Source organism: Peromyscus maniculatus, chromosome 17 (assembly GCF_049852395.1).
Source record: "Peromyscus maniculatus bairdii isolate BWxNUB_F1_BW_parent chromosome 17, HU_Pman_BW_mat_3.1, whole genome shotgun sequence".
Classification (NCBI taxonomy): domain Eukaryota; kingdom Metazoa; phylum Chordata; class Mammalia; order Rodentia; family Cricetidae; genus Peromyscus; species Peromyscus maniculatus.
Window position 1 is genome coordinate 2,968,701 of NC_134868.1, and position 288,358 is coordinate 3,257,058.

Below are 288,358 nucleotides of genomic sequence, written 5' to 3' on the forward strand. Positions count from 1 at the left end.
TGGGCACCAGCCACTCTGGGGAAGACCTGCTCAACTTGGCCCCAGGTTCTGGCCATCGAGCAGGATCCCTTCTACCCCCACTCTTACCGGAAAGGCTCCCCTTCTCCAAGATTCCTGGTAGACCCTGCAATCTCCAAGCCCTGAGACCCCAGCCACTTCCTGTCTCTAAGTCTGGGCCCCAGCTCCCATCCTGCCCCGGACTTCCCATCTGGACAAGAGAGTTCCCATCTGGACAAGAGAGAGAGAGAGACTTCCTGAATCTGTCAGCTGTCTGGACCAAGTGCACTGATAAGACCAAAAACGAACCACAAGGAGATGGGCAGACGTCAAGGCAGAAGTGCATACAACAAAATGAAGAGCAATACAGCATCACCAGAACCTAGCCCTCCTCCAACACCTAGACTTGAACATCAAAAATTGGAAGAAGCAGAAGAAAACAGCCTTATGAATAACATCATGAAGAAGGTAGAGACTTATATAGAGGAAAAGACAAACAAAAAATGGGAAGAATGCTATAAAAACTAGAGGAAAGGACAAATAAAGCAGAAGAAAACAATAAAGCCCTGGAAGAAAACAATAAAGCCCTGGAAGAAAATCATGAAAAAGCAATGAAACAGATGAAGGAAATAGTCCAAAACCTGAAAAGGGAAATAGAAAAAATGAAGAAGACACAAACAGAGGAAATGCTGGAAATAGAAAATCTGAGGAAATGAATGGAAACTTCAGATGCAAGTATAAGAAACAGAATGCAAGAGATGGAAGAGAGGATCTCTGGCGTTGAAGATACGGTAGAAGAAATAGATTCATCAGTCAAAGAAAATACTAAAGCCAACAAAGTCATGACCCAAAATGTCCAAGAAATTTGGGACACCATGAAAAGACCAAAACTACGATTAATAGGGATAGAGGAAGGAGAAGAATACCAACTCAAAGGCACAGAAAATATATTCAACAAGATCATAGAAGAAAACTTTTCCAACTTAAAGAAGGAAATACCTATGAAGATACAAGAAGCCTATAGAACACCAAACAGATTAGGACCCCCCAAAAGTACCCTTACCACATAATAATTAAACAACTAAATGTACAGAATAAAGAAAGAATATTAAGAGCATGTAGATGTAACCAATCGTCTTATTAAAATAAGAAACACAGAGCCAATGTAAAAGAGAAAGCCGAGAGGTCAGAGCTCAGAGCTAAAATCTCACCTCCTGCAGTGCTCCTAGCTTCCCCGGGAGAGAGCTTCTTCCTGTTTGTCTGTCTTTAAATAGTCTTTCTGTTCTGCCTTCTCATTGGTTGTAAACTCAACCACATGACTGCCTCGTCACTACCTGTAAGTACCGCCCTCCAGGTCTTAAAGGCGTATGTCTCCAATACTGGCTGTATCCCTGAACACACAGAAATCTACCTAGCTCTTCTAACTACCACGCTCTTGCTATGGCTCTAATAGCTCTGACTCCAGGGCAACTTTATTTATTAACATAAAATTAAAATCACATTTCAGTACAAATAAAATATCACCATATTCCCCTTTTCTATTTTAATAAAAAGAAAAAAGGCAAAAGATTATAACTAACAAAAGAAAAACTATACACAAAAGTACAATAACTATATACAATATATACAAGTAACAAATACCTAAATGATGTCTAGTCCATTTGTATTTGACAAATCAGAGAAAATAATTCCCTTATCTATCCTATTTTAGTAAGTCCAAAATGTATCTAATTCACTTTCTATCCTAATTAATCTTCAACTATAACTAACTAATCTTCAACTCCCTCAGAGACCCAAGAAGGAAATAATATTAGCTAACAAAAATAAAAACAGGAAGTGCACGTAAGCAACTTCCAAAAAATTTGTGAGTTGACAGAAACAGCCAGCTGCCTGGACAGTCACCTGAGGTTTCTCCGCAGTGTTGGGGCATCATCTTCAGTCTATAGGCTTATCGTATCTGACAGACTCATTTGTGAAGTAGGTTGTACACAAGGTCAACAGTTCAACCTCACATTGGGTGAGAGCAGTCCATGTACCAGAAACACCTGAATTCCATTAGTGTCATTGTCAAATTCTAGCAGTCCACATACCAGAAACACCTGAATTCCACTAGTGTCATGATTCAGGATTTTAAATTCTGGAAATTGTTGACAGTTTTTGAATTCAGCTGTCCATTCTTCTTGGCTGTGTATATATGGCTTCATCTCAGCATTCCCTTCTTCTCCACATCCCTCTATTAAATGCCAGTCTACTATTGAGAGGCGTGAGCTTTCAGCTGCTGTTCCATTGCACAACAGATGCCATCGGCCCACTGCCTGTTCAGCTGCCTTCGAAGAAAAGGGCACTGTGCCTTTTCCAGATTGTGAAGGCCACTTTAGGGATGGTGCCATATTGACCTGGCCTCAGAAGATGCCTTTTGATAAAGCCATAACCACACTTGTTTTGGCAGGAATCGGTAGTCCTTTGTTTCGTGTTCTGTCTGTCCATTGTTTCCTGTTGATTCGAGGATATTTTATTGTCCAGTGGCTAACTTTTGCCACAATGAAAATTAACTCCATATGCAGTTTCTTCAATGCCCATATTTTCTCTGAAGTAGATTGGTACTGCCAGGAGCCGACATGTCTCAAAAAAGAAAAATTTCTAAGTTATTAAAACATTTTAAATGCCATATTCGGTAGATCTCTGAAGGGTTTGAAGATGACCTGTCTAAAATATATCTGCTCAATTTTTAAAACATATCTAATATGACTACAATTTCTATTGTAATGTCTAACTACTAACTTTCATTTCTTTATATCCTAATAGTTGGTAATAATGTAAAGTATTTAAAACTAGTAATTGTCTTTTTCTTTTCTTTTCTTTCTTTCTTTTTTTTTTTAAAAAACAAGAACCTTCAATCTAATCTCCTTTGCTTAGCCTTTTTCCTAATGCTTGACAACAACTTGTAACCAACCCCCCTAAATAATGAAAATTATCCCAGACCCAAAACCCCTTAAAAAGACCAAAAAAACCACCCGCCCCACACTACCTCTTTGGGAATGTGGGCATCATATTCTTAAAATTGCTTCCTGCTGGGTATGGACGAAGTTATCTTTATCCTGAAAGAAAAATTTTAGGTTAATTGTCAAATTCTAGAAAGGTAACTATATCCTTCATTATCCAGTCTGTGTATAATGCCAAAGTTCAGAGTTTATCTCAAGTCCTTATTCAAGTAGTCTTTGAGACTGGATCATCTCAGCTAGTCATCTCAAAATTGCTCTGAGCACCTTGTAGTTCAAAGCTGATCTGTAGATGATGTTTGTCAGCTTAGTGATATTATTATTGTCCTCGTGGAATTGTTGTTGTTGTGGGGCCCCATCTTCTTCCTGGAGACTTCAGTTGATGTTAGGCCTGGCCGTGATTTCCTGCAGAAAACTGATAAGAGACTCGAACACAAAGACATATATATGCAGCTAATTGAAACCTTTTTTCCAGAATTAGTTAGTACTCTATATGACCATTCATATCTTAACAAAGTTTAAAATGTATATATATATATTAATCTTGTAAATTTTGATATAAAATTTATACTTTAAGAAAAGTTTAAAGAATCAGAATAGAATCAAAGAGTTGAGATTAGTAATAGAATAGTCCCTTAATTAATTAGGCTTTTGTCCTGTCTCATAGCAGAAAATGGCTCTTTGATTCTGGCAAGATACAGGGAGTTTGTCTTTTCCTTTTAACAACATGCTTGAGTTTAAAGAAGGAGAGAGCCATTCTCCAACTCCAAAGTCAGCTTTAAATTTTAATTGAACTGGGACTATTAGAAGACCAATAGTGTTAAATCTTTAGAGAAAAGCAGAAACAAACATTTAGGAAGACATAAAATTTTTTTAGATAATATATACCCATACGCTGTTTCACTCTGTTTCCTGGGATAGATGATTTGTCCCTTTTCTTCAGTTGTCTCATTTGTCCTGTGTTCTTCAGATTCCTTAACCTTCATTCTCCTAAAAGACAAAAACAAAAACCTTTCCCCAAGACTAATTTTGGGGATGTTCCTTCTTGGCAAGTTATTATCTGATTAAATGAAAAGGCATGTGTTACTGGTACAAGTTAGTTTAAATTGGATGTTCATGCTGGTTGATGAACTATCACCTCCTCTAATTAAGAGGTTTCTCTTGTTCAAATCGAACCTTTATCAATTTTGATGGTACCCACAGCTTATCTTCTCCTGTAGAAACAAAAGCAAAACTTAACCCAACGTAATACATACCCTGGTTTCCATTCTGAGGTCAGCACATCCTTAAAGTATATAGGCTGATTTAACTCTGTAGTTTTTTCTATTACCCAATATCTCTCTGCAGCTGTTGTTCCTTTCTCATTGGCATTCAGAAAATTCAAAGTTAGAAGAGCATTATGCAGTCTATTTCTGGGGGTTTTCGTTACTCCTTTCTGTTTATTTAGCACATCCTTTAGAGTTCTGTTTGATCTTTCTATAACTGCTTGACCTGTAGGATTATGTGGTATACCTGTAATATGCTTTATTTTGTAATAAGCAAAAAACTGTTTCATTTTAACAGAGACATATGATGGAGCATTGTCAGTTTTGATTTGTGCAGTATACCCATGATGGCCATAACTTCTAGCAAATGAGTGATTACAGAATCAGCTTTTTCAGAACTCAGAGCAGTTGACCATTGAAATCCTGGATAAGTATCGATGGTGTGGTGTACATATTTCAATTTTCCAAATTCTGCAAAGTGAAACATGTCCATCTGCCAGATTTCATTCCTCTGAGTACCCTTTGGGTTACATCCTGCTGGTAATGGCGTTTGATTATAGAAGGAACAAGTAGGACATTTCTTTACTATTTCTTTGGCTTGTTGCCAGGTTATGGAAAAATCCTTTTTTAAACCTTTACTATTGACATGATGTTTTTTTTTTTATGAAATTCTGAGGCCTCCAGCACATTTCCTATCAACAATTTATCAGTCTCATCATTGCCTTGTGCTAAAGGGCCTGGCAGACCAGTATGAGATCGGATGTGAGTTATATATAAAGGATGACTCCTTTTCCTGATTGTATCTTGTAATTGAATAAATAGTGAAGTTAATTCTGAAGGATCAGGGATAAATTCTGCAGTCTCAATATGTAATACCACTCTTTCAGCATACTGAGAGTCAGTTACTATGTTGAGAGGTTCTGAAAAATCCATTAATACCAACAGAATAGCATACAATTCTGATTTTTGCACTGAATTATAAGGACTTTGAACCACTTTACTTAAATTTTCTGATTTGTAACCTGCCTTTCCTTGTTTGTTGGCATCTGTATAAAATGTACGAACTCCAGATATGGGTTTTTGCTGTACAATTCGAGGCAAGATCCAATCAGCTCTCTTTATAAAATCAATTCTGTTGCTTTTGGGATATTTGCTGTTAATTTCTCCCAAAAATTACTGCAAGCTCTTTGCCAAGGTTCACTTTCTGTCCATAATTTTTCAATGTCCTCCTTAGTTAAAAGTACGACAATTTCTGCTGGGTCTATTCCTGCTAATTGACAAAGTCTCAATTTTCCTTTCCAAATCAAGTCAGAGATTTTTCCCCATAAGTTTTTAATTTTTTATTTGGTTTATTTGGTAAAAATATCCATTCCAATATAATATCTTCCCTCTGCATTAATATTCCAGTAGGAGAACGCCTAGAAGGTAAAATAACCAACATGCAATCCAGCTTTGGATCAATACGATCCACGTGCCCTTCATGTACTTTCTTTTCTACCAAGGCCAATTCTTTCTCAGCTTCAGGTGATAATTCTCTTGGACTATTTAAGTCCTTGTCACCTTCTAAGGTTTTGAACAAATTAGTCAGTTCATCATTCTTTACCCCAACAATAGTTCGTAGATGAGAAATATCTCCAAATAATCTTTGAAAGTCATTAAGAGTCTGTAGTCTATCTCTCCTAATTTGTACCTTGTGGGGTTTAATTTTTTGTAGCTCTATTTTATATCCTAAATAATTAATAGAATCTCCTCTTTGTATTTTTTTCAGGAGCAATTTGTAATCCCCAGCAAGGCAAAATTTTCTTTACTTCTTCAAACATTCTTTCTAAAGTGTCTGCATTTGAGTCAGCTAGTAAAATATCATCCATATAATGATAAATTATAGATTTAGGAAATTTTTACATATCACTTCCAATGGCTGTTGTACAAAATATTGGCACAGAGTTGGGGGCTATTTAACATTCCCTGTGGGAGGACCCTCCATTGAAATCTTTTAACCATTTGAGAATTATTATAAGTAGGCACTGTGAAAGCAAATCTTTCTCTGTCTTTTTCTTGTAAGGGTATTGAAAAGAAACAGTCTTTTAAATCAATAACTATGAGAGGCCATCCTTTTGGTAACAGAGTAGGCAAAGGAATTCCAGATTGTAGAGAGCCCATTGGCTGAATTATTTTGTTAATTGCTCTAAGGTCTGTTACCATTCTCCATTTACCAGATTTCTTTTTAATAACAAATACAGGAGAATTCCAAGGGCTGGTTGATTCTTCAATATGCTGAGCATTTAACTGTTCTTCTACCAGCTCTTCTAAAGCCTGGAGTTTCTCTGTTGTTAAAGGCCATTGCTGAACCCATACAGGCTTGTCTGTTAACCATTTTAAAGGTAGAGCTGTTGGTAACTTTCGAAGATTATTAGTTGTTGTGCCCTGTTCTTGTATAATATGGATGGCTGATGACCACTCAAAATAATGCCTTCTAATATTTCTTTCAGAAACATGTGCTAGTTTATGATTTGTTTCTGAGATTGGAGGGATGTTAATCTGAGTATTCCATTTTTGCAACAAGTCTCAACCCCACAGGTTCATAGTTATGTTAGCCACATATGGTTTTAATTTTCCTCTCTGTCCTTCTGGACCTATACATTCGAGCCATCTTGCACTCTGTTTCACCTGAGATAATGTCCCAGTTCCTAACAGTTGAACGTTTACCTCCTGAAGAGGCCAAGGTGGATGCCAAAATTCTGGTGCAATTATGGTAACGTCCGCACCTGTGTCTACCAGACCAGACAACAAAACACCATTTATTTTTATCATTAATTTTGGTCTCTGTTCATTAATAGAAGTTTGCCAAAATTTTTTCTTTATGTTTTTTCCTGAATTTTCTATTCTCTCTGTTTCATCATCCTGACCAGCATGATTTATTCCAATAGGCATTTGGTTATTTAATTGCTCAGAGCAGGGATTTCCTCTACAGCTGCAGGAAAGGTTTGAACTGGTTTTGCAAAGGATTACCCTGTCTGTCCTTTGTTGATCTACATTCGTTGGTCCAGTGTTTTCCCTTACCACACCTTCTGCATACTCCAGAAAGAAGGGGCATTCTGTTGCCATTGTTCCTTGAAGAAACATTGCTTCTAGGAATGACTTGTTTACAGTCCCTTTTAAAATGTCCTTGCTTTCCACATCCAAAACATCTAACACTCCTCAAACCTTTTGAAATTACTTCTCCTACCCACGTATCATCATGCTCATCAGCCTTAACATTAATTGTTTCTCTAATCCAATCTTCCAAAGGTGCAGATCTTGCCTTTAACGGCCTGATTATTCTTTTGCATGCTGCATTCGCATTCTCAAATGCCAAAGCTTCAATTATTGCCTTACTAGCTTCTGAATCTGAGACCATTCTCTTTACTGCTGAAGCCAGTCTTTGTAAAAAATCTGTAAAAGATTCTTTTGGGCCTTGCATAACCTTTGTAAATGACTCAGGTTTTTTTCCTGGTTCCTCAACTCTGTTCCATGCATTCAAGGCTGCCATTCGACATAAAATTAGGGTTTGGACATCATATAAACATTGTGTTTATACCGAAGCATATTGGCCTTCTCCAATAAGCTGATCCTGACAAACTTGTATTCCTTTATCCCTCCATTGTTTTTCTATCTTTTTAGCTTCCTCCTTAAACCACGTTAGAAATTGAAGTCTCTGGCTGGGTTCCAGAACAGCTTGCAGCAGCTCCCACCAGTCCTGTGGTACAATCCTATTATATGTTGACCAAGAGTTTAACATTTGCTTTACATATAAGGAATGCATGCCATAAGATACTATTGCCTCCTTAAACCTTTTAAAATCCAACATTTCAATTGGAGCCCAAATATTTTGTGTAATCATTTGATCAGGCAACTGCTGTATGGTTACAGGATAAATTAAGGGTGACTGTGTGAAAACAGGCTTTCTTTCTGTAACCTTATGATCCAAACTTGAAACAACTTCACTGTTAATTTCTTCTGTCTGAATTTTTACAGGTTTAACAAGTTTTTCTAAAGCTGTCATCCTGGCACTTAAATCAACTATCTTTTTAAATAGTAAAATGAGGATAAGCATGGTGATAAACTGCATAATTCCAATACTAATCTTCTCATATAGTTGTTCCATTGTCAGACTGCCTAAAATTTCAAACAAAACCCCATTTTCTTCCAATGTACACATAAAACCCATTTTTTTTAAAATGTGGAAAAAATTTGTCTTTTAAATAGTTTCCTTTATGACTTACCAAATCTGTGTAGAACAGTAGAAATCCGAGCAAATTTCAAAACAGCCACCTAGTGTCCTAGGTGTGAATCCAGAGAGAGAGAGAGACAGAGAGAAAGCAAAAGCGAAAGCGAAAGTAAAAGTGAAAGCGTAGCCGGCTAAAGCTTAAATCCAGCCACTTGTTCCCTCTTGAGACGAGTCAAGGCTTGGCTTTACAGGCAGGGGCCCTGTTTGGCAGGGCAGGCCTGAGTTGTTTATAGCACTGGCTTTAAGCAAGTAGCTCACTGTTAGTCCGGCCTGAGGCCAAGCAGATCTGGGCCGGGGCTAGGGAGCCGGCTGCTCGGGCTAGGGAGCCAGCCCCAAGCAGTTTTTAATGGATTCTTGTCACGTTGGGCACCAGATGTAGATGTAACCAATCGTCTTATTAAAATAAGAAACACAGAGCCAATGTAAAAGAGAAAGCCGAGAGGTCAGAGCTCAGAGCTAAAACCTTACCTCCTGCAGTGCTCCTAGCTTCCCCGAGAGAGAGCTACTTCCTGTGTGTCTGTCTTTAAATAGTCTTTCTGTTCTGCCTTCTCATTGGTTGTAAACCCAACCACATGACTGCCTTGTTACTGCCTGTAAGTACTGCCCTCCAGGTGTTAAAGGGTATGTCTCCAATACTGGCTGTATCCCTGAACACACAGAAATCTACCTAGCTCTTCTAACCACCACGCTCTTGCTATGGCTCTAATAGCTCTGACCCCAGGGCAACTTTATTTATTAACATAAAATTAAAATCACATTTCAGTACAAATAAAATATCACCATAAGAGCAGCAAAGGAAAAAGGCCAAGTGACTTATAAGGCAAACCCTTCAGAATAACACCCGATTTCTCAATGGAGACTTTGAAAGCCAGAAGGACCTGGACAAATGTAATGCAGACACTAAGAGACCATGGATGCCAGCCTAGACTAATATACCCAGCAAAACTTTTAATAATCATAGATGGAGTGAACAAGACATTCCAAGACAAAGCCAGATTTAAACAATACTTATCCACAAACCCAGCCCTACAGAAAGCACTAGAAGGAAAATTCCAACCTAAGAAAATCAGATACACCCTCGAAAACACAGGCAATAGATAACCCCACAGCAGTAAACCCCAAAGAAGAGAAGTACATACACACTAGCATCAAAAAACAAAAACAGGAATTAACAATCACTGGTCATTAATATCCTTTAATATCAATGGACTTAATTAACCGATAAAAAGACACAGGCTAATAGAATGGATATGAAAGCAAGACCCATCTTTCTGCTGCATACAAGAAACACACCTCAAATTCAAAGATAGACACTACCTATGAATAAAAGGCTGGGAAAAGGATTTCCAATCAAATGGTCTTAAGAAGCAAGCTGGTGTAGCCATCCTAATATCCAGCAAAAGAGACTGCAAACTAAAATCAATCAAAAGAGATCAAGAAGGACATTACATACTCATCACAGGAAAGATCCACCAAGATGAAGTTTCAGTTTTGAACATTCATGCCCCAAACACAAGGGCATCCATATATATGGTGATATTTTATTTGTATTAAAATGTTATTTGTATGTTAATAAATAAAGTTGCCCGGGGGGTCAGAGCTATTAGCAAGCCATAGGAAGGCAGGGCAGTGGTGGCATACGCTTGTAATCCCAGCACTTGGTAGGCAGAGCTAGGTAAGTCTTTGTGTGTTCAGGGATACAGCCAATATTGGATACACATGCCTTTAATCTCAATATCAATCATAGAAAACCTGGAGGTCTGTACAGACAGGCCATGACAAATCGGTCATGTGGTTGGGTTTACAACCAATGAGAAGGCAGAACAGAAATACTATAAAAAGACAGACACACAGGAAGTAGTTCTGGTTCGGAGAGGTAGGACCACCTCAGGAGGAAGGGTAAGGTTTTAGCTCTTAGCTCTGACTTCTTGGCTTTCTTCTTTGCATTGGTTTTGTGTTTCTTATTTAATAAGACAGTGGTTACATCTACACACATATGTAAAAGAAACTTTACTAAAGCTTAAATCACACATAAAACCCAACACATTAATAGTGGAAGACTTCAACTTTCACCCCACTTTCACCACTGGACAGATCTCCCAAATTGAAACTTAACAGAGAAATAAAAGACTTAATTGATGTTATGACTCAAATGGACTAAATTGATATCTACAGACCATTCAATCCTAACAAAAAGAATATACCTTCTTCTCAGTACTGCTAAGAGGGAAACTCATAGCTCTAAATGCCCACAGAAAGAAGTTGGAAAAATCTCACACTAGTGACTTAACAGCACACCTGAAAGCTCTAGAACAAGAAGAAGCAGTCTCCTAGGAAGAGTAGCCACCAGGAAATTATCAAATTGAGAGCTAAAATCAATAAAATAGAAACAAAGAGAACAATACAAAAAATTAATGAAATAAAGATTTGGTTCTTTTTGAAAATCAACAAGATAGACAAGACCTTATCCAAACCAAGCAAAAGGCAGAGAGAGGACATCCAAATTAGCAAAATCAGAAATGAAAAGGGAGATATGAAAACTAACATTAAGGAAATCCAGAGACTCATCAGGTCATACTTCAAAAACCTCTACTCCACAAAACTGGAAAAATGTAAAAGAAATGGATAAATTTCTGGATAGGTACCACATACCTAAGTTAGATCAAGACCAGATAAACTATCTAAATAGACCAATAACCTCTAAAGAAATAGAAACAGTCATTAAAAGTCTCCCAACCAAAAAAAGCCCAGGACCAGATGATTTCAATGCAGAATTCTACCAGATCTTCAAAGAAGAGCTATACCAATACTCTTTAAATTATTCCACACAATAGAAACAGAAGGAACATTACCAAACTCCTTCTACGAGGCTACAATTACCCTGATTCCCAAGGCAAACAAAGATGCACCAAAAAAGACAACTACACATAAATCTCCCTCATGAACATTGATGCAAAAATACTCAATAAAAATATTGGCAAACAGACTCCAAGAACACATCAAAACAATTATCTACCATGATCAAGTATGCTTCATCCCAGGGATGCAAGGGTTGTTCAACATATGAAAGTTCGTCAATGTAATACACCATATAAACATACCGAAAGAAAAAAAATATGATCATCTCGCTAGATGCTGAAAAGGTCTCTGACAAAATCCAACACCACTTCATGATAAAGGTATTGGAGTGATCAGGAATACAGGGAACACACCTAAACATAATAAAGGCAATTTACAGCAAGCCAACAGCCAACATCAAAGTAAATGTAGAAAAACTCAAAGCAATCCACTAAAATCAAGAATAAGACAAAGCTGTTTGCTCTCCCCATACTTATTCAATATAGTACTTGAAGTTCTAGCCAGAGCAATAAGGCAGCATAAGCAGATCAATGGTATACAAATTGGAAACTAAGAAGTCAAACTTTCCCTATTTGCAGATGACATGACAGTATACCTAAGTGACACCAAAAATTCGACCAAGGAACTCATACAGCTTATAAACACCTTCAGCAATGTAGCAGAATACAAGATTAACTCAAAAAATCAGTAGCCCTTCTATATACAAATGACAAATGGGCTGAGAAAGAAATCAGAGAAACATCACCCTTCTCAATAGCCACAAATGATATAAAATACCTTGGGGTAACACTAACCAAACAAGTGAAGGACCTGTATGACAAGAACTCTTAAGTCCTTGAAGAAAGAAATTGAAGAAGACATCAGAGAATGGAAAGATCTCCCATGCTCATGGATAGGATTAACATAGCAACAATGGCAATCTTACCAAAAACAATCTACAGATTCAAAGCAATCCCCATCAAAATTCCAACACAATTGTTCACAGATTTGGAAAGAACAATACTCAACCTCATATGGAAAAATAAAAAACTTAGGATATTCAAAAGAATCCTGTACAATAAAACAACCTCTGGAGGCATCATGATCCCTGACCTCAAGCTCTACTATAGAGCTACAGTCATAAAAACAGCTTGGTAATGGAATAAAAACCGACATGTGGACCAATGGAATTGAATTGAAGACCCTGACATTAATCCACACACCTATGAACACCTGATTGTTGACAAAGAAGCTAAAACTGTACAATGGAAAAAAGAAAGCATCTTCAACAAATGGTGCTGGCATAACTGGATGTCAACATGTAGAAGACTGCACAGAGATCCATATCTGTCACCGTGCACAAAACTTAAGTCCAACTAGATCAAAGACGTCAACATAAATCCAGTTACTCTGAACCTGCTAGAAGAGAAAGTAGGAAGTAGTCTTGAACACATTGACATAGAAAATTACTTCCTAAATACACCAGTAGCACAGACACTGAGAGCAACAATTAATAAATGGGACCTCTTGAAACTCAGAAGCTTTTGTAGGGCAAAAGACATGGTCAACAAGATAAAATGAAAGCCTACAGAATGGGAAAAGATCTTCACCAACCCCACATCTGACAGAGGGCTGATATCCAGAACATATAAAGAACTCAAGAAATTAGACATCAAAATACCCAACACTCCAATTAAAATGGGCTATAGAGCTAAACAGAGAATTCTCAACAGAGGAAGCTCAAATGTTTGAAAGACACTTAAAGAACTGATCAACATCCTTAGTCAGCAGTCTATTGTGGTAGTATCTTTGTGGATTTCTGTGGGCCTCTGTAGCACTTTGCTTCTTCCTATTCTCATGTGGTCTTTCATTTACCATGGTCTCCTATTCCTTGTTCTTCCTCTCTGTTCTTGATCCAGCTGGATCTCCCACTCCCACAGGCTCTCTTTCCCTCGACCCTCGCCCTTCATTACTCCCACACATGTCCAGGTTGTTCATGTAGATCTCAGCCATTTCTCCATCATTGGGCAATCCCCGTGTCTTTCTTGGGGTCCTGTTTTACAGGTAGCCTCCCTGGTGATGTGAGTAGCAGTCCAGTCATCCTTGTTCCACATCTAGTATCCTCCTATGAGTGAATATGTACTATATTTGTCTTTCTGAGTCTGTGTTACCTCACTCAGGATGATTTTTTTCTAGATCCATCCATTTGCCTGCAAACCTCATGATGTCATTGTTTTTCTCTGTTGAGTAGAATTCTATTGTGTATATGTGCCATAATTTATTTAACCATTCTTCAGTTGAAGGGCATCTAGGTTGTTTCCAGTTTTTGGCTATTACAAACAGTGCTGATATGAACATAGCTGAGCAAGTGCTCTTGTGGTATGATTGAGCATTTCTTGGGTATATGCCCAAGAGTGGTATAGCTTGATCTTTGGCTAGATTGATTCCCAATTTTCCCGAGAGACAGCCGGAACTGACCTACTCTGGTGATGGGATGGCCAAACACCCTAATAGTCATGCCAGAAACCCCATCCAATGACTGAGGGAACTGGATGCAGAGATCCATGGCTAGGCCCTGGGTGCAGCTCTGGGAGTCTAATTATCAAGAAAGAGGAGGGTTTATATGAGTGAGAATTGTTGAAACCAAGGTTGGATAAAGCACAGGGACAAATAGCCAAACGAATGGAAACACATGAACTATGAACCAAAGGCTGAGGGACCCCCAACTGGATCAGGCCCTCTGAATAGGTGAGTCAGTTGATTGGCTTGATCTCTTTGGGAGGCATCCAGGCAGTGGGACCTGTGCTCATTGCATGAGTTGGCTGTTTGAAACTGGGGGCTTATGCAGGGATGCTTGGCTCAGTCTGGGAGGAGGAGACTGGACCTGCCTGGACTGAGTCTACCAGGTTGATCTCAGTCCTCGGGGGAGGCTTTGCCCTAGAGGAGGTGGGAATGGGGGGTCATCTGGGGGGAAGGGGAGGGGGCAGGAGGGGGAGAACAAGGAATTCGTGGCTGATATGTAGAACTGATTGGTATTGTAAAATAAAATAAAAGAAAAAACATCCTTAGTTATCAGCAAAATGCAAATCAAAGCAACTCTGAGATACCATCTTACACCTGTCAGAATGGCTAAAATAAAAAACACTGAAGACAGCTTATGCTGGAGAGGATGTGGAGCAAGGGGAACACTCCTACACTGTTGGTGGGAATGCAAACTTGTCCAGCCACTTTGGAAATCAATATGGTACTTTTTTAGAAAATTGAGAATAAACCTCCCTAAAGACCCAGCTATACCACTCTTGGGCATATACCCAAAGAATGCTCAATCATACCACAAGGACACATGCTCAACTTTGTTCATAGCAGCATTATTTGTAATAGCCAGATCCTTGAAACAACCTAGATGCCCTTCAACTAAAGAATGGATAAAGAAAATGTGGTACATATACACAATGGAGTACTACTCAACAGAGAAAAACAATGACATCATGAGATTTTCAGGCAAATGGATGGAACTAGCAAAAATCATCCTGAGTGAGTTAACCCAGACTCAGAAAGGCAAACATGGTATGTACTCACTCATAAGTGGATACTAGATATAAAGCAAAGGATAACCAGACTGCAACTCACATCTCCATGGAGGCTACCTAGTAAAGGGGACCCTAAGAAATACACAGGGATTGCCCAATAACAGAGAAATGGATGAGATCTACATGAGCAAACTGGGGCTGAAGGGGAGGTAATGGAGGGCAAGGGTCAGGGGAAAGAGAGCTTAGGGGAGCAGGATATCCCAGCTGGATCAGGTACAGAGTGGGAGAACAAGGAAAGAGATACCATGATAAATGAAGACCTCATGGGAACAGAAAGAAGCAGAGTGCTAGAGAGGTCCCTAGAAATCTACAATGATACCTCTACTATAGACCTCTGACAATAAATGAGAGAGTGCCTGAGCTGAACTACTCTGGTGATCAGATGGCTGAACACCCTAACCGTCATGATAGAACTCTCATCCAGTGACTGATGGAAGCAGATGCAGAGATCCATGGCCAAACCCCAGGTGGAGCTCCAGGAGCCCAATCGGTGAGAGAGAGGAGGGATTGTATGAGCGAAGATATTGAGACCATGATTGGAAAAAGCACCGGGACAAATAGCCAAACTAGTGGAAACACATAAACTGTGAACCAATAGCTGAGGAGCCTCCATGGAACTGAATCAGGCCCTCTGGATAAGTGAGACAGTTGATTAGGTTGAACTGTTTGGGAGGCATCCAGGCAGTGGGACCGGGACCTGTGCTTGGTGCATGAGCTGGCTTTTTGGAATCTAGAGCCTCTGCTGGGACACTGTGCTCAGCCTTGGTGTAGGGAGGAGGGTATTGGCCCTGCCTCAACTGAATGTACCAGGCTGGGCTGACTCCCTAGAGCAGACCTTGCCTTGGGTGAGGTGGGAATGAGGGGTGTGTTGGGGGGGGGAAGGCTGGGGTGTGGGAGGAAGGAGGACAGGGGAATCCTTGGCTGATATGTAAAATTAAATTAATTATAAAATAAAAATATTTAAAAAAAGAAGTACTTTATTGTGTATATGTACCATATATTTTTTTAATTCATTATTCATTTGAAGCACATCTACATTGTTTCCAGGGCCTTGCTATTATGAATAATGCTGCTATGAACATAGTTAATTTAAGCATGTGTCCTTGTGGTATGATTGAGCATTCCTTTGGTATATGCCCAAGAGTAGTATAGCTAGGTCTTGAGGTAGATTGATTCTCAATTTTCTGAGAAATTACCATACTGATTTCCAGTTTTCAATAATGTGGCAGGATACAAAATTAACTAAAAAATATCAGTAGTCCTCCTAAATACAAATGATAAATGTGCTGAGAATGAAATCAGAGAACCATCACTTTTTACAATAGCCACTAATAATATAAAATACCTTGGAGTAACTCTGACTAAGCAGGTGAAAGACCTGTATAATGAGAATTTTCAGTCTTTGAAGAAAGAAATTGAAGATGCCAGAGAATGGAAAGATCTCCCATGCTCATGTATAGGTAGGATTAACATAGTAAAAATGGCAATCTTACCAAAAACAATCTACAGATTCAATGCAATCCCTACATTTCATAATCCCAACATAATTGTTCACAGACTTTGAAAGAACAATACTTAACTTCATATTGAAAAAAAAAAAAACTAGAATAGCTAAAAGAATCCTGTACAACAAAACCACCTCTGGGGGCATCACCATCCCTGACCTCAAGCTTTACTATAGAGCTACAGTAATAAAAACAGCTGGGTACTGGTATAGAAACCGACATGTGGACCAATGGATTCAAATTGAAGATTCTGACACTAACCCACACACCCATGGCCACCTCATTTTTGACAAAGAATCAAAAACCGTTCAATGGGAAAAAGAAAGCATCTTCAACAGATGGTGCTGGCATAACTGGATGTCAACATGTAGAAGATTGCAAATAGATCCATATCTATCACCATGCACAAAACTCAATTCTAAGTGTATCAAAGACCTCAACATACATTCAGTTACACAGAACTTGATAGAAGAGGAAGTAGGAAGCAGTCTTGAATGCACTGGCACAGGAGATCACTTCCTCAGTATAACACCAGTAGTACAGACACTGAGAACAATAATTAATAAATGGGACCTCCTGAAACTGAGAAGATTTGTAGAGCAAAGGTCATGGTCTATATGACAAAACAATAGCCTACAGAATGGGAAGATCTTCATCAACCCCACATCTGACAGAGAGCTGATCTCCAAAATACATGAAGAACTCAATAAGCTAGACTTCAAAATACTGAACAATCCACTTAAACACAGGCTACAGAGCTTAACAGAGAACTCTCAACAGAAGAATCTCAAATGGCTGAAAGACATTTAAGGAATTGCTCAGCATTCTTAGTTATCAGGGAAATGCATTTCAAAATGACTCTGAGATACCATCTTACACCTGTCAGAATAGCTAAGATCAAAAGCACTGCAGACAGCTTATGTTGGAGAGGATGTGGAGCAAAGGGAACACTCCTCCACTGTTCGTGAAAGTGCTAACTGGTACAGCCGAAATATTCTTACAAAACAGAAAAAAATATTTTGTTTCAATTCACATATGCAAAAACCTAGTGGAACTTCTTGGTTCTTTCTATTACTGGAGTAGATTATTTCTCCCACTGAAAAATAATCAGAGAATGGGTAGTGGTAGAGCATGTGCATAACTTGTTTGAGGCCTTTGGTCAATACTCATTACTACACACAGAAATCCCATAATACTCATAATGAAATGATGCAGAAGGTAGTCACCCATGTTATAACAATACTGACTCTTTTCCTACTCATCTCTTACAGGAAGAGGATCATTCGGATTCATGTAGACTCCAGAGTATTCACTGCCTAGTCTGCAGGTGTGTATGAAAGACATCATAATGAGAGTTGTTTAATGTGTAAACTCTTGAGAGAGCTTAACTAGACTCAGCAGACCAGGATCGTATAATCAGTTCCGAGTACAACAGAAAGTGTCAATTTCTCAACCATCCTCCTCTGTGGCATATTGCTATGGATATCACTTTTGAAGAATGTAAACAATGTGTCATTATATCCTATGCTAATTTTAAAAAAAGGTTAAAATTGTGTTGGAGATGAAGCTAATAGGGAGAGAGCAGTTGTCTAGAATGCTCACAAAGCCCTGTGGAAAAATCTGGGTACAGGGAGAAGGAGTCAGGGGTCACCAGTCAGACACAGAGGAAGCAAGATGTAAAGACAGAACTGAAAAAAGATACCAAGCCATGTGGCTAAACATAAATAAGATTTATGGGTTAATTTAAGTGTAAGAGCTAGTCAATAGATAGCCTAAGCTAATGGCTGAGCAGTTTTAATTAATGTAAGCCTCTGTGTGTTTACTTGGGTCCAAGCAGCTGCAGGTCCACAGGAGCTGGGCAGGACTAGGAAAACTTCAGCAACACACAAAGCCTTGTGTTCAATCCATAGGAATACTGAAGGAAAAAGAATTAATTATTTGGAAAGAACTGGGTCCAGTATAGACACCTTAGCATAGGAGATGATTGAGGAAAGAGGTAACTGAGTGTGAAAATATTGTCTAAATGGACAATATGTAAGAAGGTGTTGATTGCATTTTGAAGAATAAATTCAAGAAATGAAAGTGAATGGTATTGTATCTTTTTGTGACATAACACACTTTAGTGACATTGTACTACATAATGATATTCATGTGCAAAATATGATGCATTATTATAAAATTAAAAGAAAAATCCATTCTATAACAAGTTCCATTGCAATGAGAGAGGACACATACAAGGGGGAGGCAGAAGATCTTTGTCTATTTTATTCAAACACATCACATATGTCTAGGAAAAAATTAAATAAGCTTGAGTCTTTTCAGACAACGTGGTTTCAGATTTAAAGTTTCTTGAGTAAGTCTGCATTCCAGACATGTTAAGGAACAAATCAAGAAAGAACATAGCTGTAATTTACCCTTGATCTGGCTAATGCCTGTTTTGAGCAAAAGCAACATCTTACTCTTCTTGTGTCAGTAGAGTGGGAACACCTGCAGTGCACACCCATCCTACCTCACCTGCAGTGCACACCCATCAGGCATTATGGTGATATTTTATTTGTGATGAAATGTGATTTTATTTGTATGTTAATAAAGTTGCCTGGAGATCAGAAGTCACAGAGAGCCATAAGCAGGAGTCAGGCGGTGGTAGCACATGACCTTAATCTGATCATATGACAGGCAGAGTCTCTGTGTGTTCAAGGACACAGCCAGCATGATGATACATGCCTTTAATCCCGGTACCAACCATAGAGACCTGGAGATCTGTATAGACAGGCAGTGGTGAAGAAGTCATGTGGTTGGGTTTAGAGCCAATGAGAAGGCAGGACAGAAAGGCAATAAAAAGACAGGACACAGGAAGAAGGTCTCTCTCTCTCTCAGGGGAAGGATGGCAGCAAGTGATAAGGGGTCTTAGCTCTTGGCTACTGCTCTGATCTCTGGGCTTTTAACTCTGCATTTGGCTCTGTGTTTCTTATTTAATAAGACCATTTAGAATTTCATCTATAAGGCATCTCCCTGCAATGCACACACATCAGGCATCTCACCTGCAATGCCCTGTACAGACTCGTCGGCTGTCGGTTTTGGCTCTTTTTCAGCTATTGCTTCACTGTGAAATATGGAAACCCTTCTTACATTCATATGAAAACTCATTTACTAAATATTTTAAATTCTCATTATGACTTCCTAATGTATCTTATGGTAGAAGAATTAAATTTGTGTTTCAAGAGTTGATTATGATTGGTGACTGCTTTCCTTATAACTTTTTCTTATGTTGAAGATATGAGTTTAGCTTGGTTAAAACAGTAACAACCTCACACCCACATCCACGTGCTTTGTTCTGGCAGATGCAGTACTTGATGGTTTTTCTATTTACAAGTTCACGTAGTTCGTGTTGCTATTTCATTGTTCCTCCATGCTCCTAGAGCAACACAATCTTGTCTCTGTCTTGACAGTTTGCTGGCATTTTTTGAGACTGATATTCTCTCCCAATAGGTTGGTTTGGTAGATTATGAAATTGATTCTTGCCTCTAAGCATACCTCTCGAGCACTCCCAGAAGCCACCACATTTTTTATATTTTCAAGCTGCCTTCTAAATAATTCATTCATGAATAAATGCTGAAACCATCACCTGGATGGTTTTGTATTTAACATATTTTTGTGTAATTCACAATCTGTGCCAAAACTCACAGGAGGACAATACTTGCCCTCAGCTCTGTGCCTTCCTGATGGGAGCTAAGAGCTCCAGACCCCAGAAGTTGTCCTCAGTAAACTCCAAGACAACAGCTTCACTCTCCTCTCTCCCACGCTGTGTTGCACCACTGCTGAGGATCTGCTACACTGGACTTTGGACCTGCTCTTCAGAACCTTGTTCAGCAGTGTGGTAGGATATAAAATAACAGCATAAATATCAGAAGTATTTCTGTACACTAGTTTTAAAATGTCGTTCTAAATATCATCCCCAAAGAAAGATAATATTAGTGGAGAATCTTAGGGCAGAAGTGTCACACCCTTCTTATACTGGCTGTGTTTGTAGGATTTTACAAATTGTAGACACAGCCAAGAGTTGAGGAACACAAATCTTTAAGCACTAGAAAAGACTAGGAACAGCAAAACAGGGTTTTGTTTTCTTTGTCTTTCTAATTATCCAAGCAAATCCAATAAAATGGGGGCCCTGACACTTTTAACTTTAGGGGATGGGAATGACATGAAAGACTGACTGATGAGAAACACCCACAAAATGCTAAAACATGCCAAGGAAAGAAAGCACATGGTCTGAATAATGGGCCAGCATCCATCAGGACCTCTCACATGGTGCAGCCACAGGGCCTCAGGAAATGTGATCACCAGGACTTTTGAGCTGGTGAGCACAGCAGGGCTGTGAAGGATTTGAACCATCATCCAGCTCCCCTCAGTGTTTGGTCTTTGGAGGCCAGACTGGTAGGTCTTCTTCAGAGCTGCAATTTACAGGTCTTGCAGGTAAGCTGTGCAAGGCAGGCTAAGTTCTGGAGCCTGAGCCAGGCATGGGCAGTTGCAAGTGCACTTGCGAGCACATGCATCACATCGTTGTTGCTAGGAGACATAGAGGGATTCGCGAGCATGTGCATCGTCGTTGCTAGGAGACAAAGAAGGATTCTGCTCAAACTGAACCACGGACTTGTCCTGGCAGGGCGCTCCTTGTCTGTGTTTCTAAGTTTTAGAGTGGAGTTTGGGAGGAAGTCGGCGGCAAAAGGGGAGAGTGGAGAGGGCAGAACGGGCCTGGGCGGCCCTGGGCCTGTACCATGCAGGAAGACATTGATCATGACGCCCAGACACTGACACTGAGTGCCTCAGAGGAGGCACACTGGTCCGCCCGCTTGTGGACCTTCTGCCAAGGCTGTGGGTCCAATGAACAAAGCGAAGACGAATGTCCTCCATACGTCATCCAGTGTGTACCTTTGGACAAGCTCCAGAGGGCGGCCAGAAAGGGTGATTTGTCTACGGTAGAGCACTTCACCACCTGCCATGGATACAACGTGGATGAACATGACAGGAGGAGAAGGTAACGGCCTGGGGGAGTCTGCTGGGGGCAGATGGGTAGGAGGGGCAGGGACTGTTAGGGAAAGTCAGGGCCAATCAGGGAGAAGCACCACCTTCCAGGACTCCTTTCTAAGGGAGGGAAGAGGACAGGCTTTGGTTCTGCTTTCACTGAGGTTTGCTGGGTTTTCTGCAAGCCTTAGACCCCTAAGCACCCGGGACCCGCACACCTTGGAAGGATCTAGCTGTTAGGCTTTCTCTAAGGGAAGCGAAACAATAAATTTCAGTTGGTTCCTGAATCCTTTTACATTGCCCCCTTTACAGCACTTTATATATATATATATATATATATATATATATATATATATATATATATATATATATATATATATATATTTTATTTTACAATACCATTCAGTTCTACATATCAGCCAGGGGTTCCCCTATTCTCCCCCCTCCCACACCCTCCCCTTACCCCCAGTGCACCCCCCCCATTCCCACCTCCTCCAGGACAAGTCCTCCCCTGAGGACTGTGATCAACTTGGTAGACTCAGTCCAGGGAGGTCCAGTCCCTTCCTCCCAGACTGAGCCAAGTGTCCCTGCATAAGTTCCAGGTTTCAAACAGCCAACTCATGCAATGAGCACAGGACTTGGTCCCACTGCCTAGTTGCCTCCCAAACTGATCAAGCCAATCAACTGTCTCACCTATTCAGAGGGCCTGATTCAGCTGTGGGGCCCCTCAGCCTTTGGTTCATAGTTCATGTGTTTCCATTCATTTGGCTATTTTTTTTAAATAATTGAGTAAAACTGAAATTTATTATATGCCACAGTCGTCCTAGGGACCTCCATGCTATATATATAGCCTCTATGGTTCTATGGGTTGTGGTCTAATTGTTCTTTATTTTATATCCAGAATCCACCAATGAGTGAGTACATACCATAACTGTCTTTCTGGGTTTGGGTTACCTCACTCAGGATGATTTTTTCTAGTTCCATCCATTTACCTGCAAATTTCATGCTTTCATTGTTTTTCTCTGCTGAGTAGTACTCCATTGTGTATATGTACCACATTTTTTTCATCCATTCTTCCGTTGATGGGCATCTAGGTTGTTTCCAGGTTCTGGCTATTACAAATAGTGCTGCTACCAACATAGCTGAGCATGTATCTTTATGGTATGAATCAGCATTCCTTGGGTATATGCCCAAGAGTGGGATGGCTGGGTCTTGAGGTAGTTCGATTCCTATTTTCTGAGAAACCGCCATACTGATTTCCACAGTGGTTGTACAAGCTTGCATTCCCACCAACAGTGGAGGAGTGTTCCCTTTGCTCCACATCCTCTCCAACATTGACTGTCATTGGTGTTTTTGATCATAGCCATTCTAACAGGTGTAAGGTGGTATCTCAGAGTCGTTTTGATTTGCATTTCTCTGATGATTAAGGATGTTGAGCATTTCTTTAAATGTCTTTCAGCCATTTGTAGTTCTTGTTTTGTAAATTCTCTGTTTAGTTCTTTAGCCCATTTTTTAATTGGACTGTTCAGTACTTTGATGTCTAGTTTCTTGAGTTCTTTATATATTGTGGAGATCAATCCTCTGTCAGATGTGGGGTTGGTGAAGATCTTTTCCCATTCTGTTGGCTGTCTTTTTGTCTTATTGACTGTGTCTTTTGCCCTGCAAAAGCTTCTCAATTTCGAGAGGTCCCATTTATTAATTGTTGTACTCAGGGTCTGTGCTGTTGGTGTTTTATTTAGGAAATGGTCTCCGGTGCCAATGCGTTCAAGAGTGCTTCCTATTTTCTTTTCTATTAAGTTTAGTGTAACTGGATTTATGTTTAGGTCCTTGATCCACTTGGACTTGAGTTTTGTGCATGGTGACAGATATGGATCTATTTGTAATCTTTTACATATTGAGATCCAGTTATGCCAGCACCATTTGTTGAAGATACTTTCTTTGTTCCATTGTATAGTTTTGGCTCCTTTGTCAAAAACCAGGTGTTCATATGTCCATGGATTAATGTCAGGGTCTTCAATTCGATTCCATTGGTCCGTATGTCGGTTTTTATACCAGTACCAAGCTGTTTTTATTACTATAGCTCTATAGTAGAGTTTGAGATCAGGGATGGTGATGCCTGCAAGGGTTGCTTTATCGTATAGGATTCTTTTAGCTATCCTGGGTCTTTTGTTTTTCCATATAAAGTTGAGTATTTTTCTTTCCAAGTCTGTGAAGAATTGTGTTGGGATTTTGATGGGGATTGCATTGAATCTGTAGATTGCTTTTGGTAAGATTGCCATTTTTACTATGTTAATCCTACCTATCCATGAGCATGGGAGATCCTTCCATTTTCTGATATCTTCTTCAATTTCTTTCTTTAGAGAGTTAAAGTTCTTATCAAAAAGGTCTTTCACTTGTTTAGTTAGTGTTATCCCAAGGTATTTTATATTATTTGTGGCTATTGTAAAGGGTGATGTTTCTATGATTTCTTTCTCAGCCCTTTTATCATTTGTGTATAAGAGGGCTACTGATTTTTTTGAGTTGATCTTGTATCCTGCCACTTTACTGAAGGAGTTTATCAGCTGTAGGAGTTCCCTGGTAGAGTTTTTGGGGTCACTTATGTATACTATCATATCATCTGCAAATAGTGAAAGTTTGACTTCTTCCTTGCCAATTTGTATCCCTTTGATCTCCTTTTGTTGTCTTATTGCTCTAGCTAGAACTTCTAGTACTATATTGAATAAATATGGGGAGAGTGGACAGCCTTGTCTTGTTCCTGAATTTAGTGGTATCACTTTGAGTTTTTCTCCATTTAATTTGATGTTTGCTGTTGGCTTTCTATAAATTGCTTTTATTATGTTTGGAAATGTTCCTTGTATTCCTCATCTTTCTAAGACCTTTATCATGAAGGGGTGTTGGATTTTGTCAAAGGCTTTTTCAGCATCTAAGGAGATGATCATGTGGCTTTTTTCTTTCAGTTTGTTTATATGGTGTATTACATTGACTGATTTTCGTATGTTGAACCATCCTTGCATCCCTGGGATGAATCCTACTTGGTCGTGATGGATGATTGTTTTGATGTATTCTTGGATTCGGTTTGCCAATATTTTGTTGAGTATTTTTGCATCAATGTTCATGAGGGAGATTGGTCTGTAGTTCTCTTTCTTTGATGCATCTTTGTGTGGTTTGGGTATGAGGGTAATTGTAGCCTCATAAAAAGAGTTTGTTAGTGTTCCTTCTGTTTCTATTGTGTGGAACACTTTGAAGAGGATTGGTATTAGTTCTTCTTTGAAAGTCTGGTAGAATTCTGCACTGAAACCATCTGGTTCTGGGCTTTTTTTTGGTTGGGAGACTTTTGATGACTGTTTCTATTTCTTTAGGGGTTATTGGTCTATTTAAATGGTTTATCTGGTCTTGATTTAATTTTGGTATGTGGTATTTATCCAGAAAATTGTCCATTTCTTCCTGGTTTTCCATTTTTGTGGAGTACAGGTTTTTGAAGTATGATCTGATGATTCTCTGGATTTCCTCATTGTCTGTTGTTATGTCTCCCTTTTCATTTATGATTTTGTGAATTTGGGTGCTCTCTCTTTGCCTTTTGGTTAATTTGGCTAGTGGTTTGTCTATCTTGTTGATTTTTTCAAAGAACCAACTCTTTGTTTCATTGATTTTTTTGTATTGTTGTCTTGTTTTCTATTTCGTTGATTTCAGCCCTCAATTTGATTATTTCCTGGCGTCTATTTCTCCTGAGTGAGTTTGTTTCTTTTTGTTCTAGAGCTTTCAGTTGTGCTGTTAGTTCATTGGTATGGGATTGCTCCATCTTCTTTATGTGTGCATTTAGAGCTATGAATTTTCCTCTGAGCACTGCTTTCATAGTGTTCCATAAGTCTGGGTATGTTGTACTTTCATTTTCATTGAATTCTAGGAACTCTTTAATTTCTGTCTTTATTTCTTCCTTGACCCATTGATGTTTCAGGTGGGCATTATTCAGTTTCCATGAGTTTGTGGGTTTTCTATAATTTTTGTTGTTATTGAGGTCTAACTTTAAGGCATGGTGGTCTGATAAGATACAGGAGGTTATTCCATTTTTTTTGTATCTGTTGAGATTTGTTTTGTGTCCAAGCATGTGGTCAATTTTTGAGAAGGTTCCATGGGGTGCTGAGAAGAAGGTATGTTCTTTTGTGTTAGGATGGAATATTCTGTAGATATCTATTAGGTCCATTTGAGTCATAACATCTGTTAGGTCCTTTATTTCTTTGTTAAGTTTCAGTCTGGTAGATCTATCTTTTGGTAAGAGTGGTGTGTTAAAATCTCCCACTATTAATGTGTGGGGTTTGATGTGCGTTTTAAACTTTAGTAGTGTTTCTTTTATGAATGTGGGTGCTTTTGTATTTGGAGCATAAATGTTTAGAATCGAGACTTCATCTTGGTGGATTTTTCCCGTGATGAATATGTAATGTCCATCCTGGTCTCTTTTGATTGATTTTAGTTTGAAGTCTATTTTATTAGATATTAGGATAGCTACACCAGCTTGTTTCTTAGGTCCATTTGCTTGGAAAACCTTTTCCCAGCCCTTTACTCGGAGGTAGTGTCTGTCTTTGGAGTTAAGGTGTGTTTCTTGTATGCAGCAAATGGATGGGTCCTGTTTTCTTATCCATTCTGTTAGCCTGTGTCTTTTTATAGGTGAGTTGAGACCATTGATATTGATGGATATTAATGACCAGTGATTGTTAATTCCTGTTATTTTTTGTGTTTGTGTTGTGTTGTTCTTCTGTGGTGTATGTTGGTGTGGGATTATCTATTGCTTGATTTTTCATGCATGTGTTTAACTTCTTTGGGCTGGATTTTCCCTTCTAGTGCTTTCTGTAGGCCTGGGTTTGTGGGCAGGTATTGATTAAATCTGGTTTTATCCTGGAATATTTTGTTTACTCCGCCTATGGTGATTGAGAGTTTTGCTGGGTATAATAGTCTGGGTTGGCATCTGTGGTCTCTTAGTGTCTGCATGAGGTTTGTCCAAGATCTTCTAGCTTTCATAGTCTCTATTGGGTAGTCTGGTGTTATTCTGATGGGTTTACCTTTATATGTTACTTGGTCTTTTTCCTTTGCGGCTCTTAATACTTTTTCTTTGTTCTGTGTGTTTAGTGTTTTGATTATTATGTGGTGAGGGGACTTTTTTTTGGATCCAGCCTATTCGGTGTTCTGTAAGCTTCTTGTATCTTCATAGGTATTTCTTTCTTTAGGTTAGGAAAGTTTTCTTCTATGATTTTGTTGAATATATTTTCTGTGCCTTTGACTTGGTATTCTCCTTCTTCTATCCCTATTATTCTTAGGTTTGGTCTTTTCATGGTGTCCCAAATTTCCTGGACGTTTTGTGTTACGACTTTTTTGTCTTTAGTGTTTTCTTTGACTGACGAATCTATTTTCTCTATCGTGTCTTCAGTGTCAGAGATTCTCTGTTCCATCTCTTGCAATCGGTTGGTTATGCTTGTTTCTGTAGTTCCTGTTTGTTTAGTGAGGATTTCTATTTCCAGCATTCCCTCAGCATGTGTTTTCTTTATTGTCTCAAATTCATTTTTCAGATCTTGGAATGTTTCTTTCATCTGTTGAATTGCTTTTTCTTGGCTTGATTTGATTTCTTCCCATTTTTTGTTCGTTTTTTCTTCCATTTCTTTAAGGAAGTTTTTTATTTCCTCTTTAATGGAGTTTTTCATTTCCTCTTTAAGGGAAGTTTTTATTTCCTCTTTAAGGTAGTTTTTCATTTCCTCTTTAAGGAAAGTTTTTATTTCCTCATTGAGGGAATGTTTTATTTCTTCTTTAAGGGCCTCTATCATCTTCTTAAAGTCATTTTTAGGGTTGATTTCTTCTGTTTCTTCTGTCATGGTATGTTTAGGTCTTGCAGGTTTAGAATCACTAGGTTCTGATGTTGCCATATAGGTCTTTATGTTGTTGCCTGTATTTTTGCACTGGCGTCTACTCATCTCTTCCTCTGTGCGGTGCAGGTGGTGTCTGTGTCTGAGAGTGCCTCTCTTGTTCTAATTTTTAGTCTTGGTTTAGTAGGGGTTCTTGGTTAAATTGGTGCTATTGGGCTATTTCTTCAGGGGCAGCTGATTTCGATCGGTGAATTATATACTTATGATTCTGGTGATCTGGTTTGGTGTCTGGGTAGCGCCTTCTTCTGTGTTCCCAGGTCACGTTTTGTTCATTTGTCAGCTCCTCAGCTGATCTTGTTTCTTCAGACTTTAAACTGTAGGCATCTGAATCCTCTCCCAGATGGGTTTCAGCTAAGCAGGGTAGTCTCACCAACACCTCCAAGTTGTTGGGTTTCACAGGATCAGCAGCTGGGCCCTGGGTTGTCCTCAGACGGAGTGTTCAGATTCGTTCTGGTTCTGACCCACGAAGACAGCTTTTTCCCCTGGTGTTGGGGTTAGGTGCGTCCCTGTTCCAAGCTGTGTCTGCTTGTCTCTGTCCCTGGGCCTGTCTACCTCTGTGATCCGCCGCCGCCGGGCCTGTATGTCCCTGTCAACTGCAGCTGGGTCTGTCTGCCTCTGGGGGCTGCCACCAGGCCTATATGTCTCTGCTGGCTGCAGCTGGGCCTGTATGTCCCTGTCAGCCGCCGCTGCCGGGCCTGTCTACCTCTGCGGTCCGCCTCCGCGGGCCTACCTGCGTCTGCTTGTCTCCGCCGCCGTGTCTGTCTACCTCTTTGGGCCGCTGCTGGGCCTGAATGTCTCTGATGGCTGCTGCCGGGCCTGAATGTCTCTGCCCCCTGCCGCCGGGCCTGAATGTCCCTGTTGGCCGCTGCCGCCAGGCCCGTCTACCTCCGCGGGCCGCTGCCGTGGGCCTACCTGCGTCTGCTCATCTCCGCCGCCGTGTCTGTCTACCTCTGTGGGCTGCCACTGGGCCTAAATGTCCCCATTTTTTTTTTTAATGTGGAAAAAATTTCTCTTTTAAATAGTTTCCTTTAAAATATCTGATATGTTAATTGATTTACCAAGTCTGTGTAGAACAGTAGAAATCTGAGGGAATTTCAAAACAGCCACCTAGTGTCCGCGGTGTGAATCCAGAGAGAGAGAGAGAGAGAGAGAGAGAGAGAGAGAGAGAGAGAGATGGAGCGAGCACAAGAAAGTGTAGCGACGTTCTGGTTAAAAGCTTAAATCAGTTACGTGTTCCCACTTGAGCTGAGTCAAGCCTGGGCTCTGGCTTCCTTAAGCGCCGACCATGTGTGTTGGCTTTACAGGCAGGGGCCCTGTTTGGCAGGGCAGGCCTGAGTTGTTTGTAGCACCGGCTTTAAGCAAGTAGCTCCAGCTGCAGCTAACTGCTTGGGGCTACGGTCAGTCCGGCCTGAGACCAAGCTGACCCGGGCCCGAGCTAGGTAGTTGGCCGCCCTGGTGGGAAACCGGACCTGCCACCAAGCCAAGTCAAGTGGTTTTTAATGGATTCTTGTCATGTTGGGCACCAAATGTAGATGTAACCAACCATCTTATTAAATAAGAAACACAGAACCAATGCAAAGAAGAAAGGCAAGAGATCAGAGCTAAGAGCCTTACCCTTCCTGCTTCAGCTAGCCTCTTCAGCCAAGAGAGCCCTTTACAGCACTTGATCGGACATTTTAAAGAGATTCAGCTAAGATGACATTTTGTTTTAAAGTACGCATTTAAAGACTTTTTAGATTTATGTACATGAGTGTTTTGTCTGCATGCAATTTCTTTGCACCACGTGTGTCAGAAGAGGGTATTGGGTCCCCTGGAGTTATGAATGGCTGTGAAGTGATATGTGGGTGATAAGAATTGAACCCAAGTCCTCTATAAGAAAAACTAGAGTTCCTTACTGTTAAGCCATGTCTCCAGCCCTTAATATATATGTTTTTTAATACTAAATTATACACATTGAAGAAAATTGACATCAACGTTAAGGCTTAAAAAAAAGCCACCAAAGGAAATTTTACATCAGAGTGACCCATGTTTGCTGAGGGATCTTATGAGGAAAATTTGAACAGGGAAGGTGACTCTACTCACCTCTCCTCTCTTGGTGTGCAGGGTGTGTGTGTGTGTGTGTGTGTTTGTGTGTGTGTGTGTATGTGTATGTGTACAGATGTGAAGGCTAGAGAGCTGCAATGTCTTTCTCTATTGCTTTTCACCTCATTAAAATTGTGTGTGTTTGTGCTCCTGAATTTGGTTTGCCAGTTTTTTCTTTTCATTTTTCTTTATTAAGAAATTTTCCACTCACTCTACATACCACCCACAGATCCCACCTCCTTCCTCCTCCCACCCCCAGCCCTCTCTCCCAAGCCACCCCACATCCCCACAACCCCCCAAATCAAACTCTTCCATGGGGAGTCAGCAGAGCCCAGCACACTGAGCCTAGGCAGGTCCAAGCCCCTTCCCACTGCACCAAGGCTGCGCAAGGCATCACAGCACAGACAACAGATTCACAGAAGCCTGCCCATGCACCAGGGACAGATCCTGATCCCCCTGCCTGGGTGCCTCCCAAAGAGTTTGAGCCAAACAACCGTCTTCCATATCCAGAGGGCCTAGTCCAGCCACCAGTTCACAGTTCATGGGCTTCCACTGGTGTAGCTGGTCATCTCTGCACATCCTCCAATCATGGTCTCAATGTCCCCCTGCCTGCTAAATCCCTCCTCTCTCTCATTGATTGGATTCCCGGAGCTCAGCTGGTGCCTGGCCGGGGATCTCTGCATCTGCCTCCATCAGTCACTAGACAAAGGCTCTATGATGACAGTTAGGTTATTCACTAGACAGGTTACCAGAGTAGACCAGTCCAGGCACCCTCTGGACCACTGCCAGAAGTCCAAGGTGGGGTCATCCTTGTGGGTCCTTGAGAGCCTCCCCAGCACCCTGCCTCTTCCTATTCTCATAATCTCCTCATCTATCATGGTATCTTCCTCCCTCCCCCCCAATCTGTCGCTGTTCCAGCTTGACCCTTCAATTTCCCTATGTTCTTATCCCTCACTCCTTGCCCTCTGCCAGCCCCCCACACCCAGTCCACTCATGTAGATCTCATCCACTTCTCCTTTGCTGGGTCATTCATGTGTCCCTCCTAGGGTCTTTCCCTGTTAGCTAGCCTCTCTGGAGCTGTGGGTTGCAGTCTGGCCATCCCTTCCCTCACATCTAGTATCCACTTATGAGTGAGTACATACTATGTTTGTCCTTCTGAGTCTGGGTGTAGATATAACCAACTGTCTTATTAAATAAGAAACACAGAACCAATGCAAAGAAGAAAGCCAAGAGGTCAGAGCTAAGAGCTAAACCTTACCCTTCCTCCTGCGGTGGTCCTACCTCTCCAAACCAGAGCTACTTCCTGTATGTCTGTCTTTTTATAGTGTTTCTGTTCTGCCTTCTCATTGGCTGTAAACCCAACCACATGACCGCCTCGTCATGGCCTGTCTGTATAGACCTCCAGGTTTTCTATGATTGGTATTGAGATTAAAGGCATGTGAATCCAATGCTGGCTGTATCCCTGAACACACAGAGACTTACCTAGCTCTGCCTACCAAGTGCTGGGATTACAAGCATATGCCACCACTGCCCTGCTTTCCTATGGCTTGCTAATAGCTCTGATCCCTGGGCAACTTTATTTATTAACATACAAATAACATTTTAATACAAATAAAATATCACCATATCTGTGTTACCTCACTCAGGATGATATTTTCTAGTTCCATCCATTTGTCTGCAATTTTCATGATATCATTGTTTTTTTTTTTTTTACAGCTGATTAGTATTCCACTGTGTATATGTGCCACATTTTCTTTATCCATTCTTCAGTTGAGGGGCATCTAGGTTGTTTCCAGGTTCTTGCTATTATGAATAATGCTGATATGAACATAGTTGAGCATGTGTCCTTGGGGTAAAATTGACCATTCCTTGGATATATGTTCAAGAGTAGTATACCTGGGTCTTAAGGAAGACTTATTTTCAGTTTTCTGGGAAACCACCATACTGGTTTCCAGAGTGGCTGTACAAGTTTGCATTCCCACTAACAGTGGAGAAGTGTTCCCCTTGCTCAACATCCTCTCTAACATAAACTGTCTTTAGTGTTTTTGATCTTAGCCATTCTGAATGGTGTAAGATGCTATCTCAAAGTAGTTTTGATTTGAGTTTCCCTGATGACTAAGGATGTTGAGCAGTTCCTTAAATGTCTTTCAGCCATTTGAGATTCTTCTGTTGAAAGTTCTCTGTTAAGCTCTGTAGCCCATTTTTAAGTGGATTGTTCAGTATTTTGAAATCTAGCTTTCTGAGTTCTTTATATATTTTGGATATCAGCCCTCTGTCAGATGTGGGGTTGGTGAAGATCTTTTCCCATTCTATAGGCTGTCATTTGTGTTATTGACCATAATAACCTTTGCTCTACAAAAGCTTCTCAGTTTCAGGAGATCCCATTTATTAATTATTGCTCTCAGTGTCAGTGCTACTGGTGTTATATTTAGGAAGTGATTTCCTGTGCCAATATGTTCAAGACTACTTCCTACTTTCTCTTCTATCAAGTTCAGTGTAACTGGATTTATGTTGATATCTTTGATCCACTTGGACTTGAGTTTTGTGCATGGTGAACAGATTGGCAGTCTTCTGCATGTTGACATCCAGTTATGCCAGCATCATTGGTTGAAGATACTTTCTTTTTTCCATTGTACACTTTTGGCTTCTTTGTCAACAATCAGGTGTTCATAGGTGTGTGGATTAATGTCAGGGTCTTCAATTCGATTCCATTGGTCCACATGTCGGTTTTTATGCCAGTACCAAGCTGTTTTTATTACTATAGCTATATAGTAGAGCTTGAAGTCAGGGATGATGATGCCTCCAGAGTTTGCTTTATTGTACAGGATTCTTTTGGATATCCTGTTTTTTTTCCAAATGAAGTTGAGTATTATTCTTTCCAGGTCTGTGAAGAATTGTGTTGGGATTTTGATAAGGATTGCATTGATTCTGTAGATTTCTTTTGGTAAGATTGCCATTTTTTACCATGTTAATTCTATCTATCCATGAGCATGGGAGATCTTTCCATTTTCTGATATCTTCTTCAATTTCTTTTTTCAGAGACTTAAAGTTTTTATCCTACAGGTCTTTCACTTGCTTAGTTAGAATTACCTAAAGGTATTTTATATTATTTGTGGCTATTGTAAAGGGTGATGTTTCTCTGATTTCTTTCTCAGCCCCCTTTTCATTTGTATATAGGAGGGATACTGATATTTTTGAGTTAATCCTGCATCCTGCCACCTTACTGAAGGAGTTTATCAGCTGTAGGAGTTCTCTGGTAGAATTTTTGGGGTCAATTATGTATACTATCATATCGTCTGCAATAGTGAAAGCTTGACTTCTTCCTTTCTAATTTGTATCCCCTTGATCTCCTTTTGTTGTCTTATTGTTCTGTTTGCCAGTTTTTTTATTGAGTATTTTTTCATCAATGTTCATGAGGGCAATTGGTCTATAATTCTTTTTTTGTTATGTTAATGAGGTTTGGTATCAGGGTAACTGCAGCCTCATGAAAAGAGTTTAGCATTAACTCTTCTGTGACATTCTAGAAGAATTCTGCTCTGAAACCATCTGGCCCTGCAATTTTTTTTTTTGGTTAGGAGACTTTTAATGATTGCTTCTATTTCCTTAGGTGTTATGGGTCTATTTAAATGGTTTATCTGATCTTGATTTATTTTGGTATGTGATACCTCTCCAGAAAATGGTCCCTTTCTTTTAATTTTCCAATATTTTGGAGTACAAATTTTCAAAGTGTGACCTGATGATTCTCTGAATTTCCTCAGTGTTTATTGTCATGTCCCTCTTTTCATTTCTAATTTTGTTAATTTGGATATTCTCTTTCTCCCCTTTGTTTAGTTTGAATAAGGGTCGTGTATCTTGTTGATTTTCTCGAAGAAACAACTCTGTTTCATTGATTCTTTGTAATGTTCTCTTTGTTTTTATTTTATTGATTTCATCCCAGAGTTTGATTATTTCCTGGTGTCTATTCCTCCTGGGTGGGTTTGCTTCTTTTTGTTCTAGCATTTTCAGGTGTGTTAAGTCGCTAGTGTGAGATTTCCACAATTTTTTTTTAGATTTTATTTATTTATTATGTATATAGTGTTCTGCTTGCATGTATGACTGCAGGACAGAAGAGGGCACTAGACCTCATTACAGTTGGTTGTGAGCCATCATGTGGTTGCTGGGAATTGAACTCAGGACCTCTGGAAGAGTAACCAGTGTTCTTAACTGCTGAGCCATCTCTCCAGCCCCCACAATTTTTTTTTATGTAGACACTTAATGCTATGAACTTTCCTCTTAGCACTGCTTTTTTCCTTTTTTTATTTTATAATTTAATTTAATTTTACATATCAGCCACAAATTTGCTGTGGGATGTTCTGTATGGCAAATGTGTTGCTCTGATTGGTCAATTAATAAAATACTGATTGGCCAGTGGCTAGGCAGGAAGTATAGGCGGGACTTACAGAGAGGAGAAAAGAAAGAACAGGAAGGCAGAAGGAGTCACTGCTAGCCACTGCCATGACAAGCAGCATGTGAAGATGCCAATAAGCCATGAGTCATGTGACAAGGTATAGATTTATAGAAATGGATTAATTTAAACTATAAGAACAGTTAGCAAGAAGCCTGCCACGGCCATACAGTTTGTAAGCAGTAAAAGTCTCTGTTTACTTGGTTGGGTCTGAGCGGCTGTGGGACTGGCGGGTGAGAGAGATTTGTCCTGACTGTGGGTCAGGCAGGAAAACTCTAGTTACACAGATTCCCTTGTTCTCCCCCGTCCTGCCCCCCGCATTCCCCCTACCCCCCATTAGCACTGCTTTCATAGTGTCCCACAAGTTTGGGTATGTTGTGCATTCATTTTCATTGAATTCTAGGAAGTTTTTAATTTCTCTCTTTAGTTTTTCCTTGACCCAGTGATAATCAGTTGAGAATTGTTCAGTTTCCATCAGTTTTTAGGCTTTCTCTAGTTTGTGTTGTTGAATTCTAACTTTAACCCATGGTGATCTGATAAGATATGAGAAGAGTTATTCCAAGTTTTTGTATCTGTTGATATTTGCTTTGTGACTGAGTATGTGGTCAGTTTTAGAAAAGTTTCCATGAGGTGCTGAGAAGAAGGTATATTCTTTTGTTTTTTGGTGAAATGTTCTATAGATGCCTGTTCAGTCCATTTGAGTCATAACATCTGTTCACTTATTTCTCTGTTAAGTTTTTGGAAGATCTGTTCATTAGTGAGATTGGGATGTTGAAGTTTCCCACTGTTAATGTGTGGACTTTGGTGTGTGATTTAAGCTCTAGTAATATTTCTTTTTACAAATGTTGTTGCCCTTGTATTTGGGACATAATTATTCAGAATTGAGAATGCATCCTGATGGATTTTTTCTTTGATAAATATGAGATGTCTTTCTCCATCTCTTTTGATTGATTTTAATTTGAAGTCTATTTTGTTAGACATTAGGTTAGCTACACTGTCTCGCTGCTTAGGTCTATTCGATTTAAAAAATATTTTCCCAGCCCTTTACCATGAGACAATGTTTGTCTTTGAAGTTGAGGTGTGTTTCTGGTGTGCAGAAGAAGGATGGAAGATGTCAGAAAATGGAAAGATCTCCCATGCTCATGGATAGGCAGGACCAACATAGTAAAAATAGCAATTTTACCAAAAGCAATTTACAGATTCAATGCAATCCCCATCAAAATACCAACACAATTCTTCACAGGCCTGGAAAGAATAATACTCAACTTCATATGGAAAAACAAAAAACCCAGGATAGCCAAAAGAATCCTGTACAATAAAACAACCTCTGGAGGTATCACAATCCCTGACTTCAAGCTCTACTATAGAGCTACAGTAATAAAAACAGCTTGGTATTAGCATAAAAATTGACATGTGGACCATTGGAATCGAATTGAAGACCCAGACATTAACCCACACACCTATGGACATATAATTTTTGACAAAGAAGCCAAAAATGTACAATGGAAAAAAGAAAGTATCTTCAACAAATGGTGCTGGCATAACTGGATATCAACGTGTAGAAGGCTGCAAATAGATCCATATCTGTCACCGTGCACAAAACTTAAGTCTAAGTGGATCAAGGACCTCAACATAAATCCAGCTACTCTGAACCTGCTAGAAGAGAAAGTAGGAAGTAGTCTTGAACACATTGGCATAGGAGATCACTTCCTCAATATAACACCAGTAGCACAGGCACTGAGAGAAACAATTAATCAATGGGACCTCTTGAAACTGAGAAGCTTTTGTAGAGCAAAGGATATGGTCAACAAGGCAAAGTGACAGCCTACAGATTGGGAAACGATCTTCACCAACCCCACATCTGACAGAGGACTGATATCCAGAATATATAAGGAACTCAAGAAATTAGACATCAAAAAGACCAACAGTACAATTAAGAAATGGGCTATAGAGATAAACAGAGTATTCTCAACAGAGGAAACTCAAACGACTGAAAGACATTTAAGGAATTGCTCAACATCCCTAATCATCAGGGAAATGCAAATCAAAACAACTCTGAGATACCACCTTACACCTGTCAGAATGGCTAAGATCAAAAACACTGAGGACACTTTATGCTGGAGAGGATGTGGAACTCGGGGAACTCTCCACCACTGCTAGTGGGAATGCAAGCTTGTACAACCACTCTGGATGGATCCTCTTTTCACATCCATTCATTTAACCCATGTCTTCTTATTTGTGAATTGAATCCATTGATATTAAGGCATATTAATGAGCAGTGATTGTTAGTTCCTGTTATTTTTTGTTTTTGGTGGTGATGGTGATACTATTTGTGTGTTTCCCTTCTTTGGGATTTGCTGGTGTGAGATTATCTACTGCCAAGATACCATGTTTACATGGGTACAGCTAACTTCCTTGGGTTGGAGTTTTCCTTCTCGTACTTTTTGTAGGGCTGGATTTGTGGATAGGTACTGTTTAAACCTGGTTTTGACATGGAATATCTTGTTTTCTCCATCTATGGTGGTTGAATGTTTTGCTGGGTATAGTAGTCCGGGCTGCATCCATGGTCTTTTAGTGTTTGCAAAACATCTGCCCAGGACCTTCTATCTTTCAGAGTCTCCATTGAGGATTTGGGTGTCATTCTGATAAGTCAGCCTTTATATGTTAATTGGTCTTTTTCCTTTGCAGCTCTTAATATTTTTTCTTTATTTGGTATGTTTAGTATTTTGATTATTATTTGGCAAGAGGACTTTTTTTTTTGTCTAATCTATTTGTTGTTCTGTAAGCTTCTTGTATCTCCATAGGCATGTCCTTCTTTAGGTTGGGAAAGTTTTCTTCTATGATTTTGTTGAATATATTTTCTGTGCCTTTGAGCTGAAATTCTTCTCTTTCTTATATCCTTATTATTCTCAGGTTTGTTCTTTCCATGGTGTTCCAGATTTTCTGGATGTTTGTGTTAAGAATTTTTTGGATTTGGACATTTTCTTTGATCAATAAATCTATTTACTCTATCATATCTTCAATGCCCGTGGTCATCTCTGCCATCTCTTGTATTCTGTTAGTGATGTTTTCACCTGTAGTTCCTGTTCATTTATCTAGAGTTTCCATTTCCAGAATTCCCTAGGTTTGTGTTTTCTTTAGTGCCTCTACTTCAATTTTCAAGTCTTGAACTGTTTCCTTCACCTGTTTGATTTTTTCTTGGCTTTAAGGAATTTATTGATTTCTTCCAATTTTTTGTTTGTCTTTTCATTGATTTCTTTAAGGTTTTTTTTCATTTCTTCTTTAAGGGCCTCTATCTTCATAAATTTATTTTTACAATTGTTTTCTTCTACTTCATCTGTGTTGGTATGTTCAGGTCTTGCTGTGGTAGGACCACTGGGTTCTGTTGATGCCATAGAGCTCTTTATGTTGTTGAATGTATTCTTACACTGTCATTTACCCATCTGGGTTTGGGATAAGTTCAGGTACAGGTGTTGATTCTTGTTTTGTCTTTGTTGGATGGGTGTTTTGTTCCTTTGTTATCTGTTTCCTTTATTGTCTTTTGGCCTAAATGGCCAAGGGTTCTGGTGGTTGGCTGGTCCTCAGGCCCAGTAGTGTTCGTAGCTGAGATTGTGAGGGTTTGGTTGCCTAAATCCAGTGTGTCTTCCAGTTCTTCTGGCTGGTGTGGGTTTTACTTGTGACTATGGGGTCTGTTATTCCCCCTGGTGTGGGCTGTGCCTGTGCCTATGGAGTCTGTTCTTCCAGCTGGTGTGGGTTGTGTCTTTACCTGTTCTTTTGCCTAATGTGGGTGGTGCTTGTGTCTATAGGGTCTACTGATGTTGCAGGGGAGGGCTGGACACAGGGAGCATGATGGGTTAGGTGGGTTTGGGCAGCAGAGTGGTTCTTGGGGAAACAGAATCTAGTGTGTGTTGGTGGTGGCAGGTCTCTCACCTGCTGGCCTGCTACTGGGGACTACTCCAGAGCAGTGGAGTTCCGCCAGAGTTGTGGGAGGGCCTAGCTGCCTTGCTGTGGCTGAGATGGGATGGGGAAGGACATGGGATGTGCCTTGAGGTTTAAGACCTAGAGATTGGGGAGACAAGTCAGTCACCTGTACTTCCAACTGGTGTATGTGGTCCTTGTGTCTATAGGGTCTGCTAATGTTGGGGAGAATGATGGAGTAGGCAGGTTTGGGTGGCAGAATGGGTCTTGGGGGAACAGAGCCCAGTGGTTGTTTTTGGTGGTGGTGTAGCCTGCCCGCAGGTCTCTCACCTGCTGGCCTGCTGCTGAGGACTGCACCAGGGCAGTGGAGTTCCACCAGAGATGGGACATGGCCCAGCTGCCTTGCTGTGGCTGAGATTGGAGGGGAGAGGTGCTAGATGTGCCCTGGGGCTTAGGACCTTGAGGTTGGAACAGTTCAGTTGGGAGACCAGTCACTCACCTGTTCTTCTAACTGGTGAGGGTGGCACTTGTTTCTATAGGGTCTGCTGATGTTGTGGGGGAGGACTAGCCATGGGGAGAATGTTGTGGTAGGTGGGACTGGGTGATGGAGTGGGTCTTAGGGGAGTAGAGCCCAGTGGGTGGCGATGGTGCAGTGTCTCTCACCTGCTGGGGACTACCTGACCTCAATTTTAATAGAAACTTCTCTTCTTCTTTCTATGAAGCAAAAAGAACAGAAACAAAAAACAGTTCTGTAGGTAGGAGAGTGTAAAAAGTTATCAAGCACGCAATTATCCTTTAGTAAAGTTATATCACATGCTATAAATTTATTGTACAACTTATAACTATGTCACATTGTAGTTTGAAGTTTTCTCTGGTCCCACCAGGCCCCTGCAGTCCTGTGGCCAGCTTATAAAATAATCACTCAGATCTTATATTCATTATAACTGCTTGACCATTAGCTCAGGCTTATTACTGACTAGCTCTTACACTTAAATTAACACATAATTCTTATCTATATTTAGCCATGTGGCTTGGTACCTTTTCTCAGTTCTGCCTTGTCATCTTGCTTCCTCTGTGTCTGGCTGGTGACTCTTGACTCAGCCCTTCCTCTTCTCAAGGATTCTCCTTGTCTGCTCACTCCACCTATACTTCCTGCCTGGCTACTGGCCAATCAGCATTTTATTAAGCCAGTGTACAAGGGCATTATCCCACAGTATCATATTTCATTTAATGTATGATGACCTTTTAAATGTGATATTAAACATTAGAAATATTGGGTTTTCTTATATTCTATAAATTCAAATATTGAATAAAGTGAGCTATGCTTATTTGAATCCCTAGTTTCTTTTGGCTTAAAGCTTCTTGAAAACCAAAGCAAGAGAACTATGATGCTATGGGTTATCTATTTATAAAAAGAGATTTGTCCAATTTTGATATGAGTCCATGGACACATTGATGGCAACACAAGACAGTCTGCTTTGCTACCAGTTGGAGTGAGTATGAATTTTCATGGATACTGTGTCTATAACCAAGGGAGTAGACTATGTTGTGGTTGGCAGCAAATATGGAAATGTTATTTCTGGGCATTGAGAAATGAAAAGCAATTCAAATACTGATGACTGAATGTTTTGGTTTTTGTTTTTCGTCATTGCTATTCTAAACCTGTTTACCCATAGTAGTCTTAAGAGTTAAAATTTATGTAAATACAAGTGACGTTTAGAATTGGCATGAACCTGTGGATTGTGTCACATTTCTTTTAATGTAAGGTGCAGTTGACTGCTTGGTAGCCTTTTATTTTGTATAGTAACAAAGTTAAAAATATTGCCAAATATAGTTGTAAAATTGGCATAGACCGCATGGCAATAATTCCTGCTTGATAAAGTTCTAGCATTTCAACTTTGTGGATCACTATTCTCCAGCACCCTTTACTTTTATTTTTAATGATTCTCTGTATTATGCCTTTCCCTTGGGAAAATTCTGTGTGGGCTTTGGTGAGGATGAAAATATGTGCAAAGGTAACTTCTTCAAACAGATTAATTCTTTGAAAAAAATCCCTACCACTGTGGAACCATACAGTGTCATAACTCTGCCTACTCCCATACAAGTTAATATCAAGCTGTTGTTATTCTCAAGTTGTGGAATTCCCTAGAGACCACCAAGGAATCCGAATCCATATACAAAAGCAGGGAGTCTTTATTCAAGCTAAAGTGTATTCTTTTTTCAATAAGTGCACTGGCAACCATCCCAGCTCTCCCTCAGATCTTGTCTGTCTCACCACCACCTCCAGCCCCATTGACTCAACACATCCTCTTTGGGACCTGAACCCCCACAGAAGCAGGCCTCTGGCATTAAATATCACAAGTCATAAGTGGCATCCCAATGTCAAAGCTGCTAAAATGTGAATAAAACATAAGGTAGGCACACTGACGCTAGCCTGCAACCCTATCTACAGGGAAGATAAGTTGGGATTACAAAATTCAAGGCTAGCCTAGGCAATATAATTTAAAAAAACTGTAAGCTTATTTGAATATAATTTTGCATGTTTGCAGTAGGTAAAATTCTGCTATTGCTCTGCATTGAAATGCTGTGTTTGACAGTAGTAAGAAAAGCAATCATTGTTATTCAACAAACACTGAGCTGTCAGGGGCTGGAAACACTGGCACATGCTTTGTATAGACGGAAGCATCACCACAGCACTGTGTAACATAGATACTGTTTAATCCTCCTCACAGGGATGAGCAAATTTAGTTAAGGAGCTCAAAGAAAGACTGAGAAGTAACCAGTAAGAAACAGATTAGAGTAGGAATCAAATCCAAGCTGAGTTAAACCTACTGGGCATTCTCTATTGTTTGGACAGGCTGCTCTGAGCAGGAATGTAGCTCCTGATACAGCATTTGCTTGAATGGGAGAGCCATGCACTATAGCTCCAGTATTGCAAGTGAACACTTGAGTAGAGAAATAAATAAGGAAATTCCAGTTGCTGCTCTTATTTCAGAAGGAAACAAATTACATATTCCCTATTATTCACAATTGAATGTACTTTGACACAGTATCCCATGATTTCCTAAAATAATCTTTCAATTTGTAGGACTTCCCTGCACTATGCATGTATTTATAACTGTCCAGATATGGTAATGCTGTTAATAGAAAATAACTGCAACATTAATGCCCAGGAACACATATCTCTGTGAGTTCAAGGCTTATGTGGTCCACCTACTAGGTTTCAGGTCAGCTGACTACATAGTGAGATCCTGTACTGGACAGGGACTCAAAAGTAAAGCATTTAGAGCACTTGCTAAGTGTCTTTCACACTAACAGTACAATAATGATCACTTTTAACATATGTCACAGCACAGGAACATCTGCCAAAGAGCCAGAGCAGAGAAACAAAAAGCATGTGAGATTCATCAGAGGTAAGATTTTAACTACTCTATCTGTTCCTAACTACCCTAAATAAAACAAATAAGAGTAAAAATTTTCTGAGTCTGGGTTACCTTACTCAGGATGATTTTTTCTAGATCCATCCATTTGCCTGCAAATCTCATGATGCCATTGTTTTTCTCTGCTGAGTAGTATTCCATTGTGTATATGAAATATGGTATGTACTCACTCATAGGAGGATACTAGATGTAAAACAAAAATGATTAGACTGCTACTCACAACTCCAGGGAGGCTACCTAGAAAACAGGACCCTAAGAAACACACAGGGATTGCCCAATGACAGAGAAATGGATGAGATCTACATGAACAACCTGGACATGAGTGGGGGTAATGAAGGGCAAGATTCAAGGAAAAGAGAGCTTAGGGGAGTGGGACATCCCAGCTGGATCAAGAACAGAGAGGGAGAACAAGAAATAAGAGACCATGATAAATTGAAGATCCATGAGAATAGGAAGAAGCAAAGTGCTAGAGAGGTCCCCAGAAATCCACAAAGATACCTCCACAATAGACTACTGGCAATAGTTGAGAGAAATCTCAAACTGACCTACTCTGGTGATAGGATGGCCAAACACCCTAATTGTCATGCTAGAAATCTCATCCAATGACTGAGGGAACCGGATGCAGAGATCCATGGCTAGGCCCAGGGTGGAGCTCTGGGAGTCTAATCAGTGAGAAAGAGGAGGGTTTGTATGAGCAAGAACTGTTGAGACCAAGGTTGGATAAAGCACAGGGACAAATAGCCAAATGAATGGAAACACATGAACTATGAACCAAAGGCTGAGGGACCCCCAACTGGATCAGGCCCTCTGAATAGGTGAGACAGTTGATTGGCTTGAACTGTTTGGGAGGCATCCAGGCAGTGGGACTGGGACCTGTCCTCAGTGCATAGGTTGGCTGTTTGGAACCTGGGCCTTATGTAGGGTCGCTTGGCTCAGCCTGGAAGGAGGGGAATAGACCTGCCTGAACTGAATCTACCAGGTTGAACTCAATCCCCAGGGGAGTCTTTGTCCTGGAGGAGATGGGAATGGGAAGTGGACTGGGGGGAAGGCAGGCAGGAGGTGGGAGGGGGGAGGACAAGGGAATCCGTGGCTGATATGTAAAATTAAATTAAATTATAAAATAAAAAATTATAAAAAAAGAAAGAGAACACACTTGACAAAAAAAGAGTAAAAATTTTAACACCCCCAAAGGAGTTAAGGAAATCAAATATAAATGCAGTTGTTTTGTTTTAAAATTTGTTTCCTAATAGTCTGGAAAAATCAGAATCAATTAAACTATTTCTAAGCACTTTCAACTATGAAAATATACTGTTAAAATGTTGCTTATTTGATTTTGACACTACACATGTACTGTCTTTGTATAAAGGAGAAAACTTCTTAACCCGACAGGGAACCTGTATAAGCACACTGAAATAAATTTGATTGTTAGAAAAACTGATTTTTCTTTTTTTCTTTTTTAAATTAAAACTGCTTGGCCATTAGCTCAGGCTAACTACTGACCAGCTCTTACATTTAAATTCAGACCAGTTTTGTTAGTCTGTATGTTGCCATGTGTTCCATGGCTTTACCTGTGTGCCATTACATGCTGTTCCCTGGACAGTGGACTGGCATCTCCTGACTCAGCTTTCCTCTTCCCAGAATTCTCCTTCCCTGCTTATCCTGCCTATACTTCCTGCCTGGCCACTGGCCAATCAGCATTTTATTTATTAACCAATCAGAGCAACACATTCACAGCATACAGAACATCCCACAGCACTGTCTGGCCTCTATGTATAATATAGTGGCTGACTTGTCCTTTGATCCCCAGATAAGTTTATTAGGGTACACAATATATTGGGGTACACAATATAACACCACATTCTTTGGCTTTGGCTTGGATAATCCAACAAAAATGTTCAACAGTTGTTTTCATATGACCTACAATTGTTCTAGAAATAAAACTAGATGGTCCCAGTTTATCTACTATCTACTTGTAGAACAAATGAAACCCTTCCCACATCTATTTGAAGAGAGTAGATGTAGGTGTGAGACAGGCTTTTCTTCCTATGCTGATTTCTGTCAACATGTAGGGCACTTTTACCCTATGACAACCATGAAACACTAGCATATTTTCTTAAAAGTCAGTTTCTCCTCATTCTCTCATTTTCTTTTTTTAATCTTTTTTTAAAAATATTTTTTAATTAAGAAATTTTCTACTTACCATACATACTACCCACAGATCCCATCTCCTCCCTCCTCCCACCCACAGCCCTCCCTCCCAAGCCACCCCACATCCCCACATCCCCCAAATCAAGGTCTCCCATGGGGAGTCAGCAGAGCCCAGTACACCGAGCTGAGGCAGGTCCAAGCCCCTCCCCACCACACCAAGGTTGTGCATGGTGCCACATCACAGGCACCGGCTCACAAAAGCCTGCCCACACACCAGGGATGGATCCCAATCCTCCTGCCCAGGTGTCTCCCAAACAGATCCAGCTAAACAGCTGTCTCCCATATCCAGTGGGCCTAGTTCAGTCCCATGGGGGCTCCACAGCCATTAGTCCACAGTTCATGGGTCTCCACCAGTGTGGCTGGTCATCTCTGCACATCTTCCCATCATGGTCTTGACCTCCCCTGCATGCAGAATCCATCCTCTCTCCATTCAATTGGATTCCTGGAGCTCAGCCTGGAGCCCTGCCATGGATCCCTGCATCCACCTCTGTCAGTCACTGGGTAAAGGCTCTATGATGACCGTTGGGGTATTCACTAGACTGGTCACCAGAGTAGATCAGTCCAGGCATCCCCTCAATCATGGCCAGCAGTCAAGGGTGAGGTCATCCCTGTGGATTCCTGAGATCCTCCCTGGCACCCTGCCTCTTCCCACTCCCATGATGTCTTCATCTATCACAGTATCTTCTTCCCTGTTCTCCCACTCCATCCCCACTCCAGCTTGACCCTCCCATTTCCTTACATTCTCAGCCCCCCATTTCTTGCCATTCACCGCCCTCCCACCCCCAGCCCACTCATGCAGATCCCATCCACTTCTGCTTCACTGGGCTACCCATGCATCCCTCTCAGGGTCCCTCCCTGTCAGCCAGTCTCTACAAAGCTGTGGGCTGCATCTATTATCCACTTATGAGTGAGTACATACTATGTTTGTCCTTCTGAATCTGGGTTACCTCACTCAGGATGATATTTTCTAGTTCTATCCATTTGCCTACGAATTTCATGATATCATTGTTTTTTTACTGCTGAGTAGTACTCCATTGTGTATATGTGCCGCATTTTCTTTATCTATTCTTCAGTTGAGGGGCAACTAGGGTGTTTCCATGTTCTTGCTATTATGAATAATGCTGCTATGAACACAGTTGAGCATGTGTCCTTGTGGTAAGATTGAGCATTCCTTGGATATGCGCCCGAGTGGTATAGCTGGGTCTTAAAGAAGACTTATTCCCAATTTTCTAAGAAACTGCCATACTGATTTCCAGAGTGGCTGTACAAGTTTGCATTCCCACCAACAGTGGAGAAGAGTTCCCCTTGCTCCACATCCTCTCTAACATAAGCTGTCTTCAGTGGAAAAACTGATTTTTCTTTCAGTTTTTATAACAAATGCTTCATCCTTTGTACTGCATATGATTACAAACTTGAATGTTACTAAAATGTAATTATGTCACAAACAAAACTTAATCAATCACTTTAATTTTTTACCTAATGAGGTAATTACAATCATCTTGGTGTTTTAATTACTTTGCATTTTCTCACTTGAGACAGATTCCACACGCTTAATTAAGTTTATCTTTAGTCCTGTCCCATAGTAGACTGACAATGTTGAGTCATAGAAAATGTAATAGACTTTAAGAAAACTGTCAATCCTTACATGTTCTTCTGTTCTGTGTTTCTTTTTTTGGTTTTGGGTTTTTGAAGTTCTGGGGTTCGAAGATAGGGCACTGTGACCAATCTAGGCATGCACCCTTCATATTAACTCTACCCTTATAACGTTTCCCTTGAGTTTTGTTAAGTGCATAAGGGTATGATAAAAACATGGCTTACACACTGAAAAGCACAATTTCCAGAGAAACTTTGGACATGGAGGGAGAGTTGAGCCAATGACATCATTCTGTTTGTCAAAGACTTGGCTGCATCTGCACTGAGTCTAGAGAGACCCTGACAGTGGAAGGAACACTGCAGGGTCTGTATTTCAACAACTGTCGTCATGGCATCTTTTATACCCAACTTGGCACTGGCAGCCAGACAAGGGGGTGAATCCAAGTGGCCTTCTTCCCCTCAGAGGTCAGATGAAAAGAGTCAGTATTACGGTAATGCAGGTAAATTTCTAGTATCACGTTACTGTGAATTTCGTTGTTCTCCGCACTTATAGTAATGAGGGCTGACTGAGGGCTCCCACATGATAGGCTTAGGCTTTGCCACTGAGCCACAGTCCCAGCTGTTTTGTGACTCAGTCAATTTGAGGTGCTGAGTCTGGTAAGGATGCTGCTCTCTCTGTCTGAGATTGTTTAGTTAGGATCATCAAGATGTGCATGAGAGTTTATTTTTAAGCATTAATGCTGGATAGACGGTTCTCTCTTTGAGTTTAAATATACCGTGAATGGAAGTAAGAGTTCTCTGTAAATTAATTTCCTATAACTGAATATATACTCAATAATAGTCTCCAGATTGGTCTAAATGAAATTGATATTAACAAAGAGTCTAATTCATTTTATATATTTTTCTAGAGTTATAATAAGCAATTTTGTCTTTATTTTTAGAAGTGTACCACAGTACTGATCCAAAGGCTTTCTTCAGGTAAGATTTAAGAGATTTAACAGTACATTAACATTAGGGAAATTCAAAGATAAGAGACTAATTCCTGTTTGGTGTGCTCTGAGTTAGGTACTCTATACTTAGTGCTTTCTGTGTCTTACAGTCACCATGGTATTATGGAATATAATTTTAGATGGAATGTTATGGTGACCCCCGAGACAGTCACAGCCTCTCCTGATTCAGTATCCTGCTATTTTCTGGTTTTCATATAGACACGAGTTTTACACTCAACTATCATTTCCCAAGTATTAACTCTCTGTTTTTCAAAAGGAACCTTTTGTGTTACTCACACTTATTAATATCAAATCGACTGTCCTTACTTATTCAAAAACATTTCAAAGTCAGCATTGATCCTAGACCTTCACCAGTAGTTATCCTTTGAGACCTTTATCTTTTCTGAGAGAATACATGATTTGGGATCATTCTGAATTATCAAACAGTATCACAGGCAACCAACATTTTGATTTCCTTCTTTGATACCAGATTTACATGCAAAGTCTCTTTACATCCTGTCTTAGATGGAGAAGACTCACTCCATCCTTTTCCCAAAAGAGCTCCATCTATCAATTATTTCATCAGTGATCTGTTTTCCCCCATAATGAGTCCTCTGAATACCAAGTGGATTATCTGAATTGAAGAGAGCCAAACCACAACACGACTACTAGTTATCTCTGTATATAGAGTTTTTTCCTTCCATGTTATTTGGACATAAACACAGAGTTGAATGCACATTTGTGTCTATGATCTGCTAGCCTAGACATTGCTTAGGCAGAGTTTTTTTTTTTACTCTTTCACAACTGAGACTTTATTGGTTGAGTACACAGACATTTAAATTCTTAAAACATAGACCCAAACTCTAAGAGTCATACATTGTGTTCACATACCCAAAAGAGCCATGTGTTGTTTCTCTTTGAACTTATTCCAGTGATGTTCCATCCTAAGCTTGGCAAGTTTTCCCTAAGACCTCACATAATCCTTAATTCCACTGACTCACAATTTTATGCCACATACAGTACATATTCAAAATTTCAATCTTTCACAGCACATTATCACAATTATTAGGAAAATGGACTGCCTTTACCAGAGACAGTTCTGACAGGGCAAAGACCGAGGAGTGGTTTTTTAGGATACAGTTCTATTAGAAACACGAGACCAGAAATAACTGAAAATATTCCAGACACAAATGCATGACCATAACTCCAAATTACCATTTATTATGCTTTGTGTTGTAGGATATAAAACTAGCCCCCTCTACGGAATGTTATGGTGACCCCCGAGACAGTCACAGCCTCTCCTGATTCAGTATCCTGCTATTTTCTGGTTGTACCAAAAAATAAACAACCAGCAAGTGATTTAACCTCTTAAAAAATCATTTACACTTAAAAAATGGGATGAGGCGGGACTTCCACCTTTTAAATATGTTTCTAGAGCTACTAAAAAACTCGCATTTACAAAATAGTGATAAAAATATTCCTCCGGATTGTACAAGAAGGGAGGCGGGGACACGGACAGACACGATGGATGGTTAGTCGGCCTTGGCTTCTTCTCTTCGACATCAGAGGCTGGACTCTGGTTCTCAGTCTCTCCATTTTCTGCAGGCACATCTGTGGTTTGCTGCTCAGCCACCTCAGCCTGTTTGCCCTTTGCTCCCCTCTTCCCTTTTGTTTGCACTTTTTTGTCTGATGATTTATCCTTTCCTGTGGCCTTCTTCGGCTTCGAGTCCACCTTGGCCCACAGCCTCGCGGAGTGCCGCTTGGGCCCCGCTTACCTTCTTCCTCTTGGGCATCGTGGCAGCAGTGCTGGGTGGGAGGCTCGTGTGTGAGGCTGAACCTGTCACAGAGCTACACTGCCTCGGCCGCCACCGCACGAACTGCTGCGACCCGCCGCGGGGGCGGTCTAGGTAGAGAATTTAACCTTCATTTCAAGCCAGTTCTGTTCTCAGTATAGTTGACTAGGTCCATAATAGAGGACATTGCTATCTTCTTTAATGGGGCTCTATATAATAAAACATGTTACATATAATTAAATAGCTGATTTACTCTAAGTTAAAAGATCCCCAAGTTGGCAGAGGTAATTACCCATGTAAAGATTCATAATTTTCTGGTAGCTACATTTCAAAGACACACCTTGCATGTTAAGTTCTACTTGGAATTCTAAATAGTTCCACAGCAAATAACAAAAATTATCCAACAGGCTTTATTTTTGTCTTCATGTTATTACCTTGTTTAGTCTTTATAGAAATCCCTGTTTAGCACAGAAACAGCCATATTGTGGTGCAGGATTCCCTCCTGAATGGGCTGTCAAGGAACTGTGTTAGCAGAAGCGGGACTCTGTTCCACGGTCTGCAAACCAAGCCCTTGCGAGGTAACACCACAGTCACTGAAATACCAAAAAAGCATGGCAAAGAAGGTGCTGTGGTGCTCTAGGGGCAAGGAATGGGGTGGAGTCAGGATACTAATTCCATTGAGCTTGTGACCATAGAACCACCGGTTACTGTAGCCTTCAAAGGCTGTGAAAGAACCAGTGTCTCTTCTGTCTGTCTGTCTGTCTCTGACTCTCTCTGTCTCTTTGTCTCTAGCACTGTCTCTGTCTCTCTGTCCCTGTCTCTGTCTGTCTGTCTGTCTGTCTGTCTCTGTGCTTGAGGTATTTTTTTGTGGCTGAGTTCTTCCTTTTCTTCAACACAAGAAAAAGTTGTAAGGAAAGAGTCACTGTAGTCAAAATGTTGAAGAACATATTAGTAGCTGTTTGTAAATTTGTAATGTAAGTTATGTTATGAACTGAAACAACAACAAATTCAAATCATTGGGTAAATGTTTTTTTTTTTAAATGGTCATTAAATTATCACTTTTAAAATATGTCACAGTGAAGTAAGATGTCCAGGACAGCTACAATTGATACCCAAAAAGCCTGTCCAGATCAGTACAGGTAAGATTAATAGTGAATACTTTATTGGTTCTACCCTAATTAAAAAAGAGTAACAAGTTTTTTTCTAGCAAAAAAAAAACTACCAAGGAAATGCAATATAAATGCAGTTATATTCTTTCTTAATTTGTTTCTTAATATTTGTAGAATTCAAAATCAGTTAAATTATTTCTAAGAAATTTGATTCTAAAACCGTATCATCTGAAACATGTTTGTGTTTTTAACATGAGCCATTGGTAAATGGCTTTTTGTATAAATAAGAAAAAGATATTTAACTTAGTCCACAGTATCCTCTATATCCACTTAATAGCAAGTTGGCTGTGTTATAAAATGGATTGTTTTTCAGTTGTTAAAATAAATGCATTGTACTTTTGCTGTGTATTATTATGTAGTTAAGTATCACAAAAATATGATTATATTTAAAACAAAGAATACAATATCCAATCACCTTCATTAATTTTTTGTGACTAAATGTAATTAAGATTACCTGTTTTTTTCCATTCTGTAATTTCTCAATTTAGACATATTAGACAATTCACATATTGTCTTACTGTTATCTTTAAGTATTTGCCACTTAATGTGAGTGTGTCTTGACACAGTATGTAATAGAGTCAGGGAATATCTTTTAAAAGTCCATGGATTTTGAAGTTTGTAGGCAGTGCTAAAGATTGAACACTGTCATTGTGAGTATTCTAGGCAAGCGCTTTCCCTATTGGCTATGTTACCAGCACATAGGGTATGATGACAATTGGTTTATGTGTTACAAGACATACTTTCCAGAAAATATGCCACAGTAGCAGGACAGTTGAGAAAACAACACTGTTATCAAGTAGGCAGCATTGACTACAGAGTCCTGGCCCATTGAGTCTGGATAAGATTCTAGCAGTGGAGAGAATGCTACAGACTTTGTGCTTTCAGCAACTGTAACCACAGAACCTTTCACACCTACCTTGCCTTTGGAAGGCAAACCAGGAAGTGATAGTGTAGATGAATCGGAATGACCCTCCTCACATAAGAGATGAAGGGAAAAGTGGCAGCCAGTATTACTGCAACGTGGTAACTTTCTTTTATATTATTTCAACACGATATTATTGAACTTCCCTTGTGGTGATGAGGATTGACCAAGGCCTCCCACATGTTGAATGTACGCTCTATCACTGACCTGCATTTTCAGTCCATTTATTGGTGGGACAAATGCTCTACCTCAGTCATTGTCAATGTCAAGGAAATTACACTGGACTTTTGCATCCTTCAAATGAAGCCAACAAACATTGATTTTATTCCTTTTTGGAGGGCAGAGTGTTAGCACCCAGTGAAAGCTCAACTCATTGATGGTTTGTATGTGGAAAATACAAGTGTTTCATGTGATGCTACTTCCTTGAAATGGCTGCTTTGTGCCCATGCTTCCTCTGTGATTCTCTCACTGGAGATCCAGCTCACGGTGCATAACTTCTAAGGGGGGACCTTTCCAGTAGTTCTTTTTTTTTTTTTTTTTTTTTTTTTGGTTTTTCGAGACAGGGTTTCTCTGTGTAGCTTTGCGCCTTTCCTGGGACTCACTTGGTAACCCAGGCTGGCCTCGAACTCACAGAGATCCGCCTGCCTCTGCCTCCCAAGTGCTGGGATTAAAGGCGTGTGCCACCACCGCCCGGCTCCTTCCCAGTAGTTCTTATGGTGGGAGGTGATGGAGCTGATGCTGAGCTCCTTTACACTGTGCAGGGATGAGGACTATAGCTAGAATGCAGGGGCTTCTTAGCTTCCTCCTCAAATGGGGACAAGGAGACTATGCACACTGACCTCTCTGGAGCTTTGCCACACTGGCAGCTGGGAATTCTTTCCAAAGGTCTGTTTGTGTCTCCTATGTTCTGCTATGCTGCAAAGGGCAGTCACCATAGACTTAGCTTCCCTTAGCTTCCTTGTGTCTGGAATTTTCATCCTCAATGGAGCAAGTTCAACTCAGTCCTTGGAGAAGCTCCTTCCACTCCTATGTGAGATGAGTATACTCACAATTCTCCTAGAACCTTAACCCAGACACAAAACAGCAACAGCAACAAGGTGCAGTCTGGGATACTGATCTGGTGAAGATGCCAGTTCCTCTGTCTGATAGGGTCATAGGTGTTTGCACAATTTGTCATGATTGTTAACTTCTGGTAAAGTTCTCTCTTTGCCTTTGAAATATACAGGGAAATGGAAATTAAGAGTTCTCCACATATTATTGTATATAAATCAGTATTCACATGAAAGACTATCCAGAGTTGGTGCCAAAGTATATGTGGTAGCAAAACGTTAGCCTTGGCGTTTAATAGTTGTATTTTCTGCAGTTGTTTATAACATTTTGTCTTTTTTCTTTTGTAGTGAATGCAGGAACTAAACAGAAGCCTTCAATCAGGTAAGAGTATATGGGTTTTAAAATACACTGAGTATCTGGAGAATATCAAGTTTGGAAATCACACTGTTTTCCTCTGTGTAAGTCAATTTCACCATCTTTATTCCTTCTTTGTTCACAAGCTGAATAATGATTTGTAGAGCACACAATTTTGAAATTACTGATTATACCCTGATGCAGTGTGAAATCCTGTTAAGAATCCGTGGCTAGAGAGGTGGTTCAGTAGAGAAAGTGCTTGCCATGCATGTGTGAGACTGGGAGTTTGGATGCCCAGAAGTCACATGAGGCCTGATGGTCTCATGTGCATCTGCAATCTTGAGGAGCTTAGAGTGAGTTGGGAGGGAGACAGAATCCCCCAAAGTTGACTCAATAATTATTTGGGGGTGTGCATTCATGAACAAGAGACACAGCAACAAAAACAAGGTTGAAGGTGAGGGCTGACCTTCCCCCCGAGTGTGTACTCTGCCATACTTTGCACCCTGGCATGCATGTATGTACCTGAAATCACACATGCATGCAAGTGCACTGCCCATAACATGCCATGCACATGTATTGAAAATATCAGTTTCAGGTCATTAATTCAGATCACTAGTATGTTTGGGCCAAGTTATCTGTTGGCAAGCATGTGAGTAACAAGGCAGGGTTCAAGACTCTCCCAGGCATTGCTGAAGATCCCTTCAGAATGGCCTTATGGACGTGTTCTGCACAGAGATAAACAGCCCTCAATGAGTTCCACAACGGTGCTGAAAACCAAGGTCGGTGGAAGGTAGGAGAATGAAGCGGTTTTCCCCAATATTACCAACATCAAGCCCTGAAGTCTGGAGTTCTGAGGTGTAGTTTGGATAAAGTGGTGCTGAGGGGACAGCGTTGCTCCCCAGTGTGCTATAAAGACTCAGCATTACAGAATCGCTTGTTGAGCATAAAAGTAGCCAGTTGAGAGTTTCATCATATGCTTGTGAATAGACTCTCAAAAAGCAGCTTCAAAGCACCAAAAATGTGGTGGCTTCTGAGAGCACTGGCACTCAGTGCTCAGAGGTATGGATCAGTTTCATGTTCTACCCACCAACCTCCTGGGACAGAGCATGAGACTCAGTGAAATACCTAAACAGTTTCCTGATAGTGAAGGGACCATGGTGCTCTATGGCATGGGAAAGGAATTAAACAGGAGCATTAAGTGCATTGAGCACATAAACAAAGGCAGCAGTTACTGCAGCCATCGGCACAAGGTGTGTGGAAGAACCCCGACCCTCCTGTGTGTGGTCATTCATTTCTGCTTTCATGTTGAGTTCCACGCACTAATTTGGCTTTGTTGTATTCTTGTTTCTCTGAGGCACAAAGATACATCAGATTTAAGTTATTTGAGATCGTTCTGACTGTTTTTAATATATGTAGTTATAGCCATTGATTTCTTTCTGAGTATGTCTTTCATTGTATACCAAAAATCTAGCATGGACTATTTTAATATTCATTCAATTTTAGAGAATTTAAAATTTCTTCTTAAGGCCTATGATGGATAATTCTTTGTTCAAACAGAGAGAAATCTGAGTTAAATGCCAGAGATTTGCCAAAGGCTTTAAACTCAGAACTCAGGAGGCAGAACTCAGGCATATCTCTGTGAGTTCGAGGCTTACATGGTCCACATACTAGGTTTCAGGTCAGTTGGGCTACATAGTGAGATCCTATATCAGATAGGGACTCAAAAGCAAAGCATTTAGAGCATTTGCTAAGTGTCTTTCACACTAACAGTACAATAATGATCACTTTTAACATATGTCACAGCAAAGGAACATCTGCCAAAGAGCCAGAGCAGAGAAACAAAAAGCATGTGAGGTTCAACAGAGGTAAGATTTTAACTACTCTATCTGTTCTAACTACCCTAAATAAAACAAATAAGAGTAAACATTTTAACACCCCCAAAGGAGTTAAGGAAATCAAAGATAAATGCAGTTTTGTTTAAAAATTTGTTTCCTAATATTCTGGAAATATCAGAATCAATTAAACATTTCTAAGCATTTTCAACCATGAAAATATACTGTCAAAAATGTTGCTCATTTGATTTTGACACTGATACATGTACTGTCTTTGTATAAAGGAGAAAACTTCTTAACCTGCCAGGGGACCTCCATAAGCACACTAGCAAATTGGACTGTTAGAAAAACTGATTTTTTTCTTTCAGTTTTTATAACATGCTTCATCCTTTGTACTGCATATGATTACAAACTTGAATGTTACTAAAATGTAATTATGTCACAAACTTAATAATCAATCACTTTAATTAATTTCTTACCTAATGAGGTAATTACAGTCATCTTGGTGTTTTAATTACCTTGCAATTTCTCACTTGAGAAAGATTCCACACACTTAATTAAGTTTATCTTTAGTTCTGTCCCATAGTAGACTGACAATGTTGAGTCATAGAAAATGTAATAGACTTTAAGAAAACTGTCAATTCCTATATGTTCTTCTGTCCTTTGTTTCTTTCTTTGGTTTTGGGTTTTCAAAGTTTTGGGGTTGAACATATGGCCTTGTGAACATTCTAGGCATGCACCCTTCATATTAACTCTACCCTTATAACGTTTCCCTTGAGTTTTGTTAAGTGCATAAGGGTATGATAAAAACATGGCTTACACACTGAAAAGCACAATTTCCAGAGAAACTTTGGATATGGAGGGAGAGTTGAGCCAATGACATCATTCTGTTTGTCAAAGACTTGGCTGCATCTGCACTGAGTCTAGGGAGACTCTGACAGTGGAAGGAACACTGCAGAGTCTGTATTTCAACAACTGTCATCACGGCGTCTTTTATACCCAACTTGCCACTGGCAGCCAGACAAGGGGGTGAATCCAAGTGGCCTTCTTCCCCTCAGAGGTCAGATGAAAAGAGTCAGCATTACGGTAATGCAGGTAAATTCCTAGTATCATGTTACTGTGAATTTTGTTGTTCTCTGCACTTATAGTGATGAGGGCTGACTGAGGGCTCCCACATGATAGGCTTAGGCTTTACCACTGAGCCACAGTCCCAGCCTATTTGACAGTGGGTCAGATGCCCTTCCTGGATCATGGGGAATGCTAAGAAGGCACAGCAAGTTTCTCTTGAAACAAGACAAAAGAGGAGTAATTTTCATTTATGAAAGGCAATCTGTCAGTGTACAGTGAAAACTTGAGTGAGTTCCTATTTTGTGTACACGAACATGTGAATTGATTCCACGTCAGCAGGTGACCCATGGAACGTGGTGCTCCACCCCACGATGTTCCTCTGTTGCTCTCTCACTGTGAGATACAGCTCACCATGCATAACTACCTGGAGGATTCATTCCAACAACCGTTTTTATGGGAGATGCTGGACACTGTAATGACCGTGTTTTAAGCTGCACATAAGTTTGTGAACAGAGCTGTAACTAAGGGGCCTCTTTCCCCAAAAGGATGAGGAGAGTAAGCACATTGTTCCCTCTTCAGCTTTTTGTAAAGGTCTTTGTCCCTGGTTTGTTTCTGTCTGCTGTGTTTCAACATGCTGCAAAGGACAGTTGCTGGACATCCAGCTTCCCGTGCTAGGGCTTTTTACCCTAAACTGAACAATATCAGCTAAAAAGCTGAAGAAACTTCTTTGTGTTTTTGAAGGAAAAGAAATAGGATTATACAGTCTAAGAAATTTTTCTTTTTGGATTTTTATGTTATGTGACAAATCTTTTTGTTATGAAGCTCTGGCTGTCCTAGAACTCACAGAAATCTCTCTGGCTCTGCTGCCCGCCCTGCCCCAGTGCTTGTGTTAAGGGTGTGCACCACCACACCAAATCAAGACTTATTTCTAGTACTTTAGCCCAGAGTCAAACAACAAGAAGCTACTTTGTGACTCAGTCAGTTTGAGGTCCTGAGTCTGGTAAGGATGCTGTTCTGTTTGAGATTGTTTATTTAGGATCATCAAGATGTGCATGAGAGTTTATTTTTAGGCATTAATGCTTGATAGATGGCTTTCTCTTTGACTTGAAATATGCAGAGAATGGAAGTAAGAGCTCTCTATGAATTAATTGCCTACAACTGAATGTTTACTCTAGAATAGTCTCCACATTGGTCTTAATGGAATTGATATTGACATTGAGTCTATTCCCCTTTATATATTTTTGTAGAGCTATTATAAACCCATTTTTCTTTATCTTTAGAAGTGCACCACAATACTGATCCAAAGCCTTTCTGCAAGTAAGATTTAAGAGATTTAACAGTACACTAACATTAGGAAAATTCAAATATAAGAGTCTAATTCCTGTTTGGTGTGCTCTGAGTTAGGTAATCTATACTTAGTGCTTGGTGTGTCTTACAGTCCCCATGGTATTATGCAATACAATTTTAGACTGAAAACTTGTTCATTTTCGTTCATATAGACATGAGTTTTACACTTAACTATCATTTCCCAAGTACTAACTCTATGGTTTGCAACAGGAACCTTTTGTGTTACTGATACTTATTAATATCAAATCGGCTCTCCTTACTTATTCAAAAACATTTCGAAGTCAGCATGTGAACCTAGACTTTAACTAGCAGTTATCATATTTGACATTTATCTTTTCTGAGAGCATACATGATTTGGGACCATTCTCAGTTATCAGAAGGTGTCAGAGGCAGCCAACATTTGGCTTTCCTTCTCTGATACCAGAATTATATGCAAAGTCCCTTTGTATCAGGTCCAGCACCCAATTTTAGATGGAGAAGACCCACTCCATCCTTTTCTCAGAAGAGTGTAGATGTAACCAACTGTCTTATTAAAATAAGAAACACAGAACCAATGTAAAAGAGAAAGCCGAGAGATCAGAGCTCAGAGCTAAAATCTTACCTCCTGCAGTGCTCCTGGCTTCCCCTAAAGAGAGCTACTTCCTGTGTGTTTGTCTTTAAATAGTCTTTCTGTTCTGCCTTCTCATTGGTTGTAAACCCAAACACATGACTGCCTCATCACTGCCTGTAAGTACCGCCCTCCAGGTCTTAAAGGCGTATGTCTCCTATGCTGGCTGTATCCCTGAACACATAGAGATCTACATAGCTCTTCTACCAAGTGCTGGGATTAAAGGCATGCACCACCACCACCACACTCTTGCTATGGCTCTAATAGCTCTGACCCCCGGGCAACTTTATTTATTAACATACAATGAAAATCACATTTCAGTACAAATAAAATACCACCATAGAAGAGCTCCATTCATCAATTTTTTCATCAGTGATCTGTTTTCCCCCATAATGAGTCCTCTGAATCTCAAATCTTAACCACAACAAGACTATTAGTTATCTCTGTATAAAGAGTTTTTTCCTTCCATGTTATTTGGACATAAACACAGAGGTGAAGGCACATTTGTGTCCATGATCTGCTAACCTAGACACTGCTTAGGTAGGGAATTTAAACTTACATTTCAATCCAGTTCTGTCCTCAGTATAGTTGACTAGGTCCATAATAGAGGACATTGCTATCTTCTTTAATGGGGCTCTATATAATAAAACATCTGTTATATATTATTAAATAGCTGATTTACTCCAAGTTAAAAGATCCCCATGTTGGCAGAGGTAATTACCCATGTAAAGATTCATAATTTTCTGGTAGCTACATTTCAAAGACACACCTTGCATGTTAAGGTCTACTTGGAATTCTAAATAGTTCCACAGCAAATAAAAATTATCCAACAGGATTTAATTTTGTCTTCATGTTATTACCTTGTTTAGTCTTTATAGAAATCTTTGTTTAGCACAGAAACAGCCATATTGTGGTGCAGGATTCCCTCCTGAATGGGCTGTCAAGGAACGGTTTGAGAGTTAGAGTGTTAGCAGAAGCGGAACTCTATTCCACGGTCTGCAAACCAAGCCCTTGCAAGGTAACACCACAGTCACTGAAATACCAAAAAAGCATGGCAAAGAAGGTGCTGTGGTGTTCTAGGGGGAAAGAATGGGGGTGGAGTCAGGATGCTAATTCCATTGAGCATGTGACCATAGAACCACCGGTTACTGTAGCCTTCAAAGGCTGTGAAAGAACCAGTGTCTCTTCTGTCTGTCTGTCTCTGACTCTCTGTCTCTCTGCCTCTAGCACTGACTCTGTCTCTCTGTCTCTGTCTCTGTCTGTCTGTCTCTCTCTCTCTCTCTGTGCTTTTGTTGAGGTATTTTTTTGTGTGGCTGAGTTCTTCCTTTTCTTCAACACAAGAAAAAGTTGTAAGGAAAGAGTCACTCACTGTAGTCAAAATGTTGAAGAACATATTAGTAGCTGTTTGTAAATTTATAATGTAAGTTATGTTATGAACTGAAACAACAAATTCAAATCATTGCATAAATGTTTTTAAAAATGGTCATTAAATTATCACTTTTAAAATGTGTCACAGTGAAGTAAGATGTCCAGGACAGCTACAATCGATACTTAAAAAGCCTGTCCAGATCAGAACAGGTAAGATTAATAGTGAATACTCTATTGGTCCTACCCTAATTAAAAAAGAGTAACAAGTTTCTTCTAGAAAAAAAAAACTGCCAAGGAAATACAAAATAAGTGCACTTATATTCTTTCTTAATTTGTTTCTTAATATTTGTAGAATTCAAAATCTGTTAAATTATTTATAAGAAACTTCATTCTAAAACTGTATCATCTGAAACATGTTTGTGTTTTTAACACGAACCATGGACGAATGTAATATCTCTGTATAAATAAGAAAATGATGTTTAACTTAGTCCAAATATCCTCTATATCCACTTAATAGCAAGTTGGCTCTGTTATAAAATGGATTGTTTTTCAGTTGTTATAGTAAATGCATTGTATTTTTTTGCTATGTATTATTATATAGCAGTGTGATTATGTTTAAAACCAAAAATGCAATGTCTAATTACCTTCATTAATTTTTGTGACTAGATATAATTAAGATGATCAGATACTTTTCCATTCTGCAATTTCTCAATTTAGACATATTAGACAATTCACATATTGTCTTACTCTTACCTTTTTTTTCATTTATTTTTTTAATTAAGAAATTTCCTATTCATTTTACATACCAACCACAGATCCCCCTGTCCTCTCTCCTCCCTCCCCCCAGCAGTCTCCCCCAACCCCCAATCCCTTTTCCTGCCTCCTTTAAGGCAAGGTCTCCCATGGGGAGTCAGCAGAGCCTGGTACATTCAGTTGAGGCAGGTCCAAGCCCCTCCTCCCTGTACCAAGGCTGCACAGAGTGTCTCCCGCTAAGTGACATGAGCCACATAAATTCTTTTTTTTGTCTGATTGTCCTTTATTTTACATCTAGAATCCACTTATGAGTGCGTACATACATGACTGTCTTTCTGGGTTTGGGTTACCTCACTCAGGATGATTTTTTCTAGTTCCATCCATTTGCCTGCAAATTTCATGCTTTCATTGTTTTTCTCTGCTGAGTAGTAATCCATTGTGCATATGTAACACATTTTTTTCATCCATTCTTCCGTTGACGGGCATCTAGGTTGTTTCCAGGTTCTGGCTATTACAAATAGTGCTGCTATGAACATAGCTGAGCATGTATCTTTATGGTATGAATCAGCATTCCTTGGGTATATGCCCAAGAGTGGGATGGCTGGGTCTTGAGGTAGTTTGATTCCTAATTTTCTGAGAAACCGCCATACTGATTTCCACAGTGGTTGTACAAGCTTACATTCCCACCAACAGTGGAGGAGTGTTCCCTTTGCTCCACATCCTCTCCAACATTGGTTGTCATTGGTGTTTTTGATCTTAGCCATTCTGACAGGTGTAAGGTGGTGTCTCAGAGTCGTTTTGATTTGCATTTCTCTGATGATTAAGGATGTTGAGCATTTCTTTAAATGTCTTTCAGCCGTTTGTGATTCTTGTTTTGTAAATTCTCTGTTTAGTTCTTTAGCCCATTTTTTAATTGGATTGTTTAGTATTTTGATGTCCAGTTTCTTGAGTTCTTTATATACTGTGGAGATCAATCCTCTGTCAGATGTGGGGTTGGTGAAGATCTTTTCCCATTCTGTTGGCTGTCTTTTTGTCTTATTGACTGTATCTTTTGCCCTGCAAAAGCTTCTCAATTTTGAGAGGTCCCATTTATTAATGGTTGTGCTCAGGGTCTGTGCTGTTGGTGTTATATTTAGGAAATGGTCTCCGGTGCCAATGAGTTCGAGTGCTTCCTAATTTCTTTTCTATTAATTTAGTGTAACTGGATTTCTGTTCAGGTCTTTGATCCACTTGGACTTGAGTTTTGTGCATGGTGACAGATATGGATCTATTTGTAATCTTTTACATATTGACATCCAGTTATGCTAGCACCATTTTTCGAAGATACTTTGATTTTTCCATTGTATAGTTTTGGCTTCTTTGTCAAAAACCAGGTGTTCATATGTGCATGGATTAATGTCAGGGTCTTCAATTCAATTCCATTGGTCCATATGTCAGTTTTTATACCAGTACCAAGCTGTTTTTATTACTATAGCTCTATAGTAGAGTTTGAGGTCAGGGATGGTGATGCCTCCAAAGGTTGCTTTATCGCATAGGATTCTTTTAGCTATCCTGGGTCTTTTGTTTTTCCATATGAAGTTGAGTATTTTTCTTTCCAGGTCTATGAAGAATTGTGTTGGTATTTTGATGGGGATTGCATTGAATCTGTAGATTGCTTTTGGTAAGATTGCCATTTTTACTATGTTAATCCTACCTATCCATGAGCATGGGAGATCCTTCCATTTTCTGATATCTTCTTCAATTTCTTTCTTTAGAGTGTTAAAGGTCTTATCAAAAAGGTCCTTCACTTGTTTAGTTAGTGTTATCCCAAGGTATTTTATATTATTTGTGGCTATTGTAAAGGGTGATGTTTCTCTGACTTCTTTCTCAGCCCTTTTATCATTTGTGTATAGGAGGGCTACTGATTTTTTTGAGTTGATCTTGTATCCTGTCACTTTACTGAAGGAGTTTATCAGCTGTAGGAGTTCCCTGGTAGAGTTTTTGGGGTTACTTATGTATACTATCATATCATCTGCAAATAGTGAAAGTTTGATTTCTTCCTTTCCAATTTGTATCCCTTTGATCTCCATTTGTTGTCTTATTGCTCTAGCTAGAACTTCTAGTACTATACTGAATAAATATGGGGAGAGTGGACAGCCTTGTCTTGTTCCTGAATTTAGTGGTATCGCTTTGAGTTTCTCTCCATTTAATTTGATGTTTGCTGTTGGCTTTCTATAAATTGCTTTTATTATGTTTAGAAATGTTCCTTGTATTCCTGATCTTTCTAAGACCTTTATCATGAAGGGGTGTTGGATTTTGTCAAAGGCTTTTTCAGCATCTAATGAGATGATCGTGTTTTTTTTTCTTTCAGTTTGTTTATATGGTGTATTACATTGACAGATTTTCATATGTTGAACTATCCTTGCATCCCTGGGATGAATCCTACTTGGTCGTGATGGATGATTGTTTTGATGTATTCTTGGATTCGGTTTGCCAATATTTTGTTGAGTATTTTTGCATCAATGTTCATGAGGGAGATTGGTCTGTAGTTCTCTTTCTTTGTTGCATCTTTGTGTGGTTTGGGTATGAGGGTAATTGTAGCCTCATAAAAAGAGTTTGGTAGTGTTCCTTCTGCTTCTATTGTGTGGAACACTTTGAAGAGGATTGGTATTAGTTCTTCTTTGAAGATCTGGTAGAATTCTGTACTGAAACCATCTGGTCCTGGTTGGGAGACTTTTGATAACTGTTTCTATTTCTTTAGGGGTTATTGGTCTATTTAAATGGTTTATCTGGTCTTGATTTAATTTTGGTATGTGGTATTTATCCAGAAAATTGTCCATTTCTTCCTGGTTTTCCCTTTTTTGTGGAGTACAGGTTTTTGAAGTAAGATCTGATGATTCTCTGGATTTCCTCATTGTCTGTTGTTATGTCTCCCTTTTCATTTCTGATTTTGTTAATTTTTATGCTCTCTCTTTGTCTTTTGGCTAATTTGGCTAGGGGTTTGTCTATCTTGTTGATTTTTTTTCAAAGAACCAACTCTTTGTTACATTGATTTTTTGTATTGTTCTCTTGTTTTCTATTTCGTTGATTTCAGCCCTCAATTTGATTATTTCCTGGTGTCTATTCCTCCTGGGTGAATTTGTTTCTTTTTGTTCTAGAGCTTACAGTTGTGCTGTTAATTCATTGGTATGGGATTGCTTCATCTTCTTTATGTGTGCATTTAGAGCTATGAATTTTCCTCTTAGCACTGCTTTCATAGTGTCCCATAAATTTGGTTATGTTGTACTTTCATTTTCATTGAATTCTAGGAAATCTTTAATTTCTTTCTTTATTTCTTCTTTGACCCATTGATGTTTCAGGTGGGCATTATTCAGTTTCCGTGAGTTTGTAGGTTTTCTATAATTTTTGTTGTTGTTGAGGTCTAACTTTAAGGCATGTTGGTCTGATAAGATACAGGAGGTTATTCCAATTTTTTTGTATCTGTTGAGATTTGCTTTGTAGCCAAGCATGTGGTCAATTTTTGAGAAGGTTCCATAGGGCGCTGAGAAGAAGGTATATTCTTTTGTGTTATGTTGGAATGTTCTATAGATATCTATTAAGCCCATTTGAGTCATAACATCTGTTAGGTCCTTTATTTCTTTGTTAAGTTTCAGTCTGGTTGATCTATCTTTTGGTGAGAGTGGTGTGTTAAAATCTTCCACTACTAATGTGTGGGGTTAGAGGTGCGTTTTAAACTTTAGTAGTGTTTCTTTTATGAATGTGGGTGCTTTTGTATTTGGAGCATAAATGTTTAGAACTGAGACTTCATCTTGGTGGATTTTTTTCTGTGATAAATATGTAATGTCCATCCTGATCTCTTTTGATTGATTTTAGTTTGAAGTCTATTTTATTAGATATTAGGATAGCTACACCAGCTTGTTTCTTAGGTCCATTTGCTTGGAAAGCCTTTTCCCAGTCCTTTACTCAGAGGTAGTGTCTGTCTTTGAAGTTAAGGTGTGTTTCTTGTATGCAGTAGATGGATGGGTCCTGTTTTTTTATTCATTCTGTTAGCCTGTGTCTTTTTATAGGTGAGTTGAGCCCATTGGTATTGATGGATATTAATGACCAGTGATTGTTAATTCCTGTTATTTTTTGTTGTGTTGTGTTGTCCTTCTTTGGTGTATGTTGGTTTGGGATTATCTATTGCTTGATTTTTCATGGAAGTGTTTAGCTTCTTTGGGTTGGATTTTCCCTTCTAGTGCTTCTGTAGGGCTTGGTTTGTGGACAGGTATTGATTAAATCTGGTTTTATCCTGGAATATTTTGTTTACTCCACCTCTCCACTGAGAGGTTTGCTGGGTATAATAGTCTGGGTTGGCATCCATGGTCTCTTAGTGTCTGCATAAGTTTTGTCCAGGACCTTCTAGCTTTCATAGTCTCTATTGAGAAGTCTGGTGTTATTCTGATGTGTTTGCCTTTATATGCTACTTGGTCTTTTTCCTTTGCGGCTCTTTATACTTTTTCTTTGTTCTGTGTGTTTAGTGTTTTGATTATTATGTGGCAAGGGGACTTTTTTTTGGATCCAGCCTATTCGGTGTTCTGTAAGCTTCTTGTATCTTCATAGGTATTTCTTTCTTTAGGTTAGGAAAATTTTCTTCTATGATTTTGTTGAAGAATATATTTTCTGTGCCTTTGAGTTGGTATTCTTCTCCTTCTTCTATCCCTATTATTCTTAGGTTTGGTCTTTTCATGGTGTCCCAAATTTTCTGGACATTTTGTGTTATGACTTTTTTGTCTTTAGTGTTTTCTTTGTCTGACGAATCTATTTTCTCTATTCTGTCTTCAGTGTCAGAGATTCTCTGTTTCATCTCTTGCAATTGGTTGGTTATGCTTGTTTCTGTAGTTCCTGTTTGTTTAGTCAGGATTTCTATTTCCCACATTCCCTCAGCATGTGTTTTCTTTATTGTCTCAAATTCATTTTTCAGATCTTGGAATGTTTCTTTCATCTGTTTAATTGCTTTTTCTTGGCTTTCTTTGATTTCTTCCCATTTTTTGTTCGTTTTTCTTCCATTTCTTTTAGGGAGTTTTTTTTATTTCCTCTTTAAGGAATGTTTTATTTCTTCTTTAAGGGCCTCTATCATCTTCTTAAAGTCATTTTTAGGATTGATTTCTTCTGTTTCTTCTGTCTTGGTATGTTCAGGTCTTGCAGGTGTAGAATCACTACATTCTGATGTTGCCATATAGGTCTTTATGTTGTTGCCTGTATTTTTGCACTGGCCTCTACTCATCTCTTCCTCGATGCAGGCGGTGTCTGTGTCTGAGAGTGCATCTCTTGTTCTAATTTTTAGTTTGGTTCACTAGGAGTTCTTGGTTAAATTGGTGCTATTGGGATGTTTCTTCAGGAGCAGCTGATCTCATTTGGTGAAGTATATACTTATGATTCTGGCGATCTGGTTTCGTGGCTGGGCAGTGCCTTCTTCTGTGTTCTCAGGTTACATTTTGTTCATTCGTCCACTCCTCAGCTGATCTTGCTTCTTCAGACTTCAAACTGTAGGGATCTGAATCCTCTCCTGGATGGATTTCAGCTGAGCAGGGTAGTCTCACCAACACCTTCAAGTTGTTGGGTTTCACAGGATCAGCAGCTGGGCCCTGGGTTGCCCTCAGAGGGAGTGTTCAGATTCGTCCTGGTTCTGTCACATGGAAATAGCTTCTTCCCCGGATGTTGGGATTAAAGGCATCCCTGTTCGAAGCTCTTGATTAAGAGCTTCTTTTCACTAGCTCTTTAGTGGGTAATAGCTCTGTTTCTGGTCTTTATTGCAACTGTGTTTTGGCCCCCGCCTGCTGGGCTGGCCTGCCTTCGCGCCGGGCTTGTCTGCCTCTGTAGGCCACCGCTGGGCCTGTCTACCTCCTTGGGCCACTGCCGGGCCTACCTGTCTCAGCCGGCTGCCGCTGGGCCTACCTGCCTCTACGGGCTGCTGCCAGGCCTACTTGCCTCTGCCAACCACCACCGGGCCTGTCTGTCTCTCTACTTTTGGTTTTGTTATGTTCTTGTTAGTATGTGTGTTTCCCTTCTTTTGGATTTGCAAATGTGATATTATTTATTGCCTGTGTTTTTGTGTGTGTAGCTAACTTCCTTGTGTGGAAGTTTTCCTTTTAGTCCTTCCTGTAGTGCTGGATTTGTGGGTAGGCATTATTCACATTTGGTTTTGACATGGGATATCTTGCTTTCTCCATCTATGGTGATTGAAAGTTTTGCTGGGTATAGTGGTCCTGGCTGATATCTGTGGTCTCTTAATGGCTGCAAAACATCTGATCAAGACCTTCTGGCTTTCATAGTCTCCATTGAGGAGCTGGGTGTTTTTCTGATAGGTCTACCTTATATGTTGTGTGACCTTTTTCTTTTGCATCTAGCTCTTAATATTCTTTCTTTAATTGATATGTTTTGTATTTTTATTATTAAGTGGTGAGGGGATTTTTATTTGGGTTCAGTCTATTTGATGTTCTGTAAGCTTCTTGTACCTTCATAAGCATGTCCTTCTTTAGGTTGGGAAAGTTTTTCTTCTATGATTTTGTTGAATATATTTTCTGTCCCTTTGAGCGGGCATTATTCTCCCTCTCCTATCTGCATTATTTTTAGGTTCAGTCTTCCATGGTGTCCCAGATTTCCTGGATGATTTGTGTTAAGAATTTGTTGGATTTGACATTTTCTTTCACTGATGAATTTATTTCCTCTATCATATCTTCAATGCCTGAAATTCTCTCTTCTATCTTGTATTCTGTTGGTGATGCTTGCATCTGTAGTTCCTGTTTGTTTATCCAGATTTTCCATTTCCAGTATTCTTTTGGTTTGTGTTTTCTATATTGCCTCTATTTCAATTTTCAAGTCTTGAACTGTTTCCTTCACATTTTTTTATTGTTTTTTCTCTGTTTTCTTTGAGGGATTTATTGATTTCTTCCAATTGTTTGTCTTTTCATTGATTTCTTTAAGGGAATTTTTTATTTCCACCCTAAGGGCCTCTATCATTTTCATAAGGTTATTTTTAAAATCGTTTTCTTCTGCTTCATCTGCATTGGGATGTTCAGGTCTTGCTATTGTAGAACCACTAGGTTCTGGTGGTGCCATGTTGCTCTTTATATTGTTGAATGTATTATTACACTGCCATCTACCCATCTGGGTTTGGGGTAATTACAGGCTGTGATGGGTCAGGAGAGGTGTGGGAAGTGCCCCGGGTCCTAGGGCCTAGGGTACAGGGCTGTCCAGCTGGGAGAGCAGCCACTCACTTCTTCCTCCAATCAGGTGCAAGTGAGGGCTGTGCCTCTGGGGTCCTCTGATGCCACTGGGGATGGTGGTGGAGCAGGCTGATCACAGGAGACTTGCCTGCTTACGAGCTGCTGGGGCTATAACTGGTGGAGTTTAACAATTTTAACTGAGTAGCTGGAGAAGCTTGTTTCTTCAGAAATTGAAAACTTGTACTCAGTATTCTCTGGACACAATTAACTCAGCAGTAAGCAACAACTACTACTATAACAACAACATGCTGTTTGATGCAGTCATGTTATGACACTGATTCTGGCAAGGATGCCACTTTCTGTGTGTCTAAGGTGGTCAGCTAGGGTCATGGCCATTGTGCATAGTGGTTTATTTTTAAGTATTGACATTCAACATATTGATGTTTTTTCCTTGTATTGGAAATATACAAAGAGGTATAAGTATTGATTGTCTATTCGTGAATAGTCACTCAGGAATATGCTATAGGAGAGGCTCAATGCAATACATATTAAGAAATCACTAGTCTTTTCATTTTATTCTGCTATGGTTTTCTATACTTGTTGTGAAATATGTTTTTCTTTCTCTCTAAAAGCTGATGACCAGAATCTTTGAGTGGTTTGAGTATCAGGGTGACTGAGGCCTCTTAAATAAGTCTGACAATCTGTAGCTAGAGTTTTCCTGCCTGGCCCACAGTCAGTACAAATCTCTCTCACCTGCCAGTCCCACAGCTGCTCAGACCCAACCAAGTAAACACAGGGACTTATTTTGTTTACAAACTGTCTGGCTGTGGCAGGCTTCTTGCTAACTGTTTTTATATCTTAAATTAGTCCATTTCTATAAATCTATACCTTGCCACGTGGCTCGTGGCTTACTGGTACTTTACATCTTCCTTGTCCTGGTGGCTGCTGCAGGCCGTGACTCCTGCCTTCCTGTCCTTTTATTTCTCCTCTCTGTTAGTCCCGCCTATGCTTCTTGCCTAGCTATGGCCAATCAGGTTTTATTTATTGATCAATCAGAGCAACCTGACATACAGACCATCCCCCAGCACAGCCAAGCGCAGACCATCTCAGACACCTGCACTCAGGCCCATGGTCCTAATCATCCTCTAGGTGGACCTGCTGGGTAAAGCCATGAGGAACCCAAGCTTGGGCTCCCACAGGACATACAGAACATCCCACAGCAACAATCTTCTTTTTGTTCCTATTTGGTGGAATAATTTAAGGAGTATTGGCATTAATTATTTTTTGAAGACTGAGAGAATTCTGCAATAAAACTGTCTGGCCTGGGTTTCTTCTGCTTGAGAGACTTTTAATAGCAGCTTCTATTTCACTAGGGGCTATAGCTCTGTTTAAATTATTTATCTGACCTTTATTTAACTTTGATAAGTGGTACATATCAACAAAAATATCCTTTTATTTTGTGTTTTCCATTTTATTGGAGTACAGGTTCTTAAACTAGGTCTCTTTATGGTCCTCCAGACTTCCTTGATTTCTGGGTTTTATTTCTCCTTTTTTCTTTTCTTTTTTTCATTTTTCTTTATTAAAAATTTTTCTACTCACTCTACATACCACCCACAGATCCCACCTCCTACCTCCTCCCACCCCCACCAGCCCTCTCTCCCAAGCCACCCCACATCCCCACATCTCCCAAATCAAGGTCTCCCATGGGGAGTCAGCAGAGCCCAACACACTGAACCTAGGCAGGTCCAAGCCCCTTCCCACTGCACCAAGGGTGCACAAGGTATCATACCACAGGCACCAGATTCCCAGAAGCTGCCCATGGACCAGGGACTGATCCTGATCCCCCTACCTCGGTGCCCCCCAAATAGTTCAAGCCAAACAACCATCTTCCATATCCAGAGGGCCTAGTCCAGTCCCATAGGGGCTCCACAGCCACTAGTCTACAGTTCATGGGCTTCCATTAGTGTGGCAGGTCATCTCTGCATGTCCTCCCATCATGATCTTGACGTCCCTGCCTTCAGTATCTCTCTTCTCTCTCTCATCAATTGGATTCCCAGAGCTTAGCCTAGTGCCTGGCATGGATCTCTGAATCTGCCTCCTTCAGTCACTGGACAAAGGCTCTATGCTGACAGAGTATTTACTAGACCATTCATCAGAGCACACCAGTCCAGGTACCCTCTGGACCACTGCCAGCAGTCCAAGGTGGGATCATCCTTGTGGATTCCTGAGAGCCTCCCCAGCACCCTGCCTCTTCCTATTCCCATGATGTCCTCATCTATCATGGTATCTCCATCCCTACCCTCCCACTCTGTCCCTGTTCCAGCTCAACCCTCCCATTTCCCTGTGTTCTCATCCCCTACGCCTCACCCTCCACCAACCCCCCACACCCAGTCCACTCATGTAGATCTCATCCAACTCTCCTTTGCTGGGTCATCCATGTGTCCCTCCTAGGGTCTTTTCCTGTTAGCTAGCCTTTCTGGAGCTGTGGGTTGCAGTCTGGCCATCCCTTCCCTCACATCTAGTATCCACTTATGAGTGAGTAAATACTGTTTGTCATTCTGTGTCTGGGTTAAGTCAATCAGGATGATATTTTCTAGTTCCATCCATTTGCCTGCAAATTTCATGATATTATTGTTTTATTTACTACTGAGTAGTACTCCTTTGTGTATATGTGCCACATTTTCTTTCTCCATTCTTCAGTTGAGGGGCATCTAGGTTGTTTCCTGGTTCTTGCTATTATGAATAAGCAATGGTGGTCTGATAAGATATAGGAAGTTATTTCAATTTTTATGTATCTGTTGAGATTTGCTTTGTGACCAAGCATGTGGTCCATTTCGGAGAAGGTTCCATGGGGTGCTGAAAAGAAGGCATACTCTTTTGTGTTAGGGTGGAATATTCTGTAGATATCTATTAAGTCTATATGAGTCATAATGTCTATTAGTTCCCTTATTTCCCTGTTAAGTTTCTGTCTGGCAGACTTGTCCATTGGTGAGAGTGGAGTGTTGAAGTCTCCCACTACTAGTGTATGAGGTTTGATGTGTGATTTAAGCTTTAGTAATGTTTCTTTTACCAATGTAGGTGCCCTTGTATTTGGGGCATAAATGCATTCAAGACTACTTCCTACTTTCTCTTCTAGCAGTTTCAGAGTAGCTGGATTTATGTTGAGGTCCTTGATCCACTTGGACTTAAGTTTTGTGCACAGTGACAGATATGGATCTATTTGCAGCCTTCTACATGTTGATATCCAGTTATGCCAGCACCATTTGTCGAAGATGCCTTCTTTTTTCCATTGTACCCTTTTGGTTTCTTTGTCAAAAATTATATGTTCATAGGTGTGTGGGTTAATGTCAGGGTCTTCAATTCGATTCCATTGGTCCACATGTCAGTTTTCATGCCAATACCAAGCTGTTTTTATTACTGTAGCTCTATAGTAGAGCTTGAAGTCAGGGATTGTGATGCCTCCAGAGGTTGTTTTATTGTACAGGATTCTTTTGGATATCCTGGGTTTTTTTGTTTTTCCATATGAAGTTGAGTATTATTCTTTCCAGGTCTGTGAAGAATTGTGTTGGTATTTTGATGGGGATTGCATTGAATCTGTAGATTGCTTTTGGTAAAATTGCCATTTTTACTATGTTGGTCCTGCCTATCCATGAACATGGGAGATCTTTCCATTTTCTGACATTTCTTCAATTTATTTTTTCAGGGACTTAAAGTTCTTGTCATATAGGTCCTTCACTTGCTTGGTTAGTGTTACCCCAAGGTATTTTATGTCATTTGTGGCTATTGCAAAGGGTGATGAATCTCTGATTGCCTTCTCAGCTTCTTTGTTCATTGTATATAGGAGGGCTACTGATTTTTTTGAGTTGATGTTGTATCCTGCTATGTTGCTGAAGGTGTTTATAAGCTTTATCAGTTCCTGGGTGGAATCTTTAGGGTCACTCAAGTATACTATCATGTCATCTGCAAATAGGGAAAGCTTAATTTCTTCCTTTCCAATTTGTATCCCCTTAATCTCCTTATGTTGTCTTATTGCTCTGGCTAGAACTTCAAGTACTATATCAAATAAGTATGGGGAGAGTGGACAGCCTTGCCTGGTTTCTGATTTCAGTGGAAATGTTTTGAGTTTCTCTCCATTTAATTTGATGTTGGCTGTTGGCTTGCTGTAAATTCCCTTTATTATGTCTAGGTATGTTCCCTGTATTCCTGATCACTCCAAGACTTTTATTATGAAGGGGTGTTGGATTTTGTCAAATGCCTTTTCTGCATCTAGTGAGATGATCATGTGGTTTTTTTCTTTGAGTTTGTTTATATGGTGTATTACATTGACGGACTTTCATATGTTGAACCACCCTTGCATCCCTGGATGAAGCCTACTTGATCATGGTGGATAATTGTTCTGATGTGTTCTTGGAGTCTGTTTGCCAGTATTTTATTGAGTATTTTTGCATCAATGTTCATGAGGGAGATCGGTCTGTAGTTCTCTTTCTTTGTTGTATCCTTGTTTGGTTTAGGAATCAGGGTAATTGTAGCCTCATAGAAGGAGTTTGGTAATGTTCCTTCTGTTTCTATTATGTGGAACAATTTAGAGAGTATTGGTATTAACTCTTCTATGAAGATCTGGTAGAATTCTGCGCTGAAACCATCTGGTCCTGGGCTTTTTTTGGTTGGGAGAATTTTAATGACTGTTTCTATTTCCTTAGGGTTTATTGGACTATTGAAATAGTTTATCTGGTCTTGATTTAACTTAAGTATGTGGTACCCATCCAGAAAAATGTCCATTTCTTTTAGGTTTTCCAGTTTTGTGGAGTAGAGGTTTTTGAAATATGACCTGATAATTCTCTGGATTTCCTCAATGTCTGTTGTTATGTCCCCCTTTTCATTTCTGATTTGTTGATTTGGATTCTCTCTCTGTGTCTTTTGGTTAGTTTGGATAAGGGCTTGTCTATCTTGTTGATTTTCTCAAAGAACCAACTCTTTGTTTCATTAATTTTTTGTATTATTCTCTTAGTTTCTAATTTATTAATTTCACCTCTCACTTTGATAATTTCCTGGCTTCTAATCTTCCTGGGAGACTTTGCTTCTTCTATTTCTAGAGCTTTCAGGTGTGCTGTTAAGTCACTAATGTGAGATTTCTCCAACTTCTTTATGTGGGCATTTAGTGCTATGAATTTCCCTCTTAGCACTGCTTTCATAGTGTCTCATAAGTTTGGGTATGTGGTGTCTTCATTTTCATTGATCTCTAGGAAGTCTTAATTTCTTTCTTTATTTCTTCCTTAACCCATTGGTGATTCAGTTGAGCATTATTCAGTTTCCATCAGATTGTAGGTTTTCTGTAGTTTTTTTTGTTGTTTAAATCTAACTTTAAACCATGGTGGTCTGATAGAACACAGGAGGTTATTCCAATTGTTTTGTATCTGTTGAGATTTGCTTTGTGGCCAAGTATGTGGTCGATTTTAGAGAAAGTTCCATGGGGTGCTGAGAAGAAGGTATATTCTTTTTTGTTAGGATGGAATGTTCTGTAAATATGTATTAGGTCCAATTGGGTCATGACATCAGTTAAGTCCTTTATTTTTCTGTTAAGTTTCGATTTGGGAGATCTGTCCAGTGGTGAATGTGGGGTGTTGAGATCTCCCACTATTAATGTGTGGGGTTTTATATGTGGTTTAAGCTTTAGTAATGTTTCTTTTACATATGTGGGTGCCCTTGTGTTTTGGGCATAAATGTTCAGAATTGAAACTTCATCTTGGTGGATGTTTCCTGTGATGAGTATGTAATGCCCTTCTTGATCTCTTTTGATTGATTTTAGTTTGAAGTCTATTTTGCTGGATATCAGGATGGCTACACCCACTTGTTTCTTAAGACCATTTGATTGGAAAGGCTTTTCCCAGCCTTTTATTATTAGGTAGTGTCTGTCTTTGAATTTGAGATGTGTTTCTTGTATGGAGCAGAAAGTTGGGTCCTCCTTTTGTATCTATTCTGTAAGCCTATGTCTTTTTATAGGTGAATTAAGTCCATTGATATTAAGGGATATTAATGACCAGTGATTGTTCATCCCTGTTATTTTTGTTGGTAGTTTGTGTGTACTTCTCTTCTTTGGGGTTTATTGCTGTGGCTTTATCTATTGCCTGTGTTTTCGAGTGTGTATCTGACTTCCTTCAGTTGGAATTTTCCTTCTAGTGCTTTCTGTAGGGCTGGGTTTGTGGATAGGTATTGTTTAAATCCGACTTTGTCTTGGAATGTCTTGTTCACTCTGTCTATGATTATTGAAAGTTTTGCTGGGTATATTAGTCTGGGCCGACATCCATGGTCTCTTAGTGTCTGCATTTCATCTGTCCACGTCCTTCTGGCTTTCAAAGTCTCCATTGAGAAATCAGGTGTTATTCTGATGGGTTTACCTTTATAGGTCACTTGGCCTTTTTCCTTTGCTGCTCTTAATATTCTTTCTTTATTCTGTACATTTAGTTGTTTAATTATTATGTGTTGAGGGGACTTTTTTGGGGGTCTAGTCTGTTTGGTGTTCTATAGGCTTCTTGTATCTTCATAGGCATTTCCTTCTTTAAGTTGGGAAAGTTTTCTTCTATAATTTTGTTGAATATATTTTTTGTGCCTTTGAGTTGGTATTCTTCACCTTCTTCTATCCTTATAATTCATAGGTTTGGTCTTTTCATGGTGTCCCAAATTTCTTGGACGTTTTGGTTCATGACATTGTTGGCTTTAGTGTTTCCTTCAACTGATGAAACTATTTCTTCTACTGTATCTTCAATGCCAGAGATCCTCTCTTCCATCTCTTGCATTCTGTTGGTTATACTTGCATCTGAAGTTCCTGATCTTTTACTCAGATTTTCTATTTCCAGATTCCCTCTGTTTGTGTCTTCTTTATTTTTTCTATTTCCCTTTTCAGGTCTTGGACTGTTTCCTTTATTTGTTTCATCGCTTTTTCATGATTTTCTTTCAGTACTTTATTGTTTTCTTCCAGGACTTTATTGTTTTCTTCTAATTTGTTTGCCCTTTCCTCTAGTTGTTTACAGTGTTCTTCCCATTTTTTGTCTTTTCCTCTACACAAGCCTCTACCTTCTTCATGATGTTATTTATAAGGCTGTTTTCTTCTGTTTCTTCCAGTTTTTGATGTTCAGGTCTAGATGTTGGAGGCGGGCTAGGTTCTGGTGATGCTGTATTACTCTTCATTTTGTTGTATGTACTTCTGTCTTGATGTCTGCCCATCTCCTTGTGGTTCATTCTTGGTCTTATCAGCATACTTGGTTTAGAAAGAGCTGACAGATTCAGGAAGTCTCTCTCTCTTGTCCAGATGGGAGCTCTCGTGTCCAAATGGGAACTCTGGGGCAGGATGGAAGCTCTTATCTGGACCGGAAGTCTGAGGCAGGTGGGGAGCTTTTGTCCAGACAGGAAGTCTGGGGTAGGATGTGAGCTCTTGTCCAGAAGGGAAGTCCAGGTCAGGATGTGAGCTCTTGTCCAGAAGGGAAGTCCAGGGCAAGAGGGGAGCCCTATCTGGTGCAGAAGGGAAGTCAGGGGCAGGATGGGAGCTGGGGGGCCGGTCTCTAAGTTTCAGGAAGTGGCTGGGGTCTCAGGCAGATGGGCGTGGGGCAGGGCATGGAGATTGCAGGGGCTGCTGGGGGGCTTGGAAAAGGGGATCCCTCCCGGTGGGGCTAGAAGGGGACCCACCTGGTGCCCAGAACCTGTGGCCAAGTTGGGCATTTCTTCCCTGAGTGGCTGGTGCCCAGGGATGGGGTCTGGGTTGGGCCCGGATACTCACCTCTGGTCCAGAAGGGAAGTTGGGGGCAGGATCGATTCTTAAATCCATTTGATTGGAAAGTCTCTTCCCAGCCTTTTATTCTGAGGTAGTGTCTATCTTTGAAGTTGAGGTGTGTTTCTTGTACGCAGCAAATGGATGGATCTTGTTTTTGTATCCATTCTGTCAGCCTGTGTCTTTTTATAGGTGAGTTGTGACCATTGATATTGATGGATATTAATGACCAGTTATTGTTAGTTCCTGTTATTTTTTGGTGGTAGTGTTGTATGTTTCACTTCTTTGGTATTTGTTGGTGTGGGACTATCTATTGCTTGTGTTTTCATGGGTGTATCTAACTTCCTTAGGTTGGATTTTTCCTTCTAGTGCATTCTTTAGGGCTGGATTTGTGGAGAGATATTGTTTAAATCTGTTTTTATCATGAAATATTTTGTTTACTTCGTCTATGTTGATTGAGAGTTTTGCTGGGCATAATAGTCTGGTGGGCATCCATGGTCTCTTAGTGTCTGCATAACATCTGTCCAGGTCCTTCTAGCTTTCAGAGTCTCTGTTGAGAAGTCAGGTGTTATTCTTATGGGTCTGCCTTTATATGTTACTTGGCCTTTTTACTTTGCAGCTCTTAATATTTTTTCTTTATTCTGTATGTTTAGTCGTTTGATTATTATGTGGCAAGGGGACTTTTTTTTGGATCCAGTCTATTTGGTGTTCTGTAACCTTCTTGTATTTTTATGGACATTTTCTTCTTTAGGTTGGGAAAGTTTTCTTCTATGATTTTGTTGAATATATTTTCTGTGCCTTTGAGTTGGTATTCTCCTCCTCCTTCTATCCCTATTATTCTTAGGTTTGGTCTTTTCATGGTGTCCCAAATTTCCTAGACATTTTGGGTCATGACTTTGTTGGCTTTAGTGTTTTCTTTGACTAATGAATCTATTTCTTCTACTGTATCTTCAATGCCAGAGATCCGCTCTTCCATCTCTTGCACTCTGTTGGTTATACTTGCATCTGTAGTTCCTGTTCATTTACTCAGATTTTCTACTTCCAGCATTCCCTCTGTTTGTGTCTTCTTTATTGTCTCCACTTCAGTTTTGAAATCTTGACCTGTTTCCCTCACTTGTTTAATTGCTTTCTCTTGGCTTTCAAGGGATTTATTGATTTCTTCCCATTTTTTTGTTTGACTTTTCCTCGATTTCTTTAAGGGAATTTTCCATTTCTTCTTTTAAGATCTCTAATACCTTCTTAAAGTCATTTTATGGTAGATATCTTCTGTTTCTTCTGTGTTGGTATGTTCAGGTCTTGCTGATGTAGGTTCTGATGGAGCCATATGTTTTTATGTTGTTGACTGTATTTTTGCACTGGCATTTACGCATCTCTTTCTCCACTTGGTGCAAGCAGTGTTTGTGTCTGAGTGAGCCTCTTTTGGTCTGATTGATACTCTTTGTCTAGTGGGAGCTCTTGGTCTAGTTGATGCTGATAGACTCTTTGTCCTAGGGAGCAGCTCTTAGTCTAACTGATGCTAGTGGGCTTTGTCTCAGGGAGTATCTGCAGTCTTAGCACTTGGTAGATAGTGGTAGTCTGATCTGTCTGCAGGAGGTCTGCTTGCCAATTGGCCTGAAACTGGGACTTTTAGTCCAATCATGTCCTGGCAGGCTCTGTCTCAGGGAACAGTTGCAGTTTGGAAGGGTGGATGGGATTTGAGGGAGGTGGGGCTTGGGTTATAGGGTCTGATGGGGGATGGTGGTAGTCTGACCTTTCTGCAGGAGGTCTGCCTGCCAACTGGCCTGAAACTGGAACTGCAATGGGTGGTGGTGTAGGGGTGCAGGGTTGTGCCCTTGGGCCCAAAGCCTAGGGGCTGGGGTGTTCAGGTATGAGGATAAAGACTCAACTCTTAGTCTAGTTTTGTCCTGGCTGGCTTTGTCTTGAGGTGTGTTTCTTGGATGCAACAGAAGCATGTCTGTCTTTTTTTTTGGGGGGGGGAGGTTGAGACCATTAATATTGGCAGGTATCAATGACCAGTGATTGTTGATTACTGTCCCTTGTTGTTGCAGTTGGTGGTGTGTGTGTTTGAGTGTTTGAACGTGTCTTTTGGTTTTGCTGGCGTGAGATTATTTATTCCCTGTGTTTTCATGGGTATAGTTAACCTCCTTAGGTTGGCGTTTTCCTTCTAGCACCTTCTGTAGGGCAGGATTTATACATAGATATTGTCTTTATCATAAAATATCTTATTCTCTCCATCTAATGAAATTCTTGCTAAGAATATTAGTCTGGGCTGGCATCATTTGTCTCTTAGGATCTGCAGGACATCTGTCCAGGCCATTCTGACTTTTAGAGACTCCATTGGGAATTGAGGTACAATTCTAATAAGTCTTCCCTTATGTGGTACTTGGTTTATTCCCTTGTAAGTTGTAATGTTCTGTCTTTGTTTGGTATATTTAGTGTTTTGATTATTGCATGGCAATCTATATGGTGTTCTGTTTGCTGTTTGTACCCTTATAAGCATCTCCTTCTTTATATTAGGAAAATTTTCTTCTATGATTTTTTTGAAAATATTTTCCAGGCCTTTGACCTGGGATTCTTCTCCATCCTCTATTCCTATTGTTTGTAGGTTTGATATTTTCATAGTGTTCCATATTTCCTGGATGTTTTGTGTCAGGAATATGTTAGGTTTAACATTTTTGACTGGTCTATCCATTTCTTATATTGTATCTTCAATGCTTGAGATTCTCTTCTCATCTCTTGTATTATGTTGGTAGTTCCTGTTTAAATTCCTAAAAAATTTATTTGTAGAATTCTCTCAGTTTGTGTTTTCTTTATTGCTTCTATTTTTATTTTCAAGTCTTGAACAGTTTTATATTTTTTCTTTAACTGTTTTTTTTTTTTGTATTTTTTCCCTTGTTTTCTTTAGGGGATTTATTCTTGTCTTCCAATTGTTTGCATTTTCCTAGATTTCTTTAAAGGCTTCATTAATTTACTCTTTCAGGACCTCTGTCATCTTCATATGGTTGCTTTCAAGGTCTTTATCTTGTGCTTCAGTTATGTTGGAATATTCAGTGCCCACTGTGGTGGGATTCCTGAGCTCTAGTGGGAATATATTGCCCTGGCTGTTAGTGAACATGTTCTAATGCTAACATCTAGGCACCTGGGTTTGGGATGATTATAGGTCTAGGTGTTGACTTCTGGGTTTGCCAATCGGGTAAGTGTTAAGTTGTTTGGTTTTGTTTGTTTGTTTGTTTCTTTTCTGGATTTTCAGAGTGTGAAAGCTGTGTATTGCCCGTTATACTGGCCTGCTTAGCTGGTGTGTTCACAGGGAATGGCTGCTGGTGTTGGAGGCTGGAGTGCAATGATGAGTTGTGGGGAGTGAGGTTGGGAGGAGAGGTGGGCTGGGAGGAAAAGAGGCTATAGTTGGGTGATCTGTTGATGCTCTGAAGAAGAGACTGAGTGATTAGGTCTGGGGGGGGAGAGAGAGAGGGAGAGAGAGAGAGAGGGAGAGAGGGAGAGAGAGAGAGAAAAGAGAGAGAGAGAGAGAGAGAGAGAGAGAGAGAGAGAGAGAGAGAGATCTGAGAAGGTCTGTGGGCAGCCTACCTAGTTTTCTGGCAGGTGTGGCCTATATCTGAACAGGAGGTACCTGCTTAAGTTGAGGGTTGGGGTACAATGAGTGGGGGAGGGACGTTAGGAGTGGATAGTCTATGGGATCCTCAGAAGATGTAGATGGGTGGGGTGGGAGGATGAGAAACTGGAGCTGGTTCTCTTGTATCACTAAGGATGAGACTGAAGGATTTGGTCTGGGAGAACAAAGAGATCAGAAAAGATCTGCAGGTGGCTTACCTGGTATAATGATATTTTATTTGTACTGGAATGTGATTGTATGTTAATAAATAAAGTTGCCCGGGGGTCAGAGCTATTAGCAAGCCACAGTGAAAGCAGGGCAGCGGTGGTGCACGCCTTTAATCCCAGCACTTGGTAGGCAGAGCTAGGTAGATCTCTGTGTGTTCAAGGATACAGCCAGCATTGGAGACACAAGCCTTTAATCTCAATACCAACCATAGAAGACCTGGAGGTCTGTACAGACAGGCTGTGACTAGGTCATGTGGTTGGGTTTACAACCAATGATAAGGCAGAACAGAAACTCCATAAAAAAAAAAAGACAGACACAGGAAGTAGGTCTCTTTCGGAGAGGTACAGCAACAGTGAAGGGTAAGGTTTTTAGCTCTTAGCAATTGCTCTGACCTCTTGGCTTTTATCTTTGCATTGGTTCTGTGTTTCTTATTGAATAAGATGGTTGGTTACATCTACAACCTGGTTGTAATAAAATATATTTTTCATTTACATTTAGAAGTGGGTAACAATATCAAACAGAAGTCTTTATCCAGGTAAGACTATATAAATTAAAAATATGTGGTGAGTCCAAAGATAAGGAAGTATTATTTTTGAGTGTACCTTAAGATAGACACAATACTATGTGTTCAATTCTTGCTGTGTCTTATAGTAACCACAGGCAGTTTGCAAAGTATCTATGTTACTAAAACCTCTTTAGAACTACTTAGACAACTGCTGCCCTGATTATTTGGCCTATGGTCCTGGCTGTGCAATGCATCTCTTGCCCTTCTGTATAGATCAAAGTGCAGAACCACCTCATATCAATTCAGAAAGTTAAGTTGTGTGACTTGGCTGTGGTCTATCCTCAGAAGCTGGGTTATATTGCCCGACAGCCTATGTGAATAATTTTGACAACTGCAGTTGGATCTCACGCTGAAGTTTTTAAGGCAAATGTGGCAGACAGCCATAACTTTTACATGGGAAGAATCAGGTGACCTTTGTAGATGAATGAAGAGTATCAATATATAGATCATATGTAGATCTACATAGGCCTTGTAGATCATAGCCTAAGAATACCAGTTAGCATTAGCTTAGAGGAGTTGTTTTTTAAGAGAAAGAGCGTCCTCTAAATATCCCTGGGTGGCCTAGAACTTACTTTGTAGCCTAGGATGGCCTCAAAAATCATAGAAATACACTATCTTCTGCCTTCTGAGTTCTGGGATTAAAGGCATTAAGTACTAACTTTTGACTTAAAGGATATTTATAATTGATTACTTACTAATGTTGTAGATTTCTGTTTCTAGAACCACACCCTTTCTTAATTTTTGAAAAGCATTCTTTCTTTTCTATTTTTTTCATTTTTGAGAATTAAATGTTCATTTTCATCAATACACAGATTAAAAACATCTAGAATTTCAGGATTTTAAGGACACTTAGAGATGTAGCAAAAATACATGTTAGTATTTCTTGTGTTTCATTTCCTTCCCAAGTGATGCTTCCACTGGGGAGGCCTGAAGTTCAAACATGAGAGTAATTTATGTCGACACAGCACATGTCACAAATGAGATTTTACTCTAGCTTCTGAGTTGTAAAGCTGGTAGTCTAAAAACCCAGCTGGCAGCTTCCTCATTTACCTACAGGTATGTGAGCGTTTAGTAATAAAATGGGAGAGCACAGGAAGTAAAACCCATGGAGGAGGAAAGTGTGGACTTAGCAGGTTAACCCCCTGTAGGAGATGGACTGAGTTTACAGTGGAAGGTGGAGCCTGAAGAACATTGGTTTGGGTAGCAGCGAGGGTTCTAGAAAAGTGGTGAAAACAATGGGGCGTGTGGCAGGAGTGACAATGGTGACAGGAAAACTCAAGCTTAGAGACGAAAATGATCACAAAGGCCATTAAAACCGGGAATTGAAGAGAGTCCTGAAAATGCTGTCGCTGTCCAGACTGCCTAGTTGGAGGACCTGAAGATGTCGAGGTGTCTGTTGAAAGGGTCCCAGTTTGGGGCTGGGGAGACAGCCCTGTTAATGAAGTGCATCTTCTGTAAACATGAGACACTTGGATTCAAGCACACAAAAGCCCAGGCGTGATTGCACATGCCTGTCCATCCATCACTGGGGAGGCAGACTTTCGGGTATTCCTATCGCTTGCTGAAAACCGAATGGAATAATGGATTTGTTCCCTGGTGCAGTGAGACACCTGTGTACGATGGATGGCACCCGAGGAGAAAGCACACTGATGTCCACTGTCCTACACACACACACACACACACACACACACACACACACACACACACACACACACTGGCACGTGTGTATACACATGTGCAAACACACACACACACACACACACACACACACACACACACACACACACAGATGCGAATGTGATTTGAACCCCTTAAAGAGGTCTCTGTAGAAGATATGCTTCCGGTACCCAATACTCTTTATCAGTTTACATAAATAATTAGTCTTCACCCAGGTGTAGACAATGGACAGGGCAGAGTGCTTAGTCTTCAACCAGAGTCAGCCATTGGGGAAGATGCAGACCACCTTCTGTCTTGTTTTAGCAGTGGATTCATTTCAGTTCAGGTAGCAGATGTATGTACTTGTTAGGGGAATTGTCAGCTCCAACTTTAAGAGAGGCAATTTGTACAGGCAAAAGTCAATACATTGGTGATTGACTCTCTCTCTCTCTCTCTCTCTCTCTCTCTCTCTCTCTCTCTCTCTCTCTGTTGTATATGTCTGTGTGCAGGCTTGGAGGTAAGAGGAGGATATTGGTATCTTGCTCTATCATTCTCTATCTTATCCACTTGATATAAGGTCTCTCAAGAACTTGGAACTAGACTTGCAGCCAGCAAGCCCCCATAATGCCCTGTCTCTGCCACCCACAGCCCTGGGATTGCAAGTGCATGCCCACTTTTTTTTTCACATGTATGATGCAGATTTAAGTCCTTGTGTGTAGGCAGCAAGCACTCTTATTTTCTGAGCCATCTCCTAAGCTGCTGACTTTTTTTAAAGACTGGGACTATCAGTGAGTCTTTGTTGAATGATTTATAGGTTGAAATAAGTTAAAGCTCACAAAGTCAACCAAAAGTTTTAAAACATAGGTCGACTTTGAATTATATAAATGCAGAAATGTCACTTAATACATTAGTACTGGATCTTTTCTCCAGAGTTGCTCAGATGACCAAATCCTGCCATTATTGCATGTTTTTCCCCTAAGGCTCTCTGACAAACCTGATCCTGATGTCCCTGGGACTACAATAGAAGACAATGACAGTACCTCTGTTATTAAGGTAAAAGACACCTTAGTGAAATTTATTTTTTATGATTTTTGTTAAAATGCAGCAGTAGTCTACCTATCACAGTTTCATATAGAAAGCTGGTCTGGGTTGGCATCCATTTTATATGTATGAAAGTTCCTTTCCTTAACTTCAAGTAAGCAGCAAGTCCCTTCAGGGAGTGGTGGCCAATGAAGAGAATGGCTGGAAACACATAGTGGTAGAAGATTGAGTGCTGGTCTCCCATAGTAGAAGATGTTTGATGTTTGCCCGAGGATTGTTTGCAGAAATAAATGCACATTGATTTTAAAACACAGCTCTGGCAATACACCTAAATACATTTTAATGATTCCAGTTAGTAATTTCAGTGATCTGGGAGTCTCCCAGTTGCCTTTACTTTTAGCATAAATGCCAGTAGGTTCTATCCTCCTATTTTATGACCATATATGAGAGCATCTCCTATATTTCTGTTTTTGCTTCTGTATTCAGACTAACAAGAAATTGTAGAAATTTAGACATGTGTAATCTGTTCATCAAAATTTGCATTATGGAGAGTTTGCACCATGTTTTCATTTGATTCCATTAAGAATATATTTAAAAATTATATGTTCATAGGTGTGTGGGTTAATGTCGGGGTCTTCAATTTGATTCCATTGGTCCACATGTCGGTTTTTATGCCAATACCAAGCTGTTTTTGTTACTGTAGCTCTACAGTAGAGCTTGAAGTCAGGGATCGTGATGCCTCCAGAAGTTGTTTTATTGTACAGGATTCTTTTGGCTATCCTGGGATTTTTGTTTTTCCATATGAAGTTGAGTATTATTCTTTCCAGGTCTGTGAAGAATTGTGTTGGTATTTTGATGGGGATTGCATTGAATCTGTAAATTGCTTTTGGTAAAATTGCCATTTTTACTATGTTGGTCCTGCCTATCCATGAGCATGGGAGATCTTTCCATTTTCTGACATCTTCTTCAATTTCTTTTTTTCAGGGACTTAAAGTTCTTGTCATATAGATCCTTCACTTGCTTGGTTAGTGTTACCCCAAGGTATTTTATGTCATTTTTGGCTATTGTAAAGGGTGATGTATCTCTGATTTCCTTCTCAGCTTCTTTTTCCATTGTATATGGGAGGGCTACTGATTTTTTGAGTTGATCTTGTATCCTGCTATGTTGCTGAAGGTGTTTATAAGCTTTATCAGTTCCTGGGTGGAATCTTTGGGGTCACTCAAGTATACTATCATGTCATCTGCAAATAGGGAAAGCTTGACTTCTTCCTTTCCAATTTGTATCCCCTTAATCTCCTTATGTTGTCTTATTGCTCTGGCTAGAACTTCAAGTGCTATATTGAATAAGTATGGGGAGAGTGGACAGCCTTGCCTCGTTTCTGATTTTATTGGAATTGCTTTGAGTTTCTCTCCATTTAATTTGATGTTGGCTGTTGGCTTGCTGTAAATTGCCTTTATTATGTTTAGGTATGTTCCCTGTATTCCTGATCGCTCCAAGACTTTTAACATGAAGGTGTGTTGGATGAAAACTCTTCATCTAGTTAAAAAATATGTGATTTTCCCCAATTAGCCACCAGTTTTGGAAAATATGATTCATACTGTATAATAACATTTAAGTTTTGGTTTTTTGTTTTGATTTAAAAATAATATATACTTACATTCTAGGATTTGAAATAGAAGAAGACTTTTATTAAATATATAATATTCATGTTAAAACTACTTCATAATCATGAACTCCTAGAGGTGTGTGTAACCTGGAGCCCTAGAGTGAGGGTTTGTGTGAATCATAAGTTACATTTTAATGATTTTGAGTGTGAATAATGGACAAATGGGTTTCTAAAGCAGTTTCACGGGTACCTTGATAAGGATGGCACTAGTAATTAAATCAGTGTTTACTTCTAAAGAAAAATATAAATGGAAAATAATGTACATTTTCACCTCCCAACCATCAAAGAAGAGAAAGATTGATAAAAGTAGGATGGTTAATATTAATAATCAATTATCTTATACAGAATTTAGAAGTTCTGAAAACATAGTGAATTAAGTTTAGTTTGAACCACAATGACAAGGCCAAGATTCTTAGTTCTTGATTTTCTCATAATCCAGGCTAGCATAAATATTTTTACTTCATAATGAAGTTCTAGTAATTTGTGAAGAGGTAAATGTATTTGAAGATATTTCATTTTTACATATTAGTTTCTATTCTTTATGTGTCAATACCCTGTGAGTACTAAAGAATAAAGAAGTGTAGCTAGAGTTTTTCTGCCTGGCCCACAGTCAGGACAATTCTCTCTTACCCGCCAGTCCCACGGCTGCTCAGATCCAACCAAGTAGACACACAGAGACTTATATTGCTTACAAACTGCATGGCTGTGGCAGGCTTCTTGTTAATTGTTCTTATATCTTAAATTAACCCATTTCTATTAGTTTATACTTTGCCATGTGGCTTGTGGCTTACCAGTACCTTACACCTTGCTTGTCATGGCAGCGGCTGGCAGTGTCTCTCTCCTCAGCCTTCTACTTCCCAGAATTCTCCTCTCTGCTTGTCCCACCTGCCTGGCTACTGGCAAATCAGTGTTTTATTTCTTAACCAATCAGAGCAACACATTTAACATACAGACCATCCCACAGCACTTCCCCTTTTGGTTTTTTCCAAAAGGAAGGTTTTAACTTTCACATAGTAAAATTACAGATAACAAAACAATTATCAAGCAAGAATTACAGTTACAATATCTAGTCTATTTATAATAATTAGTCTATTTGTATTTGGTAAAATTAAAGAAGATACCCTATCTATCTTATATTTGTGGGTCTAAGGTTTCATATCTAACTTATCTTTTATCATAACTAAGGAAAATCATAACTAGTCTTCAACTACATCAAAGGCCTCAGAAGGATATAATATTACCTGAGAAATGGGAGAAGGATGCAAGCAATTTTTGGGAGTCTTGCAGGGTAGACAGAGACAGCTGACAGCCTGGACAGTCATCCAAAGTTCTTTTGTAAAGTTGGGGCATCTGTCTTCAGGCCACAGGGCTAGAGTCTCTCAGTCATTTTTTTCTGTGTCCTGTAGGATGTCTGACAGTTTCCTCTGTGAAGCAGGAACCTGAAGGACCATTTTGCCAAGCAAAGTTCAGTGGTCACTTTCCTATGGGTCCTGCATGTCCAGTCGATCAAGCAGTCCAGGCAAATACAGTTTCTTGCCCAAATGGCTATTTTTGCCAAGGTGAAGATAAACTCTATATGGAGTGTCTTCCATTCCCAGCCTCCTCTCTTTAAGTAAATTGGTGTTGTCAGGAGCAGACATGTTTCACTGTCCAGAAAGTCTAAATTTTTAAAACATTTTAAATGCCATATTCTGTAGGTCTTTGAAGTGTTTGAAGATTACCTGTTTATCTAAAATATATCTATGTATACCTAGAAAACTTAACTAACATGACTATAAGTTTGACTATCATAGAAGACTAATTGTTCTATTACAATTTAAATGAGTTGTATAAACATAATACCTTAAACAAGAGTAAAAGCACACATACAGTATAACAAAATTAAGTTTAAACTTGTATCAATAAACTAAAATCTATAGCAATGTAAAACATTTCAAACAAGTTGTTGTTCTTTAAAAGTAGGTTCATTAATCTACCCTTTCACCCTATCATATCTATATCATATCCTGTCATGGACTGGCCCATCGTGGGTACCATGACTGTAGGCGAACCAGGGCTTGGGTAGTCAGGAAGGCAAGGATTTGGCGAATGACAGACAGACAACACACTCAGAAGTGGTTTGAATCTGTTGTAATTTTATTTTTGTAAATCAGTAGTTTATATACAGAAAAAACTATCAATTCATACAAGGAACAACGAGAGCTTGGCAACAATTTAATCACATCATCTTTAAAAAAAAAGCAAGCACACAGTTATTAATCAGCGCTAGACATAACCCTTCACCCACAAGAACTTTATGACCCAAAAAGCAGTCTGTGTTTTTTAAACTTAGTACAGTCCCTAGACTTGTGTAGGATTCTTTGTGGTTGTAGCTATGTCTTTTATCTTTATCTTGGTCACTGTCTTGTTTATTATGTACTTTTATTTTTTTGGTTTTTATGACCCACTTAGCCAATTTGGATATTGTAGGTCCTCCCTAAGTCCTTTTTAGTTTTTTTTAACATATATCTCTTTTAATATAAAATCTTTTTACCTGTTGGAATATGGACTCTTGTACTTTTACGCCTGTAAGGGAAGGGGTTTTGTGACCCGTCCAGCAGGCCAGGTTATTCGAGGGTCTCGAGGAGGGACCACCTGTGAATCAATGGGGGGCGAGAGGGAAAGGAGACCAAGCGCGTGAAGAAAGACAAAGCAGTCTGAGTTGCGTCAAGGCCTCGTTTATTGACTGGGTGTTAGAGCTTATAAACAGGGCTTCAGGTAGGGAGGGGGAGCAGGAGTGAGGAGAGGACAAAGAAAATTCCTAAGGAGGGTCAGCAGGAGGTCTCTTTGGTCCCAGGCCCCTGTAGCTAGCTGATTTAAAGAGGTTTATTTAATCCTACATTCCTAGGTTAGACTAAAAGCCTCTTATTTACACGAGGCTTGATAAATCGTGGCAGGTAACACAAGGTTCAAGACACAGCTGTCCAGAGTCGGTCTCCAACAGTTTTGTTGTAGTCCTTAAGTTTTTCATGTTGAATTTCCTCAACAGAGGGGCCCACCATCTGCCTCTTATGAGATAACGTCTTCTGTCATAAATTACTTTAGTTGGGATTCCTAAAGGATTTCTAGTGGGTGAGTGTTCATTCCTTAGAAGTTCCTGAATCTTTATACTTTTTTTATTTAGTGGCTTGGGGTCTTTACGAAATAGTTTATTTTGTTATATTTGATTAAGATCCATATCCAGCTTTTCCTTTCCTCCATAGTTTATAACCCAAGAATTCATTAATTTTGGCTGTGTTTCATAGATTAACTAGAACATTATCAGAAAAGCAGTTATACAGAACCCATAGCCCAGGGAGCTCATGATCTGTGAAGCACGTCTTTTTTGAGAGGGAGGCATAACACGGGCACTCTGTAAGGGACCTCTAGGGAGCTTAGTCCCGTGGGACACGTATCTCCCGTCTGCTATTATAGACATAATTGTTTATGTCACATGGCCAACAATGGAGTTGCTATGGCAATATCCCCTTTTTTCTTTAGAAAGAGATTGTATTTATAATCAACCTGTTTTAAATAAAAATATTGTTTTTTCTCTGTCCCACACCAGAGGGCTCTTCTGATATGGGACACAAGAATCTCTTAACCTTTTCTTTTTTAGCAAGATGTTTGGGTTTAGAGAAGGGGTGAGTCAATTTCATCTCCAAAGCCAGCATGGTATATTTGGGAATTTGGGTGTAGCTTCTCTTACTACTTCCTGCTGGAGAGGGGCAGTGTATCTTATGGGGACACAAAAAAAATTTCGGATTATGGAGTAGTCCGTGAGGGTGTATCATCTGAGCCAGTTGCCTTAAAACGGTTTTGGATGTTGGATCATCTAGGCCATGGTGTCATTGGAGACTTTTCAGAGGGTCTTGGCTGGTCAAACCTGATGTATCTTAATCTGGAACAAATCCATAGCCTCGGGCTTTCTGTGGAAACAAAAGCAGAGCCTCCTTTCCAAAGCAACACATCCTTGCATCCAAATTTGGAAGTCAAGGTATCTTTAAAATATACATATTGGCTTAACTCAACAGAATTTACAATCAATTTTTTTTCTGCAGTTAAAAATCCCAAAGACAGCACAATCCAGATTCTATGTGTAATATCCATCTTTATGTGGCTTATTTTTATACTACCTTTACTGTCTCTTTAAAGACTTTATTTTTTAAAAAACTATCTATTTGTTTATATAACTGTATATATTCCTTGTTCTCTCTCTTTTAAGCCTATGTACATTTTTACACACATTGTAAAGCATTTAAAGTTTGAATCTGTCTTATGCTTTTATCAAAGCAGTGTGTAGCCCAGAAACCTCTTTTTTTTGTACTAGTAAAGGCTAACTCCACTAAGCACCATGTTGCGTGGCTTACAGAAACCTCTGTTTAACTCAGCAGGAATAGGTCAAGCCCACATGTCTCGAACCTGCCATCAAGTAGCTCAAGCCTGCATGTTGCAGCATCTAGCCGCCTACATAAGACATGAAGCAGGAACATTGGCTCCATCTTAGGATTGTTTATTAAATATTCTCAGGTTTAAGGTGGAAACTCGAGCTGTTGGGCACCATTTGTAGCTGGAGATTTCTCCAGTCCCATGGCCAGCCACTCAGATCCAACCAAGTAAACACACAGAGACTTATATTGCTTACAAACTGCATGGCTGTGGCAGGCTTCTTGTTAACTGTTCTTATATCTTAAATTAACCCATTTCTATTAGTCTATACTTTGCCATGTGACTCGTGGCTTACTGGTACCTTACATCTCACTTGTCATGGCAGCGGCTGGCAGTGTCTCTCTCCTCAGCCTTCTACATCCCAGAATTCTCCCCTCTGCTTGTCCCACCTATGCTTCCTGCCTGGCTACTGGCAAATCAGTGTTTTATTTCTTAACCAATCAGAGAAACACATTTAACATACAGACCATCCCACAGCAAAGAAGTTTTGAAAACATGCCCTTTAAAACAAAAAAGTTAACTTCAGAACCAAACCAAGAAGTTAATCCTCTACCTTTCCACGGCAGAAAATATGTAAAGATGCAGAAACAACGATAAATGACATAGACTATATCCATGAGGAAACTTCATCACAGTTTTTATGTCAGAGCAAACAAGCCAGAAGAAGTGTAAAGATCTTTCGTGGAGCAAAGGGAAGCAATGCCTTCTGGGAAATGAGCTGAGTTTTAATCTAGTCTTTAAGATTAGAAGTCAAAACAAAAATATTAAGGAAAGGAAAACCTAATTGATCTTTGAAGTATTGTTATGTGGAATTGAGTGGGACTTTTGAGGCCTTTCTTCCAGAAAGCAAGGACTTGGTTGTCAGGCCTATGTTAGGCCTAGGCCTTGGTGCCATGTAGTTGTACTTGAATCATTTCAATGGAAAGTGTCTTGGTGATTGGAACTTCTAGTGCAGTTTGGAGTTTTTCCATTTGAAAAATGTGATATTTGCATGGGATTGTTTGAATCTTGTTTTCTGGTCCCTCCCCATCACCACCCTCATAGTCTGAAGGTAGATTTTTCTCTTGATAAAGGAACAAAAAAAGTGAACATCTTGTTTGTAAATAGGTATCTAGTAACTAGTGGTAAACTTGAAATGGTAGAATTCTTTAAAGCCTAATTCTAGGTAGTCTTAAGAAAATGTATCTTAATTATTTTTGAACCTGTATTCACCTTGTTTTTTTCAAATATCTTAAGTTATATTTTCTTTTTCAGAGCTGCTTCTTATTTGGGGCTACTTTTTTTTTTAATTTAGGCGTAATTCATAAAAGGGTATATTGTTTTGATGAGATTTTTTACAACTGTGGCTGGATGTCTTTCATTAGTCTTCCAAGAAGGGCCATTTTACTTTTTTAGAGTTACTTTTTAAAGTCATGAGGTCAACAACTTGGACTACTATGCATGTAAGTGCTAATGCAAATTAAAACCCAAGTTGACCTCCAGCAGCAGTTCATTCTATGTTGACAGTGAGAGAACACTTTGCCTGTTAGGATACTGTTACTTGTGGACTGAAATGCTGAAGAAACCCCTCCCCCTATTTTGTTTTTTGCAAAAATCAAGGTATATTCTAGGGTTTCCTGGTTGACCTCAACAGATAAACTGAGATGATAGTCTTAGTTCAGAAATGATCTGAATGTAGATTTACAGTCTACGTGTACAGCTGGCTAAGTGAGATCGCTTTCACAGTTCTGCATGTATCCCATTGGCTCCCCATTAGTCACTGAACTCTTTAAACTGGTATTGTAACATTATCACAATGTTTTGCGCCAATTTTATAAACTTTACAGTGCAATATGTGTTCCTTTTCTGAGGCAAACCAAAGGTATATTTCTCAAGGTTCTGCTGCTAACAGCAGAGTTGATGGAGGATTTTTTATACATTTGTAATAGATAGAAATAAACCAGAAAAAAAAGTGGTGGAGGAAAAGGTGAACACTGCAAGAATACTCAAAAGGGCTGAGAGTTGCAAATGCCAAGAATGGCTTTGCATAGTAAATGGAATAGAACAGCTCTGAACTATAGCTTACTTTTCCTGGTTTGGTCTAACAGAATGATTGAATGCTTTTGTACAAAAATCAGAGCCTTAAAAACAAGGATTTGGTGAGATTGTAAAATGGTGTGCCACTTTGGCAAAACAGTTTGGTGGTTGGTCAAAATGCAAAACATTGTTACTCTGTTACTCAACAATTCTACCCTGAGGAATATATCCTCAAACTACTGAAAATGTGCACCTATGAAACATGTACATGAAGGTTTACAGCAGTGTGTTGCTAATAGTAAAAAAGTTAAAACAACTCAAATAGCTATCAAATACTGGAGAGAAATAAAATGTGGCTTATTCATACAATAGAATATTATTAAGACATAAAAATGAATGAGAAACTGACAGATTAAATGACTTTGGTGAACCTTCATAATTTCATTTGTAGATCTTTCCATTTCTAATTTATAAATACATTTGGGGTTATAAATTATAAATGTACTACCTCCTGTCAACATTGTATACTTCAATTTGATGATTTCTGTGTCAAACATTATATGGAAATGTTTCCAGGTATTTTCTGTATTAACTGTGAATGAATAGAAAAAAATAAATTGCCTGTGATGGAAAAAAAAGAAGTGTAAAGATCATTTGAAAACTTTTAGGAAGATGTGAAGTTGTTTGTTCTCAGGGAGAGCCACTAGATAATACCTCTGAAGGACAAATACCCATAAAGGTAGTTTCCACTCATTTGAAAAGTAAAATATTTGCTTGTCAGAGGAAAGATGCATCTCTGTGCTATGTCTGCAGTTTCACAGATGGTGTCAGAAAAGAGGAGCCTAGCCTCAAACATGTTCTGCACCTCCTTCACATCCTCACTCCCAGGAACACCATGCCAGTCACCTTCTAAGGTTTAAGTGACAATAAGTTAGACTACGGAAATAAAAAATCAGAAAGGGAACATACTTTTAACACAAGTCAGGAGAACTCATCAAAATACAGAGAATAAATAATAAAGACTCCTGGATTAGTTGCAGTCAGTATGAAAGCAACCAGCATGTTTGTGTGCTTTAGATTTGTTTACTTTATGTATATGAATGTTTTTGCCAGCATTCTGTCTGTGTACCGTGTGTGTGTGTGTGTGTGTGTGTGTGTGTGTGTGTGTGTGTGTGCTGCCCATGGAGGTGAAAAGAGGGCATTTGGTCCCCTGGAACATGATTTACAGATGGTTGTTAGCTACTGTGTGGATGCTGTGAATTGAACCTAGTCCTCTGCAAGAGTAACAAATATTCTAAACTGATGCTCCATCTCTCCAACCCCCAGAACAAATGTTTGATATACAAATAATTAGAGTATAAGCCAAGATATCCTAAGTGGAAACAAGTAGCCAGTCTCAGGATGTTTGCTAACTTCCTGGAGCCCAGATATCACCATCCTGCCAGTTTTACACACTGAAATCCAGAGAACATATGGGCAGAAAGAACAACAATAGGAGGCTGGGCATGTTGGCACATGACTTTAATCCCAGCACAGAGGAGACAGAGGCAGACAGGTCTCTGTGAGTACAAGGACAGCTTGGTCTCAGTTTATTTGGGGAAGAGGGAAGGCAAAGGACATGTGTGCCATAGCACAAGTATGAAGGTAAAAGGATAACTTGTGGAAGTCAGTTCTCTCCTCATACCATGTCAGTCTCAGGGATCAAATTCGGTTGTCAGTCTTGCTTAGTCATCTCATGGTCCTCTGATTTACAATTTGACTAAAGCCCTGTTAGCATTAACACACACAGAGAGGCTCATGTATTTGAACACTTGGTTACTGTTTGGGGAAATTGTTTAACATTTGGGATATGGCCTGGCTAGAAGAAAAAGGCTGCCTGTGAAGGGTCTTAATGGACATCACTACTTCTGGTACCAGTTCGGAGTTGTGTGCTTCCTGGTCTGCCACAATGTAAGAAGCAGCAGAGCACCACCACAGACCAAGGCGCCTGTTTGTCTTCTGTACTGTATTGGACTGAGATTCCTGGCAGCCACGAGCCTTTCTACGTTAGGTATTTTCTGTTAGATTTTTGTCAAAACAACTAGAAAAGTAACAGCCCTCTTCTCAGTTTTAATACCCCACTCAAAAGGTATTAATCAAGAAGAAAGATAGCTCTTTTTGCAGACCTCACTTACATGAAATGCTCATCTCTACGCAACAAGTTAATTGCCTTGAAGCATCTAACTTCAACATTAGAAAAGAGGCAGACTAGATGTAATCATTACACTTAATGAAACCATTACTCACTGTGATATGGTCAGAAATCAAACTCAAATGTTCTTTCTTTTAAGCCTAATTCAATTTGGTTTCCAAATTAACCATAACTTCCATATGCGTGATTGCTTGAAAGAAAATGGACCTGATAGACTCATAGGGAGCGGCACTATTGGGAGGTGTGGCCTTGTTAGGATAGGTGTGGCCTTGTTAGAGGAAGTGTGTCACTTTGAGGGGGCTTTGAGGTTTAAGAAGCTCAAACCAGGCCCAATGTCTCTTTCTCTTCCTACTGCCTGCCAATCTAGATATAGAATTCTCAGCTACCTCTCCAGTGCCATGTCTGCCTGAGTGATGCCATGCTTCCTGCCAACAAGGGAATAAACTTCTGAACCTCTCAGCTGACCCAAATTAAATGCTTTCCTTTATAAAAGTTGCCATGACCATGGTGTCTCATCATAGCAATAAAATCCTAACTAAGACAATACCTGATCGAATTCAGTAATTTTTGGTCAAGAGAGGACTTAGCAGGGAGATGGATCTCAAGTACTTTTAATAAGAAAAGAAATCAGCAACATCCTCTTAGGTAAGACAGAGTGAATGATCTGTCTGTTGACAGGCTTGCAGTCCTTGATCCTTGAGGACAGAAGAAGGAAATTTTAGAATCTATGTAGGTTATTTAAAGACTCTAATGAGGAGCCAGAGTGAGTGCTCAGAGGGTCAGAGCACATACTTCTCCTGTAGAGGACCCAAGTTCTGTTTTCACCACCCATGTCAGGTGACTCATAACTGCCTGGAATCCCAGGTTCAAAGAATGCAACACCCCAGGCCTCCATAGGCACATGTACTCATTTACACGTACCCACACATATCAAAAAATCAATCTTAAAAATGGAAGTGAACATTGAAGACATATTTTTGTTTCATTTTCACCTTTAAAACCAAATTTGACATTTATCTCAATTTTCCAAAAAATTTAAATTCAAGATTTTTTTTATTTTAGGTTAAAAAAAAAGCTCTATAGCATAGAAACATTTGATAATCATAAACTATGATAATCTCTGGTAACTTCAAGGCAAATTTTATTTTCAGAAACATCTTCATACTTGTGGTCAATTTCTTTTCCTGAATAGACTTTCTGCATTCATGCGTATAATTTCCTGATAAGATGAAGGTGTGATGAACTTTGAGACATGAATTAGATTATTAAAGTTATAAGCAGTGTGACACTGATGGCCAGTGGTTAGATTTGAGGAAGAGGAGTCCCTTCCTGCTTCCTTAAATCTGTAATTCCATGTTGTGAGTGACTCCTACTAAGTTCAAAGAGCTACTTCTGCCCTGTAGTTCTAATTGTCTTAAGTTTTAAGTCAGTTTTCAACATTTCAGATAGTGATAGGCCCCAGACCCAGGGTACTACCTTCTTGGGTGGGCGCCCCAAGAACCCAGACACCAGTCCAGTTGATGCAAACAGCAAGAGGTTTATTGATGTGGCTGTACAGTCGGGCTGCTCTTGTCCTGAGGGCAAGAGTCACATCCTACTGTTGCTACATAGGTACTTTTAAAAGAAAAACCCACAAAATCCACAAGATTACAATTCCCATATAATTTCATTTTGATTGATTTATGTCTAGAGGCTAATTTCACAAGATCATGGCCTGATCACAGGGTGAGTACAGTCACATCTGTCTGCACGCACATTCTTCCCAAAACCTCAAGGGGGGTATCAGGGTGGGAGTGAGAATTACACAAAGGTCACAGTGGTCTTTCCTGGAACACTTGCAATTATCCCAGTCACAGCTGAGCGCATCTCTTAATAGAAATCTCTTTACATTGTTACATTGTGGCAGGGGTGGTTGGGTAATGGCTGAGTCAGTTTGCCCTTGGAACTAGCTTTTCAGTTCCTCATTCTCCTGGGGCTTGGGGGGGGGTGTAAGCCTGAAGGGTTAGGGTCTTTTATTAGAGTGGGGTAAAATCTTTTAATGTAAGGATTGCTTTTCTATGTTAAAGTCATCTAATTTTTGCAAACTTAATGTATATTTAGGTGTGTTTATTCTAATCCTACTAAGTTTTTTGTTGGTTTTGTGGTTTGTTGGTGTTTTGCTCCTATTCCAGGCTAACATAAAATATTCTGACTTCTAAATGAAAGACTTATATGAATAGCAAAGCATATACAGAGATATTTAACTGTTAAATACTAATTTGTTTCTATTTTTGCTTTGAGCATACCTCATGACTCTGAAGGATTAAGTCATTTTTTAAATTCTTATTTATTAAGAAAATTTCTACTCACTCCTCATGCTATTCACAGAACACCCTCCTCCCTTCTCCCATCTGCCAGCCCTCTTTCCCAAGCCACCCCACATCCCCACATCCCCCAAATCGAGGTATCCCATGGGGAGTCAGCAGAGACCAGATCACTGAGACTAGGCAGATTCAATCCCCTTCCCACTGCACCAAGGCTGTGCAAGGTGTCACACCACAGGCACCAGATTCCCAGAAGCCTGCCCATGTACCAGGGACAGATCCTGATCCCCCTGCCTGGGTGTCCCCCAAACAATTCGAGCCAAACAACCATATTCTGTGTCCAGAGGGTCTAGTCGAGCCCCATGGGGGATCTACAGCCACCAGTCCACAGTTCATGGGTTTCCACTAGTGTGGTCCGTCATCTCTGCACATCCTTCCATCATGATCTCGATGTCCCTCACCTTCAGTATCTCTCCTCTCTCACATCAACTGGATTTCCGGGACTCATCCTGGTGCCTGGCCGTGGCTCTCTGTATCTGCCTCTATCTGTCACTGGACAAAGGCTCTATGATGACAGTTAGGGTATTTGCTAGGCTGGTCACCAGAGTAGATTGGTCCAGGCACTCTCTGGACCACTGCCAGCAGACCAAGGTGGGGTCAACCTTGTGGATTCCAGAAAGCCTCCCCAGCACCCTGCCTCTTCCTATCCCCATGATGTCCTCATCTACCATGGTATCTTCCTCCCTGCCCTCCCACTCTGTCCTTGTTCTAGCTTGACCCTCCCATTTCCCTATGTTCTCATCCCCCACTCCTCGCCCTCTGCCACCCCCCCACACCCAGTCCACTCATGTAGATCTCTTCCAATCTTCACGGGAGCATCCATGTGTCCCTCCTAGGGTCTTTCCAAGTTAGCTAGCCTCTATGGATTTGTGGGTTGCAATCTGGCCATCCCTTCCCAACCATTTAGTATTCACTTATGTGTGAGTACATACTATGTTTGTCCTTCTGAGTCTGGGTTACCTCACTCAAGATGACATTTTCTAGATCCATCCATTTGCCTGCAAATTTCATGATATCATTGTTTTTTACCACTGAGTAGTATTTCATTGTGTATATGTGCCATATTTTCTTTATCCATTCTTCATTTGGGGGGCATCTAAGTTGTTGCCAGGATCTTGCTATTGCAAACCCTAACCCTTCAGGCTTACACCCCCCAAGCCCCAGGAGAATGAGGAGCTGATATGAACATAGTTGAGCATGTGTCTTTGTGGTAAGAATGAGCATTCCTTGGGTATATACCCAAGAGTGGTATAACTGGGTCTTGAGGAAGACTTATTCCCAACTTTCTAAGAAACTGCCACACTGATATCCAGAGTGGTTGTACAAGTTTGCATTCCCACCAACAGTGGAGGAGTGTTCCCCTTGCTCCATATCCTCTCCAACATAAGCTGTCTTCAGTGTTTTTGATCTTATCCATTCTGACAGGTGTAGGATAGTATCTCAGAGTTGTTTTGATTTGCATTTCTATGATGACTAAGGATGTTGAGCAATTCCTTAAATGTCTTTCAGACATTTGAGAGTCTTATGTTGAAAATTCTCTGTTAAGCTCTGTAGCCCATTTTTTAATTGGATTGTTCAGTATTTTGATGTCTAGATTTTTGAGTTCTTTATATATTTTGGAGATCATCCTCTGTCAGATGTGGGGTTGGTGAAGATCTTTTCCCATTCTGTAGGCTGTCCTTTGGTCTTATTGACCGTGTCCTTTGCTCTACAAAAGCTTCTCAGTTTCAGGAGGTCCCATTTATTAATTGTTGCTTTCAGTGTCTGTGCTACTGGTGTTATTATATTTAGGAAGTAGTGTGCTGTGCCAATTTGTTCCAGACTACTTCCTACTTTCTCTTCTGTCAAGTTCAGTGTAACTGGACTTATGTTGAGGTCTTTGATCCACTTAGACTCGAGTTTTGTGCATAGCAACAGATATGGATCTATTTGCAATCTTCTGCATGTTGACATCCAGTTATGCCAGCACCATTTGTTGAAGATACTTTCTTTTTTCCATGGTACAGTTTTGGCTTCTTTGTCGAAAATAATATGTTCATAGGTGTGTGGATTAATGTCAGGGTCTTCAATTTGATTCCATTGGTCCACATGTCAGTTTTTATACCAGTACCAAGCTGTTTTTATTACAGTAGCTGTATAGTAGATCTTGAGGTCGGGGATCATGATGCCTCCAGAGGTTGTTATTGTACAGGATTCTTTTAGCTATCCTAGGTTTTTTGTTTTTCCATATAAAGTTAAGTATTGTTATTTCCAAATCTGTGAAGAATTGTGTTGGGATTTTGATGGTGATTGCGTTGAATCTGTAGATTGCTTTTGGTAAGATTGCCATATTTACTATGTTGACTCTACCAATCCATGAGCATGGGAGATCTTTCCATTTTCTGACATCTTCAATTTCTTTCTATATTATATTATTTTTGGCTATTGTAAAGGGCGATGTTTCTCTGATTTCTTTCTCAGTCCCTTTTTCATTTGTATATATGAGGGCTACTGATTTTTTTCAGTTAATCTTGTATCCTGCCACTTTACTGAAGGAGTTTATCAGCTGTAGGAGTTCCATGGTAGAATTTTTGGGGTCACTTATATATACTATATTATCATCTGCAAATAATGAAAGTTTGACTTATTCCTTTTCAGTTTGTATCCCTTTGATCTACTTTTGTTGTCTTATTGCTCTAGCTAGAATTTCAAGTACTATATTGAATAAGTATGGGGAGAGTGGACAGCCTTGTCTTGTTCCTGATTTTAGTGGAATTGCTTTGAGTTTCTCCCCATTTAATTTGATGTTAGCTGTTGGCTTGCTGTAAATTGCCTTTATTATGTTTAGGTATGTTCCTTGTATTCCTGATCTCTCCAAGACCTTTATCATGAAGGGATGTTGGATTTTGTCAAAGGCTTTTTCAGCATGTAGTGAGATGATTATGTGGTTTTTTTCTTTCAGTTTGTTTATATGGTGTATTACATTGACAGATTTTCGTATGTTGTATTTGGGGCATAAATATTCAGAATTGAGACTTCATCTTGTTGGATTTTCCATGTGATAAATATGTAATGTCCTTCCCAATCTCTTTTGATTGATTTTTGTTTGAAGTCTATTTTACTAGATATTAGGATAGCTACACCAGCTTGATTCTTAAATCCATTTGATTGGAATGTCTTTTCCCAGCCTTTTATTCTGAGATGGTATCTGTCTTTGAAGTTGAGGTGTGTTTCTTTTTTTTTTTTTTTTAAAGATTTATTTATTTATTATGTATACAGAGGAGGGTGCCAGATCTCATTACAGATGGTAGTGAGCCACCATGTGGTTGCTGGGAATTGAACTTGGGACCTCTGGAAGAGCAGGCAGTGCTCTAAACCTGTGAGCCATCTCTCCAGCCCGAGGTGTGTTTCTTTTATGCAGCAAATGGGTGGATCTTGTTTTTGTATCCATTCTGTCAGGCTGTGTCTTTTTATAGGTGAATTGAGACCATTGATATTGATGGATATTACTGACCAGTTATTGTTAATTCCTGTTATTTTTTGGTGTTAGTGTTTTATATTTTCCTTCTTTGGTATTTGTTGGTGTGGGACTATCTATTGCCTGTGTTTTCATGGGTGTATCTATCTTCTTTAGGTTGGATTTTTCCTTTGAGTGCTTTCTGTAGAACTGTATTTGTGGAGAGATATTTTTAAATCTGTTTTTATCATGGAATATTTTGTTTACTCCATCTATGTTGATTGAGAGTTTTGCTGGGTATAATAGTCTGGGTTGGCAGCCATGATCTCTTAGTATCTGCATAACATTTGTCCAGGACCTTCTGGCTTTTAGAGTCTCCATTGAGAAGTCAGGTGTTATTCTTATGGGTCTTCCTTTATATGTTACTTAGCCTTTTTCCTTTGCAGCTCTTAATATTTTTCTTTATTCTGTATGTTTAGTGATTTGATTATAATGTGGTGAGGGGACTTTCTTTTTGGATCCAGTCTATTTGGTGTTCTGTAACCTTCTTGTATCTTTATAGGCATTTCCTTCTTTAGGTTGGGAAAGTTTCCTTCTATGATTTTGTTGAATATATTTTCTGTGCCTTTGAGTTGGTATTCCTCTCCTTCTACTCCTATTATTCTTAGGTTTGGTCTTTTCATGGTGTCCCAAATTTCCTGGAAATTTTGGGTCATGACTTTGTTGGTTTTAGTGTTTTCTTTAACTGTTGTATCTATTTATTCTAATGTATCTTTTTCGCCCGAGATCCGCTCTTCCATCTCTTGCATTCTGTTGGTTATACTTGCACCTGTAGCTCTTGTTCTTTTACCAAGGTTTTTCTACTTCCAGCATTACCTCAGTTTGTGTCTTCTTTATTAACTCCATTTCAGTTTTGAAATCTTGAACTGTTTCCCTCACTTGTTTAATTGCTTTCTCTTGGCTTTCAAGGGATTTACTGATTTCTTCCCATTTTTTGTTTGACTTTTCCTCAATTTCTTTAAGGGAATTTTTCATTTCCTCCTTTAAGATCTCTAATATCTTCTTAAAGTCATTTTATGATAGATATCTTCTGTTTCTTCTGTGTTGGTATGTTCAGGTCTTGCTGATGTAGGTTCTGGTGGAGCCATATTGGTTTTTATGTTGTTGACTGTATTTTTGCACTGACATTTACCCATCTCTTTCTCCACTTGGTGCAAGTGGTGTCTATGTCTGAGGGAACCTCCCTTGGTCTGATTGATACTCTTGATCCAGTGGGAGCTCTTGGTCTAGTTGATGCTGATGGAATTTTTGTCTCAGGGATCAGCTCTTAGTCCAACTGGTGCTAGCAGGCTCTGTCTCACGGAGTAGCTGTAGTCTTACTGTGTGGTAGATGGTGGTAGTCTGACCTGTCTCTTAGTCCAGTCAGGTGCTGGCAGGTTCTGTCTCAGGGAACAGTTGCAGTCTCGGAGGGTGGGTCAGATTAAGTCATTTTGAATACAAGTACTCTTAAACAAAAACTACAGAAAGTTTGGCAATGAAATCAAGAAAACTAATCATACACCTTCTCACATGCAGAATATATGTACAGATCCAGAACTAAAAATACTTGATAGAGAATCTGTACCTCCAGGACTTCCTCCTGAGGACAGGAGTGAGGGTATGTTGATGGGACAAAAGTATACACAGGATGACAGCCCCATCAAAAAAGAAAGATTGTAGGCTTCCTGGAAAAACCAAAGTTAATGTCCTTGTAGAAGAGCCACTACCTAGTGCCTCCGAAGGACAAACACACTACACAGCAATCCCCATTGATTTGAAGAGTACTATGTAATACTAATTTTATGTAAATAAACACAAATATTTAGAAAGCAGTTTGAGAACATGTCCATTTATCAAGACAACATTATTAACTGGCTCCCTACAGCCTATGACTTCACCAAGCCATGGATTATAGTACCAGAAATGAAATCCCACCTACGGAACAGGACTCAGATGCAATCCAAAACTGGCTGCTTATGTATGCCCTTAACCTTTGGGGCACTTTTATACCAATGTGTATTTTTGGTGTCTTGGTTGAATAGCATGTGGCTTTAGTTGCATGCCTTATATCCAGGTTCTCTATTCTGTTCTCTGAGTTTGCTTCTGTGACAGTATCATGCTGTTTTTATTACTATGGCTCTGCAGCATAACTTGAAATCATATATGGTGATACCCCCAGACTGGTCTTTTTACTTGCAATGATTTTGGCTATATAGGTTCTTGTGTGCTTCTGTTTGAATATTAAAATTCTCTCCTCCATTTCTGTGAAGAATTACATTGGAATTTCAACTGGAATTGCATTGACTCTCTAGACTGCTTCTGGTTTAAAAAAAAAGCCATTTCTCAAAATATTGAATTTTTCCAATCCATAATCATGAGAGATATTTGCAACTTCTAGTATCATCTTCAAATTTTTTCTTTGGTGTCTTAACATTTTCATTAACAAGGCCTCTTTGACATCCTTGGTTAGGTTTATTCCTAGGTATGTTTTTGAAGCTATTTTGAATGGAAATGTTCCCATGATATCTTTTCAGCATGCTTGTTAGTGCTATATGAAAATGCTACTCCTTTTCTAAGATTATTATTTATTGTATTTGTATTATTTTATTACATTTCTGAAGTTTTTTTTGTGCATATTTTCCTGGATTTTAGTATTTGAATACTACTGGCTTCACAAAAGGAGTTTGGAAAAGTTTCTTCTGTTTCTGGTTTTTGTTTTTTTAATAATTTAAGGATTGATCATAAATCTTTGAAAGTGTGGTGGGATTCTGATGTGAATCCATCTGGGCCTGGACTTTTTTTTTTAATCAGAAGGATTTGTATTACTTCTTTTAATATTCTCATTTGTTATGGGTCTGTTTAGGTTGTTGATCTCATTTTGGATTAATATTTTTGGTGGTTTGGATGAACCTGAAAATTGGTGCATTTCTTTTAGGATTTCCATTTTTATAGAGGACAGGTTTTTAAAATAATTTTGACAACCTCATTTCTTAGTATTTTTATGTGTATGGGTCTTTTGCCTGTATGTCTGTGCACTATGTCCTTACAGTACCCATGGAGGCCAGAAGAGGGCACTAAAGCCCCTGGGACTGGAGTCATGGACTGCTGTGAGCCACCATGCAGGTGCTGGGAGTTGAACTCCAGAACTTCTGGAATAGCAACAGGTGCTCTTAACTTCTGCACCACCCCTCTATTCTCAGAACAAAGGCTGTGAAAGTATTCCTTTATTATGTTCTGAATTTCTTGGTGTCTGTTGTAATGACTCCCTGTTCACCTCTTTCCTTCTTTCAGTTTGTTGGGCAAAGGTCTGTTGATTTCTCTTCTTAAAGAACCAGCTCTTAGATTCATTGCTTCTTTCTATGGTTTTATTTGCTTCTATTCCATTAATCTATGGCCAGATAGACTCTCTTCTTTGGTTGTGTGTCTGACGTCAGATTTTTAGTCTGCCTTAGATAAGGCCAATGCCAGAGCTGTGTGGCCAGAGTTAGGCCAGACAAAGCTGGTGCATGAACTGCTTGACTGGACCTTCATCAGGCAAAGCTAATGTGAGCCATGGTCTGGAGCTATGCCTATGAGTGTGGATATGGTAGAGGTGGGAGTTGGGAGTAAGGGAAGTACTCACCAGCTAAAGTCAGAGTCTGAGGGTCCAGAGTAGGTCTTTGGGTGCTGAGATGGCAGTTGTGGGTGTGCCTATGGCAGAGGAAGAGGTAGATTAACCAAATAAAGTCAGAGACTGAGGTCCAGAGTAGGTCTTTGGGTGCTGAGATGGCAGCTGTGTGGGTGGATGTGACTATTTTCACTTCTTAATGATAGGCCAGTAATTGTGAGTAGCTAAGCATTTATAAGGACATACAATTATTAAATGATTAGTAGTGTCTATTTTTTTCTGTGTCAATATCTGATGACTACTAAGAGAAAAAGTGTTGTTTGAAGTCATACATCTCAAAACAAAAAATATGAGCAAATGTATATTCCATCTTTCCTATATGCAGAAAGTAACTCAAGACCAAGAAAAAACTAAATGTGACAGTGAATATAAAAGTGTCCGTCTTCAGCCTCCCTCTGAGGACTCAAATGAAGAAAAATGGGTGCGGCTAGTTGCAACACAGTATTCATTTCTTAACCAGTACCTCAGGGAAAGATTAAAGGAGAAGATGAAAGAAGGTATTGAAAACTCTGAATCTGATACATCTGATGAAGAACAACTACCTAGTATCTCTGGAGGAAGAACACACTCAATGGTAAGTAGTTCCCACTAATTTTAAACGTGCTTGTTTCATGATGAGGGGGAAGGTGTTGTGGAGGGTCTCTCTGTGGTACTGCAGACAAAAGAACCCAGCCTTGGACATGCCCTTGCATCTTCTTGTTCTCTTAGTCACAGGAATACTTTTTTTAGTCATCTTCCCAGCCTTACATGCAAATAACTAAAGCTATGAAAACAACAAATCTTAAACCTGCCGTGGTTTAAACACAAAGAAGAATTCTAGCACTAATACAAAAACAAACGACAATAACCACATAATAGTAGTGAAGGAACTAGGGTCATTACAGTTGAAATGATATTTGATGTATGTAAATCAAAGCATAAGTAATTGGAAATTTGATATTAGACATATACCTAAATATAGTAAACCCAAAGTGTAGTCATTTATGCACTTCAAAGATATAATTTTATTGAATTGAAATAAAAAGACATCATATTTCTGTAGTTAAAGTTATATGTATGAGAACAGTTGAATTCTCATTTTTTTTCTCTATCTACTTTAAAAGTTTCAGAAATTTGTTTAGGTTTCCTTTTCTTTTTTTAGTTCATTGAGAATTTCGTATGATGCATTTTGATCACACTCATCCCACAGCTCCTCACAGATTACATCCCCCTTCCCTTTGTCCTCAGGTTTTTCTCTAAGTTCCATTGAGTCGGATTTGTGTTGCTACCTACTGGAGCATGGTCCACCAACAGGGGCTACACAGACCTTAAAGAAAACCCCCTCTCCTTCCCCTAGCAGCAATTATCGCCAATACCTCCTCAGAATGGGTGGGACTTCAGGTTCACCTCCCTTCTTCACGGCTTGCACATGCTACTGCAACTGCTGTGGCATTCATACATGCAACTATCCTGTTTTGTCCAGAAAATACCACTTCCCTGTAGTTATCCACCACTTCTGGCTCTTACTGTCTTTTCCCCCCCTCTTCTACAATGATGCCTGAGCCTTAGGAGAGGGTATAAGATAGGTTTTCATTTAGGGCTGAGAATTTTGCAGAGACCTGTTGTGGGTCTCTGTTAATCATCATCTACTGCAAAAAGAAGCTTCTCTGATGAGGGTTAGTAGAGGCACTAATCTATGGGCTTAATGAAAGAGATTGGTAAGTCATTAGGAGTCAGTTTAATGCTGTCCTCTATGGGTATTCCAAATGAAACATGCACATCCATATATCCAAAGCTTATAATCTACAAATAAGAGAAAACTTGCAATACTGTCTTCCTGGGTCTAGGCTACCTCACTTGGAATGACAGTTTCCAGCTTCATCCTTTTGTGTGTGGCTTTTATGACTGAATTTTCTTATCAACTGAATAAAATTCTATTATGTAAACACACCACATTTTATTCTTTACTGATAAGTTAATGAACATCTAGGTGGTTTCCATTTTTCTGGAAATTTGGAATAAGACAGCAATGAACATGGATGAGCAAGTATCACTGCAGAAGGATATAGAAGAGTTCTTGGATAGATGCTCAAGTACTAATATAGAAGGACTATGTGATCAATTTATTGGTAGGTTTACAAGGAACATCTACGCTGATTTCCACAGTTGGCTACACAGTTTGCACTCCCATCAGCTGTGAAAACCTGTTTCTCTTTCCCCACATCCATGCCAACATTTGTTGTCCTTTTAAGAACCTTAGCCACTCTGACTCGGGGGAGATGAAATGTCCAAGTAGTTTTAATTTGTATTTTTCTGATGGCTAAGAACATTGAACATTTAAAAAATTTTATCAGCCATTTAGTTTCCATCTTTTGGAAACTATTTGTTTAGTCCCATGCCTCATTTTTTAAAATTGGGTTGCTTTCCTTCCCTGATGTTTATGTATTTACTTGTTAGTTAGTTAGTTAGTTAGTTAGTTAGTTAGTTAGTTCTTTTCATATTCTAGACAGAAGTTAGACAGATAGCTGGTAAATATTTTTTCACATTCTGTAGGCTGCCTTTTTTCTCCAATTATGTTGTCCTTTTCTATGCAGAAACTTTTCAGTTTCATGTGTTCCCATTTCTCAATTGTTTGTTTTAATGCTTGTACTATCAGGATCTGTTCAGAAAATCCATTCTAGTGCCTATAAATTCAAGTATATTCCCTACTCTTTTTTTCTACCAAATTCAGGGTACCAGTTCTTATATTAAGGTCCTTGATATATATGGATTTGAGTTTTGTTCAAGGTAAGTAATAAGAATCAAGTTTTATTCTTCTACATGTAGCTTCCTGGTTTGACCAGCACCATTTGTTGAAGATACTGTCTTTACAACAAGGTGTGTTGTTGGCCTCTTAGTCAAAAATCAGGTAGCTGTACAAGTGTAGGCTGTATGCCTACACTACACTACACTACAGTACACTACACTACACTACACTACACTACACTACACTACACTACAGTACACTACACTACACTACACTACACACACACACATACACACACACACATTTTTAGTTATGTTCAGTGTATCTTGCAAATATATCTTCTGGAGAACTTATGCATTTTGCAATTAAAGCTATCATTCTCCCATGTAGCAATTCAGTTATGCCTTACAAGTACTCTGGGTGCCTCAGACTTTGTGGAACAACCTGAAGACATTGCCCTTTACTGTTTCCTGATACTTGTCTGGCTAATATTCTGCTCTGTTATCATTTTTCTCCTGTATAGTAAGTAGTGCCTGGTAAATAGCACTGAAACACCAAATGTAGAAGTCGTAGGCTCTTACCTAATGCAAATTATTTCAGCTCTTAACGATAGCCTAGTGATTTTTGGGTAGCTACGCATAGCTATGGATAAATTTAACTGTTAATTACCAATTATTTTCTGCTTTCACTGTCTCCATAATCTTTGTCTTGTAAAGTTACAGTCATTTTAAAACACAAGCACCCCAAATAAAGAACACTGAGACTGAAACAAATCAAATTAATCTTCCATCTTCTCCTCAGCAGAAAATGTCCTCAAAACAAGAATACACATCCACACAATCAGAACATTTCTCTGCAAAAAGGAGTGAGGAGGAGATATGGGCCCAGATGAGTGCACACCAATATGCATGTCTTAACGAACTTCTCAGGAAAGATTTCAAGAAGAAAATGCGTAAAATGTATGAAAAGTCTGAAAGTAACATCTGTTCTAACAGAGTGCCAATTCCCTGTAAGCCCAAAGAGAAAGCATACTTAAAGGTAATTCTGTTCCCTCTGATCTGAAAATTGCATATATTTGAGCATGTAGGAAAAGATGCATCTGGATTGCCCATCTCTGAAGTAGGGTAGATATTTTCCAAACAACAGCAAAACCTAAATCATGAAAATAACTTGCATTTCCCCCATGCTCCCAGTCCCAGGAATACACTGGCCAGTCATCATCTAAGGTTTAAGCAAAAATAAACTAGACTCTAAGATAACAAACTAAGAAGCAAACATGTTTTTAACACCATAAGGAAAATTCATACAATTATGGTGAAAGTAAATAATAGTAAAAATAAAGGCCCAGGAGTCGTTACAGTTGACATGAAAGGACCAGCATGGCGGCTCTGCAAGTGGTACCAGAATGAAGCGTATATAAGGAACTGGGGGTTATCCAGTGGACACATGGCAAAGTCTAGTGAATCAAAGGTGTCCAGGTTTCCAGGATCATGTGACTGAAATGAAAATAGCACCATAGTTTCCCCACTGTTGACTTATCTACTTGAATAGTTGCAGCTAGAGTTTTTCTCTCTGGGTCCCGCCAATCCCTGGTGGTCCCATAGCCCACTTATAAAATAAACACGCAGATGCTTATATTATTTAAACTGCTCGACCATTAGCTCAGGCCTACCATTGTCTAGTTCTTACTCTTATACTCAGCCCATTTTTGTTCATCTATATGTTGCCATGTGTTCCGTGGCTTTACCTGCTGCCTTTACATGCTGATACCTGGATGGCAGGCTGGCGTCTCTCCCAGACTTCCACTTCCCAGCCTCTCCTCTCTGTTTGTCCCGCCTATCCTATACTTCCTTCCTGGCTACTGGCCAATCAGCATTTTATTTATTCACAACATACATGACATCCCACAGCAAATAGTTGACTACTCAAGCTTGTTTCTCCCTTGCTTTTACATTAAATAATCCAGAATTTGTATAAGTTTTTATCTTGAAGGTATAAGTTTATTGTATTTTACAAATATTTACTTTTTAAATCCACATGCACCTTTCACTATGTGTGCATTGATACTCAGTTGTGCTTTCTAAGTTTTCTGGGTGATTCAGATTTTGAGTAACAAGCTGAAGACATTGGCTTTTTACCATTTCCTGATTCTTGCCTTCCCATCATTCTGCTCTATTAATTGTTTTCTCTATCAAGTAAATAGCATCATGACATTGAAGAGGAGCTTCAGTTGGGAAAGTCTCTCCAACAGATTGCATGTAGGCAAGTGTGTGGGGCATTTTCTTGCTTAATGATTGATGTGCAAGGACCCAGTTTAGGATGGACAGTGATACCCTTGGGCAGACAGTCTTGGGTCACATCTGAAAACATGCTGAGAAAGCCATGAGGAGCAAACCAGTAAGCAGCTAAGGGGTCCATGGCTTCTTCTTAAGTTCCTACTTTGAGTTTCTGTCTTGACTTCCTTCAATAGATTGTGACCCAGGGTATAGAAGCCAAATAATTCCTTTCTTTGCATGTTGCTTTTGGTCAGGCTTTTTAATGACAGCAGCAGAAAGAGACATCCATTGGGCCATCACCTCAGCCTCATCTGACAGCTGTTTTGAGAAAACTGGATATTAAAAGAAGAAAATATTTCACATGCATATATTTGCTTTGCACACACTATTTCAAAATCAAATCACCAAAAGAGATATGTGGCCCAGAGAAGATACATGTAGTTACTTACACAAACTAAATTAGACATCACAATTCCAGAGGTTTCTTCAACAATCTGGATTTTCAATTATCTATAAGGAATTGAATCAGTATGCTTTGAGCCATGTCATTGATGAATGTCTATGCAGAAGGTTTCCCTTTTATATGAGCCACACAAATGCATTGGTTTGCTAAAAATCTAATTTGTGCTTTTTTCTTCAATTAATATTTTCTGAAATATTAATTTCACACTGGTATTAGATAATTCATTGAGGGAGGTGCTTCCCTGGAGAAGACCATCTCTCCACTCCTTAGCATTGCCCACAACTATAGTTCTTTATATAGAGGTGTGGCCCTGTGAGCTTTTGCCCTTCTATGTTAGCTGTCTATTGATATCATTTTTGTTCAGGTCATGTTTAGGCAGCCATGTTGATAAGACTTGATGGGTGTAGTTACTTTGACTTTTCTAGGAGGCACAATCTCACAGCAAATGTCATCTACTCCCTCTATAAGTAACTAAACTTAACACTCTGTCATCCACTGTGATAAAATTTTTAGTATTTTCCAGATGGTTTACATTAATTCATATTAAGGAAGTTTAAATTACACGTTAATTCTTGAATATGGGATTGTATACTAGGTATTAGACACTGGTAGTTGTAAGAACTTTTGTTTACAGGGTGTGGATGTTGCTCATGTTGGAATCCTTTCCTAGCATCGAACAATGGGTTTGAATCCAACCCTAAAAAATTCCTGTACTTCATTTATACTATAATCATATTTCCATGAAACATATACAGTGATTGTAGTTTGGTACATTATTGTCAAACACATTATATTCCTCTCATGCCTGAAATGTGCACATAACCTGGTCAATTTATCATTCTATATGCAATCCATATCAATAATATCTGAATTTTCCTTCATAAAGCATTGTATCTTTATTTCTAATATTTTGCCTAACATTTTTCTAGAAATACTTTACAAGGCATAAAATTATAAACCTAATTTTTAAAAGGACTGAAGAGATAGCTCAGAATTTAAAGCCCTTACTATTCCTTCAAGAAGACCTGAATTTAGTTCCCAGCACCTACATAGTAACATACAACCACCTGTAATTCCAGTTCCACAGAATCTGATACCTGATTCAGGCCTCCAAGAGCTTCAGCACACACATGGAGACAGTCAGGTACACGTGTACATAAACAAATTAAAATAAATATAAACTCTTAAAATCTAGTAATTTACTGTGAAACCTTATCTTAAACTGTCTTTACAATTGAGGTAAATTTTATTCTGAAAAATTTGCGCTCTCTCACTCATATAATGTCCGCTAATGATATATGTATGATAAGCTTAAGCCTCCTGACTAAGTGATTGACATTATGAACAATGCATCCATAATAACCAGCATGTTAGGATAACTTAAAAAGAATTTATTCTCTAGAACTGAAATTTGTAGTCTCATTACCATTCACACTTACGTCAAGTTTATAGAATCAGTTCTACCCCAGTTTCTAATTGTCTTTACTGCCTGTACTGAGAGATAAAATCAACACTTAACCAGGTATCCCTGAAGAAAGAACAGATAAAGGACACACACACACACACACACACACACACACACACACACACACACACACCCTTACATACATATACATATGCATAAATAAAAACAGTTAAAATGGAGTTATTTATAACAGGACAACAATGACCCTACTAGACATCGAAGATTAACAATACAAAGCCCATTGTTCAGGAATTGTTTTGCAATGTTAAAAATCATGCAAGTCCCTATTTTTGGCAAATTTAACATATAATAAGGTATATTTATTTCAGTTAACACTGAGCAAGTTTGTTGGTTCATGGTTTTTTCTGCTGATGATAGCCTAGTGATTTGAGCAGCCAAACTTATGAAGAAACTGAACTGTTAAAATGTGCTTCCTGCTTTCCCCATCTGCTCCCTACAATCTGTAAGGACAAAGCCATTTTGAAAACAAGCATCCCCAAACAACAACAACAAACGTGAGACTAAAGTCAAGCAAACTAATATCCTTCTTCTCATCAACAGAAAATGACTGAAGGAAAGAAGAAACGTGATGGAAAAGATGCACATGTTCATTCAAGACTTCCTTTGGTCAGGAGGAAAGAGGACGTGAAGGAGCAAGCTGATTGGCACCACACACAACTGAATGAACTCCTCAGAAATGATATAAAGGAATTAATGAAGGAGCAATTGGCTACAGGGCATGCAAGGATGAGGAAACTCCTCAGAAAGGATCTAGAGGAAATTAGGGGACTACTCAAGAAGGAATTAAGACAAATATTTATGGAGAAGATGGCCCTGCTGCAAGAGCAGATCAAGGAGACACAGCAGGAGCACTGGAATCTGCAGTACCTGCAGCTGAAGGAACTCTTTAGAAGGGACTTAAAAGAGATGGTTCGGCAACAGGTTAAAAGTTCCAAAATTATCATTTGTCCTAAAGAAGAGCCACTACCTGGTGCTTCTAAGGGAACTGCAGACTTCCAGGTAGGTCTCTCTCACTGGAAAGGACTGTGTTTGAATGACGGGCTGTGAAAGATGCACCTGTTTGCCTGAGTGAGCAGTACTGCAGATAGTTCCCTGTCAGGTGCCCAACCTTGATCATATCCTGGCCCCTCATGTTCTTGGTCCCAAGAATCCAGTGGCTAGTAATCTTCTGATGTTCATGTGACTCAACTATGAAAATAGATCAGGAAGTGAACATGCTGTTAACACAAATGAGCACAATTCTTGTAATAGTACATAAAATAGAGAATAACCACAAACCAGAGAGTAGTTATGGTTGACAGGAAAATAACAGATACGCATGCGGTAAGTGTATAAACAAAAGTAGAGTTAGAAATTACATAGTAAATGCATGCTGAAGTCAAGAAAAGACACTGGTTTACATATTTCAAAGAAATAAATCACATGACTGAAATAAAACCACACTGTATGTTAACAGGAATAGATAGACTATAGAGCTGCATTAGAAAGTTCTAATGCAGCTGCAGAGTTTTCTCTCCCAGTCCTGCCAAGCCCCAGCAGTACGACAGGCCACTTATAAAATAAACACACAGACACTTATATTATTTAAACTGTTTGGCCTAATGCCTCAGGCTTCTAGCTATCTAGTTCTTACATCTTAAATTAATTCATTTCTATAAATCTATACCTTGCCACGTGGCTCATGGCTTACCAGCATCTTCACATGTTGCTTGTCATGGTGGCTAATGGCAGTGTCTCCCTCTGCCTTCCTGTTCTCTCAATTCTCCTCTCTGTTACTACCGCCTATACTTCCTGCCAATCAGTGTTTTATTTATTGACCAATCAGAGCAACACATTAGACATACAGACCATCCCACAGCATTCTAAGCTATTTTTCTCTCTTGTTTCAGACTTTTGTGCATATTTGCATATATAATTATAGGTTTATTATCCTTTACAAATGTTTATCTTCTTTCTTTAAATTTGGTTTTTCCAGACAGGGTTTCTCTGTGTCACTTTGAACCTTTCCTGGAACTCACTCTGTAGCCTAGGCTGGCCTCAAACTCACAGAGATCCACCTGCCTCTGCCTCCTAAGTGCTGGGATTAAAGGTGTGTGCCACCACCACCCAGAAGTTTATCTTCTTAAGTCGTTTGCTTTTCCCAAGTTAGGCTGCCTCCTCTTCTAATGAATTGATAGAGCTGTGTGTATTAACCCCTGGGTGTCTTAATTTCAGGCAACATCACTTCTTACCATTCTCTGAAACTTTCCTGCTGTCATTCTGCTCTGTCCTTTGTTGTTTTCTCCAATCCAGTCAATAGCACAGAAACATCAAAGTTGGGAAGTTCTGGGATCCAGTCATCCCTCAGAGTACCAACTGGTAACTAAGGTCTGTGATTTTAACCTTTCTCTGCTGACAGACAGAACAGGTTCCTGAATCAACCCCAATGCTTAGAAAGAGAACCTCGCCTTCCAGAATGGAACCTTTGAAATTAGAATTTCACTCTATTGCTTATTTCACTGTAACAAGAGGACAGCAGGCTGCATTAGAATGAGGTGTAGCCTGGATAGTCCATGTACATGCACGGCATGGTCACAGCATGTAGTTTGAAATGAATCCCGTTGGCTGTGCCTGCTGCTTGCTGCCCTTTAGACAGAGAGTTCTACTTGTTTGTCTCTCCTCCCTGGCCTTTTAAAAATGCTTTGTACCAATACTGAACTATTTTTGCAGAACACATTTGATCTTTCTTACAGTTTCTATTTCTATTGTTAGTTAATTTAGCTATGTCTCCCTGTGTAACAGGTGTATATGGCTTTATTAATTAATTGTTGTCCCCAAAGCTTTATTATCAACTGCTTCTCCTCTTTCTGAGAAGCAGCCAAATCCATATAATCATGTGTCTCTAGCTATTTGATACACCAAATAGCTCTTCTACTGTCTGTGAGCTGAAGTCAATTAATACATACATGATTTTTTATGTATGATCTTCCCCCTTGAGAGGTTATTTATGAGAAAAAAATCCTTAGCCGGGAATTGGTGGTGCATGCCTTTAATCCCAGCACTCGGGAGGCAGAGCCAGGTGGATCTCTGTGAGTTCAAGCCCAGTCTGGGCTACAGAGTGAGTTCCAGGAGAGGCACAAAGCTACACAGAGAAACTCTGTCTCAAAAAAATATATAAAAACTAGATAGCAAGAAGCCTGAGCCATTAGGCCCAATTGTTTAAATAATATAAGTGTCTGTGTGTTTATTTGGGTCTGAGTGTCTGCAGGTCAAAAACAAAAAACAAAAAAGAGAGAAAGAAAAAAATCCTGTAAACATGTTAAAATTTAAAAAATATTTAAGCTAGTTATTTACATGAAGTAAAATCCTATATGATACTTTAAAAATCATTTTCTTCCATTTATATGTGTAGTTAAGATAGTCATCAGTTTGAAATATAATAATCATTAATTTGAGGAAGAGAATCATTGTTTAATAAACATTCCTAGGGAGCAATATTACAAGTTCTCTGAGGAAACACGTAGGTGAGGTCAAATATTTAGGTGTGAGAATTGTTTTTAAATGTTAAATCTCATCTAAATAAAAAAATTCAAAAAAAAATCTCATGTAATTCATGGTTTTGAATATGTGACACACCATTAGTTTATTCCAAACAACGACACAAAAATCACGGGTTCATGATTTTTAGTTAATTCTAGGAAAACATAATTTGTTTTCAGTTCTTAATGAGAGCCTAGTGATTTGAGACAGACTAAACATATATGAAGAAGTTTAACTGTTAAGTGTTAAGCATTTTTTTTACTTTATTAGGGTCTGTAACTTATGACTTGTGAAGATAAAGTAATTTTGAAAACAAGCACCTAAAAATAAAAAAAAATTTCAAAACTTCTAGGAAACCAAGCAAATGAACCTTCCATCTCTCCTCCTGCAGAGAACATCTCTGGAACAAATAAAAAAGAAAAAACATGAAGGTGACCATGACAGTGCCCCTTCACATTCAGAAAAGCCCTTGGTGCAAACTGAAGAGGAAGCCACTGATGGGCAGAGTGATTCCTGCTGTATGCCTCTAAATGAACTCATCAAAGAAGATTTAAAAGAAGCACTTTTTGAAATACTTGAAAAATATAAATGTGATACATGTATGAAGAAAGAACTACCTCATATCCTTAAAGGAAGAAAACAACTAATGGTAATTACTTCTAATTTTAAAAGCAATGTACTTAGTTGGAGGGGGAGAGGCATCTGTGTGCCCTTGTCTGTGGGCTATAGAGAGCATCTCAACAAGAGGACCTCAGCCTTGCACATGCCCTACACTTCTCCAGTCCCAGGACACTTCCCACCCATCTTGAGCTTATGTGAAAAATTTAGATTACAACAAATATAACAAATATGACTTTAAAATATGACTACTTATATAATAATAATATAGAAAAATGATAAAGACCTCACAGGGTTTTCAGTTGAATGAAAAGAACTAATATGCTTTCTCTGCAAATAACATCATAAGCCAAATGTAATGACCTGGAAATTCAATCTTAGACATGTGCCTAAGTCTAGTACATCAAAGGGCTATGGTCTCAATAATTCAAAGATAGGAATCATGGGACTTTAAAAACAGCATGTGATTCTAATGGAAAGCCCTATATCACTGGACAACTGGATCCCCTGGATTTTCTACCTTTGATACTCTTATTTAAGTATTTCAGAATTATGTATAAGCTTGCATTTTTAAGTCTAAATTATATTTATGGATGTTTATCTTCTTGAATACATAAGCTTTTTCACAGGTCATGTCCTCCTTGGCTGCCCATGCAGTTCTGTCTCCCAAGGCCTCTGTGTGCCTAAATTTCATATTACAAACTGAAAATATCCTTCTCCATTCCCTGGGTCTTGGCTGACTACTCCTCTGTCTGCTGTTGTCTCCATTCTAGTAAATAGCACCTGTGAATCATATCGAAACACTGAAGTAGAGGAGACCTGGACTCCAGCCCTCCTTCAAAGTCCCAACCAGTCACCAAGTTCTGTCTTTCACATGTGTCTCTTTCTGCAGAGAACAGATTCATTTAATGATGTTAGGATCCATGTAATAGCATTTTATTTATTTTAATGTACTGAGCAAAGCTGGTAAAGATCATCGAACACCTTGTTCATTATATCATATGGACCATGTTAAAGCATGACTCAGTGCAGACAGTCTGCATGTATGCAGGGTACTCTCACAGGGTATAATCTGAAGTACAATTTAAACTTTGTTGTGCCTGCCAGCTAATGTCCCTTCAACATTATTATATTTGTTTCTCTTCCCTATGATTTGTTTATGATTTGTTAATGTACAATATACATTATACCATATAACTATAAACTACACACTATACAATGTAAAGTAAAATTTAGCAGTTTGTCTTTCTTTTTGATGGTGTTCAGTGATTTGTGTTCTTGGTAACTTAGGCTTGCCTACTAGCTATTTACTGAAAAACAGAAAAAGGCCTCAAATGTACTGTTGGGGCTTAACCTTTCTAGGTAGTGTACAGTAATATCTCTTACAAAAGTCATCTGTTGTGATGTTAAAAGTCATGTAATCATTTGTGTGAAGATTTAACAAGTAAAGTGTGGTTATTGTAATCAACACTGTAACCAATACTAAGTTAACTATGTTGGGTCATGTTTTTCTCCTACTTTAGATAAGAATAAATTGGTTTCACTTCTTATCAATAGCTAGTGATAGTGTAAATAGAAGAGGATTTATGAAAATATTTAACTAATAAATATTAATTAGTTGCTCCGTTTTCTTTGTCCCTACACTGTAATATATAAGGACAGAGTCATTTCAAAAATATTCTACCTTCTCATCTTCAGGAAATATCTACAGAACAAGAACTAAGGAAGAAATATGACAGTAAGTCCTTATATTCAGAATACCCTGCTACCAAGACAGTGAAGGAAATGGAGCATGAGTACAGTGAATTGCAGTACCTGCATCTTAAGGAACTCATTAAAAAAGATTTAAAGGTGAAAATTTGTGATGTGCTTGGAAAATACGAAAATGTTTGCCCCGAGGAAGAAGGACTGCCTCATGTCTCTAAGGAGAAAACAAGATTAAAGGTAATTCTAATTTGAAAAGCAGTATATTTCATTTGAGAGCAAAGATGCATCTGCAAGCCCATGTCCACAGTGCTGCAGTGTCCAGAGAGCAGAACCCCAGCTTTGTACAGGTCCCCCAACTCCTTCACGCCCTCAGCCCCAGCTGCATTATTCTACCTGATCTTTAAAGGTTTACGTGAAAACAAATTAGACTGTGACTATAACAACAGATATTAACAAGCTTTTATACAAAATGAGAATCCTCATAAAATAAACAACAATAATAATAATAATAATGGGGGTGATGGTAAAGGACTTCTAGAGTAGTTACACTTGAGATGAAAGGAACTAACATGCTTGATATGCAAATGAGTATATTATAAATCAAAACATAATTAACTAGGAATGCAATATTAGACATGTGCCTAACTGTAGTAAACTAAAAGGACAGAGGTTCCCATGATTCAAAGAAAAGAATCATGTCACGATAAAACAGCATGTGGTTCTACATCACTGGATAACTGGATCCCCTGGCTCTTCTTCGTCTGGTGTTTGAAATTAAATATTTTAGAATTCTGTGTAGATTTTCATTTTTTTACATATTAAACAGCATTAAAGTTTTATTTCAGTCTATGATTTGTTTAAACTGATCACATTAATCCATTTCATCCCCCCAAAAAACAAAATGCTTCTAGTAGTGTAACACTTGACATCACCCATCCAGACAGCATCCACTACAGCCTGCAGAAATCTTGAATGTAGTTTGATCTCAAATTGGGTTTTATCCTCTAGACCAAAAGCTTTCAAAGTTGCCTCTTAGAAATCCATCACCAGTCAGTCAGCAGGGTAGACCACTGAGCTAACTCCTGATATCTGAGTTCCCACCGGAAATAATTTATCCTAAGTGAATTCATAGGCCTCTGGGGTGAGGAAGCTTCATGGGAGCCTCCCTCACACAGAATGTCACCTAGAACAGCCTTTTTTATCTATAGATGTCTATCTTCTTTCACTGTGGTAAGTCAAGCCTGAGAGCAAAGGGCACAAAGCCAAGCTCACTGCAGGTCTCAGAGTAGATTAACACAGGAGATCCAATGAGACATCAGCTAGATAAAACTAAAAAGGATGACACAACCAGGTTAGTCTGTATGTCTAGTTGCTTGCTTTTTCACATGGTAGTTGCAGTATTCATTCACATGAAGTGTGCTGCAGTCTTATTAATAAAAAAAACCTGGAGCTAGATATTGGGGTAAAAACTGAGAGATCAGGGAAGCAGAAAGAAGCCAGCCATGTTCTTACCACCAGAAATCCTCAGCCAAAAAGAGAGAGAGACCTATTTCCTGTACTCATGCCTATATGCCTTCCTGTCCCTGCCCTCTTACTTCCTCTCTCCACTCAGCTACATCACTTCCTCTCTGTCTGTACAGACCTCCAGATCTCCATGGTTAGTACTGCAATTAAAGGCATGTGCCACCACACCTGGCTCTGTTCCCAGTGTGGCCTTGAACTCACAGAGATCCGGATAGCTATCTGCCTCCCAAATGCTAGGATTAAAGGTGTATGCTACCATTGCATGACCTCTGTGTTTACTATAGTGGCTGGCTTTTCCCTCTGATCTTCAAATAAGTTTTATTGGGATGCACAAATAAAGTATCACCACATTTCCCCTTTTTTTGTCTAAAATAAAAGTTATAACTAATATCAGAAAAACTATATACAATAAGTACAATAACTATATACAATATATACAAGCAATAAATACATCAACAATGTCTACTCCATTTGCATTTGGCAAATTCAGCAAAAATATTCCATTATCTATCCTATTTTGGTGAGTCCAAAATGTACTTAATTCTCTTTTTATCCTAACTTGTATTACCAACCAAAAACTATCTTTTGTTGTCTTTCAAACTTATACACTTTACACCTGTTTAGTGAGCTTCTTTTCTGAAATTGTTACCAAGGAAAACTATAACTATCTAATCTTACTCACTCAGAGACCCAAGAAGGAAATAATAACCTAGTAAAACAAGAATTGCAAACAAGCAACTTCCCAAAAAAATGTGAGAAATGACAGAAACAGCAAGCTGCCTGGACAGCCACTGGAGGTTTCTCTGCAACGTTGGGGCATCCATTCTTCAACCTACAGGCTTAGCATATCTGACACATTCATCTGTGAAGCAGGATTTTCTAAAGAGCCTCCCTACCTTGTCTTGGCAAGGTTTGGCAGTCCTTTCTTTTGTGTCCATTTTGGACAGCATATTATCAGTAGTCAGTTTGAGAGCACTTTCTTGTCCAGTGGCTAACTTTTGCCACAATGAAAGTAAACTCCATATGGAGTTTCTTTGATGCCCATCATCTTCTCTGAAGTAGATTGGTGCTGCCAGGAGCAGACATGTCTCATAGTCATAAAAAAGGAATCTATGTTATTAAAACATCTTAAATGCCATAGTCTGCAGATCTCTGAAGTGTTTGAAGATGACCTGTCTATATAAAATATATCTCTGCTTGATCTTAGAAACATACCTAATATGACTACAAGTTTGATTATAATGACTAATTACTAACTTACATTTCTTTATATCCTAATTAGTTGATAATAATAACTTTTAAGAACTAGCAAATTGCACTATATTGTTAAATGAACTGTATAGGTACAATACCTTGAACAAGATTAGAATTATATTTACAGTATTTTCTAATAAAGTTAATCTCAAATTTGTATCAACATAAAAATTGGTATACAATATATAAAAATCCAATCCAATGTAAAATATTTAAAACTAGTAGTTGCCTTTTAAAAGAAAATTCAATATTCTACCATTTTATCTTTTCATATCCATATTCTCTCTTTTTTTCTTTTTAGATTAGATTCAATAATCTACCCTTTATTTTATATTTTCTACATCTTTTTTTCAGAGTAAGATTCAATAATCTCTTATCTATATCCTCTTTTTTTTCAAATAAGAACCCTGAATATAATTTCCTTTGTTTAATGATTTTCCTGACCATTAATAATGAACAGCTTGTAACCAATCATCTTAAACAATGACTATTATCCAAAACCCACCCACCCTACCTCTTGGGAATGTGGGTGTCATGTTCTTAAAATTACTTCCTGCTGTCTGGGGGCAAAAGCATCTTTAGGGGATCCTGAAAACAAAATTTTTTGGGTTAATTGTCAAATCCTGGGAGAGGTAGCTGTACCATTTGTTGTCCAGTCTCTACGTAATGCAAAAGTGCAGGGCTTATCTCAAGTCCTTGCTTGGGTAGTCTGTGAGGCAGGATCATCTTAGTTAGCCATCTCAAAATTGTCCTGAGCAGTTTGTAGTACAAAGCCAATCTTTGGGTGGTGTTTATCGTTGTCCTGATGGAATCATCGTTGTGGAGCCCCATCATCTTTTTGGAGACTTCAGATTTGCTATTAGGCATGGTCATAATTACCTGCAGAAAACTGATAGAGACTCAAACACAAAAACATGTAGAAGCAGCTAGATGAAGCTTTTTTTCTGGAATGTTAGTACTCTATATGACCATTAATATTATGACAAAAGTTTAAAAACATATACATGTAAATCTTATAAATTTTGATATAAAATTAATGCCTTGAAAAATGTTTTAAAGAATCTAAATAGAACCAAAGAATTACAAGATTAGTGGCAATAGATTAATTTTGGTTTTCTTCTGTCCCATATCAGATGGCTCTTCTGAAATGATAGAGATTTTTCATTTTCTTTTTTTAAAATTTTTAAAATTTTTTCAAGACAGGGTTTCTCTGTGTAGTTTTGGTGCCTGTCCTGGATCTCACTTTGTACACCAGGCTGGCCTCAAACTCACAGAGATCCACCTGGCTCAGCCTCCTGAGTACTGGGATTAAAGGCGTGTGCCACCACCGCCCAGCCCATTTTCTTTTAGCAAGCATGTTTAGGTACAAAGAAAGAGAAAGCCATTCTCCAACTCCAAAGGCATCTTTAGTTTTTAATTGAACTAGGACTACATAAAGATCATTTGTGTTAAGTGTCTGTAGAGGACAGCAGAAACAAACATTTAGGATGACTTTTGAAATTTTATATGTGATGTACCAATAGGTCAATTTACTCTTTTTCTTGAGACATTTTCTTTCTGGATAATTTGTCCTTTTTCTTCAGATGTCTTGTTTGTCCAGTTTTCTTCAGATTCCTTAGCCTTCATTCTCCTGAAAGACAAAAACAAAAACCTTTCCCCAAGCCTAACTCTGGGGAAGTTCCCTTTTGGTAAGTTATATCTGATTAAGTGAAAAGCATTTGTTAGTGGAATAAGTTAGTTTAAACTGAACGAATAGTTTAAACTGGTTGATGATTTGTCACCTCTTCTAATTAAGAGGTCTCTTATTCAAATTGACCTTTGTCAAATTTGATGGTATCCATAACTTTTGTTCTGCTGTAGAACAAAAGCAAAACCTTGTCCCCAACGTAACACATATCCTGGTTCCCATTCTGAGGTCAGCACATCCTTAAAGTATATAGGCTGATTTAATTCTGTAGTATTTTCTGTTATACAATGTCTCTTCCACAGCTGTTGTTTCTTTCTCATTAGCATTGAGAAAATTCAAAGTTAACAGAGCATTATGTAATCTATTTCTGGGGTTTTTTGTTATCCCTTTCTGTTTATTTAGCATATCCTTTAGAGTTTGAGTTGATCTTTCCATGACTGCTTGGCCTGTAGGATTATGTGATATACCTGTAATATGCTTTATATTGTAATAAGCAAAAAACTGTTTCATTTTACCAGAGACATATGCTGGATCATTGTCAGTTTTAATTTGTATAGGTATACCCATGATAGCCATAACTTCTAGCAAATGCATGATTACCAAATCAGCCTTTTCACAACTCAGAGTAGTTGTCCCCTGAAATCCTGAATAATTATCAATGGTATGATGTACATATTCCAGTTTTCCAAATTCTGCAAAATGAAACACATCCATCTGCCAGATTTCATTCCTCTGAGTACCTTTTGGGTTACATCCTGCTGGTAATGGCGTTTGGTTGTAAAAGGAACAAGCAAGACTTTTACTTATAATTTCCTTGACTTGTTGTCAGGTTATAGAAAAATCTTTTTTTATATAATAGAAAAATCTTTTTTATTCTTCTCTCATATATTACATACAGACTGCAGTTTCTCCTCCCTCCTTTCCTCTAACCCCTTCCCTCACCTCCCCTCTCCCCTAGATCCACACTTCCTCTGTTTCCCTTCGGGAAAGGCAGGCCTCCCAAGGATATCAATGAAACATGGCAATAAGCCTAGGCACATCCCCTCATATTAAGGCCGGGTGAGGCAGTTTCCAGATGAAGGTGCAGCTGGGGTGTGACCTCACTGTTCACAGGGGATCTGACAGGGCGGGAGTCTTCGCTCTCCCACAGGGTCGCATTACAGAGGTCAGGGAGAGCTTTTTTAGTGTGTGATATTACAGGGAAGAGATCCAGCCATTGACCCGAAAGCCCTGCATTCCAGTTCCACGCTGTTTATTGTGCTAGTTAAAGTACCAGTGACAGACTCCGGGAGAGAAATGAAGGGGTAGAAGCTTCTACCTAAGAACATGGATTTACCTTCAGGGAAACTCCTGCTGGAACAGCTCCCAGTGAGTGCAGAAGAGGCATTTAGATTCCTGAGGAAACCCAAGGAGGAGGCTGACACTGATGAGGCTCTCAGCACACTGCTGTCACATGGTACAGGTGGGCACCTGGGGACAGGAGGCTGCTGGTCACTGTCATTCTCCACCTAAAATGCCTCTGTGTCCCAGGAGACTCACTCTCCCAGTTTTTATACGCCCTTGAATAAATGGTTATTTCACTGAAGGACTCCAGATTGTGCCCTTAGGTATGAACTGAACGGTCTGAAATGCCACAGTGTCTTCATGTTTTATATCACAATATGGTTCCCTAATGTTGGAGAACTGTCTTTAGAAAGGTGGTCTGTTTGAGGATACTGGGAAAAAAGCAAGCCAACTTTGTTATCTGTTCACAGCCCCTTGAGACAGCTTCAGAAAAGAACAGTGTGTAGTATGTGTTATTAGGGTGATTCTGCCTTTACCTGTGTTAGGATCAGACATTTGCTTTTTGATTAGTTTTGTAAAGACCTCATCAGAAATATAATATCTTTCCTCTGCGTTAAAATTCCTTTAGGAAAATGCTTATAGTGTAAAATAACCAAATGCAATCAAGCTTTGGATCCACATTGTTGCTGGAGGGCTTCTCTCCAGGTTCCACCAAGTCCCACAGTTCCACAATCCACATATAAAATAATCACTCAGACGCTTATATTACTTATAAACTGTATGGCTGTGGCAGGCTTCTTTCTAACTGTTCTTATATCTTAAATTAACCCATTTCTATAAATCTATACCTTGTCACGTGGCTGGTGGCTTACCAGCATCTTTACATGCTGCTTGTCCTGGCAGTGGCTGCAGTGTCTCTCCCTCCTTCCTGTTTCCCCAGTTCTCCTCTCTCCTTGTCCCACCTATACTTCCTGTCTGGTCACTGGCCATCAGTGTTTTATTTATATAGAGCGATATCCACAGCACATGTGCATCCTGTATTTTCTTTTCCACCAAAGCCAATTCTCTCTCAGGTTCAGCTGATAATTCTATTGAACTATTTAAGTCCTTGTCACCCTCTAAGGTTTTGAACAAATTACTCAGTTTATTATTTTTTTACCCCAACAGCAGTCCATAGACTGGAAATGTCTCCAAATAATCTTTGAAAGTCATTAAGTGTTTGTAATTGATCTCTTCTAATTTGCACATTTTGGGGTCTAATTTTTGTAGACCTATTATATATAATAAAGAATTAATAAAATCTCCTCTTTGTATCTTTTCAGGAGCAATTTGTAATCCCCAACAAGGCAAAATTTTCTGCTTTAAACATTCTTTCTAAGGTGTCTGCATTTGAATCAGCTAGTAAAATATTGTGCATATAGTGATAAATTATAGATTTAGGAAACTGTTTACATATTACTTCCAGTGGTTGTCATACAAAATATTGGCATAGGGTTGGGCCATTTAACATTCCCTGAAGGAGAACCCTCCATTGACATCTCTTAACCAGCTGAGATTATAAGTGGGTACCATGAAGGCAAGTCTTTCTCTGATAAGGGTATTGAGAAGAAACAGTCTTTTAAATCAATAACTATAAGAGGCCATCCTTTAGGTAACAGAGTAGGCAAAGGAATTCCAGTCTGTAGAGAGCCCATTGGCTGAATTATTTTGTTAATTGCTCTTAAGTCTGTTACCATTCTCCACATACCAGATTTCTTTTTCATAACAAATACAAGAGAATTCCAAGGGCTGGTTGATTCATCAATATGCTGAGAATTTAACTGCTCTTGTACCAGCTGTTCCAAGGCCTGCAGTTTCTCTGTTGTTTAAAAGGCATTGCTGAACCCATACAGGCTTGCCTGTTAACCATTTTAAAGGTGTCTTTGGAAGATTATCAGTTGTTGTGCCTTGTTGTTGTGCAATCTGGATGGCCGGTGACTGTTCTTTATAATAATGCCTTCTAATATTTTTTTCTCAGAAACATATGTTAGTTTATGATTTGTTTCTGAGGTTGAAGGAATGTTAATCTGGGTATTCCATTGTTGTAATATATTATGGCCCCATAAATTCATAGCTACATTAATCACATATGACTTTAATTTCCCTCTCTGTCCTTCTGGCCCTATCCATCTGTGTTCTGTTTCACTTCAGATAATGTTCCAATCCCTAACAGCTAAAAATTTATCTCCTGAAGAGGCCAATTTGGATGCCAAGATTCTCGTGCAATTATTGTTACTTCTGCACCTGTGTTGACAAGAACTTCAATGAGAATGTCGTTTATTTCTATTTTTAATTTTGGTCTTTGTTCATTTATAGATGTTTGCCAAAAAATTCACTTTATGGTTTCTCTTGAATTTTTTGTTCTCTTTGCGATAGCTGTTCTATCATCCTGAGCAGCATGGTTTTTATTATAATAGGCATTTGATTATTTAGTTGCTCTGGGAAGGGTTTTTTTTTTTCTACAATTGGAGGAAACAACTAAACTGAATTTGCCATGGGGGCCTGTGAGAGGCCCCACAGGGAGTTTCATGACTGCAAAGGCAAAGGATTACCTTGTTTGTCCCTTGTTGATCTACATTTGTTAGTCCAATGTTTGCCTTTACCACACCTTCTCTATAATCCAGAAGGGAGGGGCATTCTGTTGCCATTGTTCTTTGAAGAAACATTGTTTCTAGGAATGCCCTAGTTATGGTCCCTTTTTAGGTTACCTTGTTTACCACAATTAAAGCATCGGACATTTTTTTTCTTCAGACCTCTGGAAATCTCCTCTTATATCCAAGTATCCATGGTCATGATATTCAATATTAATTGTATCTCTGATCCATTCTTCCAAGGGTGTTGGTCTTTTCTTTAATGGCCTAATTACCCCTTTACATGCTACATTGGCATTTTCCAAAGCCAGAGATTCAATTATTATCTGTCTAGCTTCTGAATTTGGTATCATTCTATTTACTGCTGAAGACAGCCTTCATAAGAAATCTGTGAAAGTTGTTTGGGCTCTGTATAACTTTTGTAAATGACTCAATTTTCTTCTTTGCTTCTGCAATTCTGTCCCACACATTCACAGCTGCGATGTGGCATAGAATTATGGTTTGGTTATCACATAAATATTGTCTTTGTATATCAGCATAATTGCCTTCTCCAAGAAGTTGATCTTGGGAAATTTTCATATCTCTAGCCCTACATCATTGTTCTATAGTTTTAGCCTCCTCTTTCTACCATGTTCTCCACTGTAACTGTGGACTAGCCTCTAGGATTGCTGTAACCAAATCTTTCCATTCCTGGTGGATAATTCTATTATAAGTTGACCATAAGTTTAACATCTGCTTTAAATTGGAGAGTGCATACCATATGAGACTATAGCTTCTTTAAGTATCTTCATATCTAACATTTCCACTGGAGTCCAGTTAGCTTGTACACAGCCTTGAGCATTTGGCAGCTCTGTAAGCTTACTGGGTAGATTAAAATTGGTTGTTTGAAAACAGGCTGTATCTCTGTAACCATATAATTCAACACTGAGATAGGTTCACCTATCTCAGAAATTCTTCTGTTTGGGTCTGAATATCTCTATGATTTGTTTTAACAAGTTTTTCTAAAACTTTTATCTTGGCACTCAAATTAACCAAACTTTTTAAAGCTAAACCAAAAATGACCAAACAAATAATATTCATAATTGATATTATTTAAATCCCATCAACATTACTTATCCTCTCATATAATTGTTCCATTTTCAGATTGCCTAATGTGTTATCAAACAGAGACCAAATTCCCTCCATTGTAAAAATGTTTCCCCTTTTTTTAATGTGGTAAAAAATATTTTCTTTTAACTAATTTCTCCCTCTAAGATATCTTAGTTGACAAACTAAGTTTGCTGACAATGATGATATGTAGATGTAACCAATCATCTTATTAAAATAAGAAACACAGAGCCAATGTAAAGAGCTCAGAGATAAAATCTTACCTCCTGCAGTGCTCCTAACTTCCCCGAGAGAGAGCTACTTCCTGTTTGTCTGTGTTTAAATAGTCTTTCTGTTCTGCCTTCTCATTGGTTGTAAACCCAACCACATGACTGCCTCATCACTGCCTGTAAGTACCGCCCTCCAGGTCTTAAAGGCGTATGTCTCCAATACTGGCTGTATCCCTGAACACAGAAATCTAACCACCACGCTCTTGCTATGGCTCTAATAGCTCTGACCCCAGGGCAACTTTATTTATTAACATAAAATTAAAATCACATTTCAGTACAAATAAAATATCACCATAATGATATATCACCACAGTTGCCTAAGTTCTCAGTAATATCCCCTCTTTCTCCTCATTCCCAGAACAGTAAAGTTTGTCTTTGAACTTTGAAAGTAATACACACACAGACACAGACACAGACACAGACACACACACAGACACACACACACACACAGACACACACACACACACAGACACACACACACACACACACACACACACACACACACACACTTCTGTCAGTGTCCTTTTCAGCATGATTCATAATTGCTCTCGAGTGCCTTCTCTTTTGTACAATAAACACTATACTGTTGAAGTACATATGAAGTTTCATTTCTGTTCAGTATTCTTTAATTTCCATTATGAAAAGTTATTTCTGAAGAATTGAAACCCCAAAAGGTAACAGCCCCCTCCAAAAGAAACATTTAAAACAAAATTTTATATTTTTGGTTGTGAGCCTAGCCTTTAACGGCTGAGCCATCTCTCCAGCCCTGAAACAAAATTTTAAATGATGAATCAAAACCAGACTTGAGTAGTACTTAAGAGACAGGGTGGCAAATGCAGTCTCTGAAGGGGATCGTTCTAATTATTATCTAAAAAGCAAAGTCACGCAAGTTTGTCAAAGTCATAAGATAAACTGGTACTTGAAAATTAGGTTGACTAAGCAGAGGAGGGGGGATTTCAAAAAAAAACCACTGAAACAGGATAACGAAAAGGATTTCAGAATGACTTGAACCAGAGCAAAGATCCATCAGCTCTCAATGCTTCTGGTGCCTTAGCATCCTGTATCATAGTTTCTTGTCCCCACTGTCACCAACACCTCAAAGGAGAATTCTTACAGAACTAAGTAATCTCTGTTATTTGGTTAGGATTTAGAATTTCAACCCAGTAGCCGTCAGGATCTTGAATGAACGCCAGACCTTTCATTTTGCCATTGTCGGGTTTCTTCACAAACGTGACTCCTGGTTATTCAAATCTTTTCAGGCATCATAGACATCAGGAATGGCAATCCCAATGTGTCTGAATTGCTGTTGTGGTAACTCTGGGTTTCATCATCCTCACTGCCCCAGTTGTGTGTCAACTCAAGTGTAGCTTTTCTAGAAAACATCCTTGCTGTTCTTTCAGTCTTATCTTTAGGAATGTCATTCTTATTTTTGTAAGCCAAAAATAGAGGGAAAATCAAACTTTTGGAGTAATGTCACTCTAAGAACTCTAGCATATAAATCCAGGAATGCCGGGCAGTGGAGGCGCACACCTTTAGTCTCAGCACTCAGGAAGCAAAGGCAGGAGGATCTCTGTGAGTTTGAGGCCAGTTTGGGCTACAGAGTGAGTTCCAGGAAAGGTTCCAAAGCTACACAGAGAAACCCTGTCTTGAAAAACAAAAAACAAAAATCAAAACAAAACAAAAACATAGGGATTTCTTAGGGTCCTTAGTTCTCAGCATCATTTGCTGCAATAAAAAGCCCTTGGTGCTGGGGTCTAGATCTGAGCAGCAACTGAGGGTGAGCTCATCCATGAGGTCACTGGAGATGGGCTGTGGCTCTACCATGGCTGCCTTGGAGGATCACTGACCAGTTCTGCCAACAAACCAGCAGGCCATGGCCTCTACAAAGACCATGTTCCATCTTTGCACTAGACAGAGTGACTGGCCCAGGAGCAGATAGCCATGGCTCCCAGCCCTGGATTTATATTTTTAAGTATATTTTACAAATATTCATTTTCTCGAATCCATGTACTTTTTCCAAGTAAGGCCACCTCCCCCTACTCTATTGAGTTGGTTCTTTCTTCCTAGTCCTCTGAGTACCTCAAATTTCATATCACAAACTGAAGATAAAGTCCTGACACTTGTTTGGCTCTTATCTGATTGTGTCAGCTATTGTATCCACCTTAGTTTTGAAATATTGATATAGGAGGAGTTCTGGGCTCCAACCATTCTTCATAGACCCATCACAAAGTACTGTGTTTGTTCCCTGTTTCTATTGATAGGGAGAATATATTTATTTTTAAAATTTATTTTATTTTAATGTTTAAAAATGTTATACATACATATAACAAATTTTGATCAAATGCACCACAGTTTACAACCATCCAAATCGTCCCTATATGTCACCAACACTATTCCTTCCCAAATTCACGTTTTCTTTAAAAAGATAACAGAGTGCAATTAGTGTACGAGGATGTAAGAAAATTACTGGACCGTGGATAGCCTCAGTGTGCTGCATCCCTGAAGAAATCTTAGTCCCCTTCCTCAGCATCCATCAGCTTTCAACAGCTCCTCACAGGGTGGGACTTCATGAGCCCCTCCCTCATTAATGCTGGGATGTCGGTTGGCCAGATCTTGTACATGTGTGTTGCATGCAGTTAAAGTGTCTATGAGTTAATTGTGCAGCAACCCTGTCTCAGCCAGCAAGTACTGTTTTGTTGTGGACATCCACTACCTATGGGCCTTACAATCGGTTTCCTCTCCCTTCTTCTGATATGCTTCCTAAGCCCAGGGATCTGAGGCTGTGATATAGCTGTGTCACGGAAAGCTGAGTGCTCCACAGGCCCTTATCCTGTGTACGCTGACAAACTGGGGCTGTAGGTATCTAATAATTATTGTCTACTGTAAAGAGAATCTTTTCTAACAGTGGTTGGGAGATGCAATATTCTATGTGTCTAAAGTTAAAACTCAGGAGAGAGTTCAATACAGCAAGATAATAGCAGGATCTCCCCTAGGGCCTATGCTCTACCCAGCTGTGGGTGTTTGGCCCTGTCAACAGTATCAGCTATAAGTCTTTGTGGAACTTTTAAATCCAGCGAGAAAGTGGTTGGTTACTCCCACAGAATTCATACCATTATTGCATCTGTGTGCATAGCTTGCCAGTAAGGTGGTTATTGTAGCTCACAGGGTTGACAGCTGGTTAAGACTGTTGATGATCTTTCCTCTCTGGTAGTGTGAAAACCACCTTCTAATGCCTTGAAAGCTAGCCCAGAGGGATGAAGCTTCCAAGTTAGTACCAGATTGATTTCTTCATGTTCTATGACTCAAGTACATAACATCCTCACAAAAGACTCATACCATTGAGTTTTGAAGATTAATCCAGAATCACCACAATATCTCCTAATTTGGGGAGGGAGGATATATATATGGGACTGAAAAAAGCATTGCCTATGCCTAGCACTGAACTTTTTGATAGACTATGGTGTCTGGGAGAAAAACTGATCCCTATTATATAGTAACACCATTAAACTTCACTTATATGAATATATGTATATATTTTAACATCTGTGTACTACATAGGGTGAAGCTGTCTACTGCAGCATGGTCCTATCTTGCCATGCTGGTCATTATCTCAATTCACAGGATTCAGGGCTGGGTAAGACTCTTGATGGCTTTTCCCCAGCAGATTATGTTGCATATAGCCAGGAGGGTATCAATAGTTCAAAATGCTAAGTGAGAGGACAGACACAAAAGATTGTATAGCATACAACATCTCATAGGAACTGGGCATAGAAATGTTAAAATATTTATGTAAAAATATCCCTCCAGCCTCTGATACTAGATATGAACCAGTGATCAGTGCAGTATGGGAACTCCCAGATCTCAGCTACTTAAGGCATCTCTGGAAGAAATTAGATTTAATAATGGAGGTCTGATTTCCATATCTATCCCATGTAATTCCCCCTTTGTCAGCCTTTCTTTTTCCATGTTGAAGAAGTTAATACAAATATTATTTTGCATTGACATTTACTTTGAGTATAACATTGTTTTCCTTACAGCTATTAGTCATTTGCAGACATTTATAAGAGTTGTTGAAATTTTCCAATGGGTGTTCTTTTAATGAATGGAGTCTGGCCCCTTAAGGATTTCTTGACCCTTTATTTTTGTTCTGGCATTAGGTCAACAACACAGTGACCTCAAATAATCAGGTTTTTTGTATTGTTGTTGGTTTGTTTTGTTTTAATTGAAGCTAGGCTATATCCTATCTCAACATGTCTATTAAACTCGCAGACCCTGACATCATTAGTGTGGCAGTGTTCTGCACTGAGATCCATGCAGCTTATATACAGTTTATAACAGCAGCAGTAAGACTCCATTTAGTAATTTAACTTCACTCATCCTATGGAATCAATTGTCCATTTAAGAGTCTGGGGAAACTCAATGTGAATAAGGGATAAATTAACGAGTTAGAAACATTGTTTGAATCCTTTTATCTATATTCTAGCATTTTAATAAAAATAATACTACAGAAAGAAAAATTCACACATAAATGCTTTCTTTGTACACAAGCTGTTGGAAACCACTGACATGATGGGACTGGGTGCAGGCAACAGCTGGTATCACTTAGTTCCTTCCACAAACTGAAACATTGCAAGAGGTTTTGCTTTTGTTTCTATAGGAGAAGATAAGCTGTGGATACCATCAAAATTGATAAAAGTTCGATTTAAACAAGAGAGACCTCTTACTTAGAAGAGGTGATAGTTCATCAACCAGCATGACCATCCAATTTAAACTAACTTATACCATTAACACATGCCTTTTCAATTAATCAGATATAACTTGCCAAAAAGGAACCTCCCCAAAGTTAGTCTTGGGGAAAGGTTTTTGTTTTTGTTTTTCAGGAGAATGAAGGCTAAGGAATCTGAAGAACACTGGACAAATGAGACAACTGAAGAAAAAGGACAAATCATCTAAAAAAAAAAGGTCCCAAGAAAAAGAGTAAAGTGGCCTATTGGTATATCATCTGTAAAATTTCATAAGTCTTCCTAAATGTTTCTTTCTGCTCTTCTCTAAAGACATTTAATACTATTGGTCTTCTTGTAGTCCCAAGAATTTAAAGCTGGCTTTGGAGTTGGAGAATGGCTCTCTCCTTCTTTAAACCCAAGCATGTTGTTAAAAGGAAATGCAAACACCTTGTATCATGCCAGAAGAAAGAACCATCTTCTGATATGGGGCAGGAGAAAACAAACAAACAAACAAAAAATTTAAGGGACTATTCTATTACTACTAATCTCAATTCTTTGATTCTATTCTGATTCTTTAAACTTTTCTTAAATTATGAATTTTATATCAAAATTCACAAGATTAATATATATATTAAACTTTGTTAAGATATTAATGGTCATATAGAGTACTAACTAATTCTAGAAAAAAGGCTTTAATTAGCTGCCTACATATATATGTCTTTGTGTTCAAGTCTTTATCAGTTTTCTGCAGGAAATCATGGCTAGGCTTAACATCAAATTTGAAGTCTCCAGGAAGATGATGGGGCCCCACAACAACAATAATTCCACGTGGACAATAATAAAACCACTAAGCTGACAAACATCTACAAATCAGCTTTGGTCTACAAAGTGCTCAGAGCAATTTTGAGATTGCTAGCTGAGATGATCCAGTTTCAAAGACTACTTACTTGAACAAGGACTTGAGATAAGCCCTGAACTTTGGCATTATGCTCAGACTGGACAACAAAGGATATATCTACCTTTCCTAGAATTTGATAATTAACCCAAAATTTTTCTTTTCACAATAAAGATGCTTTTGGCCATATCCAGCAGGAAGCAATTTTAAGAATATGATGCATACATTCCCAAAGAGGTGGTGTGGGGGGTGGTTTTTTGGTCTTTTAATGGGTTTTGGAATGATTTTCATTGTTTAGAAGGATTAGTTACAAGTTGTTGTTAAGGGTAAGGAAAAGGGCTAAGCAAAGGAGATTAGATTTAAGGTTTTTATTTAAAAAGATGATATATGGAAATGATAGAATAGAGGGTAGATTATTGAATCTACTCTGAAAAGTAAAAAGAAGATATAGATACAATATAGATAAAAAGATAGATTATGAATCTACTTTTAAAAGACAATTACTAGTTTTAAATACTTTATATTGGATTGGACTTTTTTCTCTTTTTTTCCTTTTATTTTATTTTACAATACTATTCAGTTCTACATAGCAGCCACAGATTCCCTTGTTCTCCCCCTTCCTGCCCCCCTCCCCTTCCCCCCCAGCCCACCCCCCATTCCCACCTCCTCCAGGGAAAAGCCTCCCCTGAGGACTGAGATCTTCCTGGTAGACTCAGTCCAGGCAGGTCCAGTCCCCTCCTCCCAGATTGAGCCAAGCGTCCCTGCATAAGTCCCAGGTTTCAAACAGCCAACTCATGCAATGAGCACAGGACCTGGTACCACTGCCTAGATGCCTCCCAAACAGATAAAGCCAATCAACTGTCTCACCTATTCAGAGGGCCTGCTCCAGTTGGGGGCCCCTCAGCCTTTGGTTCATAGTTCATGTGTTTCCATTCGTTTGGTTATTTGTCCCTGTGCTTTATCCAACCTTGGTTTCAACAATTCTCGCTCATACAAACCCTCCTCTTTCTCGCTAATTAGACTCCCAGTGCTCCACCTGGGACCTAGCTGTGGATCTCTGCATCCAGATTCCTCAGTACTTGGATAGGATTTGTGGCACAACTATGAGGGTGTTTGGCCATCCCATCACCAGAATAGGTCAGTCCCGGCTGTCTCTCGGCCATTGCCAGCAGTCTTTTGTGGGGGTATCTTTGTGGATTTCTGTGGGCCTCTTTAGCACTTTGTTTCTTCCTTTTCTCATGTGGTCTTCATTTACCATGGTCTCCTATTCCTTGTTCTCCCTCTCTGTTCTTGATCCAGCTGGGATCTCCTGCTCTCTTTTCCTCGACCCTTGCCCTTCATTGCTCCCACTCATGTCCAGGTTGTTCATGTAGATCTCAGCCATTTCTCCGTCATTGGGTGATCCTCATGTCTTTCTTGGGGTCCTGTTTTCCAGGGAGTCTCACTGGTGATGTGAGTAGCAGTCCAGTCATCCTTAGATTGGACTTTTGTATATTGTATACAAATTATATATATTGAAATTGATATTGTTAGAAAATGCCATACAAATATTTCTAATCTTGTTCAAGATATTGTTCTCATACAATTCATTTAACAATGTAATCCAATTTGCTAATCCTTCAGCGTTATTATTACCAACTATTAGGATATAAAGAAATGAAAGTTAGTAGTTAGACATTTTACTCGAACTGGTAGTCATATTAGGTGTCTTTTCAAGATTGAGCAGATATATTTTAGATAGACAGGTCATCTTCAAACCCTTCAGAGATTTACAGACTATGGAATTTAAAAAGTTTTAATAACTTAGAAGTTTTTCCTTTTTTTATGACTATGAGACATGTCAGCTCCTGGCAGTACCAATCTACTTCAGAGAAAATATGGGCATTGAAGAAACTTCATATGGAGTTAACTTTCATTGTGGCAAATGTTAGCCCCTGGACAACAAAGTATCCTTGAATCAACTGCTGACAAACAGGACAAAATAGACAGATAGGACACGAAACAAAGGACTCCCGATTCTTGCCAAGACAAGTGTGGTCGCTTTAGCAACAAGCATCCTCTGAGGCCAGGACAATATGGCACCATCCCTGAAGTGGCCTTTGCAATCTAGAAAAGGTATAGTGCCCTGTTCTTCGAAGGCAGCTGAACAGGCAGTGGACTGATGGCTTCTGGTGTGCAGTGGAACAGTAGCTGAAACAGTTATTCTTGAAAGAGTAACTAAGCTGACAGAGTCTAACCTCTCAATGGCAGACTGACATTTAATAACAGAGTTAAAGCTACACACAAGCTGAGAAGAATGGGATGCAGAAAGAACAGGATGCTGAGATGAAGCCACACAAGCCAAGAAGAATGGACAGCTGAATTTAAAAAAATGAGCAATTTCCAGAATTTAAAATCCTGAATCAAGACAGGACACTAGTGGAATTCAGGTGTTTCTGGTACATGGATTACTCCCACCAAATGTGAGGTTGAACTGTTGGCCTTGTGTACATCCTACTTCACAAATGAGTCTGTTGGATATGCTAAGCCTATAGGCTGAAGATGATGCCCCCAACATTGCAGAGAAACCTTGAGTGACTGTCCAGGCAGCTGGCTGTTTCTGTCAACTCACAATTTTTTGGAAGTCACTTGTTTGCACTTCCTGTTTTTTTAGGTAATACTATTTCCTTCTTGGGTATCTGAGGGAGTTGAAGATTAGATAGTTATAGTTATAGTTAGTTGAAAATTCATAGTTATAGTGTTCCAGAGATACATCACCCTTTACAATAGCCACAAATGATATAAAATACCTTGGGGTAACACTAACTAAGCAAGTGGAGGACCTATATGACAAGAACTTTAAATCCCTGAAAAAAGAAATCAAAGTAGATGTCAGAAAATGGAAAGATCTCCCATGCTCATGGATAGGTAGAATCAATATAGTAAGAATGGCAATCTTACCAAAAGCAATCTACAGATTCAATGCAATCACCATCAAAATCCCAAAACAATTCTTCACAGACTTGGAAAGAACAATACTCAACTTCATATGGAAAAACAAAAAACCCAGTGTAGCCAAAAGATTCCTGTACCATAAAACAACCTCTGGAGGCATCATGATCCCTGACCTCAAGCTTTACCATAGAGCTACAGTAATAAAAACAGCTTGGTACTGGCATAAAACTGACATGTGGACCAATGGAATCTAATTGAAGACCCTGACATTAATCCGCACACCTATGAACATATAATTTTTGACAAAGAAGCTAAAACTGTACAATGGAAAAAAGAAAGCACCTTCAACAAATGTTGCTGGCATAACTGGATGTCAATGTGTAGAAGGCTGCAAATAGATCCATATCTGTCACCATGCACAAAACTTAAGTCCAAGTGGATCAAAGACATAAATCCAGTTGCTCTGAACCTGATAGAAGAGAAAGTAGGAAGTAGTCTTGAACACATTGGCATAGGAGATCACTTCCTAAATGTAACACCAGTAGCACAGACACTGAGAAAAACAATTTATCAATGGGACCTCTTGAAACTGAGAAGCTTTTGTAGAGCAAAGGATATGGTCAAGAAGACAAAGCGACAGCCTACAGAATGGGAAAAGGTCTTCACCAACCCCACATCTGACAGAGGGCTGATATCCAGAATATATAAAGTACTCAAGAAATTAGACATCAAAATGCCCAACAGTCCAATTAAGAAATGGGCTATAGAACTAAACAGAATTCTCAACAGAGGAAGCTCAAATGGCTGAAAGACATTTAAGGAATTGCTCAACATTCCTAATCATCAGGGAAATGCAGATCAAAATGACTCTGAGATACCACCTTACACTTGTCAGAAAGGCTAAGATCAAAAACACTGAAGACACCTTACACTGGAGAGGATGTGGAGCAAGGGAAACTCTCCTCCACTGCTGGTGGGAATGCAAGCTTGTACAGCCACTTTGGAAATCAATATGGCAGTTTCTCAAAAAATTGGAAATCAATCTCCCCCAAGATCCAGCTATACCACTCTTGGGCATATTCCCAAGGAATGCTCAATCATACCACAAGGGCACTTGCTCAGCTGTGTTCATGTCAGCATTGTTTGTAATAGCCAGAACCTGGAAACAACCTAGATGCCCTTCAACTGAAGAATGGATAAATAAAATGTGGTACATATACACAATGGAGTACAACTCAGCAGAGAAAAACAATGACATCATGAGGTTTGCAGGCAAATGGATGGTTCTAGAAAAAATCATCCTGAGTGAGGTAACCCAGACTCAGAAAGACAAACATGGTATGTACTCAGTCATAGGAGGATACTACATATAAAACAAAGATGACTAGACTGCTATTCACAACTCCAGGGAGGCTACCTAGAAAACAGGACCCTAAGAAAGACACAGGGATCATCCAATGACAGAGAAATGGATGAGATCTACATGAACAACCTGGAGATGAGTAGGGGTAAAGAAGGGCAAGGGTCGAGGGAACGAGAGTGGGGGAGCGGGAGATCCCAGCTGGATCAAGAACAGAGAGGGAGAACAAGGAATGAGACTATGATAAATGAAGACCACATGGGAATAGGAAGAAGCAAAGTGCTAGGGAGGTCCCCAGAAATCCACAAAGATACCTCCACAATAGATTACTGGCAATGGTTGAGAGAAAGCCCGAACTGACCTACTCTGGTGATCAGATGGCCAAACATCCTAACTGTTGTGCTAGAAATCTCATCCAATGACTGAGGGAATTGGATGCAAAGCTCCACAGCCAGGCCCCAGGTGGAGCTCCAGGATTTCAATTGGTGAGAAAGAGGAGGGATTGTGTGAGTGAGAATTGTTGAAACCAAGGTTGGATAAAGCACAGGGACAAATAGCCAAACTAATGGAAACACATGAACTATGAACCAATAGCTGAGGAGTCCCCAACTGGATCAGGCCCTCTGGATAAGTGAGACAGTTGATTAGCTTGAACTGTTTGGAAGGCATCCAGGCAGTGGGACTGGGACCTGTCCTCAGTGCATGAGCTGGCTGTTTGGAACCTGGGACTTATGCAGGGACACTTTGCTCAGCCTGGGAGGAGGGGACTGGACCTGCCTGGACTGAATCTACCAGGTTGAGCTGAATCCCCAAGGGAGTCTTTGCCCTGGAGGAGATGGGAATGGGGGGTGGGCTGGGGGGAAGCGGGGAAGAGAGAGGACAAGGGAATACGTGGCTGATATGTAAAATTAAATTAAATTATGAAATAAAAAATTTTAAAAAAGAATTTTAGAAAAGAAACTCACTAAAGAGGTGTAAGTGTATAAATTTGAAAGACATTATAAGATAGTTCTGTTAGTAATATAAGTTAGGATAGAAAGTGAATCAGGTACATTTTGGACTCACCAAAATAGAATAGATAATGGAATATTTTTGCTGAATTTGTCAAATGCAAATGGACTAGACATTGTTTAAGTATTTATTGCCTGTATATATTATATATAATTATTGTACTTATTGTATATAGTCTTTATTATATTAGTTATAAGTATTTTCCTTTTTTATTAGAATAGAAAGGGGAAATATGGTGATATTTTATTTGTGCTGAAATGTGATTTTATTTGTATGCTAATAAATAAAGTTACCTGGGGGTCAGAGGTCATAGCCTTGAAGCAGAAGTCTGGCAGTGGTAGCATACGCCCTTAATCCAATCACATGGCAGGCAGAGTCTGTGTATTCAAGAACACAGCCAGCATGATGACACATGCCTTTAATCCAAGTACCAACCATAGAGACCTGGAGGTCTGTATAGACAGGCAGTGATGAGAAAGTCATGTGGTTGGGTTTAGAGCCAATGAGAAGGCAGGAAAAAAAGCAATAAAAATACAGACACACAGGAAGAAGGTCCCTCTCAGGGGAAGGACAACAGCGGCACTGGGTGGTAAGAAAGTGGTCTTAGAACTTGGCTACTATTCTCTGATCTCTGAGCTTTTAACTGTATTTGGCTCTGTGTTTCTTATTTAATAAGACCATTCAGAATTACATCTACAAGTTAAACTTCCAGGAATTTCATGAACAATCAGGGTTTTCAGTTGCTCTTAAAGAATTGGATCCAGGGTTACAGACTGGTACCCTATAAATGAGGCATGCATGTGCATCAATGTGCTAAGGACCTGAACTTACTTCTTTATGTCACTTACTTTGCTACTATAAACATTAGAACTTAAAAACTCTTTGTTATACATCATAGCAAAGGCTTTAGTGTTTTTACGGTGGTCAGTACTGACTTATATTGAGATGGTTTAAATTATTGATAGGTCCTGAAAATGGGATTGAATTTAGGGTTCAGGATGTGGCTCAGTGTTAGAGCCTTTTGTCCATGAACATGAAATGTGGCTTGAAGTCCTGTCACTAAAACAAGCTTCTACTTCCTTTATATTATAAAAATTCTGCTCCTACAAGAGAATATGTAAGCTTTAACAGGTTAGTAGTGGTTACAGTTGAGTAGGTTATACATAGCATCAGATATCACATCCCTCTCATAATTCTTACTTTTTCAAGGTGCTCTGACTTAACAGCTTCATTGCTCTAAATACAATTCATATGGATCTAAATTCTGCTTGAAAAACCATTGCATTTTTATCTCTGGTTTATAATTTGCATAAAAATTTAGTATAGAGACCAAAAAATGTACAGAAGTATAGAAATTTACAAAACAAACTCTTAGAATTTGTAGTAACTTCCAGATAAACTTGATTTTTAAAATATAGTTACAATTGAGGTCAGTTTTACTCTGAAAATGTTTTTTGACCTGTTTGTAAAATGTCCCCAAATGACACATGTATCTTAAAATTTAAGCCTCCTGATTAACAATTGATGTTATGAGCAATGCGTCAGTAATAGGCATTAAGTTATTTTGAAATAAAAATATCATTCCCAGAGCTTAAATTTGTAGTTTCCTATTACCAATCACTCAGGACAACTTTAGAGAATTAACTCTGCCTCCTGGTCTCTAGGTGTCTTCAGTGTCTATACCGAGAGAGGGAATAAAGGCATAAAATCAATCTAGTGACTCTTAACATAGATTGTGTATATAAATTTTCTACCACTGTAAGACAACATGACCAAGGCAACTTATCAAAGAAAGCATTTGGTTGAGGGCTTGCTTACAGTTTCAGAAGGAAAATCCATGACCAACATGCCTGGGATCATGGCAGCAGGCAGGTAGGCATGCACTGGAGCAGCAGCTGAGAGCTTATATCTGATCCAGAACCATGCATGTCATTCATGTTTTGAAAAAAATAATAAATATATAAATAAGTATGAAATAATATGTGTTCATTCTTATCAACATTTACTAGGTTAAGTTTTTTGGCTCATGTTTCTCTCCGATGTAAGCTGAGGCTATACATTATTTACATATATTATTGATAGTCTAGTGACTTTGGAGTAGCTGATCATATATAAAGAAATTCCTGTTAAATATTATGTAGTTTCTTACTTTTTCTGGTCCCATATCCCATAAAATGTAAGGACACAAAAAAAGCCATTTTGAAAACAAGTGCACCAAAACACAAAACCCATGAGTCTGAATCAATCAGAGTAACCCTCAGTTTTCTTGTCTATAGAAAATCACTGAAGAACAAGAAATGGAGAAGTGCAGTGTTGAATGTGCATCCTTATGGTCATGGCCTTCTGTGAAAACAGATGAGGTGACAGTAGACCAGCAGAGTACACTACAGTACAAACACCTCAAAAAATACATCAGAGAAAACGTAAAGGAGATGGTTCATGAACAACTTGAAAATGCTGAACTTATTATTCATCCTAAGGAAGAGCCTGCACCTGATGACTCTAGAAGAGAAATATCCACAAAGGTAATTCCCACCATGTGGAAAAGTATAGTATTTTACTGTAAAATAAGATAGTATCTTCTGGACAGCTTGTCTTTTCAATACTGTGGATTGTTCCAGACAAAAGAAACCTAGCTTGAAAATGTTCTCAAATCATTCTTATGTTCTTCATCACATACGTTCACTTTCCAGTCATCTTCTAAGATTTAAGTGAAAATTCATTAGACTGTAAGAGTAACAACCTAGGAAGTTAACATACTTAATACAAATAGAAGAATTTAACACTAATGTAGAATTTTTATGATGATGTGGAAAGTAAATGACAATGGTGTTGAGTATGATAACTACGCAGGAGCTAGAGTGGGCATGAAAGGAACCACATCTTTGATAAGCAAATGATTAGAATATGAACTCCAATAGCAATAATTGCAAATAGATATTAGACATGCCAGAGTCTGGCAAACCAAAAGGGCTATAGTTTCCCTCCTTCAAAGAAATCAATCATGTGTCTGAAAGAAAAAAGACATCACTTTTCTACTCTTAAACACACCGAAAACCAGACTAACACAAGACTTTCCCAGAAGCCACCTGCTAATTGCAGTATAAATAGTATAAAGTCACAGACTGAGATAGATAATATCAGTTCTCCACCACATGCTAACAGATTGCCAAACACATCTCTGCAAAGAGGCACCGTCATACAAGGTTATGTACACATAACAGGTGTGTACATGGATGACACCCAGCTTTGAAAAAAGAGAAAGCTCACATGCCAAGTTCATGGTTTTCTCTTTATCATTTTCATTCTGAACCGATAACAAACAAACTCACATACATATATGGGCCAGAAACACAGCTCAGAGGGTCAGAGCACTTGTCTTGCAAGTCTAATGACCTGAGTTCCATCCCAGGAAGCACTACAAGTAGCAAGTGTCCGACATATATAATCCCAGCAACCCTAAATCCACAGAGGAGGCTGAGAGCATAGAGCGGCTCTGAAACTCACAAGCCAGCCAGACTGGAACACAGAGTAACAGAAGCAGAGAGAGACCCTGCTTCACCCAGGGAAGGAGAGAGCCAGCTCCTGAAAGTTGTTCTCTGGTCTTCACACACAGCAGCAGCATAACACACACAAGCACACGAATATACACACACAAGTGTGCCCAGCCCCCAGTGAAACATCTCCTCCAACAAGGCCACACCTCCTAATCTTTCCAAAATAGTCCCACCCACTGGGGACCAAGCATCCAAATGTTTGAGTGTATGGGGACTGTTCTCATTCAAGCCACCACAGTGGTGCTGGAATAGGCCATTGCTCACACATACAACAGTCATGGTTAAGGAGTAAGAGGTCAGAAGGCGACTCCAGAACCCACACTTGCAGCTCAGCAGCTCCCCACTGCTATGGGTAGTGACACACTTTGTTTACATATGTTCAGGTCACTTTCACTGTTTTGCTATCTCAGGATCCCAATGAACAATTGTGAAAGGCCATGGGGAAAGGACTATGTAGTACAGAAGGCAGAGGTTCCTTTCATTCTCGAAGCTCCTCATTGTCACATTCTATTAATCTGGCTGGAATGTAAAACCCAGGTCATAACATTTGAAGAGGACACATTCTGTCCTTTTATTTTTATATCTCCCCATTATACAGAGAATGATGATGTTAGGTAGCAAAGAGCAGAGGAAGAAAGGCATAAATCTGAGCAGGTTCCCTTTTGAGGTCTCTGAAAACCCTGGGCCTTTTACTCAAGCAGAAAGGAAGCAGAGGTTACAGGATATCAGTGACTGTAGTGATAAAATTAGACTAAACAACAAACATTTGGGGACTAAAATCAAGACTGTGATATTAATGTTTAATGAAAAGTAACATCTCAATATTTTTAAAGGTTAAAGAAAAGAAGCCAGGGTATCTGCATGTGCCCCGTTTGAACTCTTTTGAGCACAGAATTGCTGCACTGCGGGCTACCGCACACGTTGAACCAGCTCCTGCTATCTGCCCTGGTGATGTGGGTGACGTGGGTGACATGGACAAGGCTGGACTGGCCCGTCCAGTTGCTTTGGCCGTCAGCACTGAGCACCAAAGATGGCAACCGCACACTGACCCTGAGTTTGCTCCTGGTCACCGCGCTGGCGACACCAGGGACCCTCCTCACAATGCTGACCTGGCTCTTGACAAGCTCAGTATTGATCCAGAGTCTGCTCCTCTTTGTGGTCCCAGTGACACTAAGGATCCTGCTAAGGATGCTGACCTAGCTTTTCACACTGCACATCCAACTGGCCACTTCAGACCAAGCATGAACACCAACAACAGGCCTGTCCTTCCTGTTGTTTATGTCTGATGACATGGGGGATACACCAGATTCTACAAGGGTAGTCTGGAGATCTTACCAAGAAGCTTCCAGTAAAAAGAACGAGGGCCAGGGTAAGTTAGTCCACAGTGGTTTAAATAGATGATTTTTGTCCCAGAAAACTAAGTCTCTTTGGTGCTAATACTTATGACTAATAAATTCCATGTTTTATATGAGGATACATAGGCTTTACCTGGTACCAGAAGAAAGTAATTTTTCCCCAATTGTATTGAAAATATATAATATAAAAGTAACAAAGTCAGTTCGGTTCACCAAAACTGACCAAATAATGTTAACTGGCTCATGGTTGTCTCCCATTCTGGAAAGAGAATTATTTTCTCTCCCAGTGACAACCTTGTGTTTTTGGAGTGGCTAAGCATATACAGAGATATCTAACTGTTAAATATTAATCAGTGTCTGCCTTTTCTGTGGCCATCTTGTGAGGATAGCATCATCTCAGAAACAAACACTCCAAAACAAGCAGCAGAAAACAAAAAAAGGAGCTTCCAATTCACACACCTACTTACACACAATGATGCTGATGATACTGCATGAGATGATGCCAATATCGACACTGATGCTGCTGCCCATAATCCTCTCCATGACACCACCAATGTCCCTGGTGATACTGCTAGTAATTCTTGCTTTTGCTTTTCTTTCTAGTTGGCGCTGCAGTTGATTGACAGTCCTCTGAAGCAGTCAAATTGATATCTATATTAGCAAGAATTTTAAAACATACAGAAATTCAAAAGAAATTCTCTGAAAGAGGACATTCTATTTATTGAACTCTGTACACAAGTTGTTGTTAATTTTCAATTAAAATACACTATGTAAAAAATTTTAAATTGTTTCTTGGCATTAGATAAACTGACTCTATAATCACTCCATTGTACAGGTAAGGGGAAGGTTTTTATTGTAGATGAGAGAGAGAGAGAGAGAGAGAGAGAGAGAGAGAGAGAGAGAGAGAGAGAGAAGCAGAGGCATCCGGAAGAGTTCAGATCAGAAAGAGAAAGAAGCAGACTGAACATAGCCAGCAGACAGGAACTGGCTGTGGAGAAGCAGAGCAGGAGAGAGAGAGGAAGAGAGGTGGGGAGAGGGAGAGGGGGAGGGAGAGAGAGGAGAGAGAGGGGGGGAAAAGGGAGAGGGGAAGAATGAGAGAGGAGAGAGAGGGAGAGAGGGAGAGAGGTGGGGGAAACATAGAGAGGGAGAGAGAAAAAGAGAGAGAGGGAGAGTATTGCTCTTTCACAGAACTTGAAAGAATACTCAACTTCATATGGAAAAACAAAAAACCCAGGATATCCAAAACAATCCTATAAAATAAAGGAACTGTGTTGGGATTTTGATGGGGATTGCATTGAATCTGTAGATTGCTTTTGGTAAGATTGCTATTTTTACTATGTTAATCCTTCCTATCCATGAGCATGGGAGATCTTTCCATTTTCTGATATCTTCTTCAATTTCTTTCTTCAGAGACTTAAAATTCTTGTCATAGGTCTTTCACTTGCTTAGTTAGAGTTACCCCAAGGTATTTTGTATTATTTGTAAAGGTTCATTTTTGGGTTCCTTGTGCCTTTACCCAGCAGGTCCCCATAGAGAGGATGATTAGGACCAAGGGCCTGAGTGCAGGTGTCTGAGATGGTCTGCACTTGACTGTGCTGCACTCAGTCTTTTGCTCCACCCCTTGGTGTCTCTATAAATACCCTGGGGCAGAGACAGTCAGGGCCCATTGGAATAGATTCCAGGTCCTCTGGAAGCTATCTTGTATTTTCTATCTGTTTATCTCCACAATCTAGATCCTTCTAATATTTCCTACTGCTCACATTCAAGAAAACTCTGGGCAACTGTGGGGTTGGTAGATAAATGCCCTGCAGAATGGTGCCATGGACAGGGACTAAAAAAAAGGGGGCGGGGAGGGACTAAAGACAAATGAACAGGGACTAAAGACAAAGGAAAATAAGTTTTAATACAGAGTTTCTGGTTAAAGTGCGAGTCAGGCCCTGCCAATGGAAAAAGGGACATGTCCGGTGTTTAATGGAATATATATATATATATATATATTAGATATAGATAGATATATAGATAGATGATATAGATAGCTATAGCTATAGCTATATATAGATATAGATATAGATGATATAGATATAGATATAGATATAGATATAGATATAGATATAGATATAGGCAGGGGGTTTTATCCTCAAGGGAAAAGAAAAAAATGGACTGGAAGGATGTCCAATGCTGCAGCTCAAAAATCTCCTCTATAAAGATTTCTATCTTCTAGGCAGGGTACCAGGGAGGCTCTCAGGAATCCACAAGGGTGACCCCACCTGGGAGTGTTGGCAGTGGTCTAGAGGGTGCCTGGACTGGTCTACTCTGGTAATCTGTCTAGTGAATACCCTAACTGTCATCATAGAGCCTTTGTCCAGTGACTGATGGAGGCAGATGCAGAGATCCACAGCCAGGCACCAGGCTGAGCTCCGGGAATCCACTCGATGAGAGAGAGGAGAGATACTACAGGCAAGGGACGTTGAGATCATGATAGGAGGATGGGAAGAGATGATGGACCACACTAGTGGAAACCCATGAACTGTAGACTAGTGGCTGTGGAGACCCCATGGGACTGGACTAGGCCCTCTGGATACGGAAGATGGTTGTTTGGCTCAAACTGTTTGGGGGTACCCAGACAGGGGAATGGATTCATCCCTGGTGCATGGGCAGGCTTCTGGGAGCCCAGTGCCTATGGTGTGATGTCTTGCTCAGCCTTGGTGCAGTGGAGAGGGGCTTGGACCTGCCTAGGCTCAGTGTGCCAGGCTCTGCTGACTCTCCATGGGAGACCTTGGTTTGGGGGATGTGGGGATGTGGGGTGGCTTGGAAGGGAGGGCTGGGGAGTGGGAGGAGGGAGGAGATGGGATCTGTGGGTGGTATGTAGAGTAGAAAAATTTCTTAAGAAAAGTGAGAAAAAAGTTAATATAAGCAATATACAGTAATAAATTGTAAACTGATTTAATGAAAAAAGATTTCTATCTTCTAGCTCTTTCAAAATTTCTATCTGTGAAAAATAAGTATAAGGTATAGAGTAGTAATATAGTGTAGGAAAAACTTAAAAGTGTAATGCCATGCAAAAAAGTATTTAAGGTAAGTAAGGCAACTAGACAGAAAAACTCTTCAATTTTCTAACTTTAGGGCTATGAATGCAAACTGGGAAAAATATTTCATTGAGCTTTATGGGTAGTTAAAAAAAAACTCTTCTTTGAGCTTATCCCACAGAAAAAAGTTTCCTATGGAAGCTTTTGGCCTGGGGACAGTTAAAATGCTAAGTCCACGTGACAGGAAAAAGTGATTTCTCCCTGAGGCAAAAACACGGGTGTAAGAAGCCAAAACAAAAATTTAAAACTCAGAACTTTTGGGAAAAATTCGTCTTTCTCTCTCTTGGGAAAAAAATCTTTCAAACTAAAGCTTTTCTTGGAAAATCTCTCTAAAAAGCCTTAATCGTTGTCAAACTAAAAAGCTCTCTTGAACTTAAAAACTAACGCCTTTAACTTTCTCAGAAAGACAAAAATTAGAATCACCTGAAGATAAGATGGGGAATCACCTGTGATTCGCTCTAAGGGAAAACAACAAACCTCTTAAGACAGCAAAACCTCTCTAAGTCCTGTCTTTCAAGCCAGAAAAATCCTCCCTGCAATGAGGGAGGCAGAGCTTGATTTCCTAAAAACCTCTTCTAAGCTCTGTCTCTGAGGAAACGCTTGAGAGAGTGCGAGTGAAGAGCCATAAAGAGCCCAATAGGGCAGGAAACTGTTTACCTAGAAAAAGCAATGAAGTCAAGCCTTTTCAGTTACAGCTGAGCTGAGGCATCAAGGGTTTTGTTTCTGAGTGAACGTCTAACAGCATGAAAGGGTGCTCCTAATTGCCCTAATGAAAAGATTCCCTGAAGTGATGAGCCGAAGCCCTCTCTGTTAGCATTGTATCCTTGCTTCTAACCAACACTGAGAAGCAACTGGCCATTACCTCCAAGTTGGAGTGCATTCCAGAGATACTAGAGTATCTGCCATTGTAAACAACTTCCTGGAGCCCAGAGCTGAGGCAAGAAGGTGCAGGACCCAGAGGAAGATTGCTGATGAACAAACAAAGCTAAAGCCGGTGGGAACAGTATAGTTGCCCACTTTCCTACAAGTCCCAAATTGATAAGTCCACAGCTGCAAAAAGATCTGAGAAAAGCTTTCCTATCAGAGAAAGGACCTTTCTGGGAAAGCAGTAAAGCTGAACTGCAACTACAGTTGGGCTGCCGAGTCAGGAACACTGTGTGCATAAAGAGCAAAGCCAGGGCAGAACGGAGAACTAACAAGGAGTAACTTTTTTTTCTATCAGAAAGCATCTTTTTGAGAAAAGCTTTGTTTTGACTGACTCCCAGTGAGGTGAGGGAGTGTAGCCCTTGAGGGGTTGATTGCCTCAGGCGATAAGTTCTGAGAACACAGACAAATGAAATCAATCCACTGGGGAACTGGGCCAGGTGAAGGTCTGATGCAAGCTTAGAGATGGCAAAAACCTCCCTTGCTAAGCTTGATTTATGAACACAAACCTCACAGACCCGGAAAACAGAAACGGACAAAAAGCCCCGACCTTCAGTAGCAGGGAAAGCTGCCACTTCAGTGTCAAAAAATGTTTCAGGGGCAGAGGCGATAAACTGAGACCAAACTGGGAACTGTCAGGGAGAAAGACTCTGAAGAAACAGAAACAGAAGAGACAGGTTGCTCCCCAGAAAATGAAAGCTGCTAAAAGTCTGAGGCGGATTCTCGGGGCAGGGAGCCCCTACCTCCAAAGGCAGCTAGCAGAGGAACAGAGCCACAGCCTGAGATATCTGAAGCTCTGCATCTGAGGGGGAAGGAGCAAGCAAAATGAGATAAAGATCTATCAGTGGGAGAAAATCTCTCTGAAGGAGCTATGGAAAAGCTCTGTTGCAAATGTTTTTGTTTTACACTGACTGGCTAAGGCGAACACAAGCCCTGAGGGAAGCCGGTAAAAGGAATGCCTGCCTCAATGCCGGCTAACGAGGCAGGTGCAGTTCTGATCCCGGGCAAGTGTCAAATGAAGGAGAGACACCTGTTGAAGCCAGCTCAGAACAGAAATCTCCCAGTGCCCCATAACTGAAAACTCAAGCTTGGCCCAAACCTCCCCAGCGAAAACTTTGAAAGTAAGCCCAGTAAAAAGAGAACCAGAAATTGACTCCTGGACCCAAAAAGAACTATGGGAAATGAAGTCCATAACCTAGCTCGTAACAGTGAGCTGACAACGAGAAATGCATTCTGGGAAATGTAGTTTTTCAGCTAAAGATGGCGATACTGTCCAAAAACTTTTCAGCTCAGAATGTTATTGCTAATAATAACAACAGGGTTAAAGTTTCTTCTCAAAGCAATGCTAAAAAGCTTAATCTTACCTCTTGAGAACTCAGATCAGACAAAAAGCTACCTATAAGAGCAAACAAGCCACTTTAAAATCCTTAAATCAAGGGAAAGCAGTTTATACACTGAACGTTGTTTTAGATATGAAGAAACATATGGGAGATTTAAAAAGTTCTTTGCCTTTTGAACAAACTGCCTGCAATGAGTAATTCCTTTGCAAATCTAATAAGGAGACAAGGAAACAGGCATTCAAAAAAGAAATGACTGCTTTATAGATGGGAAACAAATTTCAGAAAATCTAGCTGTCTTACAAAATAGAGTTGTTTCACCTGAAAGTTCCTTATAAAAAAACAGTACAAAATATCACAGCTTCTGACAATAACAACATCAGGGTTAAAGCTAATGAAGTGAAATGATGAAAATGCTTTCTCGGTAAGTTAATGAAGGATATGTTTCATGTTAACTCCTTTGAATAGTAGCAGTTTTGGTGAAAATATTGGGCTAATAAAAATCTATCAAACATTGTTAAAGAGTTCATGGAAAATACAGCTTTAAAAATTAAGAAGGGGAAATTGTATCAGAGATTGGTGATAAGTGTAAAGACCGACTAAATCAATTTCCCTGATACTAAGGTTCCATCTTGCAGTCTGGGGATAGTAGGAGAATAAAGAGGCTTCCAGACTGCTGAGGAGTTTGAGACAATTGTAACTAAGTTTCAGCAATGTCTTCAGACCTGTTGTAAGCTGCGGGTCTGGAACCTCACTCCAATTTAGACCTCTATCATCTCCTGTTGGGAAATTGACTGTTATGGAATAACTAGCTAAGCAATTCAGAAACAGAATATTCCTTACAAGGTTTTTATTTTCTCTTCCTTTTTGGGTTAGCTGTAAACTGACGTAGCTCTTAATAGAGTTGTTACAAAACATCTGAAATGTATAGCAACAAAAGTCACTAAGTCCCAGAGTTAAGAGAAAACCATTAAACACTCTTGTTTCAAAAGAACTCTCAAAAATATCAAAGCTGTCTATAAGCTCTGAACTTTAGAAATGTTTTGCGTACTTCCTATCTAGTTAAGAGAATCTTTCTAATAGTGATAGTGGTAATAATTAAGAGTAAAAAGTATACAATGGAAAAAAGAAAGTATCTTCAACAAATGGTGCTGACATAACTGGATCTCAATATGTAAAAGATTACAAATAGATCCATATCAGTCACCATGCACAAAACTCAAGTCCAAGTGGATCAAAGACCTGAACATAAATCCAGTTACACTAAACTTAATAGAAAAGAAAGTAGGAAGCACTCTTGAAGGCATTGGCACCGGAGACCATTTCCTAAATAAAACACCAACAACACAGACCCTGAGCACAACAATTAATAAATGGGACCTCTCCAAATTGAGAAGCTTTTGCAGGGCAAAAGACACAGTCAATAAGACAAAAAGACAGACAACAGAATGGGAAAAGATCTTCACCAACCCCACATCTGACAGAGGCTTGATCTCCACATTATATAAAGAACTCAAGAAACTAGACATCAAAATACTGAACAGTCCAATTAAAAATTGGGCTAAAGAGCTAAACAGAGAATTCACAAAACAAGAACTACAAATGGCTGAAAGACATTTAAAGAAATTCTCAACATCCTTAATCATCAGAGAAATGTAAATTAAAACGAATCTGAGATACCACCTTACACCTGTCAGAATGGCTATGATCAAAAACACCAATGACAGTCAATGTTGGAGAGGATGTGGAGCAAAGGGAACACTCCTCCACTGTTGGTGGGAATGCAAGCTTGTACAACCACTGTGGAAATCAGTATGGTGGACTCTCAGAAAATTAGGAATCGAACTACCTCAAGACCCAGCCATCCCACTTTTGGGCATATACCCAAGGAATGCTGATTCATACCATAAAGATACATGCTCAGCTATGTTCATAGCAGCACTATTTGTAATAGCCAGAACCTGGAAACAACCTAGATGCCCGTCAACGGAAGAATGGATGAAAAAAATGTGGTACATATACACAATGGAGTACTACTCAGCAGAGAAAAACAATGAAAGCATGAAATTTGCAGGCAAATGGATGGAACTAGGAAAAACCATCCTGAGTGAGGTAACCCAAACCCAGAAAGACAATCATGGTATGTACTTACTCATAAGTGGATTCTAGATATAAAATAAAAAACAATCAGACCACAACCCATAGAACCATGGAGGCTATATATATAGCATGGAGGTCCCTAGGATGACTGTGGCTTATAATAAATTTCAGTTTTACTCAATTATTGAAAAAAATAGCCAAATGAATGGAAACACATGAACTATGAACCAAAGGCTGAGGGGCCCCCAGCTGGATCAGGCCCTCTGAATAGGTGAGACAGTTGATTGGCTTGATCAGTTTGGGAGGCAACTAGGCAGTGGGACCAACTCCTCTGCTCATTGCATGAGTTGGCTGTTTGAAACCTGGAGCTTATGCAGGGACACTTGGCTCAGTTTGGGAGGAAGGGACTGGACCTGCCTGGACTGGGTCTACCAGGTTGATCGCAGTCCTCGGGGGAGTATTTGCCCTGGAGGAGGTGGGAATGGGGGGTGGGCTAAGGGTAAGGGGAGAGGGTGGGAGGGGGAGAATAGGGGAACCCGTGGCTGATATGAGGAACTGAATGGTATTGTAAAATAAAATAAATAAAATTTTTTAAAAAAGATAAAAACACACCGCAAATTCAAAAATAGACACTACCTGAGAATTAAAGTCTGGGAAAAGTCTTTTCAATCAAATGGTCTTAAGAAGCAAGTGGGTGTAGCCATCCTAATATCTAGCAAAATAGACTTCAAACTAAAATCAAGCAAAGGAGATCAAGAAGGACATTACATACTCATCACAGGAAAAATATAATAAAATGTTTCAATTCTGAACATTTATGCCCCAAAGACAAAGGCACCCACATATGTAAAAGAAATATTACTAAAGCTTAAATCACATATAAAAGCCCACACATTAATAGTGGGAGACTTCAACTCCTCACTTTCACCACTGGACAGATCTCCCAAATCGAAACTTAACAGAGAAATAAAGGACTTAACTGATGTTATGATTCAAATGGACTTAATCGATATCAACAGAACATTCCATCCTAACAAAAAAGAATACACCTTCTTCTCAGCACCCCATGGAACCTTCTATAAAATCGATCACATACATGGCCACAAAGTAAATCTCAACAGATACAAAAAAGTTGGAATAACTTCCTGTGTTCTATCAGACCACGATGGTTTAAAGTTAGATTTCAACAACAAGAACTACAGAAAGCCTACAATCTCATGGAAACTGAATAATGCTCAACTGAATCAACAATTAGTGAAGGAAGAAATAAAGAAAGAAATTAAAGACTACTAGAGATCAACGAAAATGAAGACACCACATACCCAAACTTATGGGACACTATGAAAGCAGTACTAAGAGGGAAATTTATAGCACTAAATGCCCACATAAAGAAGTTGGAGAAATCTCACACTAGTGACTTAACAGCACACCTGAAAGCTTTAGAACAAGAAGCAAAGTCACCCAGGAAGAATAGACACCAGGAAATAATCAAATTGACGGGTAAAATCAATAAAATAGAAACAAAGAGAACAATACAAAGAATCAATGAAACAAAGATTTGGTTTTTTGAGAAAATCAACAAGATTGACAAGCCCTTATCCAATCTAACCAAAAGGCAGAGAGAGAGCATCCAAATTAGCAAAATCAGAAAAGAAAATGGAGATATAACAACCAACACTGAGAAAATCCAGAAAATCATCAAGTCATATTTCAAAAACCTGTACTCCACAAAACTGGAAAATCTAAAAGAAATGGATAATTTTCTGGATAGGTACCACATACGTAAGTTAAATCAGGAACAGATAAACTATTTAAATAGTCCAAAAACCCCTAAGGAAATAGAATCAGTCATTAGGAGTCTCCCAACCAAACAAAAGCCCAGGTCCAGATGGTTTCAGCACAGAATTCTACCAGATCTTCAAAGAAGAGTTAATACCAATACTCTTTAAATTGTTCGACACAATGGAAACAGAAAGAACATTACCAAACTTCTCCTATGAGGCTACAATTACCCTGATCCCTAAGCCAAACAAAGATGCAACAAAGAAAGGGAACTACAGACCAATCTCCCTCGTAAACATTTATAGATGTAACTAACCGTCTTATTAAATAAGAAACACAGAAACAATGTAAAAGAGAAAGCCGAGAGCTCAGAGCTCAGAGCTAAAATCTCACCCTTCCGCCTGCGGTGTCACAGCTTCCCGAAAGGAGACCTATTTCCTGTCTGTTTGTCTATTTATAGTATTTTGTTCTGCCTTCTCATTGGTTGTAAACCCAAACACGTGACTGCCTCGTCACTGTCTGAATGTACAGCCCCCTAGGTCTTAAAGGCATATGTCTCCAATGCTGGCTGTATCCCTGAACACTCAGAGATCTATGGGATTAAAGGCGTGTGCCACTACCGCCACACTCTTGCTATGGCTCTAATAGCTCTGACCTTCGGGCAACTTTATTTATTAACATACATTCAAAATCACATTTCAGTACAATTAGATTACCACCACAAACATTGATGCAAAAAACTCAATAAAATACTGGCAAACAGACTCCAAGAACACATCAAAACAATGATCCACCATGATCAAGTAGGGATGCAAGGATGGTTCAACATATGAAAGTCTGTCAATGTAATACACCATGTAAACCAACTGAAAGAAAAAAACCACATGATCATCTCATTAGATGCTGAAAAAGATATTTGACAAAATCCAACACCCCTTCATGATAAAGGTCTTGGAGAGATCAGGAATACAGGGAACATACCTAAACATAATAAAGGCAATTTACAGCAAGCCAACAGCCAACATCAAAGTAAATGGAGAGAAACTCAAAGCAATTCCACTAAAATCAGGAACAAGACAAGGCTGTCTGCTCTCACCATACTTACTCAATATAGTACTTGAAGTTCTAGCCAGAGTAATTAAGACAACATAAGGAGATCAAGTGGATACAAATTGGAAATGAAGAAGTCAAGCTTTCACTATTTGCAGATGACATGACAGTATACACGAGTGACTCCAAAAATTTGACCAAGGAACTCATACAGCTTATAAACATCTTCAGCAATGTAGCAGGATACAAGATTAACTAAAAAAAATCAGTAGCCCTCCTATATACAATTGATAACAGGATGAGAAGGAAATCAGAGTTGCATCACCCTTTACAATAACCACAAATGATATAAAATACCTTGGGGTAACTCTATCTAAGCAAGGAAGGATCTATCTCAAAAGAACTTTAAGTCCCTAAAGAAAGAAATTAAAGAAGATGCCAGGAAATGGAAAGATCTCCCACACAAATGGATAGGTGGGACTAACATAGTAAAAATGGCATTCTTACCAAAAGCAATTTGCAGATTCAATGCAATACCCATCATAATACCAAAACAATTCTTCACAGACCTGGAAAGAATAATACTCAACTTCATATGGAAAAACAAAAACCCCAGGATAGCCAAATAATCCTGTACAATAAAACAAACTCTGGAGGCATCATGATGCCTGAACTCAAGCTCTACTATAGAGCTACAGTAATAAAAATAGCTTGGTACTGGCATAAAAACTGACATGTGGACCAATGGAATTGAATTGAAGACCCTGACACTAATCTGCACACCTATGATCATATAATATGATCATAGACATATGACAAAGAAGCCAAAAGTGTACAATGGAAAAAAGAAAGCATCTTCAACCAGTGGTGCTGGCATAATTGGATGTCAACATGTAGAAGGCTACAAATAGATCCATATCTGTCATCGTGCACAAAACTTAAGTCCAAGTGGATCAAAGACCTCAACATAAATGCAGCTACTCTGAACATAATAGAAGAGAAAGTAGGAAGTAGTCTTGAATGCATTGGCATAGGAGATCTCTTCCTAAATATAACACCAGTAGCACAGACACTGAGAGAAACAATCAATCAATGGGACCGCTTGAAACTGAGAAGCTTTTGTAGAGCAAAGGACACGGTCAACAAAACAAAGCGACAACCTACAGAATGGGAAAAGGTCTTCACCAACCCCACATCTGACAGAGGACTGATATCCAGAATATATAAAGAATTCAAGAAATTAGACATCAAAACACCCAACAGTCCAATTAAGAAATGGGCTATAGAACTAAACAGAGAATTCTCAACAGAGGAAGCTCAAATGGCTGAAAGACATTTAAGGAATTGTTCAATATCCTTAGTCATCAGGGAAATGCAAATTAAAACAACTCTCAGATACTACCTTATGCCTGTCAGAATGGCTAAGATAAAAAACACTGAAGCAGCTTATGCAGGAGAGGATGTGAAGCAAGGGGAACTCTCCTCCACTGTTGGTGGGAATGCAAGATTGTACAGCCACTTTGGAAATCAATATGGTGCTTTCTTAGAAAATTGGAAATCAATCTCCCCCAAGATCCAGCTATACCACTCTTGGGCATACACCCAAGGAATGCTCAATCATACCACAAGGGCACATGCTCAGCTATGTTTATAGCAGCATTGTTTGTAATAGCCAGAACCTGGAAACAACCTAGATGTCCTTCAACTGAAGAATGGATAAATAAATTCTGGCACATATACACAATGGAGTACTACTCAGCAGAGAAAAACAATGACATCATGAGGTTTGCAGGCAAATGGATGGATCTGAGTGAGGTAACCGAGGCTCAGAAAGACAAATATGGTATGTACTCACTCAAAGGTGGATACTAGATGTAAAACAAAGGATGACTAAACTGCTACTCACAACTCCAGGGAGGCTACCTAGAAAACAGGACCCTAAGAAAGACACAGGGATTGCCCAACGACAGAGAAATGGATGAGATCTACATGAGCAAACCGGACATGAGTGGGGGTAATGAAGGGCAAGGGTCAAGGGAAAATGAGCTTAGGGGAGTGGGAGATCCTAGCTGGATCAAGAACAGAGAGGGAGAACAAGGAAAAAGAGACCATGATAAATGAAGACCCTTGGGGAATAGAAAGAAGCAAAGTGCTAGAGAGGTCCCCAGAAATCCACAAAGATACCCCCCCAATAGACTACTGGCAATGGTGGAGAGAAAGCCTGAACTGACCTACTCTGGTGATCGGATGGCTAAACACCCCAACTGTTGTGCTAGAACTCTCATCCAATGACTGATGGAAGCAGATGCAGAGATCCATGGCCAGGCCCCACTTGTAGCTCCAGGAGTCCAATCAGCAAGAAAGAGGAGGGTTTGTATGAGCAAGAATTGTTGAGACCATTATTGGAAAAAGCACAGGGACAAATAGCCAAACTAGTGGAAACACATGAACTATGAACCAATAGCTGAGGAGCCCCCAACTGGATCAGGCCCTCTGGATAAGTGAGACAGTTGATTAGCTTGAACTGTTTGGGAGGCCCCCAGGCAGTGGGAACGTGTCCTGCCCTTAGTGCATGAGCTGGCTGTTTGGAGCATGGGGCCTATGCAGGAACACTTTGCTCAGCCTGGGTGAAGGGAGGAGGGGACTGGACCTGCCTGAACTGAATCTACCAGGCTGAGTTGAATCCCCAGGGGAGTCCTTGCCCTGGAGGAGATGGGAATGGGGGGTGTTCTGGGGAGAGGCCAGGAGGTAGCAGGAGCAGGGAGTACAGGGGAATCGTGCCATTTTGTAAAATTAAATTAAATTATAAAATTTTTAAAAAGTGTAAGCCAAAACCTCCAAGTACAACAGCTTTGGCTTTAACAACTCTTGCCTACTGGGACAGAGAAACTAATGTCCTGGCATCCTTGACATTCAGGAACCACAACAATCAGGGAAGTCCAGAAGTTTCCTGGAGACTCCAGCTATTGAGCCCAAAAGTGGAAGAATCAGCTTAAGCCCACCTCCTCTAGGAAGCTCCCCGTACCCTGCCAAGCACCCAATGAACCCCAGGACCATTTACTTCTCACTGTTTTACACTGAGACTGATGTCAGCTTCCTTCTGCCTCACTCTGGTCTCTCTATGCTCTACATTCTGTCTCCCAAGTAACCTGCTTAGTCTTGTCAACATGTCTTCTAAGGTGAACTATAAAAGGACTGAACAAATGCCCCAAGAGCAGTTGGTGTTGTCACATCAAGGTGACATCACAGAGGATGTCAGGGCTCTCTAGGATACAATAGAATGTCCAGGGAAGGAACTGCTCGTGTCATGGGAACTACCATTGCCTCCCTGCTCATTAGCTGTCCTCGCAACTCACCAGAAGTCATGCTTCCCTTTCCAGGAGTTACTCCTGGGACACAAGGGAAGACTTTCAGCACGTCCCCCTTCCAAAGCCAGAGATAGATTTCTGCTTGATTGGAAATCCCTTAGTGCTTCCCATGTAGGGAACTGAGTGTTTACTTTCCAAGTACTGTTCATAAATATCCCATTTCTTCCTAAAAATCTTCCTATTCATCATGATGAGAGAAAATACTACTGAGAAATTACATCATATGACTGTGGAGGAGGAACTATCAGCTGCCTCACATACAGACACTTGGAAGCCCACCCAGGAAGAGCCTGCATGGCTGATTACAATGTGGGATTTGGATTAGGAGGTACATGCAGAGAAAAAATGTTCCTAGCTCTTGAAACTTTCCCCCCAAAGATAACAGCTTTGGGCATAGCTTAGCTGGCAGAGTGATTGCCTAGCGTGTAGGAAACCCAGGGTTCATCTCTAGCTCTGTCCCCACTGTGGGAAACCCAGGGTTCATCTCTAGCTCTGTCTCCACTGTGGGAAACCCAGGGTTCATCTCTAGCTCTGTCTCCACTGTGGGAAACCCAGGGTTCATCTCTAGCTCTGTCTCCACTGTGGGAAACCCAGGGTTCATCTCTAGCTCTGTCCCCACTGTGGGAAACCCAGGGTTCATCTCTAGCTCTGTCCCCACTGTGGGAAACCCAGGGTTCATCTCTAGCTCTGTCCCCACTGTGGGAAACCCAGGGTTCATCTCTAGCTCTGTCCCCACTGGCCTTGGCAGCCCCATTTGTAATCTTAGTGCTTGGGAAATTGAAGCAATGTGATGCTAAGCCTAAGGTCAACTTTGGCTACAAAGCTAGTTTCTGGACAGCTTAAAATACAGGAGACTCACTTTGCTGGGTAATGAGAGGTTTCTATTTTATTTCCTCTTAAGGTATTTAAACTCAAATAGACAATTCCTAGCTAGGGGCTAGCCTTCTATTTTAGACTTTGCATTCCCAGGTGATTTTCCAGTGATACATTGATGATGCTTTTCATGGTTCTAAATCTTCTTGTTTCCAAAAGTAAAATAACAACGAACACTGTAAATCCCCCCAAAAGAACAAATAAATAACAGTAATGTGTTTACATGAGTACATCAGTGGAGCATTCAACATAACTGAGAAATGAGAAACCAGTACTGTGACCTGCCCGGCCTTTGTGAGCATAGACCTGGCTCACAGTCAGGTGTGGGCACATACTGGAAGCCGCAGCAGGAACAGAGAGATGGAATGAGCACAGAAGCAGGGGGGCAGCAGGACAGTGCACCCCCATGTCGAGTAACAAGCAGACTCCCAGTTCCCCATTCCAGGTGCTCCTGTCGATGCCATGGGCTTTATTTGACCATGGGCACTGATGAGGTCATGTAGGCATCCGTCTAAGTTACACAAACTTCTTCCATTCAGCACCAGACAAGACAAGAAACCAAGGTCAGGAATGGTGCTCTGATGCCATGAACATGAGAAGGGGGACTTAGAATTCATTTGTGATGAAAAAAGATCAGGGCCCTCCTGGGTGAATTTGTGCCCATGTCAGCCTTGTGCTTAAAGAGCCCAGTCCCAATGTTCATTGGGACTCCCAAGATGATGCCCTCAGACACAGAAAGAAACAACTAGAACCGAGGTCAGTCACTGCACTTTCACAGTGGAGGGAACATGACTGAATCTGGATTGAAGACTTGGGACCTGAAGCCCAGCTACAACACATATTACCTGGGTGAACTAGGCTCATCACTTTCCTTCCCATGTGTACTAAGAGGATGGCCAAGGATCACTGCCTCTGGAAGGACATTGCCTGCCTCACCCCAGCAGGTCACTGGTGGTCAACTTATCTCAGTAAGTCCTCTCATAAGACTAAAAAGGAGGAGACAGACTCCGTCTTTGAGAAACTGAGTAGGCAGCAAAAGCCCTGCATATGATTAGGAGATAGTGAACCTGCCACCTGCCTTCTGTAGCTTAGCGTCTAGAAATAAAGATAACACCTGCTTTGGAAGTACAGGGCCAAGGGTACTAGTGCCTTTCTCAGAACACTCGGGCAGGCTTCCACCAACTTCAGAAAGGATGGGTGAATAGCTCCTCTCCTTCCTCCTCCTGCTCAACTCTTAGAAGCTCTAAGTATTGGTTCTGTGCTACAGGTTAGATTCTACAGGAAGCAATAAAGAAGCCAATGCATTCTAAGTTGGTGCCAAAGACAGCAGCACCAGAGAGTCAAAGAGCCAAACTAACCCTGATGAATTGTGAGAACTAGTATTTGGGCCACAGAGCTCTGGACATAGAAACAAGGGACATTTTCAAGTAGGGTGGGGGACAGAGGCTATGCCAAGGCTGCAAAGGGATCAGTGGCAGAGAAGCATGAAGAAGAGGGTGCTGCAAACCTTTAGTAAGGACCCAGTCCCTGTGTCAGGGCTGGGTGCTAGGTCCCAGTCCTGGTTTATGACAGCTGTACTCTGGCTTATCACTGGGATCCTCCCATCCTTAATCTCCCCACTCTAATCGTGTCCATTTTTTTTTTCATTTCACCTTAATTTGATGCTGTGGTTGGTGTTTTTAAGACAGGGTCACACTACGTAGCCTTGACTTGCCTAGAACACATTATGTAGAACCAGCTGGCCTTGAACTCTCTGCCTCCTGAGTTCTGGAATTAAAGGCATGCACAACCAGGCCTTCCTCTCACTGTGTTTCTCTCTCCCTCTTCAGTCTGTATCCCACAGTTTGGGGAGGACTTGACTATTGAATTGCATGCTCAGTGTCTTACTAGGAGGACGGACCGCAGGCTACCCTACTGTTACCTGGTGGCTCTTCCACTGCCCACATCTTGCCAACCCTGAACAACATGGAGGGTGTTAGTCAATATGGCCAAGTACAGCTTCAAGGGCTAAAAGGTCCCCATTGGCCTGGGCTCCATCTTTTTCTTCTTGAAACTCAAACTTACTACACTGAACATAGCTCACAATGGGGGAGGGCAGGGCAGGGTGCCTTTGCTGGCCTCTGGAGACAAAAAATCCACTGGTTCTGTAAGCAATAGGCCTTGGACACTGCAAAGCTACCACATAAGGAGTCTTTCTGCAAAAAAAAAGGCAGCATCAAAGAGATGGTCAACTGTCTTCTCAAAGGACAGCATCAGCACACACTCCATCTTTGGCCAGGCCAAATCTGGCAATAATCAAGACTTCACCCTGTGTCAGGGGAGATGATCAGAAGGGTCTCAAGCCACTCCCAGAAGTTCCAAAGAAAGCAGCAGATATCCCAACACCAGAAACAACAAAACCAGCCAAGCAGATATTCATGGTGCCACTAAAGGCAGATGGCTATTGGTACAGCCTCATAGCCAATGATGCAGTGGACCTAAAAATACATGGAGTCTTTCAATTGTACCCCAGATGCTGTGCCACAAAGAATTAGGAATCTGAGTTTTCAAAAGGGGAGAGCTTCTCCTTTACTATGCTCAAGAACAATTTAGGTACTTCCAGTCAAGAAAATGTGGTGCTAACCTTCACAAGAGGAGTTATGTCAACATCTTGGCATGTTGGAGGAGGGAGGGATCCATGAAGTCTCACATCTCATTGAAGATTGATAGCCAGTTAGCTGTTGGGACAGGGACAGATACTTTCTTCAATTGTGTGCACAGTGTAAAGGTGCCCATGTTCCTGCAAATAACCCTCAACACTTGCCCTTGTAAGCATTCCTAAAGAGATTCATTGTTTCTTTAAATAAAAAAGGAAGAGAATGAGCTGGTTTAGGAAGTGGATAAGAGAGTAACAGAAGGTGATTATGACAAAAGTGTGCCTTATACATACATGAAAAGATCATAATGAAATCCATGTTATGCATAATTAGTTAAAAGGCAAAGGTCAAAAGTAAATGGCACCCAAGGTTGACTTCTGGCCTCCACATGCATGCAAGGGCACCTACAAAAATATGCACCCACATGTACACATGACCAACCAATAGAAATAAAACTTGTATGGGAGATACAGGGAAATGGAGCATGCAAATAAAACAAACACACAAACAAATAAGTAGACAGACCAAGGAACACAAACTTATAGATGACCTCTCTTTCGGGGAATGCCACTGTCACACATGACCTAGTTTGTTTTCAGTGCTGATGGTGAGCCCAGGCCTGAGATATTTACCTCAGCCTTGTTCTACCACTGAGTAACACCTCTGATTTCTAAAAGTCCCCCACTGAAGCACAGGCTTATCAGGAAAGGGCCATGGAAAAATAAATCAACTTCTTTATGGGAAGTAATAAAGAACTCACAGCAGATGCAGATTCCCCCTGTACCCCAATCTGAGACCAAGTTAATTCTCTCTCCTCCCCCTCCCCGTGTGTGCTGTGTGTGTGTGCACGTGTGTGTGCATGTGTGTGTGCGCGTGCATGTGTATGTGTGCATGTGTGTGTGTGTGCATGTGTGTGTGTGTGCATGTGTGTGTGCGTGCATGCGTATGTGTGCATGTGTGTGTGCGTGTGTGTGCGCGTGTGTGTGCATGTGTGTGCGCGTGTGTGTGCATGTGTGTGTGCATGTGTGTGTGTGCATGTGTGTGTGCGTGCATGTGATGGAGATCAAAAAAGAGGCCATACTTTCTAGGCAGTCCCTCTGCCACTGAATCACATCCCTCGCCACACTCCCTGGTAACAGCTGCAAGAGCAGCATGCGGACTGGGCTGGGGAACTGACTCCCCAGCTCACCATGGGGCGTCCTGATTTTTGTAATGGCCAACACTGGTGTAGCATAAAATTCAGGACATGGACAAAAGCCTTGTTCCAGCTTTTCTTCTCCAACAACTGGCTGTGTGGGAATTCTCACACTGGGAATTTATCAGAACACCAGGCCCCATCACCACAATTGGTGTTTGGTGGTGACACTACCTTCTGTCCAGGTCAGTCCTCATAGCCGCGTGCTTTACATGCCATAGAAGTTCCTGGCCTTGTGTGCCAGAGAGTGAACTTCAAGACTCACGGTAACCTGGAGCCTCGCCTCCCTCATAGCTTGTAGGTCTGCAGGTCAGAGAGCAGCATCGTGTGCCTCCTGTCCATGTTCATGCCTGGGTTGATCATCCTGTATTTGATCTCATTGATGATAGTTATCTGGGCAGCCTCAATACCCTGAGTTTTCTCCACCAGGAGAGCTGAGGTGATTGAAGAAAGTGTCTCCCAGGAGCTAACCCACTCCCACTTCCTCCCTGTAAGACAAACAGAAAGGATATTCTGCTCTGTTTCCCAAAACAAATGGCTGTGTATCTGGAGGAAGAGTGAGCAAATGCCAGGGTCAGGAAACTGCTGGGCATTGGCTGAAGATCCAGACCTGATGGCACCTCACAGGTGTTATTTAAAGAGATCTAGGTTCCTTTCACAACATGGGTGGCCATGGCCACCTGCAGGTTGTCACCTTCTATTAGAAGCTGGTACTTCTCCTTCCTGCTCAGCTCATCAAAATGTATGACAGCGCTGGACACCTCTGGGATGCCTTGTACCCTCATGTGCATTCAACCCAGAAGGCTGCAGATTCTGCAGCCCCTTGCTGAGAACATCAGAACCCCACGCCTATGAGAACCAGGTGGTGACCTCCTTATGCAATTCTCGCCATCGTCACTGCAATTTGTGCAGCCCAGGGGAACTCATGCACTGTTCGGGGTCGGGGAAGATGGTTCAGGAGATTGTACCCCATATATCATCAGTTTGAAGAGAGGCCTAGGTGAACCTGAGGAGACCTGGTGTCCTCCGGAGGACCCTGCAGCAGTAGCAATCACAAGAGACAAGGCAAGGCTTTATTTTTCCCAGGGAATCTCAGGATAGAGGCAATAGGAGTGAATTCAGGTCCAGTCATCAGTTCCTCTCCTGTAAGGACTGAGCAAGAAAGTCACCTGGGCAGTAGAAAGAGAGCAGTGGCTGCTACCAGATCCTCACCCCCAGATCAACTACAGAAAGAAGTGGTGCCCTGAGGGGCCACACGGGACAGCCACCAGCCACTCACCTGTGCCCTTGGTAGGTTATAGTCTGATGATGCCCTTCAGGTAGAGAATGGGCAGCAGGTGAGGCTGCTTCTCATCTGGCAGAGGATCCGGTCCTAGAAGTGGCCATGCTCCTTGGCCAGGAGCAGCTGGAGCAGTAGCTCTGCCTTGCCACCCCCTGCCTCCTCCTCCAGCTACCACAGCTCCTGAGGTCATCTTAGCACTCTGGAGGCCTGCAGCACTGTGAGCATATAACCTCTGCTGCGTCGTGGCTATGCTGACCCAGGGCGAGCAGCTCCTGGCTTTATGGCTCCATGGTGGCCCACACTCCTGCCCTGCCCTACCAAATGACAATGGGGATCCCCATGGGAGGTGAGCTGTGAGCAGAGCTGGGCCTCAGCCTAGCAGCCAGGAGCCAGGAGGCCACAGTGGTATCCATGGGACGGGACTGCTTGCCTGTGGCCCCAGTGATAAGGCAGTACTTAGCAGCCTGGCTCCAGACCAAGTTAGCTGATGCTGAGGCCTTACTTGAAGAAGAGGAGGAGACGCAGGAGAAGGGAGAAGCTGGAGTAGGGACCACGTACTCCAAGGCCCCTCCACAGCTGAGCTTGACCTCTCCTGACTCACTTCCAGGTAGTTCCCCCACTCAAACTTCTATCCCTGTCTGGGTGGTAAAGCCACTGGAGCCCAACTGCTAGATCCCAACCATTCCCTGAGCTCAACCTTGGAGGCCTGCCCCTGAGTGGCCCACCCCACAGGCCTCTCTCATTCCTGGCCCGTCTTCAGATCCAAGGAACCATGGAGGAATAGTGCTTGCTGACTTGCTTGCCAGGCTCATATTCACCTGGTACCCTCAGGTATCTCATGACCACTTGCCCAGGGAATGGTACCACCCACAATGGCCAGTCTTTCCTACCCAAATAGCAACCAAACATACCTGTATCACAGATATGCCCACGGACCAACCTTATACAAAGACAATTACTCCCCTGAGCCTTTCTTTCAGGTGATCCTAGGCTGTGTCAAGTTGGCAGTTAATGCTAACTTGTACACAAAGCTTTAGGGAAATGGGGGGGGGGTGATTGCTATCACAGGACTATAGTTTTGCATGGACTCCCTGGCCTTCTCCTGTCTCCCCCAAACCCTGGGATTACTTCCTCTGCATGTTTACTCTCCATCAGTCTCAGAAGTCAGACGTATTCCAGGGGAGCTTCACGGGAATAAAGTACTCGTGGAAGACACATTCCTCAATATACTCCGAGATGGGCTCTTGTAAAAGACCAGCACCAACCAGCCCTATCCCGTTCTACCCTTGCACAAACATGCTTTCCACCAGAGCCATGTGGCCCCTGCTGCAGGCTCCATCCACTCAGGCTCTTCCGAAGCTGCCTCCCAGCTGTGCTTGGCTGGAGCATCAAAAGGCATCCCTTACCCCATCTCCACCCCCAGGAGGGTCTCCTCAATACTACATTTCATCAGATGGAGCTAATATGCCTTGTTATCCTAAATAAGAAGTGACAAACCTACTCAATGCTGATAATAAGTGATGCTGGGGGAGAATCCTGAACCCCAAAATTCCCTGCATGAATGCCTGGCAGCCTAAGAGATTTAACATGTCTGTCTCATGTACCTGTCCCTACAGGTCTCCAGACACTTCCCTCTTTTGTTGTGGAGGACCCAGTCTAATTAATACAGCACTCGTGACAGGAAGGACCAAGTACTGGGGATGGAAAGATGCTTTATTCATTAAGAGAATTTGTTGCTCTCCCAGAGTACCCAGAGAACAGATAACTGTCCTGGATAACTCCAGTTCCAAGTGGAATCTGATGCCTTCTTCTGGTCACTGAGAGAACTGCATGCATGTGGTGCAGATACTAAACAGGAAAAATACCCATAATACAAATAAAAGAAATAAATCTTAAAGAAACAAACAAACCTCAATGATACAGCATGGATAATTTTCCATCATAAAGTGGGTATCCACAGAGTAGTTAATACCATCAACATCCAGGACACCATCTCCTGTGTAGCCATGAGATCCCTGGCTGGGAATTCTCTGTGTAGGCCAAGCTGCCTGGAACTTGCAGAGATCCATCTCTGCCTGTGAGTTCTGAGGTTACAGGAGTGTGACACCAAACCAGACTAAAGAAGAGTCAAAAGAGAGAAGAGTGGGAAATTGCTTTTTTATTCATAAAAATACAGTCATTTTACTCAATGGGGCTTATAATGGCAGTCATTATAGATAGTGTACAGCATTAGCAAAATATCAATTCAATGACAAGAACAAAAGAAACAACAAATAAATAAGGAAACCTCAAACGAAAACAAAGAAAACCAAAAACCAAAAGCAAATGAAACACAAGCTAAAATCCTCACCAAAAAATTAAGCTAAGCAGTATTCTCTTGCTTTAAATTTAGCAACAAAGAGCTATCTATACCCTGGAGCTGGCCTGGGACACAGGGTAGAAAGGCAATCACAGATTGTAATAGCCTATCATGACAAGTGTAGTCATGTTTCTTTGGGGCTTTGTAAGCCAAGCCCTCCCAAGGCCAAGGATGAGCTATGTTACATGTAGTTGAAGTTTTTCTGTGTCCTGCCTGGTCCACAACTGCTCAGACCCAAGTAAACACACAGAGACTTATATTAATTAAAACTGCTTGGTCAGTACAGGGCAGCCCCAGGCAATGGGAATGGGACCCATCCCTAGTGCATGAGCCGCTTTTTGGAACCTAGTGCCTATAGTGAGATACTTTGTGTAGCCTTAGTGCAGGAAGGAGGGGCTTGTACCTGCCTCAACTGAGTGTACCAGGCTATGCTGACTCCCCACGGGAGGAGACTTTGCCTTGGAGGAGGTGGGAATGGGGGGTGGGTTGGAGGGGAAGGCTGGGGGAGTGAGAGGAGGGAAGACAGCAGAATCTGTGGTTGGTATGTAAAATGAATAGAAAATCTCTTAATAAAAAATTTATTTTAAAAAACTGCTTGGCCATTGGTGAGGCCTACTACTGACTAGCTCCTACATTTAAACTCAGCCCATTTCTCTTAATCTATATGTCACCACATGTTCCATGACTTTACCTGTGTGCCATTACATGCTGCTTCCTGGACGGTGGGCTGGCGTCTCTCTCGGCCTTCTTCCTGTCTCTCTCTTTGAATTTGCCACCTGCCTCTAAGCTGCCTTGCTATAGGCCAAACTGCTTTATTTATCAACCAATCAGAGCAACACATATTCACAGCACACAGAAAGACATTCCCCCATCACTTCCCCTTTTCTGTCTAAACAAAAGGAAGGTTTTAACTTTAACCTAGTAAAATTACATATATCAAGGAAGAATTACAATTATAGTATCTAGTCTATTTGTATTTTGTAAAAAATAAAGAAAATATTTCATCTATCCTATATTTGTGAGTCCAAAATTTCATATCTACCTTATCTCTTATCATAACCAATGAAAACCATATTATAACTATCTAGGTTTCAAATACATCAAAAATTTCAGAAGGATATAATAGTACCTAAGAAAACAGGAAGAACATTGTAAGCAATTTCCAAAACTCTGGAAAAGACAGAGACAGCTGCCTGCCTGGACAGTCATCAAAGTTCCTCTGCAGCGTTGGGGCATCGGTCTTCAGTCCATAGGCCTAGTCTCTCATTCACTTTTCTCTGTGTCCTGTACAATATCTGGCACTCTCCTCTGAGAAGCAGGAACCTGAAGGACCATTCACCTTGCAAAGTTCAGTGGTCACCTTACTGTGGGTCCTACATGTCCAGTCAATACAACATTTTGTCAAGCAGTCCAGGCAAGAACAGTTTCTTGCCCAAAGGGATACTTTTGCCCAGAAGAAGATAAACTCCATATGGAATGTCTTCAATGCCCATCCTCTTCTCTGAAGTAAATTGGTCCTGCCAGGAGCAAACACTTTCTGTCTCACTGTCCAGAAAGTCTAAAATTTTTTTATTAAGAATTTTTTTCATTCATTTTACATACCAATCAAAGGCCCCTCTCATCCCTCCTCCCCCAGCATCCCCCTCCAAACATACCCCTCTCACTTCTACCCACACAAAGGCAAGGCATCCCATGGGGAGGCACATCAAGTAGAGGCAAGTCAAGTATGGTGATATTTTATTTGTACTGAAATGTGATTTTATTTGTATGTTAATAAATAAAATTGCCTGGGGGTCAGAGCTAATAGCAAACTATAGCAGAAGCCGGGCAGTGGTGGTGCACAACTTTAATCCAGATCACATGACAGACAGATCTCTGTGTGTTCAAGGATACAGCCAGCATGGAGACACACACCTTTAATCTCAATATCAACCGTAGAAGACCTGGAGGTCTGTACAGACAGGCAGTGACAAGGAGGTCATGTGGTTGGGTTTACAACCAATGGGAAGGCAGAATAGAAAGTCAATAAAAAGACAGACACACAGGAAGTAGGTTTCTTGCTGAGGGGAAGGACAGCAGCAGCAGGAAGGGTAAGAAGGCAGTTTTAAGTCTCAGCTCTCAGATATTGCTCTGACCTCTTGGGCTTTTAACTCTGCATTTGGCTCTGTGTTTCTTATTTAATAAGACTGTTACATCTACATCCAAGCCTTTTGGCTTGCCTCAAGGCTGCAAGATGTGTCCCATCATAGGTAGTGGGCTCCACAAAGCCCACTCATGCACCAGGTGGATTCTGATCCTACCACTGGGGGCACCCAAGCAGATCAAGCTACACAACTGTCTCACCATGCAAAGGGCCTAGTCCCATCCCATGTAGGCTCCACAGCCACTGATGCAACTTTCATGAGTTCCCTCTAGTTTGGTTTGGTCATCCCAGCAGGTTTCCCCATCAATTTGATTATTTCCTGGAATCTATTCCTCCTGGGTGACTCTACTTCTTCTCATTCTAGAGCTTTCAGGTGTGCTGTTAAGTTAATAGTGTGAGATTTCTCCAACTTCTTTATGTGGGCATTTAGTGCTATGAATTTCCCTCTTAGCACTGCTTTCATAGTGTCCCATAAGTTTGAGTACGTAGTACAATCATTTTCACTGAACTCTAAGAAGTCTTTGATTTCTTTCTTTATTTCTTCCTTGTTGAGCATTATTTGGTTTCCATGAGATTTTGGGCTTTCTGTAATTTTTGTTGTTGTTGAAATCTAACTTTAAACTATAGTGGTCTGATAGAACACAGGAGGTTATTCCAACCTTTTTTTTTCCCACATAGTTGAGATTTGCTTTGTGTCCTAGCATGTGGTCGATTTTAGAGAAGGTTCCATGGGAGGCTGAGAAGAAGGTATATTCTTCTTTGTTAGGGTGGAATGTTCTATAGATATTGATTAAGTCCATTTGAGTCATGACATCATGTAGATGTAACCAAACATCTTATTAAATAAGAAACACAGAACCAATGTAAAAGAGAAAGCCAAGAGGTCAGAGCTCAGAGCTAAAATCTCACCCTTCCTCCTGCGGTGGTCCTAGCTCTCCGAAAGAGACCTACTTCCTGTGTGTATGTCTTTTCATAGTCTTTTTGTTCTGCCTTCTCATTGGTTGTAAACCCAAACATGTGATTGCCTCATCACTGCCTGTATGTACAGCCCCCCAGATCTTAAAGGCATATGTCTCCAATGCTGGCTGTATCCCTGATCACACAGAGATCTACCTAGCTTTTCTACCAAGTGCTGGGATTAAAGGCATGTGCCACCACCGCCACACTCTTGCTATGGCTCTAATAGCTCTGACCCCCGGACAACTTTATTTATTAACATACAATGAAAATCACATTTCAGTACAATTAGAATACCACCACAACATCAGGTAAGTCTCTTATTTCTCTTTTAAGTTTTGAGCTGGCAGATCTGTGCAGTGGTGAGAGTGGGGTGTTGAAGTCTCCCACTATTAATGTGTTGGGTCTGATGTATGATTTAAGCTTTAGTAATGGTCCTTTTATATATGTGGGTTCCCTTGTGTTTGGGGCATAAATGTTCAGAATTGAAACTTCATTTTAGTGTATGTTTCCTATGATAAGTATGTAATGTCCTTCTCCATCTCTTTTGATTGATTTTAATTTGAAGGCTATTTTGCTGGATATTAGGATGACTACACCAGCTTGCTTCTTAAGACCATTTGATTGGAAAGACTTTTCCCAGCCTTTTATTCTGAGGTAGTGTCTATCTTTGAAATTGATGTGTGTTTCTTGTGTACAGCAGAAAGTTGGGTCCTGCTTTCATATCCATTCTGTTAGTCTGTGTCTTTTTTTTTAAATTTTATTTTATCTTACAATATAATTTAATTCTACATGTCAGCCATGGATTCCCTTGTTCTCCCCCCTTCAGGCCCCCTCCCCTTCCTCCCAGCCCATCCCCCATTCCCATCTCCTCCAGGGCAAAGACTCCCCAGAGGATTGAGATCAACCTGGTAGACTCAGCCCAGGCAGATCCAGTCCCTTCCTCCCAGACCGAGCCAAGCGTCCCTGCATAAGCCCCAGGTTTCAAACAGCCAACTCATGCACTGAGCACAGGACCCGGTCCCACTGCCTGGATGCCTCCCAAACAGATCAAGCCAATCAACTGCCTCACCTATTCAGAGGGCCTATTCCGGTTGGGGGTTCCTCAGCCATTGGTTCATACTTCATGTGTTTCCATTCATTTGGCTATTTGTCCCTGTGCTTTATCCAACCTTGGTCTCAACAATTCTTGCTCATATAAACCCTCCTCTTTCTTGCCAATTGGATTCCTGGAGCTCCACCTGGGGCCTAGCCATGGATCTCAGTATCCAGTTCCCTCAGTCATTGGATGGGGTTTCTAGCACGACAATTAGGGTGTTTGGCCATCCTATCACCAGAGTAGGTCAGTTTGGCTGTCTCTCGATCATGGCCAGCAGTCTATTGTGGGGGCATCTTTGTGGATTTCTGTGGGCCTCTCTAGCACTTTGTGGTCATTTATCATGGTCTCCTATTCCTTCTTCTCCCTCTCTGTTCTTGATCCATCTGGGATCTCCCATTCCCCTAAGCTCTCTTTCCCTCAACCTTCGCCCTTCATTACCCCCACTCACGTCCAGGTTGTTCATGTAGATCTCATCCATTTCTCTGTCATTGGGTGATCCCCGTGTCTTTCTTGAGGTCCCTTTTCCCAGGTAGCCTCCCTGGTGATGTGAGTAGCAGTCCAGTCATCCTTGTTCCACATCTAGTATCCTCCTATGAATGAGTATATACCATGTTTGACTTTCTGAGTCTGGATTACCTCACTCAGGATGATTATTTCTAGATCCATCCATTTGCCTGCAAACCTCATGCTGTCATTGTTTTTCTCTGCTGAGTAGTATTCCATTGTGTATATGTACCACATTTTATTTATCCATTCTTCAGTTGAAGGGCATCTAGGTTGTTTCCGGGTTCTGGCTATTACAAACAATGCTGATATGAACATAGCTGAGCAAGTGCTCTTGTGGTATGATTGAGCATTCCTTGGGTATATGCCCAAGAGTGGTATAGCTGGATCATGGGGGAGATTGATTCCCAATTTTCTAAGAAAGTGGCATATTGATTTCCAAAGTGGTTGTACAAGCTTTCATTCCCACCAGCAGTGGAGGAGAGTTCCCCTATCCCCACATTTTTTTTTTTTTGTTTTTCAATACAGGGTTTCTCTGTGTACTTTTGCACCTTTCCTGGAACTCACTTTGTAGACCAGGCTGGCCTCAAACTCACAGAGATCAGCCTGCTCTGCCTCCTGAGTGTTGGGATTAAAGGCATGTGCCACCACCACCTGGCTAGTCTGTGTCTTTTTATAGGTGAATTAAATCTATTGATATTAAGGGATATTAATGACCAGTGATTGCTAATTCCTGTTATCTATTGGTGGTAGTGTGGGTGTATTTCTCTTCTTTGGGGTTTATTGCTGTGGGGTTATCTATTGCCTATGTTTTTGTGGGTGTATCTGACTTCCTTAAATTGGAATTTTCCTTCTAGTGCTTTCTGTAAGGCTGGAGTTGTGGATAGGTATTGTTTAAATCTGGTTTTGTCTTGGAATATCTTGATTACTCCGTCTATAATTATTGAAAAATTTGCTGGGTATATTAGTCTAGGCTGGCATCCATGGTCTCTTAGTGTCTGCATTACATCTGTCCAGGTCCAATCTGGCTTTCAAAGTCTCTATTGAGAAATTGGGTGTTATTCTGATGGGTCTGCCTTTATAAGTCACTTGGCCTTTTTCCTTTGCTGCTTTTAATATTCTTTCCTTATTTTGATGTTTAGTGGTTTAATTTCTATGTGGTGTGGGGACTTTTTTGGGGGGGGTCTAGTCTGTTTGGTGTTCTATAGGCTTCTTGTATCTTCATATGCATTTCCTTCTTTAAGTTGGGAAAGATTTCCTCTATGATCTTGCTGAATATATTTTCTATGCCTTGAGTTGGTATTCTTCTCCTTCCTCTATCCCTATTATTCTTAGGTTTGGCCTTTTCATGGTGTCCCAGATTTCCTGGATGTTTTGTGTTATGACTTTTTTGGCTTTGGTGTTTTCTTTGACTGATGAATCTATTTCCTCTATTGTATCCTCTACACCAGAGATTCTCTCTTCCATCTCTTGTATTCTGTTGGTTGTACTTGCATCTGTGTTTCCTGTTTGTTTAGTCAATTTTCTATTCCAGCATTCCCTCTCTTTGTGTCTTCTTCATTGTTTCTATTTCCCTTTTCAGGTCTTGAACTGTTTTCCTCACCTGTTTCATTGCTTTTTAATGGTTTTCTTGGCTTTCTGTAAGGGATTTATTGATTTCTTGCAATTTTTGTTTATCTTTCCCTCAATTTCTTCCAGAGAATTTTTTATTTTTTCTTTAAATGCCTCTAGCATCTTCATGAAGCTACTTTTAAGTTCACTTTCCTCTGCTTCTTCTACATTGTGATGTTTAGGTCTTGCTGTTGGAGGATGGCTAGGTTCTGGTGATGCCATATTGATCTCTATGCTGTTGTGTGTATTTTTTCATTGAGTCTGCCCATCTGTTCCTCTAACAGGTGCAATAGGTGTCTGTGTTTGAGCAGACACTCAGTGCTTGTTGTGTCTGTGTCTCAGGGGTCCCCTCTGGGTCCAATCCTAGCTCTTGATCTAATTGGAGCTGGCAGATTCTGTATCTCAGGGAGCTGCTCTTGGCTCAATCCAAGCTAGCTGACTCTCTAATTTAGAAAGCCACTCTTGGTTTTATCAGGACTCTTGGTCCAATCAGAGCTGGTAAGTTCTATTTCTTAGGAAGCCTCTCTTGGTCCAGTGAGAGCTGGCAGATTCTGTGTCTCAGAAAGCCACTCTTGGTCCAATGAGAGCTGGCAGACTGTGGTGACAGGAAGATGAGTATTGTAGATTGTAGGGTCCCATGTGGTGATTTTGGTGGGGAGCCTGGCCATGGGAGTTTTCCCTGCTGACATGCCAGACTATTTCAAACAAGGAGAAAGGGATCTGGGACATGGGACTGGTGGGGACCTGCCTTGTCAGCTGTTCAGCTTGTGACAGTCCCTGCATTCCCAAGGAAGAAGAGTCAGAGCACATCTGGCTTGGATTTTTTCTCATCCATTAAAACTGCTAGAAGTTGAACTGGGAAATACATACTATGCAAGACTAGAAAAAAACAGCACCTTTCTCCAGTAGTCCAGAAACAAAAACAAACAAGCAAACAAACAAACAGAAAACAGTACAGCAATGTCTAAATCACAGTTCAGGGGATATCTGCATGTCCTTAATTAGATACCAGGTGACTGTGGGCAAGCTGATAACTGTATGGCGGCCTTCTAAAGGGGACAACAAAACACTGTAGTAAAGACTCTGATTAGTCCTACAGCACAGAAACACACCTGGGTTCAATTTGTTAACCTCTATACCTGCTCATAACCAGAGAAACCTTCTCACAGAAAACCCATGCACACTACAGACAGCCTGTAATCAACAGGAGTGTGCTGCATGCAAACCTGCCCAAGAGTAGGAGTATATCTCTAAAGTGATGTTCTTGCAAAAAGGAAGCAGGAGGATGCATCATCCTCCACAACTGATCCATCCCCTGCTAGGTTTGAGGCTATAATAGGAAGATTTGTGGGGAGACCTAAGGGACAAGAAATGCAGAACGTACTAGAGATCTCAGAAGGGGAACACAGTTCCTCAGATACACTGAATATCAAACATATTGTCTCCTGGACAAAAGTATTTGTTGACTGAGGCAGAAAAACACACAGAAGTGTTCCTTCCTGGCATTTCTGAGAGCTATGCTTATCAAGAAAAACTGAAAAGGACAGAGATCCAGCTACAGGGGATCCACTTGCCTCCAGCATCTCTTCTTAGCCTGGGCTCTGAAATCATCTCAGAAACATCAAAGTGATACTGCAGCTTTATTGCCAAGTCCTTTTGCTGCAGGACCTTCTGCTACAGTGACTACTAAAGTTTTTCTCAGGAAATCAGAAAATCTCTACAAACAAGAGCCAAAATAAACCTTTTGTCTCTGTAAGGGGATTGTATAAGAGATTTTCTTCCACCTACAGAAGGCTGGCAAACTCATGGCCAAAGGATTGCATGTATTACTTCATGGTGAACAATATGCCATAGAAGGACTGAACCACATTGTATTTTTTCACTCATTGATGATGAGCATCTGGATAGTTTCTACTTCTGGACTGCTCTGAGACCATGGATGTCAGCGAAGACTAATATACCCAGCAAAGTTTCAATCACCATAGATGGAGTGAACAAGACATTCCAAGACAAATCCAGATTTAAACAATACTTATCCAAAAATTCAGCCACAGAAAGCTCTAGAAGGAAAATTCCAACCTAAGGAAGTCAGATACACCCACAAAAACACAGGTAATAGATAACCCCACAGAGGTAAACCCCAAAGAAGAGAAGTACACACACACTAACACCAAAAGATAACAGGAACTAACATAACTCAATGTCAATGGACTTAATTCACATATAAAAAGACACAGACTAACAGAATGGATATGAAAGCAGGACCCAACTTTCTGCTGCATACAAGAAACACACGTCAATTTCAAAGATAGATACTACCTCAGAATAAAAGGCGGGGAAAAGTCCTTCCAATCAAATGGTCTTAAGAAGCAAGCTGGTGTAGTCATCCTAATATCCAGTAAAATAGACTTCAAACTAAAATCAATCAAAAGAGATCAAGAAGAACATTACATACTCATCACAGGAAACATACACTAAAATGAAGTTTCAATTCTGAACATTTATGCCCCAAACACAAGGGAACCAACATATGTAAAAGAAACATTACTAAAGCTTAAACCATACATAAAACCCGACAAATTAGTAGTGGGAGACTTCAACACCCAACTCTCACCACTGAATAGATCTGTCAAATTGAAACTTAACAGAGAAATAAGGGAATTAACTGATGTGATGACTCAAAAGGACTTAATCAATATCTACAGATTATTCCATCCTAACAAAAAAGACCATTCCTTCTTCTCAGCCCCAGATGGAATCTTCTGTATAATCAACCACATATTTGGCCACAAAGCAAATCTCAACAGGTACAAAACAATTGAAATAACCTCCTGTGTTCTATCAGACCACCATGGTTTAAAGTTAGATTTCAACAACAACAAAAACTACAGAAGGCCTAAAATCTCATGGAAACTTAATAATGCTCAAGTGAATCACCAATGGGTTAAGGAAGAAATAAAGAAAGAAATTAAAGACTTCCTAAAGATCAATGAAAATGAATATACCACATACCCAAACTTATGGGACACTATGAAAGCAGTGCTAAGAGGAAAATTCATAGCACTTAAAGCCCACATAAAGAAGTTGGAAAAATCTCACACAAGTGATTTACAGCACACCTGAAAGCTCTAGAACAAGAAGAAGCAAAGTCACCCAGGAAGAATAGACACCAGGAAATAATCAAATTGAGAGCTGAAATCAGTAAAATAGAAACAAAGAGAACAATACAAAAATCAATGAAACAAAGAGTTGGTTCTTAGAGAAAATTAACAAGATAGACAAGGCCTTATCCAAACTAACCAAAAGACAAAGAGAGGGCATCCAAATTAACAAAATTAGAAATGAAAAGGAGGACATAACAGACATTGAGGAAATCCAGAGAATTATAAGGTCATTTTTCAAAAACCTCTACTCCACAAAACTGGAAAATCTAAAAGAAATGAATAATTTTCTGGATAAGCACCACATACCTAAGTTAAATCAAGACCAGATAAATATTTAAATAGTCCAATAATCCCTATGGAAAAAGAATCAGTCATTAAAAGTCTCCCAACCAAAAAAAAAGCCCAGGACCACATGGTTTCAATGCAGAATTCTAACAGATCTTCAAAGAAGAGTTAATGCCAATACTCTTCAAATTGTTCCACACAACAGAAATGGAAGGAATGCTACCAAACTCCTTCTATGAGGCTACAATTACCCTGATTCCTAAACCAAACAAAGATGCAACAAAGAAAGAGAACTACAGGCCGATCTCCCTCATGAACATTGATGCAAAAATACTCAACAAAATATTGGCAAGCAAACTTCAAGAACACTTCAAAAGAAGTATCCACCATGATCAAATCGGCTTCATCCCAGGGATGCAAGAGTGGTTCAACATATGAAAGTTTGACAATTTAATACACCATATAAACAAACTGAAAGAAAAAAAAACACATGATCATCTCACTAGATGCTGAAAAGGCGTTTGAAAAAATCCAACACCCCTTCATGATAAAGGTCTTGGAGAGTCAGGAATACAGGGAACATGCCTAAACATAATAAAGGCAAATTATAGCAAGCCAACAGCCAACATCAAATAAATGGAGATAAACTCAAAGCGATTCCACAAAAAACAAGAAAAAGGCAAAGCTGTTTGCTCTCCCCATACTTATTCAATATAGTACTTGAATTTCTAGCCAGAGCAATAAGACAACATAAGGAGATCAAGGGGATACAAATTGGAAAGGAAGAAGGCAAGCTTTCGATATTTGTAGATGACATGATAGTATACATGAGTGACCCCAAAAATTCGACCAAGGAACTCATACGGTTTACAAACAGCTTGAGCAATGTAGCAGGATACAAGATCAACTCAAAAAAAAGAGTAGCCTTCCTTTACACAATTGACAAACAGGCTGAGAAGGAAATCAGAGAAACATCACCCTTTACAATAGCCACAAATGATATAAAATACCTTGGGGTAACTCTAACAAAGCAAGTGAAGGACCTATACGACATAAACGTTAAGTCCCTGAAGAAAGAAATTGAAGAAGATGTCAGAAAATGGAAAGATCTCCTATGCTCATGGACAGGTAGGATTAACATAGTAAAAATAGCAATCTTGTCAAAAACAATCTACAGATTCAATGCAATCCCCATCAAAATACAAACACCGTTCTTCACAGACCTGGAAAGAACAATACTCAACTTCATATGGAAAAACAAAAAACCCAGGATAGCCAAAAAATCCTGTACAATAAAACAATCTATGGAGGCATCATGATCCCTGAACTCAAGCTCTACTATATAGCTACAGTAATAAAAACAGCTTGGTATTGGCATAAATACCGACATGTGGACCAATGGAACTGAATTGAAGACCCTGACATTAATCCACACACCTTTGAACATAAAATTTTCGGCAAAGAAACCAAAACTGTACAATGGAAAAAAGAAAGCCTCTTCAACAAATGGTGCTGGCATAACTGGATGTCAACATATAGAAGGCTACAAATAGATCCATATCTGTCACCATGCACAAAACTTAAGTCCAAGTGAATCAAAGACCTCAACATAAATCCAGTTACTCTGAACCTGATAAAAGAAAAAGTAGGAAGTAGTCTTGAACGAATTAGCATAGGAGATCACTTCCTAAACATAACACCAGTAGCACAGACACTGAGAGAAACAATCAATTTATGGAACCTCTTGAAAGTGAGAAGCTTTTGTAGAGGAAAGGACATGGTCAACAAGACAAAGTGACAGCCTACACAATGGGAAAAGATCTTCAAAACCCCACATCTAACAGAGGGCTGATATCCAGAATATATAAAGAACTCAAGAAATTATACATCAAAATGCCCAACAGTCCAGTTGATAAATGGGCTATACAGGTAAACAGAGAAGTCTCAACAGAGGAAGCTCAAATGGCTGAAAGACATTTAAGGAATTGCTCAACATTCTTAATCATCAGAAATTGCAAATCAAAAGGACTCTTAGATACAACCTTACACCTATCAGAATGGCTAAGATCAAAAACATTGAAGACAGCTTATGCTGGAAAGGATTGGAGGAAGGGGAACTCTCCACCACTGCTGGTGGGAATGCAATTAATTATAAAATAAAAATATTTTTTAAAAAAATAATTCCATTCTTTCCTTTTTCTAATTAAAAAAAAAGATGGTCTCCATCATTGTTAAAGATGTTCCATGAATAAGAGAACATATGTATATGCATTGTTATGCCCAGATCGTGTCCCCAAAGAGACCACTGAAGACCAAGGATGTCCAGAATGCAAAAGCAAGGTTTATTTCTGTTTCAAGTCACACAGCAGGGAACTCGTCTCAAACACTCACTCATAGCTGTGAGGCTGGGAGGAGTCCCCCTTTCTTTGTAAGGCTAGCTTTAAAGGGCAAAGACCACAATATTCATTCCCTCACAACCCCCCTCCCTCTACCTGGTTAGTGTCAGTTCCTTTTTTCACAGTCTTTGATCTTTCGTCTGTTCAGCAACTATGTCAGGAGTTTTATGAGCTGTCTCTGGAGATGGGATATTTTATGTCCAATTAGTCCCCACCAGGTGGTCAAACATCCTGACTTTGTAGTTGATATCACCATCTGGGAACCTGAAACTGGCCTGACTTTCATCTATACTAAGATATCCTTGTTTAAGCTTCTCTTTGTCTGTAGGGAATAGAGTGGGGGTCTTACTGAGGTTTTGCAGCATTAGTGCACAAGCAAGTGCACACATCCCACACACACATAGAATTTACCCACACATGCACACACTACTACACATACAGGCAACATAAACAACACATTCTCTCTCTAAACAGGGAACATTCACAAACACATAATGTTACTATCATGTACATGTGCATACACACACATACACACACACACACACACACACACACACACACACACACACACACACCTCCTGAATTCAGAAGGGCCAGCAAGAGGGCTGGAGTGTTACAGTCTCTCTTTTTTCTTTTTTTTTTCTGTTATGGGAGGTAGTGGAACCTCCTTGCTGTTAAAACTTAGGCAGGCTCTACTGCCCTGACCTGCATTTATTTCCTCTCCAGGAACTTTTCCACCCAGAGACTCACTGATCCTGCAGGTAAATGATAAAGTCTACACAGCTGAGCTTGACCACACAAGTCCATGCCCCCAAGGAGGGCTCCTAACAAAGCCTCAAGATAACTCCAAATGACCCATCACAGTGTCTTCACTGAACCTACACTGGTTCCTCCACAGAAGACCTTGATTGCAAAAGAAAAAGGAAGTAACTCATGGTCATTCCCTAGGAGCTTTTCACTAAGCCAAGGTCAGTCTGCAGGGTGCTAGTGAAGTCCCCTGCAGTGATCTTCTGAAATGAAGCACTCTACACAACTATGAGTAGGGAATCTGTCCTCAGAGAAGACATGATAGAGTCAGCAACAAAATGTCAGCAAAGAGATGCACTATGGGATTCCATGTTATGAAGCCAGTGGGAAATCAGACATTTCCTGGGAAGTTACCTCTGTGCAGTGAGAGGAAAGAAGTCTACTTTTAATTTTTACAATAGCTGTATTGTTTGATTTTTGTTATTTATTAAAAAATTGATTCCAAAATAATTAAAATGAATAAAAATGAAGAGAAATCTACCACATCCTTCCACTTTCTGAGCAACTAAATTTGTAGCAATCAGATGAGACTGAACAAAGCAGGAAGGGAGTCTCCATATGGGAGGCACAGGAGATCCAAAGAGCTCAGGCTAGCCAGCCTAGCCAGGGCAGGAAGTTTTAGGTTCAGTGAGAGACCTGGGCTCAAAAGAATAAAGGAAAGAGAAAGAGGAAGACACAATACAACATTATCTAGTCTTCTAACACATCCACCAATGTACACATCTGCACAGACATGCATATACAACACACACACACACACACACACACACACACATGCACACACACACACACACACACACACACACACACACACACACACACACAGGCACACACTGCCAAAATCATAAGTGAGCAGAAAGCAATGAGGAGGAAATCATGCTGGACAAATAATTTTATTTAGACTATGCATAGCAGCAGTTTCAAGCAAGATCTACAGCTCTGCTATCCTTCACAAGGAACTCAAAATGCCTAGGAGAGCATGCTCTGCTTGGCCAGACTATATTTAGTTCTTTGGAGAAATTTTCTCTTTAAAACTTCCACTCCTGCCTGAAGTCTGTCATAAAGCCCTTCCTATAACTGTGGTCATCCAGTCAGCTCCAGCCTGTAAGGTTCTGGCTGGGAGAAACTGTTAGTACCACTCACAGAAAACATGGCTGAATAGTTGCTATTCAGGCTTTAGTCAAAGTGGACCAAAAGCTCAGCAAGGTGAAGAGACAACCTTGAGATGCAGGGAGGGAGCACAAGAGGAAAAGGCCACCCAAAAAGATGACAGTGAGAGCCACTCATTTGGCGTTTACAAGGGCCTCTCCTCTATTGAGAGCCACTGGCAGCAAAAGTCCATGGAGCACACAGCAGTGACAGCTGGAGTTCAGAAGGTCAACCTATCAGAACTAAGGTTCTGTTAGAGGAAACCATCACGCAAGACGTTATGGAATTACTGCCTTTTGAATGAACTGGCTGTCTTTTGTTGTAAACTTCTTGTGCAATAACAGCTATGAGTCTCCCCATTTACCGTGCATTTCCATGTTATGTGTACATGTAATCTCACGACTGCCTCTCAATGTTGGGCACTCTCCCTATACATTTGGGGTAATTAGACAACTGTCCCCAGCTGTGTTTATTTTTTCATTAACATTTACCTGGGCAGGGCCATTCTCCAGACGAAAGTATTTCAGCAAAGATATCTTTTTCCAAGGACGAATGAAGAGAAATAAACATTAGCTCATCTCACCCACAGATAGAGAAAAGAACCACTAACAATTAAATCCTCAACTCCTTACCTTCACCCTGGGTTATTTACACAAGACCCTAACTAAAGAGACTTACTGCTCACATTCCTGAGATGATGTTTTAGCCACTTGCTAGTTACTGAGTTAAGGTAGTTACTTCCCACTGACCCAAGGAGATTGCCCTCAAGGCCAGGCAGGTGATAGGTGCCAAGCTTCTTTTTTGTGCAAATTAAGTTTTAATTCCTCCTCAGCCAGGTCTTATTCCTAGATTCCCTAGCTGATCTCAACCTTTAGTTGACCCTACCAGAGAACTCCCCTTTAGTCACTTCCCTTTTGGGTTGTAAGTGGAAGCTGACATTTATTGCTTTAAGTGTAGATCCTTATCACCTCTCTCTGCGACCCTGAAAACTTCAACCCTTGTTGCTTTGCCAAAGAATTACTGTGTGGGCATATATACTGGTCCCCTCATAGCACTGGGGGAATTTGATTGAGAAGAACAAAGATGAGGACAGAGATGGAAAGAACTAGATAGACATGTTCTATCTAGCAGAAGGGACTAAGAGCAGGAGGGACTGAGAGGAGCTAAGTATGAGAACAGAAAAGAAACTGTGTAGATAGAATTGACTTAGAAGAATGAGGTGAATGGACTAAAGAACTCAGTGTGCTTAGATTCATTTGATATCCCTCAGATTAGAATCCTCAGCTGGTTGTTAGACACTTCCATGGACCCTGGGAGCAAACGATAAAGGCTGGACCTTTTACTGATTTTGGTACTCCTCCTTGCAAGCTGCTTCCTGATAGATTCACAACATGCCCCCACGGTTGGGCATGGTTGCACAAGCCCAGCGGACCTAGACGCTTCCGCATAGCCAGTTCTGGGTCAAAATAGCCATTTCCGGGTCAAAATGTCTCACATGACCAGGACCCCGTGACTTTGCATGGTTGTGTAAAGCGTGCAACACAACCATGTGATCTACACACAGGCGTGGAGTAGCCACATGAGCCTGTGTACGCATGAGCGACCCAGCCTTTAGAAGCCGGCGCCATATTCCTGGCTTCTCTCTTTATGCATGTGTCTTTCTAACAAGCCTGAGCACACCTGTCTCTCTCTCTTATCTTTTTTTTTTTTTTTTGGTTTTTCAAGACAGGGTTTCTCTGTGTAGCTTTGTGCCTTTCCTGGGACTCACTTGGTAGCCCAGGCTGGCCTTGAACTCACAGAGATCCGCCTGGCTCTGCCTCCTGAGTGATGGGATTAAAGTAAAACTCTTGCTAGTAGATTCTGTCATGTTTCATGACATTTCCTCACAAGGTAAGAGCACCGCCAAATAACTAACATCTGGTGTCGTGACTAAGCTGGTGCTTCTGGGCGCTATGTGCCATAAACCTGTAAACCGGGGACTGCTGCACACAAACCGGATACTCTGCTCCGTACATGACAGACCACTGTCCATTCACCTGGCCGCAAGAAAATTCCAAGCAACACCACTTCTCCGATTGGTGAGTCCCCCACTTTCAGCCAGTGAAAATGGTTTCCTGAATCTGTGAGAATGACCGTTGAGCATCCAGCGCCTCACTGAGTAGTCTTGAAACCTGGGGACCCCTGGCCACAGTCTTTATTGGCTATGGTGGGCCCCTATCACAGGCCTAAATTTCTAGCCATCTCCCACATCTGCAGCCTGAGATATTCCTCAAGGTTGGACCATTACCATTGGGTGCATCCTGGGGGTTGTGTGAGGGTGGCACGTTTTTCCAGCTTGACAAAGCGGTAGACACTGTCTGGATTCCCGGGAAATGTTTGCCTCATTCAGCGGGGCTCCTGATTTTTGGCTGATAAGCCATCTAGCAGCCTGTGCCTGGTATCCGTTCTTGGGGAAGCTTGGGGCCTTGGCTCCGTATCACGTTTGTTTTTTTATTTATTTTTTTTTATTTTTCTGCCTCTCTGCTGCAGCCTTAAAACTTCTCAGCTTAATGCCTATCTTAAAGATTCCTAAGCTGATCTGTCTCTGTACTCAGAGATGGCCCAAATATGCTTTAGAAAATAACAAAAAATGGCCACTGAGCAGCTCCGGCTCCCACCCCTACTCCTAGGGCAACTGTTCCTTCAGCTCCTTTTCCAGATTCTTCTTCCTCTAAAGCCAATTCCTCCTCGGCAGCAGCTGTTTCTCCCTCAGCAGTGGCCGTTTCCAAAGGCCCTGTCCTGGCCCCAACCTTCACTCATCCAACTACTCATTCTCCAACTGCTAAATTGCCTGATTCCAGCCATCCAAACCCGTCCACTGTTCTCCCTTTGCAAGAGGTGGCTGGTGTGGGTGGACTGATTAAAGTTCATGTTCCATTCTCTCTTGCAGAACTCTCTCAGACAGAAATTAAGCTGGGTTCTTATACTTCTAATTCTGCTTCCTTTATTAAACAGTTTCAATATATAACTCAATCTTATAGTCTCACCTTTCATGATATATACATGATACTTTCAAATAATTTACTTCCTGAGGAGCACAGGTGGGTATGGGAACAGGCTAGGACTCATGCAGACAGGGTTCACCAGACTAACCCCTCACATCCTCCAGAAGCCGAGGCAGTTCCTGACCAAGAACCACACTGGGACTATAACACCCAGGGTGGCTCTCTAGCCAGAGATAGGTTTATTACCTGTCTCCTGACAGGCTTCTGTAAGGCTGCCCTAAAACCAGTAAACTATGAAAAACTAAAAATGATAATTCAGGATAAGTACAAAAATCTGTGTCACTTCTTAGAGCAGCTCACCAAGGCTCTACTTCAGTTCACTAGCTTAGACCCGGAGAGCCCTGAGGGCAGGCAGCTCCTAATGACCCACTTTGTCTCACAGAGCTTAAAGGATAAACTTAAATGTTTAGAGAATGGCCCTCGACCCCAGAGGTAGATGTGCTGGTGATAGCATTTAAGTGTACCAATGGGAGAGAATAGAAGGCCCAAAAAAGGAACTGCCAGATGCTGGCAAACACTATCCGACCAGCTCCCCGAAAGCTGTCTGATCCCTGTTTCAAGTGCGGGAAAGAAGGCCATTGGGCCCAGGCTTGCACCACTGCCCCATAAAGGGCACCGACAAGGCCTTGTCCAAAATGTTGCCAAAAGGGTTACTGGTCAGATGACTGTCCTAATGTCCCAAGCGACATAGGAACGCCAGACAAAGACCACCCTCCGGCTGACTTTCTAGGCTTGGCCTACATCGACAACTGATGCTGCCTGGTTCCCGCCCCGGCCAATCCCATCTCACACAGGGAAACAAGGGTAATAATAAAAGTAAATAGGTACCCTATCTCGCTCCTTTTGGACACCAGAGCTATCTACTCTGTCCTGAGAGAGTTTTGGGGGCCCACCTCTCCTTCTCATCTCCCTATTGTTGGGGTTGGGGGACAGCCTTACCTACCTCATCAGACACCACCACTTAATTACATTTTCAGAGGCATCCCTCTCACACACACATTCTAAGTTGTGCCAAGCTGCCCTGTACCTTTAATGGGAAGGGATCTTCTAGCTAAGGTAGGAGCGTCCATTTCTTTCGCTCCACACATTCGCCTCATCCCAGATGTACCAGCAGCTCCTCCTCTTCTTCTCCTAGCAATTCACTCTACTGACTCTAATAATTCCTCCTTTGCACCTGTAGCCTATCTGTCAAAGAAGTTAGACCTTACCAGTCAGGGCTGGGCACCTTGCATCTATGCCTTAGCAACTGCAGAGCTCCTTATTTGGGAATCAAAGAAGCTCAGCTTTTGATCACCCATTATTGTCTTTTCTCATCATAATCTGTCCCATCTCTTAGCTTATAAAGGCTTACAAACTTTACCTCCTTCCCGGGTTCTTTCTCTCCAGGTGGCATTACTAGAGGATGCCACACTTACTTTCCAGCCTTCTCCACTTCTTAATATTTCAAGCCTCCTCCCTCAACCTAATGCTTACTATTCTCCTTCTCATTTCTGCACTGAAATCTTAGAGGAACTGTTACCTCACCCTTCACACATACAGGAGGGCACATTGCCTCAGGCTACTTATACCTGGTACACAGATGGAAGCTTTTTTTTATATGAAGGGACCCATAAAGTGGGTTATGCCATAGTGTCAGATACTGAGATAATAGAGGCACAGGCATTACCCACATACACCACTAACCAACAGGCTGAGCTGATAGCTCTCACCTGTGCCTTCCAATTGGCACAGGGACAATCTCTAAATGTTTACACAGACTCCAAATATGCTTTTCATATCCTCCTGTCCCATGCTGCTATTTGGAGGGAGCGTGACCATCTCACAGCAAAAGGGGGATCCATATCTAACTCAGGCCAAATAATGGCCATGCTGGAGGCTTCCCACCTCCCCAAGGCTATAGGAATTGCCCACTGCCATTCTCATCAGACCGATAGCTCTATCATCTCTAGGGGAAACAACCAGGCTAACCAGGCAGCCAGGACAGCAGCCCTCCAGGGACAAGTCTCTCCCCACCCACCACAGGGAATCCATACAGTACAGCTTACACCCTCACAGGGAACTCCTGACACTAGACAAATTCTGCACCAGCTCTTTCATCCTAGTAATCATGTTCTGTCTCAATTTGTAAAAGATTACCTGCAGCCCACCTCTGAGGACTTACAGTTCTTAAGAACTATTACTGCCTCTTCCGAGATCTGCGGGGGGGGGGGGGGGGGGGGGGAGATCCCAATACCAAGAGTCAGCCTTTTCCCACCCACCAGGCTAGAGGTTCCCTTCCAGGGACGGACTAGCAGCTCAATTTTACCCATATGCCCACCATCAGGAAAGTTAAATATCTCCTCGTGGTGGTGGACTCATTTTCAAATTGGGTGGAGGCATATCCAGTTTCTAATAAGCGGGCTCAGACAGTTGCAGACCTCCTTCTCTGAGAAATTATTCCTCGGTTTGGGGTTCCTGCTTCTCTTCAGTCTGACAATGGCCCGGAGTTCACATCTCAGACTTCTCAGACACTAGCTAAGGCTCTTAATATTCCTTGGCATTTTCATATCCCATACCATCCTCAGTCCTCAGGAAAGGTGGAGTGTACCAACCAGTCTTTAAAAACTACTCTTACTAAGATGTCACAGGAACTTCTCCTTGACTGGGTAAGATTATTGCCTCTAGCTCTTCTCAGTCTCAGGGCTCTTCCTTAAAAGCCTCTTTCAATTTCTCTGTTTGAACTAATGTATGGAAGGCCAGTTCTAACACCAGGTCTTTTATCCAACCCTCCAACTGTTCCAGATATCCTGTTAACTCCCCTTTTATGTCACCTAAGGTCTATCCTATGGAGCTATGCAGACTGTTCATTACCTCAGCCGTGTGACAATAATTGTCCACCTCCAATCCACATCGGGGATCAGGTTCTTCTCTTCCCTCCAGGCCAGCGCTATCCATCCCTTTCCCCTAAGTGGCAGGGACCCTTCAAGGTAATTCTTGTGATTCCTACAGCTGCTAAACTCGAGGGCTTTCCTCACTGGGCCCACCTGTCTTATCTAAAACCTTTTATCTCACCTCCACCCCAGAAAAATCTCTCTTCATATACAGTAAAACAAACAGGGCCTCTCACTCTCAAGTTCCAGAGGACATCAGGATCCACTGCCTTGTCACCAATTCCAGAGGAATAACGTATCACCCCTTCCTTTCCCAACTAGGGCCACACAGAGCCAGAGGCAAAAAGTACCACCAAAAATATCCAGGTGGTAAGGAAAAATGTAATACAACAGTCTATCATTGTTCAATACTCAGCAACTGATCACCTGTGTTTCCTAAATGCTGAACTAATGAAGGAAACAGGTGCCTTAAATAAACTACTTCTAATAAGGCTTGTCTCAGATAAATATTAAGCTGAGTACTAAGGCCAGATCTACCTCAGATAAATGCCAACTCCAAAAATAAAATAATAATGATTCTTTTTTCTCTAAGCTTTTTCTATGTCACCAGTATCTTGTCAGACAAAAGTTTCCCAGCCACACCATGAAGGATGGACAGCTGCAGAACAAGGGGATGGCAGAACTTCATTCCAGGACCCCCACCATCATCCCAGGACTTCACAAGCTACCCTCTCCATTTCCCCCAAGAGCCAACGGACACCCACTATTCAGCCGGAAGCAGTGTTTGAGAGAAACGCCGCCCCACACCCACTCATCCGCCATTTTTTTCTTTAAAAAAAAAACAAGAGTCAGGGATGATAGATTCACAACACGCCCCCACGGTTGGGCATGTTTGCACAAGCCTGGCAGACCTAGACACTTCCACCTTGCTGTGGGATGGTCTGTATGTCAAATTGCTCTGATTGGTCAAAAAATAAAACACTGATTGGCCAGTGGCTAGGCAAGAAGTATAGGCAGGACTAACAGAGAGGAGAAAAGAAAGAACAGGAAGACAAAAAGAGTCATTGCCAGCTGCCACCATGACAAGCAGCATGTGAAGACACCGGTAAGCCATGAGCCACGTGGCAAGGTATAGATTTATGGAAATGGATTAATTTAAGCTATAAGAACAGTTAGCAAGAAGCCTGCCACGGCCATACAGTTTGTAAGCAATATAAGTCTCTGTGTTTACTTGGTTGGGTCTGAGCTGCTGTGGGACTGACAGGTGACAAAGATTTGTCCTGACTGTGGACAAGGCAGGGAAACTCTAGCTATACCACCTAGCCAGTTCTGGGTCAAAATGTCTCACGTGACCAGGACCCCGTGGCTTTGCATGGTTTGCACACAGTGCACAACACAATCATGTGATCTACATGCATGCGTGGAGTAGCCACATGAGCCTGTGTATGCATCCGCAACCTAGCCTTTAGAAGCCTGCGCCATATTCCCGGCTTCTCTCTTTAGGCACGTGTCTTTCCCACAGGCCTGAGCACACCTGTCTCTCTCTCTTGTCTTAATAAAACTCTTGTTAGTGGATTCTGTCATGTTTCATGACATTTCCTCACAGTAAGAGCGCTGCCAAATAACAATTCCCACCTGTGATTTTGCATGAACCCTGCAAAGTAAGTGAACCCCAGGCCCCTGACCTCAATCCCTCGAAGCTGTGTTACTCCCTGAATGGCTCCCCACATCACACCGATCCTGCTATAACACGCAGATGTGAGATATGGGGTTGATCGCCTATCTCAATGCACTGCAGCTTCTAGCGGAGCAAGAGGATTTGCTCACCAATCCAGTTTCTTCCAAGAGGCTAACTCCCCCAGAAAGTCTTGTGAATGATCACAGAAATGGCCAATTGGATAGCATGTAAGTGAGTGGATGGATAAGTGGGTAGATGGTTACATGTGTGTGTTTGTTAGAAAAGTGGCAGCCTGCCCAAGTTGTCTCAGCCTACCTGCTTCTTCTTGGCTCAGAGGTTACAGATCCTCCTCACCTCCTCACAGGACTCTTTTTTTTCCTGATTCTTCTGACTTTTTTTTTTTAAAAATTATTTAATAATTTAATTTAATTTTACATATCAGCCATAGATTCTCTTGTTCTCCCCCTCCCTCACCCCCTTGCCCCAGTCTACCCCCCCATTCCCATCTCCTCCATGGCAAAGACTCCCCTGAGGATTGAGTTCAACTTGGTAGATCCAGTCCAGGAAGGTCCAGTCCCCTCCCCGCAGGCTGAGCCAAGCGTCCCTGTATAAGCCCCGGGTTCCAAAGAGCCAGCTTATACACTGAGGACAGGTCCCAGTCCCACTGCCTGGATTCCTCCCAAACAATTCAAGCTAATGAACTGTCTCACTTATCCAGAGGGCCTTACCCAGTTGGGGGCTCCTCAGCTATTGGTTCATAGTTCATGAGTTTCCATTCATTTGGCTATTTGTCCCTGTGCTTTGTCCAACTTTGATCTCAACAATTCTCGCCGATAAAAACCCACCTCTTTATCGCCAATTGGACTTCCTGGAGCTCCACTTCAGGCCTGACCATGGATCTCTGCATCTGCTTCCACCAGTCATTGGATGAGGTTTCTAGCATGACAATTAGGGTGTTTGGCCATCCCATCACCAGAGTAGGTCAGTTTGAGCTTTCTCTCAACCATTGCCAGTAGTCTATTGTGGAGGTATCTTTGTGGATTTCTGGGGACCTCTGAAGCACTTTGCTTCTTCCTATTCTCATGTGATCTTCATTTATCATGGTCTCTTATTCCTTGTTTTCCCACTCTGTTCTTGATCCATCTGGGATCTCCCGTTCCCCTAAGCTCTCTTTCCATCAAACCTTGTGCTTCATTACCTCCACTCATGTCCAAGTTGTTCATGTAGATCTCATCCATTTCTCTGTCATTGGGCGATCCTTGTGTCTTTCTTGGGGTCCTGTTTTCCAGGTAGCCTCCCTGGAGATGTGAGTAGCAGTATACTCATCTTTGTTCAACCTCTAGTATCCTCCTATGAGTGAGTACATACCCTGTTTGTCTTTCTGAGTCTGGGTTACCTTACTCAGGATGGTTTTTCTAGATCCATCCATTTGCCTGCAAACCTCATGCTGTCATTGTTTTTCTCTGCTGAGTAGTATTCCATTGTGTATATGTACCACATTTTATTTATCCATTCTTCAGTTGAAGGGCATCTAGGTTGTTTCCAGGTTCTGGCTATTACAAATAATGATGACATGAACATAGCTGAGCAAGTGCCCTTGTGATATTATTGAGAATTCCGTGGGTGTATGCCCAAGAGTGGTATAGCTGGGTCTTGTGGGAGATTGAGTCCCAATTTTCTAAGAAAGCACAATATTGATTTCCAAAGTGGCTGTACAATTTTGCATTCCCACCAGCAGTGGTGGAGAGTTCCCCTAGCTCTACATCCTCTCCAGCATAAGGTGTCTTCAGTGTTTTTGATCTTAGCCATTCTGACAGGTATAAGGTAGTATCTAAGAGTCCTTTTGATTTGCATTTCCCTGATGATTAGGGATGTTGAGCAATTTTTTAAATGTCTTTCAGCCATTTGAGTTTCCTCTGTTGAGATATCTGTTTAGTTTTATAGCCCATTTCTTAATTGGACTCTTGGGCATTTTGATGTCTAATTTCTTGAGTTCTTTATATATTCTGGATATCAGACCTCAGTCAGATGTGGGGTTTTGAAGACCTTTTCCCATTCTGTAGGATGTCGCTCTGCCTTGTTGACCGTATCCTTTGCTTTACAAAAGCTTCTCAGTTTCAAGAGGTCCCATTGATTGATTGTTTCTCTCAATGTCTGTGCTATTGGTGTTATATTTAGGAAGTGATCTCCTATGCCAATGCATTCAAGACTACTTCCTACTTTCTCTTCTATCAAATTCAGAGCAGCTGGATTTATTTCTGAGGTCTTTGATCCACTTGGACTTAAGTTTTGTACACGGTGACAGATATGGATCTATTTGCAGCCTTCTACATGTTGATATCCAGTTATGCCAGCACCATTTGTTGAAGATGCTATCTTTTTTCCATTGTACAGTTTTGGCTTCTTTGTCAAAAATTATATGTTCATAGGTGTGTGGATTAATATCAGGGTTTTCAATTCGATTCCATTGGTCCACATGTCAGCTTTTATGCCAGTACCAAGCTATTTTTATTACTGTAGCTCTATAGTAGAGCTTGAGTTCAGGGATCATGATGCCTCCAGAGGTTGTTTTATTGTACAGGATTCTTTTGGCTATCCTGGGTTTTGTTTTGTTTTGTTTTGTTTTTCCATATGAAGTTGAGTACTATTCTTTCCAGGTCTTTGAAGAATTGTGTTGGTATTTTGATGGGGATTGCATTGAATCTGTAGATTGCTTTTGGTAAGAGTGCCTTTTTACTATGTTAATCCTGCCTATCCATGAGCATGGGAGATCTTTCCATTTTCTGATATCTTTTTCAATTTCTTTCTTCAGGGAGTTAAAGTTCTTGCCATATAGGTCCTTCACTTGCTTGGTTAGCTACCCCAAGGTATTCTATGTCATTTGTGGCTATTGTAAAGGGTGATGTTTCTCTGATTTCCTTCTCATCCTGTTTGTCAATTGCATATAGGAGGGCTACTGATTTTTTGAGTTGATCTTGTATCCTGCTATGTTGCTGAAGGTGTTTATAAGCTTTATCAGTTCCTTGGTTGAATCTTTGGGGTCACTCAAGTATACTATCATATCATCTGCAAATAGGGAAAGCTTGACTTCTTCCTTTCCAATTTGTATCCCCTTAATCTCCTTATGTTGTCTTATTGCTCTGGCTAGAACTTCAAGTACTATATTGAATAAGTATGGGGAGAGTGCACAACCTTGCCTCGTGCCTGATTTCAGTGGAAATGCTTTGAGTTTCTCTCCATTTAATTTGATGTTGTTGCCTTGCTGTAAATTGCCTTTATTATGTTTAGGTATGTTCCCTATATTCCTGATTGCTCCAAGACTTTTATCATGAAGGGGTGTTGGATTTTGTCAAATGCCTTTTCTGCATCTAGTGAGATGATCATGTGGTTTTTTTCTTTGAGTTTGTTTAAATGGTGTATTACATTGATGGACTTTCGTATGTTGAACCACCCTTGCATCCCTGGGATGAAGCCTACTTGATCATGGTGGATAATTGTTTTAATGTTGTCTTGGAGTCTGTTTGCCAATATTTTATTGAGTATTTTTGCATCAGTGTTCATGAGGGAGATCAGCCTGTAGTTCTCTTGCTTTGTATCTTTGTTTGGTTTAGGAATCAGTGTAATTGTAGCCTCATAGAAGGAGTTTGGTAATGTTCCTTCTGTTTCTATTGTGTGGAACAATTTCAAGAGCATTGGTATTATGTCTTCTTTGAAGATCTGTTAGAATTCTCCATTGAAACCAAATGGTCCTGGGCTTTTTTTGTTTGGGAGACTTTTAATGACTGATTCTATTTCCTTAGGGATTATTGGACTATTTAAATAGTTTATCTGGTCTTACTTTAACTTAGTTATGAGGTGCCTATCTAGAAAATTATCCATTTCTTTTAGATTTTCCAGTTTTGTGGAGTACAGATTTTTGAAGTATGACCTGATGATTCTCTGGATTTCCTCATTGTCTGTTGTTATGTCCCCCTTTTCATTTCTGATTTTGTTGATTTGGATGCTCTCTCTCTGTCTTTTGATTAGTTTTGATAAGGGCTTGTCTATCTTGTTGATTTTCTCAAAGAACAAACTCTTTGTTTCATTAATTTTTTGTATTTTTCTCTTTGTTCCTATTTTATTGATTTCAGCTCTCAATTTGATAATTTTCTGGCATCTGTTTTTCCTGGGAGACTTTGCTTCTTCTTGTTCTAGAGCTTTCAGGTGTGCTGTTAAGTCACTAGTGTGAGATTTCTCCAACTTCTTTATGTGAGCATTTAGTGCTATGAATTTCCCTCTTAGCACTGCTTTCTTAGTGTCCCATAAGATTGGGTATGTGGTGTCTTCATTTCCGTTGATCTCTAGGAAGTCTTTAATGTCTTTCTTTATTTCTTCCTTAACCCATTGGTGATTCAGTTGAGCATTATTCAGCTTCCATGAGATTGTAGGTTTTCTGTAGTTTTTGTTGTTGTTGAAATCTAACTTTAAACCATGGTGGTCTGATACAATGCAGGAGGTTATTCCAATTGTTTTGTATCTGTTGAGATTTGCTTTGTGGACAAGTATGTGGTCAATTTTAGAGAAGGTTCCATGGGGTGCTGAGAAGGAATACTCTCTTTTGTTAGGATGGAATGTTCTGTAGATATCGATTAAATCCTTTTGAGTCATAACATCAGTTAAGTCCTTTATTTCTCTGTTATTTTTCCATTTGGGAGATCTGTCCAGTGGTGAAAGTGGGGTGTTGAGATCTCCCACTATTAATGTGTGGGGTTTTATATGTGGTTTAAGCTTTAGTAATGTTTCTTTTACATATGTGGGTGCCCTTGTGTTTGGGGCATAAATGTTCAGAATTAATATTTCATCTTGGTGGATGTTTTCTGTGACGAGCATGTAATGTCCTTCTTGATCTCTTTTGATTGATTTTAGTTTGAAGTCTGTTTTGCTGGATATCAGGGTGGCTATACCCGCTTGCTTCTATTTGATTGTAAAGTCTTTTCTCAGCCTTTTATTCTTAAGTAGTGTCTGTCTTTGAATTTGAGATGTGTTTCTTGTATGCAGCAGAAAGATGGGTCCTGCTTTCGTATCCATTCTGTAAGCCTATGTCTTTTTATAGGTGAATTAAGTCCATTGATATTAAGGGATATTAATGACCAGTGATTGTTCATCCCTGTTATTTTTTGGTGGTAGTGTGTGTGTACTTCTTTTCTTTGGGGTTTACTGTTGTGGCTTTATCTATTGCCTGTGTTTTCAAGGGTGTATCTGACTTCCTTAGATTGGAATTTTCCTTCTAGTGCTTTCTGTACGGCTGGGTTTGTGGATAAGTATTGTTTAAATCATGCTTTGTCTTGAAATGTCTTGTTCATTCCATCTATGATGATTGAAAGTTTTGCTGGGTATATTAGTCTAGGCTGGCATCCATGGTCTCTTAGTGTCTGCATTACATCTGTCCAGGTCCTTCTGGCTTTCAAAGTCTCCATTGAGAATTCGGATGTTATTCTGATGGGTCTGCCTTTATAAGTAACTTGGCCTTTTTTCTTTGCTGCTCTTATTATTCTTTCTTTATTCTGTAGGTTTTGTTGTTTAATTATCATGTTTCGAGGGGACTTTTTTGGGGGTCTCGTCTGTTTGGTGTTCCATAGGCTTCTTGTATCTTCATAGGTATTTCCTTCATGTTGGGAAAGTTTTCTTCTATGATCTTTTTGAATATATATTCTGTCCCTTTGAGTTAGTATTCTTCTCCTTCTTCTATCCCTATTATTTGTAGATTTGGTCTTTTCATGGTGTCCCAAATTTCTTGGACATTTTGGGTCATGACTAGTTGGCTTTAGTGTTTTTCTTTGACTGATGAATCTATTTCTTCTACTGTATCTTCAACACCAGAGATCCTCTCTTCCATTTCTTGCATTCTGTTGGTTATACTTGCACCTGAAGTTCCCGTTCATTTACTCAGATTTTCTATTTCCAAAATTCCCTCTGTTTGTGTCTTCTTCACTTTTTCTAATTCCCTTTTCAGGTCTTGGACTGTTTCCTTTATTTGTTTCATTGCTTTTTCATGATTTTCTTTCAGGGATTTATTGTTTTCTTCTGCTTTGTTGTCTTTTCCTCTAGTTTTTTTATAGTGTCCTTCCCATTTTTGTCTTTTCCTCAATTTCATTTGTGATTTCTTCTATATAAGCCTGTAGCATCTTCATGATGTTTTTCATAAGGTTGCTTTCTTCTACTTCTTTCATTTTGTGATGTGCTGGTCTAGCTGTTGGAGGAGGGCTAGGTTCTGGTGATGCTGTATTGCTCTTCATTTTGTTGTATGTACTTCTGCCTTGACATCTGCCCATCTCCTTGTGGATTCATTCTTGGTCTTGGTCCAGACAGAGCTGACAGATTCAGGAAGCCTCTCTCTCTTGTCCAGATGGGAGCTCCAGGGTGAGATGGGAGCTGGGGGCTGGTCTCTAAGTCTCAGGAAGTGGCTGGTGTCTCGGGTGCATGGGCATGAGTGTAGGGCATGAAGATTGCAGGGTCTGCCAGGGGTCTTTGAGAAAGGGAACCTTCCTGGTGGGGGTTGAGGGGGTCCTGCCCGATGGCTAGAACCTGGGGCCAAGTTGGGCAGGTCTTCCCCTGAATGGCTGGTGCCCAGGGATGGAATCTAGGGACAGGCCTTTCTGGGTCTGGGCCCAGGCACTCACCTCTTATCCAGATGGGATGTCTGGGGCAGTGTGGGAGCTGGGGGCTGGTCTCTAAGTCTCAGGAAGTGGCTGGTGTCTTGGGCAGATGGGCATGGGGGCAGAACATGAAGATTGCAGGGTCTGCCAGGGGTCTTGGAGAAGGGGAACCTTCCCAGTGGAGGTGCAGGGGATCCTGACTGATGGCCAGAACCTGGGGCCAAGTTGGGATTGTCTTCCCTGGAATGGCTGGTGCTCAGGGATTGGATCCTGGGGCAGGCCTTTCTGGGTCTGAGCCCAGGCACTCACCTCTTGTCCAGATGGGAGGTCTGGGCCTCACAGGACTCTTTCAACAAAATTTGCTCCCCCTGCAGCTTTCTGTTCTCATGTCTCAATGTTTACTTCTTTTATTCAGCTGAGTCCACTCACTCAGGAACTGACTGTGCAAGATGCTGAACCACCACCGAAAAATGGTGAGCCCCAGCCAGCTTCCATCTGCCATGCCCATCTCCAAGTATCAACATCCTTGCAAGGTCCAATGTAGCCAGACAGTCCCAGACTAGATCCCACAATAGCCATGCCAACATGACTTATAGGCTGGCCAAATCCAGAAAAGAGTAAAATTCCAGAAAGACTCAAAGTACTTCTGAAAACCCTGACACCCAAAGAGATCCATGTACCTCCAAGTGGACCCGACCTGTGTTTTTCTATCCATGGTACTGGGGAAACACCAGCAGGTAGAGGACAAACATGCTCTAGGGAAGCAAGAAAACCAAACTGGAATAGAATCCATCTATGGGCCCCATGGAAATCTGCTCTGTAAACCCCTGGCAGAGCCCCAGAGGCCCGGGGCTGCCTGAGAATACCTCATGATGCAAAGGGTTTTTTTTCTATCTAGAATTACTCAGGATGGCAGGAAAATCCTGGGAGGCCTCACAGTCTCTTCACTCTTAGGAAAACTGGGTCCAGGAGGCACAAGTCCAAGATCTATGGGGCAGGTTGCTGGCTAAGAGGCTTACAGGCTAGAACCAGTACCCCACTTTGGTTCAAAGACAAAGAAGGGCAGAAGCAGTCCCTCTCAAGTGCTGGGGTCCCAGCTAAGTCAGGCACTCACCTGTAGGAGTTGATCTCAGTCAGCTCCTTACACTTGTCCAAGGTCTCATTAGTCTCCGTGGACAACTTGTGCAGGTCCAATATCACCTGCTTATGCTCCATCTTCAAATTCTCTAACTCATTCATCCTGCAGTAGAGCATGGCCCCAGGAGCAAAGAACCCCATGAATACAGGACTCAAGGATCACATGAATTCAGGCTATGTCTTGGAATGTATCAGCCCAGTAGATGCCATATCCTGGCTCCTAATCCCTGGTGCTTATTAGAATTACTATGCTGGCCCCAGCCCAGCAGAGTCAAGGTGTCTAAAGAGAGGGAGCCAGGGCTGCGTGAGCACCTTCAGCTGGCCTGGAGGAATAAACTAGCTCTTTAAGAAGTTCCTATAAGCCTTTGACACAGACCTGATCCCATCTGAAATCTGTGATATTTCTCCTGTCCTTAAGACATGGATTCTTTATCTTTATCTTTGCTACACAGATGCCAAGAGCACGTAATCAGTGTTTCCAGGGAGGAGACCCAACAGCAGGATGGCTTTATAAACTCATCAGGAGACTCCAATATGCCTCCAAGGTCAGCACAAGGGCCAAGAGAATTTCTGCTCAAAGTGGGGCTCGCTGCCCTCAGCACTGGAATCAACTGGAACCTGTGAGGCAGGCAAATCCTCATGCCCTGCCACAGACCCTTGGCTCCCAAGATCTGGAGCATCACACAAACACATACACCATATACTATCAGGATGCCCACAAAATGTATGGAGGTGGCATTGTTTCAGAGTATAAGAAATAAGACCAGAGAGGAGCAGTGATGAGCTATAGGCCTTCAAGTCACACACTTGAGATGTGCCAAGTAGGACCAGGCCCTTCCCATGGCTGCCAGGAACAACCAGTACCCAAGCACCTGCTGGTCAAGTATAAAAGACTCAGTATAAACTCACAGACACAGCATCTCCCACAAGCCAACACTTGTCAAGGCCTCTTGAAATGCATGTTGAGAGCTCACACACTACTGTCCCTTTCCCCAGACTGTGATTTAGGATACAGACTCTGATTTTTGTTTGGAGGAAGCAGAACAGCCTGTGTCCCCATCTCTTTTTTTTTCATTTTTTAAATTTATTTATTAAATTTAATTTTACATATCAGCCATGGATTCCCTTGTTCTCCCCCTCCCACCCCACCCGAACCCCACCTTCCCCCCAGGGAACTCCCCATTCCCATCTCCTCCAGGGCAAAGACTGCCCGGAGGATTGAATTCAACCTGGTAGATTCAGTCCAGGCAGGTCCAGTCCCCTCCTCCCAGGCTGAGCCAAGTGTCTCTGTATAAGCCCCAGGTTCCAAACTGCCAGTTCATGCACTGAGGAAAGGACCTGGTCCCACTGTCTGGATGCCTCCCAAGCAGATCAAGCTAATCAACTGTCTTATTTATCCAGAGAGCCTGATCCAGTTGGGGGCTCCTCAGCTATTGGTTCATAGTTCATGTGTTTCCTTATGTTTGTATATTTGTCCCTGTGCTTTTTCCAACCTTGGTCTCAACAATTCTTGCTCATACAAACCCTCCTCTTTCTCACCAATTGGGCTCCTGGAGCTCCACCTGGGGCCTGGCAATGGATCTCTGCATCCAGTTCCCTCAGGCATTGGATGGGGTTTCTAGCATGACAATTAGGATGTCTGGCCAGGTGGCCTTCGAATACTTCAGAGATCTATTCAGAGGGCCTGATCCAGTTGGGGGCCCCTCAGCCTTTGGTTCATAGTTCATGTGTTTTCATTGGTTTGGCTATTTGTCCCTGTGCTTTATCCAACTTTGGTCTCAACAATTCTCGATCATATAAACCCTTCTCTTTCTCACTAATTGGACTCCCGGAGCTCCACCCGGGGCCTAGCTATGGATCTCTGCATCCAGATTCCTCAGTCCTTGGATGGTGTTTCTGGCACAACTATTAGGGTATTTGGCCATCCCATCACCAGAGTAGGTCAGTTCCGACTGTCTCTCAACCATTGCCAGCAGTATATTCTGGGGGTATCTTTGTGGATTTCTGTGGGCCTCTTTAGCTCTTTGTTTCTTCCTTTGCTCATGTGGTCTTCATTTACCATGGTCTCCTATTCCTTGTTCTCCCTCTCTGTTCTTGATCCAGCTGGGATCGACCACTCCCACAGGCTCTTTCCCTTGACCCTTGCCCTTCATTACCCCCACTCATGTCCAGGCTGTTCATGTAGATCTCATCCATTTCTCCGTCATTGGGCGATCCTCATGTTTTTCTTGGAGTCCTGTTTTCTAGGTAGCCTCCCTGGAGATGTGAGTAGCAGTCCACTCATCCTTGTTCCACATCTAGTATCCTCCTATGAGTGAGTACATACCATATTTGTCTTTCTGAGTCTGGGTTACCTCACTCAGGATGATTATTTCTGGATCCATCCATTTGCCTGCAAACCTCATGATGTCATTGTTTTTCTCTGCTACTGTATTCCATTGTGTATATGTGCCATAATTTATTTATCCATTCTTCAATTGAAGGGCATCTAGGTTGTTTCCAGGTTTTGGCTATTACAAACAATGCTGATATGAACATAGCTGAGCAAGTGCTCTTGTGGTATGATTGAGCATTTCTTGGGTATATGCCCAATAGTGGTATAGCTGGATCCTGGGGCAGACTAATTTCCAATTTTCTAAGAAAGCGCCATATTGATTTCCAAAGTGGTTGTACAAGCTTGCATTCCCACCAGCAGTGGTGGAGATTTCCCCTAGTTCCACATCCTCTCCAGCATAAGGTGTCTTCAGTGTTTTTGATCTTAGCCATTCTGACAAGTTTAAGGTGGTATCTAAGAGTCCTTTTGATTTGCATTTCCCTGATGATTAGGGATGTTGAGCAATTTTTTAAATGTCTTTCAGCTGTTCGAGTTTCCTCTGTTGAGAATTCTCTGTTTAGTTATATAGCACATTTCTTACTTGGACTGTTGGGCATTTTGATGTCTAATTTCTTGAGTTCCTTATATATTCTGGATATCAGTCCTCTGTCAGATGTGGGGTTGGTGAAGATCTTTTCCCATTCTGTAGGCTGTTGCTTTGCCTTGTTGACCATATCCTTTGCTCTACAAAAGCTTCTCAATTTCAAGAGGTCCCATTGATTGATTGTTTCTCTCAGTATCTGTGCTACTGCTGTTATATTTAGGAAGTGATCTCCTATGCCAATGCGTTCAAGACTACTTCCTACTTTCTCTTCTATCAGGTTCAGAGTAGCTGGATTTATGCTGAGATCCTTGATCCACTTGGACTTAAGTTTTGTGCACGGTGACAGATATGGATCTATTTGCAGCCTTCTACATGTTGATATCCAGTTATGCCAGCACCATTTGTTGAAGATGCTTTCTTTTTTTCCATTGTACACTTTTGTCAAAAATCATATGTTCCTAGGTGTACGGGTTAATGTCAGGGTCTTCAATTTGATTCCATTGGTCCACATGTCAATTTTTATGCCAATACCAAGCTGTTTTTATTACTGTAGCTCTATAGTAGAGCTTGAAGTCAAGGATCGTGATGCCTCCATAGGTTGTTTTATTGTACAAGATACTTTTGGCTATCCTGGGTTTTTTGTTTTTCCATATGAAGTGAGTATTATTCTTTCCAGGTCTGTGAAGAATTGTGTTGGTATTTTGATGGGGATTGCATTGAATCTGTAGATTACTTTGGTAGAATTGCCATTTTTACTAAGTTGGTGCTGCCTATCCATGAGCATGGGAGATCTTTCCATTTTGTGACATCTTCTTCAATTTCTTTTTTCAGGGAGTTAAAGTTCTTGCCATATAGGTCCTTCACTTGCTTGGTTAGTGTTACCCCAAGGTATTTTATATCATTTGTGGCTATTGTAAAGGGTGATGTATATCTGATTTCCTTCTCAGCTTCTTTGTCCATTGTATATAGAGGGTTACTGACTTTTTTGAGTTGATGTTGTATCCTACTGTGTTGCTGAAGGTGTTTTTAAGCTGTATCAGTTCCTTGGTGGAATCTTTGGTATCATTCAAGTATACTATCATATCATCTGCAAATAGGGAAAGCTTGACTTCTTCCTTTCCAATTTGTATCCCCTTAATCTCCTTATGTTGTCTTATTGCTCTGGCTAGAACTTCAAGTACTATATTGAATAAGTATGGGGAGAGTGCACAACCTTGCCTCGTGCCTGATTTCAGTGGAAATGCTTTGAGTTTCTCTCCATTTAATTTGATGTTGTTGCCTTGCTGTAAATTGCCTTTATTATGTTTAGGTATGTTCCCTATATTCCTGATTGCTCCAAGACTTTTATCATGAAGGGGTGTTGGATTTTGTCAAATGCCTTTTCTGCATCTAGTGAGATGATCATGTGGTTTTTTTCTTTGAGTTTGTTTAAATGGTGTATTACATTGATGGACTTTCGTATGTTGAACCACCCTTGCATCCCTGGGATGAAGCCTACTTGATCATGGTGGATAATTGTTCTGATGTGTTCTTGGAGTCTATTTGCCAGTATTTTATTGAGTATTTTTGCATGAATGTTCATGAGGGAGTTCAGTCTGTAGTACTCTTTCTTTGTTGTATTCTTGTTTGGTTTAGGAATCAGGGTGATTGTAGCCTCATAGAAGGAGTTTGGTAATGTTCCTTCTGTTTCTATTGTGTGGAACAATTTAAAGAGTATTGGTATTAACTCTTCTTTGAAGATCTGGTAGAATTCTGCGGTGAAACTGTCTGGTCCTAGGCTTTTTTTTGGTTGGGAGACTTTTAATGACTGATTCTATTTCCTTAGGGATTATTGGCCTATTTAAATAGTTTATCTGGTCTTGATTTAACTTAGGTATGTGGTACCTTTCCAGAAAATTGTCCATTTCTTTTAGGTTTTCCAGTTTTGTGGAGAAGAGGTTTTTGAAATATGACCTGATAATTCTCTGGATTTCCTCAGTGTCTATTGTTATGTCCCTCTTTTCATATCTGATTTTGTTGATTTGGATTCTCTCTCTCTGTCTTTTGGTTAGTTTTGATAAGGGCTTGTCTATCTTGTTGATTTTCTCAAAGAACCAACTCTCTGTTTCATTAATTTTTGTATTGTTCTCTTTGTTTCTATTTTATTGATTTCAATTCTCACTTTGATAATTTCCTGGCTTCTATTCTTCTTGAGTGACTTTGCTTCTTCTTGTTCTAGAGCTCTCAGGTGTGCTGTTAAGTCACTAGTGTGAGATTTCTCCAACTTCTTTATGCGGGCATTTAGTGCTATGAATTTTCCTCTTAGCACTGCTTTCATAGTGTCCCATAAGATTGGGTGTGTGGTGTCTTCATTTTCATTGATCTCTAGGAAGTCTTTAATTTCTTTTTTTATTTCTTCCTTAACCCATTGGTGATTCAGTTGAGCATTGTTCAGTTTCCATGAGATTGTAGGTTTTCTGTAGTTTTTGTTGTTGAAATCTAACTTTAAACCATGGTGGTCTGATAGAACACAGGAGGTTATTTCAATTGTTTTATATGTGTTGAGATTTGCTTTGTGGCTAAGTATGTGGTCGATTTTAGAGAAAGTTCCATGGGGTGCTGAGAAGAAGGTAAATTCTTTCTTGTTAGGATGGAATGTTCTGTAGATATCTACTAGGTCCATTTGGGTCATGACATTAGTTAAGTCGTTTATTTCTCTGTTAAGTTTCGATTTGGGAGATCTGTCCAGTGGTGAAATTGGGGTGTTGAGATCTCCCACTATTAATGTGTGGGGTTTTATATGTGGTTTAAGCTTTAGTAATGTTTCTTTTACAAATGTGAGTGCCCTTGTGTTTGGGGCATAAATGTTCAGAATTGAAACTTCATCTTGGTGGATGTTTCCTGTGATGAGTATGTAATGTCCTTCTTGATCTCTCTTGATTGATTTTAGTTTGAATTCTATTTTGGTGGCTATCAGGATGGCTACACCCACTTGTTTCTTAGGACCGTTTGATTGGAAAGTCTTTTCCCAGCCTTTTATTCTTAGGTAGTGTCTGTCTTTGAAATTGACATGTGTTTCTTGTATGCAGCAGAAAGATGGGTCCTGCTTTTGTATCCATTCTGTAAGTCTATGTCTTTTTATAGGTGAATTAAGTCCATTGGTATTAAGAGATATTAATGACCAGTGGTTGTTCATCCCTGTTATTTTTTGGTGGTAGTGTGTGTGTACTTCTCTTCTTTGGTGTTTACTGTTGTGGCTTTATCTATTGCCTGTGTTTTCAAGGGTGTATCTGACTTCCTTCGGTTGGAATTTTCCTTCTAGTGCTTTCTGTACGGCTGGGTTTGTGGATAAGTATTGGTTAAATCTGGCTTTGTCTTGGAATGTCTTGTTCATTCCATCTATGATGATTGAAAGTTTTGCTGGGTATATTAGTCTGGGCTGGCATCCATGGTCTCTTAGTGTCTACATCTGTCCAGGTCCTTCTGGCTTTCAAAGTCTCCATTGAGAAATCGGGTGTTATTCTGATGGGTTGGCCTTTATAGGTCACTTGGCCTTTTTCCTTTGCTGCTCTTAATATTCTTTCTTTATTCTGTACATTTAGTTGTTTAATTATTATGTGTTGAGGGAACTTTTTTGGGGGGGTCTAGTCTGTTTGGTGTTCTATAGGCTTCTTGTATCTTCATAGGCATTTCCTTCTTTAAGTTGGGAAAGTTCTTTTCTATGATTTTGTTGAATATATTTTCTGTGCCTTTGAGTTGGTATTCTTCTCCTTCCTATATCCCTATTTTTCGTAGGTTTGGTCCTTTCATGGTGTCCCAAATTTCTTGGACATTTTGGTTCATGACTTTGTTGGCTTTAGTGTTTTCTTTGATCATTGAATCTATTTCTTCTACTGTATGTTCAATGCCAGAGATCCTCTCTTTCATCTCTTGCATTCTGTTGGTTATACTTGCATCTGAAGTTCCCGATCGTTTACTCAGATTTTCTAAATCCAGCATTCCCTCTGTTTGTGTCTTCTTCATTTTTTCTATTTCCCTTTTCAGGTCTTGGACTGTTTCCTTTATTTGTTTCACTGCTTTTTCATGATTTTCTTTCAGAACTTTATTGTTTTCTTCCAGGACTTTACTGTTTTCTTCTGATTTGTTTGCCCTTTCCTCTAGTTGTTACAGCATTCTTCCCTTTTTTTGTCTTTTCCTCTACACAAGCCTCTACCTTCTTCATGATGTTATTCATAAGGCTGTTTTCTTCTGCTTCTTCCAATTTTTGATGTTCAGGTCTAGATGTTGGAGGTGGGCTAGGTTCTGGTGATGCTGTATTGCTCTTCATTTTGTTGTATGTACTTCTGCCTTGAAGTCTGCCCATCTCCTTGTGGTTAGTTCTTGGTCTTATCAGTGCACTTGATTCAGAAAGAGCTGACAGATTCAGGAAGTCTCTCTCTCTTGTCCAGATGGGAGCTCTCTTGTCCAAATGGGAACTCCAGGGCAGGATGTGCGCTCTTGTCCAGACAGGAAGTCTGGGACAGGATGGGAGCCCTTGTCCAGAAGGGAAGACCTGGGCAGGATGTGCGCTCTTGTCCAGAAGGGAAGTCCAGGTCAGGATGGGAGCTCTTGTCCAGAAGGGAAGTCTAGGGCAGGATGGGAGCTCTCTCTCTCTCTCTGGTCCAGAAGGGAAGTCCAGGACAGGATTGGAGCTCTCTCTCTCTCTCTGGTCCAGAAGTGAAGTCTGGGGCAGGATGGGAGCCCTCTCTGGTCCAGAAGGGAAGTTTGGGGCAGGATGGGAGCTCTTTCTCTCTCTCTCTCTCTCTCTCTCTCTCTCTCTCTCTCTCTCTTTCTCTCTCTCTCTCCCAGAAGGGAAGTCCGGGGCAGGATGGGAGTTGGGGGCCGGTCTCTAAGTCTCAGGAAGTGGCTGGGGTCTGGGTTGGATGGGCGTGGGGGCAGGGCGTGGAGATTGCAGGGTCTGCTGGGGGTCTTGGAGAAGGGGATCCTTCCTGGTGGGGCTAGAAGGGAACCTGCCCAGTGGCCAGAACCTGGGGACAAGTTGGGCAGGTCTTCCCTGGAGTGGCTGGTGTCCAGGGATGGGGTCTGAGCTAAGCTCCCCATCTCACTCTTATACAGGCTTCATTTCTGCCTCTCAGATGCACTTAGGAAAATCTGTTTGGCCATGAGGATAACCTGGAGGTGCAGCATCCTGTGACCTGTGTAATTCTGGGGAAGACAGATGGGGTCAAGATAGTCACCAGAGAAATGGGCCTAATGACTACATGTTGTTCAAATCATTGTTGCCATAATGTGCCAGGATAACACAGAGTTCATTCCTCTTTGGTCATCCTCTGAAGCTGAAGGATCAGTTTCTCCACCTTGTTTATTTGCTGCCCCTGCTTTGTGAGGGAGGGTGGGAATGGTGTATACCCAGTAGTTGCTGTGTACACAAACACAAGTTAACTAATGTAATAGAATGGCATAGGGCCAGGATAGGCCACGCTGAGTCCCAAGAAGTCTGAGGAAGAGAGAATGCACAGAACCCAGTGAAGCCTCCAAAGATTAGGGTAGCTGTCCTCAAGCCAGGGCTCATAAGTGATGTCCCTGTCCCAACCACTATGGCTAGACATGTACCTCAGTCCCTACTGCAGTCCCACTGGCCATAAAGGCATAAACGAGCCTAGTCATGTTAGTTTAGGGGACAATGTCAGCTCATATCTGATATTATGCAGGTAAGTCCTGGACTCCATAGTGCCTACCACCACCCACCCCTCATCTCCTGTACATAAGACTAAAAGCAACTGATTTTGAGCTCCCCTGGCTGCATGGCCAGGGGAAATTTCCTCGCTGTTATTGGCATCAGATCCTCTTGGAACCTAAAAGAATCTGCTGAAAATTAAGTGAAGCAACACCCTACTTTGACATATCATTTCTTACTCTGTGACTCCTGCTGGCCTTTGCCACTCAGAATGAAATTAAGGAGCCCCCAGCACAGCAGCTGCAGCCTTGACAATTTCTGGTTCTCTGACAAACTAACCATCAGAAATCCTCCACTCTGAGTCTGCTCTTTAGGAACCCAGAAAGCAGGAGAGGTCTATTGCTTCCCAGAAACTCTGACCTCCTGAACCCCACTAATGGAAAGCCCAGCTCAAGTCCATCTCCTCCAGGATGCTTTCTGTCCATTGCTCAGAATTCACTTTGCCTCACCCAGGCACATTTATTTCATGGTGAGACTGAAAGCCAGCTTCCTTCTGCTATTCTCTAGTCTTTCTATGTTCTCTGTTATCTCTGTGAAGCAGACTGATGGGTAACACTATATGCACTGAACAAATGCACCAAGTATATTTGTGTTCCCACAACTGTGGTGATATCACAGAGGATGCCAAGGATTCTCCAGGATACAATAGAGTGTCCAAAGAAGGGTCTATTAAGATCACTACCAACAACCCTCACTTACCTGCTAACTAACTCTTCCCCATTTCACCAGAAGCCAGTCTACCATTTCTAAGAGCCTTCCATGACATCCAAGAGAGAAGCCTTTCAGTATCTCCTCCTACCAAAACCAGATTGTATTCAAAAGATTTCCTGTGTACTGCCTGGCCTGTGGTTGGGACAAATCTCTCACCCACAGTCTGGCAGCCTTTTATAAAATAATCACACAGAGGCTTAATATTATTTACAACTGCTTGACCATTAGCTCAGGCTTATTGCTGACTAGCTCTTGTACTTAAATTAACCCACAATTCTTATCTATGTTTAGCCATGTGGCTTGGTACCTTTTCTCAGTTCTGCCTTGCTATTTTGCCTACTCTGTGTCTGGCTGGTGACTCCTCACTCTGCTCTTCCTCTTCCCAGCATTCCTTTAGTCTGCTCACCCCACCTATACTTCCTGCATGGCTACTGGGCAATCAGCATTTTATTAAACCAGTGTACAAAAGCATTATCCCACAGCACTAGATCATCTCTTTGCTTCATTAGAATCTTTTCACTACTTCATCCTGTGTGGAGGTGAAGACTCACTTTCCAAATATGGCCCAGAAATGGCTCCTCCCCTCCTTAAAATCTTAATCAGATGAGAAATAAAGAATGCTAAAAAATTAGCTCAGAATGATGGGGGTAGAGATCAGTTCCCTGAAGTGAACAAACATTGAGAAATAGCCACATGGTAGTTACAATGTGTGGGAATGGTAGGGGATTGTGGGTGTCCTGTCAGACCAAAGATAAGTCACATAGCTAATGACAAAAATTTTCCCAAAACTTATGCAGAATTCATCCCGGTCATCATGGTGTTAGCAAAGGTGTGACCAACTAGTGGCAGGTCAGACTGGAGATGCCTAAGGACTGGGGCTCCTTAGGTGAGCTCTCACACACAAGAACAAATAGTCACAGGAAAAGTGATGGCCCAAACCTGCACTCAAGATTGAGGAAAGGCGACTGGTTAGAAATAGGCCAGGAACTCAGAAACCTTAAGGATCATTGGCAGTTGGCAGCACTCGGGGGCTCCTGCCTTGCTCGTATGTGTCATGTAAAGTGTGAGAACCTCTGACTTAGGCCAGGTGATTTTAACTCCCTGTTATTAGTGGTACACAATCTAAAGAGAAACAGTCCGGGTAAAATGCAGTGCTGGTACTGAAGCCTCCTTAGTCCCTCTGCCTCCTTCCCACTCAGAGCGAATCCAAGGGTCTCAGCACAGCAGCTGCAGCCTTGACCATCCCTGGCTCTCTGGCAAACTAACCATCAGAAAGCCTTGACTCTGGGGCTGCTCTTGAGGAACCCAGAGAAGCAGAAGAGGCCCACTGCTTTCAAGTAGCTCCAAGCTCCTGAGCCTCACTTTCAAAAGCCCAGACGAACCCCCTCCTTCAGGAAGCTCCCCACCCCCTGCACAGGACGCACTGAGCTTTCTCCAGGACCATTTATTTCTTAAGTGATGCACTGACCCTGAAGGCCAGCGTTTTCTGCCTCTCTCTGGTCTCCCTATGCTCTCCATTCCATCTCCAAAGCAGCCTGCTCAGTCTTGCCAACATGGCTATGGATGTGACCTGTAGACACTGAAAAAATGTCCCAAGGGCAGTTGGTGTTGCCACAACACTGGTGACATCACAGAGAATGACAGAGCTCCCCAAGATACAGTAGAATGTCCAGGGAGGGGTTTGCTGATGTCATATCCTACAGCCATTACCTCCCTGCTAAGTATTTCACACCAAAATGACCTGAAGCTAAGGTGCCATTTCCAGGAGCTTCTCTGGGGTCATGGAGGAAGCCCTTCAGTACTTCAGCCTTCCAAACCCAGATATCTAGCTCTCTGCTTCAGTAGAAACTTTATCTGTGGGGAGTCCAAAGCTCACTTTCAAAACACTGTATAAGGAGGGATCTTTCCCTCCTTAAGATCCATATGGTGAAAAATAATGGATGCTGAAAAATTAAGTCAGGGTGATATGGAGCAAGAGGGATGAGTCCTCTGAAATGAACAGCATCTGCGGAAGAGCCTCAGACTTTTAGAGATTGGTGGTTCAAAACAAAGAGAAGTCACATAGTGATAAAAAATCCCCCCACACACACCCCCAAGAGTCAGCAGAACTCACTCAAGCTGTTAGTGAAACTCTTGACTGGTCTATCTGGAGCCACCTGAGCCCAGGTGAGCCCTCAAATACTAGAAAGAGTATGATGGTGCAAACCTTGAATCAATAGGTTGACAAGAGTCTATTTGGTATTATATAGGCTTCTTGTATATAATTATATATGTATAATATATATATATATATAATTTGGTATTATATAGGCTTCTTGTATATAATTATATATATATAAGATATATATATATATCTTGTATATAATTATATAATGGGTAAGTCTATTTGCTATTATATAGGCTTCTTGTATCTTCATAGGTATTTCCTTCTTTAAGTTGGGAAAGTTTTCTTCTATGATCTTGCTGAATATATTTTCTGTGCCTTTGAGTTGGTATTCTTCTCCTTCCTCTACCCTATTATTTGTAGATTTGGTCTTTTCATGGTGTCCCAGATTTCTTGGACATTTTGTGTTACGGCATTTTTGGCTTTGGCATTTTCTTTGACTGATGAATCCATTTCCTCTATTGTATCCTCTACACCAGAGATCCTCTCTTCTATCTCTTGTATTCTGTTGGTTATCCTATTTGTTTACTCAGATTTTCTGTTTCCAGCATTCCCTCTGTTTGTGTCCTCTTCATTGTTTCGATTTCCCTTTTCATGTCTTGAACTGTTTCTCTCACCTGTTTGATTGCTTTTTCATGGTTTTCTTTAAGGGATCTATTGCTTTCTTCCAATTTTTTATTTGTCTTTTCCTCTATTTCTCCCAATTTTTTTGTCTTTTTCTCAATTTCTTTATTGATTTCTTCCACTTTTTGTTCATCTTTTCCTCAATTTCATTTTTCATTTTTTTTTCTTGAAAGGCCTCTAGCATCTTCATGATGCTATTCTTAAGGTCTCTTTCTTCTGCTTCTTTTGTCTTGTGATGTTCAGGTCTTGCTGTTGGAGGAGAGCTAGGTTCTGGTGATGCTGTAATGCTCTTTATGTTGTTGTATGTACTTGATGTCAGCCCAACTCCTCCTCTAATGGGTATACAAGGTGCCTGTGTCTGAGCGAGTTGCTGTTGGTCCACTCTGTGCTTGTTGTGTCTCTGTCTCAGGGGGCCCTTCTGGGTCCAATCTTAGCTCTTGGTCTAATGGGAGCAGGCAGATTCTGTGTCTCAGGGAGCTGCTCTTGGGTCAACCCAAGCTAGTTGATTCTGTGAGTCACAGATGCTTTCTTGGTCTTCTCAGGCTTCTTGGTCCAGTCAGAACTGGCTGATTCTGTGTTTCAGGAAGCCTCTCTTGTTCCAATGAGAGGTGGGAGATTTTCCTTCTCAGAAAGCCACTCTTGGTCTAATGAGGGCTGGCAGATTCTCTGTCTGCTGAGGTTACCCTTGGTCTAATGACAGCCCTTTGTCCAATGAGAGCTCTCTCTCTAGGCCTGATGAGAGCTGGGGGTTGGTTTCCAAGCCTCAGGAACTGGCTGGGGTCTGGGGTAGATGGGAATGTGGGCAGGGCATGTAGATTACAGGGTATGCTGCTCTCTCTAGGTCCGAATAGGGCTGGGGGTTAGTTTTCTCAGCAACACTTTCCTGTGATATGAGTCAATTTCAGCACTGCCCTGGGGAGGGAATCCTATTCTTTTCCAGGTGGTGTGTATAGGTAACAGCATGACATGAATAGTCTTTCTTGTCAGATTTCTCACCCCATATGGAGGTCTCAGTCAGCTTACTAAAGACATGTACAATAAACTGGCAGGGTTACTCTCACTCAATGAGATATCCTCCTCATGCTGCTGTGCCCCTCTTTGGGGCCACTTGCTGATGGGTGTCAGGGTTCTGAGTAAATCTTGATGGGTCTGCTGTATTTTAAGCTTCTTTCTGATAGTTTCTTTTCTCTGGAAATAATGCCCCAACAGACACATGGATCTACTGGGCATGGATCCCCTGCAGGTGTATTAAGATTTTCCTCACTGTTAGTTCACAGATACAAGGAGGTATCTTTTTTTGAGGAGGTGTTGATGCTAGAGTAGAGAATGTGTATGGCTTCCTTCAGCCTCCTCAGTTCTCTCAAGGGGTCCTGTCAGAGAAGTCAAGGCGATCAGACTTATAAACAGTCTTGCTGGGCCATGGCCTAGACAAATCCAGGTCATATTTACACATGGGAAACTAATGTCAAGGAAGAGAACCCATCCCATGAATGTCATGCAGTGGGTAGGAGTCAATGGTGCCTCACTTGTCTGATGCACTCAGTGTTCCTGCTTGTAGTAGGTCCATCTGCAAAAGGCTACCCTGGGCTGTAGTATGTTCCAGTTCATGATGGAGTTTTTCAGACCTAGAGGAGGAAGGCAGCTGGGACATAGGCCTGGTGGGGACCTGCCATGCCAGCTTTTGAGCCCCTACCAAACATCTCAAAAAGCCACTCCTTCTCAGGGAAAAATTCTAAAATACTATCTTTTGATCAGTAATAGTATGTTTGTAAGTATTCCTAAACAAACAGACTTCTTGCTATAAGAATATTATATATAATTTGTTAACTACTATAATAAATGTATTATAAAATAAACAATTACTTTGTGTGGGGGTGGTGAGACAGGGTCTCACTGTCACTATGTAGGACTAATAGACTTGATTCTGCTGTCTCTTCTTACCAAATTCTAGAGTTACAGGTGTATGTCATAAACCTGGACCTACAACTATTTTGTAAAAATTATACATTAGGGGACAGAGATATGGCTCAGCAGTTAAGAGTGTCTGCTGCTCTTACAGAGGACATGTGTTCAGTTCCAAGTACCCATATGGCAGCTCATATCTATCTGTGGATGAAAAGCAGTTGGAGACAAAGTTTCCAACTGTTGAAAGTCTGTGATTCAAATAATAAAGCTATTTATTCTAGCAGGATATGGTTCACACCTGAAATTCCAGAACCTCAGAGGTGGAGACAGGAGGATCAGGATTTCAGGGCCATGCTCAGCTACGTGGTAAATTTGAGGGAAGTATGGCTTACATGAGGCCCTTGCTCAAAATATCCAAAATCAAGAGAGAAAATGCTTTGTAACCTGTTTGCATCAATCAGCTTTCAACTACAAAGCTAGAACAGCAAAGATAAACTAAAAAGGAGGAAGAATGAATTTGCTTATGGTATCAGTTTCCAGCCTAGGGTCATCCGGCACCATTGCACTGGATGTACAGAGGCAGAACCTCATGTGAAGGAGCGTGTGGAAGGACAAGACTGCTAGCATGGCAGCAGGAATTGCAGAGACAGAGGAAGGGACCAGGGTTGAAGTCCACCCCACCAAAGGCACACTGTCACCCCCTAAAGCTTCTATAACTTCCCAACAGCATCATCAGCTAGGAACCAAAGCCTTCAGCTCATTCTTTAGGGGAACACCTAAGATGCAAAACATAAATCATGCATGTATAATTTTCCTCAGAGAAATCATAATCTCAAATCATGAACATATTTTCCACTTTTCTATTGCTGGTCTAATAGACGATGGGAGGCAATGGCTTCAGGTACACTATTTTTTTCTAAACTATGATACCACCACCCTTTCTAATGATTTTTCCAAACTCAAAATAAAGATTTCCTAGGACAGACCTTGTGGTTCACACCTATAATCCCAGTGCCAGGATTGTCAGACAGGAATAGTCTAAGTTTGGGGCTAGCTTGGGCTACTAATTATGTATCAGAAAATGGGATAAAATCAGGGTCAGAACTAAATGTATAAGCTAGTACCTGGGAGGCTGAGGCAGCAGGATCATGAATTTTAGGCCAGCCTGCACTACAGAGTTTAAGATACTCTGTCTCAAACACACACACACACACACACACACACACACACACACACACACACACACACAAGCAAAAATTAAAACCTAGATGCCATATGGTAAAAAAAAAACACAAATCTTTCTTTAGTTCTGGATAGCCTGCTCAAGCCTAGCAAGATCTTGCTGAAAGACAAAAGTTCTCAATGTTATTTATACTATACTACAGATAGTTTTGTTTATGTGAACTTGTTTGTATTGGGGGGAAAGTGGGAAAGTGGTATGTTTTGTTTGGGCCTAGAATCAAACTTATGACATTGAGCATCATAAATGAGTGTTCTAACACTCTATCACACCATCATTACAAATATATCTGTACCAGCAATACTATATGGTGATATTTTATTTGTGCTGAAATGTTATTCAATGTTATTTGTATAAATAAAGTTGCCTGGGGATCAGAGCTAAGACCAAGCCATTTAGCAGAAGTCTGGTGGTGGTAGCACATGCCCTTAATCTGATCACATGGCAGGCAGAATCTCTGAGTGTTCAAGGACACAGCCAAGTGGTGACCCAAACCTTTAATCTCAGTATGAATCATAGAGACGTGGAGGTCTGTATAGACAGGCAGTGACAAGGAAGTCATGTGGCTGGGTTTAGAACCAATGAGAAGGCAGAATAGAAAGGCAATAAAAAGACAGGACACAGGAAAAAGGTCTCTCTCTCTGGGGAAGGACAGCAGCAAGTGGTAAGATAAGGTGGTCTTAGCTCTTGGCTACTGCTCGATCTCTGGGCTTTTAACTGTTTATTTGGCTCTGTGTTTCTTATTTAATAGGACTGTTTAAAATTACATCTATAATACTAACACCTGGAAGACTGAGACACCATTACAGTATTCCTTGATCTATTAAAACAGCTGAAGTCTAGGCATGGAGATGTACACCTTTAGTCCTGGCACTCAGGAAGCAGAGGCAAGCAGATCACTGTGAGTTTGAATTCAACTTGGTGCACATAGTGAGTTCTAGGCCCATCAAGGCCAAGTAATGAGAGTCTGTCTTAAACCACCCAAAAAAACAAACAAAAAAAACCTAAAAAACTAAACCCAAAATAGGCAAACAAAAATGTAGTCAAAGACTCAAGTCATGGCTCTTAGTAAGTTTTCATCAATAAGTATTCACTAAGAACCTAACACTATAGGCTGAAAGATGGCTCAGTAGTTAAGAGTATTTGCTGTAGTTAAGGGTACTTCTCTTGCAGATGACCTAAGTCTGGTTCTCTCACAATCTCCTGTAACTACAGTTTCAGAGGACATAATGCATCTGGTCTCCTTGGTTATCAGGCACACATGTTTATAAATATAGGTACTCACACAGAATAAAATAAGTCTTTTGTCTGTGTAAACTTCTTATTTTATGTTTATGAGTGTTTTGCTTGTATATATGTGTGTGCACCACATGGTGGCAGTGCCTAGGGAAGCCAGAAGAAGACATCAGCTCCCCTGAGCTGGGGTTACAGATGGTTATGAGCCTCCATGTGGGTGCTAGAAATCAAACTCAGGTACTTGAGAAGAGAAGCCAGTGTTTGTAACTGCTGAGGAATCTCTCCAGCTCTGTTTTGTTTTGTTGAGACAGGATCTAACTACGTAGCCTTGGCTGGCCTAGATCTCACTATGTAGACCAGGCTTTTGCAAACTCAGAGAGATCCATCAGTCTCTGTCTCCAAAGTGCTGGGTTTAGACACATAGGCCACTATATCCAGTTAAAAATAAATCTTTAAGACTCCGGGAAGACCTGCCCAACTTGGCCCCAGGTCCTGGCCACCGGGCAGGTCCCCTTCTAGCCCCACCTGGAGGGATCCACTTTTCCAAGCCCCCCAGCAGCCCCTGCAATCTCCATGCCCTGCCCCCACCCCCATCTGCCCAAGACCCCAGCCACTTCCTGAGACTTAGAGACCGGCCCCCAGCTCCCATCCTGCCCCCGACTTCCCTTCTGGACCAGAGGTGAGTATCCGGGACCAACCCAGACCCCATCCCTGGGCACCAGCCACTCCGGGAAGACCTACCCAACTTGGCCCCAGGTTCTGGCTCCCGGGCAGGTCCCCTTTTAGCCCCACCAGGAGGGATCCCCTTTTCCAAGCCCCCCAGCAGCCCCTACAATCCCTGCACCCTGCCCCCACCCCCATCTGCCCAAGACCCCAGCCACTTCCTGAGACTTAGAGACCGGCCCCCAGCTCCCATCCTGCTCCCGACTTCCCTTCTGGACCAGAGACTTCTGGTCCAGATAAGAGCTTCCATCCTGCCCCGGAGTTCCCATTTGGACAAGAGAACTCCCATCTGGACAAGAGAGAGAGACTTCCTGAATCTGTCAGCTCTTTCTGAACCAAGTACACTGATAAGACCAAGAAGGAACCACAAGGAGATGGGCAGACGTCAAGGCAGAAGTACATACAACAAAATGAAGAGCAATACAGCATCACCAGAACCTAGCCCACCTCCAACATCTAGACCTGAACATCAAGAATTGGAAGAAGCAGAAGAAAGTAGCCTTATGAGTAACATCATGAAGAAGGTAGAGGCTTGTGTAGAGGAAAAGACAAGAAAATTGGAAGAACGCTGTAAACAACTAGAGGAAAGGGCAAACAAATTAGAAGAAAACAATAAAGTCCTGCAAGAAAACAATAAAGTCCTGGAAGAAAACAATAAAGTACTGAAAGAAAATCATGAAAAAGCAATGAAACAAATAAAGGAAACAGTCCAAGACCTGAAAAGGGAAATTGAAAAAATAGAGAAGACACAAACAGAGGGAATGCTGGAAATAGAAAACCTGAATAAAAGATCGGGAACTTCAGATGCAAGTATAACCAACAGAATGCAAGAGATGGAAGAGAGGATCTCTGGCATTGAAGATACAGTAGAAGAAATAGTTTCATCAGTCGAAGGAAACACTAAAGCCAACAAAGTCATGAACCAAAATGTCCAAGAAATTTGGGACACCATGAAAAGGCCAAACCTATGAATTATAGGGATAGAAGAAGGAGAGGAATACCAACTCAAAGGCACAGAAAATATATTCAACAAAATCATAGAAGAAAACTTTCCCAACTTAAAGAAGGAAATCCCTATGAAAATACAAGAAGCCTATAGAACACCAAACAGACTAGACACCCAAAAAAAGTTCCCTCGACACATAATAATTAAACAAATAAATGTACAGAATAAAGAAAGAATATTAAGAGCAGCCAAGGAAAAAGGCCAAGTGACCTATAAAGGTAAACCCATCAGAATAAGACCCAATTTCTCAAAGGAGACTTTGAAAGCCAGAAGGACCTGGACAGATGTAATGCAGACACTAAGAGACCATGGATGTCAGCTCAGACTAATATGCCCAGCAAAACTTTCAATCATCATAGATGGAAGGAACAAGACATTCGAAGACAAAGCCAGATTTAAACAATACCTATCACAAACCCAGCCCTACAGAAAGCACTAGAAGGAAAATTCCAACCTAAGGAAGTCAGATACACACTCGAAAACACAGGCAATAGATAAAGCCACAACAGTGAACCCCAAAGAAGAGAAGTACACACACACTACCACCAAAAATAACACTGATGAACAATCACTGGTCGTTAATATCCCTTAATATCAACAGACTTAATTCACCTATAAAAAGACATAGGCTTACAGAATGGATACAAAAGCAGGACCCATCTTTCTGCTGCATACAAGAAACACATCTCAAATTCAAAGACAGACACTACCTAAGAATAAAAGGCAGGGAAAAGACTTTCCAATCAAATGGTCTTAAGAAACAAGCGGGTGTAGCCATCCTGATATCAAACAACATAAACTTCAAACTAAAATCAATCAAAAGAGATCAAGAAGGGCATTACATCCTCATCACAGGAATGATCCACCAAGATGAAGTTTCAATTCTGAACATTTATGCCCCAAGCACAAGGGCACCCACATATGTAATAGAAACATTACTAAAACTTAAACCACATATAAAACCCCACACATTAATAGTGGGAGATCTCAAAACCCCACTTTCACCACTGGACAGATCTCCCAAATCGAAACTTAACAGAGAAATAAAGGACTTAACTGATGTCATGACCCAATTGTACCTAATAGATATCTACAGAACATTCCATCCTAACAAGAAAGAATATACCTTCTTCTCAGCACCCCATGGAACTTTCTCTAAAATTGACCACATACTTGGCCACAAAGCAAATCTCAACAGATACAAAACAATTGGAATAACCTCCTGTGTTCTATCAGACCACCATGGTTTAAAGTTAGATTTCAACAACAACAAAAACTACAGAAAACCTACAATCTCATGGAAACTGAATAATGCTCAACTGAATCACCAATGAGTTAGGGAAGAAATAAAGAAAGAAATTAAAGACTTCCTAGAGATCAATGAAAATGAAGACACCACATACACAAACTTATGGGACACTATGAAAGCAGTGCTAAGAGGGAAATTCATAGCACTAAATGCCCACATAAAGAAGTTGGAGAAATCCCACACTAGTGACTTAACAGCACATCTGAAAGCTCTAGAACAAGAAGAAGCAAAGTCTCCCAGGAAGAATAGATGCCAGGAAATTATCAAAGTGAGAGGTGAAATTAATAAATTAGAAACTAAGAGAATAATACAAAAAATTAATGAAACAAAGAGTTTGTTCTTTGAGAAAATCAACAAGATAGACAAGCCCTTATCCAAACTAACCAAAAGACAGAGAGAGAGAATCCAAATCAACAAAATCAGAAATGAAAAGGGGGACATAACTCCAACTAAGCAAGTAAAAGACCTGTATGATAAGAACTTTAAATATCTGAAGAAGGAAATTGAAGAATATATCAAAAAATGGAAAGATGTCCCATGCTCATAGATAGGTAGAATTAACATAGTAAAAATGGCAATCTTACCAAAAGCAATCTACAGATTCAATGCAATCCCCATCAAACTCCCAACATAATTCTTCACAGACTTGGAAAGAACAATACTTAACTTTACATGGAAAAAATTAGGATAGCTAAAGGAATCCTGTACAATAAAACAACCTCTGGAGGCATCATGATCCCTGACATCAAGCTCTACTATAGAGCTACAGTAATAAAAACAGCTTGGTACTGGCCTAAAAACTGACACAGACCAATGGAATCGAATTGAAGACCCTGACATTAATCCACACACCTATGAACAAATGATTTTTCAAAAAGATGCCAAAACTGTACCATGGAAAAAAGAAAGCACCTTGAACAAATGGTCCTGGCATAACTGTATGTCAACATGTAGAAGATTGCATATAGATCCATATCTATCACCATGCACAAAACTCAAGTCTAAGTGGATCAAAGACCTCAACATAAATCCAGTTACACTGAACTTGATAGAGAGAAAGTAGGAAGTAGCCTTGAATGCATTGGCACAGGAGACCACTTCCTAAATATATCACCAGTAGCACAGACACTGAGAGAAACAATCAATCAATGGGACCTCCTTAAACTGAGAAGCTTTTGTAGGGCAAAGGACATGGTCAATAAGACAAAACAACAGCCTACGGAATGGGAAAAGATATTCACCAACCCCACATCTAACAGAGGGCTGATCTCCAATATATATATATAAAGAATTCAAAAAGCTAGACTTCAAAATACTGAACAATCCAATTTAAAAAAAAATGGGCCACAATGTTGCTGGAGAATTTCTCTCCAGCGCCCCACATTGGGCACCAGATGTAGCATGAATCTTAAAAGTTCTTATTAATAAAATCAAACCCAGAGCCAAGTATTGAGGTCAATGCTGGTAGATCAGAGTGACAGAACAAGCCACAGCTACCTCACCTCGCCAGATCCTCAGCTGGTCTTGTCTCCTCAGACTGGAAGCCTCTGATTCCTCATCCAGAATGGGTCTCAGCTGAATTGCTGCTCAAAAGCCTGAAAGCTTAACTGTAGAAGTAACCATCTTATTAAATAAGAAACACAGAGCCAATGTAAAAATAAAAGCCCAAGAGGTCAGAGCTAAGAGCCTTACCCTTCCTGCTTCAGTGATCCTCTTCAGCCAAGAGAGACCTACTTCCTGTGTGTTTGTCTTTATATAGACTTTCTGTTCTGCCTTCTCATTGGTTGTAAACCCAACCACATGACCGCCTCGTCAGTGCCTGTCTGTACAGACCTCCAGGTCTTCTATGGTTGGTATTGAGATTAAAGGCGTGTGTCTCCAATGCTAACTGTATCCTTGACCACACAGAGATCTACCTAGCTCTGCCTACCAAGTTCTGGGATTAAAGGCGTGTACCACGAACACCCAGCTCCACTATGGCTTACTATTAGCTCTGACCCCCAGGCAACTTTATTTATTAACGTACAAATAAAATCACATTTCAGTACAAATAAAATATCACCATACAACAGAGCTTAACAGAGAATTCTCAACAGAGGAAGCTAAATGGCTGAAAGACGTTTAAGGAATTGTTCAACACCCATAGTCATCAGGGAAATTCAAATCAAAATGACTCTGAGATACCATCTTACACCTGTCGGAATGGCTAAGATCAAAAACACTGATGACAGCTTATGTTGGAGAGGATGTGGAGCAAGGGAAACATTCCTCCACTGTTGGTGGGATTGCAAACTTGTACAGCCACTTTGGAAAACAGTATGGCAGTTTCTCTGAAAATTGGGGATCAGTCTCCCTCAAGACCCAGCTATACCACTCTTGGGCATATCCCCAAGGAATGCTCAATCTTACCATGATTACACATGCTCAACTATGTTCATAGCATCATTATTTGTAATAGCAAGAACCTGAAAACAACCTAGATGCCCCTCAAGTGAAGAATGGATAAAGAAAATGTGGCACATACAAACAATGGAATACTACTCCGCTGGAAAAAACAACAACATCATGAAATTTGCAGGCAAATGGATGGAACTAGAAAATATCATCCTGAGTGAGGTAACCCAGACTCAGAAGGACAAATATAGTATGTACTCACACATAAGTGGATACTAGATGTGAGGAAAGGGATAGCCAGACTGCAACCCACAGCTCCAGAGAGGCTGGCTAACAGGGAAAGACCCTAGGAGGGACACAAGGATGGCCCAGTGAAAAAGAAGTGGATGAGATCTACATGAGTTGACTGGGTGTGGGGGGGTGGCAGAAGGTGAGGAGTGGGGGATGGGAACATCGGGGAAATGGGAGGGTCAAGCTGAAACAAGGACAGAGTGGGAGGACAGGGAGGGAGATACCAAGATAGATGATGACATCATGGGAATAGGAAGAGGCAAGGTGCCAGGGAGGCTCTTGGAAATCCACAAGGATGACCCCACCTTGGACTACTGGCAGTGGTCCAGAGGGTGTCTGGACTGGTCTACTCTGGTGACCTGTCTAGTTAATACCCTAACCGTCATCACAGAGCCTTTGTCCAGTGACTGATGGAGGCAGATGCAGAGATCCACAGCCAGGTGCCAGGCTGAGCTCCAGGAATCCAATCAATGAGAGAGAGAAGGGATTCTGCAGGTGTGGGATATCAAGATCATGATGGGAAGATGTGCAGAGATGACCGGCCACACAACACTGGTATCCCATGAACTATAGACTAGTGTGTAGCATGAATCTTAACAGGTCTTATTAATAAAATCAAACCTGAGGCCAGTTATTGGGGTGAATGCTGGAAGATCAGAGAAGCAGAACAAGCCACAGCTACCTGACCTCACTAGTTCCTCAGCTGATCCTGTTTCCTCAGACTGGAAGCCTCTGAGTCCTTATCCAAATGAATCTCAGCTGAACTGCTTCTCACAAGCCTGAGTTTCTGGTCCTCACACCTTATATACCTTTCTGCTTTCTGCCATCACTCCCTGGGATTAAAGGCTCACTTCCTGGGATTAAAGGCGTGAGCCACCATGCTTGGCTGTTTCCATTGTGGCCTTGAACTCACAGAGATCCAGAGGGATTTTTGCCTCTGGAATGCTAGGATTAAAGGCGTGAGTGCCACCATTTTCTAGCCTCTGTATCTAGTGGCTGTTCTGTTCTCTGACTCCAGATAAGTTTACTAGGGTGTACAATATTTTGGAGAACACGATACCAGTACACTAGTGGCTGTGGAGCCCCCATGGGACTGGACTAGGCCCTCTGGATATGAAAGACGGTTGTTTGGCTCAAACTGTTTGTGGGGCACCCAGGCAGGGTGATCAGGTTCTATCCCTGGTGCATGGGCAGGCTTCTGGGAGCCCAGTGCCTATGGTGTGATGCCTTGCACAGCCTTGATGCGGTGGGGAGGGGCTTGGACCTGCCTAGGCTCAGTTTACTGGGCTCTGCTGACTCCCCATGGGAGACCTTGATTTGGGGGATGTGGGGATGTGGGGTGGCTGGGGAGGGAGGGCTGGAGAGTGGGAGGAGGGAGAAGGGGGGATCTGTGGGTGGTATGTAGAGTGAGTAGAAAATTTCTTAACAAAGGAAAATGAAAAAAGTGAAAAAAAAAAAGAACCAGGAAGTGCAAGCAAGTAGCTTCCAAAAAAAAAGTGAGTTGACAGAAACAGCCAGCTGCCTGGACAGTCAGTCACCCAAGTTTTCTCCCCAACATTGGGACATCATCTTCAGCCTATAGGATTAGCATATCTGACAGGCTCACTTATGAAGTAGGATGTACACAAGGCCTACAGTTTGATCTCATATTCAGTGAGAGCAGTCCATGTACCAGATAAACCTGAATTCCACCAGTGTCCTGTCATGATTCAGAATTTTGAATTCTGGAAATTGTTGGTGCTTTTGGAATTTAGCTGTCCATTCTTCTCGGCTTGTGGGTGGCTTTATCTCTCTTTCTTTAATGCCAGTCTGCCATTGAGAGGTTAGACTCTGTCAGCCTAGTTACTTTTTCAAGAATAACAGTTTCAGCTACTGTTCCACTGCACACCAGAAGCTATCAGTCCACTGCCTGTTCAGCTGCCTTTGAAGAAAGGGGCACTGTACCTTTTCCAGATAGCAGAGGCCACTTCAACAATGGTGCCATATTGTCCTGGCCTCATGGGGTGTCTGTTGCTAAAGCCACAACCACACTTGTCTTGTCAAGGATCTGTGTCCTGTCTGTCCATTTTGTCCTGTTTGTCAGCAGTCGAAGTGAGGGCATTTTGTTGCCCAGAGGCTACCTTTTGCCACAATAAAAGTTAACTCCATATGCAGTTTCTTATGCCCATATCTTCTCTGAAATAGATTGGTGCTGCCAGCACCCGACATGTCTCATAGTCATAAAAAAAGAAAAATTTCTAACTTATTAAAACATTTTAAATGCCATATTCTATAGATCTCTGAAAGGTTTGAAGATGACCTGTCTACCTAAAATATATATCTCTGCTTAGCCTTGAAAACATAGCTAATATGTCTATAAGTTTGATTATGTCTAACTACTAACATTCATTTTTATATCCTAATAGTTGATAATAATAACATTCAAGAATTAGCTAATTGCATTACATTGTTAAATGAACTATATAAGTACAATATCCTCAACAAAATTAGAAAAAAAAATACATACAGCATTTTCTAACAAACTCAATCTCAATATATAAAATTTGTATACAATATGAAAAAATCCAATCCAATGTAAAGTATTTAGAACTAGTAATTGTCATTTAAAAAAAGATTCAATAATATCTTTTTTTCTATATCATATCTATATCCTCTCTTTTCTTTTCTTTTGTTTTCTTTTCAGAGTAGAATCAATAATCTACTGCTGTGGGATGGTCTGTATGTCAAATGCTCCAATTGGTCAATAAATAAAACACTGATTGGCCAGTGGCCAGGCAGGAAATATAGGCAGGACTAACAGAGAGGAGAAAAGAAAGAACAGGAAGGTGATAGGAGTCACTGCCAGCCACCACTATGACAAGAAGAATGTGAAGACACTGGTAAGCCACAAGAGATGTGGCAAGGTATACATTTATAGAAATGGATTAATTTATGCTATAAGAACTGTTAGCAAGAAGCCTGCCATGGCCATACAGTTTGTAAGCAATATAAGTCTCTGTGTTTACTTGGCTGGGTCTGAGCAGCTGTGGGAATGGCGGGTGACAAAGATTTGTCCTGACTGTGAGCAAGGCAGGAAAACTCTAGCTACAATCTACCCTCTGTTCTATCATTTCTGTATATCTTTTTTTCAAACAAGAACCTTAAATCTAATCTCTTTTGCTTAGCCCTTTTCCTAACACTTAACAACTTGCAACCAACCCTCCTAAACAATGAAAATTATCCCAGACCCAAACCCCATTAAAAGACCAAAAATCACCCACCCCACACCACTTCTTTGGGAATGTGGGTATCGTGTTCTTAAAATTGCTTCCTGCTGTATGTGGGCAAAGGCATCTTTAGGGGATTCTGAAAATAAAAAATTTGGGTTAATTGTTAAATTCTAGGAAAGGTAGCTATACCCTTTGTGTCCAGTCTGTGCATAATGCCAAAGTTCAGGGATTATCTCAAGTCCTTGTTCAAGTAGTCTGTTAAACTGGATCATCTCAGCTAGCCATATCAAAATTGTTCCCAGCAGTTTGTAGTCTAAGACTGATCTTAGGGTGATGTTTGTCAGCTTAGTGGTATTATTATTGTCTATGTGGAATCATTGTTGTGAAGCCCCATCATCTTTCTGGAGACTTCAAATTCGATGTTAGGCTTGGCTGTGATTTCCTGGGGAAAACTAATAGAGACTCGAACAAAAAAACATGTATAGGCAGCTAAATAAAACCGTTTTTCTAGAATTAGTTAGTACCCTATATGGCCATTAATATCATAACAAAAGTTTAAAATACATATGTATGTTTTATAAATTGTTATAAAAAATTTATACCTCAGGAAAATTTTGAAGAATCAAAATAGAATCAAGGAATTGTTATTAGTAACAATAGAATAGTGCCTTAATTTTTTCTATTCTTCTGTCCCATATCAGAAGATGGCTCTTTCTTTTGGCATGATACAAAGATTTTGGATTTTCCTTTTTGTGTGTGTGGTCTGATTGTTCTTTATTTTATATCTAGAATCCACTTATGAGTGAGTACATACCATGACTGTCTTTCTGGGTTTGGGTTACCTCACTCAGGATGATTTTTTCTAGTTCCATCCATTTGCCTGCAAATTTCATGCTTTCATTGTTTTTCTCTGCTGAGTAGTACTCCATTGTGTATATGTACCACATTTTTTTCATCCATTCTTCCGTTGATGGGCATCTAGGTTGTTTCCAGGTTCTGGCTATTACAAATAGTGCTGCTATGAACATAGCTGAGCATGTATCTTTATTGTATGAATCAGCATTCCTTGGGCATATGCCCAAGAGTGGGATGGCTGGATCTTGAGGTAGTTCGATTCCTAATTTTCTGAGAAACCGCCATACTGATTTCCACAGTGGTTGTACAAGTTTACATTCCCACCAACAGTGGAGGAGTGTTCCCTTTGCTCCACATCCTCTCCAACATTGACTGTCATTGGCGTTTTTGATCGTAGCCATTCTGAAAGGTGTAAGGTGGTATCTCAGAGTCGTTTTGATTTGCATTTCTCAGATGATTAAGGATGTTGAGCATTTCTTTAAATGTCTTTCAGCCATTTGTGGTACTTGTTTTGTGAATTCTCTGTTTAGCTCTTTAGCCCATTTTTTAATTGGACTGTTCAGTGCTTTGATGTCTAGTTTCTTGAGTTCTTTATATACTGTGGACATCAATCCTCTGTCAGATGTGGGGTTGGTGAAGATCTTTTCCCATTCTGTTGGCTGTCTTTTTGTCTTATTGACTGTGTCTTTTGCCCTGCAAAAGCTTCTCAGTTTCAAGAGGTCCCATTTATTAATTATTGTGCTCAGGGTCTGTGCTGTTGGTATTTTATTTAGGAAATGGTTTCCGGTGCCAATGCGTTCAAGAGTGCTTCCTACTTTCTTTTCTATTAAGTTTAGTGTAACAGGATTTATGTTCAGGTTTTTGATCCACTTGGACTTGAGTTTTGTGCATGGTGACAGATATGGATCTATTTGTAATCTTTTACATATTGACATCCAGTTATGCCAGCACCATTTGTTGAAGATACTTTCTTTTTTCCATTGTATAGTTTTGGCTCCTTTGTCAAAAACCAGGTGTTCATATGTGCATGGATTAATGTCAGGGTCTTCAATTTGATTCCATTGGTCCACAGGTTGGTTTTTATACCAGTACCAAACTGTTTTTATTACTATAGCTCTATAGTAGATTTTGAGGTCAGGGATGGTGATGCCTCCAAAGGTTGCTTTATCACATAGGATTCTTTTAGGTATCCTGGGTCTTTTGTTTTTCCATATGAAGTTGAGTATGTTTCTTTCCAAGTCTGTGAAGAATTGTGTTGGGATTTTGATGGGGATTGCATTGTATCTGTAGATTGCTTTTGGTAAGATTGCCATTTTTACTATGTTAATTCAACCTATCCGTGAGCATGGGGGATCCTTCCATTTTCTGATATCTTCTTCAATTTCTTTCTTTAGAGATTTAAAGTTCTTATCAAAAAGGTCCTTCACTTGTTTAGTTAGTGTTATCCCAAGGTATATTATAGTATTTGTGGCTATTGTAAAGGGAGATGTTTATCTGACTTCTTTTTCAGCCCTTTTATCATTTGTGTATAAGAGGGCTACTGATTTTTTTGAGTTGATCTTGTATCCTGCCACTTTACTGAAGGAGTTTATCAGCTGTAGGAGTTCCCTGGTAGAGTTTTTGGGGTCACTTATGTATACTATCATATCATCTGCAAATAGTGAAAGTTTGACTTCTTCCTTGCCAATTTGTATCCCTTTGATCCCCTTTTTTTGTCTTATTGCTCTAGCTAGAACTTCTAGTACTATATTGAATAAATATGGGGAGAGTGGAGAGCCTTGTCTTGTTCCTGAATTTAGTGGTATCGCTTTGAGTTTCTCTCTGTTTAATTTGATGTTTGCTGTTGGCTTGCTATAAATTGCCTTTATTATGTTTAGAAATGGTCCTTGTATTCCTGATCTTTCTTAGACCTTTATCATGAAGGGGTGTTGGATTTTGTCAAAGGCTTTTTCAGCATCTAATGAGATGATCATGTGGTTTTTTTCTTTCAGTTTGTTTATATGGTGTATTACATTGACTGATTTTCGTATGTTGAACCATCCTTGAATCTCTGGGATGAATCCTACTTGGTCATGGTGGATAATTGTTTTGATGTATTCTTGGATTCGGTTTGCCAATATTTTGTTGAATATTTTTGCATCAATATTCATGAGGGAGATTGGTCTGTAGTTCTCTTTCTTTGTTGCATCTTTGTGTGGTTTGGGTATCAGGGTAATTGTAGCCTCATAAAAAGAGTTTGGAAGTGTTCCTTCTGTTTCTATTCTGTGGAACACTTTGAAGAGTATTTGTATTAGTTCTTCTTTGAAAGTCTGGTTGAATTCTGCACTGAAACCATCTGGTCCTGGGCTTTTTTTGTTTGGGAGACTTTTGATGACTGTTTCTATTTCTTTAGGGGTTATTGGTCTATTTAGATGGTTTATCTGGTCTTGATTTAATTTTGGTATCTGGTATTTATCCAGAAAATTGTCCATTTCTTCCTGGTTTTCCATTTTTGTGAAGTACAGATTTTTGAAGTATGATCTGATGATTCTCTGGATTTCCTCGTTGTCTGTTGTTATGTCTCCCTTTTCATTTCTGATTTTGTTAATTTGGGTGCTCTCTCTTTGCCTTTTCGCTAATTTGGCTAGGGGTTTGTCTATCTTGTTGATTTTTTCAAAGAACCAACTCTTTGTTTCATTGATTTTTTGTATTGTTCTCCTGTTTTCTATTTCGTTGATTTCATCCCTCAATTTGATTATTTCCTGGCGTCTATTTCTCCTGGATGAGTTTGTTTCTTTTTGTTCTAGAGCTTTCAGTTGTGCTGTTAATTCATTGGTATGGGATTGCTCCATCTTCTTTATGTGTGCATTTAGAGCTATGAATTTTCCTCTGAGCACTGCTTTCATAGTGACCCATAAGTTTGGGTATGTTGTACTTTCATTTTCATTGAATTCTAGGAAATCTTTAATTTCTTTCTTTATTTCTTCCTTGACCCATTGATGTTTCAGGTGGGCATTATTCAGTTTCCATGAGTTTGTGGGTTTTCTATAATTTTTGTTGTTGTTGAGGTCTAACATTAAGGCATGGTGGTCTGATAAAATACAGGAGGTTATTCCAATTTTTTGTATCTGTTGAGATTTGTTTTGTGTCCAAGCATGTGGTCAATTTTTGAGAAGGTTCCATGGGGTGCTGAGAAGAAGGTATATTCTTTTGTGTTAGGATGGAATGTTCTGTAGATATCTATTAAGTCCATTTGAGTCATAACACCTGTTAGGTCCTTTATTTCTTTGTTAAGTTTCAGTCTGGTAGATCTATCTTTTGGTGAGAGTGGTGTGTTAAAATCTCCCGCTACTAATGTGTGGGGTTTGATGTGCGTTTTAACTTTAGTAGTGTTTCTTTTATGAATGTGGGTGCTTTTGTATTTGGAGCATAAATGTTTAGAATCGAGATTTCATCTTGGTGGATTTTTCCCGTGTTAAATATGTAATGTCCATCCTGATCTCTTTTGATTGATTTTAGTTTGAAGTCTATTTTATTAGATATTAGGATAGCTACACCAGCTTGTTTCTTAGGTCCATTTGCTTGGAAAGCCTTTTCCCAGCCCTTTACTCGGAGGTAGTGTCTGTCTTTGAAGTTAAGGTGTGTTTCTTGTATGCAGCAGATGGATGCGTCCTGTTTTCTTATCTATTCTGTTAGCCTGTGTCTTTTTATAGGTGAGTTGGGACCATTGATATTGATGGATATTAATGACCAGTGATTGTTAATTCCTGTTATTTTTTGTGGTTGTGTTGTGTTGTCCTTCTTTGGTGTATGTTGGTGTGGGATTATCTATTGCTTGATTTTTCATGGATGTGTTTAGCTTCTTTGGGTTGGATTTTCCCTTCTAGTGCTTTCTGTAGGGCTGGGTTTGTGGACAGGTATTGATTAAATCTGATTTTATCCTGAAATATTTTGTTTACTCCGCCTATGGTGATTGAGAGTTTTGCTGGGTATAATAGTCTGGGTTGGTATCTGTGGTCCCTTAGTGTCTGCATGAGATTTGTCCATGATCTTCTAGCTTTCATAGTCTCTATTGAGAAGTCTGGTGTTATTCTGATGGGTTTGCCTTTATATGTTACTTGGTCTTTTTCCTTTGTGGCTCTTAACATTTTTTCTTTGTTCTGTGTGTTTAGTGTTTTAATTATTATGTGGCAAGGGGACTTTCTTTTTGGATCCAGCCTATTCGGTGTTCTGTAAGCTTCTTGTATCTTCATTGGTATTTCTTTCTTTAGGTTAGGAAAGTTTTCTTCTATGATTTTGTTGAATATATTTTCTGTGCCTCCGAGTTGGTATTCTTCTCCTTCTATCCCTATTATTCTTAGGTTTGGTCTTTTCATGGTGTCCCAAATTTCTTGGACATTTTGTGTTATGACTTTTTTGTCTTTAGTGTTTTCTTTGACTGATGAATCTATTTTCTCTATTGTGTCTTCAGTGTCAGAGATTCTCTGTTCCATCTCTTGAAATCTGTTGGTTATGCTTTTTTCTGTAGTTCCTGTTCGTTTAGTCAGGATTTCTATTTCCAGCATTCCCCCAGCATGTGTTTTCTTTATTGTCTCAAATTCATTTTTCAGATCTTGGAATGTTTCTTTCATCTGTTTAATTGCTTTTTCTTGGCTTCCTTTGATTTCTTCTCAATTTTTGTTCGTTTTTTCTTCCATTTCTTTAAGGGAGTTTTTTTATTTCCTCTTTAATGGAGTTTTTCATTTCCTCTTTAAGGGAAGTTTTTATTTCCTCTTTAAGGGAATATTTTATATCTTCTTTAAGGGCCTCTATCATCTTCTTAAAGTCATTTTTAGGGTTGATTTCTTCTGTTTCTTCTGTCTTGGTATGTTCAGGTCTTGCAGGTGTAGAATCACTACATTCTGATGTTGCTATATAGGTCTTTATGTTGTTGCCTGTATTTTTGCACTGGCATCTACTCATCTCTTCCTCTGCTTGGTGCAGGTGGTGTCTGTGTCTGAGAGTGCCTCCCTTGTTCTAATTTTTAGTCTTGGTTCAGTAGGAGTTCTTGGTTAAATTGGTGCTATTGGGCTGTTTCTTCAGGGGCAGCTGATCTCAGTTGGTGAAGTATATACTTATGATTCTGGTGATCTGGTTTGGTGGCCGGGCAGAGCCTTCTTCTGTGTTCCCAGGTCACATTTTGTTCATTCGTCGACTCCTCAGCTGATAATGTTTCTTCAGACTTCAAACTGTAGGCATCTGAATCCTCTCCCGGATGGATTTCAGCTGAGCGGGGTAGTCTCACCAACACCTCCAAGTTGTTGGGTTTTGCAGGATCAGCAGCTGGGCCCTGGGTTGTCCTCAGATGGAGTGTTCAGATTCGTTCTGGTTCCGTCCCATGGAGATAGGTTCTTCCCTGGGTGTTGGGGTTAGGGGCGTCCCTGTTCCAAGCTGCATCTGCTTGTCTTCGTCGCCGGGCCTGTCTACCTCTGCGGGCCACCGCTGGGCCTGTATGTGCCTGTCGGCTGCCACCGGGCCTCTCTGCCTCTGCAGGCCACTTCCGGGCCTGTATGTCTCTGCCGGCTGCCGCCGCAGGCCTACCTACCTCTTCTTGTCACTGCTGCCAGGCCCGTCTACCTCTGCGGGCCACTGCAGCAGGCCTACCTGCGTCTGCTTGTCTCTGCCGCCGCCGGGCCTGTCTACCTCTGTGGGCCGCCGCTGGGCCTGTATGTCTCTGCTGACCGCCATCGGGCCTGTATGTCTCTGCCAACCGCTGCCGGGCCTATATGTTCCTGTCGGCCACCGCCGCTGGGCCCATCTACCTCTGTGGGCTACCACCATGGGCCTACCTGCGTCTGCTTGTCTCAGCTGCCAGGCCTGTCTACCTCTGCAGGCTGCCGCCACTGGGCATGTCTCTTGCATTTTCCTTTTAACAACATGGTTGGGTTTAAAGAAGAGAGCCATTCTCCAACTCCAAAGTCAGCTTTAAATTTTAATTGAACTGGGACTACAAGAAGATCATTAGTGTTAAATGTCTTTAGAGAAGAGCAGAAACAACCATTTAGGAAGACTTTTGAAATTTTATAGATTTTACTCTTTTTCTTGGGACATTTTTTCTTGATGATTTGTCCTTTTTCTTCAGTTGTCTCATTTGTCCAGTGTTCTTCAGATTCCTTAGCCTTCATTCTCCTAAAAGACAACAACAAAAACCTTTCCCCAAGACTAACTTTGGGGAGGTTTCCTTTTGCCAAGTTATATCTGATTAATTGAAAAGGCATGTGTTAATGCTATAAGTTAGTTTAAATTGGATGGTCATGCTGGATGATGAGCCTCTTTTAATTAAGAGGTCTTTCTTGTTCAAATTGAACATTTATCAATTTTGATGGTATCCACAGTTTATCTTCTCCTGTAGAAACAAAAGCAAAACCTTGTCCCCAACATAACACATATCCTGGTTTCCATTCTGAGGTCAGCACATCCTTAAAGTATATAGGCTGATTTTATTCTATAGTTTTTTTCTATCATCCAATGTCTCTCTGCAGCTGTTGTTCCTTTCTCATTAGCACTGAGAAAATTTAAAGTTAATAGAGCATTATGTAATCTATTTCTGTGGGGTTTTGTTTACTCCTTTCTGTTTATTTAGCATATCCTATAGAGTTCTGTTTCATCTTTCTATAACTGCTTGGCCTGTAGGATTATGTGGTATACCGGTAATATCCTTTATATTGTAATAAGCAAAAAACTCTTTCATTTTAACAGAGACATATGCTGGAGCATTGTCAGTTTTAATTTGTGCAGGTATACCCATGATGGCTATAACTTCTAGCAAATGAGTGATTACAGAATCAGCTTTTTCAGAACTCAAAGCAGTTGCCCATTGAAATCCTGAACAACTATCAATAGTATGGTGTACATATTTCAATTTTCCAAATTCTGCAAAGGTAAGGACATCCATCTGCCAGATTTCATTCCTCTGAGTACCCTTTGGGTTACATCGTGCTGGTAATGTCATCTGGTTATAAAAGGAGCAAGTTGGACATTTCCTTACAATTTCCTTGGCTTGTTGCCAGGTTATAGAAAAATCTTTTTTTTAAACCTTTACTATTGACATGATGATTTTTTATGAAATTCTGAGGTCTCCAGAACATTTTCTATCAATAATTGATCAATCTCATCATTACCTGTGCTAGAGGGCCTGGCAGACCCGTATGGGATCAGATGTGTTATATATAAGGGATGATTTCTATTTCTGATTATATCTTGTAACTGAATAAATAGTAAAGTTAATTCTGACTCATTGGGGATAAATTCAGCACTCTCAATGTGAAATACCACTCTTTCAGCATACAGTAACTATGTTGAGAGGTTCTGAAAAATCCATTAATACCAAAAGAATAGCATACAATTATATGAATTATAAGGACTTTGAACCACTTTACTTAAATTTCTGATTTGTAACCTGCCTTTCCTTGTTTGTTTGCATCTGTATAAAATGTATGAGCGCCAGATGTGAGTGTTTTCCATACAATTCAAGGCAAAATCCAATCAGTTCTCTTTATAAGATCAATTCTATCACTTTTGGGATATTTGCTCTTAATCTCTCCCAAAAAAATTACTGCAAGCTCTTTGCCAAGGTTCACTTTCTGTCCGTATTTTCAATGTTCTCTTTATTTAAAGGTACAACAATTTCTACTGGGTCTATTCCTGATAATTGACAAAGTCTCAATTTTCCTTTTAAAATCAAGTCAGAGATATTTTCCACATAAGTTTTTAATTTTTTACTCGGTTTATTTGGTAGAAATGCCCATTCCAATATAATATCTTCCCTCTGCATTGAAATTCCTGTAGGAGAACACCTAGAGGGTGAAATAACCAAAATGCAATCCAGCTTTGGATCCACACAATCCACATGTCCTTCCTGTTCCTTCTCTTCTACCAAGGCCAATTCTTTCTCAGTGTCAGCTGATAATTCTCTGGAACTATTTAAGTCCTTGTCACCATCTAAGGTTTTGAACACATTATTCAGTTCATCATTTTTTACCCCAATAATAGTTCATAGATGAGAAATGTCTCCAAATAATCTTTGAAAGTCATTAAGAGTCCTTAATTGATCTCTCCTAATTTGTATTGTGGGGTCTAATTTTTGTAGACCTATTTTATATCCTAAATAATTAATAGAATCTCATCTTTGTATCTTTTCAGGATCAATTTGTAATCTCCAGCAAGTCAAAATTTTCTTTACTTCTTCAAAATTCTTTCGAATGTATCTGCATTTGAGTCAACTAATAAAATATCATCCCTATAATGATAAATTTTAGATTTAGGAAATTTTTTACATATCACTTCCAATGGCTGTTTTACAATATATTTGCACAAGGTTGAGCTATTCAGCATTCCCTGTGGGAGGACCCTCCATTGATATCTCTTAACCAGCTGAGAATTATTATAAGTAATCACTGTGAAGGCAAATCTTTCTCTGTCTTTTTCTTGTAATGGTATTGAAAAGAAACAGTCTTGTAAATCAATAACTATAAGAGGCCATCCTTTAGGTAACAGAGTAGGCAAAGGAATTACAGATTGTAGAGAGCCCATTGGCTGAATTACTTTGTTAATTGCTCTAAGGTCTGTTACTATTCTCCATTTACCAGATTTCTTTTTAATAACAAATACAGGATTGTTTTCCCCAAGGGCTGGTTGATTCTTCAATATGCTGAGTATTTAACTGCTCTTTTACCAGCTCTTCTAAAGCCTGCAGTTTCTCTGTTGTTAAGGGCCATTGCTGAACCCATACAGGCTTATCTGTTAACCATTTTAAAGGTAGAGCTGTTGGTGTCTTTGGAAGATCATCAGTTGTTGTGCCCTGTTCTTGTATAATATGGATGGCTGGTGACCACTCATTAGAATAATATCTTCTAATATTTCTCTCAGAAACATGTGCTAGTTTATGATTTGTTTCTGAGATTGGAGGGATGTTAATCTGAGTATTCCATTGTTGCAACAAGTCTCAACCCCACAGGTTCATAGCTATGTTAGCCACATATGGTTTTAATTTTCCTCTCTGTCCTTCTGGGCCTATACATTTAAGCCATCTTGCACTCTGTTTCACCTGAGATAATATCTCAATTCCTAACAGTTGAACGTTTACCTCCTGAAGAGGCCAAGTTGGATGCCAAAATTCTGGTGCAATTATGGTAGCATTCGTACCTGTATCTACCAGACCAGACAACAAAACACCATTTATTTTTATCATTAATTTTGGTCTTTGTTCATTAATAGAAGTTTGCCAAAAAATTTTCTTTATGTTTTCTCCTGAATTTTCTATTCTCTCTGTTTCATCATCCTGACCAGCATGATTTATTCCAATAGGCATTTGATTATTTAATTGCTCTGAGCAGGGGTTTCCTATACAGCTGCAGGAAAGGTTTGAACTGGATTTGCTATGGGGGCCTACATGAGGCCCCTCTGGGAGTTTCCCAAAAACTGAAGCAAAGGATTACCCTGTCTGTCCATTGTTGATCTACATTCGTTGGTCCGGTGTTTTCCCTTACCACACCTTTTGCATACTCCAGAAGGATGGGGCATTCTGTTGCCATTGTTCCTTGAAGAAACATTGTTTCCAGGAATGCCCTGTTTACAGTCTCTTTTCAAATGTCCTTGCTTTCCACATCCAAAACATCTAACATTCCTCAAACCTTTTGAAATTGCTTTTCCTACCCACATATCATCATGGTCATCAGCTTCAACATTAATTGTTTCTCTAATCCAATCTTCCATAGGTGCAGATCTTGCCCTTAATGGCCTGATTATTCTTTTGCATGCTGCATTCGCATTCTCAAAGGCCAAAGATTCAATTATTATCTTACTAGCTTCTGAATCCAGGACCATTCTCTTTACTGCTGAAGCCAGTCTTTGTAAAAAATCTGTGAAAGATTCTTTTGGGCCTTGCATAACCTTTGTAAATGACTCAGTTTTTTTTTCCTGGTTCATCAACTCTGTCCCATGCATTCAAGGCTGCCGTTCAACATAAAATTAGGGTTTGGACATCATATAAACATTGTGTTTGTACTGAAGCATATTGGCCTTCTCCAATAAACTGATCCTGGCAGACTTGTGTTCCTTTATCCCTCCATTGTTTTTCTATGTTTTTAGCCTCATCCTTGAACTAAGTTAGCCACTGGAGCCTCTGGATGGGTTCCAGAACAGCCTGTGCCAGCTCCTGCCAGTCCTGTGGTGCAATCCTATTATATGTTGACCAAGAGTTTAACATTTGCTTTACATATGGGGAATGCATGCCATAAGATACTATTGCCTCCTTAAACCTTCATAAATCCAACATTTTAATTGGAGCCCAAATATTTTGTGTAGTCATTTGATCAGGCAACTGCTGTAAGGTTACAGGATAAATTAAGGGTGACTGTTTGAAAACAGGCTTTCTTTCTGTAACCTTATGATCCAAACTTGAAACAACTTCACTGTTAATTTCGTCTGTCTGAATTTTTACAGGTTTAACAAGTTTTTCTAAAGCTGTCATCCTGGCACTTAAATTGACTATCTTTTTAAATAGTAAAATGAGGATAAGCATAGTAATAAACTGCATAATTTGGTCAATACTAATCTTCCCATATAGTTGTTCCATTGTCTGACTGCCTAAAATTTCAAACAAAGCCCAATTTTCTTCCAATGTACACATAAAACCCATTTTTTTAAAATGTGGGAAAAAATTCTCTTTTAAATAGTTTTCTTTAAAATATCTGATATGTTGTGACTTACCAAATCTGTGTAGAACAGTAGAAATCCGAGGGAATTTCAAAACAGCCACCTAGTGTCTGAAGTGTGAATCCAGAGAGAGAGAGAGAGAGAGAGAGAGAGAGAGAGAGAGAGAGAGAGAGAATGCAAGAAAGCGTAGCTGGCTAAAGCTTAAATCCAGCCACGTGTTCCCTCTTGAGCCGAGTCAAGGCTTGGCTCTGGCTTCCTTAAGCTCCTACCACGTGCATTGGCTTTACAGGCAGGGGCCCTGTTCGGCAGGGCAGGCCTGAGTTGTTTGTAGCACCAGCTTTAATCAAGTAGCTCACGGTTAGTCTACCCTGAGGCCAAGTCGACCTGGGCCCAATCTAGGGAACCGGCCACCCTTGCGGGAAACCGGACCTGCCGCCAAGCCAAGCAGTTTTTAATGTATTCTTGTCACGTTGGGTGCCAAATGTAGATGTAACCAACTGACTTATTAAATAAGAAACACAGAACCAATGTAAAAGAGAAAGCCAAGAGGTCAGAGCTCAGAGCTAAAACCTTACCCTTCCTCCTGCGGTGGTCCTACCTCTCCGAAAGAGACCTACTTCCTGTGTGTTTGTCTTTAAATAGTCTTTCTGTTCTGCCTTCTTATTGGTTGTAAACCCAAATACGTGACTGCCTCATCACTGCCTGTAAGTACCGCCCTCCAGGTCTTAAAGGCGTGTGTCTCCAATGCTGGCTGTATCCTTGAACACACAGAGATCTGCCTAGCTCTGTCTACCAAGTGGTGGGATTAAAGGTGTGCGCCACCACCACCACGCTCTTGCTATGGCTCTAATAGCTCTGATCCCCAGGCAACTTTATTTATTAACACACAATTAAAATCACATTTCAGTACAAATAAAATACCACCATAAAAAATGGTCTGACAGATACTCTAGGCCTATAGCCAATTTGAATGCACCAGCAATGCTGAGAAACTTTAGGTGACTGTCCAGGCTGCCAGCTGTCTCTGTCTACTCTTGAAAGACTCCCAAAAGTTGCTTTCATACTTCTCCCATTTCTCAGGTATCATTATATTCCTTCTCAGGTCTTTGATGGGATTGAAGACTAACAGTTATAGTTACAATCTTCTTGTATCTTAGCTAGAATATGTTATTAGATTTAAGTTCTTTAGAATAGGACACCTTCTGGAATGATCTTTGTAATGTACCATTTACCTATGCTCCAGACTTCTCTGGATTTTAGTATATGTCTCTTGTTTGATATTGTTTGTGTTGGTTGTAGTTCCCTCTTGTCTAGGTCATTATCCCTTATTCCTCCTGGACAATATTTGATAATCACTCCTATTGTATATAGTTTTGTATTAGGTTAAAACTTTCTTATTTAGACAAAAGGGGGAGATGTAGTGGGTAGCTGTTCCAGCTTTGACCTGGAAGTACTGCCCCAGTGAGGCTTCTGGTGACTGTCATGCCTACCTATGGCCTGCCCCTGAGTCGGGGCCTAGACGGGAGCCCTTAAGACCCGAGATCTGGATGTGCCAGCTCTCTTGGTTCCTGGTAATCCTGGGTGTTGGATGGTAGACCAAGCAGAGTTCTCTGTAGACCACCACTGGACTGCACTTCACCTCTCCTGGACCCTGTAACATATCCCTTTACTTGTTGTAAGTAAAACCCCCCAAATAAACCTCCCTTTTAACTGCATGGAGTTGCCCTAATATTTCCATCAATAGGAATGTGTTCAGGTGTTGGATATGAGTACATGTTGTTGTTATGGGTACAGGTATTGGGGATAAGTATAGATCCTGGTATAGGTACAGGTGAAGGGTGTGGGCATAGCTGCTGGATATGGGTTCAGGTGTTGGGTATAGGTTCTTGTATTGGGTACGCATATAGGTTGTGGTTATGGGTATAGGGACTGCATATGGGTACAGGTGTTGGATATGGGTACAGGTTGTGGTTTTGGATAGAGGGGATGGAATGGGTGCAGGTACTGGATATGGATACAGGTGTTGGGAATGGGTTCAGGTCTTGTATATGGGTTCAGGTGTTGGGTATGGGTACAGGTTGTGGTTATGGGTACAGTGGCTGGGCATGGGTACAGTGGCTGGGCATGGATACAGATATTGGATATGGGACCAAGTGCTGGGTATGGTTACAGGAGTTCGGTATGGATACAGGTCCTTGTATGGTTACAGGTGTTGAGTGTAAGTAAGTTGGTTGCAAAACGAGAGTTGCAACAACTCTGGGGAAAGGTGTCCCAACTACCTGGGGAGTCACAACACCTTGAGCTGCTTAGGACAGCTCTGACGGCTGGAACTGCAAGAAGACAGTTCAGCCCTGGAGGACGAGGTGTCCCAGACACCTTGAGCTGCTCAGAACAACAGCTCTGCCCTGAATGTATCCTGGACACCTGGAGCTATTTAGCACAGCTCTGATAGCCGGAACTGCAAAGAAGCATCCCAACCCTGGAAGGGAAATTTTTCTGACTTCTTGGGAGAGTCAGGCCTGGAACTGCTTCAGCAGGGAAGAGTATCCTGACTCTTCAAGATAGTCAAAGTATACCTGATATGATGGAGGATGGTCTCCCCACAGGATATAGCAATCCTGCTCCACTCCTGGAGAGCCACTACAGCTGAGCTTTGCTCAGCCCCCACTTAGGGGGGCTTCCTAGCAGAGCTCTGCTTCTCTGGCCTAAGATGTTCCTTCTTTTGCTTCACTCTGCAAAAGGGAAATCCATGCAGAAATGTAGCAATCTCCTCCAGCTCCAGAGAAAAGTGTTACTTAAATAGTTCTCTCTGTCCACTGAGGGACGTCTCAGCAAAGATCTGTTCAGCTCCTCCTTGCTCTGCTGTTTCAGCTCTTTTGTTTGGTCCACTGGGGGATGTCTCAGCAAGGATCTTCTCTATGCCAGTGAATGAAAATCTTCACACCCAAAACTCTCTTGAGAAAGAGATTTATTTGGGAAGGAGGAGTCCAGGAGAGTAGCTGCCTCTACCAGGGTAGAGAGAACAGCCTTTTTTCTACTCACTAGGCAGGGTGGTTTACACAGTAAGTCTTGGGGGTGGAGTCAACCCTGGGCCCAGAGTTCTACTATCCTGCTCTGTGATTGGTTGGTTTCATAAGTCAGTTGGCCAGGAGCAGAGATGGCTCTAATCCGACTGAGCCAAACTGTGTTTCTTTCTGCCCTGATCTGAGCCATCTTTCCCTAGTTCTGGGCTCCAGGGTCATGGTGGGTTTCTTTAGCCAACCCCTTTTCCCTACATGGGTACAGGTTGTGGTTTTGGATAGAGGGGATGGGAATTAGCACAGGTATTGGATATGGGTGCAGGTGTTGAGAATGGGTTCAGGTGTTGGGTATTGGTACAGGTTGTGGTTATGGGTACAGTGGCTGGGCATGGGTATAGGTATAGGGCATAGGTACAGGTACAGTGTATGGGTACAGGTGGTGGGTATGGTTACAGGATTTGGTATTTGTACAAGTCCTTGTGGGATTACAATACTCCAGGAGATAGCTAGGAATAGATTTATAACTTGCCTCCTAGCTGCTCTCTGCAAGGCAGTAAATTATGAAAAGTCCAAGAGGTCATTCAGAAAAAAAATGAAAACCTGTCTCAATTTCTTGACCACTTACAAAGGCCCTCTCACAATATACCAACCTGGATCCCAGGTGGGAGACCCCAGGTGGAAAGCATCTCCTTATGAAATTAACCTTTGGGTCACCTATTACTGTCCTTTCTCCTTAGCATCTGTCACACCTTTTAACATACAAGGGTCTTCAAACATCGCCTCCTTCCCAAGTTCTCTTCCTTCAGGTAGCATTGGTAGAAGACACAAAACTGACTTTTCAACCATGACTACCTCTTAACATTTCAAATCTTCTTTCCCAACCAATCCTGGAATACTCCCCATCACACTCATGCATTGAGACCCTAGAAGGGTTATTACCTTATCCTATACATATATAGGAAGGAGCACTACCTCAGGCCACTTATGTGTAGTATACAGATGGCAGTACCTTCATATATGAAGGAGTATGTAAAGTAGGATATGCTAGTGTTTCAGACACCATAGTGGTCAAAACTCAAGCTCGGCCAGCCCACACCACAAATCAGCAGGCTGAATTGATCGCTCTGACCAGTGTCTGTCAATTAGCAAAGGGAAAATCCCTATAACTATATACAGACTACCAGGCTGCCTCATCACTGCCTCTGTGAAACAGTAGGTCTATGCTTCCATCCAGCAGCATGTAGCCCAAAAACCTTTTTTTTCTTTCCTTTTCTTTATTGTCTATACTAGCAAAAGCTATATCCACCATGCACCATGCTGTACAGCTTGGAGACACCTCTGTGTACAGCAGCAAGAATCCACCATGCTGCACTCAAGCCCATACACCATGAACCCACAATACGGTAGCTCAAGTCCACATGCCATGGCGTCTCTGTACCTTGGCGTCTCTATATCTCAACCTGCATGAGACATGAAGTAGAAAGCTGTTTTTGGATCTGTTATTGTATGTTTAGAAGCCCTTTTTAAACTCTTTTAGGCTTTATAGAAATTCGAAAGCCCTACTTTGGTACTACAAATGTAGTTAGAAGTTTTCCTTTGTCCTGGCCGGCTGGCAGTTGGGACAAATCTCTCCCACTCATGTCCCCCAAGTAAGCACACAGAGGCTTATATTAATTATAACTGCTTGGCCATTAGCTCAGACTTATTACTGACTAGCTCTTACACTTAAATTAATCCATACTTCTTATTTATGTTTAGCCACATGGCTTGGTACCTTTCCTCAGTTCTGCCTTGTCATCTTGCTTCCTCTGTGTCTGGCTGGTGACTCCTGACTCTGTCCTTCCTCTTCCCAGCATTCCTTTAGTCTGCTCACCCCACCTATACTTCCTGCCTGGTTACTGGCCAATCAGCATTTTATTAAACCAGCACTATCTCTGCTCCTAACCCACAAAACTAACCAATCCCTGAGCAGAAAAAACTAACCCACCCCTAGTTGACTCCGCCCAAAACACCCTATATAAACGACCCTGCCTGGTCAGTTGTGGGCAGTTCTCTCCACCCTGGTAGAGGCAGCCACTCTCCTGGACTCCTCCTTCCCAAATAAATCTCTTTCTCAAAAGAGTTTTGGGTGTGAAGATCTTCATTCATTAGCACAGAGAAGAAGATTGCTAAGGTCCCATAGTGGACTAAGGAGAACAAACCTTGCAGAGATGTTCCTTGGGGGACTGAGCAAGGAGGAGCTGAACAGAAGATCTTTGATGAGATGTCCCTCAGGGGACTGATCAAGGGGGAGCTGAAAAAGTAATATTTTTCTCCAGAGCCAGAGGAGCTTGCTACATCTCTGCAGGGTTCCCCCTTTCACAGAGTGAAGCAAAAGAAGCAACATCTTAGGCTGGAGAAGAAGTGGAGCTCTGCTAGGTATGGGCTCAGGTATTGGGTATGGCTTCAGCAAAGCTCAGCTGTAGTGGCTCTCCAGGAGAGGAGCAGGATTGCTATACCCTGTGGGGAGACCATCCTCCATTGCACCATGTATAGCCTGACTCCCAAACAGCCAGTATACCTTCCCTGCTGAACTGTCCTAGCAGCTCCAGGCCTGACTCTCCTGAGCAGTCAGAATACCTTCCCCTCCAGGGCTGAGCTGCCTCATCGCAGGTACAGCCGTCAGAGCTGTCCTAAGCAGCTTCAGGCCTGACTCTCCTGAGCAGTCAGAATACCTTCCCCTCCAGGGCTGAGCTGTCTCATCGCAGGTCCAGCCATCAGAGCTGTCCTAAGCAGCTCATGGTATCCGGGATACCTTCCCCTCCAGGGCTGAGCTGTCTCATCGCAGGTCCAGCCATCAGAGCTGTCCTAAGCAGCTCATGGTATCCGGGATACCTTCCCCTCCAGGGCTGAGCTGTCTCATCGCAGGTCCAGCCATCAGAGCTGTCCTAGAAGCTCACAGTGTCACCTGACGCCCCAAATAGTCAGCATACCTTTCCCCCAGATTTGCAAAACTCTCCTACATTTTGATGCAAAAACCCAGAACCAAACCCACAGAGTTGCAAAACTTACTCACACCTGATATGGACACAGGTGTGAAATATGGGTACAGGTGTTAGGAATGGGTTCAGGTATTGGGTATGGGTTTAGGTTGTGGTCATGAATACAGGGGTTGGGTATGGGTACAGATATTGGATATGGTTACAGATTGTGGTTATGGCAACAGGGTCTTTGTATGGGTACAGGTATTAGATATTGGTATAGGTACTAGGTAAGTCTAAAGTAGTTTGGTATTAGTAAAGTAGTTTGGTCCTGGTATGGTACAAGTGTTGGATATGGGTAAAGTTGCTGAGTATGGGTTCATTGTTGGATGAGATTCAGGGTATGGTATTGGTACAGGTGTTGGGTAGAGGTTTAGGTGTTAGGTATGGGTACAGGTTGGTTATGGGTACAGGTCCTAGGTATGGGTACAGGTATTTGGTATAAGTTAAGATGTCTTGTGAGGGTTAATGGGATGAGTATGGATAAAGATATTGGGTATGGATTCAGTTGTTGGTTGGGGTTCAGGTGTTGGGTATGGGTTCAGATGTTTGGTATGGGTTCAGGAGTTGGTTATGGGTAAAAGTGGTGGTTATGGATATAGGGGTGGATATGCATACAGGTATTGGTTATTGGTACATGTGCTTGGTATGGTTACATGAGTTTGATATGGATACACGTCCTGGTATGGGGACAGATGTTGGATATGGATAGAGGTATGGGGATTGGCTACAGGTGCTGGGTATGAGTTTAGGAGTTGGGAATGTGTACAGGTTGTGGTTATGGGTACAGTGGCTGGGTATAGGTACAGTTGTTGGGTATAGTTACAAGTCCTGGTATAGGAACTGTTGTTGGAAATGGGTACAGGTCCTGGTACAGGGACAGGTATTGGATATGGATACAGGTACAGAGAATGGGTATAGATGCTGGGTATGGGTTCAGGTGTTGGATATGGGTTTAGGTGTGGGTTATGGGTTCAGTTCTTGGTTGGGGTTCAGGTAATGGGTATGGGTTCAGATGTTTGGTATGGATTCAGGAGTTGGGTATGGGTACAAGTGGTAATTATGGGTACTGGGGTGGGTATGTGTATGGTATTCAATATTAGTACATGTGCTGGGTATGGTTACAGGAGTTTGGTATGGGTACTGGTCCTAGTATGTGTACAGATGTTAAATATGGGTACAGGTATTGATTATGGGTACAGGTGCTGGTTATGAGTTGAGGTGTTTGGTATGGGTACAGGTGATGGTTATGAGTTCCTTTGTTGGGAATAGGTTCAGCTGTTGAGTATGGGTACAGGGGCTGGATATGTTTACAGGATTTGGTATGGTTACAGGTCCTGATATGTATACAGATGTTGGATATGGGTACAGGTGTGGGTATGGGTCCAGGTGTTTGGAATGGGTTCAGGTGTTGGGTATGGGTACAGGTTTTTGGTATGGGTACAGGTGCTGGGTATTTGGTAAAGATGCTGGGCATGGGTTCAGGTTTTCAGTGGTGTTCAAGTGTTGGGTATGGGTACAGGTGGTGGCTATGGATACAGGAGCTGGTAGAGGTATTGGATATTGTTACAGGTACTGGGTATAGGTGTAGGTGTTGGATATGGTTTCAAGTATTGTATATGAGTAAAGGTCCTGATTTGGGTACAGATGTTGAATATGGGTTCAGGTTTTGGGTATGGGTTCTGGTTATGGTTATGAGTAAGGGGCTGGGCATGGGTACAGGTATTATATATGTGTATAGGTGTTGGATGTGGTTACAGGAGTTTGGTATGGGTACAGGTCCTGATATAGGGACAGGTGTTGGATATGAGTTCAAGTGTTGGGTATAGGTACAGGTGCTGGGTGTGTGGGTTCAGGTGTTTGGAATGGGTTCAGGTGCTAGGTATGGGTTAAGATATTGGGTAGGTTCAGGTGTTGGGTATGGGTACAGGTTGTGGTTATGAGTATAGGGGCAAGGTATTGGATATAAGTACAGGTGTTGGATATGGGTACAGGTGCTGAGTATGGATTCAGATGTTGGGTATGGGTTCATGCAGCAGGCTACAAGAATGTATTATAGAGATTCAGCTGTAAATGTTAAAGCTATACTTAGAAAAGTCAAGGAATTTTTCCAGAGGGAAAACATTTATCAAGGAATATTTGGTGTTATTCAGTTTTGAATATATATCAGCTGGCTTCTGCTATGAAATTCTTGTGCGCTCATTATACTCCTAGGCCATATGGCAAACAGTTAAGCTTCTCAGACTTAACTGCTGACCTATTAGGTAACACCCCTGCAGAGCCTAGGAGACAGGTAGACTGTATGCATAGCTTTGTTTCTTGTGCTAATGAAGCTCAGACCTTCCTTCCCTGACAGGGAAAACAGCATTCCAGAGTAGTTGATTCAGAACAAAGGAGTTTTTGCATATCGAGGTGGAGTGAAGGCTGGAACAGGATTCCTGGTCCAGGCAGAGTCATGAGGCCAGAGAGACAGGAACAAGGCAGATCTTTTGTAGAGTATGGCTCAGGCCAAGGAGTGAAAAGCAAGGAAAAGTTTTGTAGATTGTGGGTGAATCAGGTCAGGAGAGGAGAAGAGGAAGGAAAGATGGGGATGAAGGAACTGAAGATGAAGAAGAGAGTGAAAGCGTGGGAGCTTACAAATCTATGAGTACAGAAAAAGATGGTACAGGGATGAACTGAGAGTCAGGATGGAACTGAAGCTGTATGGATAGAGATTTGTCATAAGGAAATAGAGCAAATAGACAAAAGAGCATGGTGTATATAGATTCCTTTCCCTCGTTTTAACCCCATGCTGGACATAGCATCTTGCCCAGAACCCTGGGAGGAATTTTCTGAAGGCAGGGCCCTGGGAAAATTCCAATAGGTTCAGGTGTGGGGAATAGGTTCAGGTGTTGAGAATTGGTTCAGGTGTTAGATATGGATAAAGGTTGTGGTTTGGGGGAAGGGGATGGAAATGGGAACAGGTATTGGGTGCTGGAATGGGTACAGGTATTAGATATGGGTGAAAGTGTTGAATATGGGTACAGGTTCTGGCTATGTGTTCAAGTGTTGGAAATGGATGCAAATATTGGGAATGGGTACAAGTATTGGGTATGGGTACAGGTACTTGGTATGGTTACAGGAGTTTGGTAGGGGTACAGGCCCTGGTATAGGAACAGGTGTTAGATATAGGTACAGGTGATGGATATGAGATCAATTATTTGATATGGGTACAGGTGCTGGGTATGGGTTCAGGTGTTGGGTATTGGTACAGGTCCTAGTATGGGTACAGGTTTGAATATGAATACAGGTGTTTTGGATATGAGTTCAGATGATCGATATAGGTACAGGAGTGGGATATGGCTACAGGTGCTTGGTATGGGTTCAGGTGTTGGGTGTGGGTACAGGTTGTGGTTATGGGTACAGGGGCTGGGCATCAGTTCAGGTATTGGATATGGGTACAGGTGCTGGGTATGGTTACAGTAGTTTGGTATGGGTGCGGGTCCTGGTATAGGGACAGGTGTTGGGTATGGGTTAAGGTGTTGGATTTGGGTACAGGAGTACGGTATGGGTACAGTTGCTGATTATGGGTACTGGTATTGGTTTTTGATATAGATGCTTGGTATGTTACAGGTGTTTCATATGTTTACAGGTCATGGTATAGGGACAGATGTTGGATATTGGTACAGGTGTACAGTATGGGTACAGGAACTGGGTATGGGTTCAGGTCCTGGGTATGGATTCAGGTATTGAGAATGGGTACAGGTCCTGGTATGGGTTCAGGTGTTGAATATGAGCTCAGGTGTTGGGCATGGAAACAAGTTGTAGTTATGGATACAGAGACTGGGCATGGGTACAGGTATTGGATATAGGTACATGTGCTGGGTATAGTTATAGGAGTTTGGTATTTGTACTGCTCATGGTATAGGGACAGGTGTTGGGTATGGTTACAGGTCCTGGTATGGGTACAGGTATTGGATATTGGTACAGGTATGGGGTATGTGTTTAGGTGTTGGCTATGGGTTCATGTGTTGGGTATAGGTACTGTTCCTGTTATGGGTACAGGTATTGGATATGAGTACATGTGCTGGATATGGTTTTAGGAGTTTGGTATGGGTACAAGTCATGGAACAGGGACAGGGGTTGGGTATGCATACAGGTAGGAGGTATGGGTAAAGATGCTGGTTATGGGTACAGATGTTGGATGTTCATAAAGGTATGGGTTCAGGTGCTGAGAATAAGTTCAGGTGTTGGGTATTGCTGCAGGTGTTGGATATGGATACAGGTCTTGGTATGGGTTCAGATGTTAGATATGAGTACAGGTTGTGGTTATGGGTACAGATGCTGGGTATGGGTCCAGGTATTGGTTATGGGTACAGACACTGGGTATAGTTACAGGAGTTTGGTATGGGTTCAGGTCATGGTACAGGAACAGGAATTGGATATGGGCACAGGTGTGAGGTGTGGGTAAATGTGCTGAGAATTGGTTTGTGTGTTGGTTATGGGTAAAGGTTGCAGTGTGGGGAAAGGGATGGAAATGGGCTCAGGTTGTGTATGCATACAGGTCCTGGTGTGGGTACAGTTGTTGGAAATAGATTCAGGTGTTGAGTATGTGTACAGGATGTGGTTATAGGTACAGGCACTGTGCATGGGAATAGGTATTAGATATAAGCACAGATGCTGGGTATGGTTACAGGAATTTGTTATGGATACAGGTCATGGTACATGGAGAGGGGTTGGATATGGGTACAGGTGTGGGGTGTGGGTACAGGTGTTGGATATAGATACAGGTAGAGGGTATGGGTTCAGGACCTGGTATGGGTACAGGTATGAGTTATGGGTTCAGGTGTTGAAAATGGGATCAGAAGTTGGGAATAGGTTCAAGTGTTGGATATGGTTTCAGGTGTTGGATACGGGTACAGGTTGTGGTTATAGGTACAGGTGCTGGGTATAGGTATAGGTATTGGATATGGGTACAGGTCTTGGTATGGGTTCAGGTGTTGGATATAAGTTCAGATTTGGGGTATGGGTACAGGAACTGGGCATGGGTACAGATATTAGATATGGGTACAGGTGCTTCATATGGTTACAGGAGTTTGGTATCGGTTCATGTAGTGGTACAGGGACAGGACTTGGATATGTACAGGTATGAGGTGTGGGTAAAGGGGCTTGTGATGGGTACAAGTATTGGGTATGGGTACAGGAGTTGGATATAGGTACCAGTATGGTGTACAGTACAGGTCCTGTTATGGTTTCAGGTGTTGGGAATAAGTTCAGGTGTTGGGTATGGGTACAGGTCTTTGTGTGGTTTCAGGTGGTGGATATGGGTACAGGTTGTGGTTATGGGTACAGGATCTGGGTATTGGTATAGGTATTGGATATGGATATAGGTCCTGTATGGGTGCAAATGTTGGATATGGGTTCAGGTTTGGGGTATGGGTACAGGTTATGTTTACAGGTACTAGGGCTATGTAGGTGTACAGGTATTTGATATAGGTAATGGTGCTGGGTATGTTTACAGGAGTTTTGGATCAGTACAAGACGTGGTACAGGGACCAGTGTTGTATATGGGTACAGGTGTGATATATGGTTAAAGGTGCTGGTTATGGGTTCAGGTGTTGGATAGGGATAAAGGTTGTGGTTGGGGGAAGGGGGTGGAAATGGGCTCAGGCTGGGTATGGATACAGGTCCTGGTATAGGTACAGGTGTTGGATATGGATTTAGGTGTTAGGTATGGGTACAGGTTGTGGTTATGGGTATAGGTGCTGGGCTTGGGTACAGGTATTGGTTATGGGTACAGGTGCTGGTTATGGTTACAGATGTTTGGCATGACTACAGTTCATGGTACAGGGTTGTATATGGGTACAGGTATGAGGTATGGGTGAAGGTGCTGGGTATAGGTGCCAGTGTTGGAAATTGATACAGGTAGGGTTTATAGGTTCAGGTATGGGGTATGTTTTTCAGTGTTGGGTATGGGTTCAGGTTTGGGGGAAGGGTAGAGGTATGGGGTATGGGTACAGGTGTTGTATATGGGTACAGGCCCTGGTATGGATACAGGAGTTGAATATTGGTTGAGGTTTGGTGTATGGGTAAGGGTGGTGGTTATGGTTACAGAACTGGGCATTGGTAAAGGCAATGGATATGGATACAGGTGCTTGGTATGGTTACAGAACACATACAGAAGTGTGCGTTCAGGTTGTGGTACAGGGACAGGGGTTGGATATGGGTACATGTGTGATGTATGGGTAAAGTGGCTGAGTATGGGTTCAGGTGTTGGATACAGGTAAAGGTTGTGGTTTTGTTAAAGGGGATGGAAATGGGCTCAGGTTTGGTATTGATACAAGTTCTGTTATGTGTACAGGTGCTAGATATAGATACAGGTGTTGGGTATGGGTACAGGGATGGGGTATTGGTACAGATGTTGGGTATGGGTTCAAGTGTTGGGTATGGATTCAGGGGCTGGGAATGGATACAGGTATTGGTTATGGGTATAAATGCTCTCTATGTTTACAGGAGTTTGGTAAGGCTATAGGTTGTGGAACTGGGACAAGGGTTATATATGGGTACAAGTGTGAGGTATGGGTAAAGGTACTGGGTATGGGTACAAGTTTTGGGTATGGGCAGAGGTGTTGGATATGGGTACAAGTCCTGGTATGGATACAGAAGTCAGATAAGCCTTCAGGTTTGGTGTATGGGTACAGGTTCAGGTTATGGTTACAGGCTTGGGCATGGGTAAAGATATTGGATATGGCTACAGGTGCTTGGTATGTTTACTGGAGTTTGGTATGGGTTCAGGTCATAGTACAAGGACAGGGGTTGGATATGGGGACAGATTTTGTGTATGGGTTCAGATGTTGGGAATGTATTCAGGCATTGTCAATAGGTTCGGGTGATGGGCAAGGGTTCAGGTGATGGGTATTGGTAAAGGTCTTGGTATGGGTTCAGGTGTTTGATATGGGTTCAGGTTTTGGTTGTGATTATGGGTACATAGGCTAGGTATGGGTACAGGTGTTGGATATGAATAAAGGCTGTGGTTTTGAAAATGGGGATGAAAATGTGCTCAGGTTATGTGTGGATACAGGTCCTGGTATGGGTACAGGTGTTGGATATGGATTCAGGTGCTGCATATGGTTACAGCAGTTTGGTATGGCTTCAGGTCATGGTACAGGTACAGGGATATTGTTACAGTGTGACATATTAGTAAAGGAGCTTGGTACAGGTACAGGGGTTGGGTATAGGTACAGGTATGAGGGATGGGTACAGATCCTGGTATGGGTACAGGTTTGGATATGGGTTCAGGTTTTGGGTATGTGGTTATGGTTATAGGGGCTGGGCATGGGTACCACTAATGGATATGGGTACAGGTGCTGGGTATGATTGCAGAGTTTTGTTATAGGTTCACATCATGGTACAGAGACACAGGTTGTATATGGGTAAAGATGTGAGGAATGGGTAAAGTGACTGAGTATGGGTACAGGTATGGAGTATATGTACAGGTCCTGGTATTCGTATGGGTTTTAAACATGGGTACTGGTATTGGGTATTGGTACAGGTCCTGGTATGGGTACAGGTATGGATTATGGGTTCAGGTTTTGGAAATGGGTTCAGGTGTTGAAAATAGGTTCAGGTGTTAGGTATGGGTTCCAGTGTTAGGTATTGGTACAGGTATCGGGTATGGGTTCAGGGGGTTGGATGTGAGTACAGTGATGGGGTGTGGGCACATGGTTTGGGTATTGGTAGAGGTGTTGGGTATGGGTTCAGGTGTAAGGTATGGGTACATGTCCTGGTATACATACAGGTGTTGGATATGAGTTCAGGCTTTGGAAATGGTTATAGGTTGGGGTTATGGGTACAGGGGCTGGGTATGGTTACAGAAGTTTGGTTTGGGTTCAGGTCATGGTACAGTGGCAAGGGTTGTATATTGGTAAAAGTATTGGGTATGGTTTTCAGGTCCTGGTATGGGTATAGTTATTGGATATGAGTACAGGTATTGAATATGGGAAGAGGTGCTGGGTATGGTTACAGGAATTTGGGATGAGTTCTGGTTGTGGTAAAGGGACAAGGGTTGGATATGGGTACAGCTGTGAGGTATGGGTAAAGGGGCTTGGTATGGGTCAGGTGTTCTGTATGGGTACATGTATGAGGTATGGGTATAGGTTCTGTTTGGGTACAGGTATGGGTTCTTGGTTCAGGTGTTCAGAATGGGTTACAATGTTGAGAATAAGTTGAGGTGTTGGATGTGGGTTCAGGTATTGGGTAAGGCTATATAGGTCTTCTTATGGGTTCAGTTCTTGAATAGGTTTACAGGTTGTTATGGGTACAGGTGCTGGGTATGGATACAGGTATTGGATATGGGTACAGGTGTTGGATATGGGTTCAGATTTTGGTTATGGGTACAGGGGCTGTATATAGGTACAGGCATTTGGTATGGGTTCAGGTCATGGTACAGGACAGGGGTTGGATATGAAGACAGGAGTGCTGTTTGGGTAAAGGGACTTGGTATGAGTACAGGTGTTGGGTATGGTGTGGAGCGTTTACCCACCAACACCACAGCTCACCAGAGTTTTCTTGAGTGTGAGCAGCAGGAAATATTAGATAGAAGGATTTAGATTGTGGAGATAAACAGAATAAAGGATAGCCTCAAGAGGGCCTGGAACCTTTTCCAACAGGCCCTGACTGTCTCTGCCCCAGGTTATTTATAGAGACGCCAAGGGGTGGAGCAAAAGACCTCCTCCCCCAGTACAGCCAAGTGCAGACCATCTCAGACATCTGCACTCAGGCCTGTGGTCCTGTTCATCCTCTCTATGAGGACCTTCTGGGTAAAGCCGCAAGGAACCTGAAAATGGGCTCCCACAGGTCCCCCTTTCTTAATATATAAAAAAGTAACTCATTATTAATGGCTTGCAGCAATTTCCATAGCTATTACACCTCCCAGTATGGGAGTAGAGGATGATAAAGATGGCATTTCTCTTTTGAATTAGGTCCAAGGTGACTATAGCAGTCTTAGCTGCCTCAAGCCCTTCCTAAACCAAAAACTCTTAAGGCAACTACAAACTTAAAGAATCCCTTAGCTTCATCATTACCATTAACAGGTTAACATAAATATTGCTATACATAGTCACAATTCTCCCAATCTTACAACTCAAAGCAAACTTTTAACAGAACCATTTGAATTAACATATATGGTGCTATATATAGTTAACATTTTTCTCAGTCTTATAACTTTAAGTCTTAATCATTTGAATTTTCTTGCTAACAGCATAGGAAAAACTTCTGATGTATTCACATCAAACTTAAATATTTCCTTAACTCCACAAAACCAGGGTGCATTAATATCAATAGGTTAAACATAATTTATGCAAACATGATTCAACCTTAATTCACTCATAACCCCTCCTTTTCTTTATAATTTTTTTAAAATCTCAAACCTAGTTAGAGGAACCCAAACTTACACAATTCCTATAAACCCATATTGAGATGCAGTATTCTCAATTAACCATTAACACTTTGAAAACTTAGCAGAACATCCAAAAGCAGCTTCTTTTTTTAAGATTTAATTTATCTATTATGTATACAGTGTTCTGTCTGCATGTATGCCTGCAGGCCAGAAGAGGGCACCAGATCTCATTACAGATGGTTGTGAGCCACCATGTGGTTGCTGGGAATTGAATTCAGGTCCTCTGGAGCCATCTCTCCAGCCCCAAAAGCAGCTTCTTTTTTTTTTTTTCTTGCTTTGTTTTGTTTTGTTTTGTTTTGTTTTGTTTTTCGAGACAGGGTTTCTCTGTGTAGCTTTGTGCCTTTCCTGGAACTCGCTTTGTAGACCAGGCTGGCCTCAAACTCACAGAGATCCGCCTGCCTCTGCCTCCGGAGTGCTGGAGGCACCGCCCAGCTCAAAAGCAGCTTCTTAATAAAACTCTTTACACTTTAAAAGTAGTCTCTTAGTATACCCCATTTGCATTTCTTACTAACATGACATTAATCCACTCAAACAACTAGAAAACATTTTTTAAATTAAATGGACTAAAGAATATTAACTCCCCCCTTTTTTTATAATTTTTTTAATCAAGGTCTTGAGCCTCGTTAGAAAACCAAACTTTTCCATTTTGTTCCATTTGCAACACAAAACCCGTTCCAAAAGTCATTCCATCTTTACATCAACAGTTCCACAAAACAATTCATGAATTGCCAGTTAATAAAGCATATATGCATACACAAAACTGCATCTTGACTCTAGGTAGAAACAATAAATTTCTTCATTTAAACAGTTCCATTTTTAACCCAATTCCAGAAAACAGTTCCTAGGTCATTACTATAAGTAAACTCAAAATTGTCCCATTGCAATGAAATCTCTATTGTTTATTTCATTTCTTAAGTCCCAAAATTCAAATGATAAATTCTGGTACTAGTCTTCCAAATATGAAGAAATCCATAACCAAAATCTTTTTGTAGTTTTATCTCATTTTAAGTTCAAAAAGTTCAAACAAGAAATAAATTCTGGTATCAGGCTTTCACTTCCAAATATGAAGAGATGTTTTACAACCAAAACTTTTTGCAGTTAACAATTTTAGTTCAAACAAGTGTCTCTGCAACTTTTATTCTCACAGACAGACCTTTTTAGGTACAATAGTATTCTAAATCTCACCGGTTTTTATGTTAGCTCAGGTTTTTCTGTGTTGCGTTGATTTTCCACGGATCTCAGCTGCCGATGCCTTGTGTGCTGGTTCTGGCGTCCACCATTCTTAGCTCCTAGCAGCTTCTGGAGCTTTTGAAACCATTCAGACTGCCTACTTTGCAGTCTACTAGGACACTACCTTCTGTGTCTCAGGTTCTTTCAAACATATGCATTAAGCATAGATTCACACTCAAAATTTATACTTACACAAACTCACATATAACATGTGCTTAAGCATAAACTCACACTCAACATATACACATTTTTACACACTCACATATAACATTAACATCTACTTATTTATACTCTTTAAGGAAACTATAGAACTACTTTAGCAAATATATTTCTTATTTACTTCTTATATACTTATATCCATTCCATCTTCTTATTTCTTATGTAACTTACATTTACAACTAGCATCTTTACTTCTTACAAGCTTATTAAGACTACCTTAGATACTTCTTGCAAGCTTATATTCTTAAACGAACTCTATAAATCTATTTTACAAACTTATATAGGGCTACCATTAGCATATATCTTAACTTAGCAAACACCTAAAGATTTCTTAACACAGTTCTAACAAAACAGAATAATTTCTACAAACTCACATATCTTATTTTCATCTTTTTCTACTTCTTACTCTTAATTATCATCACTATCTCTATTAGAAATATTCTCTTAACTAGACAAGAAGTACGTACATCATTTCTAAAGTTTAAAATTTATAGTCAGCTTTGCTATACAACACTGGGATTTAGTGAGTGTTGTCGTTATAGAGTTGTGATACTTGTTGCTAGGGGACTGTAACCTTCCCAGGATGAAGCCACACCCCGTAGTTGCCGTGTTCTCTCAGCCATTCGGGAACCAGCAGATGCCCTGTCAGCAGTAAATGGTCTTTAACTAGAGGCTGTCCCTTCACCCAAATTCATAATAGCTCCCCTAAGTGCTTCAATTCAGACAAATGTTTCTATTACAGCAGTACTTTTGGTTTGTTCTACAAAAAAACTTCACTTCATGCTGAGGGTAAAATTACCATATTTAGCTGCTGTAAAGCTCTTCACAAAATACTGCACAGCTATTAGGTGCTATAAAGTATTTTTCTAAAGAAGCTAGTAAAGCCAAAAGCGGTATAGCTCTGAACTTTATTTCCAGTGACAAAACCTCAGAAACACTAATTGAGCCACTTTTATTCTGGTTCCTTTATAGAAACATCATTGGAACTGACTTTCCTTAGTTCCACACTCCTTACCAAACACTCCGGTAACCACCGAGCTTCATTCTCCTCTTGTGAAAAAACACAAACATGTCCTCGACCCCATATTAAAAGAGGATTGGGACCCTTCCATAATCCCGAGCAGGGATCTTTCCATTTCACTTGAGCAAAAGTCGCTTGGGTGCCACTGTGCCAAAATCTATCTGCGGCAGACTGCTCATGGACATCCATATTCAAAAAGTTCGAACAAAAAGAGCATGATTTAATGCATTATGTGGAGACTGAGGGTAAATTTCTTCCTTTTTCATTTTTATTTTCGAAGTTGTATTATAAGACTGCTATGAGCCTGTTCTACAATACCTTGTCTCTGAGGATTATAAGGAATACCTGTTTTATGTATGATTTCCCATTGGTTACAAAATTGTTGAAATGCCTTACTACTATATCCAGAACAATTATCAGTTTTAATAACTTTTGTTATACTCATATATGAAAAACACTTCAAGCAGTGCATAATTACATATTTTATAGTTTCCCCAGGTTGTGCACTAGCCATTAAAAATCCTCAATGACTGTCAATGGTCACATGTACATATTTTAATTTGCCAAATTCTGCAATATGAGTAACATCCATTTGCCACAGATGATTGGGAAGAAGACCTCGAGGGTTTACCCCTAGGTGAGGGACAAAAAAATATTTTGGACATATCCCACATCGTTTAACTATTTGACGAGCTGCTTCTTTGGTAATATTGAATTGCTTTCTTAAACTTTTGCTATTTTGATGATGAAGAGCATGTGACTGTTGAGCCATTTCCACTTGGGATAATGTTACTATCTTTGTTAACTTATCAGCCATTGCATTACCCTCAGCTAAAGGACCAGGAAGATTGGAGTGAGCTCTAATATGGCCCACAAAGCATGGCAGCTTTCTTTTGTGGAATAGCTTCTTGAATTTGTTGAAACATTTTGACTTGATTGTTGTTAGTTCCAATATTTTCACCAAAACTGTTACTATTCAAAGGAGTCAAGAACATAGATGTTCTTTCATGAAACATATCCTTCATTAGCTTACTCTGAGAAAAAAAACATTTTCAGGATTTAGTATTTTCACTTAATTAGCTTTAACCCCTGATGTTATTAGCAGCTGTGATATTTAGCATTGATTTCTTATAAGGAACTTTCAGGTGAAGCAACTATTTTTTTAAGACAGCTTTTCTGAAGTTTGTTTCCAGTCTATAAAGCAGTCATTTTTTTTGAATGCCTGTTTCCTTGTTTCCATTATTAGATTTGCAAAGGGAATTACTCATTGCAGGCAGTTTGTTCAAAAGGCAAAGAACTTTTTTTTTTAATTTCAACATGTTTCTTTGTAGTTAAGACAACGTTCAGTGTATAAACTGCTTTCCCTTGTCTTAAGGATTTTAAAGTGGCTTGTTTGCTCTTATAGGTAGCTTTTTGTCTGATCTGAGTTCTCAAGAGCTAAGATTAAGCTTTCTAGCATTGCTTAGAGAAGAAACTTCAATCTGAGCTGAAAAGTTTTTGGACAGTATCGTCATCTTTAGCTGAAAAACTACATTTCCCAGAATGCATTTCTCTTATATCAGCCCTTTGTTGCAAGCTAGCTTATGGACTCCATTTCCCATAGTTCTTTTTGGTTCTGGGAGTCAACTTCTGGTACTTTTACCAATCTTACTTATGAAGTTTTTGCTTTTGCAGCAAGAGATTTGAACCAAGCGTTTTAAGTTTTCAATTACGAGACATCGGGAGATTTCTGTGCTGAGCTGGCTTCAACAGGTGCCTCTCCTTCATTTGACACTGGCCCCCAAATTAGAACCACACCTGCCTCATTAGCATGCATTGAGGTGGACAATTCCTGATAGCAACTTTCCTTGGGACTTGTGTTTGCCTTAGCCAGTCAGTGAAAAACAAAAACATTTACAACAACTTTTCTATAGCTTGTTCAGAGAGATTTTCTCTCACTGATTTTATTCTCATTTTGCTTGTTCCTTTTCCCCAAGATGCAGAGCTTCAGATATCTCAGGCTGCTCTGTTCCTCTGCTAGCTGCCTTTGGAGGTAAGGGCTTTTTTTCTCCCCCTAAATCTGCCTCAAGCAGATTTGAGCAGATTTTTTCAGGTCATGCATTTTCTGGGGGGAGGAATCTGTCCCTTCTCTGTTTCTTCAGAAAGTCAGTTCCCAGTTTGGTCTCAGTTTATCCCCACTACCCCAGAAGCAGTTTCTGGCACTAAAGTGGCAGCTTTTCCTGTTCCTGAAGGTAGTAGGGGCTTTTTGTCCATTTCTGCGTGGTTTGCGTACAGACTGAAAATCTAACAAGGGAGATTTTTGCCATTTCTAAACTCCCATCAGGACAGGTGTTTTGCCTCATCAGGCCTTTACCTGGCCCAGTCCCCCAGTGGGTTGCATTTGCTTGTCCATGTGCTCAAGGACAGAGCTTATGCCAGAGGCAATCACCCCTCAGGGCTACACTCCCTCATCTCACTGGGAGTCAGTTGAAACAAAACTTTCTCAAAGAGGTGCTTTCTCTGTTCTGCCCTGGCTGGGCTCTTTCCCCAGACAGCGTTCTGACACAGCAGCACAACTGCTTCAGACCCAGTTCAGCTTTACTGTTTTCCCAGAAAGGTCCTTTCTCTAATAGGAAAGCTTTTTCTCAGACTTCTTTTTGCAGCTGTGGACCTATCAACCCAGAACTTGTAGGAAAGCAGACAACTGCCCCGTTCCCACCGGCTTTAGCTTTGTTTGTTCATTAGCAATCTTGGGTCCTGCACCTTCCTGCCTCAGCTCTGTGCTCCAGGAAGTTTACAACTGCAGGAACCCTAGTGTCCCCAAAATGCACTCCAACTCACAGACACTGGCCAGTCACCTCTGGGTTTTTGCTCAGAAGCGAGGATACAATGCTAACAGTTTGCATTGCCTCAGGGGATCTTTGCATTAGGATAATTAGGAGCACCTTTTTGCTGTGGGATGGTCTGTATGTCAAATTACTCTGATTGGTCAAAAAATAAAACACTGATTGGCCAGTGGCCAGGCAGGAAGTATAGGCGGGACTAACAGAGAGGAGAAATAAAAGAACAGGAAGGCAGAAGGAGACACTGCCAGCCGCTGCAATGACAAGAAGCACGTGAAGACACCGGTAAGCCACGAGCCACGTGGCAAGGTATAGATTTATGGAAATGGATTAATTTAAAATATAAGAACAATTAGCAAAAAGCCTGCCACTGCCATACAGTTTGTAAGCAATATAAGTCTCGGTGTTTACTTGGTTGGGTCTGAGTGGCTGTGGGACTGGCGGGTGACAAAGATTTGTCCTGACTGTGGGCAAGGCAGGAAAACTCTAGCTACACCTTTTTGCTCACTCAGAAACAAAACCCTTGATGCCTCCAGCTGGGCTGTAACTGAAAAGCTTGGCTTTTTTCCTTTTCTCAGGTAAAGTTTCCTGTCCTTTTAGGCTGCTGTAGCTCTTTACCCACACTCTCCCAAGCGTTTCCCTCAGGGTACTCTGACAGACTGTCTTTTACCAGAATGAAGAGACAGAGCTTAGAAGAGTTTTTAGGAACTCATCCCTGCCTTCTGCATTGCAGGGAGGATTTTTAAAGCTTGAAAGAGAACTTAGAGAGGTTTTGCTGTCATAAGTTTGTTGTTTTCCCTTAGAGCTAATCACAGGTGGTCCCCATACAAATATCTTCAGGTGATTCTAATTTGTCCTTTTGAGAAAGTTAAAGGCTTTAGTTTTTAAGTGTTTTTAAGAGAGAAAGATTAAGGCTTTTTAGAGAGATTTTTCCCAAAAGAATTTCAAGAAAAGCTTTTTAGTTAAAGAGAAAGATTTTTCCCCAAGAAGAGAAAGACCAACTTTTCCAAAAACTTCCCAACTTTAAATTTTGGCTTTTTACATCCCCATTTTTGCGTCAGGGAGAAAACAGTTTCTCCGGCTGATTGGACTTAGCATTTCAGCTGTCCCCAGGTCAAAATCTTCCATAGGAAACTTTTTCTTCCAAGAAGAGCTTTTTTACTACCCGTAAAGCCCAAAGAAAGATTTTTTCCCCAGTTTGCATTCATAGCCCCCCAGTTAGAAAATTGAAGGTTTTTTCTGTCTAGTTGGTATTAGTTATCTTAAATTTTTCTACATAATCTTACATTTCTAAGTTTTTCCTACACTATATTACTACCCCATACCTTATACTTATTTTTCACAGATAGAAATTGAAAAAGGGATAGAAGATAGAAAATTTTGACAGAAGAGAATTTTATGCTGCAGCATCGGACATCCTTCCAGTCCATTTTCCTTTTCTCTCGAGGATAAAACCCCTGCCCCTCAATGATATATATATATATATTGTTTTGTTTTCCATAACCCTGGCATGCCACTTTCCACTGGCAGGGCTGACTCAGCACTTTCACCAAAAACTCTGTAATAAAACTATTTTCCTTTTTCTTTAGTCCCTATCACTTTGACTTAGTCCCTGTTGATTTGTCTTTAGTCCCCCCTTTTTGTCTGTTTTTTTCTTTTTTCTTTAGTCCCTGTTCATGGTGCCATTCTGTGGAGCATTTACCCACCACCCCCACAGCTCCCCAGAGTTTTCTTGAGTGTGAGCAGCAGGAAATATTAGATAGAAGGATTTAGATTGTGGAGATAAACAGATAGAAAATAAAAGATAGCCTTGAGAGGGCCTGGAACCTATTCCAATGGGCCCTGACTGTCTCTGCCCCAGGGTATTTATAGAGACACCAAGGGGTGGAGCAAAAGACCTCCTCCCCCAGTACAGCCAAGTGCAGACCATCTAGAACACCTGCACTCAGGCCCATGGTCCTGTTCATCCTCTCTATGCAGACCTGCTGGGTAAAGCCACGAGGAACCTGAAAATGGGCTCCCATAGTATGGGTACAGGTATGGGGTATGGGTACAAGAGCTGGGTATGGGTAAAGGTATTGGATATGGGCATAGGTACTGGGTATGGATACAGTAGGTTGGTATGGATGCAGGTTGTAGTACAGGGACAGGGCTTGGATATGGGTTCAGGTGTTGGGTATGGGTACAGGTTGTGATTAAGGGTACAGGAACTGGGCAAGGGTACAAGAGTTTGGTATGGGTTAGGTCATGAGACAGGGACAGGGGTTGGATATGGATACAGGTATGGTTTGTGGGTTTAGGTGTTGGGAATAGGTTCAGGTGTTGGGTAATGTAACAGGTACTGGGTATGGATACAGGAGGCTGGTATGGATACAGGTTGTAGTACAGGGACAGGTCTTGGAATGAGTTCAGGTGTTGGAAATGGGTTCAGATGTTGGTTAAGGGTACAGGTACTGGGCAAGGGTACAGGAGTTTGGTACAGATTTAGGTCATGGTGCAGGGACAGGGGTTGGTTATGGGTACAGGAGTGAGGTATGGGTAAAAAGGCTTGGTATGGGTATCGGTATGGTTTATGGGTTTAGGTGCTGGGAATCGGTTAAGTTGCTGGGTATGGGTTCTGGTGTTGGTTATGGGTACAGATCTTGGAATGGGTTCTATGTTGGATATGAGTACAGATTGTGGTTATGGGAACAGACACTGGGCAAGGGTACAAGAGTCTGCTGTGGGTTCCAGGCATAGTACAGAAAAGGGATTGGATGTGGGGACTGGAGTGAGGTAGGGTAAAGGGATTGGTAGGAGTACAGATTTAGGATATCGGTACAGGTCTTGGTATGTGTTCAGGTGTTGGGTATGTGTTTAGGTTGTGGTTGTGGGTACAGGCACTGGGTATGGGTACAGGCATTGATTATGGGTACAGGTGCTGTGTGTGGTTACAGTAGATTGGTATGGGTTCAGGTCATGGTACAGGGACAGATTGTAAATGGGTACAGGTATGAGTTATGGGTAAATGTGTTGGGAGTGGGTTCAGTTGTTGGAAACAAGTTGAAAGTATTGGGTGTGGGTTCAGGTTTTGGGTATGGGTACAGGTTGTGGTTATGGGTACAGGGGCTGCATATGGGTACGGGACTTTAGTATGGGTTCAGGGTATGGTAGAGAGACAGGGGTTGTATATGGGTACAAGAGTGAGGTATAAGTAAAGGGGCTTGGTATAGATAAAAGTGTTGGGTATGGGTACAGCTAAGAGGTATGGGTACAGGCAATGGACATGTATACAGGTATTGGAAATGGGTACAGGCCTTGGTGTGAGTTCAGGCGTTGGATATGGGAATCAGGTCGTGGTTATGAGTTCAGGTCTTAGATATGGGTACAGGTCTTGGATATGGGCACAGGTCTTAGAAATGGGTACAGGACTTGGATATGAGTACAGGCCTTAGACATGAGTACAGGTCTTGGATATGGGTAAAGGTCTTAAATATGAGTACAGGTCTTGGTATGGGTTCAGGACTTGGAAATGAGTACAAGTCTTAGATAAGGGTACAGGTGCTGTATATGAGTACAAGTCTTGGATATGGGCACAAGTCTTGGTATGGGTTCAGGAATGAAATATGGGTTCAAGTTTTGGGATTGGGTACAGGTATTGGATATGGGTACAGGTTGTGGTTATGGGTACAGGCACTAGATATGGGTAGAGGGATGGGAAATGGGTACAGGCCTTGGCGTGGGTTCAGGTGTTGGGTAGGGGTTCAGGTTGTTGTTATGGGTATAGGTACTAAATATGGGTACAGGTATTGGAAATGGGTACAGGTGGTGGTATGGGTTGAGGAGTTGGATATGAGTTCAGGTTTTGGGAAAAAGTAGAGGTTGTGGATATGAGTACAGGTACAAGATATGGGTACAGGTATTGGAAATGGGTACAGGTCTTGGATATGGGTACAGGTGCTGGATATGAGTACAGGTCTTGGATATGGGTACAGGTCTAGGATGTGAATACAGGTCTTGGAATGGGTTCAGGAATTAAATATGGGTACAGGTTTTGGAAATGAGAACAAGCCTTGGTGTGGGTTCAGGTGTTGATATGGGTTCAGGTTGTGGTTATGGGTACAGGAGCTAGATATGGGTATTGGAAATGGGTACAGGTCTTGATATGGGTTCAGGAGTTGGAGATGAGTTCAGGTTCAGGGAATGGGTACAGGTTGTGGTTATGGGTACAGTTATTGGATATGGGTACAGGTTTTGATATGGGTTCAGGAGTTGGATATGGGTTCAGGTTTTGGGAATGGGCACAGGTACTGGATATGGGTACAGGTCTTGGATATGAGCACAGGTCTTGGATATGGGAACAGGTCTTGGATATGGGTACAGTTCTTGGATATGGGTCCAGGTCTTAGTATGGGTTCAGGAATTAAATATGGATTCAGGATTTGGGAATGGGTTCAGGTTTTGGTAATGGGTACAGTGTATTGGTTATGGGTATATGTATTGGATATGGGTACAGGTATTGATATGGGTACAAGTCTTCGATATGGATACAGGTCTTGGATATGTGTACAGGTGGTGGATATGGGTATAGGTCTTGGATATGGGTACAGGTTAGGATATGGGTACAGGTCTTGGTATGGGTTCAGGAATTAAATATGGATTCAGATTTTGAGGATGGGTACACGTTGTGGTTATGGGTACAGGCACTAGATATGGGTACAGGTATTGGAAATGGGTGGAGGCCTTGGTACGGGTTTAGGTGTTGGGTATGGGATCAGGTTGTGGTTATGGGTACAGGTGCTAGATATGGGTACAGGTATTGGAAATGGGTACAAGTCTTGGTATGGGTTCAGAAGTTGGATATGGGTCCAGGTTTTGGGAATGGGTACAGGGTGTGATTATGGGTAAGATATTGGATATGGGTACAGGTCTTGGTATGGATTCAGGAGTTGGATATGGGTTCAGATTTTGGGAATGGGTACAGGTTGTGGTTATGGGTACAGGTATTGGATACGGGTACAGGTCTTGGTATGGGTTCAGGAGTTGGATATGGGTTCAGGAATGAAATATGGGTTCGGGTTTTGGGAATGGGTACAGGTATTGGATATGGGTACAGGTCTTGGATATGGGTACAGGTCATGGATATGGATATAAGTCTTGGATATGGGTACAGGTCTTAGATATGGATAAAGGTCTTGGATATGGGTACAGGGCTTGGATAAGGGTACAGGTGCAGGATATGGGTACAGGTCTCGGATATGGGTTCAGGTCTTGGATATGGTTACAGTTCTGGGTTATGGGTACAGGTCTTGGTATGGGTTTAGGAGTTGGATATGGGTCCAGGTTTTGGGAAGGGGTACAGGTTGTAGTTATGGGTACAGGTATTGGATATGGGTATAGGTCATGGTATGGATTCAGGAGTTGGATATGGGTTTAGGTTTTGGGAATGGGTACAGGTTGTGGTAATGGGTACAGGTATTTTATATGGGTACAGGTATTGGATATGGGTATAGGACTTGGAAATGGGTACAGGTCCTATATAAGGGTACAGGTGCTGTATATGAGTACAAGTCTTGGATATGGGTACAAGTCTCGGTATGGGTTCAGGAATGAAATATGGGTTCAAGTTTTGGGAATGGGTGCAGGTATTGGATATGGTTACAGGTGGTGGTTATGGGTACAGGCAATAGATAGGGGTAGAGGTATTGGAAATGGGTACAGGCCTTAGTGTGGGTTCAGGTTTTGGGTATGGGTTCAGGTTGTGGTTATGGGTACAGGTACTACTAAATATGGGTACAAGTTTTGGAAATGGGTACAGGTCGTGGTATGGGTTGAGGAGTTGGATATGGGTTCAGGTTTTGGGAATAAGTAGAGGTTGTGGTTATGAGTACAGGTACAAGATATGAGTACATATATTGGAAATGGGTATAGGTCTTGGTATGGGTTCAGGTCTTGGATACGGTACAGGTGCTGGACATGAGTACAGGTCTTGATATGGGTTCAGGAATTAAATATGGGTTCAGGTTTTGGGAATGGGTAAATGTATTGGATATGGTTACAGGTTGTGGTTATGGGTACAGGCGCTAGATATGTGTACAGGCATGGTATGGGTTCAGGAGTTGGAGATGAGTTCAGGTTTGGGGAATGGGTACAGGTTGTGGTTATGGGTACAGTTATTGGATATGGGTACAGGTTTTGATATGGGTTCAGGAGTTGGATATGGGTTCAGGTTTTGGGAATGGGCACAGGTACTGGATATGGGTACAGGTCTTGGATATGAGCACAGGTCTTGGATACGAGTACAGGTCTTGGATATTGGTACAGGTCTTGGATATGGGAACAGGTCTTGGATATGGGTACAGTTCTTGGATATGGGTCCAGGTCTTAGTATGGGTTCAGGAATTAAATATGGATTCAGGATTTGGGAATGGGTTCAGGTTTTGGCAATGGGTACAGTGTATGGTTATGGGTATATGTATTGGATATCGTTACAGGTTTTTATATGGGTTCAGAATATGGATATGGGTTCAGGTTTTGGGAAGGGGCACAGGTACTGGATATGGGTACATGTATTGGATATGGGTACAGGTCTTCGATATGGATACAGGTCTTGGATATGGATACAGGTCTTGGATATGTGTACAGGTGCTAGATATGGGTACAGGTCTTGGATATGGGTACAGGTCTCGGATATGGGTACAGGTATTTGATATGGGTACAGTTTTGGATATGGGTACAGGTCTTGGCAAGGGTTCAGGAATTAAACATGGATTCAGATTTTGAGAATGGGTACAGGTTGTGGTTATGAGTACAGGCACTAGATATAGGTACAGGTATTGGAAATGGGTAGAGGCCTAGGTACGGGTTCAGGTGTTGGGTATGGGATCAGGTTGTGGTTATGGGTACAGGGGCTAGATATGGGTACAGGTATTGGAAATGAGTACAAGTCTTGGTATGGGTTCAGGAGTTGGATTTGGGTCCAGGTTTTGGGAATGGGTACAGGTTGTGGTTATGGGTAAGGTATTGGATATGGGTACAGGTCTTGGTATGGATTCAGGAGTTGGATATGGGTTCAGGTTTTGGGAATGGGTACAGGTTGTGCTTATGGGTACAGGTATTGGATATGGGTACAGGTATTGGATATGGGTACAGGTCTTGGTATGGGTTCAGGAGTTGGATATGGGTTCAGGAATGAAATATGGGTTCAGGTTGTGGGAATGGGTACAGGTCTTGTGTTGGAGACCAACTCTGGACAGCAGTGTCTTGAACCTGTGTAACCTTCCACGATTTATCAAGCCTCGTGTAAATAAGAGGCTTTTAGTCTAACCTAGGAATGTAGGATTAAATAAACCTCTTTAAATCAGCTAGCTGCAGGGGCCTGGGACCAAAGCGACCTCCTGCTGACCCTCCTTAGGAATTTTCTTTGTCCTCTCCTCACTCTTGCTCCCCCTCCCTACCTGAAGCCCTGTTTATAAGCTCTAACACCAGTCAATAAACGGAGACCTTGACGCAACTCAGACTGACTCTGTCTTTCTTCACGCGCTTGGTCTCCTTTCCCTCTCGCCCCCCATTGATTCACAGGTGGTCCCTCCTCGAGACCCTCGAATAACCTGGCCTGCTGGATGGGTCAAGTGGCGCCCGAACGTGGGGCTCGAGGCATGGTGGCTCACTACTGGACGGCAAAGAGAAAACGGGGTCTGGCCAGACTCACTAGGGTAGAGGTGCCCCAACAGCATCACTCGTGCGCCGTGGGCAACCTTGAGGTAAGTGCCGTTCACTAATCAATGGGAAAAGTACTCTCTAAAGAGGCTGTCTTCATTAAGGAAATGAAGATTTCAGGGAGAGGGGAATAAGAGTCCAAAAGAAAGGAAAAAAAAAAGATTTAATTAAGTTTTTCTATTTTGTGGAAGAAAAATGTCCCTGGCTGGTTATTAATGGCCGGGGCATCCACCCTTTGACGTGGAATAAAGTCAGAAAGGATATCAATAACTTGCTTAAGGATGGAGAGAATGTCCCCGATGCATTCTTTAGTTTCTATGGAGTAATCAGAGATGTTTTAAAGGATTCAGAAAAGGATAGTAGGGTGTCACATCTTCTGGCACTTGCTGAGGACCTATTAAACGATGTGTCCGTCCCAGAAGACGGTAAGAGTGAGGTTGCCACAAATCACACTGAACAAAAGACCAAAAGACCCACCGGGACCCTCAAGGGTCCAGAGGTTTATTGACATCTACCCGTAAGAGCGCTCTCTGTCTTGTCTCTGTCTCTGTCTTGTCTCGTTAAGTTTTGTGCCAGTCGACTGATTTGTACTTTGCAGGCTCACTGGGACAGACGTGTCCGGACAGTGATCCTGGGAGGGAAAGAGAGATGTCTCATTCCCTGATTTGGGCAAGGGACCCCCTAGTCCCGAGCCATTTGGGGCCACCTCAGAGGTGACCATTTGATTTTAGGAGTCTCCTCCAGGGAGTGCTCAGGAGAGGAGCATCTTTGGGTACTTTTCCCCATGGTGGAAGGAAGTGCCACTTTGCATTTTGTCCCGGGAAATTGTAAGAGCCATTTTGTGGGGTTTTTTTGTATGTTTTATTGTGGTCATTGTTACTTTACACTCTGTTTCTCTTCCAAGAAATAAGGTACATGTCTGACTGACAGGGATGTGAAAGCCCCCTGATGTCTGTTTGATCAAGGACAGAGATCCTGGAGTCTGGATTGTTTTTGGTGTGATTGAGCCTGGAGGGTCACTCTCCACAGAGCACATCAGGCTGTCATTGTTCTTGGAGCTTTGTTGGTTGTCTCGTTGGGGCAAAGTTTTTCTTTTGTGTGCCCTTGGTCTTGTGTGTAGTGTGTTAACTGTTCTCATTGTTGACTTGACTGTGACGGACGCTATGGGACAGTCCCCTTCTTCTCCACTAGACCTTTGCCTAGCCCACCAGAAGGATGTGCGAGCCACAATCGAGGGGCTTGCTTGCTGTGAGTGAGACCATCATCATCTCAGTGCTGATGTGCCGGTACTTGGATTGTCTGTGTAAATGTCATCTGTTTCTGCTACTCATCTCCCTTATTTTCCTGGGGAAAAGGAGAGAGAGGCACAGCGAGGGCCACCTCCCTCCTTCCCTAGCTCTCTTGCTATCTGGACTGCAGGCAGCTGGCTGCTCTCACGAGGGTGGGGGTGCGTGCTCTCGGTACAGGAGGGCTAAGATTCTCATGTCCTGCTCTGGACAGGACAATGGCTGCCTACAACTGACAAAACTGTGTGAACACTGAACAGAGAATCTGACTTTAGTCAGAGGAGTTAACAAAAACTTTTTTTCAGGAACACTGGCAGCCAAGGACATACTTTATGACCACTGCTCCCCCTCCCTTCCTTTACTGTGATAACTTCAAAGTCTCTTCTGCCAGCCAGGAATTTCTCTTGTTAACCCTTCTCTGTCCTGATTGTGAAACCTCAGTAAATCCCCCCCCCCACACACACACACTTCATCCCCTACAGACAAAGAGAAGCTAAAACCAGGATTCTTAAATGTAGATAAGAACTTAGACGCCTTTTTCCAGGTGGCTTTATCAACTACAGAAACTTAAGAAAACACAGAGTTAGGATATATGACCATCTGACAGAGACTAAGTGGTCATAAAACATCCCAAACATCCCAAACTCCCCAAACCCTGGGGACAGCTCATAAAACCCCTAAACACGGTTGCTAAACAAATGAGAAATAAAGATAACATGAAAAACTACTGATATGAACCTAAAGAGGGATGTGGGCGGTGGGAGATGAATTATGTGGTCTGTATTAGCCTCACAAAGAAAGGCATGTGCTCCTTCCATCCTCCCTGCTGTGTGTGAGAGGTTTGGAACTAGCCCCCCTGCCAAGGCTTGTAAACTTCATTTGTATAAACCTTGCTTTTGCATTCTGTACCTGAGGTCTCCAGTGGCTTCTTTGGGGACGCGATCTGGGCATAACACTGATATTGCTTAATAAAGAAATGTTAAATTACCAGTTCAAGATACTGGGGAAATTATGCTTTTGTTTTCACAGGAAAAATAAAAATTTACATGGGTTTTGGTCATTTGAGTTCAATGTGTTACAAATACTTGCCATCATTTAATAAAATTGGTTTCAAATTATTGTTGGTTAAAATAAAAGTTTAAATAAATGATTTTTTGACTTGAGGAAGCAGTTTAAGATATAAAAATTTAAAGGCTTAAGCATGTCATGAGGGTTTGAAAAAAAATATAATGAAACTTTAAGGTCTAACTTTAAAGTTTAAGTAAACATGTTCCAGATTTCTTTCTCTTGCTATTCTGCTGTTACATGGAGACTCCAAAGGGTCATAGTTTTAAAAATGTCTGTCTATTCTGCAGGTATGAATGAAATGTGGCCACATGTATGTTTGGTTTTGAATGTCTGAGTTTGCATGCATGTTCTTCTGTGTCAAGGAATACAAGTTAATACTAGTCATCTGGCTATCCAGATACTAGTTTAAAGCATAAACGGTTCTATTTAAAATAAAAATAAACTGAGAGGTATATTTGACTAATATATCTATAGGAGAACAAATTAGCCTGGTCATTATTACCACACTTAGAGATATTTTCAAGATTAGGCCTAGATTTGTTTGGCTCAGATACATTTAATAGATAATGATCCTCAAACCTGTCAATGATCTGATGAATATGACATTTAAATTATTTGATTAAAAACTTACTATCGGAAACAGAGACTCCCAGCTCCCCAGCTCCTAGCAATGACTCCCAAGGTCTCCAAAGAAGATATGGAATGGCAAGAAGATGCAACCTGAATTGCGAACGACACTGACCACAGGGCAAGATGCCCCAATGCAACGCCTGCCCCCAGGACCCAGCCCAGACTATGGACAAGTAGTAGGACAGTGTCAGTCTTCCATGTCCCTATTCCACAGAAAAGGTACTCTGCCTTATGGGCTTGATGGTGGTAGAAGATTGATGTTGTTCTGACTGGTACCTCCAACGCTATAGAGACCTGGGTAGGGATTGATCACTGTAATTTATAGGATTGGAAGCTTCTTGGTCTGCACTCAGATATAGTTTATCCTTCTCAGATTTCTGACAGTACTGATGGCTAGGCTAGCTCTAACTTTGTCAGCATGGCAGCATCAACCAGATCTTTCTGCAAGGCCATAGCTAGCTTATAAGCTCACTTTTAAAAAAATGTTCTAAGATATAAAAATTTAAATAAATCATAAAGGTTCAGATATGAGTCTAAAATAAGATATGTTTCAGATTACTCTCCTGTTCTATGGTTCAGAGCTTAACATTTAGGAGTCCTGATGAGCTGATAGAGCAATGACCACTTACTGTTCAGTCACAAGCTCAACATTTTGGATTTGTTTTAGATGTCATCTAGATATGTCTAAATGTAAACCTAAAAGTGCTTCTCACCAGGCCAAAAATCTCTGTCCAATTTATACCTGGCTTTCTGGACAGAAGTAAAATGCCCAGATTTGTAGTTCTTGTTGGGACTCAAAGGTATAAGTCCACTTCTGCTGTTTTACAGATACCCATTACCTGTTTTGTCTACAATATGGATTTCAGTACAGATTGGTAATACTAATGTATCTAAAACTTTTATGTCATTTTATAAGTAGGTCTCAAAGGATCAAAAGAGTCATAAAAACATAGACCCACTCCACAGAGGTCGAAAGAACCCCAGATAAGTATTCCTAAAGATGGTATTTTTCCTCTCTCCTGGTCTTGGGATTAGTGCTTTCCCCATTACTAAGGGTATGGACCTAAGGTTTCAAATAAGTTCATAAATTTTAACCTCTGTTCCTAGTTTAAATCTGTCTCAACAGATTTCTACTTGGCTGGCAGACACCTCCAAGTTTCAGTTCCTGACTCCACCACTCCAGACGACTGTGGACTCCGGACATGCTATAGGCTAACGTGGACCAGCCCAGCTAACATGATTCTTCTCTGTCCCTATGGGGTCAGGCAGCTACATGCTACTGACAAATGACCCCTGCCCAGTCTTTGACCAGTTTTTCAGCCTTTTGGGGGAGGGGCCCTGATAACGACGCCCCAATGCCAGCTTGAAACAGTTCCAGAAAGAAAATACATCGTCCCATTTTCCTTGTTCAAAAAAGGCTGAAATGCTGGGTCAAAAGAAAACTCCCTGACATAGAGACAAGATGGCTAATTGTACATGAACTATGCATGGCCATTACAGGCCATGAGTTACTAAAATAGGCCATAAGGTACCTAATGCAATACCATAATTTTAAGATTAAAATTTGCCAAAAAGAAAATGGGGGAGTGAAAGACCCTAGCCCTTCAGGCTTACACCCCCAAGCCTCAGGAATAGAGAAAACTTCAAGCACCAGGAAATGAGAAACTAAAAATCTAGTTCCAAGAGCAACCTGATTTAGCCATTGTTCAATCTCCCCTGCAACCATATAACAATGTAAAGAGATTTCTGTTAAGAGATGTGCTCAACTGTGACTGGGATAGTTGCAGGTGTTCCAGGAAGGACCACTGTGACCTTTGTGTAAACTCCATTCCTGCCTTGATACCCCCCCCTTGAGGTTTCAGGAAAAATGTACCTGTTGACGCAAATTACCTGTCTGTGATCACTCTGTACCCAGACCATGATCTTGTGAAACGAAATTGTATGGGAATTGTAATCTTGTGGGTTTTTCCTTTATTAGCCTTTATGGGGCTGCAGTAAGATGCGGCTCTTGCTCTTAGGAGCAGGGTTTGCCCTTCTATATAAAAGCTTTAAAGAATCCCCTTGGCTTTCTACCCTGATCCCAACCCTCCTGGCCCCCCTGATTATTTTCCTTCTCCTTCTCATTACCTTTGGTCCCTGGGCCTTTCAGCAGTTGACTTGGTTTATCAAAAATCAGATTGATTCGGCCTTACCACGACACGTCTCGATTCGTTATCACAGAGTAGATTCCTAGGAGGCCGGCCAGGAGCCCCATTAAGGATTCAGATTCAGTGTCCTAAAGCCCTAATGTCCCCATGGTCTTGCTAGAGAGTACTCAATGACGGGAATAGTACAGGGCCCACGCCGGAGTCAACAGCATACAGAGGTCATCTAGACCGGCTCAACATGGCAGTGCCGTGCGTGGGAGTCCCCCTGTATAGCCTAAGACAGAGGCTCTCTCGGACCTCCGCAACCCTGATCACATGGACTTGGTCCATTTTTGAGAAAAGAGGGGGAACTGTTGGAGACCAACTCTGGACAGCAGTGTCTTGAACCTGTGTAACCTTCCACGATTTATCAAGCCTCGAGTAAATAAGAGGCTTTTAGTCTAACCTAGGAATGTAGGATTAAATAAACCTCTTTAAATCAGCTAGCTGCAGGAGCCAGGGACCAAAGCGACCTCCTGCTGACCCTCCTTAGGAATTTTCTTTGTCCTCTCCTCACTCTTGCTCCCCCTCCCTACCTGAAGCCCTGTTTATAAGCTCTAACACCAGTCAATAAACGGAGACCTTGATACAACTCAGACTGACTCTGTCTTTCTTCACGCGCTTGGTCTCCTTTCCCTCTCACCCCCCATTGATTCACAGGTGGTCCCCCCTCGAGACCCTCGAATAACCTGGCCTGCTGGATGGGTCAGTCTTGGATACGGGAACATGTCATGGATATGGATATAGGTCTTGGATATGGACAGGTCTTGGATATGGATACAGGTCTTGGTATGGGTAAAGGAATTAAATATGAATTCAGATTTTGATAATGGGCACAGGTTGTGGTTATGGGTACAAGCACTAGTTATGGGTACAGTTATTGGAAATGGTTACAGGGCTTGGTATGGGTTCAGGTGTTGGGTATGAGTTCAGGTTGTGGTTATGGGTACAGGTAATGGATATGGGTAGAGGTTTTGATATGGGTTCAGGAGTTGGCAAGGGGTTCAGATTTTGGGAATGGGTACAGGTTGTAGTTATGGGTACAGGTATTGGATATGGGTACAGGTATTGGATATGAGTACAGGTCTTGGTATGGGTTCAGCAGTTGGATATGGGTTCAGGAACGAAAAATGGGTTCAGATTATGGGAATGGGTATAAGTATTGGATATGTGTACAGGTTTTGAATATGAGTACAGGTCATATATATGGATAATGGTCTTGGATATGGGTACAGGTCTTGGATATGGATACGGGTCGTGGATAAGGATACAGGTGCTGGATATGGGTACAGGTGCAGGATATGGGTACAGGTCTCGGATATGGGTTCAGGTCTTGGATAAAGATATAGGTCTTGGATATGGGTACAGGTCTTGGATATGGGTACAGGTCTTGGTATGGGTTCAGGAATTGGATATGGGTTCAGGTTTTGGGAAGCGGCACAGGTACTGGATATGGGAATAGATATTGGATATTGTTACAGGTCTTGGATATGGGTACAGGTCTTGGATATGGGTACAGGGCTTAAATAAGGGTACAGGTGGAGGAGATGGGTACAGGTCTCCGATATGGGTTCAGGTCTTGGATATGGGTGCAGGTCTTGGTATGGGTTCAGGAGTTGGATATGGATTCAGGTTTTGGTAATGGGTACAGGTTGTGGTTATGGGTACAGGTATTGGATATGGGTACAGGTCTGGTATGGGTTCAGGAATTGGATATGGGTACAGGTATTGGATATGGGTACAGGTCTTGGTATGGGTTCAGGAATTGGATATGGGATCAGGTTTTGGGAAGCGGCACAGGTACTGGATTTGGGTACAGGTAATGGATATGGGTACAGGTCTTGGTATGGATTCAGGAGTTGGATATGGGTTCAGGTTTTGGGAATGGGTACAGGTTGTGGTTATGGGTACAGGTATTGGATATGGGTACAGGTCTGGTATGGGTTGAGGAGTAGGATATGGGTAGAGGAATGAAATATGGCTAAAGGTTTTGGGTTTGGGTACAGGTATTGGATATCGGTACAGGTCTTGGATATGGGTACAGGTCATGGATATGGATATAGGTATTGGATATGGGTACAGGTCTTGGATATGGATGAAGGTCTTTGATGTGGGTGGAGGTCTTGGATAAGGGTACAGGTGCTGGATATGGGTACATGTATTGGATATGGGTACAGGTCTTCGATATGGATACAGGTCTTGGATATGGATACAAGTCTTGGATATGTGTACAGGTGCTGGATATGGGTACAGGTCTTGGATATGGGTACAGGTCTTTGATATGGGTACAGTGTTGGATATGGGTAAAGGTCTTGGCAAGGGTTCAGGAATTAAACATGGATTCAGGTGTTGGGTATGGGATCAGGTTGTGGTTATGGGTACAGGGGCTAGATATGGGTACAGGTATTGGAAATGGGTAGAGGCCTTGGTACGGATTCAGTTGTTGGGTATGGGATCAGGTTGTGGTTATGGGTACAGGGGCTAGATATGGGTACAGGTATTGGAAATGGGTACAAGTCTTGGTATGATCAGGAGTTGGATATGGGTCCAGGTTTTGGGAATGGGTACAGGTTGTGGTTATGGTTAAGGTATTGAATATGGGTACAGGTCTTGGTATGGATTCAGGAGTTGGATATGGGTTCAGGTTTTGGGAAAGGGTACAGGTTGTGGTTATTGGTACAGGTATTGGATATGGGTACAGGTATTGGATATGGGTACAGGTCTTGGTATGGCTTCAGGAGTTGAATATGGATTCAGGAATGAAATATTGGTTCAGGTTGTGGGAATGGGTACAGGTCTTGGATATGGGAACACGTCATGGATATGGATATAGGTCTTGGATATGGACAGGCCTTGGATATGGATACAGGTCTTGGCATGGGTACAGGAATTAAATATAGGTTCGGATTTTCATAATGGGTACAGGTTGTGGTTATGGGTACAAACACCTGTTATGGGTACAGTTATTGGAAATGGGTACAGGCCTTGGTGTGGGTTCAGGTGTTGAGTATGGGTTCTGGTTCTGGTTATAGGTACAGGTATTGGATATGGGTACAGATTTTGATATGGGTTCAGGAATTGAATATGGGTTCAGATTTTGGGAATGGATACAGGTTGTAGTTATGGGTACACGAATTTGATATGGGTACAGGTATTTGATATGGGTACAAGTCTTGGTATGTGTTCAGGAGTTGGATATGCTTACAGGTTTTAGTTATGGGTACAGGTATTGGATATGGGTACAGGTATTTGATATGGGTACAGGTCTTGGTATGGTTTCAGGTGTTGGATATGGGTTCATGAACGAAAAATGGGTTCAGATTATGGGAATGGGTACAGGTATTGGATATGTGTACAGGTCTTGGATATGGGTACAGGTCATATATATTCATAAAAGTCTTGGATATGGGTACAGGTCTTAGATATGGATACAGGTCTTGTATATGGGTACAGGTGATGGATATGGGTACAGGTCTTGGATATGGGTACAGGTTTCAGATTTTGAGAATGGGTACAGGTTGTGGTTATGGGTACAGGTGATAGATATCGGTACAGGTATTGGAAATGGGTACAAGTCTTGGTATAGGTTCAGGAGTTGGATATGGGTCCAGGTGTGGGGAATGGGTACAGGTTGTGGTTATGGGTACAGGTATTGGATATGGGTACACGTATTGGTATGTGTTCAGGTGTTGGATATGGGTTCAGGAATGAAATATGAGTTCAGGTTTTGAGAATGGGTACAGGTCTTGGATATGGGTACAGGGCTTGGATAAGGGTACAGGTGGAGGAGATGGGTACAGGTCTCAGATATGGGTTCAGGTCTTGGTAAGGGTACAGGTGTTGGTATGGGTTCAGGATTTGGATATGGGTTCAGGTTTTGGGAAGGGGCACAGGTACTGGATTTGGGTACAGGTAATGGATATGGGTACAGGTCTTGGTATAGGTTGAGGAGTAGGATATGGGTAGAGGAATGAAATATGGCTTCAGGTTTTGGGTTTGGGTACAGTAATTGGATATGGGTACAGGTCTTGGATATGGGTACAGGTCATGGATATGGATATAGGTATTGGATATGGGTACAGGTCTTGGATATGGATGAAGGTCTTTGATATGGGTGGAGGTCTTGGATAAGGGTACAGGTGCTGGATATGGGTACAGGTCTAGGAAATGGGTTCAGGTCTTGGATATGGGTACAGGTCTTGGATATGGGTACTGGTCTTGGTATGGGTTCACGAATTAAATATGGATTCAGGTTTTTGAAATGTTTACAGGTGCTAGATATGGGTACAGGTATTGGAAATGGGTACAGGTCTTGGTATGGGTTCAGGAGTTGGATATGTGTTCAGGTTTTGGGAATGGGTTCAGGTTTTTCGAATGAGTACAGGTTGTGGTTATGGATACAGGTATTGAATATGGGTACAGGTTTTGATACGGGTTCAGGAGTTGGATATGGGTTCAGGTTTTAGGAAGTGGCACAGGTACTGGAAATGGGTACAGGTATTGGATATGGTTACAGGTCTATGTTACGGTTCAGGTCTTGGATATGTGTACAGGGCTTGGATATGGGTACAGGTCTTGGTATGGGTTCAGGAATTAATTATGGGTTTAGGTTTTGGGAATGGGTACAGGTATTGGATGTGGGAACAGGTCTTGCTCTGGGTTCAGGAGTTGGATACAGGATCAGGAATTAAATATGGGATCAGGTTTGGGGAATGGGTACAGTCATTGATATGGGTACCGGTCTTGGAATTGGGTACAGGTCATGGATATGGATATATGTCTTGGATGTGGGTACAGGTCTTAGATATGGACAAAGGTCTTGGATATGGATAAATGTGTTGGATATGGGTAGAGTTCTTGGATAAGGGTACAGGTGCAGGAAATGGTTACAGGTCTCGGATATGGGTTCAGGTCTTGAATAGGGGTACAGGTCTTTGTATGGGTTCAGGAGTTAGATATAGGTTCAGGTTTTGGGAAGCGGCACAGGTACTGGATATGGGTACAGGTCTTGGATATGGGTACAGGGCTTGGATAAGGATACTGGTGCAGGATAGGGGTATAGGTGTCGGATATGGGTTCAGGTCTTGGATATGGGGAGAGGTCTTGGATAACGGTACAGGTGAAGGATATGGGTACAGGTCTTATATATGGGTTCAGGTCTTGGATATGGGTACAGGTCTTGGATATCGGTACAGTTCTTGGTGTGGGTTCAGCAGGTGGATATGGGTTAAGGTTTTGGGAAGCAGAAAAGTTACTGGTTATGGGTACAGGTATTGGATATGGTTTAAGCTCTTGGATATGGGTATAGGCCTTGGATATGAGTACAGGGCTTGGATAAGGGTACAGGTGTAGGATAGGGGTACAGGTCTCAGATATGGGTTCAGGTCTTGGATATGGGTACAGGTATTGGATAGGGTTACAGTTCTTGTTTTGGGTTCTGGAATTAAATATGGATTCAGGTTTTGGGAATGGGTACAGGTGCTAGATATGGGTACAGGTATTGGAAATGGGTACAGGTCTTGGTATGGGTTCAGGAGTTGGATATGTGTTCAGGTTTTGGGAATGGGTTCAGGTTTTTGGAACGGGTACAGGTTGTGGTTATGGGTACAGGTATTGGATATGGTTACAGGTTTTGATATGGATTCAGGAGTTGGGTATGGGTTCAGGTTTTGGGAAGCGGCACAGGTACTGTATATGGGTACAGGTATTGGATATGGTTACAGGTCTTGGATATGGGTACAGGTCTTGGATATGGGTACAGGTCTTGGTATGGGTTCAATAATTAATTATGGATTCTGGTTTTGGGAATGGATACAGGTGCTAGATATGGGTACAGGTATTGGAAATGGGATCAGGTCTTGGTATGGGTTCAGGTTTTTCGAATGGGTACAGGTTGTGGTTATGGGTATAGGTATTGGATATGGGTACAGGTTTTGATATGTGTTCAGGATTTGGATATAGGTTCAGATTTTGGAAGCGGCAAAAGTACTGGATATGGGTACAAGTATTGGATATGGTTACGGGTCTTGGATATGGGTACACATCTTCGATATTGGTACAGGGATTGGATATGGGTACAGCTCTTGGTGTGAGTTCAGGAATTAATTATGGGTTTAGGTTTTGGGAATGGGTACAGGTATTGGATATGGGTACAGGTCTTGGTATGGGCTCAGGAGTTAGATATGGGTTCAGGTTTGAAATATGGGCTCAGGTTTTGGGAATGGGTACAGTTATTGATATGGGTACAGGTCTTGGATATGGGTACAGGTCATGGATATGGACAAAGGTCTTGGATATGGGTAGAGGTCTTGGATAATGGTACAGGTGCAAGATATGGGTACAGGTCTGGGATATGGGTTCAGGTCTTGGATATGGGTACAGGTCTTGGATATGGCTACAGGGCTAGGTATGGGTTCAGGAGTTGGATGTGGGTTCAGGTTTGGGAAGCGTCAGAGGTATTGGATATCGGTAGAGGTATTGGATATGGTTCAGGTCTTGGATATGGGTACAGGTGCAGGATATGGGTACAGGGCTTGGATAAGGGTACAGGTGCAGGATATGGGTACAAGTCTCGGATATGGGTTCAGGTCTTGGATATGGGTACAAGTCTTGGATATGGGTACAGGGCTTCTATATGGGTACAGGGCTTGGATAAATGTATGGGTGCATGATAGGGGTACAGGTCTAGGATATGTGTTCAGGTCTTAAATATGGGTACCGGTCTTGGATATGTGTAGAGGTCTTGGTTTCGCTTCAGGAGTTGTATATGGGTTCAGATTTTGGGAAACGGCACAGGTAATGGATATGGATACAGGTATTGGATATGGTTACAGGTCTTGGATATGGGTACAGGCCTGGGATAAGTGTATGGGTGCAGGATAGGGGTACAGTTCTAGGATATGGGTTCAGTTCTTGGATATGGGTATGGGGCTGGGATAAGGGTACATCTGCAGGATATGAGTACAGGTCTCGGTTATGGGTTCAGTTCTTGGATATGGATTCAGGTCTTGGATGTGGGTACAGGTCTTGTAATGGGTTCAGGAGTTGGATATGGGTTCAGGTTTTGGGAAGGGGCACAGGTACTGCATTTGGTTACAGGTATTGGATATGGGTACAGGTCTTGGTATGGATCAGGAGTTCGATATGGGTTCAGTTTTTGGGAATGGGTACAGGTTGTGCTTATGGGTACAGGTACTGGATATGGGTACAGGTCTTGGTATGGGTTCAGGAGTTGGATATGGGTACAGGAATGAAATGTGGGTTCAGGTTTTGGGTATGGGTAAAAGTATTGGATATGATACAGGTCTTGGATATGGGTACAGGTCTTGGATATGGGTACAGGTCTTGGATACGGGTACAGTCCTTGGTATGGGTTCAGAAATTAAATATGGATTCAGGTTTTGGGAATGGGTACAGGGGCTAGATATGGGTAGAGGTATTGCAAATGGGTTCAGGTCTTGAAATGGGTTCAGGACTTGGAGATGTGTTCAGGCTGTGGTTATGGAAACAGTTATTGGATATGGGTACAGGTCTCTGATATTTGTAGAGGTTTGGATATGGGTACAAGTCTTGGTATGGGTTCAGTAATTAAACAAGGATTCAGATTTTGAGAATGGGTACAGGTTGTGATTATGGGTACGGGTGCTAGATCTCGGTACAGGTATTGGAAATGGGTACAAGTCTTGGTATGATTTCAGGAGTTGGTTATGGGTCCAGGTATGGGGAATGGGTACAGATTGTGGTTATGGGTACAGGTACTGGATATGTGTACAGGTTTTGGATATGGTTACAGGTCTTGGATATGAGTACAGGTTTGGATATATGTACAAGGCTTGGATAAGAGTACAGGTGCAGGATATGGGTACAGGTCTCGGATATGGGTTCAGGTCTTGATATGGGTACAGGGCTTCGATAAGGGTACAGGTGCAGGATATGGGTACAGGTCTCACATATGGGTTCAGGTCTTGGATATGGGTACAAGTCTTGGATATGGGTACAGGTCTTGGTATGGGTTCAGGTGTTTGATATGGGTTCAGATTTTGGGAAGGGGCACAGGTACTGGATATGGGTAGAGGTATTGGATATGGGTATAGGTCTTGGTATGGATTCAGGGGTTGGACATGGGTTCAGGTTTTGGGAATGGGTACATGTGGTGGAAATCTAATTGTACTGAATTATTATTTTGATTTTATATTAATAAATAAAGTTGTCTGTGGGTCAGAGCTATTAGAGCCATAGCAAGAGTGTGGCGGTGGTGGCACACGCCTTTAATCCCATAAGATCTCTGTGTGTTCAGGGATATAGCCACCATTGGAGACATATGCCTTTAAGACCTAGGGGGCTCGCCGGGCGGTGGTGGCGCACGCCTTTAATCCCAGCACTCGGGAGGCAGAGCCAGGCGGATCTCTGTGAGTTCGAGGCCAGCCTGGGCTACCAAGTGAGCTCCAGGAAAGGCGCAAAGCTACGCAGAGAAACCCTGTCTCAAAAAACCAAAAAAAAAAAACCAAAAAAAAAAAAGACCTAGGGGGCTGTACATTCAGACAGTGACGAGGCTGTCATGTGTTTGGGTTTACACCAATGAGAAGGCAGAACAACATATTATAAAAAAACGAACCGACAGGAAGTAGGTCTCTTTTCCCGAAGCTGGGACAGCAGGAGGAAGGGTGAGATTTTAGCTCTGAGCTCTGACTTCTCGGCTTTCTCTTTTACATTGTTTCTGTGTTTCTTATTTAATAAGACGATTGGTTACATCTACAGGTACAAGTTGTGGTTATGGGTACAGGTAATGGATGTGGGTACAGGTATTGGATATGGGTACAGGTTATGGTATGGGTTCAGGAGATGGATATGGGTTCAGGAATGAAATATGCGTTCAGGTTTTGGGTATGGGTACAGGTCTTGGGTGTGGGTACAGGTCATGGATATGGATATAGTTTTGGATATTGGTACAGGTCTTGGATATGGGTACAGGTATTGGAAATGGGTACAGGTCTTGGTATGGGTTCAGGAGTTGGATATGGGTTCAGGTTTTGGGAATGGGTTCAGATTTTTCGAATGGGTACAGGCTGTGGTTATGGGTACAGGTATCGGATATGGGTACAGGTTTTGACATGGGTTCAGGAGTTGGATATGGGTTCAGGTTTTGGGAAGGGGCACAGGTACTGGATATGGGTACTGGTATTGGATATGGTTACAGGTCTTGGTATGGGTTCAAAGTTGGATATGGGTACAGGAATAAAATGTGAGTTCAGGTTTTGGGTATGGGTACAGGAATTGGATATGGGTACAAGTCTTGGATAGGGTACCGGTCATGGATAAGGATATAGGTCTTGGATATGGGTACAGGTCTTAGATGAGGATAAAGGTCTTGGATATGGGTAGAGGACTTGGATAAGGGTACAGGTGCAGGATATGGGTACAGGTCTCGGATATGTGTTCAGGTCTTGCATATGGGTACTGGTCTTGGATATGTGTACAGGTCTTATTATGGATTCAGGAGTTGGATATGGGTTCAGGTTTTGGGAAGTAGCACAGGTACTGGATATGGGTACAGGTATAGGATATGGTTACAGGTCTTGGATATGGGTAGAGGTCTGGGTATGGGATCAGGAGTTGGATATGGGTTCAGGTTTTGAGAAGGGGCACAGGTACTGGATTTGGGTACAGGTAATGGATATGGGTACTGGTCTTGGTATGGATTCAGGAGTTGGATATGTGTTCAGGTTTTGGGATTGTGTAGAGGTTGTGGCTATTGGTACAGGTATTGGCTATGGGTACAGGTTTTGGATATGGGTACAGGTCTGGTATGGGTTCAGTAATTGGATATGGGTACAGGACTGAAATATGGGTTCAGGTTTTGGGTATGTGTACAGGTGCTGGATATGGGTACAGGTATTGGATATGAGTACAGGTCATGGATATGCATAGAGGTCTTTGATGTGGGTAGAGGTCTTGGATAAGGGTACAGGTGCTGGACATGGGTAGAGATCTCTGATATGTTTTCAGGTCTTGTATATGGGTACAGGTCTTGGATATGGGTACAGGTCTTGGTATGGGTTCAGTAATTAAATATGGATTCAGGTTTTGGGAATGGGTACAGGTGCTAGATATGGGTACAGGTATTAGAAATGGGTACAGGTCTTGGGATGGGTTCAGGAGTTGGATATGGGTTCAGGTTTTAAAATGGTTTCAGGTTTTTCGAATAGGTACAGGTTGTGGTTATGGGTATAGGTATTGGATATGGGTACAGGTTTTGATATGTGTTCAGGATTTGGATATGGGTTCAGGTTTTGGGAAACGGCACAGTTACTGGATATGGGTACAGGTATTGGATATGGTTATAGGTCTTGCATATGGGTACAGGTCTTGGATATGGGTACAGGTGCTAGATTTGGGTACAGGGCTTGTATATGGGTACAGGTCTTGGTATGGGTTCAGGAATTAATTATGGGTTTAGGTTTTCGGAATGGGTACAGGTATTGGATATGGGGACTGGGCTTGGTATGGGTTCAGGAGTTCGATATGTGTTCAGGATTGAAATAAGTGCTCAGGTTTTGGGAATGGGTACACTTATTGATATGGGTACAGGTGTTGGCTATGGGTACAGGTCATGGATATGGATATAGGTCTTGTTTGTGGGTACAGGTCTCAGATATGGACAAAGGTCTTGGATATGGGTAGAGGTCTTGGATAATGGTACGGGTACAGGTCTCGGATATGGGTTCAGGTCTTGGACATAGGTACAGGGCTTGGATAAGGGTACTGGTGCAGGATAGGGGTACAGGTTTCGGATCTGGGTTCAGGTCTTGGATATGGGTAGAGGTCTTGGATAAGGGTACAGGTGCAGGATATGGGTACAGTTCTCGGATAAGGGATCAGGTCTTAGATATGGGTACAGGTCTTGGATATGGGTATAGTTCTTGGTGTGGGTTCAGTAGTTGGATATGGGATCAGGTTTTGGGAAGTGGCACAGGTACTGGATATGGGTAGAGGTATTGGATATGGTTACAGGTCTTGGATATGGGTACAGGGCTTGCATATGGGTACAGGGCTTGGATAAGGGTACAGGTGCAGGATAGAGGTACAGGTCTCGGATATGGGTTCAGGTCTTGGATATGGGTACAGGGCTTGGATAAGGGCACAGGTCTTGGTATGGATTCAGGAGTTGGATATGGGTTCAGGTTTTGGGAAGGGGCACAGGTACTGGATTTGGGTACAGGTCTTGGATATGGGTACAGGTCTTCGTATGGATTTGGAGTTGGATATGGGTTCTGGTTTTGGGAATGGGTACAGGTTGTGCTTATGGGTACAGGTATTGGTTATGAGTACAGGTATTGGATATGGGTACAGGTCTTGATATGGGTTCAGGAGTTGGATATTGGTACAGGAATGAAATATGGGTTCAGGTTTTGGGTATGGTTACATGTATTGGATATGGTACAGGTCTTGGATATGGGTACAATTCTTGGATATGGGTACAGGTCTTGGATATGGGTACAGATCTTGGATACAGGTAGAGTTCTTGTTATTGGTTCAGGAATTAAATATGGATTCAAGTTTTGGGAATGGGTACAGGACTAGATATGGGTACAGGTATTGGAAATGGGTACAGGTATTGGTATTGGTTCAGGAGTTGGATATGCGTTCAGGTTTTGGGAATGGGGTCAGGTTTTTGGAACGGGTACATGTTGTGGTTATGGGTACAGGTATTGGATATGGTTACAGGTTTTGATATGGGTTCAATAGTTGGATATGGGTTCAGGTTTTGGGAAAAGGCACAGGTACTGTATGTGTGGACAGGTATTGGATATGGGTATAGGTATTGGATATTTGTACAGGTCTTGGTTATGGGTACAGGGCTTGGATATGGAAACAGGTCTTCATATAGGTTGAGGAATTAATTATGGGTTTAGGTTTTGGGAATGGGTACAGGTATTTAATATGGGTAGAGTTCTTGGTATGGGTTCAGGAGTTGGATATGGGTTCAGGAATGAAATATGGGTTCAGGTTGTGGGAATGGGTACAGGACTTGGATATTGGAACATGTCATGGATATGGATATAGGTCTTGGATATGGACAGGTCTTGGATATGGATACAGGTCTTGGTATGGGTACAGGAATTAAATATGGATTCAGATTTTGATAATGGGTACAGATTGTGGTTATGGGTACAAGCACTAGTTACGGGTACAGTTATTGGAAAAGGGTACATGCCTTGGTGTGGGTTCGGGTGTTGGGTATGGGTTCAGGTTGTGGTTATGGGTACAGGTACTGGATATGGGTACAGGCATGATATGGGTTCAGGAGTTGGATATGGGGTCAGATTTTGGGAATGGGTACAGGTTGTGGTTATGGGAACAGGCACTAGATATGGGTACAGGTATTGGAAATGGGTAGAGGCTTTGGTATGGGTTCAGGTGTTGGGAATGGGTTCACATTGTGGTTATGGGTTACAGGTGCTAGATATCGGTACAGGTATTGGAAATGGGTACAAGTCTTGGTATGCGTACAGGTATTGGATATGGGTACAGGTATTGGATATATGTACAGGTCTTGGATATGGGTACAGGTCTTGGATATGGGTACAGGTCTTGGATATGGATACAGGTCTTGTATATGGGTACAGGTGCTGGAAATGGGTACAGGTCTTGGATATGGGTTCAGTAATGAAATTTGGGTTCAGATTTTGAGAATGGGTACAGGTTGTGGTTATGGGTACAGGTATTGTATATGGATACAGGTGTTGGTATGTGTTCAGGAGTTGTATATGGGTTCAGGAATGAAATATGAGTTCAGGTTTTGGGAATGGGTACAGGTTTTGGATATGGGTACAGGTCTTGGATATGGGTATAGGACTTGGATAAGAGTACAGGTGCAGGATGTGAGTACAGGTCTCAGATATGGTTTCAGGTCTTGGATATGGGAACAGGTCCTGGATATGGGTACAGGTCTTGGAATGGGTTCAGGTATTGGATATGGGTTCAGGTTTTGGGAATGGGTACAGGTTGTGGTTATGGGTACAGGTATTGGATGTGGGTACAGGTATTGGATATGGGTACAGGTGTTGGTATGGGTTCAGGAGTTGGATATGTGTACAGGAATGAAATATGGGCTCAGGTTTTGGGTATGGGTACAGGTATTGGTTATGGGTACAGGTCTTGGATATGGGTACAGGTCATGGATATGGATATAGGTCTTGGATATGGTTACAGGTCTTGGATATGGATTAAGGTCTTTGATGTGGGTAGAGGACTTGGAAAAGAGTACAGGTGCAAAATATTCGTTCAGGTCTCGGACATGGGTACAGGTCTTGGATATGTGTACAGGTCTTGGTATGGGTTCAGGAATTAAATATGAATTCAGATTTTGAGAATGGGTACAGGTTGTGGTTATGGGTACAGACACTAGATATGGGTACAGGTATTGGAAATTGGTAGAGGCCCTGTACAGGTTCAGGTGTTGGGTATGGGATCAGGTTGTGGTTATGTGTACAGTTGCTAGATATGGGTACAGGTATTGGAAATGGGTACAAGTCTCGGTATGGGTTCAGGAGTTGGATATGGGTAAAGGTTTTGGGAATGGGCACAGGTTGTAGTTATGGGTAAAAGTATTGGATATGGATACAGGTATTGGATATGGGTACAAGTCTTGGTATGGGTTCAGGAGTATGATATGGGATCAGGAATGAAATATGGGTTCAGGTTGTGGGAATGGGTACAGGTCTTGGATATGGGAACACGTCATGGATATGGATATAGGTCTTGGATATGGACAGGCCTTGGATATGGATATAAGTCTTGTTATGGGTACAGGAATTAAATATGGGTTCAGAATTTCATAATCGGGACAGGTTGTGGTTTTGGGTACAAACACCTGTTATGGGTACAGTTATTGGAAATGGGTACAGGCCTTGGTGGCGGTTCAGGTGTTGGGTATGGGTTCTGGTTATCGTTATAGGTACAGGTATTGGATATGGGTACAGGTTTTGGTATGGGTTCAGGAATTGAATATGGGTTCAGATTTGGGAATGGGTACAGGTTGTAGTTACGGTTACAGGTATTGGATATGGGTACAGGTATTGGATACGGGTACAGGTCTTGGTATGGGTTCAGGAGTTGGATATGCGTACATGTTGTAGTTATGGGTACAGGTATTGGATATGGGTACAGGTATGGATATGGGTACAGGTCTTGGTATGGTTTCAGAAGTTGGATATGCGTACAGGTTGTGGAAACAGGTACAAGTATTGGTTATGGGTACAGGTCTTGGAATGGGTTCAGGAGTTAGATATGAGTTCAGGAACGAAAAATGGGTTCAGATTATGGGAATGGGTACAGGTTTTGAATGTGTGTACAGGTCCTGGATATGGGTACAAGTCATATATATTCATAAGGATCTTGGATATGGGTACAGGCCTTGGATATGGATACAGGTCTTCTATATGTGTACAGGAGCTGGATATGAGTACAGGTCTTGGTAATGGGTACAGGTCTTTGATAAGGGTACAGATTTGGATATGAATACAGGTCTTGGTATGGGTTCAGTAATTAAACATGGGTTCAGATTTTGAGAATGGGACAGGTTTTGGTCATGGTTACAGGTGCTAGATATCGGTACAGGTATTGGAAATGGGTACAAGTCTTGGTATGGGTTCAGGAGGTGGATATCATTCCAGGTATGGGGTATGGGTACAGGATGTGGTTATGGGTACAGGTATTGGATATTGGTAAAGGTATTGGTATGTGTTCAGGAGTTGGATATGGGTTCAGGAATGAAATATGAGTTCAGGTTTTGGGAATGGGTACAAGTCTTGGATATGGGTACAGGGCTTGGATAAGAGTACAGGTGCAGGATATGCGTACAGGTCTCGGATATAAGTTCAGGTCTTGGATATGGTATAGGGCTTGGATAAGGGTACAGGTCTTGATATGGGTTCAGGTGTTAGATATGGGTTCAGGTTTTGGGAAGGGGCACAGGTCCTGGATATGGGTACAGGTATTGGATATGGGTACAGGTCTTGGTATGGAATCAGGAGTTGGATATGGGGTCAGGTTTTGGGAATGGGTACAGGTTGTGCTAATGGGTACAGGTATTGGATGTGGGTACAGGTATTGGATATGGGTACAGGTGTTGGTATGGGTTCAGGAGTTGGATATGGGTACAGGAATGAAATATGTGTTCAGGTTTTGGGTATGGGTACAGGTATTGGATATGGGTACAGGTCATGCTTATGGATATATGTCTTGGATATGGGTACAGGTCTTGGATATGGGTACAGGTCTTGGTATGGGTTCAGGAATTATATATGGATTGGGATTTTGAGAATGAGTACAAGTTGTGGTTATGCGTACAGGCACTAGATATGGGTACAGGTATTGGAAATGGGTAGAGGCCTTGGTACGGGTTCAGGTGTTGGGTATGGGACAAGGTTGTGGTTACGAGTACAGGTGCTATATATGGGTACAGGTATTGGAAATGGGTCCAAGTCGTGGTATGGGTTCAGCAGTTGGATATGGGTCCAGGTTTTGGGAATGGGTACAGGTATTGGATATGGGTACAGGTCTTGGTATGGAATCAGGAGTTGGATATGGGTTCAAGTTTTCGGTATGGGTAAAGGTTTGGTTATGGGTAAAGGTATTGGATATGGGTACAGGTGTTGGTATGGGTTCAGTAGTTGGAAATGGGTTCAGGAATGAAATATGCGTTCAGGTTTTGGGTATGGGTACAGGTATTGGATATGGGTACAGGTCTTGGATGTGGGTACAGGTCATGGATATGGATATAGGTCTTGGATATTGGTACAGGTCTTTGATATGGGTACAGGTATTGGAAATGGGTACAGGTCTTGGATATGGGTACAGGTCCTGGAAATGAATATAGGTGTTGGATATGGGTACAGGTCTTAGACAAGGATAAAAGTCTTGGATATGGGTACAGGTCTTGGATAAGGGTACAGGTGCTGGATATGGGTACAGGTCTCGGATATGGGTCAGGTCTTGGATATGGGTTCAGGTCATGGATATCGGTAGAGGTCTTGGATATGGGTACAGGTCTTGGTATGGGTTCAGGTCTTGGATATGGGCACAGGTCTTGGATATGGGTACAGGTATTGGATATGGTTGCAGGTCTTGGATATGGGTACAGGTCTGCGATGATTTCAGGAGTTGGAGATGGGTGCAGGAATGGAATTTGGGTTCAGTTTTTGGATTTGGGTACAGGTAAGGGATATGAGTACCGGACTTTTATATGGGTACAGGTCATGGATATGGATATAGGTCTTGGATATGGGTACACGTCCTGGATATGGATTAAGGTCTTTGATGTGGGTAGAGGTCTTGGATAAGGGTACAGGTGCAGGATATGGGTACAGGTCTCAGATATTGGTTCAGGTCTTGGGTATGGGTAAAGGTCTTGGATATGGGTAGAGTTCTGGGAATGGGTTTAGGAATTAAATATGGATTCAGGTTTTGGGAATGGGTACAGGTGCTAGATATGGGTACAGGTATTGGAAATGGGTACCGGTCTTGGTATGGGTTCAGGATTTGGATATGGGTTCAGGTTTTGGGAATGGGTTCAAGTTCTTCGAATAGGTACAGGTTGTGGTTATGGGTACAGGTATTGGATATGGGTACAGGTTTTGATAAGGGTTCAGGAGATGGATATGGGTTCAGGTTTTGGGAATCTGCACTGGTACTGGATATGGGGACTGGTATTTAATATGGTTACAGGCCTTGGATATGGGTACAGTGCTTGGATATGGATACAGGTCTTGGTATGAGTTCAGGAATCAATTATGGTTTATGTTTTGGGAATGGATACAGGTATTGGATATGGGTACAGGTCTTGGTATGGGTTCAGGAGTTGGATATGGGTTCAGGAATGAAATATGGGCTCAGGTTTTGGGAATGGGTACAGTTATTGATATGGGTACAGTTCTTGGATATGGGTACAGGTCATGCATATGGATACAGGTCTTGGATGTTGGTATATGTCTTAGATATGGACATAGGTCTTGGATATGGGTAGAGGTCTTGGATAAGGGTACAGTTTCAGGATATGTGTACAGGTCTCGGATATGGGTTTAGGTCTTGGATATGGGTAGTGGTCTTGGATAAGGGTAAAGGTGCAGGATATGGGTACCGGTCTCCGATAAGGGCTCAGGTCTTGGATATGGGTACAGGTCTTGAATTTGGGTACAGGTCTTGGTGTGGGTTCAGGAGATGGATATGGGTTCAGGTTTTGCGAAGCGGCACAGGTACTGAATATGGGTACAGGTATTGGATATGGTTACAGGTCTTGGATATGGGTACAGGTCTTGGATATGGGTACAGGGCTTGGATAAGGGTACAGGTGCAGGATAGGGGTACATATCTCGGATATGGGTTCAGGTCTTGGATATGGGTACAGGGCTTGGATAGAGGTACAGGTGCAGGATATGGGTACAGGTCTCGGATATGGGTTTAGGGCTTGGATATGGGTACAGGTCTTGGATATGGGTACAGGTCTTCCTGTGGGTTCTGGAGTTGGGTATGGGTTCAGGTTTTTGTAAGCGGCACAGGTACTGGATATGGGTACAGGTATTGGATATGGTTAAAGGTCTTGGATATGGGTACAGGTCGTGGATATGGGTACAGGGCTTGGATAAAAGAACAGGGCTTGGATAAGGGTACAGGTGCAGGATAGGGGTACAGGTCTTGGATATGGGTACAGGGCTTGGATAGGGGTACAGGTGCAGGAAATGGGTACAGGTCTCGGATATGGCTTCAGGGCTTGGATATGGGTACAGGTCTTGGATTTCGGTATAGGTCTTGGTATGGGTTCAGGAGTTGAATATGGGTTCAGGTTTTGGTAAGGGCTCAGGTCCTGGATTTGGGTACAGGTACTGGTTTTGGGGACAGGACTTGGTATGGATTCAGGAGTTGGATATGGGTTCAGGTTTTGGGATTGGGTACAGGTTGTGCTTATGGGTACAGGTATTGGATATGGGTACAGGTATTGGATATGGGTACAGGTCTTGGTATGGGTTCAGGTGTTGGATATGGGTACAGGAAAAATAGGGGTTCACGTTTTGGGTATTGTACAAATATGGATATGGTACAGGTCATGAATATTGTTACAGGTCTTGGATATGGGTAAAAGTCTTTGATACCAGTACATTTCATGGTATGGGTTCAGGAATTAAATATGGATTCAGTTTTTGCGAATCGATATGGTTGCTAGATATGGGTACAGGTATTGAAAATGGGTACAAGTCTGGGTATGGGTTCAGGAGTTGGATAGGGGTTCGGGTTTTCGGAATGGGTTCAGGTTTTTGGAACAGGTACAGGTTGTTGTAGTGGGTACAGGTATTGGATATGGTTACAGGTCTTGGATGTGGGTACAGGTCTTGGATATGGGTACAGGGCTTGGATAAGGGTACAGGTGCAGGATAGGGGTACAGGTGTCGGATAGGGGTTCAGGTCTTGGATATGGGTAGAGGTCTTGGATAAGGGTGCAGGTGCAGGATATGGGTACAGGTCTCTGATAAGGGCTCAGGTCTTGGATATGGGTACAGGTCTTGGATATGGGGACATGTCTTTGTGTGGGTTCAGGAGTTGGATATGGGTTCAGGTTTTGGGAAGCAGCACAGCTACTGGATATGGGTACAGGTATTGGATATGGTTACAGGTCTTGGATATGGGTACAGGTCTTGGATATGGGTACAGGGCTTGGATAAGAGTACAGGTGCAGGATAGTGGTACAGGTCTCGGATATGGGTTCAGATCTTGGATATGGGTACAGGGCTTGGATAGTGGTACAGGTGCAGGATATGAATACAGGTCTCCGATATGGGTTCTGGGCTTGGATATGGGTACAGGTCCTGGATTTCGGTACATGTCTTGGTATGGGTTCAGGAGTTGGATATGGGTTCTGGTTTTGGTAAGGGCACAGGTACTGGATTTGGGTATGGGTTCAGGAATTAAATATGGATTCAGGTTTTGCGAATGGATATGGTTGGTAGATATGGGTACAGGTATTGAAAATGGGTACAAGTCTGGGTATGGGTTCAGGAGTTGGATATGGGTTCTGGTTTCGGAAATGGGTTCAGGTTTTTGGAACAGGTACAGGTTGTGGTAATGGGTACAGGTACTGGATATGGTTACAGGTTTTGATATGGGTTCTGGAGTTGGATATGATTTCAGGTTTTGGGAAGCGTCCCAGGTACTGTGTATGTGTACAGGTATTGGATATGGTTACAGGTCTTGGATATGGGTACAGGTCTTGGTATGGGTTCAGGAATTCATTATGGGTTTAGGTTTTGTAAATAGGTACAGGTATTGGATATGGGTACAAGTCATGGTATGGGTTCAGGAGTTCGAAATGGGTTCAGGATTGAAATATGAGCTCAGGTTTTGGGAATGTGTACAGGAATTGGATATGGGTACAAGTCATGGTATGGGGTCAGGAATTCGATATGGGTTCAGGATTGAAATATGGGCTCAGGTTTTGGAAATGGGTACAGTTATTGATATGGGTACAGGTCTTGGATATGGGTACAGGTCTTAGATATGGACTTAGGTCTTGGATATGGGTAGAGGTCTTGGATAATGGTACAGGTGCAAGATATGGTTACAGGTCTTGGATATGGGTACAGGTCTTGGAAATGAGTACAGGGGTTGGATAAGGGTACAGGTGCAGGATAGGTGTACAAGAGTCGGATATGGGTTCAGGTCTTGGATATGGGTAGAGGTCTTGGATAAGGGTACAGGTGCAGGATATGGGTACAGGTCTCCGATAAGGGCTGAGGTCTTGGATATGGGTACAGGTCTTGGATATGGGTACAGGTCTTGGTGTGGGTTCTGGAGATGGATATGGGTTCAGGTTTTGGGAAGAGGCACAGGTACTGGATATGGGTACAGGTATTGGATATGGTTACAGGTCTTGGATATGGGTACAGGTCTTGGATATGAGTACAGGGCTTGGATAAGGGTACAGGTGCAGGATAGGGGTACAGGTCTCGGATATGGGTTCAGGTCTTGGATATGGGTAGAGGTCTTGGATAAGGGTACAGGTGCAGTATATGGGTACAGATCTCCGATAAGGGTTCAGGTCTTGGTTATGGGTACAGGTCTTCCTGTGGGTTCTGGAGTTGGATATGGGTTCAGGTTTTGGTAAGGGCACAGGTCCTGGATTTGGGTACAGGTACTGGTTTTGGGTACAGGACTTGGTATGGATTCAGGAGTTGGATATGGGTTCAGGGTTTTGGATTGGGTACAGGTTGTGCTTATGGGTCCAGTTATTGGATATGGGTACAGGTATTGGATATGGGTACAGGTCTTGGTATGGGTTCAGGTGTTGGATATGGGTACAGGAAAAATAGGGGTTCAGGTATTGGGTATTGTACAAATATGGATATGGTACAGGTCATGGATATTGGTACAGGTCTTGGATATGGGTAAAAGTCTTTGATACCTGTACATTTCTTTGTATGGGTTCAGAAATTAAATATGGATTCAGGTTTTGCAAATGGATATAGTTGCTAGATATGGGTACAGGTATTGAAAATGGGTACAAGTCTGGGTATGGGTTCAGGACTTGGATAGGGGTTCAGGTTTTAGGAATGGGTTCAGGTTTTTGGAACAAGTACAGGTTATGGTAGTGGGTACAGGTATTGGATATGATTACAGGTCTTGGATGTGGATACAGGTCTTGGAAATGGGTACAGTGCTTGGATAAGGGTACAGGTTCAGGATAGGGGTACAGGTCTCGGATATGGGTTCAGGTCTTGGATATGGGTACAGGGCTTGGATAGGGGTACAGGTGCAGGAAATGGGTACAGGTCTCGGATATGGCTTCAGGGCTTGGATATGGGTACAGGTCTTGGATTTCAGTATAGGTCTTGGTATGGGTTCAGGAGTTGGATATGGGTTCAGGATTTGGTAAGGGCACAGGTCCTGGATTTGGGTACAGGTACTGGTTTTGGGTACAGGACTTGGTATGGATTCAGGAGTTGGATATGGGTTCAGGTTTTGGGATTGGGTACAGGTTGTGCTTATGGGTACAGGTATTGGATATGGGTACAGGTATTGGATATGGGTACAGGTCTTGGTATGTGTTCAGGTGTTGGATATGGGTACAGGAAAAATAGGGGTTCAGGTTTGGGGTATTGTACAAATATGGATATGGTACAGGTCATGGATATTAGTACAGGTCTTGGATATGGGTAAAAGTCTTTGATACCAGTACAATTCTTTGTATGGTTTCAGGAATTAAATATGGATTCAGGTTTTGCAAATGGATATGGTTGCTAGATATGGGTACAGGTATTGGAAATGGGTACAAGTCTGGGTATGGGTTCAGGAGTTGGATAGGAGTTCAGGTTTTGGGAATGGGTTCAGGTTTTTGGAACAGGTACAGGTTGTGGTAGTGGGTACAGGTATTGGATATGGTTACAGGTATTGGATATGGTTACAGGTCTTGGATATGGGTACAGGACTTGGATATGGGTACAGGTCTTGTTATGGGTGAGGAAATAAATATGGATTCAGGTTGTGGGAATGGGTACAGGTGCTAGATATGGATACAGGTATTGGAAATGGGTACAGGTCTTCGATATGGGTACAGGGCTTGGATATGGGTACAGGTCTTGGTATGGGTTCAGGAATTAATTTTTGGTTTAGGTTTGGGAAATAGGTACAGGTACTGGATATGGGTACATGTCATGGTATGGGTTCAGGAGTTCGATATGGGTTCAAGTTGAAATATGGGCTCAGGTTTTGGGAATGGGTACCGGTATTGGATATGGGTACAAGTCAGGGTATGGGATAAGGAGTTCGATATGGGTTCAGGATTGAAATATGGGCTCAGGTTATGGAAATGGGTACAGATATTGATATGGGTACAGGTCTTGGATATGGATATAGGTCTTGGATATGGGTACAGGTCTTAGATATGGACAAAGGTCTTGGATATGGGTAGAGGTCTTGGATAATGGTACACTTGCAGGATATGGGTACAGGTCTCAGATATGGGTTCAGGTTTTGGATATGGGTACAGGTCTTGGATATGGGTACAGGTATTGGTATGGGTTCAGGAGTTGGATGTGGGTTCAGGTTTTGGGAAGCGGCACAGGAACTGCATATAAGTACAGGTATTGGATATGGTTATAGGTCTTGGATATGGGTACAGGTCTTGGCAATGGGTTCAGGTCTTGGATATGGGTTGAGGTCTTGGATAAGGGTACATGTTCAGGATATGGTTACAGGTCTCTGATAAGGGCTCAGGTCTTGGATATGGGTACAGGTCTTGGATATGGGTACAGGTCTTGTTGTGAGTTCAGGAGATTGATATGGGTTCAGGTTTTGGGAAGCGGCACAGCTGCTGGATATGGGTACAGGTATTGGATATGGTTACAGGTCTTGGATATGTGTACAGGTCGTGGATATGGGTACAGGGCTTGGATAAGGGTACAGGGCTTGGATATGGGTACAGGTCTTGGATATGGGTACAGGGCTTGGATAAGGGTACATGGTCAGGATAGGGGTACAGGTCTCGGATATGGGTTCAGGTCTTCGATATGGGTAGAGGTCTTGGATATGGGTACAGGGCTTGGATAGGAGTACAGGTGTAGGATATGGGTACAGGTCTCCGATAAGGGTTCAGTTCTTGGGTATGGGTACAGGTCTTGGATATGGGTACAGGTCTTGGTGTGGGTTCAGGAGATGGATATGGGTTCAGGTTTTGGGAAGTGGCAGAGGTACTGGATATGGGTACAGGTATTGGATATGGTTAAAGGTCTTGGATATGGGTGCAGGTCTTGGATATGGGTACAGGGCTTGGATAAGGGTACAGGTGCAGGATAGGGGTACAGGTCTCGGATATGGGTTCAGGTCTTGGATATGGGTGGAGGTCTTGGATAAGGGTACAGGTGCAGGATATGGGCACAGGTCTTGGTATGATTTCAGGAGTTGGATATGGGTTCTGGTTTTGGTAAGGGCACAGGTACTGGATTTGGGTACAGGTACTGGTGTTGGGTACAGGTCTTGGTGTGGATTCAGGAGTTGGATATGGGTTCAGATTTTGGAAATGGGTACAGGTTGTGCTTATGGGTACAGGTATTGGATATGGGTACAGGTATTGGATATGGGTACAGGTCTTGGTATGGGTTCAGGTGTTGGATATCGGTACAGGAATGAAGTAGGGGTTCAGGTTTTGGGTATGGTACAAATATGGATATGGTACAGGTCATGGATATTGGTACAGGTCTTGGATATGGGTAAAGGTCTTTTATACCAGTACAGTTCTTGGTATGGGTTCAGGAATTAAATATGGATTCAGGTTTTGCGAATGGATATGGTTGCTAGATATGGGTACAGGTATTAGAAATGGGTACAAGTCTAGGTATGGGTTCAGGAGTTGGATATGGGTTCAGGTTTAGGGAATGGGTTCAGGTTTTTGGAACAGGTACAGGTTGTGGTAATGGGTACAGGTATTGGATATGGTTACAGGTCTTGGATATGGGTACAGGTCTTGCATATGAGTACAGCGCTTGGATAAGGGTACAGGTGCAGGATAGGGGTACAGGTGTCTGATATGGGTTCAGGTCTTGGATATGGGTGGAGGTCTTGGATAAGGGTACAGGTGCAGGATATGGGTACATGTATCCGATAAGGGCTCAGGTCTTGTATATGGGTACAGGTGTTGGATATGTGTACAGGTCTTGGTGTGGGTTCAGGAGATGGATTTGGGTTCAGGTTTTGGGAATGGGTTCAGGTTTTTGAAACAGATACAGGTGGTGGTAATGGGTACAGTTATTGGATATGGTTACAGGTCTTGGATATGGGTACAGGTCTTGGATATGGGTACAGGTCTTGGTGTGGGTTCAGGAGATGGATATGAGTTCAGGTTTTGGGAAGCGACAGAGGTACTGGATATGGGTACAGGTATTGGATATGGTTAGAGGTCTTGGATATGGGTACAAGGCTTGGATATGGGTACAGGGCTTGGATAAGAGTACAGGTGCAAGATAGGGGTACAGGTCTCGGATATGCGTTCAGGTCTTGGATATAGGTAGAGGTATTGGATAAGGGTACAGCTGCAGGATATGGGTACAGGTCTCCGATAAGGGTTCAGTTCTTGGATATGGATACAGGTCTTGGATATGGGTGCAGGTCTTGCTGTGGGTTCTGGAGTTGGATATGGGTTCAGGTTTTTGGAAGCGGCACAGGTACTGGATATGGGTACAGGTATTGGATATGGTTACAGGTCTTGGATATGGGTACAGGTCTTGGATATGGGTACAGGGCTTGGATAAGGGTACAGGTGCAGGATAGGGGTACAGGTCTCGGATATGGGTTCAGTTCTTGGATATTTGTACAGGGGTTTGATAGGGGTACAGGTGCACGAAATGCGTACAGGTCTCGGATATGGGTTCAGGGCTTGGATATGGGTGCAGGTCTTGGATTTCCGAATAGGTCTTGGTATGGGTTCAGGAGTTGGATATGGGTTCAGGTTTTGGTAAGGGCACAGGTACTGGATTTGGATACAAGTACTGATTTGGGTACAGGACTTGGTATGGATTCAGGAGTTGGATATAGGTTCAGGTTTTGGGATTGGGTACAGGTTGTGCTTATGGGTACAGGTATTGGATATGGGTACAGGTATTGGATATGGGTACAGGTCTTGGTATGGGTTCAGGTGTTGGATATGGGTACAGGAAAAATAGGGGTTCAGGTTTTGGGTATGGTACAAATATGGATATGGTACAGGTCATGGATATTGGTACAGGTCTTGGATATGAATAAAGGTCTTTTATACCAGTACATTTCTTGGTATGGGTTCAGGAATTAAATATGGATTCAGGTTTTGCGAATGGATATGGTTGCTAGATATGGGTACAGGTATTGGAAATGGGTACAAGTCTGGGTATGGGTTCAGGATTGGATATGGGTTCAGGTTTTGAAAATGGGTTCAGGTTTTTGGAACAGGTACAGGTTGTGGTAGTGGGTACAGGTATTGGATATGGTTACAGGTCTTGGATATGGGTACAGAACTTGGAAATGGGTACAGGTCTTGGATAAGGGTCCAGGTGCAGGATATGGGTACAGGTATCCAATAAGGGCTCAGGTCTTGGAAATGGGAACAGGTCTTGGATATGGGTACAGGTCTTGGTATGGGTTCAGGAGATCGATTTGGGTTCAGCTTTTGGGAAGCGGCACAGGTACTGTTTATGGGTACTGGTATTGGAATATGGTTACAGGTCTTGGATATGGGTACAGGGCTAGGATAAGGGTACAGGTACAGGATAGGGGTACAGGTGTCGGTTATGGGTTCAGGTCTTGGATATGGGTAGAGGTCTTGGATAAGGGTACAGGTGCAGGATATGGGTACAGGTCTCCGATAAGGGCTCAGGTCTTGGATATGCGTACAGGTCTTGGTGTGGGTTCAGGAGATGGATATGGGTTCAGGTTTGGGAACCGGCAGAGGTACTGGATATGGGTACAGGTATTGGATATGGTTAAAGGTCTTGGATATGGGTGCAGGTCTTGGATATGGGTACAGGGCTTGGATAAGGGTACAGGTGCAGGATAGGGGTACAGGTCTCGGATATGGGTTCAGGTCTTGGATATGGGTAGAGGTCTTGGATAAGGGTACAGGTGCAGGAAATGGGTACAGGTCTCGGATATGGGTTCAGGGCTTGGATATGGGTACAGGTCTTGGATTTCGGTATAGGTCTTGGTATGGGTTCAGGAGTTGGATTGGGTTCAGGTTTTGATAAGGGCTCAGGTACTGGATTTGGGCACAGGTACTGGATTTGGGTACAGGTACTGGTTTTGGGTACAGGACTTGGTATGGATTCAGGAGATGGATATGGGTTCAGGTTTTGAGATTGGGTACAGGTTGTGCTTATGGGTACAGGTATTGGATATGGGTACAGGTATTGGATATGGGTACAGGTCTTGGTATAGGTTCAGGTGTTGGATATGGGTACAGGAAAAATAGGGGTTCAGGTTTTGGGTATGGTACAAATATGGATATGGTACAGGTCATGGATATTCGTACAAGTCTTGGATATGGGTAAAGGTCTTTGATACCAGTACATTTCTTGGTATGGGTTCAGGAATTAAATATGGATTCAGGTTTTGCGAATGGATATGGTTGCTAGATATGGGTACAGGTATTGGAAATGGGTACAAGTCTGGGTATGGGTTCAGGAGTTGGATATGGGTTCAGGTTTTGAAAATGGGTTCAGGTTTTTGGAACAGGTACAGGTTGTGGTAGTGGGTACAGGTATTGGATATGGTTACAGGTCTTGGATATGGGTACAGTTCTTGGAAATGGGTACAGAGCTTGGATAAGGGTACAGGTATAGGATAGGGGTACAGGTGTCGGTTATGGGTTCAGGTCTTGGATATGGGGAGAGGTCTTGGATAAGGGTACAGGTGCAGGATATGGATACAGGTCTCCGATAAGGACTCTGGTCTTGGATATGGGTACAGATCTTGGTGTGGGTTCAGGAGATGGATATGGGTTCAGGTTTTTGGAACTGGCACAGGTACTGGATATAGGTACAGGTATTGGATATGGTTACAGGTCTTGGATATGGGTACAGTTCTTGGAAATGGGTACAGGGCTTGGATAAGGGTACAGGTGCAGGATAGGGCTACAGGTGTCGGATATGGGTTCAGGTCTTGGATATGGGTAGAGGTCTTGGATAAGGGTACACGTGCAGGATATGGGTACAGGTCTCCGATAAGGTTCAGTTCTTGGGTATGGTTACAGGTCTTGGATATGGGTACAGTTCTTGCTGTGGGTTCTGGAGTTGGATATGGGTTCAGGTTTTTGAAAGAGGCACAGGTACTGGATATGGGTACAGGTATTGGATATGGTTACAGGTCTTGGATATGGGTACAGGTCTTGGATTTGGGTACGGGGCTTGGATATGGGTACAGGGCTTGGATAAGGGTACAGGTGCAGGATAGGGCTACAGGTGTCGGTTATGGGTTCAGGTCTTGGATATGGGTAGAGGTCTTGGATAAGAGTACAGGTGCAGGATATGAGTACAAGTATCCGATAAGGGCTCAGGTCTTGGAAATGGGTACAGGTCTTGGATATGGGTACAGGTCGTGGTGTGGGTTCAGGAGATGGATTTGGGTTCAGCTTTTGGGAAGCAGCACAGGTACTGGATATGGCTACAGGTATTAGATATGGTTACAGGTCTTGGATATGGGTACAGGGCTTGGATATGGGTACAGGGTTTGGATAAGGGTACTGGTGCAGATTAGGGGTACAGGTGTAGGATATGGGTTCAGGTCTTGGATATGGGTAGACGTCTTTGATAAGGGTACAGGTGCAGGATATGGGTACAGGTATCCGATAAGGACTCAGGTCTTGCAAATGAGTACAGGTCTTGGTGTGGGTTCAGATGGATATGGGTTCAGGTTTTGGGAAACGGCAGAGGTACTGGATATGGGTACATGTATTGGATATGGTTAAAGGTCTTGGATATGGGTACAAGTCTTGGATATGGGTACAGGGCTTGGATAAGGGTACAGGTGCAGGATAGACGTACAGGTCTCGGTTATGGGTTCAGGTCTTGGATATGGGTAGAGGTCTTGGATATGGGTACAGGTTCAGGATATGGGTACAGGTCTCCGATAAGGGTTCAGTTCTTGGGTATGGTTACAGGTCT

The 288,358-nt window shown here is 41.2% G+C and overlaps 1 protein-coding gene and 1 long non-coding RNA gene across 11 annotated transcripts; one reads left to right on the forward strand and one right to left on the reverse strand.

Moving 5' to 3' along the window:
* Nucleotides 1-20,199: 20,199 nt before the first annotated feature.
* LOC102902981 (uncharacterized) lies at nucleotides 20,200-139,390 on the forward strand. 10 transcript variants are annotated; one of them, XM_076553169.1, is made up of 18 exons: nucleotides 20,203-21,496; nucleotides 41,188-41,249; nucleotides 46,019-46,055; nucleotides 48,937-48,998; nucleotides 51,348-51,381; nucleotides 53,158-53,219; nucleotides 55,535-55,571; nucleotides 57,725-57,786; nucleotides 77,612-77,648; nucleotides 80,315-80,387; nucleotides 100,546-100,794; nucleotides 103,750-103,983; nucleotides 107,711-108,169; nucleotides 111,042-111,338; nucleotides 113,006-113,251; nucleotides 135,970-136,218; nucleotides 138,084-138,619; nucleotides 139,209-139,389. In XM_076553169.1, exons 1-17 carry the CDS (start codon nucleotides 21,237-21,239, stop codon nucleotides 138,534-138,536), a joined length of 2,913 nt encoding a protein of 970 aa, XP_076409284.1. In that variant the 5' UTR covers nucleotides 20,203-21,236; the 3' UTR covers nucleotides 138,537-138,619; nucleotides 139,209-139,389. The 10 variants fall into 10 exon arrangements, with proteins under 10 accessions (XP_076409286.1, XP_076409284.1, XP_042118855.2 ...); XM_076553168.1 differs by having other exon boundaries at nucleotides 20,205-21,496; nucleotides 103,747-103,983; XM_042262920.2 differs by having other exon boundaries at nucleotides 20,206-21,496; nucleotides 111,081-111,338; nucleotides 139,209-139,388.
* Nucleotides 139,033-152,069, reverse strand: LOC143269012 (uncharacterized). The gene is made up of 2 exons (XR_013045264.1): nucleotides 151,946-152,069; nucleotides 139,033-139,256 (listed from the first exon to the last, which is right to left on the reverse strand). It is a non-coding gene; the product is annotated as an uncharacterized LOC143269012 (long non-coding RNA).
* Nucleotides 152,070-288,358: the final 136,289 nt, after the last annotated feature.

What these genes read in the sequence shown, in the direction of transcription:
- LOC102902981 (XM_076553168.1), top strand. Translation starts at nt 21,237, where the DNA reads ATGCAGGAAGACATTGATCATGACGCCCAGACACTGACACTGAGTGCC. An exon ending in GCATGTGAGATTCATCAGAG is followed by an intron (nt 41,250 to 46,018) that starts GTAAGATTTTAA and finishes CTTTATTTTTAG; the next exon opens with AAGTGTACCACAGTACTGAT. An exon ending in AGGAGAAAACAAGATTAAAG is followed by an intron (nt 113,252 to 135,969) that starts GTAATTCTAATT and finishes TCTTGTCTATAG; the next exon opens with AAAATCACTGAAGAACAAGA.